The following is a 288358-nucleotide window of genomic DNA, read 5'->3' as shown; positions in this document are numbered from 1 at the left end:
GAATGTTGATTCTATTGGGTTGGCCAAAAGTGCCTTCGGTTTTTAACTAAAAATAAAAGACCCATTTTTCATTTTTACCAAGAACTTTATTGAACAACGTGTTCACACTTTAGTTTCACTACCTTCTGCAATTTTTCAGGCAACTTCATAATTCCATCTTCCCAAAACTTCTTATCTTTTTGAGCAAAGAACTGTTCCAAGTGCCTTTTGTGGAAATTTTTTCCATTAAGAGATTTTTGTAAAGACCGAAGTAAATGGAAATGCGAAGGTGCAATGTGTGGTCAGTACAGCAGATGAATCAGAACTTCCCAGCCAAACTGTAACAGTTTTTGCCTGGTCATCAAAGAAACACACAGTCTTGCATTATCCTGATGGAAGATTATGTGTTTTCTGTTGACTAATTCTGGACGCTTTTCAAGTGCCTATTTCAAGTGCTGCTTTCAGTTGGTCTAATTGGGAGCAGTACTTGTTGGAATTAATCGCTTGGTTTTCCGGAAGGAGCTCATAATAGAGGACTCCCTTCCAATCCCACCATAGACACAACATCACCTTTTTTGGATGAAGACCAGCCTTTGGTGTGGTTGGTGGTGGTTCATTTCGCCTGCCCCGATGATCTCTTCCATTCCACATTATTGTACAGTATCCACTTTTCATCGCCCATCACAATTTGTTTTAAAAACGGAATGTTTCATTACGTTTCAGTAGAGAATCGCACGAGGAAATAGGGTCAAGAAGGTTTTTTTCCCACTTAACTTACGTGGAACCCAAACATCAAAGCAATTCATATAACCAAGCTGGTGTAAATGATTTTCAATGCTTGATTTGGATATTATGAGTATGTTGGCTATCTCCTGCGTGGTATAACGTTGATCGTTCTCAGTGAAGTTCTCAATTTGATCGCTGTCAACTTCAGCTGGTCTACCTGACCGTGGAGCATCAACCAGCGAGAAATGTCCAGCACGAAACTTCACCAACCACTTTCGATACATTCGATCAATCACAGCACCTTCTCCATACACCGCACAAATCTTTTTTTGCATTTCGGTTGCGTTTTTAGCTTTCTTGAAATAATAAAGCATAATGTGCCCAAAATGTTGCCTTTTTTCTTCCATCTTCAATATTAAAATGGCTACACAAAAATTCACCAGTTTTGATAAGTCTTTTATTGAATGTACACTGATACGACAACTGTCACGATAACAAAATTGTTTTGAATGAAGTTAAAGACAACTAAGTGCTATTAGAGCCATCTTACGGACAAAACTGAACGAACCTTTTGGCCAACCTAACAGTTAGATTGCATTGATTTCCTGTCAGAACCATAGGCAACTTATGTATAACTAAAAAGACCCCAGAAATAACTCGGGCTCTTAGAAGGACTGACTATAGCTGTGATCTGACCAATGTAGGCTACAACAGAGCTGTCACCTCCTTTTTCCTAGTAAGTATATCACTACTAATATAACCCACAGCCGCAGACCTATTTTTGTAGTCTGAATATGCCTCGGCTAAATCCCTCAGACTTCTTGCAAACTGAATAACTTGAGAACTTAATTCTAACTTCTAGTACAGATGTATAGCTACCAAAGTCTATCTGACCAAAGAACAGCTTTCCAGATTATCCTCATAGAGCAGATCATTCATATATATATATATATATATATACATTTATTATTATTTAACAAAGCCATATTATGGCTCTGCCCTGGCACTCTTCTGTTTTTACAGATATTAAGTCATTTAATCCTCATTTAAAACCCTGTGAAGTGGTGTCACTGTCATTGCTTAGAAACAGGGAAACTGAGGTTAAGAAATGTTCCCAAAGACACACAAATAGCAAGCGGAGGAGCTCAGGTTCAAACATGGCAGCTCTGGCTCCAGAATCTGTGTGTGTAGCCATCACGCTGCTGCGCATCCCTCCACCTCCACCATTTCAGGGTGTGTGTGTGTCTTGGGGGTCAAGGGAGAGAAGGAAAGAGCACAGCCTGGTGATCACACAGATGGAATCAGTCCTCCTACCCTCCAAGGGGAATGAGAGTGACACCTGTCACAGGTGGGTCTCGCTCCCACCTTCCAAAACCGGCATTAAAAGTCCAGACTCCTGGGACTTCCCTGGTGGCACAGTGGATAAGACTCCATGCTCCCAATGCAGGGGGCTCGGGTTCGATCCCTGGTCAGGGAACTAGATCCTACATGCATGCTGCAACTAAGAGTTCACATGCCACAACTAAGGAGCCCGCTGCCACAACTAAGACCCAGTGCAACCAAATAAATAAATTTTTTTTTAAAAAAAAAGATGCTTAAAAAAAAGCCTTCCTCCTGCATCCAGTTCTTGGGCAGTGGACCAGTTGGACCCAAGCCAAGGACTTGAAAATGAACAAGAATAAATATTCTCTTGTTAGCTGCAGCCTGTGCTTCCAGCCGGCTAAGCCTCATGCTCCTGGGGAGCTGCAACGCAAGTCCGTCTCATCATCCTCTCTGCCTGCCTGCCCTGGTCTCCTGATGTTGACTCAAACCCTCCGGCAGGCCCCAGGGCCTTTGACAACTCCGGGGAGAGGGAGGAATGTTAGCCCAGTCCTTCACCCTGTAACTCATCCCAGCTGAGAAGTTCCACAGGGAGCGACAGCAAAGAGAAAACTGCTGCTCCCGGGCCCCGAGGTAGCAGATGGAGCCAGAAGCCAGACAGACAGCTACGAATATCGCTGGCTGGAGGGGGCTCCACACGCACCCAAGGGCCATCGCTCCACACAGACCCCTTAGAAAAGGGAACCCTGGTGGGAATGTAAAATGGTACCGCCACCATGGAAAACAGTATGGAGGTTCCTCAAAATACTAAAAGTAGAACTACACATGATCCAGCAATCCCAATCCTGGGTATTTATCTGAAAATACGAAAAAAGGAATTCAAAAAGACACGTGCACCCCAATGTTCATAGCAGCATTATTTACAATAGCCAGGATATAGAAGCAACCTAAGTGTCCATCCACAGATGAATGGATAAAGAAGATGTGGCTCGTATATACAATGGAATATTACTCAGCCATGGAAAAAGAATGAAATTTGCAACAGCATGGATGGACTTGGAGGGTATTCTGCTAAGTGAAATAAGTCAGACAGAGAAAGACTAATACTGTGTGATATCACTTATATGTGGAATCTAAAAAATGAAACATAAAAAATAAATAAATACAAAATGAAACAAACTAGTGAATAGAACAAAACAGAAACAGACTCACAGATATAGAGAACAAATCAGTGGTTACCAGTGGGGAGAGGGAACAGGGAGGGACAAAGTAAGGGTAGGGGATTAAGAGGTACAAACTACTATATATAAAATAAATAAGCTACAAGGATATATTGTATAGCACAGGGAATATAGCCAATATTTTATTATAACTATAAATGGAATATAACCTTTAAAAATTATGAACCCCTATGTTGTCCACCTGAAACATATAATATGGTAAATCAATTTTAAAAAAAGAAAACACAGGGAAAAAAGAAACATCCCTTAAGGAAAAGGAAGCCTGAACAGAGAAAGAGTGGACCAGGTTATGAGGAAAGATAAACCCTGTTTGTCGTAGGTTTCTGTCCTCAGAACTTTTGTGGCAGATAAAGGAAGGAGCAAAAGATCAAAAAGTTTAGGGAAGAGCCCTGTTCATTCCCTAAACCCCAGAACCTGTGAACATGTTACCTCACGTGACAAAGGGGATTTTGCAGATGTGATGAAAACTGCAACCTCTCAGTGAGATTTCACTGGATTATCCAATGGGCCCAGTCACATGAGTCCTTAAAAGCAGAGAACATATGCAAACTGGGGTGAGAGATTTGATGTGAGGACTGGTACCCACTGCTGCCTTTGAAGATAAGGATACGAGCCATGAGGTAAGGAATGTGGGCACTCTAGAAGCTGGAAAAGGCAAGCAAATGGATTCTCTCCTGGACCCTCCGGAGAGGAAGGCTGCCTCGCTGACCGAGGTTGATTTTAGCTCAGCCAAACGGATGTCAGACTTCTGATCTAACAAAACTGTAAGATAATACATTTCCATTGTTCAAGCCATTAAGTTCGTGGTGATTTGTTACAACAGCAATAGGAAACTGATCAAAGCCCCTTGACATGCCATGAACACTGGTTTAAAATGTCGGGACTAATCTTTACCTTCATTTTAAAAATTGAGAACTAGGGCTTCCCTGGTGGCTCAGTGGTTGAGAGTCCGCCTGCCGATGCAGGGGACACGGGTTCGTGTCCCGGTCCGGGAAGATCCCACATGCCGCTGAGCAGCTGGACCCGTGAGCCATGGCCGCTGAGCCTGCGCGTCTGGAGCCTGTGCTCCACAACGGGAGAGGCCACAGCAATGAGAGGCCTGCGTACAGCAAAAAAAAAAAAAAAAAGAACTCTCTTCCCCCTAGGTAACTTTCCCTATGGCAATCTGTATTCTTGAGAATTCTGAGGATAACTGGGGTAGGGAAAAATCAGAGGGGGTGAGGCGTGTCCCCTTTTGGTCCCTGGGGGTCACTCACAAACTTGGTCAGCGCTGAGCATGTCCACATTCTCGGTCTATAACCTTGACAGAGCCTGAGCTCCTAATCAAGGTGAGGCCAATGGCAGCCCAGAAGAGACAAGAGGGTTAGCAAAAGTATTAGCCTGGGGAGGGAGCCTGTGTGCTCTGAGAATTTCCATGTCCCCATCCAAGGGGTGGAGCACGAGGCCACCTACGGTGGTGTCCCGGCACCTCGGAACACGCCTTCTGAGCTCCACGGCGGGCACCTAGACCCCTCGTCCAGGGACGGACTTGCCTTAGGAGAAAGGAGAGATATGTCGCAAAATCAGAAAAGGGATGAAAGGAAATGAGGTGAGGCTGGAGACCCAGGGCAAGGGCTCATTCCATCTTCCTCCACCAATACATGCTGGGTATGAGCCCCCAGCTGCCATCTGTGCACCAGCCCAGGGCAGGGAACACAGGTGAGTGCGCAGAGCCTCAAAAATACCACAGCTGGAAGGAAGCCAGGAGAACGTCTCACTCGGTGAGCCTGATCTTGCCTCACAGAGCCCTAGTGCTTGAAATAGCTTTCCATGGGGCCACTGATGGGGTGAGGGGAGTGGAGAGCAGAGACAGAAACCCCACATGATTCAGACAGATCAGCTCTGCTTTTATATCTCTAATCCATGCAGTGTCTGTTTTTAAAAGTTATTTAATAAACAACATTCTGCCACACACACACAAAACTGAAAACCACCAAGCTTATCCAATCCTTCATTGTATTAAAAATTTTTTTTAAAGTAGGTTAGCTAATTGGAAAAAGAATTTGAAAACTAATAGATACCTGTCTATGGGTATCCGAATCACTTTGTTGTACACCTGAAACTAACACAACATTGTTAATCAACTATACTCCAACATAAAATGAAAAGTAAAATAATAATAAAGTAGGTTAGAAACATCATGTGCAGTAATCTTTTTTTTTTTTTTAATTTATTTATTTTGTCAGCACCATGCAGGATCTTAGTTCCTCAAACAGGGACTGAACCTGAGCCCTCCACAGTGGAAGCGTGGAGTCTTAACCACTGGACTGCCAGGGAAGTCCCCAATCCTTCATTGTATAAATGAGAAAACTGAGCCTTGGAAAAGTGTCACTGCAAGCCACAGAGAAGGTGCCAACACTGGGACTGGGGGTGGAGATGTTCCTAGGCCTCCATCCACCACATTCCACCTCCACTTTTTCCTGTTATCACAGACCTGCCCGAGCTTCAGCCCGACTGTCCAGCGGGAGCCTCCATTCTTCAGGCTTCTTTGCAAATAGGTGTGACCCTGTGACTAAGCTCTCACCAATGGAATGGGAACAAAAGTTAAAACTTGAATTCCTGCAAGGAAAATGCTGTCTTTCCACTCTTTCATCCCCTCCCTTGGGGTTAAAACATCGGCTGTGTAACTGGTAAGTCAGCTTCCCCATATGAACAAGGAACATATCTTAGGACGTGGCCAAACAGCGAGAGAAAGGAACCCGGGTCTCTGATGGCCTCGTGAAGCGGAACCTACCTCCTTTCTTTGGAATATTCATGAGACAGAAATAAACTAGATAGTTGGAGCCCCTGTCCTTCTTTAAATTGTTCCCACACTGCACAGCCTGTGAGATCTTAGTTCCCCTACCAGGGATCGAACCCACGCCCCCTGCATTGGAAGCGTAGAGTCTTAACCACTGGACCGCCAGGGAAGTCCCGTCTCTGTACTTCTCTGTCTCTTTGTGACAGTGACTATAGTGTTTATCTATGGCTCAATAGCAAATTACCCGCCGACTCAGTGGCTTAGAACAGCAAACACTGGTTGTCTCCTAGCTCCTGTGGGTCAAGAATTCAAGCGCAGCTGAACTGTGTGGTTTTGCCTCAGGGTCTCTCAGGAGACTGCCGCCAGGACATTGGTAGAACCTGCCGTCATTCCAGGCTTGACTAAAGCCAGAATATCCACTTCCACTCACACAGCTGCTAGCAGAGACCTCAGTTCCCTGCCATGTGACTTCACAGGTGAGTGTCCTTGTGACATGGCTCCTGGCTTCCCCAGAGCAAGTGACTGATGTGGGGGGGGGGGCAGGGAGGGAGAGAGAGAGAAGGAAACCACAATGCATTTTTATGACCCAGTCTCCAAAATCAACCACTGTCACCTCAACTTCACTCAGCTTCTTAGAAGGGTCCGCACGTCCAGCCCAACCTCTTCTCATGAAAGAGAATGGGAAGTAGGCTCCCCCTTTTGAAGGGAGGAGTATCTAAAAATGTGTGGACATATTTTCAAACCCACCACAATAGCTTAGTCTGCATCCTAATTAATACACTACAGGTGCTGGCTCCTTCTGAGCCATGATGCTTCATGATATAGTTTGATGATAATAATAATGAACATTTATTGGGGGCTTTTTACGGACCAGGTACATGCGAAGCATTTTTCAAACATGTTGCTTCTTGTATGACCCTCTCATCAAACTTTTTTTTTCTCATATGACCCTCTGTGGTGGAGTATGACAAGCCCTAATCTTCCAGGGGAGAAAATAAGTTAGTACCACGCCCGGTTCCAGAGCTTTCATTACAGTTAAGTGTTTAGGGAAAGAGCATGTTTCATGGAGAACAAGTTCAGGTGGAATTCTGTCAACAACACTTATGTGATTAGTGGGGAAACCTAACCTTCTTGGGCTTCTATTTTATCTCATAAGAAAGTAGAAAATAATCATACCCCGAGGGTTCTGGTGAGGAATCCATGAAAATATGTGAAGCACTGAACACAGAGCTTGGCATGCAGTAGGTGGTCAACCAAAGGCGTTTTTCTCTCCTCCTCTGCTTTATTCTCCAATCTCCGCTCTCACACATGGGATGATGGCTCAGCTCTGGCCTAGAGTGTTGTCTTCATTCCAGAAATCCAAAGACATAGCAGGACCGTGCAGGATTCCTGGGAAACCAGGTTAGCTTGAACCCCATAGCTTCTGTTTCCTTCTGGACTCCGCTGGTACTTAGGATCATCATCAGGGATGCTTAAGAGATACCTGGGGAAAAGCCTGGGCCATCACCCCAGAACTGAGGAGCCTCCGGGAGAGAGAAAGGAAGATTTGCCTCCAGGGTCACATGAAAGCCTTATTCTCCTATTGGATTTCCCAGGTGGGTCGGGAGATGGGGGCAGGGGTGGGGAAATTGCTGTTTCACTTCCCTAGAGAACCACAGACAGGACCTGGGCTTTGCTGGGAAAATTATGAACACCTTTGGCCAAATTCATCATACAAATGAATTTATTTGCAAATAGATAATGAACTTATGGTTACCGGGGGGGAAGGGTGCGGGAGAGGGATAGAGTGGGAGTTTGGGATTGACATGTACACACTGCTATATTTAAAATAGATAACCAATAAGGACCTACTGTATAGCACAGGGAACTCTGCTCAATATTCTCTGATAACCTATATGAGAAAAGAATCTGAAACAGAATGAACATATGTATAACTGAATCACTTTGCTGTACACCTGAAACTAATACAACATTGTTAATCAACTATACTCCAATATAAAATAAAAATTAAAAAAAAAAGAGTTGCATCAATCACCCCCTACAAGCATCCTGGTACTGAGACCTCCAGGGTATCTGGACAGAGGAAGGCCAGATCTTTTAAGAATAAAATGAGTGAAGGGTGGGACTTCCCTGGTGGCACAGTGGTTGAGAATCCGCCTGCTAATGCAGGGGACACAGGTTCGAACCCTGGTCCGGGAAGATCCCACATGCCTCAGAGCAACTAAGCCCGTGAGCCACAACTACTGAGCCCACAAGCCACAACTACTGAGCCCACGAGCTACAACTACTGAAGCCCGCGTGCCTAGAGCCTGTGCCCCACAACAAGAGAAGCCACCGCAATGAGAAGCCCGTGCACCACAACGAAGAGTAACTCCCACTCGTCACAACTAGAGAAAGCTCATGCACAGCAACAAAGACCCAATGCAGCCAAAAATAAATAAATAAAATTAAAAAAGAAAAGTGAGTGAAGGGCCTCATTTGCCCAAATATAAAATGAACAACTCTAAACCCCTTTAAAGAATTGCAGAATTGCATGTTCCTCTGACAATTGTTCTCTTCAGAAATGAAAAAGCTTGGGGAAATGTGACAATTTGTCTAATTTTGAAGTATGACATGATTATTTGGGGTTAATTATCACTTTTTACAACCAACCAGGGTTAGTATTCTCTTCCATATTTTAGGGCTGCTTTTGGAGGCCCATGGAAGAGAGAGTTTCTTAGTAAAGGTAAAATGATGGGATTAAGGTTTCTGGTCTCAACGCTCTTCCACAGAATTAACTCTCTCTCCGTAATACGATTCTCTAGTGCTAACAAGCCCTTAAAATAAGGGGGCTTTGGGGGTGTATAAGAGGATGTTGAGGTGCAGCCTTGAAAATGAAGAGAGTCCCTGACTCCTTAGAAGTTTTTCTGGGGGTTTAGTATCACTTTTCTCTCTTGCCATGGAAGATTTAGAAACATAATTCTACTTCAGACTTCTCAAGTGGCTTTGGCTTTGGATGTGGAATCCATCATCTTCTTTACTGTTTCCGTTTCTTCCTCACAAAACAACCAGACTTGTCTTCCTGATTTCCAAGAAGCTGGGCATATGAAGCATCATTGGTTGAGGTTGGGGGGAAGGTGAGTTATCTAAATTGTATTGACATGATGTGAGAAATCAACTTCTTTTTTTTTTTTTTTAAATATAATTTATTTTATTTATTTATTTTTGCTGTGTTGCGTCTTCGTTTCTGTGCGTGGGCTTTCTCTAGCTGTGGCGAGCGGGGGTCACTCTTCATCGCGGTGCGCGGGCCTCTCACTCTCGCGGCCTCTCCTGTTGCGGAGCACAGTCTCCAGACGCGCAGGCTCAGTAGTTGTGGCTCACAGGCCTAGCCTCTCCGCGGCATGTGGGATCCTCCCAGACCAGGGCTCGAACCCGTGTCCCCTGCATTAGCAGGCAGATTCTCAACCACTGCGCCACCAGGGAAGCCCTCAACTTCTTTTTGATACAGCCCTTTAGTCCAAGAAAATGCTGCACTGAACCAACCTTTTGTTTGTTTGGTTGGTTTTTGGCCATACCACACAGCATGTGGGAACTTAAGTTCCCCAACCAGGGATTGAACCCATGCCCCCGCACAGTGGATGCAGTGGAAGCCCGGAGCCCTAACCACTGGAGAAGCATGCTCAAGACCAAAGCCCTTCCTTCAACCTGTATCTCCCAATCTAAGCCATTATTTGGGGGCACTGCCCTAAGGCCACAATGGCCAGGAGGGATGAGGGTGGGAGATTGGGAAGGGATGCATTGGGTTTCCTAAATTAGAGTCCTTGAGTGCCTCAGAAGACCTTAGTGAATGCTTAAAACGTCAGGCTTAACACATGAATTGTTAAAGAAATTTCTGGTGACTGTACTCATGGCCCATGTCCACTGCCCTCATTGACCAGCTGTGTCTCCATGAGAATTTCCACTATTCTTCCCTTTAGAGTGTCTTCCCACCTGGGTTCCTTAGCCTAAGGCAGGGAAGAGGTATTCCTCACTTCCTGTCAATTTTCCCTTCAAAGGCTCGCCCTCTTTCACAGGTGTGCCCTAGAGGCACCTAGCAGGAATTCCTTAATACCATCTGACTCACCTATCAACACCTTTCCCCTGAGCCAATAAATAGAACTATTGAATAAGTAACAACTCTACTGTTGTTGTTGTTTTAATCCTCTATAGTGTGCTGAGAATATGGCTCAAATTGTATGGTAATTTATGTACTCACACGCACATACATTCCAAAAAAAATTTATTGAACCAGACACTGGAACCACCACAAAAATGATTCATGCCCTTGAAAAATCTCTTATGAGGAGGGCTCATGAAGGGATCAAATTCAGGAAATCATATAATTATTTTGATAATCCCACTACATACTACATTGTACATGAAACGTGTTCAAAGAGACGTAGAGAGGGGAAAGCTGACAATGGTCGGCCACAGAAGAGGTGAATTTTTAGCGAATCTTACAAAGTGTCAGGCACAGAAAGAAAAAGAGCATTCCAAACATAAGCACTACCATGGACAAAATCGCAGTCAAGAAAGAATGTATTCAAGGAACAACAGTAGAAGCTTCGTGGCTGATTAAGTGTATGGAGAGGGAGAGGGTGCATTTGGCATTAGGGTGACAAGCAAAGGCCAGACTGAAACGATTTGAGGGAATTCCCTGGTGGTCCAGTGGTTAGGACTCCACACTTTCATTGACAAGCAGGCTGGTTCAATCCCTGGTCAGGGAACTATAATAAGATCCCCGCAAGCCACGAGATGCAGGAAAAAAAAAAAAAAAAAGAAATGATTTGAATGGCACACTCTAGAGTTTAACTTTGTCCTGTAAACACCAGGAACCAATAGACGTCATTAAGCAAGAGAAAGAAATGATGAGACTTATGTTTTAGAAAGATAACTCTGGGGCCAGCAGAGAGGACGGATTTGAGAGTAAGATCAGAGCATTATTTCTTTCAGCATAACTGCATGAGAATTTGGTGGTGGAGCGGGGAAGGCATGGTAAATGAACACTTCTGGGGACCACCTTTAACTACTGAATCAGAATCTCCAGGCTTGAGACCCGAGAGTCTGCATATGTAACATCTCTCACATAACGGTGATTCTTGCAGGCTCTAAAGTCTAAGACATAGACTAGAGACAGAGAGACCAATTAGGAAGCTTTTGTAATTGTCCAATTAGAAGATGAAATTAGTTGGATCTGTCCATGATGCCCTTCCAGAGTAGCTCATAAAGAAAAACAATTGTTTTCAGACAATTATGTAAGTGCTAAACTATTTTTGCAGATTGCTAAGTGATCTTGGCCAAGTCATTTGATACCTTAACCATCATGCTTTTAAATGACAAAGTACTGATTCTCATAGTCTTATCTGAGTGTTACAAACTCTCAAGAGTCAGGGAAAATACTTAGCTTCAATTAAGACCTTAAGTCTAATAGGAAGATTAGATTGAGTCATTCTTATTTGTTTTCTTGCTTGCCTACTGTTTACCTCCTCATGCAATGTAAATCCCAGGAGAGCAGGCTTGAGGACATTGATGGGTCTCCAGTGAAACAGTTCTTGGCATAAAGTAGGCTCTCAGTGAATATGTTCTGAAAAAATGACAGACAGAAAGACAAAGTAAGGAAAAAGGAGGCAGAGGAAGAGACAAATGAAGGGACAGAAGGAGGGAGGGAGAAGGAAAGGAAGATAGAAAAAGGAGAGAGAAAGAAAGAAAGAAAAGAAAGGAGGGAAGGAAGGGAGGGAGAAAGAAAGAAAGAAAGAAAGAAAGGAAGGAAGGAAGGAAGGACGAGAAAGGAGGGAGGAAGGGAGATAAAGAAAGGCAGGAAGAAAGGGAAAGAAAGACAGAAACAATGCAATGTCAGGTAAAAGAAATCATCACATTGGACAGGAAGTTAAGAGATTCAGCCTTTCTTCCAACTACTATTTCTTCAACACCTGTGTGGTGCTAGATGCTGAAGATGTTGCCCTTATGGTATTGCCAATGTGGATGTCTGGGTTTGATTCTGCTGCTCAGGAGCTTAGAGCCTTGATATGTCTACCTTAAGCTTAAGCTTCAGGCCTTAGTTCCTTGTTTATAAAACTGGGGGTGGGTGGTGGGGTGACGGCTCTCCAAAAATAAGACAGCTAAAGCACTTTCCAGATCTCACCTTCCTAATTCATCTGCTTCAAATCCTGGCTTCAGTTCCCTCTTTTTTCTTTGTTTTGTTCTGAAAACCTTTATTTTTAATAGCCCCAAACTGGAAATAACTCAAATATCCAACAACTGGTGAACAAAGTTTTGTTATAGTCATACAATGGAATTCTATTCAGCTATTTATTTTATTATTAATTTATTTATTTATTTTATTGAAGTATAGTTGATTTACAATGTTGTTACTTTCAGGTGTACAGCAAAGTGATTCAGATATTCTTTTTCAGATTCTTTTCCATTGTAGGTTATGACAAGATGTTGAATATAGTTCCCTGTGCTGTACAGTAGGTCCTTGTTGTTCATCTATTTTATCTATAGTAGTGTGTATCTGTTAATTCCAAGCTTTTAATTTATCCCTCCCTCTCCCCTTTGGTAACCAACCATAACTTTGTTTTCTCTGTGAGTCTATTTCTGTTTTGTAAATAAGTTCATTTGTATCATTTTTTATAGATTCCACATATATGGTTTATCATACGATATTTGTCTTTCTCTATCTGACTTACTTTACTTAGCATGATAATCTCTTGGTCCAACCTTGTTGCTACAAAGTTCGCTTGGAAGCGAGCAAAGGAACGTGCGAGCCGCCACCTAGGACCAAGTTCTTGCCCTCTGGGCAGAAATGTAACCACTCCCCGGAGCTGGCTTCTCAAAGAGCTATAGAAATGCTAAACAGTAACAGATCTGGAGGCAGAAAACAATGTGGCACTAATTGTTCCGTTTCCTCCGCTTTCCTAGCGGGGGAGGTTGGCCCCGGCTGCTCCGGCCATCCCACCGCGCCGCGCGCTTCTCTCTCAAGTATCCCAAGGACTGGGAAGCTGAAGTGGGGAGGCGCCCGAGGAGCAAAGATGCTCCCCACCCTCCGATCCGGGCAGACCTGCAAATAATGCCCGGGGACCAGAGGAAGGCTCCCATTGGCCAGAGGGCGGGTGACGGCAAGGGGGCGGAGTTTCCCGGGGCAGGGGGCTGGGGAGTATAAGGGAGGGGGGCGTGCGCGCACCGTGTCAGTTTCGAAGTCCCTGGCTTCTACCTTCTGCGCCCAGGCAACTGGATCGCGCCTCGGGCTAAGGCTTTTCCCTCCTCTGCCCACCGGGCTCCTCCACCCGGCCCTGCGGCGCCCCGCAGCTCCCCGCCCCCCACCAGCCCCGGGGCCCTTCCTGCTTTTCCTCCGCAGTGCTTTGATCCGGGGGCCCTTCTGTTTGTTTTCTCTTCTTTCCTCTTTGTTGCTCTAAAACCCACCTCGCCGAAGCCCCCCGCTGCGGAGGGAGTTCGACTTGCAGAGGAAGGCGGCTACCGCGCACCTCATCCGCCCCTCCTGCGACCCCGCCAGCCGGCGCGCCCACCCCGCCTGCCAGACCCGCCGCCTGCGTTCGTTCGCCTGAGGAAGCCAGCCGAGAGTTCATTGATGCACCCATTCCAGTGGTGTAACGGTGAGTCCCGGGCCGGGAAGGCGAGGGGCGCGGAGCCGGCCGGAGACGCGGAGAGCGGGGCGCCAGGCTTCAGATCCGAGGGCTCGTTCTCCCTCTCGAGCCAAGTTTTTCCTGAAACGGGACCGGCGGGGAGGCGTCCTGGCGCCCGACTCTGCTCTGCACACCGCGGAATTTGGGGGGGGGAAATATTCAGGTTTAACTCCAGGGCTGGGAAGGATCTCTTGAGCGGGCGGCGGGCGGGCGGGCCGGGGGGGGGGTCGTGGGAGCCGAGGGGTTCCCGGCCTTTGTGTGGCGGCTTCGCACTCCTACCCCCTTCCCTTGGCTTTGTGCGCTCAAACTCTGTTCTTTGTTGTGGTTGTCGGAGAATTAAATCCGCGCTCGGGCTCGGATCTCCTAGAGGGAGCTCAAGTTCCTGGCCTGAAACTTTTCAGGCTATTTTAAATATGTATACAGTGCGGCGTGCGGGGTGGCGCGCCGGGGCGGCTTCCTCTCCGCCTTTGTTGGCTTCGCACAGGCGGCGGAGGGGGCTTTGTGACGGTGGAAGACGCCGGACTAATGAGCGTGGCTTTATTGGATTGATGAAGCCTTGCAGAGTTTTCGGCGCCCGGCTACCCTTGAGAGCAGGGCTTGCCTGGAGAGCTGTGCCCACGGGCCCCAAGGCCAGACTAGCTCCTGTGCCTCGGCGGTGGCCGCGCCTCCAGACCCGACCACCCCTCCCACCCCGGCCTGGGTGATGCTAAATTCATCCCACCTGAGGCTTTTAGCGGTTCAGGTGATGCGTAGAGGTTAGGCTTGGGTCTGGTTCCTCGCCCAGGCTACCTGAAAGAGAGGGCCCTTCTGGGCGGGTCAGTTCAAAACTTCGGCTCCTGATACCCTCCAGTGGCCCTAGGGTCTTGACTGCGTTGTTCTAAAGCTTGGAGAGTTTCTGGTGAAACGGGGGAGCGCGGCGGAGGCACTTCTGGTGAAAGGGGGAAGGGGACCGGGGGGACCCAAGCAGCTGGCTTTATCTCTCAGTAGGGTAGGCTGGCTAGTTAGGGGGGTGGGAATCCATTATTGAGAGCAGACTCTTGCCAGATCTTGCATTAATTATTTCAAGAGGCTTTTGTTTTAAGGCAGGGTTTGGGCAGCATGTGTATAAGGGGGCCCCCATCCCCCTCTTCCTCTTGCTGGTAGGATCTAATTTCCTGAAAATGAACCCAGCTGTGTGTGTGATAGGCAGCATTGCCTGAGTGGGGACGAGGGGGTGGGGTGAGGAAGGACGGTGCATCCCAGCATCTGGGAAAGATTCCTGTTGGCTGGGAAGGAGAAGCGTTTCCCAGATCCACTGGTCTTTTTTGGCCAGCCCTTCTCTTGACGTCACTCCAGCTCCCGGCCCGCTGCTCAGATACGAAACATTCTGATGTCAAGGCTTTTATAGGTCGGGGGAAACAATGGAACAGACTTCAGGAGAAGAACGAAGGTGGCCGTCACTAACACTAGCCTTTCTTCTGGGCAGCCCCCTTTCCTGTGAGGGTTTAGACCAGCAGAGGACTTGCTGCTTTATCTTTTCACTTCTTTTTTTTTTAATTTATTTGATTTTTATTGAAGTATAGTTGATTTACAGTGTTGTGTTTCTTTTCACTTCTTTTTTTTTCAATTTTTTTTGTTTACTGAAGTGTAGCTGATTTACAATGTTGTGTCCATCTCTGCTGTACAGCAAAGTGACTCAGTTATTACACATATAGACTTTTTTTTTAATATTCTTTGCCATTACGGTTTATCACAGGATACTGAATATAGTTCCCTGTTCTTGTCATTTCTTTGTTTTTTTTTTAATTTTTAAAAATTTTAAAAATTTATTTTTGGCTGCATTGGTTCTTCATTGCCGCGTGCAGGCTTTCTCTAGTTGTGGTTCCCGGGCTTCTCATTGCGATGGCTTCTCTTGTTGCAGAGCACGGGCTCTAAGCTCGCGGGCTCTACAGTGCAGGCTCAGTAGTTGTGGCTCACAGGCTCTAGAGCGCAGGCTCAGTAGTTGTGGCGCACGGGCTTAGTTGCTCTGCGACATGTGGGATCTTCCGGGAGCAGGGCTCAAACCCGTGTCCCCTGCACTGGCAGGTGGATTCTTAACCACTACGCCACCAGGGAAGTCCTTCTTGTCACTTCTTAAAGTGACAGAGAGATGACTTTTCTGACTCCAGTGAAGAAGCAATCCTTCTCCGCACACTTTTGTGAAAAATATCTAAAGCCCCTCTTTGCTGGGGTTGGTATTCTGTCCTTACAAGTTTAGAGGAAAAACTACTCCACTGTCAGGTTTTAGCCCAAGGTATACTTTTCTCACTTCTTTTTAATCAGAATGCAAGCAAATGGACCATCTCTTCTCAGCTATGAAGCTCTTCTCCCCCATACTTTTTTTTTTTTTTTTTTTTTTTTGCGGTACGTGGGCCTCTCACTGTCGTGGCCTCTCCCATTGTGGAGCACAGGCTCCAGACGCGCAGGCTCAGCGGCCATGGCTCACGGGCCCAGCCGCTCCGCGGCATGTAGGATCTTCCCAGACCAGGGCACGAACCCGTGTCCCCTGCATCGGCAGGCGGACTATCAACCACTGCGCCACCAGGGAAGCCCTCCCCCATACTTCTTTATCACAGAAAGTCCCAAACTCACTGACTCAATCCTGGAGCCCCAGGGGAAGCTTCTCTCAGCAAGATAACATGGTCAAGATAAACTGATAAAGTGCTGAGGCCAGAGTGAATACATGTAAACCCTCTGCATTCGCTATGGCCATTGCTGTGCAAGTTCCCAGAACAGGGAACCCAGTGAAGTTCTTTGGGACCCTAAAGATGCCGGGATCCAGCTCGTGGAGAGCAAAGGCAGGTTGAGGGTTAGACCCTCTTACGGCATCAACAATTGACGAGACAGGGTTAGGGAGATGTGCCTGGTGGGGAAGAAGGCCTCTTGGCGCTGAGGACAGAGTTCCATGGAAGAGAAGCCGAAAGGCCCCTTTCCAGAGTAGACAGAAAACTGTCCCTCCCTGGCCAGTCCCGCATGATGTCTTCATGGAAAATTGATCTCTTTTGGCCCACAGAGATCAAATATTTAAGTGGAGGGTGAAGGAGTGGTGAAAACTTTCTAACCCAAGCTGGAGGCTCAGAAGCAAAGGCTGAACAAAGTTTAGTAGCTCATTAATTTTTTTCCATCTTTAACCAAAAAGTCTTTTCAGGATAAGAACTACTTTTACTTTTTGTCTCCCCACAGTGCCTAGGTCGGTGTATAGATCAAGCCAGCAGCAGTACTTGTTGGTTGACTGGTCATCTGTTAGCTGAGGGCAGTTTCTGGGCAATTCTCCCAAACTTCAGTCTCCTTACTTTGAAGTGGGAGCTTTTGCCAAGATGACCAGATCGTCTTGAGAAAAATCAGGAGTTATTTACCTGTTAACCAGTTATTGAAAACACGCCAAGCACGAGGGTAGGCACTGGAGAATGTACAGAAGTGCACTTTGCTGTCCTCAGACCTAGCAGCACTCAGGCTTGTTAGAATCCCTCATCTCTGATCTCAGGATTGTGTATAATCACACCTCTACCACGGGCCTCACTTTGTATGATGAAAACCTTTGTGTCTGTCTTCTTCCCTAGATGATAAAATCATCTTGTCTTCTTTGCTTTTTTATCTTTGGTGTCTGTTGTGGTACTTGTCATGTAATCACTGCTTAATGCCTGTTCGAGTTAAATGAAGTTGATTCTAGGAACAGTGGGGCAACATAGGACGGTTACGGAGTGTGCCAGAGCTGGAACACGTGATACAGGCTGTGGGCACTACAGATTTCAGGGTGGGGAGTCCCTGGAATATCACAAAGACCGGGTTTGGGGGACTTTGGGGAAGGAGAGGGAGTTTCAGGCAGAGAAAGCTTCGTGAACGAAGGTGTGGAGGCAGGTGAAGATAGAGATGGGCAAGAATTAGAGAGGAGGCTGGCCCACCTGGGGTGATGCTGGAGGATACTGAGTCAGGGAGGTAAAGAGGGGACCCAACACACACGTGTTTAGGAGGACTTGAAGCCAGTCATGAGTTTGGGAAATACATGCTAGAAACCAAGTGGAAGGAAATGTCAGACATGTGGGCTAAATGAGAGGAGGGACTAGACATCGGTTAATAGGCACTTGGAGTAGAATTGGGCTCCAAAGTCTGTCTGGAATAGAGACTTGGCAGTACAGTTGGCACACAATCTGAAAGAGGTTTGGAGGGGGAGGTTCATTATATCGATCACTAGATTGATCTCGGGGATGAAGAGGGCTGAGATGTATGAGGTCAAAGATGACTCCAGTCTTTCAAGCCAGTCTTTTCTGCTGAGTTGGGGTTGCTTCGCTAATTACAGTGTAGGATTCCAAAGTGTATTAATGGTGATCTGTCTCCTAACCACGACGTCAGGAAAGTACTTAAAACCCACATTGAGGGCTTGAGTCTAGAGAGGTTCACCCACCCCCGCACACCTCGCAGGATCTCAATTCCTTGACCAGGTACTGAACCCGTGCCCTCGGCAGTGAAAGCATGGAGTCCTAACCACTGAACCACCAGGGGATTCCCCAGAGGGCTTTGAAGCCAGGCTTTCTTAGCTGTTTGACTGTACACACATTGTTTAATGATGATTGAGTCTTTTTTCCCCATGGCGGGGTGGGGAGTAACATTTCACAGTGGCCTTATTACGAAGGTTAAGTTATAGCTTGAGAATGTGCTTGGGTGATAGCAGGTGTATGGTAAAGTCTAGGCTTCTTGTCCCAGCACTTTCTGAAATCCAAGAGTTTGAGGCTTACCTTTCAGATCATTGATAGTTTTTGCCTGCAAACAGGAAAAAACACTCAACTGGCTTGTGGTTAAATCCTATCTTTTATTTTTCTTTATAAACATGATAGAAAATTTACTAATTCTCAGAACCAGTAGTCCCAAGATAGTGGCTCTAGGATTGCTTGATCCAGCAACTCAACCGACAACATCTTTCTTCTTTCCTTGTCCTCTCTGCCACCAGCTTGATATTGAACTTCTCTCTTACCAGCTATAACTTGGCTGCCACCCTTCCAGGTGTTTTGGGGAGATGTGACCTGCCCCGCCCCATCCCCGCCAAAAAAAAAAAAGAATATCTTGTCTTTTCCAACAGATCTGCTCTTTGTTTCTTCAGCCAGAACTCTGTCACATACCTACACCAAAACCAAACCCCTGGCAAGGGCAAGGTGATTACCACCTTTGGACCAATCAGGATTTAGGCCTGAGTCATGTGAGAAAGGGAAGCATCCAGTGGCCACCAGTGCTTCCCAAGCTGAAAGAACCTTGTTAAACTAATAGATTCTGATTCATTTCAGTGGGGGTGGGCCCGAGAGTCTGCATTTCTGATGAGCTCTGGGGATGCCACTGCCATTAGGGGACTGCATGGCAAAACTTTGAGTAGAAAGGGGGAAGGTGGCCAGTAGAAGTTAGCTGTAGCTCCCTGCCCTCACCCCCCGCGCCTTTCTGGAATGCTGGCCCAGCCTCAGAGTGAGCAATTTCTATTCTGGCCCTGGTGCAGTTTGGCTTCTGGAGCCCGTAGCTTAATAATGACAAATGACCTTTGCAACTGCACTTTGCAATTTACAAAGCGCATTTCTTACACCATCGTTTTCGGTACTCTCTGCACATTGCTTGTTTTCCTGTGACAAAGTGGAGCTTAGCGAGGTTAATTTAATTTCCTAAAGGTCACATAGCTAGGGAGAGGTGGGATTGGAGCCCAAGTGTACCTTTCCTCACCTAAGGCTCTTCATTTTCCTACTGCACTGTATAGGCTTCTCCCTGATGGAAATGAGTTTTCCATTTTCCGCCCATTGCCTGAATCCTTGATCCCCTAGATGGGGATGCTGGTTTAAGTACTGTGTGTATGATCCCATTTCGTAGATTGGTTAAATAATTTACCCAAGATCATGTAGCTAGTAAGTGTTGGAACTAGGGTACAGATATTAGCCCCTGGAATGTAAATTGGTGCAGCCACTACGGAAAACAGTATGGAGGTTCCTTAAAAAACTAAAAATAGCTATATGATCCAGCAATCCCACTCCTGGACATATATCTGGAGAAAACTCTAATTCGAAAAGATACATGCACCCTAATGTTCATAGCAGCAGTGCTTACAATAGTCAAGGCATGGAAGCAACCCAAGTGTCCATCCACAGATGAATGGATATCAAGATGTGGTATATATACATAATGGATATCACTCAGCCATAAAAAAGAATGAAATAACACTATTTGCGGCAACATGGATGGACCTAGAGATGATCATACTAAGTGAAGTAAGTCAGACAAAGACAAATATCCTATGATATCACCTGTATGTGGAATCTAAAATATGACACAAGTGAACTTATTTACAAAACAGAAACAGACTCACAGACATAGAAAACAAACTTATGGTTACCAAAGGGGAGAGGGAATCAGGGAAGGGTAAATTAGGAGTTTGGGATTAACAGATACAAACTACTGTATATAAAATAGATAAACAACAAGCACCTACTGTATAGCACAGGGAACTATATTCAATATTCTGTAATAAACCATCACAGAAAAGAATATGAAAAAGTATATATATATATATGTCTAACTGAATCACTTTGCTGTACACCAGCAACTAACACAACATTGTAAATCAGCTATACTCCAATGAAAAAAAAAAGTAAGCCCCCGAGTCAGAGGTTTGCCATTTCTCCCTGCATCCTTGCTCACACAGAGTGGCCCCAGTGGTAAATTTCCCACTGTCGTAATACTTTCCCTCCCTGTTCTTTGCAGGGTGTTTCTGCGGCCTGGGACTGGTGAGCACCAACAAGTCCTGCTCGATGCCACCCATCAGTTTCCAGGACCTTCCCCTCAACATCTACATGGTCATCTTCGGCACAGGCATCTTCGTCTTCATGCTCAGCCTCATCTTCTGCTGCTATTTCATCAGGTGGGCGGCTTGCTGGCTGACCTGGGCTTGGGGGAGTCTAGGAGGCGGCGGCCGTGGGTCGGGTGAGCTGAGTGAGGCTCCAGTCGCAGAGTCACCAGCCTCCAGCCGGGGCCGCTGCTTTGAGGACAGGCCTTGGTCCTGCCCTTGGCTGGGCCCCTGAGGCCTGGTGTTTCTATTTACGTCAGCCTGTCAAGTTGTCGGAGAGCCGATAAGGTCAGCATGGGTCGGGCTGCATTCCCACCCTTTGGCCAGTTATTCTCAGGTTGCCTAGAATGACCGTCCAGGTAATATCATCAGTGGTCCCTAGCTGTCTCTCTCCGCCCATTCACACTCTCTGAATGGCCAGGGACGGGAGGCATCATTACACCAATGTCATGATCCTCTGGCCTCCTGGGAAGTCCTGCTGTCATCCCTCCAGATGCTAATATTAGCAAGCTGGTGTCTGCAGAGCCGCTTATTTGTTCTGCCTCGTAAGCTCTTATGTTTGAGAGAGAAAAAACCGAAAACCATCCCTTCTTGAGCGTGGCCGTGCTAGCCAAGCTCCAGGAACTGTTTTCTTCACTTGCAGACAAGGGAACTCGTGGCTGTTTTCTATCAAAAAATGTGGGGCAGGGGAAAAAAAAGAAAAAAAAAATGTGGGGCATGCCTGGTATTCAGAGTGGAAAATACAGTAGTGTTTCTGACTAGGGTGCCCTGTTGGTATTAACAATTCCTCATTGTATGGGACTGTCTTGTGCTTTGGGGAACACTGGACACCCCTGACCATTAGAATGTGCTAATGGTCCTGAGAGCCATTGTGATAACCAAGCCACACAACCCCCCACACACAAACACGTGATCACCCAACGCCTGGGTAGACGGATGTCAGCTGGGGTCTAGGCTGGTGTCTGATCAAATCACCTAAGAAGATTAAATTAAGATGAAGGAAAAAGGAGTTCCTGTTCCCCGCTGAGATGTCCCAGTGGGTTTGAGTGCTTCACCTGGCAGGAGGTTGGGGGAAAGTAGATACTTGTCCGGATTCCTAGGGCTGGCAAGGGCAGCCTCCCCTCTTAAGAAGGGGAGGTACCCGTAGGCCCTGCTCTCTTGTGCTCCCCATCCGTACCTTGGGCTCCTTCTTTTTCAGGACTTTAAAAAGTCCCCGGGACTGGAATTTTCCACTTACAAGTCTTTGCAGAAGAGGTAGAGTCTAAAATTTGCATCTTATTAGTAAGTGAGGGTAGATTTCCCATATCTCACCACCCCTCCCCTTTCCCCAAGCCTGAGTTTTCTTCTGCAAACTCTTCCGTCTTCCTGACCACCAACCACTGCGCTCTCCCCATATGAAGCAATTTATACAACTCCCCAGAGACGGAAGATGGAGACATAGCAAAGATTTTTGTGTGACGCTGGCAGGAGGCTGTAAAACCAACTCTGTTTGGCCCCTGCACACACATACACACACAGAGGCACACCCATGCCAGGCTGCAAACGTGGTCAAGAGAAGAAAATCTACAAAATTACTCTGAGCCAGTATGTGGGTGACCGGGCTTCATTTCCCAATGCTGCCACTGATAGGTGTGCTCTTAGGGTTTTAGCTACTCTCTGCGAGGTGCCTTCCGTGTGCCAGGCATCATGGTCAGCATTCTGTAAAACATTTAGCTAATTAGTTCTCAGAACTTGCCTCCAGTTTCGGCATCAGCCTGCTTCTGCTTCATAAATGAGGAAATGCATATGCTCAGACAGTAACAGATCTGCCGACGGTCCTATATCCAGGAAGATGGAGAGGTGAGCTAGTCTGATGACAGTTAGGGAGAGTCTTTCAGATTCTAGATGTTGGTCTTCTCGGATTCCTCTTCCTTGAATGGGAACAGCTGTGGCATCCATGGCCACCGCCTTGCAGCTAGAGATTGTGGTCTGGGAGCTCTGGGTATGGCTGATTTATTTTTTGTTTGGCTGGAGTGAAAGAACAGAGCTGCAACCACATGATACCAGAAGCTTTCCCCACTGCGGGGCTGCTCGGCGCCACCTGTTCCTCCTGCAGTAATCTGCCCCTTTGCCACCCTGCCCTCTGTCCTGCAGTCTGCCCGAAGCCAGTTTGTCCCTGGCTTGCTGGCATGTGGCAGCCTGGGAGTGTCTATATATAGAAAGACACACAAGCACAGAAGCCACTTCCTCTCCCTGCTTCTCGGTTTCCTCCTCAGCCAAAATAGGCCCGTGACCCCCTTCCTGACCTGGTGAGCTGATCGGCCAAGGCCAGCCTCTGCTCCCCCCTCTCTGTCTCCCTGCCTCCCATCCCCCGACCGCAGGAGCTGATCTCTGCCCTGCACAGGATGGAGGGGCCCGTGAAGTACAACTGGGCAGGAAAGGAACCATTATTTTCGGGACCTGGCTGCATTGTTTGTTGCAAAAGGGGAAAAGCTGGGGAGAGCCCACTGGCAGCGGCTAGAATTGGTCTCATTGAATTCAGGGTATTTTTAGTTGCTTTGCTCACCCAACAGCTGAGAAGGCCACCTGTCCAGAGTTGTTGGCACTCGATCCCCTGCTGGGATGGCCCAGGATCTCTGCTTTTTGCTTTGTTTCCCTTGCAACCCTTTTGGCCCCATTTCATCACAATCTATACCTTCCTGACATGGAAATCTACATGCAGAGTGAATATAGAATGCGGCTCTGAAGCGCTTGACTGTTCCGAGAGATAGTCTTCGGCTCTAAGAGTCAGGCTTTTGGAGGATCCTCAGGTGAGACCATTAAAGGGAGCTAGGCAGATGGAAGGGCGGAGGGTGGAGAAGGAGGGCACCCCAGGCACCCTACGACGCAGAAAGGCCCTGCACGTACTCTGTAAGTGTAGCCATGTTGCAGGCGAGGCGGGTGAGGCTTAAGAGATGGACAACCCCTCGTTCTGAGTCAGGAAGCAACTCCTCACCACTTCCTTATTTACTCTGTGCATACCTGCTAACAGAGCAGCTGCGTCTCCCTCAGAAGGCGGCTGTGCGCACCCCAGCGATGAGATCACTTTCTTTCTTCCCCAGATTAACCCAATATCAGGCAGGTCGCACTTGATCATTTAAGCTTTGGGCACATCCTTCCCCGCCCCTCTCATTTGGAAGTGGGGACACAGTGTATATATGAAAGTAGTACAAAGGTAAGGGTGGGGGCTTCCCTGGTGGCGCAGTGGTTGAGAGTCCGCCTGCCGATGCAGGGGACGTGGGTTCGTGCCCCGGTCTGGGAGGATCCCACGTGCCGTGGAGCGGCTGGGCCTGCGCGTCCGGAGCCTGTGCTCCGCAACGGGAGAGGCCCGTGCAAAAAAAAAAAGGGAAGGGTGGAACGGTGCAAGCCTTGTTTAGGCCCTTAGCCCAACCCTCCAATGACCAGAAACTGTCCGATGCCACCCTCAGACCAAGGCAGGGGAACACCTGCCCCACCTGTCCCCTGACCTCCTGTTAGGAGCCATGGAGGTGGCGGCAGCCCGATCTTAACCTATCCCCTGGCTGTGCATCAGATACGGCTCTTCCAGACCTTCTGCACCCCCCTCCGCTCTGGTTCCAGCATCTCGGTGTTGCTCTTGGGGCATCTGACCTCGCTCCCTTCGACTGTGGCTCATGATTGGAGATTCCCTGCCTCTAACTCAGGCCAGCAATCTTCTTCTGCAAAAGGCCAGATATTATAGGTTTTGCGGGTCATATGATCTCTGTCTGAACCACCCAGCCCTGCTGTGTGGAAGCAGCCATAGATGGTACCTAAGCTATTGGGTTGGCCAAAAAAAGATCGTTCAGGTTTTTCCATAAGATGTTGTGGAAACCCCCGAATGAACTTTTGGGCCAACCCAATATAACGTGGCTCTGCCCCAGTAAAATTTTATAGGCATTGAACTTGAGTTTCATATAATTTTAACATGGCATGAAATATTCTTTTGATTCCCGCTTTCGGCCATTTAAGAATAAGTACCGTTCTTAGCTTCTAGGCCCTATGAAACAAGCAGTCAGCTGGATTTGGCTCTCAGGAGGCCGTGGTTTGCCACCTCTATCCTACCTAACCTGGTGGTTTTCTCAGGTTTCCTTCCAGTAACACAGCTCTTTGGTAGAAATGAGCCGTGGGAGAGAAAGCCCCAAGTACAGGAGGACATAGAGCTCCCTGCGTAATTCAGAAGGTTTCCCTCACTGAAAATAAAACAGAAAAAGAAAATAATAATTATCATCAATGTGTGATCATGGTCCTAGCCATCTGCATAGGAAGCCATTCAGAGTCGGAGGCTTGTTGATGAAAGGGCGTTTCCCAAAACCATCTCATATTCTCAGGACCATGGTATGTGCCACCTAATTGGTGAAGCAGGCCACAGTGTGTGTTGGAGAGCTCGGCATCTGTCATCAGATCGACTTTGATTCAAATCCAGACTCTGCTGCCAGCCAGCTCTGGCATTTGGGCAAGTTACTTAACTTCTTTGGACGCCGTGTTCCTCATCTGCAAAAAGGGACGTCTCTCCCTCTGGAAGTTGTTTGGAATTGGTGCAGACATCAGGCTTTGCAAATCCTCCATCACAATTATGCCCCTGCCATTAGTAACGGCGTGTTCTGGCCATTGTGTTTTGGCCATTGAGAGTCCAGTTGTATGCGGGCCACCAGCTTTAAACAAAAAGAGGAAAACAAAGAAGGAATTGCCTGTGTTGGCCTGGCGCTGTGAAGTGGGGCAGGCGTGTGCTCTGGTTCCAGAATACTTGTGTTCTCTGAGTGGAAAATTCCCCAGGCTCAACAGACTTTATCCTGCTCCCCTGGCTTGGTGCAAATGTCCCTCTTAAGAATATCTAACTTCTGGGAATTCCCTCGTGGTCCAGTGATTAGGACGCCATGCTTTCACTGCCGAGGGCGTGGGTTCAGCCCCTGGTCAGGGAACTGAGATCCTGCAAGCTGCGTGGCACGGCCAAAAAAAAAAAAAAAAATCTTCCATACAGTCAGCGAGCAGATGGTTGACCTGTATATTTGGGGAGCCTGAAGGAAGTGACCTACCAGAGACAGCAGGGAGGGTGGATGAACTATGGGTTGACCAAAAAGTTCGTTCGGGTCTGCCATCGCGTCATATGGAAAAACCCGAACGAACTTTTTGGCCAACTCAGGATTAGAGCGCTCTGCAGAGACGCCCCCAATCTGGGGGAGCCGGCAGTGCGTTTTGAGGCAGTTGAACCTGAGTAAGAGTCTCGAGTCCGTAACCCACTCTGGTGACCTGCAGAGGGTCCCGTGCATACTCCATGTGTCTATGGGAAGCACACCTCCCCCCCCTCAGAAGGATGCCCCAAGCAGCCAGCCGGCCTCTCCTGCTCTGAATGGCTGTTTGTGCAAAGACATAATGATCTCTTCTCTCCCCTCTTTCTTGCTTCCTCAGCAAACTCCGGAACCAGGCACAGAGCGAACGATACGGATATAAAGAGGTAAATAAAGTCTACGTGTTGCCCCGAGACCTCACCCACTATTAGCCCTGCTTGGGGAGGGGGTGTGGGGAGAGAGCAGGTTTAAGCTGGCCTGGCCTCCCCCTTGGCCTCACCTCTGGCCCCCTCTGAGGCTAACTCCTTTCCCCATCCTCAAGTCTGGCTGGGCCCAGGCAGGGCCCAAAGCCCTCCTCCTTCACGGGAGGGTCACGGGGGCCCTCCTGTGTGGGGCCAAAGACTCCCTCCCTTCCTTGGCGGCTGGTACCACCTGGCCCCTGTGCTTGGTTGCTTCTGATACCAGGCCTCCACTTTTTTCCCCAGGTGGTGCTTAAAGGTGATGCCAAGAAGTTACAGTTATATGGGGTGAGTGCATTGGCACAGGTCGCGGGAGTGCCCGGCGGGTAAGGCAAACCTTCTCCAGCAATCTCAGCCTGACCTTTTCAGGAACCCTTTTAGTCCCTGCCTTCCTATTTCCTTGGGCCAAATAAAACTCATCCCAGGAGGTGATCAATATGCAGAATCCGTTATGTCTGGAACTGAACCAGCGCAGGCAGAAAACAAGGATCACAAAAGGGTTTGGATACATGGTGTGACCGACGGCCCCAGGAAGCCCACTAGGCATAATCTTAATGGGGAAGACGGTAAGACCCCTCCATGCCAGATTTCAGTGACTTGCCCCTGCTCAGACCCCAGGTCTTGGTCTGAAAGAGGTTACCTTTGTGTATGCTCTGTCGTAGTGACTGTGGATCTGATGCATGTGTCCAGCCCTGAGGTTCTTCCCTGTTTCCCTCCATTCCCCTCCCCTCCCGCATCACACCCACTCCCTGGGGCCCCTCAACTCTGACTCATTTAGGACTACACCATTTCCTCTTCCTTTCCCACCTATGCCTTTGGGGTCACCTAACTCATTTCCCAAGACTTCCTTCCATAACCACGGACACTCCTACAGAGAGCGTGTGTGTGGTTGTATGAGTGGGGAGGATCACAGGTCTCACTACACACAAGACTCTGCCTGGACATGGCCTCATTTCATCCCTCTTTTTGGAGTCCACTGTCATGATGTCCACAAGTTCCAATGTTTCTTTAGCTCTCCTCCAGAAGAGTAATTCAGCTGGGATCGAAGGGGTTATAATATATTGGAATGTAAGGCTGGACTTAAAGAATGTAAACCGGGGCTTCCCTGGTGGTGCAGTGGTTGAGAGTCCGCCTGCCGATGCAGGGGACACGGGTTCGTGCCCTGGTCCGGGAAGATCCCACATGCCGCGGAGCGGCTGGGCCCCTGAGCCATGGCCGCTGAGCCTGCGCGTCCGGAGCCTGTGCTCTGCAGCGGGAGAGGCCGCAACAGTGAGAGGCCTGCGTATCACAAAAAAAAAGAATGTAAACCATACACCAGACCCCACTCCTTTAGTTATTGATAAGTGCCTCACCAAAGGTCCTAGGCTAGAAAGGCTTAAAAATCATAACTACTCAGCCATAAAAAAGAATGAAATAATGCTCTTTACAGCAACATGGGTGGACCTAGAGATTATCCTCCTAAATGAGGTAAGTCAGAAAGAGAAAGAGAAACACCATGTGATATCACTTATATGTGGAATCTAAAATATGACACAAAGAAACCTATCTACAAAACAGAAACAGATTCACAGACAAAGAACAGACCTGTGCTTGCCAAGGGGAGGGAGGGTAGGGGAGGGACGGGTTGGGAGCTTGGGATTAGCAGGTACAAACTATGATATATAGACTGGATAAACAATGAGGTCCTATTGTATAGCACAGGGAACTATTGTATTCAATATCCTATAATAAACCATAATGGAAAAGAATATGAAAAAACATAATATGTATAACTGAGTCACTTTGCTGTACAGCAGAAATTAACACAACATTGTAATTCAACTGTACTTCAGTTTAAAAAAAAAGGTTCCTCTATAACAGCACTGCCCAGTGGAAATCTGAGGATAGAAAATGCTCTCTATCTGACCATCCGGTGTGGGGACCACTTGCCACTTCTCAGCCGTTGAGCACTTGAAATGTGGCTAGTGTGACTGAGGAACTCAATGTTGAATTTCAGCTTATTTGGGTCGACTTAAATCTAGAGCAGTCCCCTGTGGTTCATGGCTGCCGCCCTGTCAGGGTGGGTTCTCTCTTGGGTGGATGTTCTCTCTTGGAGGATGAGGTGCTGGGTATTCAGGATGGAGGAGTGAGACTCTCCCCCATCTCTTATCACGCGGCCCCTTTCTCCCCACAGCAGACCTGTGCAGTCTGTCTGGAAGACTTCAAGGGGAAGGATGAGCTGGGCGTGCTCTCATGCCAACACGCCTTTCACCGCAAGTAAGTGTCCACAGTGGATATGTGTGTCCCAGGGTGGCTTTGAAAGAAATAAGCAGGGAGCATCTTCCAGAGCCTCCAATCCCGACCCCTCCCATCTCCCCTTTGCCGGTGATGCCCTTCATGCTGTCTGGACACCAAGCAAGCCAGAGGGGTTAGACCAGGTTGAGGATAGAGAGGTTCTTGCCCTGAGAAGCAGCTGGGCTCCATGAAAAGACAGCTGGAGCAGATTGGTGTCTTCTTAGGGAAAAACAGGTCGTCTCTTGCCCGCAGGTGTCTGGTGAAGTGGCTGGAAGTACGCTGTGTCTGCCCCATGTGTAACAAGCCCATTGCTGGTCCCTCAGAGGCCACCCAGAGCATCGGGATCCTATTGGATGAGCTGGTGTGAGTGCTGCCTTCATACCAAGGCCTGGAGAAGACCTCTAGCCTCACGGGTGCCTGGTCCTTCCGCGAAGCCGCAGTGCAACAAGACTGTTGGGTGGTGATGGGCATGCTCACCTGGAGGGGCGGGGGTGCCGGGCTGGTCTTCCGGCCTCAGGGTGAGACTAGACTTGCCCACCTCTCTGCTTCCTGAAGCCTGCTTCCCTGCTACTCAGTTCTGATGGTCTTGCCCATCAGGACCACTGTATCCTGGTACTGGACTATCTGCCCGCCTTGTCCCTGCTCTGGGAAAAGAAATCCATTCCTATTTGGCCAAGAACTTAGAGCACACCCCCTTGAGGGTTCTGCTGAGGAGGACAAGCTGCCCTGACCTAGAAGAAGGGATGAGATGGGCTCTGCCCCACCTGTGACCTCCCCACTCCTTCCAGAGGAAGGTTAGAAGGGAAGGAAGGAAAGATGGAGGAACCAAGTGCCTCCAGTGGAAGCGAGGGAGGCTCTGTAGGAAATGGGAAGAGCAGGGATGAACAGAAGAAAAGTCAATGTTTACATGGGACCTATGGAAACAAAGGCTGGCCGGCCGGCCTGCTGACTACAGAGGGGTAGAGGGCAGCCCCCTGCCCCTCCGAGATCTGAGGTGCTATCCGTTCCCTGTTCCTCGGTTGGTCTCAGAGCTTCCTATTCCGTGTTGGGGTTTGAGTATCCACCGCCCCAGAGGAAGGGCTTGGTCTACACCCAAAAGGATTCCCAGGGGTTTTTTCTAAAGGAGCAAAAAGGGGGCCTGGGGATGGGGGTGTCTGGATATTAAGGTCGCGGTGGACACCCTCTTCCCCTTTGTAAATAGTATTTTTATACTTCATCCTTACCATCTCAGGCTTTATACATGGAATCCCCCAAATGGAAGGGGTAGGGGTTTTCTGTTCCTCCCCCAAGTGGGTGAGGGTGGGAAAAAGGTATGTATTTAAAGCAAATTAAATTTAATAACAAGTTTCTCTAACCTTTTGCCTGTGGTTGTGGCTTGTGTCCATTGGCCCTTTTCTGCCAACAGAGGGAACAAGGTTCTCGAACTGCCTCTTCTCACTTTCCCATGCTCAGAGCAGACATACATGTGCACAAAGTTTCTTGATCCTTGACAAGAAGAATTCGTATTAATTATTACCTGTTCAGCATAGGTTAGGACTCACATCAATATGCTTGAAGACCTGACCGAGCCAGGCTCATTCACATGATTTCTAGAATATTTTGAAAGAAAGCTGATGTGTGGTACCACAGCATTCCAGCTACCAAGACTTGTCATTCATAGAATTCTCCTTGTAATTCAAGCCACTGAGCTCTTAACACAGGAAAGGTCCACATTGCTACCATGGAGGCTTGACTTCTTTCCCTGATTAGACTTTTTTTTCTTACCCACTAGCTGACAATCACTGACTCATCCTACCCTGTGTACTACATCTAGAAGTATTGTTAACTTTTTATGCTCCCAGCTGCACTCAGATCTGGTGCCCATGCCCTCCAACTGTGCTCTGTCAACGTCTTAAAGGGGTGCTGAGTTGATCGTGCGTTTGCAAAATGGACGGAGAGAGCCAGGAACAATTTTCGTAGCCATCGCAAGCAGGGAGCAGCTGGGCTGTGGTCGGCCCCCGCTCAGTGGAACAGGGCAGGGCCAATGGTCCAGCATCTCTTTTTTTTTCCCTCATACTTCCAAGATTTTATTTTCTTTTTAAAAAAGTCATTTGAGACAATATCTCAGAAGTAGAAGGCATTATTGTTTGCCTTTAACAGAAAAAAAAATCAATGTTGGAGTAAAACAGAACACAAACTCATGTGTTTCCCCAACTATGCTGCTTAGGAACGCACCTTCCACTTCCTGGTAGGTCTTGAGCGAAGTCTAATGTAGTGGTGGGTCCCAGACATACAAAAGGTGCCTATGCTTCTAGAGAAGCCAGACTTACAGGTTAGGTCTGATGCCCTCCCAGCCCTGCAGTTGAGCCATGGAGCCTGTCAGCACAGTTGGTGCTCATGGCAGGGCAGACCCGAGATGCCACTTGGGCATCTGACAGTCCTGGTGAAGTTGTCGCTACCTGTCTTGGTGGCGTCCTTTGCCCCACAGTGCTCCTGTTCTTGCCACCTCTTCACACGCTGAGAAGTAACAGCTGCTCCTCGGAGCCTCTACCCCCTGCTCGTTGCTGCCAACCCTGCAGGGTTGGATCTCTTCAGTGAGAGCACCAGTTCCTCCTCTCCAGGTGGGCCTGCTTGCTTCAGTGCAGGGAATGCAATGCATTTCCCAGGCAAAGCAAAGAGCCCTCCCTCTAGCTCCTGCCTCAGCCTCCTGGTGGATGCATCACGGGAATGCGGTGGGAAACAGGTGGTTTCCAGGTGGGCCTCAACCTTTCCAGCTCCTCCCTCACCGCTTCCCTTCATTTCAAGGAAAACTCATCAGTGTTGGCGTATTCTGAGTAAAATGTTAGCACCAGAATGTCTGTGTTGCAAATTTGAATAGCACTGTCTTGACGTCAAAACGATGGTAAGAATGCCTTGTGTTACCTTTGAGACTTCAACACAGCTCGGTAGAATGGTGTTACAGCACACAGAGACAGGGACACTGGGTATTTTTTGGCTGATCAGGTGGAATTTGATCAATAGCTGATCACAAGTTAAATAGTCACAAGTCCCAATTTTATAGTCATAAATGTGGTCTTGTTACTCAGTTCAGAGTTTCTAGAGCATCTGCTGCCTGGGCCAGGCACTGTGCCAGGTGCTGGAAGACAGGACAGCCCTTGCCTTGGGGAAGGGCATAGGCACACTAATTTGGGTGAGGAACTCATGGTAGAGAGACTCTTAGCTCAACTGGTGTGGAAGTGACAGCAGGGGTGCCTGCAAGGAAACATTACGAGAGCTGGAGCTTGAGAGAGTAACATGCAGAAAAAGACACAAGGATTAACCGCCGTGGGTGCCAGAGAGTGCAAAGAATTCATGTGAAGTGGGAGTGCGGAAGGGTTGGGGGTTAGAGTTCTGTGTAGTGCAAGGAACCTGGGACTTGACAGGGTGAGAATCCTAAAGTTTCTTTCAAACCTGCACATCAGTTGGGAGCAAAGCCAATGATCTTATCCATGCACACAATATTCATGATGGGCAACTACTGTGCTTAGTACTATTCCCATTACTGAAAAATTTGACTCTAGACATGTTTCAAAGGGTAAAAAATGGAAAGAAGCTGGGCGATAATCATACAGACCAGGATTCCGACTTCAATGAGCTTATCTATGGCAAGCAAACACCATGAATCAATCAAAAGATAAGCACTTGCCTACCAAGTTCTTTCACAAAATACATTTTGCTTTCCTTTCTATGTATATCCCTGTGAGTCTGGGATCAGGAAAAGAGCGTTGGAAAGCAAATAAATGGCTTACTCGTAATTACACAGACAGAAGCATCGGAACCAAGGCACAAACTCCGATCGTGCGGATCTAAGCATCATTGGCTTCCACGTCCCACATAGCTCTGGCAGCAGATTACTTGCTACGAAGATACTCAAAGTAGCAGGTGCTTTTAGTTCCCGGGCTGAGGCAGTCGTGGAGGACAGGGAACCTGGGTAACGCAAAGGATTTGTGCTTGCCATTGTCCAGGATTACAGACTTTTTTTAACTCTGCAGTGGATTGCTTCTTTTAAAGAAATCTTACGTGGCTCTACCCTTGACACAATGGTTAATTAAAGTGGGGTGAGAACTCAGAGTAGAATTTGAAAATCACTGACTTGGAGAGAATGGGGCAACTGATGGTGAAGAATTGTGCCCTCGCATGCCCCCTTTCTCCCATCAATTCTTCCATCCCCACTGGGGCTTTTCCCCCTTCTCACTAGGGCCTTTGATGCCTCCCCAGTTGTGCCATGTTTTCCCCATAAGTCTAACCCCTCCTCTGACTTCCATTCTACCACCCTCTTCTGTCTCCCTGGGCATCGGAATAACATCTGGAGTGCCCTTGACCTTATCACTGACAGGTGAATCTTCTGTTAAAGCCATACACACAGATCCAGAGGGCTAGATGTGACCAAACTGGAGGCAAGAAGGACAAACTGATGACCAGTCATGCAAGCTTGTACAACAAAGCCATTCATAGGAAAAGAGACTAGCTGTTTACCATGCCCCAGGCCAACAACGGCATTGGATTCCTACTGATCCGAGTTTAAAAAGCATCATGGGCATTTGGCTCCTTCCCTGATAAACTGGCAGACTCTGTGGACAGGGAGGACGTCACCGATGTCACCTTCGTGCTTTGTCACGGCCCTGGATCCTGTCTCCGTGTGACAGTCTCAGCTGTAAACTAGGGCCTGTGCTCTGCAGACAAGGGGGAAGCTAACAGCACCAGGAAGCCCAAGAAAATGTGTTTGACGGCTTCTGACTGTTCATCACAATCTATCACCTCTCCGTTGGTGCTGCAACTCAGCACATTTTTCTTTTTCTTTTCTTTTTTTTTTTGGCCACACCTCTCGGCTTGCAGGATCTTAGTTCCCCGACCAGGGATCAAACCCCGGGCTCTCAGCAGTGAAAGTGTGGAGTCCTAACCACTGGACCACCAGGGAAGTCCCAGCACATTTTTCTTATCCATCCTCTCTCTCATTCCTTTTTTCTCCCTCTTCCTCTCTTTACCCTCTTTTGCTTCATCCCAGCCTATTCCCTGCTATGACGGAGAGCCCCAAAGCCATTGCAGAGTCCTCCTGACAGGCCATCATTGTCATGAATGGTTCAAAAGAAACACCAGTTCCAAAGGGTTTATACCCAAATGATTGTGTAAGCAACCCCAGGGACCACCTCTGAGTTTCTATATATTTCATATTATATATGTTCATTAAGTCTCAAGCAGGCGGCTGATATCCTCAAAGGCAGAAATAGAATCCACGGTGATGCTGATACATTAAGGACACGATGCAATCAATGTGAGAGAGGCTAAAAAATCCAAAACCCAAAGAAGGAAAAACCAGGTTTGCATCAGTGGGAGAAATGGATCTGGAAGCACAGTGGCTGTCAAGTTGGGCATAAGTCAGAAAAAAACCCAAACAAATCCAAAATGCAATAGTACTACTATACCCAGCCGGGGAGTCATCCTCCTGGCCTTCAGTATTGAGCAGATCTCTATGGGATTATTTTGCTCAGATTTTATGTCTGCAAGAAAACAGAAGCTATAAAAAGTACCATGAGAAAGAAGCTGGAGTATTTTAAGTGTGGATGGATAACTACCAAGGGGCAAGACCTTAGTGGTGACCTTCAACATCACAAACTCAGACGTTCCAGAAATGTATTGTTTTCTTTAAGTTGTCTTTGACCCTGAGTCACAGGCTTTCTCCCCATCTGCAGTGCTTGCCTTCCTCCCCAAATTATTCATGAGTCAGAGTCTTACACAGGTCAACCCTCTCCCTCCATCCTTCTGAAAACACTATTTAACCATGGATAGGTCTGTTTGCTGGTCCCCAGAGACCCTGCCTCTATCACTGGTTTCGTGCCCGGTTTGCAGTATGGGAAGCTTGCTGCGATGTCAAGGGCCCAGTTTGTCCATGTCCCACACAGTTGCCTCCACCGGCACCATCTCCTGGGTGCTGCCTAGGAGCTAAGGTGCAGATTCCCACTAACCTTGGGACCAGCCACCTTTTTAATTTTTTTTTTCCAAGAATGTATTCAGATATATTATTCACAGTATTGAAAATATGTTTACAGATCGAAAGACAGAAAGTCTCAAATCACAGTGACAAAATTCCAAGTCAAAATGTTATTTGCTAGTAGATATGAATTTAATCATCTAGAGTGATTTCAGGGAATCCCATATAAATCCTAGACCGACAACATTTTATTTTCATTCTTAGCTTTCCATTTATTCATGCCTGTTCTCTCCAGTTACTGGCTAATTAAAAGTCTTACTATTAATCTATGTTAAGATTTTCTAGTTCAGGGCTTTTTCAACATCAGAACACGTGACATTTGGGACTGGTTCTTTCTTGTAGGGCTGCCTTGTAGGATGTTTAGCAGAATCCATGGGGACTGCCCACCTTTATCCTTGTCAGATTGAAGTGTTAGTTGTAGAGTGAACACCTGCATTCTACAATGAACGTTTTGCAATATTTGTTTTATCCCCTATCTACCCATCTAGCCTTAATCCAGGTACTTTTCAATGCATTTCAAAGCAAGCTTCAGATACCAGTACATTTCTTGTACAGGTAACTTAAATTGTACAGCTAACTATTTTTTTTAACAAGTGAACTTGTTACTGAGTATAGCTGGAAATCTACCTCGAATATGAAGAAGATAAGCATTTTCTGATAACTTGTGGATAAATTTTGATGAGTGGCTCTGACTCAGGCTGGTTTGAGAAATAACTCAGATATGAAATCATTTTATACTGAAAATGCAGTCGCGGTGGAAAAGCATCCTTCACTGCCTCAGGTAACGTCTCACCTTGCTAAATTATATGTTGGGTGTCAAGGCAAAAAGAGAGAGAGGGTGAGAGAGATAGAGAAGTGCATCAAAAGTGTAAGACATCCTCCTCTTACTGCACATATTAACATTTCTTGCACAATTATCCATGGAATATTCTCATTTTGGACTCTTTCCACACCCTAAATTTAGCAAGCTAGAATTATCTTTTAAACGCCACTTGAAGCAACCTTTTTGAAAGGAAGACGCTGAGGAGGGGGAAATCTGCATTTCCTTGTGGTTAGGGTGCAATGGCCTCAATTTAATTCTGCAAAGAAGCAGACTCCTCTATTGTATGCTGAGGATAGAGCAAAGACAGTGCCCCAGCAAATTCATTACAGGTGTGTAAGATTAAAAACTTATACATTCAGATTGAGAAACAGGCCATGCATTCCAGGCTTTGTGTGTTCTGGCCAAGGTGCACACTGAATTGAATAATTGCCTTAACTGTGCCAGGTGGATTTCATTATTTAAAAGGAATTCTGAGTTTTTAATGACTAAAAAGGTCTTAAAAATGAGATCTAAGGACTCTCACTTTTTCATTTATATACTTTGAAACATGAAAATCTTCATATAAAATCTGTTTTGTTTTTTTAAGTGAGCCGTGCCTATAGAATAAAATAAATTAGAAGGAATTTCTTTAAAGTCTGGTTTACAAAGAGCAATGCATGTAGCTAGCACGGATCAGGAAAGAGCCGTTTTGAATGAACAATTTTTGTCCATAGTTATTCATTCTAAAAGGGGTAAGGGCTCAGTAGTTGAGAAACAAAAGATTCACTGGTAAGAGTCAGTGATGAACTGGGGCTGTGTTTTAGGAAATCAGGGGTCCTCTCCCTTCTGTTCCTCATTATGAGGTTCATTTGTATAGTGGAATAAACAAAGCCAGCATTGGAATCCAAAGAATGGGTTTTAAACCCAGCTCTGCCTCTAATTAGCTGGGAGGCCCTGGCTTTGTTTCTTACTCTCTTGAAGCCTCGCTTTTCTCCTCTGTAAAATGGAGATCATAGTAACTGCCTCAGAGTGTGGTCAGGAAGAGTACATAAAATAATGCATAAATTGGGAGATTGGGGTTGACATATATACACTAATATGTATAAAATAGATAATTAATAAGAACCTGCTGTATAAAAAAATTAAATAAAATTCAAAAAAAAGAATGCATAATAAATGCTCAAAGTCATTCTCAAATATAAGCTCTTTTTGTTTCTAAAAAGTCTCCAAAAATAAGGGGACTAAATGATAGGTCTATCAGAAATAAGAAAGCCTGTGTATTTCCCCTAGTCATCCTAATGACTACAGCATCCTTTATGGAGTATATACTATGTTGCAGGTGCTGCATTCATTCTGCATAAAAAGGATTTGCTTTACTTCACTGGGCATAGCCGATACCTATTGAACATGCCATTTGTAGAGAAGTCTGATACGGATAATTGTACTTAGAGTCAAACGTTGAAAAGTATATATTTCAAAATTTTCCTATTTCTTCAGCTGCCAGCACATATTAATTGAGTGCCTACTATGTGCCAGCCACTGCTCCCTGTGCCAACACACAAAAACCAACATGGTCCTTATTTCTAAGACACTTACGGTGTAACAGGAGAGACAGAGACTAAACAAACGTTAACATATACACGTGCCAACCATGAAAAAGTATGCAGTGCCTTCCTGAATTAAACTGGGAGGGGGTGTGGAGGTGAGTCCAGGAAAGGCATTTCTGAGCAAGAAGCATTTAAGCTGAGACCAGAAGAATGGCAAGAGTTGGGGAAAGACCGGACAGAAGAGCATAGGTGAGAACTTTGAGGCAAAATAGAGCTTGGCTTATTGGAGAACAAATTCCATTTGGTTGGAGCTTAATGAGGGCAGGGAAGGCAGTACAAAACGAGGTTGAAGGGACACAGGGGTCAGATCATGTAAGGGCCACGGTGAGGAGTTTTAATTTATGATAATGGGATTTAAGAACAGAAGTGACATTGTTTGAGTTAGTTGTTTAATGGAGATGGGGTGGTGGATAAGAGTGAAAGCCACAGGCCAGCTGGAAGGGAGGGAATAACAAGGATGACAGTCAGGTTTTTGGCTAAATGACTTGGTGGATGGAAGAGTTATTCAGTAGGAATGAGATTATAGAAAGAAAAGCTTTGGAGGCGAAGGTTCAAACTTCAGTTTAGAAATGTTAAATTTAGGGAATTCCCTGGTGGTCCAGTGTTTAGGACTCTTGTACTTCCACTGCAGGGGGCATGAGTTCGATCCCTGGTTGGGGAACTAAGATCTTGCATGCAGCAGAGCACGGCCAAAAAAAAAAAAGAAGAAAAAAGAAAAAACAAGAGATGTTAAATTTACCCATGAGACCTGCAAAAGGAGATAGAGGTAGAAATTTGAATATGTGATTCTGAAGCTCACTGATGGGTATGGGGTAGACATACATCAATGGTGTTGAAGGCCATGGGAAGCATAAGATCACCTCAGGAGAGAGGGTTGGCAATGAAAAAAAGATCCCTGACAAGATCTGAGGAACTAGAAGCTTTCAAGACCTGGAGAAAGCAGAGGATCCAGGAAAGGAGGAGTGACAGAGAGATGGAAGGACAACCAGGAGGGGTGGGCTGCCCACAAGCAGAAGAGACAGTGTTAAGGACAGGCAGGTCAAGAGTCAAATGTTTCTTAGAGACCAGATGAGAGAGATATCGAAGTGCCCACTGAATTTGGCCACGAGGGGGCCACTGATGGCCTGAACGAGAGCAGTTTTGCTGGATTTCGGGGGGTGAAGGCGTGCTTGAGTGTGTTGAAAAGTGATTGAGCAGCAAGAAAGAAGCCACTCCTAAAAAACTGAAAAGAAATAAAAAGTGCATCTAAATGTATACCAAGTTGGTCACATAGCCATAAAGAAAAAGAAATTTATTTCACGTGACTGGTGGAGTCTTGCCTCCATGTTGATGGCGGCTGACTGATCAGGCTGGTGGGTGTGGAAGGTTGGACTGGCCGTGGCAATTTCTTCAACTAAGACAGCAGTGAAGTTGGCCGCATCCATTGCCTTCCTTTCATGAACCATTTCCCTCTAGCATGCACTGCTGTTTGAGAGCATTCAAGCCACAGCAGGACCTCTTTCAAAACGGGAGTCGGTCCTCTCAAACCCTGTCATGACGTTAGCAACTAAGTTTACTTAATATTCTAAATCCTTCGTTGTCTTTCAACCACCTTCACACCATCTTCACCAGGAGTAGATTCTATCTCAAGAGACCACTTTCTTTGCTCATCCATACAGAGCAACTCCTCAACTGTTAGCTTTTTTCATGAGATTGCAGCAATTCAGTCACATCTTCAGGCTCCACTTCTAATTCTTCGAGAATTACCAAAATGTGATGCCGAGACACACCGTGAGCAAATGCTGTTAGAAAAACGGTACCGATAGACTTGCTTGATGCAAGGTTGCCACAAACCTTCAATTTGTAAAAAAGTTCTATCTTTAAAGTGCAATAAAGCAAAAAGCAACAAAACGAGGTCTGCCTGTAATAAAATTAGAGAATTGCCATTTTGTAACCTCTAATAAAGCAAAGATCCTCTATGGCTGCTAATGCCACCAGGGTAGAGATTGATAAGGAACTTTATATCAGATATTTCTCTCTTATCAATAACAGTGGGAAATTACATGCCTCCTGTGATACAGTCAGTACACAGCCCTGCCCCCCAAGACTGACCGTGAATGTAATCCTGCCTCTAGATCCAACTAGCTCTTCATAGGAGGTGGGGGAGATAGAGGAACAATTTAAATGACACCAAGAAGAAGCAATCTGCCGAATTCAGAGTTTGGGTCCTTTTACAGAACAAATGGCCCTCCTTCAATGGCCTTTTTTTTTTTTTAAAGAGTGGGGAGTATTATAAAGTTTTAAAAACTTAAGAGATACAACCAGGTGCAAACTTTCCATAATTAAAAAAAAAATCTAAGTGAGTGGTAAGTGGAGAGTTGGAGACAACATGAATATGTTTGTTGTTTTCGTTTTTGTTTTAAGACATTTTGCTGAGCAGCGAAGCAGGGTGGTAGCTCCAGAGGAAAATGGCATCAGGGAGAATTTTTTTTTAATTTTTAAATTTTTTTGATGTGGACCATTTTTAAAGTCTTTATTGAATTTGTGACCCTATTGCTTCTGTGGGTGTTTTGGTTTTTTGGCCTCGAGGCATGTGGGATCTTAGCTCCCCAACCAGGGATTGAACCCACACCCCCTGCATTGGAAGAAGTCTTAACCACTAGACTGCCAGGGAAGTCCCAAGGAGAATGTTTTAATGGTGGAATAGAGTGAGCCTTTTGGAAACCAATGGGAATGATGGAGTAGAGAACATAGGAAGGTCATGCCATTGGAATGAGGTCCCTGAGGAAAAACAAGCGGGCAGGATCCACACCCCTTGAGGAAGGAACAGCCCGTGGGTAAGATGTTCTTAGATCATATACCACCTTAATAAAAGAAATGACCGTAGAAATATTAAATTGACAGCACAGACACAGAAAGGAAGCTAAGTGAACCGAGAATCTTAGGAGGGAGAAAGTTATATTGGAGATGTAATGGGATCTTGTCACAGCGAAAGCCCACTCATTTAGCCAAATTTTCAACATGGCTACGACTTTTGTTATTTTGATGGATATTCCATGTTTACAAGATTCTTTTGGTTTATAGCTCTCTATACTGTTTCAAAAGAATTTCGGTTCATTAAGAGCCGTTTGGTACTTGTTCTACAAACTTAATGAATATATAACCTTCAAAATAATTAGTATATTCTTTAGCCCAAGAGTTAGAGTCATAATCAATGTTAAAAATTTTATAGGCTTGTATGCAAAAGGATCTAGTGGTCACTTCACTCTCCACGGGCATTCAAGGGTTGTAAACATTGTATTATCACTTTTCTATTTGGCCTATAATCAGAAATGTCACTCTGCTGCAAGCAGTTATCTTACAGTGTGTTTGCAAATCCTATTATTAACCATGTTTAGACCATACGAACCTTGAAAGACGTGACTGGAATACAGTAAAGCTGTAATCACATCAGTTTTTACTCTTGGTTGAATGAAAGGGAGCAAACATTTCTTTTTTACTTCCTCTCATTTTTGTTTTTCCTTATGAAGAGGTTTTCGCCTTAAATCGTCAATCCTATGGTCTTTGAAAAACTGAGAGGTATTACTAAATGTTTAGCCACAAAACCTCTGGAATTTACTGCATTCTTCCATTTCTCCTTAAAAGAAAGATTTAAAACTCTAATCTCTTTATACGTAACCACATTCATACATAATTTTACATAAGTATAAAAATATAACCACATATATGCTTTGTAAAAAGATGCGGTCATTTTTTCTTTCTGTTTAGTTTGGTTTTGCTGAGCTCCTCCATCGTCCTCTGTCCCTTCTTTACCTCACATCAGCACCCAAGTGTGTCTGTGCGGAGAACCTGGAATGTAGCCTCGCAAATGTCCTCCTTATGCAAGTACTCTTAGACCTGAAGGCATTCACTTTTTTTTTGTTGCACCACACGGCATGCGGGATCTTAATTCCCTGACCAGGGATCGAACCCTGGCCCCCTGCAGTGGGAGCGCAGAGTCTTTTTTTTTTTTTTTAATTTTTAAAAAGATTTATTTATTTTTGGCTGTGTTGGGTCTTTGTTGCTGCGTGCGGACTTTCTCTAGTTGTGGCAAGTGGGGGCTACTCTTTGTTGCAGTGCGCGGGCTTCTCATTGCGGTGGCTTCTCTTGTTGCAGAGCACAGGCTCCAGGCGCACAGGCTTCAGTAGTTGTGGCTCGCGGGCTCAGCAGTTGTGGCACAAAGGCTTAGTTGCTCCACAGCATGTGGGATCTTCCCGGACCAGGGCTCGAACCCATGCGCCCTGAATTGGCAGGCAGATTCTTAACCACTGCGCCACCAGAGAAGTCCTGGAAGCACGGAGTCTTAATCACTGGACCTCCAGGGAAGTCCTGGCATTCACTTTTTAAGGCATTGTCTTATAACTGGGATATCATAGCATCTCTTGCATCTTACACTCATCACTGAGCAACGCCTTGTGGAAACCCCTCCTGGTCCTCTGGCTCCACTTTTTATTCTTTTAGTAAATAGCTGGATGATTCCCCAGTGGGGATGTGTCCTTGATGAACCTTCACTTTGTTTTCAGGTTTTTGCCCTATGAACAGTCACACAAAGAACCTATTGTTCATCCTTGTGGTCTTGAACCCATATCCTTACATAGAGTTATTTGTATCCGATAGAGTCTCAAGACTACAGTTGTCACTGCATTCATTTATTCTGTTAAGAGATGTTGCCAGATTGGTTTCCAAAAGCTGGAGGAGGAGAGTCAAGGAGAGGAAGCCAAATGTGGATAACACGCCTACTCCATGAATTTAAGTTGTGTGGATTGAATGAAGGGACAGGTGCAGAGTAAAGACCAGTACAGCTGACAATTATTATTAGTTCTTTTCCTAAAGACTGTGGGCTCCCCAGGTCACCACCTGGGTCTCTGCTGGTGGGGGGCATTCACGAGGTAACACAGTGGCAGTGACATTCGGGATTGTATACCTGGCAGGTCTACAAAAAAGGGGTAGAACCGGGAAGAGCAAAGCCTTGGAGGGCTTCCCTGGTGGCGCAGTGGTTGGGAGTCCGCCTGCCGATGCAGGGAACACGGGTTCGTGCCCCGGTCCGGGAGGATCCCACATGCCGCGGAGCGGCTGGGCCTGTGAGCCATGGCCGCTGAGCCTGCGCGTCCGGAGCCTGCGCTCCGCAACGGGAGAGGCCACAACAGTGAGAGGCCCGCGTACCACAAAAAAAAAAAAAAAAAGCCTTGGAAGTCCAACGGACTCAGCTTTAATTGCATCTTTACCACTTTCCACTGTAAGATCTTGGGCAAGTTTCTGAACTTCTCAGAGCTTCAGTTTCCTCATCTACAGGATGGAGATAATGATGCCAGCCTCCTAGGGTGGCTGTGAAGAGGAAGCAACGGACTTGAGGCCCTGAGCAGACTGCCTGGTGCTCCTTACAGGTGCCACTTTTTCTCAGATGCCTTCATTATTTCTCTTCCCCCAGCAGACGAAAACCTGTTGAAGGCAGGAACTGCATCGAATTCATCGCTGCATTTTTCCCCCACCCCCAGCTGCGTGGCATGATCTTAGTTCCCCAACCAGGGAAGGAACCCACGGCCCCTGCAGTGCAAGCTCAAGAATCTTTACCACTGGACCACCAGGGAAGTCCCCTCGCTGCATCTTTATATATCCAGATGGATATACATATCCTCACTTGGTTTTCCCTCCTACCAACTACCTTAAGGTCTTTTGCTCAGTTAAACCAGCACTGATTAAAAACGAGAGGAAGAACAACAATTCTTTTATTATGGAAAATATCAGACTTCCACTATGATAGAGAGACTAACATAAAGAACACCCATGATCCACTCCCACATTCAACACTGTCAACACGTGTTTAACCTTTTGGTTTTTTTTGGTTTTTTGTTTTTTGTTTTTGGCTCTGCCTTGTAGCTTGTGGGACCTTAGTTCCCCAACCAGGGATCAAACCCAGGCCCTCAGCAATGAAAGCATGGAATTCTAACCACTGGACCACCAGGGAACCCTGACCAGATTTTTTCATTCATCTCTTGATCACTCCTTCCCACCACCCCTCTTTATGCAGTATTTTAAAGTGAACCCCAGATATCACATGATATCAATTGTTAAGTACTTGTGTAAATTTTCAGTTGCAGTTCTCAAAGTGTGATCTGGAGAACCCTGAGGGTTTTCAACACCCTATCAGGCGGTCTGCCAGGTCAAAACTGTTTTTATAATAATGTTAATATATTGTTTGTCTTTTTCATTCTCATCCTCTCATGAATGTATGGTGGAGTTTTCCAACACAGACTGAATGCAGCAACAGATCTGAGAATCCAGCTTCCTCCTATTAAACCAGGTATGAGAGTTGCAAATTTTTACCGATCTGTTTACAAAAATGTGCTACTGTGTGTACAAAAATAATGCTACTCTTCTCTATGTTTGTTTTGTCTTGAAAAATATAATCACCTTTCATTAAAACAAGTTTTTAGTTAACAGGTAATGGGTTCATTATTGCTATATTTAAATGGATATATTAAAAATTTGTCAGTTTTATTTTCTAATGTAGAAAAAATACATCTATCAAAATATTTATCTAATGTAAAGAAAGCTCTTTGGGATCCTCAATACTTTTTTCAATTAGTTTTTCCTTTCTTTTTTTTTTTTTTTTTTTTTGCGGTACGCGGGCCTCTCACTGTTGTGGCCTCTTCCGTTGCAGAGCACAGGCTCCGGACGCACAGGCTCAGCGAGCCCGCTCCGCGGCATGTGGGATCTTCCCGGACCGGGGCACGAACCCGTGTCCCCTGCATCAGCAGGCAGACTCTCAACCACTGCGCCACCAAGGAAGCCCTTAAATTAGTTTTTAAACTGATATTTAATTCTTCACATAGCATAGGATTCACTACTTCACAGTATAATTCGGTAGGCTTTAGTATATTTACAAGTTGGGCAACCATTACCACTAGCTAATTCCTGATCACTCTTATCACCCGAAGAAGAAGCCCCATACCTGTTAATAGTCACTGTAAATTCTTCCCTCTCCTCAGCCCCTTTCTGAGTCCACTGATTTGTCTATCCTGGACATTTCATATAAATGAAGTATTTTGTGTCTGGCTTATTTTACTTAACATAGTGCCTTTAAAGTTCACCCGTATTGCAGCAGATATCAAAACCTCATTCTTTTTTATGGTTGAATAATATTCCATTGTACCTATATACCACATTTTGTTTATCCATTCATCAGTTGGTGGACTTTTAGGTTGTTTTCAGTTTTGGCTATTATGAATAATGCTGCTAGGCACATTAGTGTCTAAGGTTTTGTATGAATACATGTTTTTAGTTCTCTTGGCTACACACCTAGGAATAGAATTGCTGGGTCATATGATTAACTCTATGTTACTCTAGATTTAACTTTTTGAGAAACCATCAAACTGTTTTCCACAGCAGCTGCACCATTTTACATTTCAACCACCAGTATATGAGTGTCTCACTATCTCAACATCCTTACCAAAATTTATTTTCTGTGTTTTTGATCCTGGTCATCTTTGTAGGACTTAATAATTTCTAAAGCGTATAAGGGGTTCTGAGGCTAAAATGTTTGAGAATTGTTTTTCTAACAAATAACTTTAAAAAAACATGAAAGCATTTTTTGTAAATAACAAGTTCATAGAAACAGAGGACAGATTAGTGGTTGCCAGAGGTGGGAAAGGATGCAGGCAAAATGGGTGAAAGTGGTCAAATGGTATAAACTTCCAGTTATAAAATAGATATGCACTGGGGATGTAATGCACAGCATGGTGACTATAATTAATAAACACCGCATTGTATATTTGAAAGTTGCTAAGAGAGTAGATCTTAAAAGTTTTTATTACAAGAAAAATTTAATTGTGTGGTGATGGACGTTAACTAGACTTCTGGTGGTGATCATTTCACAATATATACATATATTGAATCATTACGTCGTACAGCTGAAACTAATGTTAAAAAATAAACATAATAACACTATCGAATTAACAATAATTTCACAAAGTTTTCTGAAACTGCGGTAATCAAGCTTGCCTAGGACAGACTCAATTTACACCTTTGTACCAGCATAACTATTAAAAGTGTCTCCTTTAACTCTCAATATGCCCTGTTTAGATGACAAATTATATGAACACCTTGTAACAGAACTATGTTCAGATTTCCCCAGTTGTCTTAAATATATCTTTACAATGTTTATTGAAAACAATATCCAACATTGCATTTGATTGAGGTGTCTTTAAAAACTATATCAATTCTCTCTTCCACTCCATTTCTTTCATGCTAGTTATTTATTGAAGAAACTGGGTAATTTGTGTAATTTCCTGTATCCTTAGCTTGGCTGATCCTATCGTCTTGGTGTCTTAATCTGTCTCTGTGTCCTTCCTATTTCTTGCCATTTTGTAGTTAGATCTAGAAGTTTGATTAGGTTTAGGGTCAATTTTTGTGCAACAGTATTTCGTAGATGGTGCGTATATACTGTTGCATTGCATCAAGAGGCACGTGGGATCGGGTTATCTCACTTTTAGTGATGTTAAGATAAATCGGTGGGTTCAGGTTTTGTTAGCTTGATCCAGCTATTATAAGATTCCCATCAATGTTCCACTTCATAATTCTAATAGCCATGAATGTTTGTTGCCTAGTCCCAGGGCTTCATTAGGACCTGTGAACAGTAACTTTCTAATTCTACTAGTTCTGTGTCATTTGTTGCCCTTACAAACTATTTGGATATCCTGAAATATATAGCAGAATAAATGCTTGATTTTTTCCTTTTACCAGTTTTCAAAATAAAGAGTAGGTGATCCAGGCATGAATGATGATTTTTTTCTTTGTTAGTATTACTATGAATGAATTAATGGATTTGTATATATTAGATTATGTTTCAATCCATTAGTCATTATTCTTTTTTAAGCCCAAACTGTTCCACTTTGGCCAAAGGGTGCCCCTTCAACCTTGCTCTTGGGTTCTTCTGACATAACCTCAGGAGTATTTGATAGCTACTTTGCTTTCTGTCATAATAAAATGTCACAAGCTCATCTTACACCATCCTTGCTTGCCCCCGTTCTAAAATCAGTCATTTCCTAAAGGACTCCTGGTTCTTCTTAGTGGGCAGTGGCATTTAGATTATGAATTTGGACACTAGGGCTGCTCATAGGCATTGGACTGTCATTGCTTCTTGGCCTTTAAGTGGACACAGCTAGGATATACGTATTTTGTAAATAGAGAAAAATTAATCATGAATTCATACTACCATTGCCAATTCAAACTTTTGCTTATAGAATTTACATCTAATTTCATTGATTTGATACCTGTTATCTCTTTATCTTTCACCGCAGACCTTGGTTTCTATCAACACTACGATACCTGCTATTGTATATACACACATATGTGTAAAATATACGTGCAACAGCATCTAATTAACAATACCGGTATTATTACTAACAGTTACTATTACTAAATGCAGTTTGATTTCTTTGCCATGCCTTTCTGTTTTTTTTTGGTACGCGGGCCTCTCACTGTTGTGGCCTCTCCCGTTGCGGAGCACAGGCTCCGGACGCGGCTCATGGGCCCAGCCGCTGTGCGGCATGTGGGATCCTCCCGGACCGGGGCACGAACCCGTGTCCCCTGCATCGGCAGGCGGACTCTCAACCACTGCGCCACCAGGGAAGCCCCCGGGAAGCCCCCTTTCTGTTCTTAGGATAAGTCCCACTAAGGATATACAGTCAAAATCATGAGTTTTAAAGTCAGTTTCTTATTTTTCCATGCGGTTATGCCAGTAACTTGAAATATACTTTGATTCATGACTTTCTTTTTCTTTTAGGAAATACTTTGCATTTTCTTTTAAAAACTAATTATGTAAAGTACTTACATGATGCCAAAGTCAAAACTATAAGACAGAGTATACGAAACGAAGTCTAGCTTCCACACCCATGTTTTTCATCTTGTTCTTTTCTTACATGTAACCCTTTTTTATTAGTTTGTAATTTAGTCTGCCATTGCTGCTGCTTTAAAATGTGAGCAAATGCACCACACCTTTCTTAGGAGAGAAGCAACATATACATGGCCTCGGCCTTGCTTTTTTCACTTAAACAATATATCCTAGCGTCCCATGGCCTCCACAGAGATGGTCTTCATTCCTTTGTACGGCTGCACAGAACTGCATTGTGTGGATATACCGTGCTTTATTCAACCAGTCCTCTGTGGATGGACATGTGGGTTCAACAAACATTTACTGCATAACTAAACTGTGTCAGGCACTGGAGAGCAAGGCATGGTGTCTGGCCTCAGGAAACTCAGAGTGTAGAGAGGGTGAACGCTTGCAATACAAGTACTTTCCTAAGGGAGTGAGATCTTGGATCCACTTAGCACAAAGGGCACATGGAACACGGAAGACAGTGTCCCACACAGGAGGGATACACTAACTGTGGATTGCCATCTTGCTCCCATAGGGGTCAATATCTGGGAGATCTTGATAGGGCAGAATCCCCTTGGGAGGAGTTTCTAATCAATGTTTGAAACTGCTTAGAAAATGATGAGTGCCACCAATTGGCCGGAGAAAGAAAGACCAAGGGAAAGACGTAGAAAGGAAGGGTCCTAACCATAAAATTCCCCTGAAAAGAAAAAACGTAAGTTAATACAGGAGCTGTGGTTTAACAGTAAGAACACCTGTATAAAATTTACCACGGACCAGAAATTGCTCTAAGCCGTTTAAGTATATTTAACTTTAACAATTCTACGAAGTAGGGACTATTACTACCCACGTTTTACCTTCGAAAAATATTAGGGCACGGAGAGGTCGCCGAACTTTCCATCAAGGTCACAGAACGGGCGAGGGGGGTTGGGAGCGAGAAAGCACTCGCAGTCAAGATCCGCAGATCGGCTATCTGTAAGCGGTGCTGTCTCCAAGGCGAGACGAAAGCCCTTAAGTCTCCCTTCACTCTCACAGGCCCCTGGGGACCAGAGCCTACTCTTAGCACTCTCCGGGCGTGGCCTCTCCACCCCAAGATCCGAAAACCCCGCAGGTCATGCTCTAGGCGCCTTGCGGCTCGGGGCCCAGAAAAATCCCAAAGCCCTGCGGGACGGTGGGCGCAAACTAGGCCGGCCGGCGGGGCAAGGTGCGTTTGAGCCTCGGTGCGGGGCCGCCCGCCGCGCACGCCTCCACGAAAAGCGGCGCCGCCTGCTCTCCGACTCCTTCCGGTGTCCGCCGCCCGTTTCTAGGCGCTCCCGCCCACGTCTTGGCGCAAATACGGTGTGCTTCCCCGGGCACCTACCACACAACGAAAGTTATGAGAAGTCACCGGCAAACACCCTGGCAAAGCCGGGGACCGTGACCGGCCCCCGGGGAACCCAAGGTCTAAGGTTCTCAGCTCCACCGTCCGACTAGCCGCAGCAAGAGACCCGCCAGGAAAAAGTCGCACGGGGCCGTGACTCCTTCCGCTGCCCCCACCCCTACCACTTAAAGGTGCCGACCCCGCCCCGGGAGCCGCCCGAACACACGCGGGGAAACACCTCACGTGCACACCCGCGGGCGGGCCCGAGCCACACCCGGATCAGCCGCGTTTCTAGCGAAATCCCCGTCGTCGCAGACCATTTTCAAATACCTCGCTTACCAGCGACTTTCGCCTTTTTTCCTTTTTAAAAGCCCACGGCAATCAACATTAAAAATCTAGCTGCAAAAAAAGAAAAATCAAAGCTAACGCAGAATTCGGATTCAAACACGCCTCACAATCACGTACTACACACAAGACGACAAGCACTATCAACAACCAAACCATCGCAAGATTAAGAGGATCCTTCATAGTTCATGTCAGACGGGTAATGTGCCACAGTCGTAACAAGGTTGGAAGGAGGCACATATCACACAAGCGCGTGAACACCCAATCATCACGTTTATGAACTACAAAAGGATCAACGTGACTCATCGGCTAAGGAGCCCCGGGTACGACCCACTAACTTCACAGTAAGGGTGACAGATGTAGTGCCTATTTACTTAGACTTGATATAAAAAGTCCTGTACATTTTATCACGATCACCGATATTGCCTGATACTTCTTTTGTTTCTACCTCAGTAAGTGAAAACAGAAACCAAATAGCGATGCGGCAATTATCCATGCAAATATACTCTCCATAGCTCCACCCTCTCTTGAACCCGGGTCGCTATTGCTTTACGGTAGTACGTCGTGAAATGACGGAGCGTAGCCGCGGTAATGGCGGAAGCTAGCCTTGTGCTTTGCGGCAACGACGTTTGCTAAGTCGGATCCTGATAGGCGCAGGCGTGCCGGAAGGGCTGAAGGTAATGGTGGCCCTGTTAGTGTCACGCTTTAGAGATTTATTTCTCAGGCTCTTTAGGATTTTTTAGTTTTCTCTTCTTCTTTTTTTTTTTTTTGAGTCTTCAGAGAGGCAAGAGTAATTTCTCCCTTCCACTGTTGGGAATCTGAGCTTCTGTTACTCTCAGAGAACCCCCTTTCCCGCATCTTTTCCTTTATACCTTTACTCTTCTGCGGGCTAGACTCTCCCTCGGTCCTCCAAGACGTCTCGCCGGTTTATTTGATTTTAGTTCTGTTCTTTGAGAGAATCCCAGCCCCGGAGTTATCTTTCCTTCCCTCTTTAGCGGACCCCCGCTCGCCTCCATCCTCGTCTTCGGTCTGAGGCATGGAGCCTGACGGCTCTCGGGAATCCCCACCCCGGGAGGGCTCTTCCTTTCCTGGACAGTGGCCTTCCTCCGCCCTCGGACAGGTCTTCTCCCAGATCTTGCACCAGTTTGCCGGTCAGGAATCCCGACGGGGCAAGGCCAGAAATGCAGCTCTTCGGGAACTCAGTGCTGTACTAGATGCCAAAGAATGTGATCAGTTGTTTGCGGGGAGTGACACCTCGCTCCGTGGAATGCCCGAGATGCTGGGGCAGGTGGCAAAAGCCCTGGGGAAGTATGCAGCTCCTCCCGAGGGGCCGGAAGGGGGAGGTGATCGTCACTCCGAAGTGGCCGAGAAAGCGGCAGCAGTTGGGTTACTCTTCCTTAAGCTGTTGAGGAAAGTTGAGACCGCTAAGAATTCCTTGGTTTGCCCTGCATGGAAGGCAGGCCTCCGTCACTTGGCAGGACCCATCTATATTTTTGCCATCACACACAACTTGGAGCAACCATGGACCAGCCCAAAATCTCAGGGCGTCGCTGGACAGGTGCTCGCCTTGCTGCTTCAGGTTACTGATTGTGGTTCTGTGGCTGGATTCCTCCACGGAGAAAATGAAGATGAGAAAGGGAGATTTACTGCGGTCATGGGGCTTCTCAAACCCGATTTGAATAAGTGAGTACTCCTGCCGTAAGGGCCACCGACTTAAGCTTCAGACTAATGTTTTAGAAGGTTAGAGCTCAAAGGAGTCTTGTTTCTGCATCAGCGACATAAAGGTGTTGTAAGCCCAGAACGGTTGTGATTGTGATGACGTTAACTCGGTAGTGGCAAGTTCGACATTAGAACCCAGGTCTTCAGACTTGATTTTCTAGTGCTTTTTCCAGTCCTGACAACTGCCCTGAAATTGGAAGTTCAGTCCCATTTTTTAGACTTAACTTTCTTCAGTTAGGTGGGGTTGGGGATTCGGAGAAGATTTAAACTTCGAGAAGATTTAAACTTATGGTTTGAATTTAAACTTACGGATCTTGAAGCTCATCGCTACTTATTAGATATGGAAGCGTGTTTGGGATGAAAAAATAAAAGTCCTTTAGATTGCTGTTAGCTAAAGTATTTTCTGTGAGTTTCCACTTGCTACTTTGTACATTTGTGTTTGTGACCCTGGAGCGATGAGAAAAAAGTGAGTACATAACTGTCTTTTTACCAGGAATGTGGAGGTAAAAGGCTTAGTTTTGAGGATGTTTCTTGCTTCTTTTTATTGCTTCTGAATAGGACCAGTTTCATTATTTGCAATACAAAGATAACATTACCTGTTACACCGTATTTGAAGATTGGTTATGTGTGTAAACTCACTTTATAAGCTATAAATTGCTGTTTGAATATTGATTCATTTGCTCCCATGTGGTAATAATAATAATAATAGTGATACTGAAGACAATTCCTTTCTTCCTCTCTCCCTTCTCAACACTTTCTCACTGGAACCACCACCATCACCACAGATTCTTTACATAGCTGTGGTTATAACTGGCTACTTTTCATCGGATATTCTTTAGACCCAGAGCCCTGGGTGATAAATGTATTTAGTGTAAGTTCTGTACGTTATTTTGATCTAAATCTTAAAAATGTATGTTGTTAACATTGAGTTATCTTATGTGGAATGTATTTTTCTTTCAAGTATAAGAAAATATAGTTCGCTTGAACTGGACACCATGTCACTTAATGTGGTTTCACATTTCCATTTAGGGACTCCTGGAAGAGTAACCCAGCCACCAAACATGTTTTCTCATGGACTCTGCAAAAGGTCACTCGACCCTGGCTGAGCCAACATCTGGAAAGGGTACTTCCCCCGTCATTGCTCATCTCAGATGACTATCAAACCGAGAACAAAATCCTGGGTGTCCACTGCCTCCATCACATTGTGCTAAATGTGGTAAGTGGCCTCCGTTCTCCGTCATCTGTACCGATGATGCAGGCTGAGTCATCATGGCCATTCCTCGTTCATGACATCACTGCTCTACTGCTGCCCATGTTTATATCTTTTATTAACTGGCTTTCTTTTAATGCTGTCATGTGACTCTCAATTCACTAATTTAGATTTTTCTCTCTGTATTTTCCTCTGCCAGCCTAGTAGGTTGTATCTTATAGGTGATGTATATAAGAAACGTAGTCAGACTGAAACCATCGTCAGACTGAAGAACCAGACTTTGAGTCATTAACAACTGACTTTCAAGGAACAAAAAATTCAGAAGCTGAAAGGGATTATACCCAAATGTGCAATCTATTACTCAAGGAAACTGCTTTTTTTTTAAAACTGTATATTATGGAGCTTTTAAAAAACTGTATATTTTAAACTGTATATTATGGAGCTTTTAAAATATACACAGAAGTAGAGAGAGTGGTATAATGAATCCCATGTACCACGTTCAATCTCAAAAATTATCAACATTTTGCCAACCTCAGGAAGCTTTTAATTGGGTAATTTGTTTGATTGCAGCCAGCTGCTGATCTGCTGCAGTACAACAGGGCCCAAGTCCTATACCATGCCCTTTTCAACCACCTGTACACACGGGAGCACCACCTCATTCAGGTAATGGTAAGATTTGTTCATATCTCTGAGTCTGAGCTCTCAAATTTGAGTAGAAGGTGGCACTATGTGAATAAGAATACTTGGTACACATTTTACTCTTCTAGGAAGGTAAAGATGATAACTGAGAACCACTGACAAATTGAAAATATGGGGGTAGCAAATGACTAGAAAATGTCTCAATACCAAGAGACATCCACATTCCTGAGTCTCCACAGAAAAGCCAGTGTTTTATCTTCATCTGGGTCAATTATATATCACTTGGGGGCAGCTTTATGTCTGAAAAAGTTCTATTTTTTATTTTTAATTTTTTTTTAGTCTCACCAATTTATGAGCAAAAGAGAGATGGGTTCTTTTTCTGCTTTCCTTTTTCTTTATTTTCTCTTTTTGGCCACACAGCTTTCAGGGTATAGTTCCCCAACCAGGGATTGAACCCAAGCCCCCTGCAGTGGAAGCACCGAGTCCTAACCACTTGGCTGACCGGGAACTCCCAAAAATGTTCCATTTTTATTACTTTAAGTGTCTTTACTTCTGGGCTGCTTTTATATCAACACACACTCTGGGAACTCCTTGTATGTTGGGTTTTTTGTGTCATTTATTCTTTCATCCAGTAGACATTGAGTACCTACTGTGTGCCAGTAACCATTGTAGGTTCCAAGAATGAATGAGTCGGACAGGGTTTCTGACTTTAAGAAATCCTTTGGAGAGACATTTATGTAAATATATATACTGTATATGTAAATACAGTACAGAGTAATAGATCTATTAAAAGTTTTCTGTAAAGTGCAGTGGGTGTTGAACAGTAGGCAGCTAACGAGGTTTGGTGGTATTGGGGTGGTTTTAAGAGGATCGGGTAAGGAGGTGATATTTGCTTATAAAGGATGAATAAGAGTTTCAGGCATGGTATTTGGAATCACACCAGGACAGATGTAAACAATAGGGTCCTGGGCAGGCTGCGGGGCACAGCATCTGCTGTGAAGAGACCTTCAAGCTGGCGGAAGGTGGAGATCACCTTCCTCCCCACAGATACATCAGAAATACATCTACATGTGGAACAACTCCTACAGAACACCTACTGAACAGTGGCAGAAGACCTCAGACCTCCCCAAAGGCAAGAAACTCCCCATGTACCTGGGTAGGGCAAAAGAAAAAAGAAAAACAAGAGACAAAAGAATAGGGACGGGACCTGTACCAGTGGGAGGGAGCTGTGAAGGAGGAAAGGTTTCCACACAGTAGGAAGCCCCTTTGTGGGCGGAGACTGTGGGTGGCGGAGGGGGGACGCTTCAGAGCCACGGAGGAGAGCACAGCAACAGGGGGTGCGGAGGGCAAAACAGAGAGGTTCCCGCACAGAGGATCGGTGCCGACCGGCACTCACCAGCCCGAGAGTCTTGTCTGCTCACCCGGCGGGGTGGGTGGGGGCTGGGAGCTGAGGCTCGGGCTTTGGTCGGATCCCAGGGAGAGGGGGTTGGCTGCGTGAACACAGCCTGAAGGGTCTAGTGCACCACAACTAGCCGGGAGGGAGTCCGGGAAAAAGTCTGGACCTGCCTAAGAGGCAAGAGACCATTGTTTTGGGGTGCGTGAGGAGAAGGGATTCAGAGCACCGCCTAAATGAGCTCCAGGGACGGGTGCAAGCCGCGGCTATCAGTGCGGACCCCAGACACAGCATGAGATGCTAAGGCTGCTGCTGCAGCCACCAAGAAGCCAGCGTGCAAGCACAGGTCACTATCCACACCTCCCCTCCCAGGAGCCTGTGCAGCCTGCCACTACCAGGGTCCCGTGATCCGGGGACAACCTTCCTGGGAGAACACACAGCGTGCCCCAGGCTGTTGCAACGTCATGCTGGCCTCTGCCGCCGCAGGTTCGCCCCGCATCCGTACCCCTCCCTCCCCCTGGCCTGAGTGAGACAGAGCCCCCAAATCAGCTGTTCCTTCAACCCCGTACCGTCTGAGCGAAGAACAGATGCCATCAGGTGACCTACATGCAGAGGCGGGGCCAAATCCAAACCTGAGCCCCGGGAGCTGTGCGAACAAAGAAGAGAAAGGGAAATCTCTCCCAGCAGCCTCAGGAGCAGTGGATTAAAGCTCCATAGTCAACTCGAAGTACCCTGCATCTGGGGAATACCTGAATAGACAGCAAATCATCCCAAAATTGAGGTGGTGGACTTTGGGAGCAACTGTAGACTTGGGGTTTGCTTTCTGCATCTAATTTGTCTCTGGTTTTATGTTTATCTTAGTTTAGTATTTAGAGTTTATTATCACTGGTAGATTTGTTTATTGATTTGGTTACTCTCTTCCTTTTTTTTTTAATATATACATATATGTATACTTTTTGTCTTTTTCTCTTTTTGTGACTGTGCATGTATATGCTTCTCTGTGTGATTTTGTCTGTATAGCTTTGCTTTTACTATTTATCCTAGGGTTCTGTCTGTTTTTTCTTTTTTTTTTGGCGGTACGTGGGCCTCTCACTGTTGTGGCCTCTCCTGTTGCGGAGCACAGACTCCGGACATGCAGGCTCAGTGGCCATGACTCACGGGCCCAGCCACTCTGTGGCATGTGGGATCTTCCCAGACCAGGGCATGAACCCGTGTCCCCTACATTGGCAGGCGGACTCTCAACCACTGCGCCACCAGGGAAGCCCTTTTGTATAGTTTTTAATGCTTGTTATCATTGGTGGATTTGTTTTTTGGTTTGGTTGCTCTCTTCTTTCTTTTTTTTATTTTTAACAATTACAAATTTTTTTTATTTTGATTATTTTATTTTTCCTTCTTTCTTTATTTTTTTCTCCCTTTTCTTCTGAGCCATGTGGCTGACAGGGTCTTGGTGCTCTGGCTGGGTGTCAGGCCTGTGCCTCTGAGATGGGAGAGCCAAGTTTAGGACATTGGACCACCAGAGACCTCCTGGCCCCATGTAATATAAATCAGGGAGGGCTCTCCCAGAGATCTCCATCTCAACGCTAAGACCAAGCTCCACTCAACAACTAGCAAGCTACAGTGCTGGACATCCCATGCCAAACAACTAGCAAGACAGGAACACAGCCGCACCCATTAGCAGAGAGGCTGCCTAAAATCATACTAAGTTCACAGACACCCCAAAACACACCACCGGATGCGGTCCTGTCCACCAGAAAGACAAGATCCAGCCTCATCCACCAGAACACAGGCACCAGTCCCCTCCACCAGAAAGCCTACACAACCCACTGAACCAACCTTAGCCACTGGGGGCAGACACAAAAAACAATGGGAACTATGAAGCTGCAGCCTGCGAAAAGGAGACCCCAAACATGGTAAGTTAAGGAAAATGAGAAGACAGAGAAATACACAGCAGATGAAGGAGCAAGGTAAAAACCCACCAGACCAAACAAATGAAGAGGAAATAGGCAGTCTACCTGAAAAGAATTCAGAGTAAAGATGATCCAAAATCTTGGAAACAGAATGGAGAAAATACAAGAAACATTTAATAAGGACCTAGAAGAACTAAAGAACAAACAAACAGAGATGAACAACACAATAAATGAAATAAAAAATTCTCTAGAAGGAATCAATAGCAGAATAACTGAGGCAGAAGAAAGGATAAGTGACCTGGAAAATAAAATAGTGTAAATAACTACCGCAGAGCAGAATAAAGAAAAAAGAATGAAAAGAACTGAGGACAGTCTCAGAGACCTCTGGGACAATATTAAATGCACCAATGTTCGAATTATAGGGGTCCTAGAAGAAGAGAAAAAAAAAGGACCGAGAAAATATTTGAAGAGATTATAGTTGAAAACTTCCCTAATATGGAGGGGAAATAGTCAAGTCCAGGAATTGCAGAGAGTCCCATACAGGATAAACCCAAGGAGAAACATGCCAAGACAGATATTAATCAAACTATCAAAAATTAAATACGAAGAAAAAATATTAAAAGCAGCAAGGGAAAACCAACAAATAATATAAAAGTGAATCCCCATAAGGTTAACAGCTGATCTTTCAGCAGAAACTGCAAGCCAGAAGGGAGTGGCAGGACATATTTAAACTGATGAAAGGGAAAAACCTACAACCAAGATTACCCAGCAAGGATCTCATTCAGATTCGATGGAGAAATTAAAACTTTTACAGACAAGCAAAAGCTAAGAGAATTCAGCACCACCAAACCAGCTTTACAACAAATGCTAAAGAAACTTCTCTAGGCAGGAAACACAAGAGAAGGAAAAGACCTACAATAACAAACCCAAAACAATTAAGAAAATGGTAATAGGAACATACATATTGATAACTAACTTAAATGTATATGGATTAAATGATCCAACCAAAAGACATAGACTGGCTGAATGGATACAAAAACAAGACCCACATATATGCTGTCTACAAGAGACCCACTTCAGACCTAGGGACACATACAGACTGAAAGTGAGGGGATGGAAAAAGATATTCCATGCAAATGGAAATCAAAAGAAAGCTGGAGTAGCAATTCTCATATCAGACAAAATAGACTTTAAAATAAAGACTATTACAAGAGACAAAGAAGGACACTACATAATGATCAAGGGATCAACCCCAGAAGAAGATATAACAATTGTAAGTATTTATGCACCCAACATAGGAGCACCTCGATACATAAGGCAAATGCTAACAGCCTTAACGGGGAAATTGACAGTAACACAATAATAGTAGGGGACTTTAACACCCCACTTTCACCAATGGACAGATCATCCAAAATGAAAATAAATAAGGAAACACAAGCTTTAAATGATACATTAAGTAAGATGGATTTAATTGATATTTGTAGGACATTCCATCCAAAAACAACAGAATAAATTTTCTTCTCAGGTGCTCATGGAACATTCTCCAGGATAGATCATATTTCGGGTCACAAATCAAGCCTTGGTAAATTTAAGAAAATTGAAATCATATCAAGTATCTTTTCCGACCACAACGCTATGAGACTAGATATCAATTACAGGAAAAAATCTATAAAAAATACAAACACATGGAAACTAAACAATACATTACTAAATAACCAAGAGATTACTGAAGAAATCAAAGAGGAAGCCAAAAAATACCTAGAAACAAATGACAATGAAAACATGACGACTCAGAACCTATGGGATGCAGCAAAAGCAGTTTGAGGAGGGAAGTTTATAGCAATACAGTCCTACCTCAAGAAACAAGAAAAATCTCAAACAACCTAAACTTACAGCTAAAGCAGTTAGAGAAAGAAGAAGGAAAAAACCCCAAAGTTAGTACAAGGAAAGAAATCGTAAAGATCAGATCAGAAATAAATGAAAAAGAAATGCAGGAAACAATAGCAAAGATCAATAAAACTAAAAGCTGGTTCTTTGAGAAGATAAACAAAATTGATAAACCATTAGCCAGACTCATCAAGAAAAAAAGGGAGAAGACGCAAATCGATAGAATTAGAAATGAAAAAGGAGAAGCAACAACTGACACTGCAGAAACACAAAGGATCATGAGATATACTACAAGCAACTGTATGCCAATAAAATGACAACCTGGAAGAAATAGACAAATTCTTAGAAAAGCACAACCTTCTGAGACTGAACCAGGAAGAAACAGAAAATATAAACAGACCAATCACAAGCACTGAAATTGATACTGTGATTAAAAATCTTCCAACAAACAAAAGCCCAGGGCCAGATGGCTTCACAGGCGAATTCTGTCAAACATTTAGAGAAGAGCTAGCACTTATCCTTCTCAAACTCTTCCAAAATTTAGCAGAGGGAGGAACACTCCCAAACTCATTCTACGAGGCCACCATCATCCTGATACCAAAACCAGACAAAGATGTCACACAAAAAATTACAGGCCAATATCACCGATGAACATAGATGCAGAAAACCTCAACAAAATAGTGGCAAACAGAATCCAACAACACATTAAAAAAAATTTTTAAAAAAGGATCATACACCATGATCAAGTGGGGTTTATCCCAGGAATGCAAGGATTCTTCAATACATGCAAATCAATCAATGTGATAAACCATATTGACAAATTGAAGGAGAAAAACCGTATCATCTCAATAGATGCAGAAAAAGCTTTTGACAAAATTCAACTCCCATTTATGATAACCCTCCAGAAAGTAGGTGTCAGGGGAACTAGCCTCAACATAATAAAGGCCATATATGACAAACCCACAGCCAACATTGTTCTCAATGGTGAAAAACTGAAACCATTTCCTCTAAGATCAGGAACAAGACAAGGTTATCCACTCACACCACTATTATTCAACATAGTTTTGGAAGTTTTAACCACAGCAATCAGAGAAGAAAAAGAAATAGAAGGAATCCAAATCGGAAAAGAAGTAAAACTGTTTGCAGATGACATGATACTATACACAGAGGATCCTAAAGATGCTACCAGAAAACTACTAGAGCTAATAATGAATGTGGTAAAGTAGCAAGATACAAAATCAATTCACAGAAATCTCTTGCATTCCTATACACTAATGATGAAAAATTTGAAAGAGAAATTAAGGAAACACTCCCATTTACCATTGCAACAGAAAGAATAAAATACCTAGGAATAAACCTACCTAAGGAGACAAAAGACCTGTATGCAGAAAACTATAAGACACTGATGAAAGAAATTAAAGATGATACAAACAGATGGAGAGATATACCATGTTCTTGAATTGGAACAATCAACATTGTGAAAATGACTATACTACCCAAAGCAATCTACAGATTCAATGCAATCCCTATTAAACTACCAATGGCATTTTTCACAGAACAAAAAATTTCACAATTTGTATGGAAACACAAAAGCCCCTGGATAGCCAAAGCAATCTTGAGAAAGAAAAACAGAGCTGGAGGAATCAGGTGCCCAGACTTCAGACTATACTACAAAGCTGCAGTAATCAAGACAGTATGGTACTGGCACAAAAACAGAAATATAGATCAATGGAACAGGATAGAAAGACCAGAGATAAACCCACACACATATGGTCACCTTATCTTTGATAAAGGAGGCAAGAATATACAGTGGAAAAAGACAGCCTCTTCAATAAGTGGTGCTGGGAAAACTGGATAGCTACTGTAAAAGAATGAAATTAGAACACTCCCAAACACCATATACAAAAATAAACTCAAAATGGATTAAAGACCTAAAGGTAAGGCCAGACACTATCAAACTCTTAGAGGAAACCATAGGCAGAACACTCTATATGACATAAATCACAGCAAGATCCTTTTTGACCCTAGTGAAATGGAAATAAAAACAAAAATAAACAAGTGGGACCTAATGAAACTTAAAAGCTTTTGCAGAGCAAAGGAAACCATGAAGAAGATGAAAAGACAACCCTCAGGATGGGAAAAAATATTTTCAAATGAAGCAACTGGGAAAAAGGATTTAATCCTTACCAAAGGGTTAAACTCCAAAATATACAAGCAGCTTATGCAGCTCAATATGCAAAGAACAAACAATCCAATCCAAAATGGGCAGAAGACCTAAATAGACATTTTTCCAAAGAAGATATACAGATTGCCAACAAACACAAGAAAGGGTACTCAACATCACTAATCATTAGAGAAATGCAAGTCAAAACTACAATGAGGTATCACCTCACACCAGTCAGAATGGCCATTATAAAAAAACCTACAAACAATAAATGCTGGAGAGGATGTGGAGAAAAGGGAACCTCTTGCACTGTTGGTGGGAATGTAAATTGATACAGCCACTATGGAGAACAGTGTGGAGGTTCCTTAAAAAACTAAAAATAGAACTACCATACGACCCAGCAATCCCACTACTGGGCATATACCCTGAGAAAACCATAATTCAAAAAGAGTCATGTACCACAATTTCATTGCAGCTCTATTTACAATAGCCAGGACATGGAAGCAACTTAAGTGTCCATCAACAGATGAATGGATAAAGAAGATGTGGCACATATATACAATGGAATATTACTCAGCCATAAAAAGAAACTAAATTGAATTTTTTGTAGTGAGGTCGATGGACCTAGAGTCTGTCATACAGAGTGAAGTAAGTCAGAAGGAGTGAAGTAAGTCAGAAAGAGTGAAACAAATACCATATGCTAACACATATATATGGAACCTAAAAAAAGAAAAAGGTTCTGAAGAACCTAGTGGCAGGACAGCAATAAAGACGCAGACGTATAGAATGGACTTGAGGACGCAGGGAGGGGGAAGGGTAAGCTGGGATGAAGTGAGAGACTGGCATGGACACATATACACTACCAAATGTAAAACAGATAGCTAGTGGGAAGCAGCCGCATAGCACAGGGAGATCAGCTCGGTGCTTTGTGACCACCTAGAGGGGAGGGATAGGGAGGGTGGGAGGGAGACGCAAGAGTGAGGGGATATGGGGATATATTTATACATATAGCTGATTCACTTTATTATATAGCAGCAACTAACACAACAATATAAAGCAATTATACTGCAATAAAGATGTTAAAAAAAAAGTTTCAACTATGGGGGGTGTGCAGAGAACATTCTGAAGACAGAAGAAACAAGTTATATAAAATCAGAGGTCGAAATTACCTTGTTTCTTATTTTATGCCTAGTCTCCCTCCTCCCACCTCAGTCTGTCACCTTTCTTTTTTAAATACTATTTTTGGTTTTGAGAACCCAGGCTGTGCTAACAGCCAGAAAGGTGTTAGGGCTCTTGAGATGGTGATTTAAGGAAAAAAAAAAAGGAAAAAGGAAAAAAGACATAAAAGAAAGAACAAAGATCCCGGGAGAGCTAAAAGGGAGTGCCTAGACATTGAAATTTCAGATAGGGCTGTCGAAGTGGATACAAATAGGATCATCTGAGAATCTGTTTGGGAGTGGTTTTATTGTAAATACTTGTAAATATCATTTAGACTCAGGAATTTACTGACAGTAGACTTAGACTCCTAAGTTTTGGATTAAAGTCTTAGCTCTGCTATTCTTCCAATTTTATAGATTAGCAAAGAATTATCCTGAGAAGGTATTAACTTGAGACGGTCCGATGGAGATAAAAGAATGTAAAAAATGTTTGAAAATGTAAAGTAATATACATTTAACTTATTACTAGACTGTTTTAGAATTCTATGACATGGACCCCAAGGATGGTAGATTAGTGGAAGTTGCTAGAAAAATCTGTGTGTTGTGAATACAAATTCATTTACTACAGTTCCTTTCTATTACTTCCTCCTAGGCTGTGCTCCTGTGTCTGCTGGATTTATTCCCCATCCTGGAGAAAGCCCTGCACTGGAAGGGAGATGCAGCCCGACCCACCACACACTGTGACGAGGTCCTGCAGCTGATCCTGATGCACATGGAGCCCGAGCACCGCCTTCTCTTACGCAGGACTTACGCAAGAAACCTACCGGCTTTCGTGAAGAGGTGAGTCCCAGGGCAGCTGGGCGTGGCCATACTCAACTTCAACTTCACTCTTTGGAGTCACATTTTCTCTGTCATTTTTAGGTTGGGGATCTTAACTGTCCGGCACTTGAAGAGGCTGGATCGAGTCATCATTGGTTATCTGGAGGTTTATGATGGACCCGAGGAGGAGGCTAGATTGAAGATATTGGAAGCCCTAAAACTTCTCATGCAGTATACTTGGCCCAGGTATGACAGCCAGCAGACAGGTGTGCTAAGAGGGGCAAAACTCAGCCGATACTCCCTTCAGAACTTGCCCAGGTGTACATTCAGTACAAAGTATTAAGGACGTGCCATATATTTGAATACCTCCTGCTTTTCCATACCAATTGGATTTTGAACTGTGAAAGTGGCATTGAAGATATAATATAGTCAGTTCCTTCAGGTGTACATTTCTCTGGATTTATAATGCATATTAGAATTTTAAAGGCCATTTAGCAGTGCTACAGTAGACGTACTTAACTTTGTTCACCATAATGTTTCTTAAATCTGATAGAGAATGGAGCACTCATAGCACATCACTGAACATCTGTGGTAATCAGAATACTGATCTGGGATATATTTGCTTAGCATTCCAACTCTGGCTCGAGGTAGGTGTCCCCAACAGCAAGCTGGAACCCAAACATGTTGGGTCTGCAGAAGGCTCTCTTGCATGAAATGTTTAATTCAGCGAGAGTCCAGTGCCTCAGCAACACGTGCATGTCTCTGTTCTGAGCCGTATTCTCTCATCTCCTCATAATGTACCCCACAGTCACATTTGTAATGAGGTTGCATTTATTTGCTTACTGTCTTTCTCCTCTACTGAACTAGAAGCTCCAGGAGGATGGAAGACTGAGCACTTTAGTACACTGAGAACTCCAGAACTTACTCAGAACCTGGTATTAAGTACACAGATATTTTTAAAGTGACTGGAATAGATGCATGAATGAAATTGAATCAGACTAATACTGTCCAAGTAGAAGAGGTCAGCAAGCAAAGGTAGAGGTCAGAAAATGAATGTCAATTATGGAGGGGCCGGGGCCTGGGGAGTGGGAAACAGCAAATTGTGTGTTGAGTGATGACAGGTGGAGGGCTGAGCAGCACACAAGTTACAGGAAAACACTTAATGTTTTTTAGATCAAGATGAGGGATGGAAACTTTTCTTCTCCCAGTCACATTTCTGCCCAGAAGTATAGTTTATTTATATTTTCACACTACAAGTTAAATTATTTTTCAGCTTCCTTAAGGCTTTTTAGTTTCTTTTTTATTGTGGTTAAAAAATACATAAAATTTACCATTTTAAAGTGTACAATTCAGTGGCATTAAGTGCATTTACAATTTTGTGTAATCATTATCATAAAAACTTTTAGAAACACTAAGTAGAAGTAAATAGACTGGGCCTAACTGGTGGTAATCTAGGATCTAGAAATATAGTGACAGAAAACTCAAATTGACACGTAAGTCTCAAAAGCCAAGCTTATTTCCCTCCTGTATTTTTAATCTCCAGGCCTAAGACCGCATCAAAGCTAAAGAACTATGGACCATTTCCTGTTCTCTGGTCAAAAGTATAGGCCCCTGGTAAGGGAGGTCCCAGTTCTCCCTTTTCAGGAGGGGCTGTTTGCTTACGGTAGGACCATGCTTATGGAGGGAAACTAGGTATTCCTGGGCAGGCCAGAATGTCAGTGTGTATGGGCAGCATGCTGTAGAAAAAACCAAGGGCCTTAAAGTTCAGAAATCTGGAGTCTGGTCTCTAGTTCTGCTTCCAGCTCTGTGGTCTTAAATTTTGACTTCAGTTCCTTCATTTATGAAATGAGGGTTTTCTACTAGATGGCCTTTGAAGTCTCTTTCAGTTTTAATATCCTGATTCGGAGTCTGAACATCATTTTTCTTCTTGATTCCAGAGTTCCCTGTAGACTTGTGGTCTTACTGAAGGCTCTCTTGAAACTGATATGTGATGTAGCAAGGGATTCAAGCCTCACACCCGAATCTGTTAAGAGTGCCTTGTTAGAAGAGGCCACAGACTGCCTGATTCTCCTGGACCGCTGCTCTGAAGGACAGGTGAAGGTAAGGGACAGTCTGCGACTTGGCGTCTAATAGGCTTCTTCATCCTCAGGTAATTCCTGTGATTCTAATTTACATTTAAGTGCCTGACCAAGTCTGTAAATGAACGTGGGGGCTTCGAGTCTCTACCTCTGAGCCTTCTAGCCTTCAATGGAGTTTGATTAATACCTTATTCTTCCTTTAAAGCTATTCAGAACTGTTTAGACCAAAAGGCAAGAGGATCAGTGGATGTTTCTGGAGCCAGGACAGAGAATGGGCAAAAGGATCATGATCGAGAAATTTAAGTTCTGTTCTAGTGGTCTGAATGAAAAAAAAAAAACAGGTTGAAATAATGGGCTATAAACTACCAAGGAGTAATAATTTAGGTAGAGTAAGCAATTCAGTTACCAGAAACGTTTCCAGTTTTTCAGAGGCAACTGTGTTTTCCACATGCTTACTTATCCACGTGGGAATTCTTCCTTTGGTCTCATACTCCACAGAAGTTAACTTCTCAAAGCCATAGCATACAATAGCTGTGTGTCCACGTATACATAATTTATAAATTACTGTCTCATTTCTTACCCCATTTAGAAATCAATTGAAAGTTATAAGGCAAAATGAAAAGAAATTCATATCCTAAAAATATTTAGGGGTAGCATGGTTTATTCAAATTATTTCATCTTGGCTTTTTAATCTTGGGCACTTTTCAAGCCCTAGATTTAATCTGATTCACCCTGACTGGTAGTAAGCTACTTCTCTGTGCTCCAGTAGGACATTTCCGTTTCTAAAGTTACACCTGTTCTGTGAACTGTGCCCTAGTGTCATCCGTCCTTCCTTCTTTGAGTATGGTACCAAGAAAGAACCACCAAGGTAAAAGGAAAACACGTATCAAACAAACAAACAAACAAAAAACACACTGTTTGGTTTTATGTTTCAGGGTCTCCTGGCTAAAATTCCCCAAAGCTGTGAAGACAGTAAGGTGGGGAACTGTATCCGAAGAGTGCAGCAGGTTTCTGAAGGAGCTCCCTACAATGCAACTTAAGACTTGTATTACTTTCCTGAAGAGGAAAAGATTTTCTTTCTGTTCCAATTGTTTTAAATGGAATCATTTCAGGAAAAAGGTATATTTATATTAAACATTATAACTTAGATCTTCTTTTTCCGTCTTTCCTTTTTACTCCCATAGAAGTAGGGAAAAGAAAACATGAAAAAATTGAAGTCTGGACATTTCTAAATAAAGGGGGGAGGGGGAGGAATGCAGGGGGAGGATACCAAGGAAACGGGTGGGTAGCATTTAAAATTTAGAAATATTTACACCCACAAACTCATCTGTTACGTTTCTTGGGCTCAAGCTGTTACTCCAGCACACGTAACAATGCTATAAAAATACTCTGTTCACAATTTAGGCTTTTCTCCACTCCCTCCCATATTTTTTGCCCCACAGAAGTAGCATAAATATTAAAAACACAAATATTGTGTTAAAAACAAGATAAAGAGCAAAACCCAGAAGTGTGTATGTGTTTAAGATAAAAAAAAAAGGGAAGAAGTTCAAAATGTCCAGTCCTGTTTATAAACGTCTGAAGGGAAATCACGTGGTTTTGGCCTTGGCCTCGGGCTCTGTCTCCAGCTCGTACTCTATCTCTACGTATGCTTTTTTCCTCCTCAAAGGTCCTTTCAAGGGTGCTTTGCCTTTGTGTTTAGTGTCAACGGCCTTTTCTTCTTCCTCACTGGAGGATTTATCATCCTCATCTTCATCACCGCTGGCGTCCAGTTTATCCATGTCCTAATGTGGGGAGGGAAAAAAATAGGAAAGACGCTAGATTCATTCCCCAAACTGCCTATTTAGAACTAAAACTAGAGAATTTATCTGCTCTGTGTGACCAGAACTCCCCTCCCCCTTTTTTGTCTGAAGCCAAAGGACAGATTTTTACCCATGAACCTCACCTCAAAATCACTTATGTCACTCTCATCAACTTCATCATCTTCCACAAACTCTCTTTTTCCCACATCCTAAAATAAAATGTAACTATTATGTTCAAGATACATAATGAAAATTCAGCTTAGACATCTGGTTTTATTCTTTGATAAGTGCATCAATAACATAAACAGAATGAGAGTCTACTTACTAGGCAAGCAAAATCAACTTATTTCCAAGTTTAATACTTCTGAATTTAAAACACTTCAGGGATATCAATTCTCATGCCTGATTTAAATCATTAGAGATAAAACATCCTCATTTTAAATGGTTAAAATCAATATACAGTACAAGAGCAAACAATTCTTTGCACATTCAACAAAAAGTATTAATTTCAAATATTAAAAAATAGTTTACTACTAGGAAAAGTTACACCTGTGTACCTGTGTTAGTCTATTGTGAATCTACTTGTTAAATTTGCCCTTTACCTAAAAATACTATCATTTAAGTACTTCCCCTATATTAACAGTAAAATTAAGCCCCTTGTAAATTTCAGTAGGTTGCTTAATGTTATATTCCCTCAGCTAATAAGGACCCTTCATTTGTCATCTTGCAGGAAAAATTTTAGAATGCTAATAAATAAGATCAAATTGTCAATGCATAAATAGTTTGTTGGCTGAACCTGGAGAACAAAGCAGCCACTTCTGAACCAAATTAATCAAAAATGATAGGAAAAAATAACCAAATATCTATTTTGGTTAGGGAAATGAAAATGATATTCTCTCTCAATTACATAAAAATAGATCTCATCGGACTGGTGGCGCAGTGGTTAAGAGTCCGCCTGCCAATGCAGGGGACACGGGTTCGAGCCCTGGTCTGGGAGGATCCTACATGCAGCAGAGCGGCTGGGCCCGTGCGCTGCAACTACTGAGCCTACGCGCTAGAGCCTGCAAGCCACGACTACTGAAGTCTGTGAGCCCAGGGCCCGTGCTCCGCAACGGGAGAAGCCACCGCAATGAGAAGCCTGCACACTGCGACAAAGAGTAGCCACCCACTTACCACAACTAGAGAAAGCCCGTGCACAGCAACGAAGACACAACACAGCCAAAAATAAATAAATAAGTAAATTAAAAAAAAAAAAAAAGATCTCATCCCATAGATTACTGCTTGACAAAGCAAAAACACAAAGCTTACTTTATCTTCTTCATCATCTTTTTCCTCAGCATCTGAAGAGCCACTGTCTGCCTCCTGCTGTTCCAGGGCCTTGTCGAAGGCATGGATGGGGAAGTTGTAGATGTCGCCATACTAAAGAACATACACGTGGGTCAGCTTTAACCACATTTGGATCTTATGCTTGAAGTCCACTGTCCAACAAGTATATTATTTTCCTCAGTGATCAAACAAGAATAATTAGTAATATTACTATATTATTGTCAGGCCTAGAGCCAGCAGTGTCTTTCAAAAACCCATATTTGACATTTAAATAATCAGCAATTAATACCAAACAGGCACCTTCTATGAAGGATGGATACCAGATCACTTAAAACTTAATAGTCTATAAAACCCATGGATTGGAACAAATGTAATTTTGCTGATAAAGGGGAAATAGTAGGAAAAAGTAAGTTTTATTCATGTTGTTTCTGTAAATGACATAAATTTTTCAAAAGACAATAAAAATTCATTTTAAAGAACCTTAAAACTCTAGGATGAATAGGCAGGAGGATCGAAACTGTACGGCTTTTATAGAGAGATCTGGAGTTGTTGTGTTTGGGAGGGGGAGTTGGGAATAATGGCAAAAAAGGAAAGGTCTCTCTACTGAAGTATCAAGAGTAACTAAAGTATTTTATGTGCTTGATCAGGAAACTAAAATGAGGAAGCCAGGCCCTATATGATATCTATTTTATTCCAGTAATAAAATCAAGGTGAAGATCTTTCTAGCATCCTTAAAAATAAAACACATTTCCCACTATTCCTACATTTCCTAGCATATTACCACCTAAAAAATAAAATCTGTACCCCAAAGTTCCTAGCTTTCTCACCGTATCTTGTTTCAGTCTCTCCAGCAATTCCTTTTCGATGGCGTTGTCCAGCTGAGCAGCTATTAATGCCTTTTCCTGTAAGAGAAAAAGAGCAAACCCATTTACTTCATTAGACTCATTTTTCAGCCTGTAGAAGTGGGAGAAATCAAGTTTTTATGTGAAAGATGTAATCCCCTTTTCCCTCTTACTGTAATAGGAACTTCTGCCTGTCCAACCAGATATATGTATCTTTAAAAAAATCCTATGGTTTTATGAATAGATTTTTTAAAATAGTTTGATCATTTATTTTTATTTTTTTAAATTTATTTATTTGGTTGCACCGGGTCTTAGTTGCGGCTCGTGGGCTCCATGGTTGTGGCATGCATGTGGGATCTAGTTCCTGGACCAGGGATCAAACCTGGGCTCCCTGCATTGGGAGCATGGAGTCTTAACCACCGCGCCACCAGGGAGGTCCCTTACGAATAGATTTCTAAATTAAATTCTACAAATTCTTTGACAGATACACAAAGCAAGTAGGTCTACATACATTTAAGTGTCTCAGAAAATTAGAAGTCCTGAAGCAGACTCCATAAAAGCTGCGAAAAGGAAACAGAGACCTTCACCCATTTATGCTTTCTAAAACGGTGTTAGATTCCATGTGATAGATAGAAAGTAGATCAAAAAATCTCTTCAGTGGTCTTTTGTAGGAAATGATACATGGTATCAACCTTTACACAAACAAAACATAAAAATGTAACCTCAATCTGCCTTTCTTGCCAAAGACTGTGCATTAATTTGAGAGTAAAAATCATAGAGAATGTTAGTGTTACACACTGAAGCTATGTTAGGATGAACAATGCACAGGATCAATTACAAGGCAGGGAGACTGGGAGCACACAGAGCAGTTAGAAGGTTACTGTGATCTACATTTTTCTCTAAAGCGGGTGCTCACACCTCAGGGGTGATCCACTGAGATGTAGCAAGCAAATACTCAAAACTTTTTTGTATATTTTTTTCTTTAAGATATTAACTATTACACATTTTTATGCACACTCACATAGCTGCCTTGACTCTGTCCATAAAGGAAATAGTTGTGTGTCACATTACAGTGAGCAAGATATGCCAAGGGAAAAAATACTGCACAAGAGTTTGAAAGTGGTGGCCTCACTCCTTTATTCAGATTATTGCAGCCTATAGCTATTTGCTTGGTTAAGTGGATTTACAGATGATACTGAATACTTTGCAATAAGATAGGGAGTAGTAGTTTTAAAGATGTATGCTGGTTATTTAATGATTTAGTACTTTAAAAAGAGTTGTAGAACTTAAAGAACCATGCATTTTTCACAAAGAGAAAAATGTTCCAGATTTGTCAACCTTTTCTAAGATGACAGATGGCTGTCAGCAGTATGTAACGTAGCAGAAGTTTTTTTGTTTGTTTTTATTTTTGGCTGTGTTGGGTCTTCGTTGCTACACGCGGGCCTTCTTTAGTTGTGGTGAGCGGGGGCTACTGTTCATTGCAGTGCGCGGGCTTCTCATTGCAGTGGCTTCTCTTGTTGCAGAGCACGGGCTCTAGGCGCACGGGCTTCAGTAATTGTGGCTCGCAGGCTCTAGAGCACAGGCTCAGTAGTTGTGGCGCACGGGCTTAGTTCCTCCGCTACATGTGGGATCTTCCCAGACCAGGGTTCGAACCCGTGTCCCCTGCATTGGCAGGCGGATTCTTAACCACTGCGCCACCAGGGAAGCCTCTGTAGCAGAAGTTTTAAAAAATAAATACACTCACTGTTCTTTCAAAGGAAAGGCAATATTTTAACAGTGAGTTTGAAAGAATTGTTTTTCCAAAAAAACCTTGTTCTGTGGCTAGAACATTTAAAAAAGTGATTACATCTATATGTGACATTGCTGAAAACGTGTCTTCTATAAAAGCTGCAATCACACACTTAAAAAATTTGGAAACGCCATTTCCTAACCCATTTAAAAATCTTCCAAATCTATTTCAGAGGGCTTCAAACTTATTTGGTAAAAATAGAAAATTTTAATTTCTTCTGAAAGGTTTGCAAGAATGCCTGTTTTGACTCAGGGAGGATGAAAACTCACTAGCCAGATTTAAACAAAAATGTCTGTATAATTGGTGGTGGAGAATGAAAAATGAACAGCAAGTACTAAATGCAGGCACTCAAAAATGCCCTCCTGGGCTTTCCTGGTGGTGCAGTGGTTGAGAGTCTGCCTGCCAATGCGGGGGACATGGGTTCGTGCCCCAGTCCGGGAGGATCCCACATGCCGCGGAGCGGCTGGGCCCGTGAGCCATGGCCGCTGAGCCTGCGTGTCCGGAGCCTGTGCTCCGCAACGGGAGAGGCCACAGCAGTGAGAGGCCTGCGTACCGCAAAAAAAAAAAAAAAAAAAAGGCCCTCCTTTCTCTCTGTCTCTGAGCTCTCTATCACTTATAACAGCGCTTAAAGGCAAATTTACACTGCTGAGAACCAAACCTTCACTTCACTACATCACAAACTTTTACTTGTAATACACCTATTGGTGCAAATATACATGTATAATAACATTTACAAGTAATATATTGGGGAGCATATGTTCAAAAATTTTACTGATGGGGTGAGTGATCAAAAAAGTTTGGAGATTCAATCCTGGGTTTCGGCACCAAAAAAATAAGTTTGGAGATGAATGATATAACAGGTTTGAGATACAGAACTCTATGTGATTAATGGAAACAAAAGCATCAAGATTATTAAAGCTATTCCTTGATAGGATATGACAAATTATGAGGTAAATGTCTGTTGGTGGAAGGATGGTAAGCAAAGCAAATAGCTAGAATTACTGAAAATGTGAACTTGTCAGGAAAAGCTAATTTCTGGGTCTTAAAAGCATAAGAGTACTCAGCCTGAGTGAGGTCTCATGAGGTGGACTGGCAGACTGCTCTCTATGACACAGGCTGGAATTTCCTGACTAGATTCTCCATGGATAGCAAAATATTATCATCACTGTTCACTACTTCAGTAACAAAGCTGACAAGTTTACTTCAAAGAAACAAATAATCCCAATTAATCCCTATTAATCCCTTACCAGCAATTTCAGAACCCCAAAAACCCAGTTTAGATGCCTAATATGACCTGAACTGACATGAGGCTCCTTAAAAAAACATTTTTTAAATTCCATCTAGTGTGGATTCATCTAGTGAAACATTGTTATATTTCACTGCACAGCTACTAGTGTGTTTAATGAGAATGCTCAAAGCTGGCTGAGGGTAATATGTAAAACATAAGATTGGCAACATACCAGAATTCTAAATGTGACCTCAAGAATTTCAGACAAGGAGTTGTGGATCTCTATTTAAGGTATTTTTTCTGTTCTCCATTACACATACCCCCAAAGTACCCACATTTTAACCTGCCCTGAAAGTCATAATCTTCAGATATGGAATATCAGATAGCATATGCAACTAATACTGTTGTCCATAATCTAGGGCCCGAACGGTTCACAGACAGCAGTGACTGAATCGTTCTCATGAGACCTGACTACCTGACTACAGCCCTACCCTCAATGAAAATACAGAACCTACGATTATCAGAATAAGTTACCTCTCTTCTTTTTTCCCTCCGTTCCACCTTCTTACTCAAAGGAACAAGTTTCCTCCTACGGGAAATAAAACACATGATCAGAAACCCCAATTACATGTTCTACACGTTCCTTTAAAAAAAAAGATAGAAGAAAAAAAAGGATTGGAATTGATTTTGTAGGGCTCAGCTAAATATAGCAAGATTACATAAAATTTTCTAGATAGTTAATGCTACAAAACGTCAGGCATTTTTACATATATTTGACATTGTTCATATACATGGCTGTTTCAGGATGCCTTACAATGCTAAAGATTAATGCTTCCGCAAGATAAGAAAAAATAATTTTCTACAGAAGATTGACATCTCTAGCTTTCTCTGCAGGTCACAATGAATTAGGGCCTATCACTCCTTAAAGACGGCATGCAATTAATTCTGTGGATTTCATATCATTTAAAAAAGTAAGTTTTCAGTGAACCCACAGTAAAGTTCTTACACTCCATTTCACATTTTTAAGATCATTTTCAACTCCCTAATTTTAGGATTCCCTCAGAGTTAAAAAGACAATTTTCTGAAGCTGATAATCAAGTTGTAGTCTACTGTTTTTAAAATCCTGCAAAATTAAAGGGCACAACTTTAATCTGTGGTAAAGCTACTGCTGCTTAGCATGTCATAAAAAATTACCCAAAGTTGAACTTAACAGAAAACATTACTAGAGGTTTCACAATATCTCAGCTTCATAATAAGATGCATGGAAAGGTAATCTAAAAACAAATAAATGAACGATCAGTACTCACTGCCGCTTTAGTGTAAGTTTTCTAATTCGAATTAGGTACTGGGTGATCTTGGTGAATCTCTGCTTACATTTGTGTCGAATGAAACGGGGCCAGTAAATTAGATTTTCATCTATTTGCTCCAGTGCTTTCTCATAGTTTTTATGAAGCCGGACCTGTTAAACAGAAAGGAAGCTTGAAGGGCAAGGGTCATATTAAGTCTTCGCTGTTAACGACACTTATGGGGCCTAATAAGGACGGCTCCAAGAATTTAAGGTAGACGTGGTCAAGGAAGTGAGAAAAGCATGTGGCCTTTTTGTTCTTGATCAATGGTCGTCATGATTTTATGTCCTAAGTCTTACCCGTTCCCAGAGACGCCTAGGGAAAGCTGCTCGTTCTATAACCTTCATATACAAGTAGCACTGTCCTGCAGGATAAATAGTTTTATTATTATTTACGGAGAGACTAAAAAATATCCTTTTAAAAGCTGTTGAGTACTTCTCTTGGAAGTTAAAACCAAGGATTTACCTTTCTCTTCTTTGATAGTGGCATACTGACTGTTTGCCAGGGGACAGGACGACCGATTACACAGTCCAGTCAGGCTGTATTCATTTCTGCAAAAACTCTGAGTCTTGGTTCTAGAATGAGAGGAAAAGAGCAAAGATTATAAGATGGGATGCCAAGAGGGCAACTGACGGAATCTGCATCCAAGTTGAAAATCTAGACTCACCTTATTTTGAAGGAACAAAATTGCTTGTTTCCTAGTGTATCCCAGATAACCTGCAAGACAAAGTAGAAACCCATTTCAATTGCTCTTACCTAGCAGATGCCATATTAATCCAAGAGAACAATGCGCTAGGGCAGCACCCTGCTTTACTGAGGAAATGAGTCTTTGAAGAATGAGAGGACAAAGAAATGCTTTGTAAAATAGTCTGATTTATTTGTTTTTTACACAAATAACAGATTCTTGTAGGAAAAGTAAATACAAATTAGCAATAACCATAACCTTACTGCCCAGAGATACAATTTCGTAGTATTTTTTTTTTTTAGATGTTTGGGGTAGGAGTTTATTAGTTTATTTATTTATTTTTGCTGTGTTGGGTCTTCATTTCTGTGTGAGGGCTTTCTCTAGTTGTGGCAAGCAGGGGCCACTCTTCATCGTGGTGCGCGGGCCTCTCACTATCGCGGCCTCTCTTGTTGTAGAGCACAGGCTCCAGATGCGCAGGCTCAGTAGTTGTGGCTCACGGGCCTAGTTGCTCCGCGGGATGTGGGATCTTCCCAGACCAAGGCTCAAATCCGTGTCCCCTGCATTAGCAGGCAGATTCTCAACCACTGCACCACCAGGGAAGCCCCAATTTCGTAGTATTTTAATTTGTATATTATACCAACTAGCATGCCTACATGTATATTTTAAACAATATGAGATTATATATATAGTAGTGACTTTTTTTTTTTTTTTACTTAATGTGTTCATTATGCATCGTTATCACACACTACTAGATTTTTGGATATATGTACCACACATACCATGATTTTACCTCATTGACAAGGAAGATCCTCTGTTGCTATCCTCCACTAACTCATATGCTCTATATTCATTCAGCATTTACTGTACACTTAATACTTATGTAAGACACTGACATTTCAAAGTCCTGACACACAGGAGGCACTCAGGCACGTGCTGAATGAAGGAAGGTACAATCCTTAAAAGGTTTTTTCTTTCTAGCTACAGAAAAAGAGATGTAAACAAAGCATCACAAAGCAGCAATCTAAATGCCACAGGAGAGGTGTGTAATAGCATGAGCCTGTGAGTGAGCTGCCTGGAGGAAGTGGGAAAGGCTCTGAAGTAGTTAAAGGGAAAAACACAAAGAAGCATTAAAGAATGGAACAACTTTTTTGGAATTTTACAGGATGTGTGTTTGGCAGGGGATGGTGGGAAACAGGTAAGAGGAAATGAAACTGGAGAAGTAGGAGCTAATTCTGGTTTGTGGCTTTAAATATCATCACCAGGTTGATGACTCCCAAACTGTCATCTCCTGGTCAAACTTCTCTTCAGAGCACCAGATTTGTATATACATGCAGCTGCTTACTTGACATCTCCACTTGAATATCTAAAAGGCATCAAACACATTCACAGGTCCAAATGGAGCTCTCAATTCCACACCTCTCAAAAGAATACTGGGTTCCTTCCCTAGTCTTCCCCGCCTCCATAAATAAAACCACCACTGAACGGTTTGTTCAAATCTAAAAATCCCTTGATTTTTCCCTTCTTCATTTCATCCATAACCAAGTCTTGCCGGTTACAATGATAAAACAGATCTCTAATTCATCCATTTCTTTTCATGACCACTCCCACCTTAGTTGAAGCTACTTTCATCATGCTCTAGTCTCCTTGCTTTCATTCTTTCTGTCCTTCGAAAGCCTTTCACACAACTAGAGACATTTTCACAAACGTAAATCAGATGTCACTTCTCATTAAAAAAAGCCTTAAAACACCTCCTCCAAGACTCTACATGATCTTGTCCTGCAAAGATACCCAACTTCACTCCCTACCTTTCTTCCCTTGATTTCTATAACACAGTCACACTAATGTCCTTTACCACATTCCTTCTCTCTTACCTCCAGATCTTTGTATTTTACTGTTCTTACTGCCCAGATTGACTGCTTTTCCCTCAGCCCCCAGTGGCGGTTCCTTCTCATCTTTTAGATCTCGCCTCAGATACCTTCTATTCAGAGAAACCTTCCCTAATCAGCCCTATCCGCATCAACCCGATGTTTCTTTCATAGTAGTATTACACGGTTCAACTGTATTTAATTTGTTCACATGTTTACTGTCTCCCCCGCCAGAGCTACAGTAAAATAGAGGTCTTTTGCCTGGCTTAATAACAACCAAATCTCCAGTAATTACTCTTGGCACACTGTAGGCGCTTGAATATATCTCATACAAATAACTAAACGAATAAGTCTAGGATGCTTCCAAAATTTTGACGCGGGCAGAGAGTGGAGCAAACGTAAAAAAAACCTAACACAGGAAAAGCAGGTTGAAAACTACCGTGCACGTGGTTGAAAAGGATGCTTAAATTTGGTGTCTAAATTTCACCGTACCGTCCCCCAGGCCGCCACCCACCCCCTACCCCGCCGCCTCCCGAGTCCCCAGGGGACCATACGCAAAGTCCTTCCTTGCTAGGCACCAAGGCCTGGATACACCGACCCTGGGGGTTGAGGTGGCGGTGTCTTGACCCCTTAACCCCGAAGTGCCCGGGTAGACACGTGAGGGCCCCACGCTCGGAAATCAGGGCTCTGGAAGCCTCGCTTCCGGAGCCACCCTACGCTAATGGGCCAGCTGAGTAGGTGGCTTCTGAGTCTCCTAAAGCGAGCGAGACACACTTCATAAAACCCGGGTGGCAGCGCAACAAGACTCACATCATCTGACTGCATCTTGTCAGCGGTTCAGCGGGCTGAGCCTGGCCAGGACAGGGAAGCAACCATACTGCTTCCGGAGAATCACTTCCGGGAATCCCAGTCTCGCCTATCGCGAGAGTTCTGAGTTCTGCAAGGGGTATTACGCGGCGCTCTTTCACTAAGAAGCGGGCTAACTTCTGCATCCGCCGCCAGGTTGCCGCCGCCACTGGACTGTCACCGCGCGCTCGTACCGCTTAGGTTTTGTCCCCGGCTCCCCTTGGGACTGTAAACCCGGATAAGGGCCCGTGGGAGCCCGCGCAGGAGCCGGCGGCATTTCGAAGGGCGGAGGCCGAGAGCGCCGGGAGCACCTCTGTCGAGCGAGCGGTTTGACGGTCCCTGAGTGTTAGCCGCCGGCCCCGCCCGCTGGGCCTTCCCTCCGCGGGGCGCGCACCGCCGCCGGCGGGGCCTCAGCTCCGGGCCGTCGGGGCTGCAGTGTTCTCGCTCCTTCGCCGAGTCTGTGGACCTCAAACGTGGGCTTTTTAGACTTAAGACCCTCGCTTCCGCACTTACCTCCCCCCCCCCCCCCCCGTTTGGTGTGGTATTGGGTCCTGACTTTTGAAATTCCTGGGTCAGATATTTTACCCCCCGCCCCGCGCTTTTTCTTGTGACAGGGGAAGAAGAAAATCTTTACTAGCTCATACCGTTTTTCAAAAGAAAAGCCACTTCAATACCAGTAGAGTAAGAAAGGCACAATCCCAGAATAAGGATGGCCCTTAGTTTGCCTATCACATTATAAAATAATTTAGTATATCATAAATAGTATAATTTTGTTGCATGCAGATGAAAACTAGGCATTAGAACCACCCTGTTAGAAAGCATTGATTTAGCACTGGTTTGGTGAGCCAAATTTAGGTTATAAAAACCAACTTCAGTTTACTAGATGTTTTGGGGCACGTCAGTCAACCTTCAGCAAAGCTGTTTCCCATTAGAAAAATGGGTGTATGCAAGGACTACAGGTATTATTGTAACAGAGAAGCACAAATGTGACTCCATATTGGATCTGCTGCTTTTACGTTCACCTTTGTATTCTCTTGCTTTTGCTACAGCTTAATAACTAAAAGAATGTTGCCTGTAGCCTGAAATATGCGGGAGAGCCCATCCTCAAGGCTCTGACCTTTAAAGGTGTAACCCTTTCCCATTCATATAGAGATAAAAAGTTGCAGAGCAGAGAACGTTTGCCTTGTTGGAGGCTAATAGGAGCATCCTGACCTGACCTAGTGGACGGCTGCAAGAACAAAGAATTATGGCCCCAAGAAGTTTGCAGCAGTCAGCCACACCCCTTCCCCTTTTAGTGTAAAGAAAGCCACTATCTTCTCCATCCGCTGGCTTTCCGAATAAAATTGCTCTTCCTTGCTTCAGTAACTCATCTTTTGATTCATTGGCCTGCCGTGCAGCGGGCAGTAGGAGCTTGGATTTGGTAACAGTATGTTAAAAGCATAGTTTACATTGCTTCGTAAAGAACCAGTGTGATGGTTGTCACTAGCCTACTGCCTTATGCAAGTCTGGTTTAGAGACCAGAGGAAAGTCATACTAGAAATACCCGTACCCTTTTATGTTAGTAAAATCAAGTTTAAAACTGGATTGGAAGTTTGGAAAATGTGGAAGAACTCAAAAGCTGGACGAGACTCACACCTGGACTACAGCACACTCCCCGAATTAAGTAGGGGAAATAGTGTGTGTTTTCAGTATGATTTACTATAACACTCCGTCCCTGCTCACCACCAACAGGTGAGTCCCGTAAATAATTTTTTTAAATTGAGGTGTAATTGACATATTACATGAAATGTTATGAGTAAGATATTGGAGATTGTAATGCAAAGCTGCCGTTCATGATTTTTGTGTATAGTGAGTTGGCTGTAGTATTTTACAATTGTCTGTTTAAAAAAAGAAAACTTATATCCCCTTTCAACTTTATTGTATTTAATTGGTACAAATTGTGTGTGTGTGTTTTAGAATACAGACTAATTCTGATTTTTTAAAAAAAACCTACTCTCAGCAACTTTCAAGTTTGCAACAGTATGATTAATTACAGTCACCAACTGAAAGTTTGTGCCTTTTGTCCCCCTTGGAGCATTTTGCCCCCATCCCACCCCTCCCCTCTGGCCACCACCAATCTGTTCTCTGTATGAGCTCTGTTGTTTGGTTTTGTTTTGAGGTTCCATATTTAAGTAAGATCGTAGGGTATTTGTCTTTCTCTGACTTATTTAACTTAGCATAATGCTCTCAAGGTCCATCCATGTTGTTGCAAATGGTAGGGTTTCATTTTTTATGGCTGAGTAATACTCCATTGTACATATATACTACATTATCTTTTTAAATTCATCCATCGATAGACACTTCGGTTGTTTCCGTATCTTGGCTATGGTAAATAATACTGCAATGAATATGGGAGTGCATACATCTTTTTGAGTTAGTGTATTCATTTTCTTTGGATAAATACCCAGAAGTGGAATTACTGGATCACATGGTTCTATTTTTAATTTTTGGAGGAACCTCCATATTGTTCCCCACAGTGGCTGCACCAATTTACATTCCCACCAACAGTGCAAGAGGGTTCCCTTTTCTCCACATTTTCACCAACACTTGTGTGGGTGAGAGGGTATTTCATTGTGTCTTTGATTTCCATTTCCCTGATGATTAGTGATGTTGAGCATCTTTTCATGTACCTGTTGCCCATCTTGTGTGTCTTCTTTGGAAAAATGTCTATTCAGATCTTCTGCTCATTTTTTAATCAGATTGTTTGTGGGTTTTATTTGCTATTGAGTTGTATGAGTTTTTAAAATATATTTTGGATTTTAACCCCCTATCAAACATGATTTGCAAGTATGTTTTCCCATTTAGTAGGCCGCCTCTTCATTTTGTTGATGGTTTCCTTTGCTGTGCAGAATCTTTTTAGTTTAGTGTAGTCTCACTTGTTTGTTTTTGCTCCTGTTACCTTTCCTTTTGGTGTCAGATCTGAAAAATCATCGCCAAGACTGATGACAAGGAGCTTACCACCTACGTTTTCTTCTTGGAGCTTTATGGTTTTAGGTCTTACATTCAAGTCTTTAATCCATTTGGGGTTGATTTTTGTGTATGGTGTAAGATAGTCATCCAGTTTTACTCTTTTGAATGTGGCTGTCCTGTTTTCCCAGCACTGTTTATTGAAGAGATAGTCCTTTTTTCATTGTATGTTGTTCGCTCTTTGTTGTATGTTAATTGACCATATAAGCATGGATTATTTCTGGGCTTTGTATTCTTTTCCAATGATCAGTGTGTTTGTTTTCATGCCAATAACATACTGTTTTTTTATTACTATAACTTCATAATATAGTTTGAAATCAGGAAGCATGATGCCTCCAGCATTGTTCTTCTTTCTCAAGATTGTTTTGGCTATTTGGGGTCTTTGTGGTTCCGTACAAATTGTAGGATTGTTCTATTTCTCTGAAAAATACCATTGGAATTTTGATAGGGATTGCACTGAATTTGTAGATTGCTTTGAGTAGTATGGACACTTAAACAATATTAATTCTAATACATAAGCACAGAATATCTTTGCATTTTCTTCAGTTTCATTCATTAATGTCTTACAGTTTTAGTGTACAGATCTTTCACTTCCTTGGTTAAATTTATTCCTAGGTATTTTATTCTTTTTGATGCAATTGTAGATGGGATTGTTTTCTTAATTTCTCTTTTTGATAGTTCATTATTAGTGTATAGAAATGCAATAGATTTTTGTATATTGATTTTGTATTCTGCAACTTACTGAGTTCGTTTTTTAGTTGTAACGGTTTTTTGGTAAATAAAATTGACTTGCAACCACCTTAGAAATGGCTCTTAACAAGTTTTCCTCCTAAAGAGTGAGGACTTCAAATGGAAATGCAGAATGTAGAAACATCCTCAAAGTGAGACATATTTTTAAAAAAATAATTACAAGTAATACAAGAATGCAGGCTAGTTTATTTTCTAAAGCCTATTAAGTGAGAAGTAAATGTTTTCTTTCACTCCTCTCCTTCCAAAAGCCTTTAGTTAATTCATCAAATAATTTGGAGTACCTGCTATGTGCCAGATACAGTTCTAGGTGCTGGAGATGCAGCAGTGAAAAAAAAAAGGATCTATGCTCTCATGGAGCTTACTTGGTAGCGAGGAGACAGATAGTAAGCAAATAAATTATATGACGTGATGTCAGGCAGTGGTGATGTTATAAAAAAAATAATAAAGCTAGGTCAGTGAACAGAGATGGAAAGGATGATGCTCTTTTAGAATGGGTAATCGGAGAAGGATTCAGAGGAAATGATATCTAGGGAGCCTCAGTGAAGTGAGGGAATAAGTCATATGAAAACGTATGAGTATCTGTTGAGGCAAATAAAGAGCAAATGCAGAGTCCCAGAGATAAGATGTTTGGAGTGATCAAGGAGTAGCACGGGGAACGTGTGGGCCAGAGGGTGGTGAGAAAAGGGGAGAGAGAAAGGACATGAGACTGGGGAGCAGATTGGGGCCAAATTAGGCACAAGTGTAGTCAGCCTCACCTTCACAGTAAAACAAACTGGAGGCTTTCAAAAATCCTGACACCAGATTTCTACTTCAAAAACTTTGTAGAGACAATTTTTTTAGTGGAGAGATATATTATGTTCAAGACTTGAATGTTTCACTGTCATTAAGAAATCTGTTCTCCACTGTTTGATCTATAGATCCGGTGCCTTCTAAATCATAATTCCGATAAGATGCTTATAGAATTTGACAAGCTTATCGTGAAGTGTATATGGAAATGCAAAGGATCTAAAAGAAATAGAAAAAAATATGTATGTGTAGGGGTGTGTGTGTGTGTGTGTATACAGACATACGCACAAACACACACATAGACCAACAGAGAAAGAATGGCCAAGCAAGTGGCACCAAATGTTAACTGGTTGAATTTAGGTAGTTAGAAGGTAGTAGGATATATTTTTAAGGTATGGTTCAGAAGATTTGCAGATGGATTGGATGTGGAATGTGAGAGAAAGCAAAGAGTCAATGATGACTCTGCCATTTAGGGTCTGAGCAGCTAGCTAGGTGACCAGAATGTGCTGGGAAGTGTGCAAATTTGGTGGGTGGTCAGTTTTGGACTTGTTAAGTTCAAAATGCCAAATTAGATATACAAGTGAAAATGCTGAAAAGGCAGTTAGTATACAACTCTGGATTCAGGGGAGAAATAACACTATAGATATACATTTGGAGCTCATTAAAACCATGAACCTGGTGAGATCACCTTAGAGCTGTAATGTTGACATTTTTTTCTGGGGTGCTCCCTAAAATAATTTTGGAAAACTGTGTGCTCCATCACACATTATTAAACTGATACCTAGGAATTTTCATTGTAAATTTAAATAGTTAAAATTATGTAATTTATGGTATATTATAAACATGGACATGTTAGAAGATTACATTTGGATTCTTGGAACCTAAATATCATAGAGATTTGAAAACAAAAATCTTTAATTTAAAAAAATGGAATAAACCCTAACAGAAATATTATATAGTTCCCCTTCTTCTTGAACAAAAATATATTCTATTTCCTCAACAGAATTTTATCCTAATGTAATATATTTTTAATCTTGAGAAGTGCTTTATTGATTATCCTATCATATTCCCTACCAGAAATATTGTTATAAATTGAAATAGTTTTTAAAAAATATCCGGTAATCTTAAAGGTCTATGTATTATGAAAAAAACGTTATGGAATGAGTTATCGTTGTGATTATTATCAGTAGAAAATTGACTAAGACACTTCTGTTAGAACTTTTCAACATGTCTCATATGTCTCTTAAATTTTACTATAGTCAGTTATATATTGCCCTCCTTTTTAATGGTTCCTAGACCATTTTTCCTCCCCACAGCCCTGTGAAACTGTTGAAAGCTCTGCTCAGCATCTCAACATCCTTTCAGCTACATATTTCTGCTCACCTTCTAGGCCTTTGGACTGCCACCTTCAAAATGTAGGTTCCTTGAGGGTATAAGTGGGCTTACCGCTCTGGCTTTCCCTTCCCTTCAGGATGTAAACCTGGCAAGTGTTCATATTTTGTCATCTTTTCATCATATTCTGTCAGCTTTAACAATTGTTCTTGGTAGTAGGGTGGGTCAGAAATAAGTTAGACTACTTTGGAGCCTTTCTTGATAATTTTTAACAATGGTAATATCAACCACCTTCAAGGGAGATAGCTGTCCTGCTACAAAACACCTAATTGTGAGGCACGGAACAGATGAACAAGGTGAATACCATTTCCTGACAAGATATTAAAATTTATTTTAGGGCTTCCCTGGTGGCGCAGTGGTTGAGAATCTGCCTGCTAATGCAGGGGACACGGGTTCAAGCGCTGGTCTAGAAGGATCCCACATGCCGCGGAGCAACTAGGCCCATGAGCCACAACTGCTGAGCCTCCGCGTCTGGAGCCTGTGCTCCGCAACAAGAGAGGCCCGCGCACCGCGATGAAGAGTGGCCCCCGCTTGCCACAACTAGAGAAAGCCCTCGCAGAGAAACAAAGACCCAACACAGCAAAAATAAATAAATTAATTAATAAGCTACCCCCAACATCTAAAAAAATTTTTTTATTTTAAACATATAGTATTTGCAGCAATGTGCAATGGCACCAAGTTTTAGAAAGAGAATAGTGGAACAGAACAGAGAACCAGAAACATTTCTACTCATAGAAGGAAAGCCAATATATGACAGAGGTAGCATTGCTGATTAGTGCAGACTGGATGAATTATGAATAAGTTGTGTTGGGACAATGGGTCATTCATGTGGAAAAAGATAAAATTGGATATTATATTATAAAAATTTATTTCATAGAAGAATAAAGACCTAAATGTGAAAACAAAATGTTAAAAAGAAAATAGAGGAGGATATCATTATGATCTCAATGTAGAAAAAGATTTCTTAATTAGGATACAAATAGCACAGACCATAAAGGAAAAGATTAGTAATTATAACCTTTCACAAAAATGAAAGGCTTGTGGGCATTAAAAGTCATAATAAAGGGACTTCCCTGGTGGTGCAGTGGCTAAGAATCTGCCTGCCAATGCAGGGGACATGGGTTCGATCCCTGGTCCGGGAAGATCCCACATGCCGTGGAGCAACTAAGCCTGTGCGCCACAACTACTGAGACTGAGCGACACAACTACTGAGCCCATGCGACACAACTACTGAAGCCTGCGCACCTATAGCCCATGCTCTGCAACAAGAGAAGCCACTGCAATGAGAAGCCTGTGCACCACAACGAAGAGTAGCGCCCGCTCACCGCAACTAGAGAAAGCCCACGTGCAGCAACAAAGACCCAACACAGCCAAAAATAAAAATTAATTAATTAATTAAATTTTTAAAAGTCAAAATAAAATGAAAAGAAAAAACAGGGACTATAAGCAATTTGAAATGTATATTATTGAAGAAGAATTAGAATCCTGAACACATGATGAATTTCTACTAATCAATAAAAAAGAGAGAAACATCAACAGAAAGTGGGCAAAATATGTGAATAGGTACATCACAGAAAAAGAAACAGATGGTCAATAAACACAGGAAACGATGTGCTCATTCTAACCTATAATTGTGAAATGTGAATTACAAATATAACTAGATACCATTTTACATCAGCAGAATGTCCAAAGTACACCCCATCAATCATAAAATCACAGATGGAGAGGATAAACCAAAATTCTTATTCTGATATGATATATACAATATACACAACTCCACTTATGAAGTATCCTCACCAAAAACCAATTTGATTTTGAATCTGATTAAGTTTCATGATTTAAATATCATTCTGCGTGAAATAGGAGGGATGTAGGAATATGTTGGATGACATCATAGCCATGTGTTGGGAAAGGTCATCAGAAAGACGTGACCCCAGGTTTGGCCTTCAAGCTGGACCCGGGCATTCAGCGGCTGCTCACTCCCTCCCTGTCCTTGAAATGTGCCCTCTGCTTGCCTTCCCCAATCTAGAAGCTGCCCAGGGACACAGCCTGGAGACAGTCATGCAATGTTGAGACCACATGGACTGTGTACATGACCAAGCCCAATTAAACTTCTGGGTAAACTTGTAAGATTTGGTGGGTGGGTATGGAAATCTACTTGTCTTACAGCCTCCGATGTAAGTTCCTTTGCTTATTGAACCTGCTGCCCACCAGTCTGGAGTGGTCTGCCTCTTTGGTTTCTCCCTTCCCTGCTTATGGTGGCGGTGGTGCTGGGGTAGGGTGGTGATTTCACGTTTCACCCAGGAAGCTCCCTGGGAGGCTGCAAACCAACAGCGGAAGAGTGAGCCAGGAGACCAAAGAAATGGGTTGTAGGAAAGAGGGATCCACAGGGGGAGATCTCAGGTGGGCCCTCCACCTCTCCGTGGGCAGGCGTGGCTGGTGTGTGGGATGCCTGTGGGCCAATGCATGCGTACAGGGGCGCCCTGAGAACGCCGGCTGCTGCCATGCGGTGTTTAAGGAACTGTGCAGAGTGCCCTGTGACAAAGAAGGTAAACTTGTGGCTGCCACGGGGGGCTGGCCTCTACTGGGGGCAGTTCGGGCTGGGCATCGATGCCCAACTAGAGGCTGAAATGAAAGTTAAAACGTTAAAGGAAGAGCTGAGGTACGGAAGGATGTGCAGTATTCACTGCTCTGCTAGCTCTGGGCTGACACACAGGGTGGGAGAGCAGGTTGATAAGTTTAGAGACCTGAGCTTGTGACAAAACCTGGTTAGGATACCAAGAGGTGGAGTTTCTAGGAAGAAGAAAAAGAGGAGGATGTTGAAGTGATTGATGAGAAAAGAACAAAAAGCCTCTTGCCATCTGACTCCTAATACAAAGGGAAACTTTAAATAACAATTACCCCAAAGCCTAGGAGAAAACTTACATTTGTTCTCTGTCCCTTGTGGTTGTAAATCTTACTGTGTTTTTAAAACGTAAACACTCCAGGAGTTAAACAAAACATTGCCCATAGATGCTAAAAAAAAAAGGGGGTGGGTGAGTGGATGGAGGGCTTTTTCATAAAAGTTCTCTTGCCAAAATCGATTTGTAAAAGAACTAAGGTTTTGTTTTGCTTTTTTTGTTTTACAAAGCTAGTAGAAATAATAAGGATGAAAAAAAATCAGTGTATATAAAAAGTAGAATGTGTGTTTCTGGTAAAAGAAGGGTGAGATGCACTTCTGGTAAAGAAAATAAAATGTATTTTGTTTTGTTTTTAGATAAAAAATGTTGCACAACGTAAAAGCTGAGAATTATGCTTTATTGGAGGACATTAGTGAGGAACTGTTGCAAAGAGGTAAGGGAGGAGCCTAAATATAGGAGTTTTTGCAACAAACAAACCAAAACAAACACACAAAAACTATGTAGTCAAACCTCAAAAGATTACTGCTAATCACAAAAACAGACATCTCAAGTTAATGATTTTAGTGCTTTTCTGTGTATGGGAAGATGCAAGCGTCTGGGTTCACTGAAATTTTTCCACTGATATGCACTTAACTATCTAGGGCCAGTATCCTGTTTTTTTCCATTCTGAATTCCCCTCAGGGTACACCATCAGGGGTGACTGTGGTAGCTGATGGACTGATGGTGGGGAACATTTGTTGTTTACTGGAATGTCCACAGATATAAAGGACATGTTTTAAATTAAAAAGATAATAATTTTGTCCTAAAATAAAATTATTATTTCAAAATTTAGAAAGATAAAACCTAATGAGATATAAAAAGTTACAAAATGTTTACGGAAATCACAAAAGATTTGTAAAATCACAAGTTTTGTAAAAATCAAAAGATTTGTGAAGGAAAAACCTTTAAAAAATTTATTTGTGGTCAAGCTAAGATTAAACTAAATTATTTAAATTTAAGAAAAAATTAATGTCAAAAGTACATGGTACAAAATTAAAATTTGGTTTTCTCTCTGTTAAAAGAATAAATTTTTCTTAGATTATTACTCTGCTTTTTAAAAATTGTGAACAAAGGTTTTTCTTTACCTTTAATATAGTCTGCCTAGAATACAAAGATTTTGTGTCTAAAAAATTTTTATCAGCTCTTTAACCATGGCTATTTTAAAGTCTTTTGTCATTTACAGACAGTTACTGTTTTACTGTGATGCTTTTACAAAGGTGTTTCTACAAAGGTGCTTCACCTTCATAGAGATTTACAAAAAAAAAAAAAAAAGCTCCAACAAGTACACATTTCTGATAACTAAGATCAACTTGCCTTCGCATGGGAAAGACAATAATAAACCTTTCAAGTGCTTCCCCCAGGTTACCTACACAGGTTACGCATATGTCATGGGATGGTAACCCAAGACCTGTCCCTGGTCTCCTTCCTCACATTAGTAAAACGGGCCAGTTACATTAATGATATAATATTAACATGTGAAGACTTGCCTCTGTTGCAGGACACTTTGTAGGTTTTGCTGAAACATATGGGAAAAAAAGAAAAAACAAAAGATGGACAGTGAACCCGGGGAAAATTAAAGCTCCAGACACCATATAAGGTTCTGAAAGTCATTTGGTCAGATAAGATGCAAGTTATCCCCAACACGGTTTTTGGTAAAATACAAGACTATACAACTCCTAAAAATGTAAAAGAATATAAGCCTTTGTAGGGGGTTGGGGTTTTAGAGAACTTTTATTCCCCGCCTGCCACAATGCCTCTAACCCTTATGCCACCTGGTAAAAAAAAAAGGACATGTGTGCAACTGGGGGTCAAAGCCACCTTTAAAAAATAAAAAATACTAGTAAAACAGATTAAAGCTCTGGACATCTCCCAAGCAGGACTACATTTGAGTTAGATGTGTCTGTGAATCCACAAGGTCTGGGTCAGATACTATGACAGAGATGACAAAAGAGGAAAATGCCCCTAAGATTTTGGTCCCAACTCTGAAATGGGACAGAACCCCAACCTAGAATCCTATAACCGGTAAAAATATGGAATGAAGGAGAAATCAAGACATGCTCAGATGAAAAACTAAGAGAATTTGTCGCTGGTAGATGTATCCTAAAAGAATGGGTAAAGGAAGTTCTCTAAACAGAAATGATCAACATTGGAGTATCAGGAGGGAATAAAGAACGTGGTAAGAAAAATTATGGATAAATACAGTAGGTTTTGCTTCTCTTCTTGAATGTTCTAAATTATGTTTGACAGTTAAAGCAAAAGTTATAACATTGTTTAATGTGGTTCTAAATGTATGTAGAGGAAGTACTTAAGACAATTATGTTATAAATGGTGAAGGGTAAAGAAATGTAAAGGGAAATAAAGCAAACCTAAATGTGTATGCACCAAACAAAAGAGCTGCTCAATATATAAGGCAAAAACTGATAGAACTGAAAGAAGAAATAGACAAATGCACAATTTTAGCTGCACTTCAACAATTGATAGAACAACTAGACAGAAAAGCAGCAAGCATATAGAAGACCTCAACAACACCATGAATCAATGGGATCTAATCAACATTTATAAATTACTCCACTCAACAATAGAATGCATTCTTTTCAAGTGCACATGGAACATATACCAAGATAGACCATATCCTGAGCCATAAAACAAACCTCAATAAATTTAAAAAGAATTGAAATCATACGGAGTATGTTATCTGCCTACAATGGAATCAGACTAGAAATTAATAACTGGAAGAATAATAGGAAATTTTCCAGACATGTGGAAAGTAAATAATATATTTATAAATAATCAATGTAGTCCCAAGGGAAATCAATGCATACATTGAACTGAATGAAAATTAAAAATACAACATCTCAAAATTTGTGGGACACAGCTAATGCAGTGCTGAGAGAAAAATTTATGGCATTAAATGCAAATACATTAGGAAGGAGGAAAAGTACCAATAATCTAAGCTTCTGACTCAAGAACCAAGAGAAAGAAGAGCAAAATCAACCGCAAGCAAGCAGAAGGGAGGAATAATAAAGATAGGGACAGAAATCATTGAAATTGAAAACAGGAAAACAATAGAGAAAATCAGTGAAACAAAGAGCTGGTGCTTTGAAAAGATTAATTGACAAACTTGTAGAGACTGACAAATTTAAAAAGAGAAAAGACATAAATTTCCAATATCAGGAATGGAACAGGGGATATCACTAAAAATATCAAATGGATAATAAGGGAATACTATGAACAAATTTACACACATACATCTGACAATTGTGATGAAATGAAACAATCTCTTGAAAAACACAAACTACCACGATTTCCTGAATATGAAACAGTAAAAAGTGAGCCATGCAAATGCCTGGGGAACGACCATTCTAAGCATATGAACAAGCAAATCCAAAGGGGCTGAGTTTGGGCAGGCTTGGTGTGTCTGAGAAACAGCAAGGGGGCAGTGTGGGTGGAAAGCAGTGAGTGAGCTGGAGAATACTGGGAAAGAAAATTGGAGAAGTAGCCAAAAGCCAGATCGTATAAGACCTTATAGTTCATGACTTTATTTTACATGGCTGTTTTTGAGTGGAATATGGACATGATCTGATTTGTGATTTGAAAGGATCACTCTGGCTGTCATGTGGAGGCAAGTGTGAAAGCAGGGAGCTGTTGGGAAGGTATTATAGTAGTCAAGATGACATGATGTTGACCATCTTTTCATATGCTGATCTGCCATCTATATATTTTCCTTGGTGATGTGTCCAGGTCTTTTGCCCATTTTTTAATTGGGTTGTTTGCTTTCTTATTGTTGAGTGTTAAGAGTTCTTTGTATATTTTGGATAACCGGACTCTATCATATATAACTTTGGCAAATATTTTCTCCTAGTCTGGACTTGTCTCATTCTCTTGACCTTTATTATCTTTAATGTCCAATGGCCCCTCTTTTATTTCTGATATTAGTAATTTGTGTCTTCTCGCTTTTTTACTGGTTAGCCTAGGTAAGGGTTTGTCAATTTTATTGATCTTTTCAAAGAACCAACTTTTGGTTTCATTGATTTTCTGTCAATTCCCTGCTTTCAGTTTCATTGATTTCTGCTCTAATTTTTATTATTTCTTCTCTTCTGCTTCCTTTGAATTTAATTTGCTCCCCTTTCTTTAGTTTCCTACAATGGAGCTTAGCATATTGATTTTAGATGTTTTCTTTTCTAACATTCAATGATATAATTCAGTGTTACAATTTTCCCTCTAAGCTCTGCTTCCACTGCATCCCACAAATTTTGATAGGTTATATTTTCATTTTTATTTGGTTCGAAATATTTTGATTTCTCTGGAGAATTTTTCTTTGACTCGTGTTATTTTGAAGTGTGTCATTTAATCTTCAAATATCTGGGGATGTTCCAAAATATTGCCAAGTATTTTAGAATATTTCTGTTACTGATTTAATTGGTTTAATTCTTCTGTGGTCTAAGACCATATTTTGTATGATGTCTATTCTTTGAAATATGTTAAGGTGTGTTTTGTGGCCCTGTTATATACCTGTCTTTTGATGTACATATGTATGCATGTTTTCTAGGCATGTACCTTGGAGTAAAATTATTTGACTCTAGTAAATACTGATAGACAAGTTTTCCAAAGTGGCTGTAACAATTATACCCCCACTAAGAGTGCACAAGAGTTCCATGTGTTTCACAGCTTTGCCTTTGCTCAGTATTATCAGTTTTAAAATCTGTAGCCATTTTGGTGGGTGTGTAAATAGTATATCATTGTTGTGTTAAGTTGCATTTCCCTGAATGGTTAACGAAGTTAAGCATCTTTTCACGTACTCATTGGCTATTTGGATTCCTCTTTGGTGCAGTGCTGTGTGTCTTTGGTCCCTTCCCTCCCCCTTTCTGTTGGACTGTGTTTTCCTTATTGCACTGTAGATGTTCTTGCTTTATTCTGAATATGAATTCTTTGTTTGATAAATCGATTGCAGATTTCTTCACCTACTCCCTGGATTGTTTCCAATTCTTTTAATAGTGTCTTTTGATGAACAGTATTTCTTACTTTTAATGACATCCAGTTTATCAGTCTTTCCCTTTGTGTTTGGTGTTTTCTAGAAGTTGATATCGTTACTATCAACCTGCTTTTACAGAGAAGTTAATTGAGGTGCTTGGCACTGGAGCTCTCAGGACCTGGAGGAGAGTGAGGCAGGCCTCTGGCAGCAATCACTGTCAGGTTCCTGCAAGCGTGCCCAACATGTGCATGACTCTGAGGGTCAGTCCCTCCTCAAATGTTGATCCCTAGACGCCTCACCTCAGTCCTGGCCCTCCCAAGGTCTTGAAAGACCTCCCTAGGTTTATCACTTCCTGTCTAGACTAGGCCAAAATAATTTTAATTGGGTTCTCTGAGTTTGGAGTTCAGTAGCTAAGTCAGTAAAGTAGAGCTAAATGATCCTGCTCAGGCTACCGAACACTGGCAGCTGATTAAAGGTACCCAGGCCTCTGATTTGCTTAAAAGGTTCTCAGTTTTCCTGAATAGGTGACTTTGAAGGAGCTCCACTGTTAGAGTTTGAGAAGCAGAAGAAAGAGGGTCTCAGGAGCCTCCCAGGAACTTGAGAGGGTTGCGCGCCCCGGACTGGCAAGTGAGGGGCGGGCGTGTGTTTCTCCAGAACCGAGGCGCCGCAGGCTTTTAAACGGGGCATCCATGAAAACCCGGATCCAGGATCGCTGGGCCTGGACGCGCCGAGGGTTATCCCCTTTCCCAAATCTCCTCTCCGAGTCTTCGCCTGAACTCCGGCCGGGCGCAAACTGAAAGTGAAAAACCGCGGGGCTGCAGCCGGCCGTGGGGAGCCTACTTCTCCATGACGAGGTGAGTGTGAACCTCTGGGTCTTTCCTGGCTTGAGCAGTGGCTTGGTGGGAGCAGAGTCTCGGTGCCGAGAAACGAAAAGAGACTTGGCTGACGCGCGCGGGAGCTGGGACGCTGCCCACCGGACTCACAGCCGTAGGAAACCTCTTTGTGCCCAGACGGGAGTGTGTGTCGAGGAAGGCGGGGTAGTATGCTGAAAAAGAATCCAAGTCTGCTTTGGGAAACCTTGGGCAGTGCTTTCCAGGGACACTGCCTGAGATGCAAACCCATCTGGCTGCTGAAAAGCACAGGTGGGAGGCAGTGATGAGCAGGGGCCTCGGCGGGAGCCCCGGGAGCGCGCGGGTTCCCGTCGCCTCCACCCCTACCCCCCTCCCAAGGAAGGTTTTCGCGTACCTCCCCCTCTGCCACGATCTTCCCAGCCCCACCAATTCCAGAACCTAACTCCGCCTCTGTGCTTTGTGAACGGCTTCCTTCTTCCCCGTGTCTTGACTGAGAATCACTTGTTGCTAATTTTGTGTGCTGAAGTAGGAGCGATTCTGGCTGTCGAGCTGTAGAGAGCATTGCGTATTTAACGGAGAAGATGCTCCGCGAGAGTCCCCGGCACTGCAGGCTTTGCTTATCATATGCAAGCCATTTCTTAGGTATTTTTGCACCTGATTAGTGCCCTCAGAACTCAGCTAGTGTAACGTATAAAAAGAACATTGGTGTGATTTTAAGACATTTTGGGGAGATCTTTTAACGCTTCTTTAATATACAGCAAATGCCACGCAAAATGACTGTTTTGCTCCAGCAGGCCCCAACTGTCACAGAGCCCTGCGATAGTCGGGTAGAGTAGTATGCATGTCGTGACCTGGATTGTTCATTTCATTTGAGGGCTGCTTGTAATTTTGAATCTGGCAAGTTGGTCTTCAGGACCTCAATCTCCTTATACATCCTTCCTTCTCTGAAGATGAGACACCCTAGAAACTCATGACCACTGGTGGGCTTGTTAGTGATGTCACTCTACAACTAGGGCATTGTTTCTCCTGCCTGGTCCACGTGATCTCCCAAGGGGGACTCTTAAGTGGGTCCTGGCTACTATCTGCATTGAATAAGCGGCCCAGGTATTTGCACAATAAAGGGGCAGAGCCACCAATCTAGGCTCAATGTTAGAACTTTCCCCCTCTCCTGCCTGTAAGCCAGAGGCAATGTCCTAGCATCCGAGGATCATGTAGGTCTGCCCCAGTTTTGAAATTGCTGTCCTGACTCTTCATTTGCTGCCTTCCTGCTAGATGGCAGTGTGTAACAGTGAATTTAAATATACAGTCTCAGCTGTTACTGTTCTATGGCTCATCTTAAATTCTTCAACGAAAAAAAAAAAAGTAGTTTTCAAGTTTTATCTTAAAACAACATTTCTGAAAAAAATTCACACTAGGGTTAAAGTTAGGAAATAAAGAAAATGAACGTATTGTTTGGACAAACAATGATGTGATCATATATGTGTAATTATTGCTCAGTTTGCAGACGTTTCCAACCCATATTTAAATGCTCTCTAAATTTGGAATGTAAAGAGTTGATGTCAGTAAGAAATCTAGTACCTAATTCAATTACCAGCATTCTACAATAAACATTTGTAATAGGGTTCTTGACCATGAGTTTTTAAACATTAAAAAAGATAAGTTTATCTTTATTTACAGTATTTTTCAGACATTTACTTGAGAATAAAATTTGAGTTTTCAGAAGTTTATGTTGAATTAGTCAAAAGGAGAATAAAGATCAAGTAATCCTAAAACTTGTCATACAGAAATATTTCTTGTTTTATATATTTCCAGAAATCTTTAGTTTGTGATAATGCAGATTGTCTTGATCACTGTCTCTTTACTTGATTAATTTTTCTTCTATGTGGTGCTCTTGGGCACTATTCATGGGATCAGAGAGCTCAATTTTGGGATGCAACCTCAGAAGATCATCTGGTCCAGCCCTTCGTCTTTAGGCATCTGAAGTATTAGCCAGATTTTGTCATTGTTAATCGGTTCCTCACTCATGATTACATGAATGATCAAAGCGGTGAGGGCCTTTAATTCACAACCTTTTGCCAGGAAGAAAAATTGTTACTGAGTAACCAGTTAGCCCTTGTTGGAGAAAGAACAGGTACAAAGAACACCTTCCAAGGAAAAAGACGAGAAAGAAAGAGTCGTATTCTCGAGGCGCTGGTTCAGCTCTTAGTGTGACACAGAGTTTTCCCAGTCTTGGACCCTCTCCTCCACTTAAAAAACCTATTTTTTTGGAATGCTTTTATTTGAGTCTTTTTATTTAGTTGTCTGTCTGGGTTTGTTTTTATCTAGTTTCTACATTAAGTAGACCCACTAAGTGAGATTGTATAAATACTGTATAATTTGAGTGCTTCAGTATGTGTCTGGAATTTAAGAATGGCATCACCTTCAGTTCTACAATAGAAAAGTAAAGGTGCTCGTGCTGCAACTTCCTTCCCCCAGTTAATCACCCCTGTTAATCACCAGTCTTGATTCACGAGGCTGTCAGTATCCCTTTCTCTCTCATTATTCTCTTTGTTTCTCCTGCAATGTGTGCTTGGCCAAGAGGATCACCTTCCCAGATAGAAATCTGCAAGCCAGAGCACTCTACCTAAAAATAAATACTCAGCAAAATCTGAAGTCTATTAAAAAAGGTTGAGGAACACATTAACACAAATAAATGTTAATAAAGAAAACTGGATGAAAGTGAAAACTGTGGAACCATCACACCATGCTCATCAGGCCAAGGGACAGTCTTCTGATAATTAACAACATTGGTCAACTTTTTTTTTTGTTTACATTAGTCAACTTTTTAATGTTCGACAGTTGTTTTATATGTACCCAATAAAGCAGCTTTAAAGAGTTTCCTAAACCCCCCCAGCATTCTCTCCACTGCTGTGATAGAAACAAGCACAAGGTATGGATCTAGATCTCCTGACTTGGTACTAGGGAGGAGTAACCCTTCCCAAAGCAGGTAGCCTTGAACGTCCAGGAGAATGGCTATGGTAGTGAAAGAGGTGTGGGTGTTGTAGGTAGGGACCAGAGCACAGAACAGGAAGCTGTATCCCAGGAACAGCCAGAACAAAGGGTATGTGTGGTAGAAGCTAGAGAAGTAGGGCAGGGTCCAGGGAGTCTTGTTTTCTAAACTGATGAATTTGGTCTTTATCTTGAACTCTTTGGGAAGCCATTGATGGATTTTAATCAGAGGAGAGATATCCAGTCTACATTCCAACAACATCTCTACAGCTGAATGGAGGATGCTAGTGGGTCAGACTGGTAGAAATCCCAGTTATCAAGCTTTTGAAGTCAAATGATGAGGAGTGTCCGTGAGGACAAGTAGAATTGAAGAGAGTTAGTTAAAAATTGCCTGGAGAGTTGTCCGGAGGCCCTTAAACCTTCCCATCTGCCTGCCTTGTCATCAGCCTTTCCCAGGACAGCACCCCACTTAAAGGGACGCTCTGAGGGTTTACCCGTCATAAAATGAAAACAGGTTGGGAGAGTCAACTTATTTGAAAATGACACTTTGGTGTGAATAATTTGTTTGGTAATTAGATACATTCCTTTGAAAGGCTCTCCCTGATATACCCTTAAACTCAGTTAAGACAGTCGCTCATTAACCCAAATGACTCACCAATCACTAGAGAAGAGATGATCCAAGGAGGCTTCCCAGAGCTCCCCGGTGTGTGTCACCTAGGGTTGGCTTCTCATTTTACACTCAGAGGCACAGGGCGGAAGTCTTCTTAGTCCCATTTCTGAGGCCCTTAACCTGCACCTTGGGCCGGCCCTGTGTGGCTGACATTTGAAGCTGGCATCCTCAGGCTGCTAATTCACTTTAAGACGTTCAGTCTCTCTTCTGTCCATTTTAATTCAAATTAAAGCAGACAACGCTGAAATTATTTTGGAGTGAAAGTGTTGCTGGTTTTGATGGAATAGCATTTGCAGGAGTGTGAGATGGTCACGCTCAGCTCCAGACCCCTCTCTGGGCAGCAGATGGCCGGCCCCAGGCCGTGCACACAGCCGTAAGATGCATTTCAGGGCTCAGTGCTTGGGTCAAGAGGGTCGGTTAGTAAGTCCATTTCAGATGTCATCTGCATGGTTGTCTGAACAAACACACACTACTCCAGCCTGGGAAGGACTGTTCTGGGGCACTCTCTTGGAGGACTCTGAGATTCACCCTGGGGGCAACGATGAAACAGAAGGGAGCTTTCTTCTTGGGGACCCATTGGAGTCCCATTGTATTGGAGCTTGTTGGCCTTCACGGTGCTCTGTGCAAGCCCATCTGTCCCACCAGCCGGGGAACTGCTTACTTGATGAAAAACTCCCAGGTAATTAATGCCATAGGTATATTCGGTTGATGTGCCCCAAGGCCTGGTTGATTGCTGCCTGCTCTAAATCATAATACCATCTACACTAGCTGATTCTCTTCTTTAGTGGTGGGTATTTACCCACAGCTCAGTCCTTGAGACCACACTATGTACTTCTGGTTTGGGGAATATAACCTAAATTGAGATTCTTTGGATGGAAGGGAATTTGTAACCTTAAATTCTTCTGTCATAATTTGTACAGCCATGTAAAGACTTAAAAAGGCCCGAGGACAGGTCTGAGCCATGTACTAGCTGTAAAAATATCCCAAACTGTGTCCTCACACACTCTCTCCATCTTTTGTTTTCCTTTATTCCTGACTCTTTTGTACTCTTAACAAGCTGTCACTATTTTCCCCTTCTCTTTCTTTTCCACTGATCTTGGAGTCAGGTGACCTGATTTCTAGACCCACGTCATCTTTAAAAACTATGATTGTGGGTAAATCACTTAAACTTACAAGGATCTGTTTCCTTATTTGTGGGAACCAAGAATAATAATAATGGCCATACCTACATTACAAAGTGGTTAATGGATAAGATTGAGCGGAGTGATATATTGAAAAATCTTTTGAAAATGATTTAGCTTTATATCCATTTAAAGTGGTAATATTATTTCATTACCTAATCTGGGTTACATTAATTGTAGTTATAATAAATTGCTTTTGCATATAAAACAAAAAATAGATAACCTTTCTGTTATAAAAGGGAAAGAAATAATGAGAGTTAACATTTATTCTTTACTGTGAAGAAACTGGGGCTTAGAAAGATTTAGCAACTTGTCCAAATGTATATTACATATAAATGACAGCTAGGATTGGTGCCCGAATGTGCTAGCTCCCCATTTTATGTGATTAATAGCTACTAGCATCTACTGAGTAGAAGGAAAGGTGCTTTTCAGGTTCTTTTGGACTTTTGATACTTTTTTCCCCTGGTACATCATCTGACAGAGAGCTATTGTACACAGGTTTTTTTCTGTGATTTAGGCAGATAAGCTGTGAGTGTTAGTATTATCTGGTGGGAATTTTATAGCCTTTGTGTTAACAAAATATAAAAAGAATGTGTCGGACTTCCCTGGTGGCGCAGTGGTTGAGAGTCTGCCTGCCGATGCAGGGGACACGGGTTCGTGCCCTGGTCTGGGAAGATCCCACATGCCGCGGAGCAGCTGGGCCTGTGAGCCATGGCTGCTGAGCCTGCGCTTCCGGAGCCTCTGCTCTGCAGCGGGAGAGGGCACACGGTGAGAGGCCTGTGTACCGCAAAAAAAAAATGTATGAACTTCGGAGTCTGACTAGTTTCTGGTTGTATTACTCATCAAAGTTATAGTCTTGGGCAAGTTACTTTACTTCCTTCAAATTCAGTTTTCTTACCCTTAAAAATGAGGCTAAAAATTGCTACTTCATGAGTTGTTGGGAGAACTGAATGAGCTCATGCATGCTGAGTACTTAAGAAAGGACGTAATAGGTCACTCAACAAATATTCGTGATCTCTTTTTCTTTGGCAAAGTATTTCCTCCTTGTGAAGTTCCAGTTGATCTGTCAGTATCATACTTTATATGAATTCAACTTCATTTTCCACTTAAAGCTATGATAAAAATTATAATAATATTTAAACATGAGGATGGCAAACATTTCTTGGATATTTATTATGTCAGGCACTGAAATAAGTGTTTTGCCAGTTTTATCTCATAGAATTGTCACAGTAAGTCTCTGATTAGGCACCTTATTTTCTACATTTTGGGACTTGAATCAAGGAGAGGCTGGGGAGTTGAGATTTGAATCCTGGCAGGCTGACTCTAGAGCCCGTTCTCTTAGGCGCTGTGGATTGTGAGACTTCTGTGGATGAAAGAAGAAAACTGCGCTTTTGGCTGTTTCTGAGACCAAGAGTTATTTTGTTTCTGAGGAGAAGAAATAGCCTAGACTTAAAAGTTAATTAAGGTAGATGCATGAGAGGGGAGCATACCTTTAAGACCAAGGCATTTAGCCAGAATTCTACATCATTTTTATATTTCTCATTGTATCTTCAATTCTGTATCTGAGAGGTGTACAGTCAGATCTTAGATCAACCCTTGGAGCACTCCCTTCCTCTGGAATGTTGATCCTTGCTTTCCTCTGAACTCCACAGGGTCATTTGCTCAAGACATTTGACTTCAGAGAACCCCGGGAATAAGAGGCATTCTATGGGACTATTTAGTGCATTTAAAAAACTTTTGGAAAAGACCATCCATTTCAGATGGATGGAAATCTTATTTCAAGATGTCCAGAGAACCGTACTGCCCATGTAACCCACTGCTTTAGTGCATTTGCCATAAAAGACTAAACAAATAAATCAGTAATCTGAATTCCTTATGTTGTAGCTGAAGTTGTTTTCCTTGGGGGGAACTGGGGTCGGTTGATCATTTTCCATTTCTAATCAATGCCTGAAACTTTGATTTGTTTGTTCCCTAATTTTTACAGGAGTGGGTGGACAGTCCTGGTTATTTCTGCTCCACTTCTCTGCTCTTTTGAAACTCAGATAGAAGGAAATGACTATATGTCAATGACTTTTGGAATTCAAGTCTGATGGCAGGGAAAATTAAGTGGAAGCATCATTTTAGTCTCGGGACCTGATTGTCGATCTCTCACTCTCCTGTAATGGACTTTCTGACCTTGGGCAAGTCACTTCATCTCTCTGGTCGTGGTTTCCTCATCTGTGAGTGAGGTATTAGGTCTAAATGATCTCAAAGGCTCCTTTTAGTTTTAAAGCTTTGGGTTTCTACATGGTAACCCTGCAAGAGTACATTTATGAAATCTTCTGCACTATGGCTAAAATATTGCTCATTTGTTACAGATTTTTTTTGATGCCTTCTGGTTTAAAGAAACTCCAGCTGCTCTTATGATCGCTTAAGAAGACTGCATGCTGTTCCCTTTCAATGCCAAGCCAGGCCCACTCAGAACCTCAGTTCTCAGTCCTCCATGGAGACCAGGTCCCAGCAGGAATGGCAGTGGAGGAAATTGGCACCCAGATGGTTCCTCCGCGTGAAGGTGTCTTGGGCTGCGGGCCGACTCGAGAACACCTGGTAACCAGGCTAGCCCTCTGTCAGTCACCCAGGGCAGGGCAGCATGGTGCGGATTCAGAGGAGGAAGCTTCTGGCATCTTGCCTGTGCGTCACAGCTACTGTCTTTCTGCTCGTCACACTCCAGGTACCAAGAATTTGGGTTGTGCAGTGTTGATTCCTGGGCCTTTGCCACCACCCCATTCTCTCCCAGTACTTTACTTTTTGCATCATCTCTCAGGATCAGGATTTTCTATGTAAAGCAAGGAAAATACTTTCTTTTTTAACAGACGAAACTGAGGTTCAGTGAGTGGATGTGTCAGGTAGAAAGAAAATCAGTGGGTTAGGGGATCAGTTTGTGACTCTTGCAGGGTACTGGTTTTACAGTAACAGAAGGTAGAGTTCTGTCTGTCTTACTGGGTCAGAATTGGATGGCTTCCTCCAAGTCATGATCCCTTCTGAAAGATACCATTCGTTTTTGTTTTGTTTTCTTATTTTGGCCCTGCTGTGTGGCTTGCAGGATCTTAGTTTTCTGACCAGGGATTGAACCCCTGCCCTCGGCAGCAAAAACACAGAGTCCTAAACACTGGACCGCCAGGAAACTCCCTTCTGTTTTTTTCAAAATAATTTTAATTAATTAATTAATTATTTTGGCTGTGTTGGGTCTTCGTTGCTATGTGCGGGTTTTTCTCTAGTTGCGGCGAGCGGGGGCTACTCTTCATTGCGGTGTACGGGCTTCTCATTGCGGTGGCTTCTCGCATTGCAGAGCACGGGCTCTAGGCGCACAGGCTTCAGTAGTTGCAGCACACGGGCTCAGCAGTTGTGGTGTGCGGGCTCAGTAGTTGTGGTGCGCGGGCTTAGCTGCCCTGCAGCATCTGGGATCTTCCCGGACCAGGGATCGAACCTGTGTCCCCTGCATTGGAAGGTGGATTCTTAACCACTGCGCCACCAGGGAAGTCCCCGAAAGATGCCATTCTTGAAGAAGTAGTGACTATTCTGAGGACAAGCTAGTCGTTCTGCAGAACACACACATCTGCATTAATAGATTTGTCTGTAGTGGGGTGAGTGACCTGAAATGTTTCCTGAGTCCCCCCATTTATTTCATTTAGTTGGTTATTCTCAACTTCATTTGCTGATTTCAAAGTAAAATAAAAGTTTCACAGTGATATTAAAAGTAGAAATACGAGTTGGGATATTTTAGCACCCACTCAAGGACCAGCTGTCCATTTCAAAATCCAAAAGGACTTTTAAAGATTATTTGTGGATGTGAGTATTTCAGACGTGGAGCTGATGGAGACAGAAGTGTTCTCTGGGCGTGTTATTCTGGAGGGCTTCCCTTCTCCTCGCTTAGGACTGAATGAGCTTATGCTTATAAAAGGACTTTGGCAGATAGTACTGCACTGTACTTCCACCACCTTCCACGGCCAGGTTGGGATTCTGGTCAGAGGAAACCCCTGGCTCCCTGCTTGTCTGTCTTGGAGGTGGGTATCCAGGACCTGCTTGAACTGGAGGGGCTGGAGTTTTCTGCTTTAGAAGTCTCTCTCCTTAAAGCAATCCCTATTATTCGATGTTTTTTTTTAATTAAAAAAAATTTTTTAGGCCACGCCCTGTGGCGTGTAGGATCTTAGTTCCCCAACCAGGGAACAAACCCGTGCCCCCTGCATTGGGAGCGTGGGGTCTTAGCCACTGGACCGCCAGGGAGGTCCCAGTCCCTATTATTTGGATATGACCTTATACCTCACATAGTAGACTTTGATCAGAAATGTGGAGCAAAATTTGTTTTTGAAGTTATAAACATGGCTTTCTAAACGTGTTTCTTTCAAGTTCCTGGTTGTATATTTGCAGGGAAAGCTTGGGTGAAAAAGAGTGTTTGTAGCTACAAGTCAACTCCATTCCATCAAGGTACTGGGGAATAGCCACATTATTATGTTATCATAAAGAGGCTTAGAAAGCTATTGGCAAGGGTTTTTAGTTTTCAGTGATGGTCTTACTGTTCTAATGATGACTTTGGTGTCACAAGTAATCTGTGCTTTTTTTTATTTGTTTGTTTGTTTTTTGTGGTACGCGGGCCTCTCACTGTTGTGGCCTCTCCCGTTGCGGAGCACAGGCTCCGGACACGCAGGCTCAGCAGCCACAGCCCACTGGCCCAGCCGTTCCACGGCATGTGGGATCTTCCTGGACCGGGGCACAAACCCATGTCCCCTGCATCGGCAGGCGGACTCTCAACCACTACGCCACCAGGGAAGCCCTGTGCTTTTTTTTAAAAAAAAAAAAATAGAATTCTTTCTTCCGTTTGGAATACTATGTGGCGTTTGCTGAGTGGCTCTTAATAGCTTTTTTGGCCTTGACTCCCTCAGAGAATCCAGTGAACGTTATAGACCCTCCCCAGGGAGTTACAGACTCTGTATCACCTCAGTGGGCGGGGCCCTCTTCTGACACTAAAGGTAGCAAATACATAAAGAAGGCACCACCACTGGCTGCTGAGAGTGGGGTCTGCGGGCCACACAGGTAGTGTCCTCTGTTGACAAGTGGGCCAGTTAATACATGAAAATATGCCTTCTTTTACCGGCTTTATTTATTGTATAGTGTGACTACTAATGTTTTGTTATATATGAAACAGACCAGCCCCTACTTTATACTGCTCTCTCTAACATATTTTTGTAATGCCATGTCAGTATCAAACCTTAAAGTTTGATGAAAAGGCAGCGCTTTTGGAGAACTACTGCCCCTCTGATTTCACTCAGTCCACCCTGCCCTTCAGATTACTGTGATTGATGACGTAGCTCTCCAGGACCCAGACTCTCTTGAAATAAATTAAAAAACAAGGTTTTAAGTGAGAAGGAGCCCAGTACCTATGCCATCTCTATGCCATAGTGGATATTATTAGAAATATAAAATCCATGTTATGATTCCTTTAATTGTACTGAAAAGAAACCAATTGGCAATTTATAACTTATTTTCCCCAGAGTGTAATCCCCAGCAATAGCCAGAGAATAACCCTGACTCTCACAGGTTTCATTAAGAGACACAACCACTTCTGGATTCTATACTTGCCTATGAAATGGAGGAGAGATGTATCTGTTATGTGTTCAGTGGAATGAAGCATCCTTGTTGGTAGATATTTTGGAGGCTATGTCCCTACCCTAATCCCTGGAAACTGTGATATGTTACTTTACTTGGCAAAAGGGACTTTGTAAATAGATGGGATTATAGTGACACACCTTGAGGTGAGGAGATAACCCTGAATTATCTGTGCAGGCCCAGTGTAACCACATGAGTCCATAAAAGAGAAGACTTCCCTGGCTGTGTTCAGAGAGAGATACGATAACAGAAGGGTCAGAGATGTGCAACGTTGCTGGTTTTGAAGATGGAGGAAGGGGGCCATGAGCCAAGAACTGTGGGTGCCTCTAAAAGAAAAGCAAGAAAACGAATTCCCCACCAGAGTTTCCTGAAAAATGGCACAGCCCTGCCAACACCTTGATTTTAGCCCAGTGAGACCATTTCAGACTTCTGACCTCCAGAATCGTACGATAATAAATTTGCATCATTTTAAGTTGCTCAGTTTGTGATAATTTGTTATGGTAGCAATAGAAAACTAATAAGAAGCTAAATCGTCAAGATGAATGGGAGATGCACAGAAGGAAACGAAACAGTCTGACACTGGTAATAATCGTCATCTCTTTTAGGTAGTGGTTGAGCTGGGAAAATTTGAAAGGAAGAAGTTTAAAAATTCTAATTTGAACGACGGACATGCACAAATGGAAGAAGAGCCTATACATCTCCATCCATTCCTTAAGAGAGAAGGACTGACCCTGAATAGGAAAAAAACACTGGCAGCTGATAGCTACCCCATCATGCTCTGGTGGTCCCCACTGACTGGTGAAACTGGAAGGCTAGGCCAGTGCGGGGCAGACACTTGTTTCTTCACCATCAACCGGACCTACCTCCATCATCACAGGACCAAAGCCTTCCTCTTCTATGGTAAGTAGGGCTTTTGCCTTTCTTCCGTAGCTTGCTGACATCCTACTTCAATGCTGAGTTACTGCCTTTCTCCCAAGGAAGAGATGGCGGGCTCCCCTTGAAAGCACTTGGCACGCCCGATTTCCTCTGCACTTGCTCTGTGGAAGGCCAGAGCATTGAGCAAATACAATAAATCAGTGAGCTGGACCAACAGAGGGGTGGTTGGCTGGGCCACTTGGTATTTATGGGGGAGAAGACCTAGTTCTTTTCACCTTTTCACACTTGGGTGTTGTGCTTACTGAACTTGTTATTCAGGAATTGGCTATTGATTATACTGCTGATACCAATTCAGAATGTCATCTGTGATAATGGCCAGGAGATTTTGATGACCATAACAGATGTTTAATTGGACACAAGCTCAGCACAGTATGATTTCATTACTCAGAAATAAAAATAAAAAGATTGTTCAACATCAGCTTTCAAGAGCAAGTTGGTATTCATCACTTCCCGAGGCTGATTATATGTCATGCTGGCATTGAAGGGCAGCCAGACCCAGCCAGTTGGAGGTAGCAAGATGCCAAGAGCTGTTAGAAATATGGAGCTCCTGGGTGCTGAGTGATAGGGGCACGGGGAATACAGATTAGCAAGCTCGACCAGAGATAGGCAAGGTTAATCACTAAAGTTAGGAAGTCAGTGAAAGGACATCTGCTTTAGAGTATGGTATGAATGTGTGTGCGTGTGTGTGTGTGTGTGTGTGTGTGTGTAGTGCTGGCTTTGGAGTGGCAGGACTGAGACTGGGCTGTAGGGCTGAGTCATCCTCAGTGATCTGCCCAACAACAACTTAAGTAAAGCAGAAAATGGGCTCGGCAGGAATCAGGTGGTGTATGTGCCCCACAGTTGGTCAGGGCTGCAGAGCAATGGGCACTCATGCCTGGTAGAGGTGAGGAGGCAGGGAATTCCAGGCACTTACGCATCCAGATGTGGTGGAGTCCAGAGCCTCCAAAGGCCTGCAGGTGTCCCCATGCACTTGCTTTCCTCCTCTGCTCTTCGAGGGGAATCAGTGTAGGTCTGAGGAGTGAGGGCTGTTTGTACAGGGCCAGGCTGATGGCTGATTTTTTCTGAGGGGCAAACAACCATCTGAATAGTGTCAGATGCTTATTTTGAGCATCACTTGATTTCAGGTCCCACTGAAGGTGTAATGTAACATATTGGATTGCATCCTGATACCTTTTTCTAAAATCCAAAGAATTCTGAATTCTGAAACACATAAATCTCTGAGAGTTTGGATAAGGGACTATAATCCTCTAGGGGTGTTTTGAGATGAAGCAACATTAAATGTATGAGTTTAATTTCCCAAATTTTACCAGGAGCCCCTAGACATACTTCAGTTAGACACAAAAATATATAGATAATGTAATGGGTACTTACATACTTACTACGTAGCTTAAGAAATAAAATATTACAAGTAAAATTGAAAGCCTCTATGAGCCCCTCACTGACCCCATCCTGTTTCCTTCCTCCTACCTGGAGGGAATCGTGATCCTGAAGTTGGTGTGTGTGTGTGTCTGTGTGTGTGTTTAAACAACATATAATATTTTTTGTATGTTTTAAAAATTATGTAAATAGTATGATATGTTAACTTTCTCTCTGTGTAACTTACTTTTTCTCTTACATGGTTTTTGAGGTTTGTTAATGTTGGATCCTTATAGCTCCAGTTCACCCATTTTACTGTTGTATAGAATTCCATTGCATTTATATATCACACTTCATTTAACCATTTTCCTATTGTTGGACATTTAGGTTGTTTTAAAAAAACTTTCTTATGACAAAAAATGCTACAATAAACAATCCATGTACATGTGTGAGCTTTCATGAGGATTCATACCTAGCAGTGGAATTATTTGTTATGAATTTACATTTATGAATTTCCAGACCAATATCCAGAGTGGTTGTATCACAGTCACAATCTTTTAAACATTTAAAACTTTTTTTTTTCCCACATTGTACAAACCCTAAGATTCTCTTTATTCACTGGTCCATTTCTACAACAAATACATCCAAAACACTATATAATAAAATTATTTACAACATTTCCAAATGAGAAGATTCCTTTTGCCCCACTACTGCTATTCAGACACAGTACTTCCACAGCACCATACATTATTAGAAGATCTAAAAATGCTCACCCTGTACTCTAGGCTGCTTAGGAAATGTGAAAACTAATAACATAATCGCATTAGCTCCTCTCAATACATGGCAACAGTATAGAAACCTTGAACTTCATCTTGCAACACCAAAAGGGTTCAACAACTCTGCTTTCCCCATTGCACTTTATGAAACAGGTTGCAGGGACCAGGAAAAGGACCACATTATTAAAATGGATTTTAAAAAGCCACAGCTCAAAATTGCTTTTTGTAAGCTTCACACACATTTACAAATATCAGGTCATCGTCCCGCTTGTTTACTTGGATTTTCTTCACTCGGATTGCACTGCACTGGTTATGTCTTCAGTCGGGCTGAAGGCTGGAGCAGGCCAAGAGGATGGCTTATGATGTCCATTTTCCACACTTTCAGAAGCCACAGCTGGCTCTTCAGTTCGCGAGTTTCTTCGGCTTGGAGTTTTGGACCTTTCAGTTATCTCTTTAGGCTCACTGCTTTGTCTAGAGACTATGGCAGCATTTGCCTCGAGTTCTGGTCTGGGAAGAGACCCCTGCAGTGCTGTGGCTGGAGTTTCCTTCGGGACTAAACTCTGTGAAGGGGCTGGTGGTCGCTTTGAAAATTCGGGCAGTTTAGGGCCTGAGTTGTCCAGGTTAATTCCTTGTTCTCTAGGCAATGGCGCTCATCAGCCTCCTCCAGACCAGGTGGGCGAGCACCTGGGGTGTTCAGATCCTGCTGACTATTTTTCTTCTTCCAAGGGGGTTTCTTCTTCTTCAGTTTATTTGCATTGGTATTATTTTGCTTATTCTTTACCCCAAAATGGCCTGCAGAGATATCGCTCTGCAATAAGTTGACCAACAATGGGCTTGTTAGCGTGACCTCCTTACTGACCGGGAAGGCTCATTCTGACCACAGGACATCTGATTTCCATTGGGTGCTCCACTGAAAGGTGCGTTGAAAGGCATGCCATGGCCTGAGAAGTGGTTTCCCGAGGCACTGTTTCCCAGCATGGCCTGCACGTCGGCAGAGGGGGGACACCATGTTGCTTTGTTGCACGCTGATGTCAGGCATCATCTGAGACAAGCTGACATCATTATTTGCTGTAGTAGCAGGATTGCCATGCTGCTGGGCCATATGTGGGCTCGGTCCTGGTGGCCTCAAGACCTGCCCCTGAGCCTGAGATGGACTGTAGTTCATGGGCCCTTGCTGGGGCAGCATCTGTCCTGACATCTGTCCCGTAAACTGCACCATGTTTCCTTGCATGTTTGGAGTTGGTCTCCTCGTTATCAGTGCTGGTCCCTACATGACATTAGATTGGTTCTGAGTGTTAAAACTCTTGCTTATTCCCCTGCATCTGATTGGTCATAATCTGCTCTATCATTGGGTCCTGTTGAAGAAAACTTGCCCCTGAGGCCCCATCATCTGGTTATGTGGTACCCTCATTTATGGGCCCTGCTGGGGAAGCATCTGCTTGGGTGGGGTCATCTTCTGGGACGAGAGCCCAGGATTTTGGCTCTGAGGATCCACTGTCACCTGACCCTGCTGCATAATAAGCTGGGCCCTTGAAAGGATCATAGGGTTCTGAGGGTTCAAGGTACCTTGTTGCTGGGCCTTCTGGCCCTGGGAGGGCAAGATCTGCTGGTGCATGCTCATCACCTGAGATGGTGGGCCCTGTTGGGGCTGGCCTTGCATGTTGCCCAGGTTCACCTGAGGAACCCCAGAACTACCAGTCTGTTGGCTGTTCGTGTTGCCATGAATTGCCCTGAGGCTGGGCTGCATCATATTTGGTGGCCCATGGGACACCTGCATCTGGTTTTGAGGAGGACTAGCTCCTTGACCACCTGCATGCTGGACATTTTGATTTGCTTGAAGCTGAGGGGCTCCTGAATTTCCAGGGGTAGTTGCTGTGGTCGAAGGCACCTGACCTTGCATAAAGTTCGGATTGGCCTGTTCTGTTGCGAAGCCAGGTGGGAGGTGTTTAGGCATTCCTGGACCACCTGCCATGGGAAAGCCCACCTCCATCCTAACTGAATTTCCAGCTCCCATGGGTCCATTCATTCTCACATTTCGGCTTTGGTTCTGAGCCAAAGCCAGGTTGATAGCACCTTCCCCTTCAGTCTGAACGGAGAGAATTCCCAGATCCCGAAGCTGCTGGTTGTTGCTCTGAGCCAGGATCCGTAGCCGCTCCGCTGCTTCCCGGGAGATGTTGAATGTCACATGCACACTGTTCCAGGCCTCTACCTCTGTACCTTTAGCTTGCTGGATTCCATGTGTAACAAATCGGGTACTTTCTTCAATATTGTGTCCAATTTCCATTTGAAGTCTTTATCATCTGTATTTCCTTTGAAGGCCACAAAGATTGTGGAATCCTCCAAGATACTATCACTTTTTGAGTCATCACCTTCTAGTCCAGAGTCAAAGTCCATCTCTGAGTCCTCCACTGTTGATGAACACAAGGGAGTATAGGTGTCTTCTAAGTTTGGAAGGTCATCCATAACCATGGTGAATATTATTCCAGAAGCATATGCCAAGTGGACAATAAAAAAACCAAAATGTCTTTCTTAATTTTTATCATTTATCCAGGTCATCTTCTAAGTCCAAACAAGCTGGCATTTTTAGGGCCTGTATTTTAAGGTAGCAGCCAAATAAAAATTCTGAGTGCTGCCCCAGCCCTCCTGGGCAGGCCTCTTAGCACTGACCCGGGCCGAGCGTCCCCGCGGCCCTCCGTGTATCCCTCCGTCCGTCCTCACGTGCGCCTGTCTGTCCGGCCAGTCTGGCCGTCGGCTCCCAGCCGCCAGCAGCCCAACCAGGCTGGGCCTCAAGGACCCAGCGGAGAGGGGGATGGGCTGGACAGGGCCGGGGCTAAACATTTAAAACTTTTTAACATGTTATACATGCACATAGAGCTCCTGTGTTTTCAAGTAACACTTTGATTGTGACTTCTTGGTTTTTCACTTTTAGGCATTATATATTGATTCTTACTACGGAAGATGAGTATTTAACTCTCCTCCCTCACCCTTCCTCCTCCCACTCATTTCTCAGCCCCATATTCTTCCCCAGAAGTTATATCATCATCATTTTAGATAGATTAGCATCCAGTTTTTACATCATCATGTAGTCACAGTGAGCCATGATTTAAGATACTAAGATTTCTTTTCCTGTACAAATTGTTTTCCCTGTAGTGGCACCAGATATTCTTTTTTTTAAAAAATTTATTTAATTAATTAATTATTTTTTGGCTGCATTGGGTCTTCATTGCTGTGTGTAGGCTTTCTCTAGTTGTGGCGAGTGGGGGCTACTCTCTTTGTCGTGGTGCGCAGGCTTCTCATTGCAGTGGCTTCTCTTGTTGCAGAGCACGGGCTCTAGGTGCACAGGCTTCAGTAGTTGTGGCTCGCGGGCTCAGTAGTCGTGGCTCGCAGGCTCTAGAGCACAGGCTCAGTAGTTGTGGTGCACGGGCTTTGTTGCTCCGTGGCATGTGGGATCTTTACGGACCAGGGCTCAAACCCATGTCCCCTGCATTGGCAGACAGATTATTAACCACTGCGCCACCAGGGAAGCCCCCAGATATTCTTAAAGAAATGTCTCCCAGAGATTCCTGACATGTCCAGTTAGAGCTGTCATCCTTTCTGCCTGGTGCCCAGGTGCTGTCCTGGCTGCCCATCAGTCTGGGGATTCCTTGTACTTCGCTTGTGTGTTGGATTTTCTGTTTCTCTTATGCCTTATCTTCCTCTTTCTTGGTTTGTGTCTTCTTCTTTTTCTTTTTTTGGCTATGCGGGATCTTAGTTCCCTGACCAGGGATAGAACCCACGCCCCCTGCAGTGGAAGTGCAGAGTCTTAATGACTGGACCGCCAAGGAAGTCCCGGTTTGTGTCTTTATTTCAGCGTGTCCTGAGAAAGGTTCACGGAAGGTAAGTTTTCAGAAACTTTGTATGTGCGAACATGTGCTTATTTTACCTTTACTTTCACTGATGGTTTGGCTCAGCATAGAATTCTAAGTTGGAAATTCTTTTCTTTCTGAATTTTTAGACATTTTCCCACTGTATTCTAGCTTCCAGTGTTATTGCTGAGGAATTCAGAGCTATTTTGATTTCCTGTCCTTTGTGTGTGGTGTGCTTTTTTGTTCCCTTCTCCCTTCTGCGGAGAACCTTCGCTTTTTCACCAGTTTGGAAATTCAGTAACGATTGCTTTCGTGTTTGTCTGTTTCCTTCTACTGAGATGCGCACTCAAATATCTGGTTGCTGGGAAGCCTACAAAGCAGTATTTACTTAGTGAGTTTTTTGGACTCACAGACTTGCAGAGCATGCACTTAATTTTATCTGCACACTTAAGACCCGATTCTTCTCTCAGGGGTGGACTTGCCTCCAACCAAACTCCCAGGAGACTGATGTGTCAACCAGGATGCTTCTGGTTTGCTTTTCATATCTCGGATTTTGTCACTGTCCAGCTCCCAAAACTGTCAGTGACTCCACTGAGAACTGAATATATGCCATTTTTATTGCCCTGCCACTTAAGGCTCTGTGTAAAGACTCAGGCCTGCCTTCTGAGCTTAACTCCTGTGATTATATCAGCTAAACTTATGTTCAAAAATCAAACTGGAATAGTCAGCATTTTAGGCATATGCCACAGATGTCCCTGACTTAGCACCATTGTTCATTCAATTTCTATGTCCTGGAGCGTTTTTTTAATTTGTCCTGTCAAAATAATCTACTGAACGCTACCGTTTGTTTGGCAATGTGGAGGAATAATACAGTTTTTGATGTCAAATAGTATAATCTTGAGACACAGATATTACCGAACTGTCATGCAGTGCTGAAGGGTGTATATACCATAAGAGAAATGTCGACAAGTTTTGTGGGATTTCAGAGAAGGGAGAGAGCACACATGATTGGAGGGGTCAGGAAAGGCTTCATAAGATCTCCTTCATAAAATAGGGGAAATCTGAAGTAGACCTTGAAGGATGATGGAATTGGATTATGTTGGGATTGGAGGACATTTCAGTATGAAGAACAGCATGAATGGGGGCATGGAGGTAGAAAATTACGGGTAATATCTGAGATTGCAGCAAGGAGATTGGTTGGCTACAGCATGATTTTATGTAAGAGAGAGACTAAGATCGAAGGATACATTGGAACCAGAGCATGGAGAATCTTGAACTTTGGCTTAAGATTTTGCATCAAATTAGAGGATGGTGTGAGGGAGCAAGTGAAAGTTGAATGGCCTTTTAAAAACCAACTCAAATATAACACCTATGAATGCTTTCTGATTCCCTTCCATTGGATGTAGCCTCTCTTCTCTAAATGTCCAGAGGCATTTTATATCTCTTTTATGTTATTTAATTGAGCATCTATTAATACAATATGTCAGGCACAATGCCAATGATGAGGAATGAAGAAGATAAATAAGGTAACTATGGTATTTGGTTTTGTCCTGTATCATCTTCTCTTCCATATTAGAGTGCAAAGTTCTTGATGACAGGGCAACACTTCACCTTTGTACTTCCCCTCTCCCCTATAACGAGCATAGATAGTGCCTTGTACATGCTAGGCACTCAGGAAATAGTTACAGATACGTAGAGCCCTAAAGGACCTGGGAATCTAACCTTCTCTTTGTCGAGGCGAGGAGTCTGAGGCTCAGGAAGGTTAAGGATGTGCCCCCGATTACACAGGGGTTAGCGGCAGAGCTGGACAGAGAACCAAGGTGCACCGACACCTGATCCTGTGCTCCTCCTCCGCAACTGTATTTGAATGTACACTCCTGACTATAATAAAACCTGGATATTTGGATTTTGGAATTGCTTACAGTGTATGGTTTGTAGCAAACCAAATTAGAAATTCAGTTCTTTAATAAGGTCTATTGAGCGAAATAGAGTGAATACAATACACTTTTCTGTCTGAGGGTTCCCTATTCTTATTAAGTAGGTCACTTACAACTGCAAATGGTACTCTGGTACAGCAGGATTGAAAAAGAAAAGACAGGAAAATGATTCAGGTGTCAAAGGCTGACCTAATTAACAGGAATGGAAACTCAAAGGGTTATGTGACCTTGAGGCTTCTGTGAACCAGAATTTATTTTTTTTAGATTTTATTGAAGTATAGTGGATTTACAACATTGTGTTATTTTCTTCTGTACAGCATAGTGACTCAGTTATATATATATTCTTTTCATATTCTTTTCCATTATGGTTTGTTACAGGCTATTGAACATAGTTCCCTGTTCTATAGAGTAGTACCTTGTTGTTTATCCAGAACCAGGAATATTTTTGACTTTGTTTGCTTCCTTTATAGCTTCCTTTCTCTTTTTTCTTTCTAGAGATGATTCATTTACTTAATATAAACACATTTCTGGAAGTAATAGTTAAAGACTTTCACGGTGAAATACAGTGAATTCTGTGTCTGGTTTGAGTCATTTGAGACATGAGGCTTCAGCTACATCAGCAATTCTCTGAAACAAAAATTAAGCAGTCACAAGTGAATAATTTTTTTAAAAACAAAAGTCCTTAGAGTTAGAGAATTTAGTCTTAGAAACCATCACTGTAGTGATTTCAAAACACAACTCTGCATTTTAAAACAGTTCTCTTGAAACCTGTCTGTCATGAGAGAGGGGTTGGAGTGCCTTTGATGAGAATGAGGGTAGTTAGGGTCGGGAACTGCTTTTGTTTTGGGTGAGTTCCTAAATAGAACTTTTAGTAAATACAGGTACATGGACAGAAAGAGAAAAGTAGGCTACTGAAATGTTTAACTTCTCCGGAAAGTGGATATTAGCATACCTTGTTGAAGTCTGGAGGTTACACACAGGAAGAATGTGGGACTGGTCTTCCTCAAAGGAAGACTACAATCCATCTCTCCAAGACTGGATCCTGAGTGGTCGGTGGGGCCCCCGGACCTTCATTCCAGGTGCAGGCTTCTTGCTCCCCCCATCCATGGATTTCAAAATATTTGTATCTATTCTTTTTCATATTCTTTTCCATTATGGTGTATTACAGGATATTGAATATAATAGTTCCCTGTGCTAGACAGTGGGACCTTGTTGTTTATGTATTTTGTATGTAGTAGTGTGTATCTGCTAATCTCAAACTTCTAATTTATCCCTCCCCCAACCCCTTCCCCTTTGGTAATCATAAGTTTGTTTCTGTGTCTGTGAGTCTGTTTCTGTTTTGTAAATAAGTTCATTTGTATCATATTTCAGATTCCACATATAAGTGATATCATATGATATTTTTCTTTTTCTGACCTTACTTCACTTATTGATAGTATGATAATCTCTAGGTCCATCGTGTTTTGCTGCAAATGGCATTTAATGGCTGAGTAGTATTCCACTGTATATATGTACCACCTCTTCCTTATCCATTCCTCTGTAGATGGACATTCAGGTTCTTTCCATGACGTGGCTATTGTAAATAGTGCTGCTGTGAACATTGGGGTGCAGGTATCTTTTTGAATTAGAGTTTTCTCTGGATATATGCCCAGGAGTGGGATTGCAGGATCATATGGTAGCTCTATTTTTAGTTTTTTAAGGAACCTCCATACTGTTTTCCACAGTGGCTGCACCAATTTACATTCCCACCCACAGTGTAGGAGGGTTCCCTTTTCTCCACACCCTCTCCAGCATTTATTATTTGTAGACTTTTTAATGATGGCCATTCTCACTGGCGTGAGGTGGTACCTCATTGTAGTTTTGATTTGCACTTCTCTAATAATTAGCTAAGTTGAGCATCTTTTCATGTGCCTGTTGGCCATCTTTATGTCTTCTTTGGAGAAATGTCTATTTAGGTCTTTTCCCCATTTTTTGATTGGGTTGTTTGTTTTTTTGTTACTGAGTTGTATGAGCTGTTTGTATGTTTTGGAAATTAAGCCCTTGTCAGTCATATCACTTGCAAATATTTTCTCCCATTCCATAGGTTGTCTTTTCGTTTTGCTTATGGTTTCCTTTGCTGTGCAAAAGCTTATAAGTTTGGTTAGGTCCCATTTGTTTATTTTTGCTTTTATTTCTATTGCCTTGGGAGATTGACCTAAGAAAACATTGCTACGATTTATGTCAGAGAATGTTTTGCCTATGTTCTCTTCTAGGAGTTTTATGGTGTCATGTCTTATATTTAAGTCTTTAAGCCACTTTGAGTTTATTTTTGTAAACATACATTCTTTATTTATGTTTCTTACTGTCCCTTTAAGACCTCACTCAGGGGGTTAATTTTCACCGTCCTCTAACTGGAAGCTTTGGCTGAGCCCCGGCTTTTGTGCTCATTCTCAGGGAATGGACAGTTTTATGGTCACTTTAAGTTGCAAACACACTTTCAAGCTTAGTAAATGGAGCGTTCAGCCACATGCCATGCCTAGGGTTACATATTTTTGCATCCCCAGCTTGGACCTCTCTCACGCCACTGCAGGCCTGCGGTCCTTCTTCTGCAGTACAGGTCTTTCCTCTCTCTACACTCTGCTTGCCTCCTTCTTCCTCCCTCATCTGCTGCTTTCTGGAGACTAGCAGAGTTGCTGTGAGGAAAGGGAGGAGAATTATGGAGGCTGGACATTTCTTAGTTGGCCCGTGTGGCTTTATGTCCTGTGAACTCAGCAGATGGTTCGATCTGATGGCCTTGAGTGGGTCTGGTGGATGATTAAAGTGTACTTTTTCTATTTTGGGGCATTTTCATGGCATTTGGAGTTTCCCTGATGGAACCCTGGCTTTTCCAGTGTCCCTTCTCAGTGAGCCGCCTCTCTGTTCCAGATAGTCACGTGGGACAGCTTTCCAGCTCCTGGTACCCGCAACACATCCAGCTTCTTTCTGCTGAGCTCTCTATGTCTGCCTGGGGCTCTTTGTATTAGGAGGACCCAAGACTCCCCACTCTGTCTCACCCCCTTCTGTATTCTTGACCTTGCTGAGGAATTCAAGAGTCGTAGGACAAACTCTCCTTCATTCCTTCTGTGAATTCTGCAAGTGGGGGCTTCTATCTCACAATTACTTTGAATCTTGATATCTGTCCTGTCAGTTGCATCCCAACATTCAGTGATACAACGTCTCTGCAGAGTCACAGTTTGCCAGGTCCCTTGCCAGGTGTTGGAGAAGCACAGAAAACAAACAAGTACAGTTTGGTAAGATTGTATCACAGTTGATACGGTAGCAACCTTGATAGACTTCCTTATACGGCTGCCCCTGGTCATCTTGACTGTACTGAGTGTCCCTGACACTTCATGAGTGACACATCTGTGAACTGTTCTCGGGGTAATTTCTGCCAGTCTCACCCATTATGAGTTGATTCTTACTAGTACTTTTTTTCTGGAGGTTGACTTTCCTGGGCCCTGTGCATTGAATGCAGATAGTAGGTAATTGCTTTTGCCAGGTTAAGACTTACTTGGGAGATGGCAAGAAAATGGACTTACTTGAACTGTGTGGACAGCAACAAAGTTGAACGTGAAAAAGAAGGCCATAACTAAGTGATAGATCATATATGATATACAATAAATGTATAGAGATGTAAATGTGTATTTATCTATCTATCTACATATATACATCTTTGCTGTAATCAAACCCCTTACTTTAAATAAGAGGTACAAACTGCTATGTATAAAATAAGCTACAAGGCTATATTGTACGGCACAGAGAATATAGCCAATATTTTATAATAACTACAAATGGAATATAATCTACAAATTTGTGAATCACTATGTTGTATACCTGAAAATAATTTAATATTGTAAACCAACTATATCTCAATTTAAAAATTGCAAAAAAATAGACTTTATTTCTGTTTAAGCAAATAATTATCGCATAATACTTTACAGAAGGTAAAGCCATTCTCAGAGCTCTGCTCAGACTCCTCAGTGACTGCCCATCGCGTTAAAATTCCAGGTCCTCAGCGTGGCTTCCGACTCTGCAGGCTCTGCCCCACTCCCGGTCTGTCTCTTACCCTTGGTCTGTCTCCCTGGCTCACTTCTCTCTCCTCTGGGCTGCTTGCTGTCCCTCAAACAGGGAAAGCCTGTTCTAGCCTCAGAACCTTTCGTTTGTTCTTCCTCCTCCTGGAATGAGTCTCTGCAGGAGTGACGTTTTCTCAGAGAGACCTGTTTCCTCACCTTCTTTCCAAAATAGGGCTCTCCTCCCACATGACTCTCTGATGGTGTGGACCCTTGCCTGGCTTTATTTCTTTTCATAGCACTTAATACCCGCCCCCCACCAGAAGTTCTCTTACTATTTTGGGACCGGTTACCTGTTGTGCCCCATGTTGGAATCTAAGTCAGGAGAACGGCGACTTCGTTGGGTTCACTGCTGTTACCACACTGCTTGGAACAGTGCCTGACACGTAGCCAGGCTTCAGGCAACATTGTCAAATGGATGACTTAGTAAGTGAAGCCGGCCTTGATCCTCACATGGAGTCGGGGAGGAAATGAGAACATTGGTATTATCATCTTCACTGGGTCTTAAGATGTTATATAATTTACCCAGGTTGTGCCTGGCATTCTTCTTGAATGAGTGCATTAGACCCTATGATTAAAACTCTGGTTTATTTAAATTACATTTTATCAAATTTATTTGTGTACCTAGTTGAATTAAACACTCTGGTACAAGGCCTATTTCAAAGAAACAGCAGAATCTGCCCTCCTTTTCCAGTCCCTAGAAGCAATCACTTTCTGCTCTTTCAGCTCTCTGTTTTCTTAATAACATGCTTATATTTTTACTTCCTAATTTTGCAATTTTGTAATTTGTAATTTGAGACATTATCCATTGACTTCCCTTAAGGGAACATGGGGATTTCAGTTAGATTGTTATTCAGTGTTTACGTTATTATAACTCACATAATTGCAATTCACAGCTCAGCTATGTAGTATGATTACCCTTCATGTCAATATTTTTAGGCGTTTTCTCTTGGGCTGGTCACATTTCCCAGAGAGGATCCTTTCAGTTCTCTCTACCTGGAGGGTATAACAGGGGTGGTCATCTTCAGGGAGCTTCTTACTGCTCAGCTCAGTCTGTAAACTATCACTTAATTCTTTTTTCAGTGTGATGCCCCTGACCTCAACTAGACCGTGTACCCCCTGCCCGAAGACCCTTTCTTTTGAACTCCTGAGAGTAGAAACCTCCAGGACTCTTTCAGGGTGGGGAAGGGACAGTTGCTCAGTTGCACAGAATAAAGGGATATGGGCTTTTAACTGTCCCTTAAGCTGACTTTTAAACAGTCCTCTATGCTTAGTCCCATATTCACCTCTACTTTTGGATTGTTGACTTAAAGAAAAACACACACATAAGAGCTGTGAGTTTAAGTTGTATTCAGGGTCTTACTGGGGACTATAACGCAGGAGACAGCCTCTCAGCTAGCTCTGAGGAAACTGCTCCAAAGAGGTCAGGGAGGAGCCAGTTATACGTGATTTTTGGCTGGGGGTATGCGTGGTCCAGCACACGTCTTGGTGGAAGATTACTGCTAGTCACAAGGAACGGATATCTCAGGTTAATGATTTTAGTGCTTGTCGATGTATGGAAAGACGGAGGAATCTGGTGCATTGAAATTCTTCCTAAGATACGCATCTAACTATCCAAGGACCTGCTTGTCCAAAGCACAGAGCGTCCTGTTATCATCTTAATTTCCTCTCAGAATGTTCTGTCTGTCAGCAACTGCAGTGGGTTATGACTTAATCCTTCTAGAACTGGGTGGTGAGCAACTCTCTTTGTTTACAAGCTGCACCTAATGCTGTCAAATTCTTGAACATTCTGTGGGCTTATGGGTAAATTAGGTGGCTCATTGGCCTTCCCCTGCGGGCTTTAGATTAATCCTTCTGGAGTCTAAGTCAGTGACTCTCTTCACACTGCTTTCCATCATGATTGCTATTTAATTATCTCTCTTTGCCTCTTTGAGATTATGCCCTAAAAAAAAACCTCTTGACTATTATTTTTATCTTTTTTAATTATTAAAACTTTTTTATTGTTGTCTCTAACTCCGAACCAAGGTTTATTCATGATTTGTCTGACAAAAAGAGAGCCAAGAAAGTACGAATGAACCCTCTATTACTTGGAAAAGGAGGAAGGGAGTTCACTGCGCCACCAGGGAAGCCCAACTTTGGCCCTTTTGATAGGAGTTGTGATAGTTTTGTTAATCATTCATGCAATAGAAGGTGTGGGTCATTCTTTCACATTCATTTCCACCTCTAGAAAGTTTCTGCAAGTGATGCGAGAATGGTGGAGAGCTGAACCAAAATTCTCTGCCACTTAAATTTCTAAAACTTGAGAGTTTTTGATCTTACTTGTTTTGCTGTGGGTGAGTGGTTCCCAGACCAAGCTTATTCCAAGATCATAGATGAACAAACAAACCAACCCCCAAGTCTCTGGGCCGCACTCCAAACTTACTCAGAATCTCTAGTGTTGAAGACTCATAATCTGTCAGATATGTGTCAGTTTGCCCACGTGGGACATTGGCTTGAGAAGCATTTCACAGGGCTTTTGAAAGGTGTGGGAAGTGTTGGCCAGAGATTTGAAACCAAATCAAATCAAAACAAAACAAAACAAATTTTCAAGAAAGAAAACAACGGTAATGCACTGGTTTGGTGCAGCTGTAAACAATATTTATACTTGTAATAATTAAAGTACTGGGTACACCCTGAATCAAAAATGGATGAGGAGGGAAGACAGGTATGTGGGGGGAAGGGAGAATTAAATCTACACCTTCCATAGCAACAAGACAATAGGTATTACCTAAAACCGAAAAATCAAGAAATACCACGTTAACCCTGTTATTTAGATATTTTTGAAGTGCAAATACAGAAGGAATGCCTGAAAAAATTGGAGTGATGACCTCTGGCATGTAGAAATAAGGAGTGGAGTAGGGCAGCACCCTGCTGTCTTGTGTTATCGTCTTGATAAAACTGTTTTGCATTTAAAGCTATATGCAGGTATTAATTTGATATAAATAAAAAGTGAATTAACAGAGACATTTTGTCCTAGGAGGTAGTTAAGCACAAAGACAGTAAGAACAGTTATTAATAAATTATCCAATTCCTAGGCTTTTTTGCTTATCGATACATTTTAGGAAGAGTGTTCGTTATGCAAATACATTAATATTTTACAGCTAAGGTACTCATTTCCTTCCATGAAAAAAATTGCCTATTAATATTATCTGATTTTCAATCTTTCCAGCTAAAAAAATAAATCAGCTGAGTTTTGCTAGATTTACTTTTTTTTTTTTGCGGTGTGAGGGCCTCTCACTGTTGTGGCCTCTCCCGTTGCGGAGCACAGGCTCCGGACGTGCAGGCTCAGTGGCCATGGCTCACCGGCCCAGCCGCTCCGCAGCATGTGGGATCTTCCCGGACCGGGGCACAAACCTGTGTCCCCTGCATCGGCAGACAGACTCTCAACCACTGCACTACCAGGGAAGCCCGCTAGATTTACTTTGATATAAGGACATAGGCTGTAGTGAGTCTCATAATGTTTAGTTTTAAGGGTTTTCTGGTCAGGACTGGGAGTTCTCTTCCCCTTGTTTCTGACTCAGCCTTTTTGACCCTCTCTGGTCTTCCAGCACCTGTGGTAGTGTAAAGATCAAAGGAAGAGCAGAAGTGACTGAAAATCGGAAAGCGCTTTTCAGGTTGGGCTTAAAAATCTGAAAGGAATGCGCTTCCCTGGTGGTGCAGTGGTTGAGAGTCCGCCTGCCGAGGCAGGGGACATGGGTTCGTGCCCCGGTCCGGGAGGATCCCACATGCCGCGGAGCGGCTGGGCCCGTGAGCCATGGCTGCTGAGCCTGCGCGTCCAGAGCCTGTGCTCCGCAGCGGGAGAGGCCACAACAGTGAGAGGCCCGCGTACCGCAAAAAAAAAAAAAAAAAAAAATCTGAAAGGAAGCACAGTAGTGACAAGGGCCAAGAGTCAGGTGCTTTCCTGCTGGAGCCAGCGGACAGATTTCATTACTGCAGTTTCAGCCATTTGGGCCAATGGATATGCTGGCGCCCATCCAGTTCTAGGCAGATTCTCAGAGATCCTCTGAGACCAGCTGGCAGCTTGTTCTTCAGAGCAGACAACATAGGCGCACATCTCTCATAGGTGCCCCTCTCTCCCAGGCGCTCAAAATAAAACCAGCCAGCTTGGGCTTCCCTGGTGGCACAGTGGTTAAGAATCCGCCTAGCAATGCAGGGGACATGGGTTTGAGCCCTAGTCCGGGAAGTTCCCACATGCCACGGAGCAATGAAGCCCGTGCGGCAAAACCACTGAGCGTGCGCTCTAGAGCCCACGAGCCACAAGTACTGAAGCCTGCATGCCTAGAGCCCATGCTCTGCAACAAGAGAAGCCACTGCAATGAGAAGCCTGCACACCGCAACGAAGAGTAGCCCCTGCTCGCCACAACTAGAGAAAGCCTGCGTGCAACAACGAAGACCCAACGCAGCCAAAAATAAATAAATAAATAATTAATTAATGAAAAAAAAAAAGAGGGGCAAGAGAGCTTGCTTCCTGTCTCTTAAAAAAAAAAAAAACCGGGCTTCCCTGGTGGCGCAGTGGTTGAGAGTCCGCCTGCCGAGGCAGGGTACACGGGTTCGTGCCCCGGTCCGGGAAGATCCCACATGCCGCGGAGTGGCTGGGCCCGTGAGCCATGGCCGCTGAGCCTGTGCATCCGGAGCCTGTGCTCTGCAACGGGAGAGGCCACAACAGTGAGAGGCCCGTGTACCGTAAAAAAAAAAAAAAAAACCAGCAAGCTTTAATGAATACGTTTTCTTGCTCTTAAAAATTAAAAAACAAAACAAACCTAAAACAACTTCAACTAAAGAGTAAGTACAGCAGAAAATTTCTTTTTTGCAGAGTTTACATTCACAGTTTGACCCACACCACCTCAATAAGTTCTAGGGCACAGATTCGAGTCTCCTGACCTTGGAGGGGGGATACTTGGAGACTCACGTGCCACTACTATATATAAAATAGATAATCGGCAAGGACCTACTGTACAGCGCAGGGAACTCTACTCAGTACTCTGTAGTAACCTATATGGGAAAAGTGTCTGAAAAAGAATGGACATATGTATATGTAAAACTGAATCACTTTGCTGTACACCTGAAACTAACACAACATTGTAAATCAACTATACTCCAATATAAAATAAAAATTTAAAAAAAAGAAAAGAGAAGAAGAAAAAAAAGAACAGCCAGCATCTGTCCATCTCTCAACTGGCTTTGTGTTATAATGTTGTGTATGCTGGAAATCTCCTGAAATATTAAATACTTTCTTTATTAGTGAAAAAATAACCTCTTTGAAGAAAGTAAACTACTAATGCTGATAATGGAAATGAGGACCAAGAGAAGTATTTTAAGAAACAGTGGTTATCAGGCAGAAGTTAGCTATTTAAATAGGTTAAAGAGTAGAATATTGGGCTAACTTAAGGTTTGGATCTGTATGAAATAGACCACATAACTCCGTTTTTTTGAGGAAATCACGTGCTACCAGTGTTCATGATTTGGGAGAGTTTGAGAATGTCTCAGGATGTATCCCTTCCTGATGTTGGAGATCTGTTCTTCATTCATTAGTACAACTGACATGGAAGAAACATTTATTGTATGTGTGGCCCTGTGTTAGGTGCTGGGGTTATAGTGGTTCTATTACCTGGTTCTATAAGCCTGTCTACAACGGGCTCTGCCCTCATTGAGCTTATGAAATAGGTAAATAGGATGCTACCAGGCAGGGATAAGCATTTTGGCTTGAGATGGAGTGATCAGGGAGGCCTCTCTGAGGATGTAACATTTGAGGCTGAATCTTGAAAGGTGGGAGAAGACAGTCCTGTGAAGATGGAGGGAATTAATTTCAGGTATAGGGAACTGCAGATGCAAATGAGAATGGAAAGGAGTTTGATGTGATGGAGGGTCAGAAAGAAGGTCACTGTGCTGGGTACAGACTGGGTGTGAAGGAGGATAGAATGAGATGAGATTCGAATGGGAGACGGGCCAGGTGATAAAGGGCTCCCCAAGACAGGGTGAGAGAGTTGGATGTGTTCTAAGGGCAATGGAGAAATAGCAGAAGGTTTTAAGCAGGGGTGCTATGCTCTGACTTCTGTTTTGCTCTGTTCTCATTTATGCTGTAAAAAGGTCCCTGTGGCTTCTCCTCGGAGAATGGATTGGAATGTGAAAGTGGAAGCAAGACACAGTTCCTATTAAATAAGTGGAAGTGATGTTGCTCTGGACTAGGGTGGGATGCAGTGGAGAAAGAAATGGGTAGATTTGAGATGTGATTTCAAGATAGAATTGATGTCCTGCTGTCTTAGTGGTATCTGTTTTCATTTATGCAGGTGTCCAAGGAGAAAAATTCACTATGCATATTCATTTAACTCCTTGGCCTCTCAGATACTTAGTTCAACCTTGTGTTACCAACTTACCACAACTGTGATGGATAAAAAATGCTATTCATTTCCTTCCTGACAGGTGAAAATAATAAGTCAGTAAATTATTGATCACTAAATATTTTGCTTTCATAGATATGGAAATATTTAGTCCTTAAGGTTATTGACACCTGCATATTTTACTTTCCTGAGTACAGACATCTAAATTTGACATCCAGATCATTGGTGACTATATATTTCAGCTGCATATGAGGAGCAGTGATTAAAATCTGTGTGTGCAAGGGTAGTCATATAATTCACCACCAAAAAATTTAAGGTCTAGAAATGTAAATACAAATTCATCAGGCTCATTCATTTACTGATGAAGCCATTAGCATTTAATTAGTAAGTTAGGAGAAAAACATGCAGTGTCATATATAGGGGTCATGCCCCCCCTTCCAAGAGTCTTGAATCGCCTGGAAAAATTAAGAGGAAAGCATTTTGTTTTCCGCTTCATATCAAATCAACATCTCTGGAGATGAGGTCTGGGAATCTGTGCTCTTTACCAAGCTCCCCAGGAAGTCATGTTGAGGCCAGTCTGGCGGGGGTATTGGGACCAGCTTTTAGATGATCTCTTAGGTGGCTTCCACCACTAATATTTTATGACTTAATATAAAATCTCTAAGTTCCATCATGGGAATTTGTAGATGAGTCTTTGCTTTCATATCCTGTTGTCACTTCTGTATGCCTGTGATTTATTTGATGCTTAGTGTTTGGTAACAGAATATCCAATTATAACTTCATGCCTTTGGGAAAATAAAATCCCCTTTAAAGACATCTTGTGGCAAAGTTTCCAAGAATGTTTTATGTTGAGACTGGAAAACTTTGTAATTGAAAATGTGGATTTTGATGATTCTTTCAAAGGAATTATGCAATTAGGGTATTCTTTTAGCCACCTGGGCACAATTTAGTCTTTCGGGAGCAGTTAGTTATTGGACCAGTGCAGCATCCGATGATGCCTGAAAACATCAGAACCAGGGGCCTCTGCTTAGAATCAATTCTTATTATTGAGCTGATGCTGAGCAAAAGCATGGATCCAGGAGGGATGAGATACAAGTTTTTCTTGATTGTCTCAACCCAGTGGTGCACAGACCCAGAATGCACATCCTTTGGGGAGGGCGGAGAGGATTCTGTGTGTTGCTGTAAAACTGTAAAATTATTGAGTGAGGCTGGCTGGGGAAGGGGGCCAGGGGTTCAAGGTCATTTGACTCAGGTGTCTGTTGCAGTGCACACGTTCATAGATTCCTGCAAAACAATCCCTTTAAATTCCCCATTGATCAATGACTGTAAAGCTCCTAATTTCAGAGGTTCGAGTCTTTGCTACATGATCGGCTAGCGTGGCCCTTTTTTTTTCTTTATTCTCCAGGCAACTAAACTCTAGTTTTTTTGTTTTTTTTTTTAAACTCTAGTTTTTATTTTTATATCTGACATCAAGCAGCTTGCAACCTTCCTAGTTAAGTTGTCTCGTAATTTGAAGGGAAGGTGAGTACTCACTCCAATTTCTCAAGTTGCCTACTTTCAGCCTCTAAATTCAGTTTTCCAAACACTCCCGGGTTGGGTTGCCAGTATCTGGAGAGGAGTTGAAAGCATAAAGAAGAAATGAGCATTTTTGCTTTTCATGGTAACCAAGTGACTGCTTGGTTTTTGCTTATCCTATAACTTTGATCCCCTTAGCCAATGCTCTGTCTCAATTGACATTTGGTACCAGGGCACCATTGTGCTCATACAAGTAGTTGATTTTCTCAGTCCCAGTTTCGGCATATGAGATGGTGGTTGGTAATGGTGTTGGTGGTGAGTTTCAGCACATGGGAAAGGTTTGCTAGGCTTAAATATGAACTAGATTCTTCCTTTTTTTTTTTTTGGCCTCGTGGCATGCAGGATTTCAGTTACCCAACTAGTGTTGGAACCCGTGCCCCCTGCAGTGGAAGTGCAGAGTCTTAACCGCTGGACTGCCAGGGAAGTCCCTAGATTATTTCTTTTTGTTTTAGTTAAGATCAAGTGTTTCTCTTCCTTTTCCCCTGCACTCATACCTCATCTGCCTTATTTACTGACCAGAATTTTTGCCCTTGTCTCCTATTCCTCCCCAGTTGCTTCATGCATTTCTGTCATTAACTATAGAAAGTTTCTCTTTGTAACACCCCGTCATGCTCCTTTTTTTTTTAACATGATATTTATTTATTATGTTTTTGGACATCTTTATTGGAGTATAATTGCTTTACAAGGTTGTGTTCGTTTCTGCTGTATAACAAAGTGAATCAGCTATACATATACGTATGTCCCCATATCCCTTCCCTCTTGCATCTCCCTCCCACCCTCCCTATCCCACCCTTCTAGGTGGTCACAAAGCACCGAGCTGATCTCCCCGTGCGATGCAGTTGCTTCCCACTAGCTATCTTTTTTTTTTTTTTTTTTTTTTGCGGTACGCGTGCCTCTCACTGTTGTGGCCTCTCCTGTTGCGGAGCGCAGGCCCCAGATGCGCAGGCTCAGTGGCCATGGCTCACGGGCCCAGCCGCTCCGCAGCATGTGGGATCTTCCCGGACCGGGGCACGAACCCGCGTCCCCTGCATCGGCAGGCGGACTCTCAACCACTGCGCCACCAGGGAAGCCCTCTAGCTATCTGTTTTACATTTGGTAGTGTATATATGTCAATGCTACTGTCTCATTTCATCCCAGCTTACCTTTCCCCCTCCCTGTGTCCTCAGGTCCATTCTCTACATCTGCGTCTTTATTCCTGTCCTTCTGCTAGGTTCATCAGAACCTTGTTTTTTTTTAGATTCCATATATATGTGTTAGCATACGGTATTTGTTTTTCTCTTTCTGACTTACTTCACTCTGTATGACAGACTCTGAGTCCATCCACCTCACTACAAATAACTCAGTTTCATTTCTTTTTATGGCTGAGTAATATTCCATTGCATATATTTGCCACATCTTCTTTATCCATTCATCTGTTGATGGACACTTAGGTTGCTTCCATGTCCTGGTTATTGTAAACAGTGCTGCAATGAACATTGTGGTACATGACTCTCTTTGAATTATGGTTTTCTCAGAATATATGCCCAGTAGTGGGATTGCTGGCTCGTATGGTAACTCTATTTTTAGTTTTTTAAGGAACCTCCATACTGTCTCCACAGTGGCTGTATCAATTTACATTCCCACCAACAGTGCAAGAGAGTTCACTTTTCTCTGTACCCTCTCCAGCATTTGTTGTTTGTGGATTTTCTGATGATGCTCATTCTAACTGGTGTGAGGTGATACCTCATTGTAGTTTTGATTTGCATTTCTCTAATGATTAGTGATGTTGACCATCCTTTCATGTGTCTGTTGGCGATCTGTTTATCTTCTTTGGAGAAATGTCTATTTAGGTCTTCTGCCCATTTTTGGGGTTTGGGTTGTTTGTTTTTTTTGATATTGAGCTGCCTGAGCTGCTTGTATGTTTTGGAGATTAATCCTTTGTCAGTTGCTTCGTTTGCAAATATTTTCTCCCATTCTGAGGGTTGTCTTTTCGTCTTGTTTACGGTTTCCTTTGCTGTCATGCTCCTTTTTATATCACATTATTCCTTGGGAGAAAGAAGCTGAAAGTTGTTTTACACTAGCCAGAGTACTATTAAATACTCAGGCTGACAAGAAGAACTTCTCTCTTCATGACCAAGGCAGGTCAATTTTATGTATTGATATTTCCATACTTTTCAGAGATAATGGTGGCTTTTTTTTTTTTGGCAGCGAGAGGGTAGGGTGAGCTATACCATAACCAAACTATATACCCCCAATTGCTGAGGAACTCTGTGGTGGAATGCAAAGACCTGGTGTCTTGAGAGTCAGTAAGAGCTGGTCTGGATTCATCTCTACTACTTGTTAGATCTGTGATGTTAGCACTGTTACTGAAACTCTTTAAGCTTCTTTTCTTGTTTGTAATATGAGGATAAATCCAGTTTCTTTAAGATTTTTGTGAAGTTTTAAGATAATTCATGTAAAATGCACATTGTGTTGCCTGGGGCATGGTAGACGCTCAATAAATAATGACATAGAATTATTAATATAACCTGAGAGTTACCATAACGTTTATGTTCATAGTATTCCTTTATTATCCTTTTGATGTCCATGGGATCTGCGGTGATGTCCCCCTTTTCATTTCTGATATTACTAATTTGTGTCCTCTCATTTTTTTTAGCCTGGCTAGAGTTTATTGGTGTTATTGATCTTTTCAAAGATCTAGCTTTTGATTTTATTGGTTTTTCTCATTTGATTTTCTGGTTTCAAGTTCATTGATTTCTGCTCTAATTTTTATTATTTCTTTGTTTCTGCTTTGGATCTAATCTGCTCTTCTTTTTTGTACTTTCCTAAGGTGGAGACAACGTTATTGATTTTAGATGTTTCTTCTTTTCTATTATATACATTTAATGTTGTAAATTTACCTCTAAGCACTGCCTTCTCTGTATCCCACAAATTTTGGTAAGTTGTCTTTTCATTTTCATGTAGTTTAATTTTTTCTTAATTTTAAGGTTTCTTCTTTGACTCACATGTTACTTAGATGTGTGATGTTTAATCTGCACATATTTGGGGATTTTCCAGTTATTTTTCTGTGTTTGATTTCCAGTTTAATTCCATCATTGTCTGAGAGCAGATATTGTATAATTTCTATTCTTTTAAATTTGTTAAGGTATGTTTTATGGCCAGAATTTAGTCTTTCTTGATGAATATTCCATGTGAGCTTGAGAAGAGTGTGTATTTTGTTGTTGTTGGATGAAGTTGTGTATAGACCTCCATTATATCCAGTTGACTGTTGAATTCAACTATGTCTTTACCGATTTTCTGCCTGCTGGATCTGTCCATTTCCGATAGAGGGGTGCCGAAGTCTCCACCTCTAATAGCGGATTTGTCTATTTCTCCTTGTGTTTCTATCAGTTTTTGCCTCATGTAGTTTGACAGTCTGTTGATAAGTGTATACACATTTAAGATTGTTATCATGTTTATATTTAGGTGACCTAATATAAAGAGTGCTGATAATAGGATTGTAATAGATTTAAAAACTAAACTAATAGAGATGATTTTTTGGGTAAAGAAGATTTCTTTCCTTCTGAGTAGGTTACTGTCTTTCTTGCTGATCCATATCCTCTCTCTGTTTGGGGGGAAGATAGGACTGTTACAGAAGGAAAGCTTGAAATTCATATTCAGCATTGAATTTCATGATAAGATATTTTCTGTAAGATAATAACAGCCTTCTAAAGTCAGACTGTTCTCCTGAAGGGATTTTCTAAATTACTTTAGCTCCCACTTTAGCATAACAGGAACTAAGACTAGAGTACTTGGCTCATAGGTTTCTCCTGTTGAGATCATTCTTCCAGCTGTGACAGCTTGGTCACATGCCTCGCTGCTCCTTGGTATAAGGAAGGGAGAAAGCTCATCCTCTCTGGTCCTAGGTGTTGGGGGGGAAAAGACCCAAGACAGAGAAGAGGAGGAAGGTGGAGGCAGGTTTACATTTGTCCATATCAACCCCAGATCTTGCCTCGGGCTCAGATTGTGAAGAGGAGCCTTTAGAAATATCTTGATCAGGTGAAGAAACCACAAAGACAGGCAGGTTTTTGTGGGGTCCAGTGATGGTTCATTGGTCAGAGGAGCCCGGCCAGGCAGGGGGCATCTGTGTTCTTGTGTTGTATGTCTCCCAATGGGGAAGTGCCCACCAGCAAAGGCTGTGGGTGGATACCTGGCTAATGCCCGGTAGAGTGTGTAGCAGAGACTCAGGTGCAGTGTGACTGGACGCCTCAGTTTGCCCGGGACAGTCCTGTTTTCAACTGCAGTGCCAGCATCCTCTCCAGTCAGTGCCTTCTGTTTAAAAGTGTCCTAATTGTACCATAAATGATGTGCTTATCCTCAGAGAGGTGTGTCCCCAGAGAGCAGTAAGGGGGGGCTGTGTCATCAGCAGGGCATCCCCAGCCCTGGCAGGGCTTCTCAGGAGACCAGATCACGAGTTACACCAGATGCCGACATCAGCTGTCAAAGCAGCAGGATGTCCACTTCAAGCTCAGAGAAATCAGAGGACACCACACAGGTTCCAGGACTCTTTTCCCCTGGCAGACATGGCCATGGAGAGGAGGTAGAGAGGGAGGTAGGATCTGAGAAGGCTGACAGACCTTTTTACCTGGAGAGAATGGATAGTACCTAGGAGGATTGTTTTAAGGTTCTCCATTAGATTGGACTGAATCCATTGCTTTTCCCTTATGCCCAGTGGATGGGGATTTAGGAGCAAAAATGGATGAGTTATACAGGAGAAACACTCCATTTCCTCTTCCGTGTCTGAATTGCAGTGTGTGAGCAAATTTTGCAGCCTGATCATGTACAATTAATTGCCTTTCCTACAGCTTCTTTGCATCCTTGCTGTGCTTTCTTTCCCAAGGTCTCTAAAGCTCTTTAGACAAGATCACTGTAAGCCTTGTAGCCAGTGGTTGAACTTTTCTAAAAATAATTTAGCACCAAAATGGAATAGACACAGTCCCTATTTTTCACTACTTCACATTCAATGCTCATTCAATTCAATACTGTCCACAGACGTTGGCAGTGCTTCCTGTGTGATTGGAATTCACCTTATATCTGCAATCCCTTTAAGAAGTGACCTTCAACATGCACCCCAGTGTTCATAGCAGCACTATTCACAGTAGCCAAGACATGGAAACAACCTGAATGTCCATCGACAGAGGAATGGATAAAGAGAATGTCATATATATACACAATGGAATACTACTCAGCCATAAGAAAGAATGAAATAATGCCATTTGCAGCAACATGGATGGACCTAGAGATTATCATACTAAGTGAAGTAAATCAGAACAAGAAAGACAAATACCATATGATATCACTTATATGTGGAATCTAAAATATGACACAAATGAACTTATTTATGAAAAAGAAACAGACTCACAGACATAGAGAACAGACTTGTGGTTGCCAAGGAGGGGGCAAGAGAGGGATGGATTGGGAGTTTGGGGTTAGCAGATGCAAAGTGTTATATAGAAAATGATATAGAATGGATAAGCACCAAGGTCCTACTGAATAGCACAGGGAACTATATTCAATATCCTGTGATAAACCATAATGGAAAAGAATATGAAAAAGAATATATATATATATATATGTATATATATATCTGAATCACTTTGCTGTGCAGCAGAAATTAACACAACCTTGTAAATCAACTACACTTCAATAAAATAAATTTTAAAAAAAGATGCGATCTCCAGGGACACATTGTATCTGAAGTTGGGAAATGCTTATAGATAGTGTTTAAAAAAAAACTTTTGGGCTTCCCTGGTGGCGTAGTGGTTAAGAATCCGCCTGCAAGTGCAGGGAACATGGGTTTGAGCCCTGGTCCGGGAAGATCCCACATGCCGCGGAGCAACTATGCCCATGAGCCACAACTACTGAGCCTGCGCTCTGGAGCCTGCGAGCCACAACTACTGAGCCCATGAGCCACAACTACTGAGCCCGTGCACCTAGACCCTGCGCTCTGCAGCAAGAGAAGCCACTGCAGTGAGAAGCCCGTTGCACTGCCCCCACTCGCCGCAGGAGGAGAAAGCCCGCATGCAGCAACAAAGACCCAATGCAGCCAAAAATAAATAAATTAAATAAATAAATTTAAAAAAACACAACTTTTAATAATTAATTTATTTTTGCTGTGTTGGGTCTTCGTTTCTGTGCGAGGGCTTTCTCTAGCTGTGGCAAGCGGGGCCCACTCTTCATCGCGGTGCACGGGCCTCTCACTATCGCGGCCTCTCTTGTTGCGGAGCACAGGCTCCAGACACGCAGGCTCAGTAGTTGTGGCTCACAGGCATAGTTGCTCCGCGGCATGTGGGATCCTCCCAGACCAGGGCTCAAACCCATGTCCCCTGCATTAGCAGGCAGATTCTCAACCACTGTGCCACCAGGGAAGCCCCAAACTTTTAAATTGAGACATAGCGTTCCTAAATTTCATGAAATCTTAAACCACATGCTTAAGATTATTGATTAGTTTAATGAGTCAGTGAATTTCGTTATTAATGACCTCCTTTCTTACCTGCTCTTTCCTTACCTGTTCTCCTGCTTATAGGAAGCTTGAATGTGAAGGATTAATTCAAAACTTACAGAGTTGAACTTAATTTCATAAACTCCAATAGGTGAATTTTATGGGCTCTTTAAAATGTTGCATATTGTGAGAGGGGGGCCAGTCTGAACTCAGGTCCCAGCTCCGGGTGCAGCCCGTGGGCCCACCTTCTTCCCCTTCCTCTCTTGCCCACTCCAGCCAACCTAAGCTCCCCTGAGTAGAGGGAGCCCACGTCATCATTTTCCACTAGGGAAACAAAGGTCATGTTAGCAAATACATGTAGGCAAATCATTCCCTTAAACAAAAACACAATCCTCTACTCACCTTTTATCACCTTTTATCATTCTCCCTGTACAACCTAAATTCTCCAAGAAGCATATCCTAATCATCTCCATCTTCTCACTCTACCTCTTACTTGCTTCTCAGTTCTCTGCTCCAGCCCCACCGTTCCACTGAAACAGCTCTTGCTAAATTATCAGTGACATCCCTGTTGTCAGATCCTCCAGATTCCTAACTGAATTGGAGGCATTTTCTAGTCCTCAACGTACTTGACTTCTCAGCAATATTTGACATCGGTATCTAGGTCTTCCTTCCTGAAATATCCTCTTTCCTATGCTTTTCCAACCCAGCATTTCTGGTTTTTCTTCTTCTTTGTCTGCCCTCTGCCCTCGCAAGACCCTTTTGTAGCTGGCTATTGAATGTTGGCCATCAAGACTCATCCACGTTCCTCTCTGTTTCTTACTCTAGACTTTCTCCCTTGGCTGGTGGTCTCCAATCCCATCAGCCTAAATGCCTGCTTCTTATAACAATATGTAATTTAAAAAATATCATGCTTTCTCTGTAATATAAAGAAAAGTAGTTTATATGTAATAGGCATTTCAGTATGTGTGTGCTTGGCCATATGAACTCATAATGATGTAGCTAAGTGCTAAGTGCTGTGCCTCTGTGTAGAGTCATTGGTTGAGAATGTGGGTGTTGTTTACGGAGACTCTACCTTGTAGACAGACAGAGAGGTGTTGAACTGGCACTCAGTTACCTCAGACAGTGATGCGATTTTCTGAAATGGTGAGTAGGTCTGGGTAAATACCAAACAGTAGTCCGCTTTTCCGTTAATTTACATGGTTCCTACATTCCTGGAAAATTCAGTGTAACTTGAAACGAGGCAAGAAATACAAGCTTTGGTGTTTATATGGTAGATAAAGTTAGATTCCAGGCTCAGATAATTAAAAACAGGTTTTTAACCTCCGTGGCGTGTGGGGCATGAGACATTTCTTCTCTGTGAACTGCACTGCATTTTGCAAAGTGTCTGGCACCCTGGGTCCCCTCCTGTGAATGGCAGTAGCAATCCCCAGTCACTGTGAGATAGCCGCCCCCATCTCCCTACCCCCAGAAAATTCGCATACCCCCTGGGGGTCCTGCGCAGTAGTTTAGAACTACTGCCCTGGGCCGTCTCCTCCTGGGCAGGGGCTGCGGCCCAAAAGCAGACAACACCCATGCTTAAGTCTTCACTCCAGACCCCTCTTCTGCCTCCGTATCTGAATAACTGTCTGCTTGTATGCATTTCATGGGTCACAAAGTCACCTCGAAACTCAGGTAATGGCTGCAGTGTGCATCCATTTATGCAGGTCAGGAAAGTAGGGGTCATCCTTGGCGCCCTCCTCCCCCTTACCCTCCATGGGTATCCAGTCCATCATAAAATTCTTTTGATTGTATTTCCTAAATACAGCATATAGTTTCTAAATGTTTTTTCTAATCTCTTCATTTTCTCAGGCTCTACCTTTACAGCTTTACTCTAATCCACCATAGCTGGGCCACCACTGTGGCCTCCAGCTCACCCAGTTGCACTCTCCCGCTTCCTCTGGATGCACTGATTTTCCTGTGGTCCCTTGTAGTTCCTATTGTTCCCTCCTCCCATAGACCTTAGAACACATGCTGCCTCCCCCCCTCCCCATGTACCTCCTCCCTCTTCATTTGTTTATTCCACTCGTCTTTCAGTCTCAGCCTGGGTCACTGCCTCCATGAAGCCCTCCTTGACCTCTCTGACCTCTCTATTATAGGTTCTCTTAGCATTTCATAACACGTTAGAGTTCTGGCCTTACGTTTACTTATGTGATCAGTTGATTAATGCCTGCCTTTTCCACTGTATACTGTAAGCTCCATGAGAACAGGGGCGTTTCTGGTTTTGCTCACTATTGTATTTCCAATACTTGCCATAGTGCCTGGCACACAGTAGGCCCTCAATAAATGCTGAGTGTTCCTGAAGCTTGAAATGAGATTTTTGCGGCCGGAGTGGCGACCAGTTCCGTTTTGTGACAAGAGGGGGCAGCAGAGAGCTGCCAGAGGAGAGGCCTCTGGTTTGTCTTTTAGGTTAGAAAATGCAGTTTGTCAGGCTGTTTAATCAGGAGTGAGGGGAAAAGGAGGGGAGAACACACAAGTGAAAACTGAGAAGCAAAAGAACAGATTATCCAGAAGAGAAAGGGAACCAGAGGGAGAAACTTGTAGCTGGAGTTTGGTAGAGGAGCCTGGGGTGGCAGAGGTGAAGGGGGCTGCTTAGATGTGAGGTGGTCAAGTTTGTGGCTTATTGCTTCTCAGGAGGCCTCTCTAGGGTTGGAAAGATTCCTGCCCCAATTAACCGAGAAGCCATATGATGCAGATGGAGATGTAAAGAAAGGGGAGGAGCCGCTCTCTTCTTGCCAGCCACAGCTTTGTTTGGGAGCTTATGACACATGGTGGGAGTTCTACCCCTTGCATGGGGGACGGGACTGATGAGGGGGTGGGAGGGTGGAGGGAGTTCGGGGTGCTGGGACAGGAGAAGAGGAAGGGGAGGAAACTAGTATTTCTCAGGTACCCTCTGCGTTACAGGCACAAAGTAGTCCTGGAAGGTCAGTATTATCCTCACTTGAATGATGAGGGTGCTGTGACTCGGAGTATAATAGTATGCTCCAAGACATATTCGTGTGGCTAAACTGAGCTTCTAGCCCTGACTCCCTTGGCTCAAAAACCCATGCTCTTTCTTAGATACTCTGGTAACTTCTGAAAGATTTTGGCAATGGCCTTTTTAAACTTATTATGCCTAAAGAGAAACAGGCCCTATTCAGTTTTGTCCCATGTTGGTAGATTCAACATTGACACGAGAAATTATTATCCCTGTTTACGGACTTGTTGGCTCTTGGGAAAGCAAGTGTACCATAAATATAAAATATTGCAATTTAATCTCTATGAGATGATGGAGGTTCACTAAACTAGTGGTAATTATTTCATGATGTATGTAAGTCAGATCATTATGCTGTAAACTTATACAGTGTGGTATGTCAATTGTGTCTCATTAAATCTGGAAGAAGAAAAAGAAAAAAGAACCCCCCAAAATTGCAATTTAACTGACAATTTGTTTTATTATTATTATAAATTTATTTATTTTTGGCTATGTTCGGTCTTTGTTGCTGTGCGTGGGCTTTCTCTAGTTGCGGTGAGCGGGGGCTACTGTTCTTTGTGGTGTGCGGGCTTCTCATTGCAGTGGCTTCTGTTGTTGCGGCGCGCGGGCTCTAGGCGCGCGGGCTCTAGGCGCGCGGGCTTCAGTAGTTGTGGCACATGGGCTCTAGAGCACAGGCTCAGTAGTCGTGGCGCACGGGCTTCAGTAGTTGTGGCTCGTGGGCTCTAGAGCGCAGGCTCAGTAGTTGTGGTGCACAGGCTTAGTTGCTCCGCGGCACATGGCATCTTCCCGGACCAGGGCTCAAACCCGTGTCCCCTGAATTGGCAGGCGGATTCTTAACCACTGTGCCACCAGGGAAGTCCCTGAGAGTTTTTTTAAAATTAATTAATTAATTAAATTTTAACATCTTTATTGGAGTATAATTGCCTTACAATGTTGTGTTAGTTTCTGCTGTATAACAAAGTGAATCAGCTATATGTATACACATATCCCCATATCCCCTCCTATTTCCTACATCCTCATGTCCATTCTCTACATCTGTGTAACTGACAATTTATAATCTCCAAACAGAGACTCAGGATCTGAAATGTCCAAGGTCTGTGTGCATGTTTATGAGGGTCAAACGTTGCAGGAATTATCATCCTGGTTTTATATGGATGGATACAAACTCACTGTACTGTTTTCTTGGCCAAAGTGTTAATCAAGGGAATACGGATGTAGGAAATAGGATCTCTGCTCATAGATCAAGAGCCAACATTAGAATGACCTTGAGCTAGTTAAAGAATTTCCGACCTTGACTAGAACTGTTGGAGGAGGAAGATTTGTGTGAAGCCCTGCAAGGGAATGCTTCTCCAGAGAACTCAGCCCACGCTGTTGTAGCTGTTGACACAGCATGATTTGAACACGCAGGTCCAAATGCATCTCTTTGTGATCAGCAAAGCAAGGGTGGGACAGGAGGAGGAGCAACCATTCTGGAAAAGGAAAATTGTTGAAGTTAGGGTGGTGGGCGGGGGACAGCACAGGGCTCCCCCCTTATCGAAGAGCAGTTGAACACATCTTGGAACTGAACGTGTGTCAGCTTTTTGGCAGAGAGAGATGTGTGATTTTATCTAATAGTTAATAAAGCTTAGGAAGAAAATGCATTCTTTTCATTGCAAAAGTGTGGTGAAAAGCGGGTGTTTTTTGATTTTGTTTTTTCTCTTGGGAGGGGATGGAGGGTGTCAAGGGGAACCTTCTGTCATTTAATCTCTCCATTTTCTCCCCAGGAATGATTTAGATTATATTGTCCGTGTTGCCTTGTCCATATTCCTTAAATATTTGGTTTAAGCAGTTATTAATGACAACAATGACCACTTTCCTATGTGACCCTTCATCCCTCCTGACTGCCCACAAATAGCAAAATGAGTTCTGAAATCAGTCACTTGCCAGGCTCACTCAATCTTTTTGGAGCATCTACATGTTGGACTTCTGTCCAGCACTGTATTTGATTCTGTAGGAATATACCTTCAAGGGATTGAAGAAATGGCAAGCAAATGCATTCTTTTCCCCAACTGAATAAACAGTTATTAAGAACTCAGAACACTTCCCATTAATCATGATCAGGTTCCAAGACCCTCCCATCAAAACCTTTTGAATCCATAATGAAGCCAGACCATAAAACGAATAGTCCAAACCTGATTTTTGGGTCCTAGAAGTAGGAGAATTACTACATGGAGAGGAGAGACGATCCAAGAGAAAGAGAGCATGTGACATTTGAAGGTTTAAGTAAATTTATAGTTTATAAAATTTGAGATGCTTTCCCTTGACATGACACTAGAGGGCAGTATATACAGTCAAACCTCGTAATGGAACCGGCTATTGAATTCTTATCATTTCCAGTTATGCTTTTTTATGTTCAATGTCACCCCTTAATTCTTTTCGTTTCATTAAATAAATAAAGGGAAAAAGACATTGAAATTATATACAGTCATAACAAGAAATATCTTATGAGGATAAAGAATTTTGTTAAATTTTACGAAAGTAATGCATAAGCAATTTAAAAAATGAAATGGTATTAAAAGGTTTTTTTAAAAAATTTTATTGGAGTATATTTGATTTACACTGTTGTGTTAGTTTCAGGTGGACAGCAAAGTGAATCAGTTATACATAGACATATATCCACTCTTTTTTAGATTCTTTTCCCATTTAGGCCATTGCAGAGTATTGAGTAGAGTTCCCTTTGCTACACAGTAAGTCCTTATTAGTTTTCTATTTTATATATAGTAGTGTGTATGTGTCAGTCCCAATCACCCAATTTATTACCCCCCCCCGACCCCCTGGTAACCATAAGTTTGTTTTCTACATCTGTAACTCTATTTCTGTTTTGTAGATAAGTTCGTTTTAGGTTCCTAAAAAGGTTTACCTTCTTTTTAGGTTCCACATTATAAGTGATATCATATTTGTCTTTCTCTGTCTGACTTACTTCACTCAGTATGACAATCTCTAGGTCCATCCATGTTGCTGCAAATGGCATTATTTCATTCTTTTTTTATGGCTGAGTAAATATTCCATTGTATATATGTACCACATCTTCTAAAAGGTTTTTTCTTAAATGAAAAAAAGTTCTCTTTCCCTCTCTCCTATCCTGTTTCCTGTAGCTTTCCTGGAATATGTGTTCATATATCTAAATAGTATGTGCATACTTGTATTTCTTGAGACAGTTATTTGGTTTATTTTTAATGACATCAGAAATCATTGTTTACTATATAATTGTTAGAATTTTAAGTTTTCATCTTGGTACTTTTTACCCAGTTTCAACAAGCATCAATCTTCTCTTATTTGTGTTTGATTATCCCTACATTCCTCCTTGTCCTCTTAATTATTTTAAACAATTTCTAAACAATATATCATCTTACATTTCCTTTTTTGATACTTTTTAACTTAGAGCTAATGATTGCCTTTAAAAAATTGCGTAGTTTTTATTAATTCATTATCATTAATTTTATTTTAACAGCTTTCCATCCGATATATGAAATGCCTATCTATGTAGGTAGAATTTTTGTGTATATAAAACAAATAAATTTTAGGTACATAAAGTTTAAAAAATAAGTGGTCTGACGTATTAGATAATCTATTCATTTTATTTCTCCTCCAGGGAACATTTGTTTGCACACCCCTCCCGCTCAGTTTAGACTTGTTACTTGCTAATTCTGCTGAATATTCTCATCCTGGAATTTCAAATATCCTGAGGGTTTTTTTTTCTTTTTCTTTGCTGCTTTGTGTTGGATGCCTTATTTCCTGGGTCTATTTCCCCCGCTTTCTTGACTTACTTCCTTGAGTGGCTGCAGCCCGTTCTAACTGTTTCCTAAGAAGAGTATAAGGCAAGTTTATCCTCCTTCAGAATTTTGAAAGATTTGCTCCATTGGGTTCCAGAAGTCCGATGTCATTCTGATTCTTCTTCCTTTGTAAGTGAACTTTGTGACCAGTCAGTCACACAGGCTAATTTAATGAAGGGGCCTTAGATTTCTGATTCTGGTACAGCTTTCGGTCTTTGAAGGAAAGGCACCATAAGTACTAACTAAGAATACCGGTAGCTGGAATTGGGTTCACCTTTATATATACCTCTTTGTATATATACCTCTTTGTATCTGGTAGTATTTTGCTTCCCATTCCTTTGTAAATAACCAGTTTTCTAAAAATTCATGGTGTTGTGGCTTGATGTGGGTCTTTTTTTCCCATTGCGATGGACACTTAGGCCTGTGAATGACATGGCCAGTATTTTCTGTCTTGCCTTGCATGGCTCTGAGGTTGAAGAGTGAATTGACTGGATCGAATTGCAGTTCCAATGGTATAGTCATTGCTGAGTGTTTTTGAGGCCTTTTTAGCTTCTCACTGGTTCACTATTTATTCCCAGGGCTTCGCTTTTGCTTTCCTTGGCTCTGTATTTATGTCTTTGAAGATATTTTGAGGACTTCTTCAAAAAAGTAGCTTGGTGATGTTGATTTCGAAGGTCGAGAGTTTCACTGCTATTGAGGGCTTTACTGTCCCAGGTCTTTAGACTTAAAGACAATGAAAATGTGTAGTTAGTAAGGATGGGTTTTAAATATGGTGCATTGTTATTTAATCACTGCTCATATGTTAACTCTGTCAAAGTGGTTTGAGTGGCCTGTATAATGTCCACGAGGAGGTGTGACTTGGTGTTCAACCAGAATTGGTTGGTAGTGGTCACATGCCTGTTCTGAGCTGTGAATGGTGAATGCTTGGCAAGTACAGTTAAGAGTTTTGAGTTTCAAAACTGTCTGATGGGCTTCCCTGGTGGCGCAGTGGTTGAGAGTCTGCCTGCCGATGCAGGGGACATGGGTTCGTGCCCCGGTCCGGGAAGATCCCACATGCTGCGGAGCGGCTGGGCCCGTGGGCCGTGGGCGCTGGGCCTGTGCGTCCGGAGCTTGTGCTCCGCAACGGGAGGGACCGCAGTGGTGAGAGGCCCGCGTACAGCAAAAAAAACAAAAACAAACTCTCTGATGCTGCTCGGTGAGATTCACATGTGCTTTATTTAGAGCTGGTCCTGAAATGGTCTTCCAGATTACCCCCTCTTAGTTTGGCATGTTGTTGTTCTAAACCCCAAATGAAGATTTTTCTAAAGATTCCTTTTCTAATTAACTAATGGTACTAGGTAGTTTTTCATTCGAGATGGAGCCATTCAGTAAAGTGGAAACCAGCACCTCCTCTTCAGCACATCTGCTAGGGAGCAGATTGATAGAAATACTGCTCCATGGTTCATTTTGGCCTCATTCCAGCCGAGCTCTAGATTAAAACTACTTCAGCGTTTCCCTGTCTGTCTCCTTCATCCTGATTTTGTGTTATTCTATCTTAATTTTCTTATGTACCTTGGATCAGTGAATGTGCTATTTTCCTCATAACGTCGTTCACCAATTCTAATCCTCTCACTCCTTTTCTGCAAGCTCAAAGATATCTCTGCGGTGCCACTATTTTTCCTGAGCACTAGCTCCGAGTTCCTGGGGGAGGATTCATTTTCAAGGCGTGGTATCTGAATGGCCTGGACCAGAACACCCGGCCGCTATCCACTGCTCATTATTAGATGGAGGGGACCTGACAGTGTGGTAGGAAACCTGAGTGAAGTGGCTGTTCAGGGTGGTCATCAGTAACAGGTGGCTGGTCTGAAGGGTCTGGCTGGGCAGATGGCACTGCTCTGGGGCCCCTGCATGCCAGCTCAGCTCGACAGTTGCAGAGGAGGGAATTGGCTCTGATGTTTCCCTGGGCCAGGATCTCAGCTATGGACTGGACTTCATTACATACCAGCAGATGGGAGAGTCAACCCAATAACTTTCCATTTCCTAGTTGGGAACTAATTCTGGGAAGATGTTTGGCTCTGTTGGCGCAGTGCAAAGAGCCGCTTTCCTGGCTAACAGGAACCCGCAGACATTTGGCACATGGAAATTTACACGCAGGCATATGCCCGAGGCCCATGAGTCTTAGCCCTCACCAGATATGTAACAAGTGGGAGAATTCTGGCTTTTCACTTGAGAAATTTCCAGTGCAAGTCCATGGAAGCTTCCCCATGGGCCTGTTAAAGGCTGGACTGCTTGCTTCTCCCACAGTCACCACCAGCATGCAGAACCTCCCCTCCTGTGGGTGCTGCAGGATCACAGCTATCGCCGGACTGCCTAGCAACAAAGCAGATTCCATCCGTTCCAGCCTCAGATGCCAATTATTTTCAGTGCCTACCAGTTCTCTGGGTAGTATTAGAATCAAGGAAGAGGCAGAGAACTGAAAAGTGATGGTTTCCTTGCATCAGGGTAAGGTTAACATCCTAAAAAATCAAATACTCAAGGTCTGTTTCCCTTGAAGGGTAGGGTCACTTAATGATTCACTGAAGGGCATTGGTTTGAATCCTCTGTTCCCCTCTCAGGTACCCCATCCTTTCATCCTGGAAGTCTTTTCCTCCATCCCCTAGTATCTAGCCAACTCTCAGATGTTTCCTCAAAGTAAGTAAATAGGGCCTCAAGGTCAGAATGGAGACCACCTCCTGAACAAAAGCCACTTCACACGTTTTTATTAGATTAGGTTCCCACAGCTGGGATTATCTCTGTACTAAAAGCTGTTTGTGTTGGGCTGCTCTAGTGCATTATTAGAGGCACTGAAATCTACCCCACCTCCCTTTCTATTGTACCTCTGGTCTTCTAGTCTTTCGATGAGCTTATAGTTATAACAACAACACAACGTAGAATGGGAGAACAGTAGCTATGCTTTTCTTTCGATATTTCCAGAGAAGGAATCTGTACAATTTCCTGTAATCAAGGACTGCACAAGCTCTGAGTGAATTTTGAATTTATTTTATATAGGGACCAGGGTAATGTGATGCTCCCGTAGAGCTGGGAGTGACCATAGATCTTTGACGTTCCCCAAGCCTCAGGGATCCCTCCAAGAGCATCCCTAAAAGATGTTGCCCCAGTCTGTCCTGAATCTTTTGGGTGATGGAAGATCTCACTCTTCTTTTAGAAGTCAACTCTTGAAAGGTGAAGTTTACATATAACAAATGCACACATTCTAAGTCAGCAGTTGGTGACAATTTATCAGTTAAGACATTTCCCCTGTGCCCCTCTGTAAGCCAGTCTGCCCCTACTCCCTGCTCTCTGCTCTCCCTTTGATCTGATTTCTATCACTGTAGGTTAGTTTTGCTCGTTTAGAGACTTTGTATAAATTGAATTGCACACTGTGGACTCTCTTTTGTCTGGCTTCTGTCTCGCAGCATATATTTGAGATTACTCTATTTTCCAGTCAAAAAGAGATGAAACTCTGATCTGTAGCCCACACTGACAGGCAATAAAACTCATGCCCCTTCTGCCTGGATGATTTTTTCTTTCGTGGGAATGTGGCCTGGGGGTGACTAACTGTCTGGAGTTGCCCAGGACTCACGTGGTTCCTCGGATACAGGATTCTCACTGATAAAACTGGAGAAGTTCCAGGCAAGTTGGGATGAGTTGGTTGCCCTAGCCCCCTCTACTAGATACCGTAGAGAACATTAGGGCACCAGGGGAATGAGCATCTAAACAATAGAGGAAAGCCAAGAAAAATGTACATTTTATGTTTCTTCGCCTTAAGGCTCAGCTACAAGGGACCCAACTCTGGAAGAATCCCTCTGGAAGCCATGCAGCTATAAGCCACCCAGCTGGAGGACTGGGTTTGTATCACTTACCTGATTTCAACTGATTTTTTTAAAAAATATTTTTTATAGTTTGGTTCCCTATTAAGGACATACTATGCTTCCTTACTTTTCTGCTTTCCAGGATACTATTTTAAGAGCTCTGACATTGCCAACAGTTAATATTTTGTGATCAAAAAAATTGGGAAAGCACCAAGATTAACAAATTAAAATAGTAATTATTATTTCAAGGTGCTTGGTTTGATGGGCTCCAGCTTGATTATTTTGATATGTTTAATCTTAAAACTCCAACCACTTTTTCAACTGAAGTACAAGGCGTTGCCCTAACGTGGCTTCTCTGAGGATGTGTGCTAATCTCTCGTTTATATCTGAAATAATTCATCCACTGGATGTTAGCTGAACACATTCACCTGCTGATGTTCAAGGAAGCTGTAATCTGCCTGCTCTCCTTCTGGGGGCAGATGAAATTCCTGGCAGTTAACTGTGCCACATAATTTTCCACATAAATTCTGAAATATGATACCCTTACAAGCATGCAGGACTCCAAGGGCAATCTTTCCTAAGTAGCACCGGGGTGATGTGGCAGTTTGGGGCTGTATCTGTGAGCCTTTACCTGTTATACAAAGTTTGTGAGACTTTTTTAATGCTTCTCTTCAGAGAGGTGTCTCATTTTTTCCTCTAATTTTTGGATGTTTAAAATTTACACAATTAAGGCATAAATATATCACTAACGCAATTTAAACAACAAAGAAATCTACCAAGCAAAGAAGGAAAGTTCAACCTTACTTCCTTAATCCCCATCCCAGTTAGATTGTTGGTGATCCTTCAGAATTTTTATGTATAATTGAATTCAGCCTGTGGTTTTTTGTTTTTGTTTTTGTTTTATACGGTACACAGGCCTCTCACTGTTGTGGCCTCTCCCATAGCGGAGCACAGGCTCCGGATGCGCAGGCTCAGCGGCCATGGCTCACGGGCCCAGCCACTCCGCAGCATGTGGGATCTTCCCGGACCAGGGCACGAACCCATGTCCCCTGCATTGGCAGGTGGACTCTCAACCACTGCGCCACCAGGGAAGCCCCCAGCCTGTAGTTTTGTCTGTTTTTTTCTTAAACTGAATCATACTGTAGATATATATTGGTTTTTCCATTTGAACAGATGTTTTAAAGATTTTTGTCATGTTAGACTATATCAATTTACTTCATTATTTTTAAAGTTATGTTGATTTATTGGTATAGAGGCACCTAAGTTTAGTTAACTATTCCCCTGTCAATGGTTATTTAGGTTGCTGTTTTTCTGTTACATTACCATGAACATACTTCTATGTCTTTGCCCATATATATTCTTATTTCTCTAGATATTTGAGAATAGAGTTCCTGTGTTAATGGATAAATTAAGTTAAACTTTGGTACATAGTGCCAGGTGGGTCTCGACAAGGCTGTACCAATTTCCCCTCAAAGTCTGAATTCTTTTAACATGTGAAAAATTTGAAACAAAATGAAAATGGTATGTATGTGTATAGCTGATTCACTTTGTTATACAGCAGAAACTAACACACCATTGTGAAGCAATTATACTCCAATAAAGTTGTTAAAAAAAAATGAAAATGGATAATTAAATTTTGCAAGCTCAAACAGCAAATTGGGAATTTGCTCTGCTTTTAATAAAATCTTATTTGTTGCTTACTTATACATTTGATTCCTATAAAGCTCAGAAAGGACAAGACACTTGGCTTATTGATTTAACTTGCCAGTTATAATTTCATGGACTTTGCATGAGCTCAGGATTAGAATGAATTTTAATGATTTTCCATGACTGACTGCTAAGATGTTTCCATAGAATAAACACTAATGAAACTGTGGTCAGCATAGAATAGTCCAGAAATGACCTCCGCCTAGAAGATCTTCCATACCAAAGATCAGTTAAGAGTCTAGTTCTTTAGCTTTTCCTTACTATCTCATTTTTTAATTTTTATAACTCACTAATTCTTTCTCAAATCATTGACTCTGTCAAATTTTTTTTTGCAAAGAATTAATAACTGGATGTCAAAGTGTTGCTAAGGCTTCATTATTTTTTTATGGGGTGGTAGTATCACTAGTCTACCATTAAGTACTACCATAAGTAATTAAAATAAAATTGCTATATTTGTCAGAGTAAATGAGGCAGGAGAAAGGTCCTAAGATGATGTAGTGATTTTCTCATCAATTCATTTCACCTCTTTCTCCCTAACTTAATATATCCTTTTATGTTTTTTTTTAAATAAATTTATTTATTTTACTTGTTTTTATTTTTGGCTGTGTTGGGTCTTCATTGCTGCGCACGGGATTTCTCTAGTTGCAGCGAGCGGGGGCTGCTGTTCGTTGCGGTGCGTGGGCTTCTCATTGCAGTGGCTTCTCTTGTTGCAGAGCACAGGCTGTAGGCATGTGGGCTTCAGTAGTTATGGCTCGTGGGCTCTAGAGCACAGGCTCAGTAGTTTTGGCGCACAAGATCCCACATGCCGCGGAGCACCTAAGCCTGTGCGCCACAACTACTGAGCCTGCGCTCTAGAGCCCGTGAGCCACAACTACTGAGCCCGCACGTAGAGCCTGTGCTCCGCAACAAGAGAAGCCACCGCAATGAGAAGCCCATGCACTGCAAGGAACACCCAACGCAGCCAAAAATAAATAAATAAATAAATTTATTTAAAAAAAAAGTGGCTTAGCAATCAAGGCATTTATTTCTTAAATCAGCCAGAAATCTGGGGTAGGATACCCTGTTTGTTCAGCAGTTCACCATGTCACAGAAGCATCCTTCTCCTCTGCCATTTCTGCACATGGTCATCTAACGGCTGTGGCTGCTGAAACCTCTGTGACCTCAGCTACCTGAGCACGTCCATCAACCCCCAGACTGTGTGTGATGACCTCCCTCTCCGAGCAGCCTCATTTTCTCACTCCATGTCTTGTACTTTTGTTCCCAAACACCTGCTCACTTGTTGGCACTGCAGCTTTGGAGGGCAGGTGGGGATATACTGAGCCACGAAGCAAGACATCTCACCTGTGAGGCTTCCCGCGTCAGGATGAGAGTGTATGAGGGGATTTTCATTTCTGATTTTGGGGCCCACGGTCTCTATAGGATAGGGTGTGTTTTGGGACAACTTTTATCCTTCTCTGAGTATGAACAATTACAGCATGAACTATTATCACTGTGAATTTTTTTCAAGCCGTATTAGCGGTGACTCTACTGAAGGGTTGTAGTAAATATGTTCTTATTTGAATCTTACCTACACAGGCTCACATACTGGCACACTGGCACACTCATGCACACTCAGACACTCCTACACCCCGATGTGAAACATTGCTTTCCTTTGGGAATATGGTTGATCTTTCTCCTCCTCCCAGTCCCCTCTACCCTCTGGTGGTTCTTTTATGTTTTTTTAGTGCGATAAAATTTCTTGTATCGAGCATTTATTATACGAGGAATTGGATGAAAAAATTTAAATAAAATAACAATTATAGGAAAGTATTTATGTTCTTTGCTTTATGCGTTTACTGTCTCTTTTGGACTGCCATAGGAGGGGTGCATTTTATTTGTTTATGGTATTAAACTTGGGCCTATAAAATATAATTTATTCATTATGTTACTAAGGATTCTTAATGTGGACCTAAAATCCTTGGTCAAGATTAGATTTTCTGTGTATATTAGAAAATCAAGCTGAGAGTATCCTAGACATGATTAACTTTGGAGGACAGTTCTTTCTTCCTTTCTTCCTTTCTTTCTTTTTCTTTCTTTCTTTCTTTCTTCCTTTCTTTTTCTTTCTTCCTTCCTTCCTTCCTTCCTTCCTTCCTTCCTTCCTTCCCTTCTTTCTCCCTTTCTCCCTTTCTTTCTTCCTCCCTCCCTCCCTCCCTCCCTCCTTCCTTCCTTCCTTCCTTCCTCATCGCATGGCTTGCAGGATCTTAGTTCCCCAACCAGAGATCGAACCCAGGCCCTGGCAGTAAAAGCACCAAGTCCTAACCACTGGACTGCCAGGGAATCCCCTGGAGGACAGTGCTTTATTCTGCACTGTTCTCTCTTGGGTAGAGAGAGACTCTAAGGAAAGTTTATTTTTCCAGGTCATAGCTTCCAACTAGGGTCAAAAAGTGGCTCAAAGGCTAAGTGGGATGGAATGATTTGGCAGTTCTGTATCTACCTGGTGGGTAGACTTGCTTTGGAAAAAGCAGTCAGTTGTTATTTATTTATTTATTTGGTTGCACCAGGTATTAGTTGCAGCAGGTGTGCTCCTTAGTTGTGGCTTGCCAGCTCCTTAGTTGCGGCACATGTGCTCCTTAGTTGTGGTTGGTAGGCTTTTTAGTTGCGGCATGTGTGGGATCTAGTTCCCTGACGAGGGATTGAACCCGGATCGTCTGCATTGGGAGCGTGGAGTCTTAACCACTGTGCCCCCTGGGAAGTGCCTCAGTTGTTGTCTTGATCCTTGGTTTCAGAGGATGTCATTAGCTTGGAGATAGTTTGCTGTATACGGGATTGACTTCTGTAAAATGTCCCTCCAGCCAAGCGTCTAAGGCAGATGCATGGATGGCCTGCTCTGAAGTTCTAGTTGCTAGTTCAGAGTTTAGATTTTTGTCCCACAAAGTGGAAAAATTGGGAGAATAAATATTGAAATGACTGTGTATTCTCAATGGAATAATACTACACAACTGTTAAAAAGACTAGGGCAGCCGTCTCTGCCCTGACATGGACATATCTCCATGGTAGTTTCATGGACAATGCCAGGTTCACAACCGTGTGGATAGCCTGTATTCATTTAGGTAAGCAAAATTTCCTTAATTCTAAAAAGCATTGTTCTTTTTCAAATTTAATATCTCTGAAGTCAGCATGTATTTTGCATTTCTAGCCTTCCCCTGAGCATTGGCAGTAATGTAGTTGCGATTGCCTGTGTGGGCACGAACTGGGCTGTCCTTCCGCCTGGCACGATGGGACCGCTGCAGCCCTTGGATGTTTCCATCCACAAACCAGTGAAGGGTCATTTGAGGAAAATATGAGTCAAGTTGGTGTCGGAAACCTTTCTTTGACATCTTCTGGTCACGCCAAGAAAGCATCGGCATCAAAACTTGGGAATGGGTGTCAGTGGTTTGGGAGAAAAATCTCAGAGACGATAGTGGAGCACTCTTTTAAGCAGTGCTGTATTGCTAGCAGTCTTTTTTCTTTTCTTTTTTTAAAAATAAATTAATTTTATTTATTTGTTTTTGGCCGCGTTGAATCTTCGTTGCTGTGTGCGGGCTTTCTCTAGTTGTGGCCAGCGGGGGGCTACTCGTTGTTGTGCTGTGTGAGCTTCTCATTGCAGTAGCTTCTCTTGCTGGGGAGCACAGGCTCTAGGCACGCGGACTTCAGTAGTTGTGGCACACGGGCTCAGTAGTTGTGGCTCTTGGGCTCTAGAGCGCAGGCTCAGAAGTTGTGCATGGGCTTAGTTGCTCCGCAGCAGGTGGGATCTTCCCGGACCAGGGCTCAAACCTGTGTCCCCTGCATTGGCAGGTGGATTCTTTTTTTTTTTTTTGCGGTACACGGGCCTCTCACTGTTGTGACCTCTCCCGTTGCGGAGCACAGGCTCCGGATGCGCAGGCTCAGCTGCCATGGCTCATGGGCCCAGCTGCTCTGCGGCATGTGGGATCTTCCCGGACCAGGGCACGAACCCGTGTCCCCTGCATCGGCAGGCGGACTGTCAACCACTGTGCCACCAGGGAAGCCCGGCAGGTGGATTCTTAACCACTGTGCCACCAGGGAAGTCCCCCAGAAATATTTTTCTTAATGACACTAAAAATAATGGTACATCTTATAATTTATTTTTCCTAGATTCAATTAAAGGTGACTCCCTTCCATAAAACCTCAGTGGGGATGGAAGAACAGTAGTTATGTAGGCCTGTTTTAGAATAAATCATTGAAAAGGGGTCATTTTGAGGGAATGTGCTAAAGGAAGTAATCACCCCCGGTCACCCCTCTTCCTGCCCAACTGTATTGGGTGTATTTATTCAGAGGTTTTAAATCTGAATTTGTGCGCTTGGTTTAAGGAATCAGAAAAGGTACATCAGGCCCCTGTTTAGTTCAGGGCATGAATTTCAACCTCGCAGTAACCATGCTTGGGGAGGATGATTGGCAACTTAAATTTGCATAATGGCACCTTTACACTGGTTCAAGAGGAGTCTGCTCTGGCCTTCCCTCAGCCGTGCCCCTGCATACAGGGCGAAGAGCCCACAGACCAAGTCACTTGCTCACCTGTGGCCATGGAGCCCATGCCTCTGCACTTAGGCATCACACTTCATGCACCAGGATCCCAGAATTCCCTGCCCCCAATGCCAAGGTGGAGCCCACTTCCAGATCCTACACTGGCCGCTTCTCTGGTTTATCCTCCCAAGAGCAAACTGGGCTGTCAGTATGCACCCCTGGGCTTGAAGGATGGCCAAGGGGGTGACTGCAAACGTGTGGTGTGTAAAAGAAAAATTTTGCGCCAGACACTTGTTAAAAACAGCAAGATAAATTTTATTCAAGTTTCTGTAATAGAGGAGAGAGACTTCGTATAGAACTGAGCTCAACTCCAAGTCCAGCAAAGACAGCTGGGGACCAGCAAGCAGTGAGGGGGTCAACAGAGGGAAAATTACTAAGAGGATATCAAGGGCAGGATGATTCTTGCTAAACTGGCTTAACAGGATTCTTTTTTTTTCTTTTTTTAAATTATATATATTTATTTATTTATTTTTGGCTGCGTTGGGTCTTCGTTGCTGCGTGCGGGCTTTCTCTAGTTGCGGTGAGTGGGGGTTACTCTTCGTTGCAGTGCACGGGCTTCTCATTGCGGTGACTTCTCTTGTGTGGAGCACGGGCTCTAGGTGCGTGGGCTTCAGTAGTTGTGGCACATGGGCTCAGTAGTTGTGGCTCGTGGGCTCTAGAGCGCAGGCTCAGTAGTTGTGGTGCACGAGCTCAGCTGCTCTGCAGCATGTGGGATCTTCCCGGACCTAGGCTTGAACCTGCGTCCCCTGCACTGGCAGGCGGATTCTTAACCACTGCGCCACCAGGGAAGGCCCCAGGATTCTTGCTAAAGGCAGCCGGGGGACTGAGCCGTCGAGTGTCGGGGGTGAGGAGCTTGGTCAGACGTCAAGGTGGGGCATTCTCCCTAGACCAACATAGCCGGATTCCCTGCTGAAACTGGGCTCTGCAGGCCAGGGGGGTGGCCAGCCGAGCTTGCGGCGTAGTGAGCAGAGGGCGCAGGACAGAACTTGGACTCGCAGAACGAGGTGTCTGCGTCCATGTGCGCAGGGTCCGCACGGTGTGGGACAGAGCCAGGGGTGGAAGGAATGGGGGACAGGCACACCTGCATTCTAGCGTGGAACTTGGAGGGGTCTGAGAGTTCTGAATGGAACCTGCCCTTCAGCTGCAGATTCCTTTGAGGGCCTTGAAAGGTGGGGCGGAGGTTATCTGGTGGGGACTGTTTCAGTGGTGGAGAAACCTTAGAGACAACACACCGAAGAGCTTCAGGAGGCAGCTGGACGGTGGGGACAGACAGGGTAAGACCCAGAGGAGGGAGAGCAAGTGGGTGTTTCCCCTGTGGTGTCTTGAGTGAATGGAGGGGGAAGGTTTGAGGGATTAGGTGTGGGTGAGCCAACAAGTGAGGAAGAATCCTCTCCCTCCTCTTCTCACCCCATGCCAGGCCCCAAAGAGAATCATGGTTTGTGGCAGAGAATGATGTTAATTTTGAATAGATGTTATCCACATTTGGTGTGAACCGTTGCTGTGCACATTTAAAAGCGTCGTGAATCTATATGTATGTAAAGGTAGAAGGGTAAAACATTTAGCGTCGTGTTAGATTGATTTATAGCCTTCAAATGTTCAGGCCTATGGTGGGCGGGACTCTCTTTGTACTCCTGCCTCTGGCCCTGCTCTGTTAGGAAGGGGACTACAAAGTTATTGACTGGCCCTCAGCATGGGTTCAATAAGGGGGCTTGAGAAATTTCCACACCCAGGGGTAGAATGGACAGATGCCTAGTTGAACACGTATACTTGAGAGAGGACTACATGACGCAGAATTGATTAAGCGGCAAGTAAAAGGACTCATGAACAGAGAAGATGGGAGAAGAGGGAAGAATATGGGTCTAGAAGTTAGGACTCCTGCCAAAGCCCCTCTGAATTGGCTAGAGCCAGGCTGTCTGCAGAGGTGCCTGTGTGGCATTTTTAGTTAACCCTCAGAACCTTAGAGAAAATAGATGACCTGATGGGGCTGTGTGGGTTGGTTAAGAAAAGTCACGTGAAATGGCTTTAAAAGTAGCAATGAATTATGCAAATGATAATATCATGAGGCAGCCCCTTGGCCTAGATTGTTTTTCCTCCAAAGTTTTAGATTCCTCTACCGGGGTATTTTTGTGGGATCACATTTTATGGGAAAACACCATTTTACAGTAGAGGTTCTTTTTAGAAACAGGTGACCTCTGGGGGACGTTGTGTGGGAGCATTTCTTTTTTCTGTGCCTCTTCCCAAGTGGTGTGGGTTTAAGCTGGGTAATATTTCCGTGAGTGTCTTGGGAGTGCCAAGAGTAAGTTATTCAACAGAATCAGCATTGTAGTGGGGCCAGTGATCTCTCTGGTCCTTTACCATTAGCCAGTCTGAAAACTCTGGCCCCCACCAGGGATCTTTAACTCCAGGTACATGACTCAAACTCAATTTTCTTCATAGAGTGGGGTTAATAGTATGTGTTGCCTTCTGCTTCTGCCAGTTTGTGTGGGAACCATAAAAGAAGAGTATATGCCCCTGCAGAAGAAAGGGAGCACATAAACATATCATAAAGGATGGTCACTCCTCTGCTTCTCTGCCATTTCAGATTCAGTCCCCATCGTCAGCAATCTGACATCGTTCGCCAGCATTAATTTTATTCCATTTGTGCTCCAAGTTGCAATTCCCTTTACAGTGCACATTAGTGCTTAAGATCTCTCTGTCAGCTGTTAAAGGAACGAATGAATTTGTCAGTATTCAGTAAACACAAAATAACCCAGAGAAACGAAAGTTTAAACCTGAAGTTGTTAAATGTAAGAGCCAGTGAAGATGGCTGTATAAAACTACTGAACCAATCATACGCAAGTTAGTCACATTTTTATGGATTTATCATAGTTTAACTGATTTTCATTTCGTTAAAGACCCCAGTTCCAACTCTTGTTATAGTGGGCATTGCCCTGGAGTCAGAGCTAGATAACTCAGCTGGTTCCTGAGCCACATCTGATACCTTTCAGAAACTGCTCAATATCACCAATCACATTCTAGGTCGTGATATCCTCAAAGAAGTATTTTAGGTCTGTTATGGTTCTAATTTTAGAATTCTGAAGTGTTTACCATCTGAAGCTCTAAGTTTAGGAGAGGAGCTTGCTGGGCAAAATGACATACGTTTTTTAATCTTCCTCAGGGAATTTTAGTTTGGAAGAAAAACCTGTTTTAATGTGATCGTGTGTGTGTGTGTGTGTGTGTGTGTGTGTGTGTGTGTGTGTGTGTGTGTCTTAGGGAAGTAACTAGGAAATACTTTTTAAAGTAGCAAATAATGGGAAGTGTTTCTGGAAAGTTAGGTCCCTTAAACTTTCCTCTCTATTAAAGAGGCATTCCCCCACTATTAAAGATAGTCCCACTCCTACAAACGAAAAAGAATTCAGATGTATGAGAACCTCAAGCTCTCATTTTTAAAAAAACTGTGTTTGTTTTTAGGGCACAAACATAAATAAATGTTTCTTGCTTAGATTCTGCAGGCTTTTTTTTCTACTACAGATTGCACATTTGAGGGACCTTATGCTCTTCTCTCCTTCTTCCCAACATCAAAGTTCCAGGAGTAACTTGGCTGAAAGAGCCTGGAAGCCTCGCCTCTAGTTACAATGAATGAAAAGCTCATTATAACTGGTACCAGTTTCAAGTCTCATTCCTATTACCAACACACAGACCTAGATATTGGCCCTGAAAAGGTCTCGACAGCCATTTTTAGTTCCTCTTATAATACTTCACTGATGTAGCCAAACACTGATGAAAGGCAGGCCCTCTCCATTCTCTGAAGCACTGGAGGTAGGCTTTGTGTCTTTCTGCTCTGCATTTTGGATCTTTGCCGTGGCAACCACAGGGTAAGGCAGCTTAAGAATCACCCATGTGCCAGATAACAGCGGCAGACAGCCACTTGTGTGGCCGTCTCAAGGCACCTGTGCTGGATCCCCCTGTTAATTCTAGACCCACATTAGTTTTAACCGTATTCCCTGCAGTCTCTAATCTTACACCTGGATCCCTGCCTCTGACTCCTATGGGTTGGACTCTGGTTCTTCCTGTCCCAGGCAGATGGCCTTGATTCTCTGCTCTGCCTTTGGTGGAAGCTTTATGTTCTAACTCAAATTTATGGGTTCAGTTCCCATTGTTGGCCACTTGACCAGCCTAGAACCTTTATGAGCAGCAGCTAGTTCAATGTGATAAATTGCTTTTCCTCTCAAGTTCTCTTTCATGTCTTCATGTTTGGCTATTAACCATTACTGACCATCCAGCTCTGCATGCCATTACATTTCAGGTGTGTGGATGAAATTCTTTTTTGATGCTAAAGGTCCAATGTAGCAAATGCCAAGCAAACAAATATGTGACCATTTTTAGATGTTAGTCTTTCATTCCTGATCACTGAGAAATGAAAGCCTGTTATCAAGACAGTAGTATGTACTTTCTTCAGCAGTTTCTATGGGCTCAGTATATGTCTTCCAGCATAATTTTATTTGGTTTCTTTTTAACATCTTTATTGGAGTATGATTGCTTTACAATGGTGTGTTAGTTTCTGCTTTATAACAAAGTGAATCAGTTATACATATACATATGTTCCCATATCTCCTCCCTCTTCCGTCTCCCTCCCTCCCACCCTCCCTATCCCACCCCTCTAGGTGGTCACAAAGCACCGAGCTGATCTCCCTGTGCTATGTGGCTGCTTCTCACTAGCTATCAGTTTTACGTTTGGTAGTGTATATTTGTCCTGCCACTCTCTCACTTCGTCCCAGCTTACTCTTCCCCCTCCCCGTATCCTCAAGTCCATTCTCTAGTAGGTCTGTGTCTTTATTCCCGTCTTACCCCTAGGTTCTTCATGACCTTTTTTTTTATTATTATTCTTAGATTCCATATATATGTGTTAGCATACGGTATTTATTTTTCTCTTTCTGACTTACTTCACTCTGTATGACAGACTCTAGGTCCATCCACCTCACTACAAATATCTCAATTTCATTTCTTTGCTGAGTAATACTCCATTGTATATATGTGCCACATCTTCTTTATCCATTCATCCGATGATGGGCACTCAGGTTGCTTCCATGTCCTGGCTATTGTAAATAGAGCTGCAGTGAACATTGTGGTACATGACTCTTTTTTTTTTTTTTTTTTTTTGGCAGTACGTGGGCCTCTCACTTTCGTGGCCTCTCCCGTTGCGGAGCACAGGCTCCGGACGCGCAGGCTCAGCGGCCATGGCTCACGGGCCCAGCCGCTTCACGGCATGTGGGATCTTCCCGGACCGGGGCACGAACCCATGTCCCCTGCATCGGCAGGCGAACTCTCAACCACTGCGCCACCAGGGAAGCCCACATGACTCTTTTTGAATTGTGGTTTTCTCAGGGTATATGCCCAGTAGTGGGATTGCTGGGTCATATGGTAGGTCTATTTTTCGTTTTTTAAGGAACCTCCATACTGTTCTCCAAATCTTTCTTGATTAACTGATTCCTCACTGATGTACTGTTGGCATTAAAGAGTATATATTTATTAGAGAGAGTGTGCACTGGCATTAAATAATTAATCTTTATGAATCCTACCAGAGAATATGTTTTATTATGCTGGAAGAATTTATTTGGTGTGTTTTTCCCCAGTGGATGCTAGAAGATGGATTTTTGTGTGTGTGCCATTTTCTTATATTTAAAAAATCAAATCAGAGGGCCAAAAAATCATCAGTGTCTGGAACACCTTAGAAATTCTGTATTACGTACTGTGATAATTGTCTTAATTCTTCTTTCTCAGTTATAGAAATAACTTTTTCCTGATTGGGTCTCCACGCACACAGTCAGGAAACAATGGCTTACCATATCCATCATTTCTGTCTGCACATTATCATGTTTCAGAGATTTCCCCAATTAATCTTGTGGAAGCTAGAATCACTCATAACTATAATCCTGTTATGCCTCCTTTATTTCTCGATGTGCTTGTTAATTCATGGCCATCCTGTAGCAGTCTGTAACACAGTGCTATTATCAGCTCTTAAGTCCTTAAAAGCCTCTTGTCTACCATTTTTACTAAGGTTGATTTGCTGCGCTTTGTTGAAATTGATCATTTTGGATTTGAAAAAATATTATTTTCCTGTATATTTGTTCTGGCTACTTTTGCATGATTTCACTTTTTTTCAGTTAATCAATCTGCCAAGCTGGTTGCTTTTCCCTTTTTGGCTTCCTTTCTCTCTTTTTTTTTTTTTTTTTTTGCGGTACGCCTGCCTCTCACTGTTGTGGCCTCTCCCGTTGCGGAGCACAGGCTCCGGACGTGCAGGCTCCGCGGCATGGCTCATGGGCCTAGCCGCTCCGCCGCATGTGGGATCTTCCCGGACCGGGGCACGAACCCATGTCCCCTGTATCGGCAGGCGGACTCTCAACCACTGCACCACCAGGGAAGCCCGCTTTTTCTTTTTTAAGAACTCTCTATCTCTTCATTTCTCCTTCCCTCTCTTAGGCAATGCCTCTGGAAGAAAAGCCAGGAGGCAGTGGAATAAATTCTTTAGAATCAGGATAGACACTTCTCCCATTTCCCTTTTCATAAAATGAGAGAGGGGGTCCCTTTCCTTGATGATTCTCTCCCTGAGCAGTTTCTAGGGTGAAAGCTTCATGACTGACTGCCAGGCATTTTGCAGACACCGTAATATGCTACTTATTTATAGCCTCAAACTCCTCTGTATACTAATCTTACCAGGTGGACTCAAACTTAAACCCCAGAGTTCTTTGGACACACTACATTGTCTTTTCTTCTCCTAGGTACTGACTTTAACATAGATAGCTTACCTCTGCCTCGGAAAGCCCATCACGACTGGGCCCTTTTTCACGAAGAGTCTCCGAAAAACAATTATAAGCTCTTTCACCAGCCAGTCATCACCTTGTTCAACTACACGGCCACCTTCAGCCGGCATTCCCACCTGCCACTAACTACCCAGTACCTGGAGGGCACAGAAGTCCTGAAGTCACTCCGATACCTGGTCCCCTTGCAGTCCAAAAACCACCTTCGGAAAAGCCTCGCTCCTCTGGTGTACGTACAGTCCGACTGTGACCCACCCTCAGACAGAGACAGCTACGTTCGAGAGCTGATGACGTACATCGAGGTCGATTCTTACGGCGAGTGTTTGCGAAACAAAGCTCTCCCTCAGCAATTGAACGGTCCAGCCTCTATGGACGCTGGTGACTTTTATAGGATCCTTGCCCAGTATAAGTTTATCCTTGCTTTCGAGAACGCGGTTTGCGATGACTACATCACTGAGAAGTTCTGGAGACCTCTGAAACTGGGGGTCGTCCCTGTGTATTACGGATCACCCAGCATCGCAGACTGGCTTCCAAGTAATAGAAGTGCTATCCTGGTATCAGAATTTTCTCACCCTAGAGAACTGGCAAGTTACATCAGACAGCTGGATCACGACGACAGACTGTACCAGGCCTACATAGAATGGAAGCTGAAGGGTGAGATCTCGAATCAGCGACTTCTCACTGCTCTCAGGGAACGGAAATGGGGGGTGCAGGACATCAAGCAGGACAACTACATCGACGCATTTGAGTGTATGGTGTGCACCAAGGTGTGGGATAACATTAGGCTCCAGGAAAAGGTAAGCAAATCCAGGTTTGGCAGAGAGGTGCTGGGATGGCCGTCTTGATGTTCTCTGCTGCTCTGCATTATTCTGTTGCAGCTGCCCCATCACTGGTCCTCACTTCTATCAGAGAGGCCAGGCTCTGAGGCAAGGATGACTATTTCATTTCTATTCTTTGAGGACTGTCATGAAGTTTACCAGTCCTGTCCCTCTTCCTGAAGGCCTTAAATTCTCCTTTATTGTTTCTTCTGGAGGATAATATACTGCAGGTGCTGGGCAGTAATACAAGGAAGCTGCAGGGGAAGGAGAAGGCCAAAAAATTTAAAATATGGAAAGTTCTGAATCTCATCCACATGGTCAGTCCCTTAACCTCTCCATCAAGGCTGTGGTTTATGCCGGACCCCTTATGCTCATGCCCCATGGACTGACATTTTGAAACTTATTTTCATTTCATATACACACTCAATTAACCTCTCTCTCTCTGTCTCTTTCTGTCTCTCTCGCTCTCACTTCCTGTCACTCCCTGATTGTTGCTCTTTCTGTGTGTGGTACACACACATGCTTATTAATATAAAGAGAATATTCAAATAATGTTGGAGATAACCCTTAAAAGACTTCTTTTTCTTAAATTATTAAAATTAAAGTTCTTAGTAACATCTTCAAATTCTAGATGCTCTTTTTTTAAAATTAATTAATTTATTTTTATTTTTTGGCTACATTGGGTCTTCGTTGCTGCACACGGGCTTCCTCTAGCTGCAGGGAGCAGGAGCTACTCTTCATGGCGGTGTGTGGGCTTCTCATTGTGGCGGCTTCTCTTGTTGCGGAGCACGGGCTCTAGACACGTGGGCTCAGTAGTTGTGGCACGTGGGCTCAGTAGTTGTGGCTCGCAAGCTCTAGAGTGCAGGCTTGGTAGTTGTGGCGCACGGGCTTAGTTGCTCCGCGGCATGTGGGATCTTCCCGGACCAGGGCTTGAATCCGTGTCCCCTGCATTGGCAGGCGGTTTCTTAACCACTGCACCGCCAGGGAAGCCCTCTAGATGCTCTTAATGTTTATTTGCTTACTTTATTATTTATGACAGGAATGGTTCCACTTTATAGAGAAGCGAATTCATTAAAATGAAACTTGTTGAAAGAAAAAGATTACTTTCAACTATCTTTGAAATCTAAAAAAAAATGAGATGGCCCTACTTGGCAGTCACCCATCATTTCCTTGACTCCCATATACACATAACATTTTATCTAAATTCTCTGAAGGCAGACAATTGTTAAATATTTAAATGTTTATTTTAGCTAGCATAGAAATTTCAGGCCAAACATAAACCTAAATAGTGTGTGGAATTATTTTAATGTATTGAATACATACTGTATGAGGCTTTCGTGCGCTAAATATGTATATGCTTAGACAAATTTAAAATATGTGAAACATTATTTTCCTAATTTTAATAATGATGAGAATTTAAATTATTTTATCTGGTTTCTTATAACAAAGTTTTATTCATAAAATCTTTATTTTAAGCTGAGCGTCTTGGTCAGCAACAGGAACACTAAATATTACATCATTCTTCTCAGGGAATGCATCCTGATTTCCAGTGACTTCCTTTATGACCTAATTTATAGGGCCACCTTACAGCAAAAACCAAAAGACACACACACACACACACACACATGCCACTGCAAAAAACACATGAGAAAGTAGAGACCACATTAATTGCCCACACTATACCAATGATTGACTCTGAAAATATATCAAGGCAGAAAACAACTTCTGAGGATGAAGGTTTGCCTGGGCTCATTTTCACGATCCTTTTCCATGTTGGAGATTATATTCACAGAAAACTGAAAGAAGCACACAAACCCTAACTGCTCCTGCATCTCACAGAAACCCTGTTGGGGTGATTACTGGGGACTGGAAAAGAGGGTATAGTGACATTGGGGAATAGCTTTTTCAAAGATATAGGAGGATACATACATTCGTGCATTTCCCACGGAACCAGCTCTCTGGTTGTGGTATTTCAGAGTGCCGGAAGGTGGTGTAGTTGAATGCCCTTCTCTCTGGAGTCTTTGAGGAGAAACAGAGTAAGCTGTCCTCCAGCATGCTCTCATTCCTCCCAGAGAGGTGGTCAGTGGAGGTGACTGGAAGGCTTTGCTTGCATTTCAGAGAACTTGGTACAATTCTCAAACACAAATGTGCTCATTATTGAAAAGCAGAACAAAACATACCATGAACGTAAATTAAAGGGTATTAGGCCAGCTGTTTTCATTTGTGTTTATAAGATTTGTTACAGCTTATATATATGGTATGCCTTAAAGTAAGCTATGTAAATGTTTCTCTTTCAGACAAATAAAAGCTGAAAGAAATAATTTGATCTCCTCAACTCGATTATTTTTTATCTTACAATTGATAGTAGTTTAAATCATGGTATTTAGATGTACAAAACACTATTAGAATATTCAATGCATTTCCCCTTCCTCTATTCTGCTTCCTCCTGTCATAAACGTACAAACCTAGTATATTAGTTATCTACTGCTGTTTAAACAGTAGTGCCACAAACTTAGCGGCTTAAAACAACAAACTTTTGTTATTTCACAGTCTCTGTGGGTTAGGATTCTGGTCATGGCTTACCTGGGTTCTCTGGAAGGCTGCAATCAAAGTGTCAGTCAGGGCTGGGTTCTCATCTAGAGGCTTAACTGGGGACAGGTCTGCTTTCAAACTCACATGCTTGTTGGCAGATTTAGTTTCTTGAGGTTGTAGGACTGAGGGCTTCAGTTTCCTGCTGGCTGTAGGCTGTAGGTTGCCCTCAGCTCCTAGAGGCCACCCACAGTTCCCTGTCCTGTGCTTCCCCCACATGGCTGCTTGCTTCCTTAAAGCCAGCAAGGGAGGGGGAGATGCCAAGACCAGTACTACAGTCTCATGAGTGTAACCACATACATGTAATCACATACATCCTCTCACCTTTGTCATATTCTATTGGCTAGAGGCAAGTGACAACACCCACAGTCGAGGGGAGGGGATAACATAAGGGCATGAATACCAGGAGGTGTGGATATCATGGGGCCATCTTGAATCTGTTCCTCACACCTAGCGAATCTGAGTGGGCTTATTCTCGGTGTCGTTTGCTTGATTTATGTAGGGGAAAGTCTTTCAGTATTGAAGAGACCAACCCAGGAGTTAATGTTAGTTAAAGAACATTTATTGATACATTATCCTGTCCTCAAAGAGGCTATAATAGGGGAGACAACATGGAGTAACCAGGAATATAACTTTACAGAATTGGGATAAACTTAAAACAATTAGCTTTACTGAGGTATAATTGATGTACAATAAACTGCGTATATTTAAAGTTTACAGTTGGATTAGTTATTACATGTGCAAACGCCTGTGAAACCATCACTTCAGTCAAGATGACAGACATTTCTATTCTCCCCTAAACGTTTCCTCATGTCTGTTTGTAATCTATCCCTTTTCCACCCGCTTCTTCAGGCAACCACTCATCTGCTTTTTGTCACTTTTGACAAAGAAGCCAAGGCAGTTTTCTAGAATTTTGTATAAATGGAATCATGTAGTGTGTATTCTTTTGGGTCTGGCTTCTTTCATCCTGCATGATAATGTTGACGTTTATCCACAATTCTGTGTGTATCAAGAGTCCATTTCTCTATATTGCTGAAGTTTGGATATACCAAAATTTGCTTATCCACACGCCTGTTTCCAGTTTTTGGCTGTTACAAATAAAGCTGCTGTGAACATTCACGTACAGATCTTTGTATGGATATATGCTTTCACTTCTCTTCCGTAAATACCTACGAGTGGATTGGCTAGGTCATATGGTAGATGTACGTTTAACATTTTGAGAAACGACTAATTTATCTTCTAGAGTTTCTCCATCTTACATTCCTGCCAGCATTGTATGAGAGTTCATTCATTAACAGTTGGTGTGTGGTCATTCTTCTAATTTTTGCCTTTCTATTGGGTGTATAGTGTATCTCACTGTGGTTTAATTTACATTTTCTTAATAACTAATGATGTTGAATATCTTTTAATGGCTTATTTGCTGTCAATATCTTCTTTTGTGATATATCTCTTTAAGTCTTTTACTCATTTTTTAAAAACTGGGTTGTTTGACTTGTTATTCTTGACTTGTAAGAATTCTTTATATACTGTGAACACAAGTCATTTGTCAATTATAAAATTAACAAATGTTTTCTTCCAGTCTGTGGGTTGTCTTTTCATTTTTTTAATAGTGTCTACAGAAATGTAGAGTTTTTAATTTTGATGAGTCCAGCTCATAAATTTTTTCTTTTATAGCTTGTGCTTTTTGTAGCTTGTTTAAAAAAATCTTTGTCTAACCCAGGGTCTCTAAGATTTGCTTCTGTTTCTTCTAGAAGTTTTGTTGTTTTAACTTTTACATTTAGGTCTGTGATCCACTTAGAGTTAATTTTTGTGTTGTGGTATAATGTAAGAGTTGAGGTCTGTTTATTTGGATATCCAGTTGTATCAGCCTCATTTTCTGGAAAGATTATTCTTTCCTGATTGAATTACCTTGGCTTCTTTTTAAAAAAATCAATTGGCCATATATGCATGGGTCAGTTTCTGTGCTGATCAGTATATCTATATTTGAGTACTGTTGCTTTATAATAAGTCTTGAAATGAGGTAGTGTTAATCTTCCAACTTTGTTCTTTTTCAAAATTATTTTCACTATTTTCGGTCTTTTGCTTTTCCACATAAATTTTAGATTCATTTTATCAGTTTCTACAGAAATGCTTGATGGGATTTTCATTGGGATTTTGTTGAATCCATATGTCAATTTGGGGAGAATTGACAACAATATAGAGACATTTAATCAATAAGCATGATATATCTGTTCATTTATTTAGGTCTTCTTTAATTTCTTTAAACAGTACGTTTTCAACTGTAATCTCTTCAAATATTTTCTCAGACACTTTCTTTTTCTCTTCTTCTTCAGGGACCCCTATAATTCGAATGTTGGTGCATTTTAGTGTTGTCCCAGAGCTCTCTGAGACTGTCTTCAATTCTTTTCATTCTTTTTTCTTTATTCTGCTCCTTGGCAGTTATTTCCACCTTTTTATCTTCCAGCTCACTTATCCGTTCTTCTGCCTCATTTATCCTGTTATTGATTCCTCTAGAGTGTTTTTAATTTCAGTTATTGGGTTGTTCATCACTGTTTGTTTGCTCTTTAGTTCTTCTAGATCCTTGTGAAATGTTTCTTGTATTTTCTCCATTCTGTTTCTGAGATTTTGGATCATCTTTACTATCATTACTCTGATTTCTTTTTCAGGTAGGTGGCCTATTTCGTCTTCATTTATTTGGTCTTTTAGGTTTTTACCTTGCTTCTTCGTCTGTAACATATTTTTTTGTTGTATCTTTTTTTTTTTTTTTTTTTTTATGGATGGGGCTGTATTCCTGTCTTGCTGGTTGTTTGGCCTGAGGCGTCCAGCACTGGAGTTTGCAGGCAGTTGGATAGAGCCAGGTCTTGGTGCTGATATGAGCACCTCCGGGAGGCCTCACTCTGATTAATATTCCCTGGGGTCTGAGGTTCTCTGTTAGTCCAGTGGTTTGGACTCAGAGCTCCTACCACAGGAGCTCGGGCCTGACCTCCAGCATGGGAACCAAGATCTTGCAAGCTGCATGGCACAGTCAAAAGCAGTATAATTTACAAAGAATAAAAAACAAAATAAAATTTAAAAGATAAAAAATATATTAGGAATAATAAGAATATAATTTAAACAACTGCAACAAGGTAAAACAAAACCACAACAGAAAAAAGAAAAAAGGGGGGGGGAACAAGCCTAAAGGAGCAGAACGATAACAAAGTATAAAGAATAAAATAAAATTAGAAAAATAAAAGATTTATTAGAAAACATAAAAATATAAATGAATCAACAGCAAGGTAAAACAGAACCCCAATCTAAAAGAGGAAAAAAGAAAAAAAAAGCCTTGGCTATGGGGGGTGGAGTTTAGGCAGGGGTGGAAGTTAGGTAGGGGCGGGACCTAGTCTGGGGTGGTGACATTTGAGCCTGGGCGGGGCAACGTTCAAGCATAGGGTGGGGCCCCTGCCTAGGACCTGTGCGGAAGGGGAGACGCAGCAGATCCAAAGCGGGACCTCGGAAGTGTGGAGTTCCGGAGTTCGGAGTTAAGGCCCTGGGTGGCGGGGGTGGGGGGTGGGGGGGGCTTGGGCTCTGCAGGCAGCAGGAAGGCTGTGCGGGCAGAGAATTAGGCCCGGTAGCCCAAGAGGCTCCCCGGTGCCTAAGTGGACAGGGAAAGCGCTGGCCACGTTCCCTTCTGTTCCTCCACGCCACACCTCAGGGGTCTCCGCCAGCATCTCCCCTGTCCCCACTGGACCCCTAACTGTGGGTGGATCCCGCTGGGTGTAGGAACTCCTCCCCTCCCCCAGCCACCCCCCAGGGGTGCCAGGTCCCTGAGGTCTGGCCTTTACTTTTGCTCCCCTTTCCCTCCCTCCCACTCCCTCAGGACCCATGCGGCTGGAGGAGGCCTCAGTGGGCAGAAGATCAGGCCCAGGATCTCAGCAGGCTCCCGGGGGCCCAAGTGGGCAGGGGAGACCTGTCCATGCTCCCTTCTGATCCTCCGCCCTCCCAATGGTCCCCCAATTTACCCCTTCAGTGTCGGATCCCTTCCCCTCCCCCAGCCACCCCTCAGGGGCTCCAGTCCCGTCCCGCCTCCACTTCTCCTCCCCCCTCATTCCCCCCAACATTCCATGTACTACCCGGTCGCTGGGGGTTCCTCCCGTCCCCTTAGGTGTCCGTGGTCGCCCACTGATGCCTGGTAGGTGCCCTGGTTGTGCGAGGATGTGAATTCCGCATCCTCCTAGTCTGCAATCTTGACTCCACCCCCGAAACCCTACTATCTTCACATTAAAAAAAAATTTTTTTTTGAAAAAGATGTACATGTGCATAGGTTAAAGTATCAAATAGTTCTGCAAAGTTAGTTTTAAAAAAAAGTCTTCTACTTCTTTTCCCTTTTCTCCTTCCCTAGAAGCAGCCACTAATCACCATAGTTAGCTAATTATTTTGGTTATTACTCAATGTTTCTAAATAACATGCTCTTATACACTAATTTTTTGATATTCAGTGTTTCTCTGATGATAGATACGAGCAATGTAGTATACTATGATTTGTTTCCCTTTGTACAGCTTTTGGTTTCCTTCTAGTTAATACTTGTCTTATTTCTTACTTGTTTATTTTAAAATTTTAATCACTAATTCAATCCTTGTTGATTGTTTAAATCTCCTTTGAAGACATTCAGCTATACCAGGCATCCAGTTTATTTCATCTTGCTGAGTAAATCTCTCCCGGAGCCTTCTGACATACATCAATACGTCTGGCTGCCCTCTACACTGTGTAGAACATCAGCCTGAGATCTCCCTTCCCCAGCATTTTGGGAATCTCCTTGTCTTTTTCTGTTGTGTTGACACTTCTGTTTCCTGTATGTTTTCTTCCTTTTTTCTTAGCTTTCCCTCTTTTGTGGGTTGATTGTATCCTCATATAGCTTCCTGGTGTATGGGGGTTGCCTGAAATGTCTTCATTTTATTTTAATATTTAAGCTATAGTTTAGCTGAATGTAAACTATTACAGTGGTCATCAGTTTTTCTCAGAATTTTGAAGGCATTTTGTTATTGGCTTAAAAAAAACTTTAAATTTTGAAATGATTTTAGATTGACAGAAGAGTTACAAAGATAGTACAAAGTTCCTGAATTCTCTTCACCTGGCTTCCTCTAATGTTAACATTTTACATAACCATGGCACATTTGTCAACACTGAGAAACTAATATTGACTGTTAGTACTACTAGGAACTGAACTACAGACTTCAGTCCTATTTCACCAGCTTCTCCACTCATATCCTTTGTCTGTTCCAGGATCAGATCCAGGATACCAGACTGTAATCACTCCTCATGTCGCCTTAGACTCTTTAAGTCTGTGACAGTTGTGCAGTCTTTCCTTATTTTTAATAACTTTGACATTTTTGAAGAGGACTGGTCAATACTTTGTAGAATGTCCCTCCGTAGGGTTTCTCTGATGTTTTCTCATGTTAAGACTTGGGTTTTGGATTTGGGAGAATAATACCACAGGGGTGAAAAAGGTCTTCTCATCGTATCATTTCAGAGGATAAATGATATCAACATGACATGTTACTGGTGATGCTAACTTTGATCACTTGGTTAAGGTGGTGTCTGCTAGATTTTTCCTCTGTGAAGTTGCTAATTTTCTCTTTCCACGAAGCGAGTCACTAAGTCCAGCCCACCCTCAAAGGGAGGAGAATTAAGCTTCACCTCCTTGAGGGAGGAATATAAAATAATTTGTGGACATATGTTAAAACCACCACAATAAAAAAAAAAAAAAAAAACCACCACAATAATTAATAAATATCTGGGGGGGGAGGTATTTTGAGGCTATGCAAATACCCTTCTTCTCCTTAAAGTTGAACTAACTAATGTTAATATTCATCAATGAATTTCACCACTGCTTTTTAACTTCCAGTGTTCCTGTCCAGAAATCCAAAACCATCCTAACTTCTGACCCTCAGAATTGGTCTTTTCCTCTTAGGAATGTTGTAGAATCTCTTCCTTTTTCCCTGTGTTCTAAAATTCCATAAATGGGACTTCCCTGGTGGCCCAGCGGCCAAGACTCCTCGTTCTCAATGCAGGGGGCCTGGGTTTGATCCCTAGTCAGGGAACTAGATCCCACATGCCGCAACTAAGAGCCCGTATGCCGCAACTAAGAACCGGCGCAGCCAAATAAATAAATAAATATTAAAAATAAATAAATAAAATTCCATAAGAATGTACTTTGGCACGAGACTGTTTATGTTGAATGGATTGAAGGACTGAATGAGACAAGCTATGTAACACGCCTAGCAAAGTATCTAGTGCACAGAATACTCTCAATGTTAGATTCTTTCTCCTTCAACTGTTCAGCGTGTAACTTTGTGGACTCTATGGAGTGAAGGTACTTGCTTCGGGGAACATGAGACTTGTGTTAACTTATCTTATTTTTTTAATAATATGTTTTTAATTCTCCCCCCCACCCGCCCCTTCTCTCAATGCAGGGCTTACCACTCAAACGATGGAAGGCAGACATTACCCACCTGAGCTGTCCAGAGCCTACAGCGTTTGCTTTCTCACCCCTCGCCCCACATCGGAGCTCTTTGCGAGAGATGTGGATACCAAGCTTCCAACAATCCAAGAAAGAAGCCCAAGCACTAAGGTGGCTGGTTGATAGGAATCAAAACTTTTCAACTCAAGAGTTTTGGGCCCTAGTATTCAAGGACTAATATCAAAAAGTGTCAGAGTTCTATTTTCTAGGTTGCCTTGATATCTGAATATAATAGCTGCTCTGTGGACAACCCACTAGGATGAGAATTAATGGGTGCAGTACTCATAGTGAGCTCTATTGAGTAATAGATATGAGTTACCCCTAGGGGTCACTTCTCTGTTTTTTATAGTAAAAAAGAAATATTTCGTATGAACACTGGTCACCTTCAGTGTACATGTCTGGACCCACATCCCTGCCGCCTTGTGTGGAAATTCACCTCCTGTAGAATGAGTGTTTTCCTTGCTGCAGGGAAAGAGTCCTTGCAAGGAGGGCAGAGGGTGTAGCTGTGGATTCTCACACTCACCTCACTGGCTGTGTTTATTGGTATTTGGCAAGCCCAGTGTTCCGACGCTGAGCAGGAACATGAAATGCGTTAGAACTTGGCAATGAGGGATGCCATCTGTTGGTTTCCAGGGATGTGAGTGAGTAGTGAAGGCTGCGTGGGGTTGATCCGCTGTCTCCCCAAATCTAAAGAACATAGCACATCTCTGCCTCTTCCATACTTTCAGCCACCTCTCCCGCCTTTCTTAGCACCACCTTGCCCTGCGTCCTCCCCCGTTCCTCCCTGGAGCGAATGTCTTGGGAAGACGTGCCTCTTCCTTGTGTGTTTTGAGTGGTGAGTAGTTCCCTTTGTTCCCTTATCCCACTGAGCAGAATAGTACAGAGAGTCCTGTGGTTCAGGCTGGACAGCCTGTGCGTTTTGATCGCTGTGAGCATGAAGGTGAGTGCCCTGGGGAACTCCAGTGGTGTGGAAGCGGATTTGTCTTGTCTTAGGGTGACGCGCAGCCTGCAGTGGAGGGCAGCCCTGCCAGTTTGGGAGCATTCCCTGTCATTTCTGATCCCGTCACAGAGCAGTTTCAGCTGTCTTACCTGGAGCTTCTACTGGAGCTTCTCGGAAGACAAGGAGAAAACACTGTCTCTCGTTCTCTTTCCTTGTGAGCGTGGGGTGGCTTCTAGATCACACTAAAGCCTGCTGCCACCCAATGTGTGACGGCTTTGATATTCTTTATTGTGGAAAGACGTAAGCTCTAGAGGACAGGACGAGTCCTGGGTGCTCATGTCCCTGATGTGGCATCAGGGGAAAATGAGGAAAGCATACTCTCGGCACCAGCGGCTTTTGTATCGCAGGCCAGTGCCTTTCTGTTCCTGCCAAGGGTGATCTCTTCCTTACGTAGCTGTCTTTCTGGCTGTGCGAGAGAAATAAGGACTGAAACCGGTACGTTCTTTTAGCAGCAAGAGGGGTCACATTGTTTCTCCCCTCTGACTGGGTTCTTCTCCATCCTAGCTCTGCCATTAACTAACTATGATTTTGAACAAATATCTTAACCTCCCTGGGCCTTAGTTTTTGTACCTAAAGAGAAGTGATTGGGCTGGTCTTGGAAGTTCTTTTCTGTGTAACATTCTTTAATTATCAAAATTTAAGAAGTTTCATTTTGTATGTGTTTTTACTAGGACAGTAACAAACTAGGTTAGAGCCACTGTGTGTTTTTCAAGGGAAGCACACTCTTCTTTAAAGGAGGAAGCATACTTATTGGGTAGTGTTGGGGATGGAAAGGAATTTATTTATCTCTCTGCTCTTTTATCTGATAATATCAAAATGGAAAGGATTGGAAAGGCCAGAATTAAGTTGTATTTTAAATGGGTTTATTTGTTTGTTTCTTTTTGTTTTGCGATACGCTGGCCTCTCACTGTTGTGGCCTCTCCCGTTGCAGAGCACAGGCTCTGGACACGCAGGCTCAGTGGCCATGGCTCACAGGCCTAGCCGCTCCGCGGCATGTGGGATCTTCCCAGACCGGGACACAAACCCGTGTCCCCTGCATCGGCAGGCGGACTCTCAACCACTGCGCCACCAGGGAAACCCATTTGTTTGTTTCTTTTCTTCTCTTTCTTTTTTCCCCCCACTCTTAAAAAAAGCCCAGGATATGATTTGTGCCTCTGATGAGACATTATCGAGTAGATTCAGTTCTCCTTCACAATGCCTTAAGCAGATACCCCCCAGTGCTTATGTGCTGCATGTAGGTCTTTTTTTTTTTAAACTTATTTAATTAATTAATTTATTTTTGGCTGCGTTGGGTCTTCATTGCTGCGTGTGGGCTTTCTCTAGTTGTGGCGAGCAGGGGCTACTCTTCATTGTGGTGTGTGGGCTTCTCATTGCGGTGGCTTCCCTTGTTGTGGAGCACGGGCTTCAGTAGTTGTGGCATGAAGGCTCGGTAGTTGTGGCGCATGGGCTCAGTTGCTCTGCAGCATGTGGGATCTTCCTGGACCAGGGCTCGAACCCATGTCCCCTGCATTGGAAGGCGGATTCTTAACCACTGCGCCACCAGGGAATTCCCTGCATGTAGGTCTTAAACCCCAACATTTCATGTGTTTTTTTGGTTCTGCTTGGTTCTTCTTCACGAGTCCATCGATCAAATTCCTCCTAAACCTGTATGCAGTATGTAGCCCTGAGCAAATTTAGTGAAATAAAATCATTGCTCATTTAATGTGGTATAAAAATTTTGTGGAGGAAGAGGATAAAGGAGAGGGAATTTCATGGGATTAAAAATGAGGGGTAAGGCCTTCCCTGGTGGCACAGTGATTAAGAATCCGCTTGCCAATGCAGGGGACACGGGTTCGAGCCCTGGTCCGGGAAGGTCCCACATGCTGCGGAGCAACTAAGCCCTTGGGCCACAACTACTGAGCCTGTGCTCTAGAGCCCACGAACCACAACTACTGTGCCTGCATGCCACAACTACTGAAGCCCATGTGCCTAGAGCCCGTGCTCCGCAACAAGAGAAGCCACCGCAATGAGAAGCCCGCTCACTGCAATGAAGAGTAGCCCCTGCTCGCCGCAACTAGAGGAAGCCCGTGCACAGCAACAAAGACCCAAGGCAGCCAAAAATAAATAAAATAAAATAAAGAAATTGTAAAAAATTAAAAAATAAAAATGAGGTGTATTTCAAGAAAATAAACCAAGGATTCTTTGGAACTCTTTGAGTACCCATAGATTTGAGACTTTATTATTATTTTTTGCTTAACATATGTGTCTTTTGCAGTAGGGTTTTCATTAATAAGATAATGCCCTCTCGTCTGTGATAATTGCTGTCATGGAGTGATTCTTATCTGCAAAACGGGAGCTCTGCTTTTGGAGTTCCATGGAAGGCCCTCCGTGTATTTTAGCTGTGTTGACCCCATCATAAGACACCTTTCTCTTTACCTCAGTGACTCCATTTCTGAAATATGACTCAGCAAGTGTCCTACCTCACAGGCTGTTGTGTGGAACGGCTCATGGCTGTGAAGGACTTCCTGCAGTGCAGCTTTCTGTTTAGTGCTTCAGTACGCTTTACTTGGATTTTCTCAAAGACTGATGTTCAAAGCAGTATGACGAGGTGGGCAGAAACCTTTTCGGAAATATTGAAGAAAATGATTACTAATGTTAGTTAATAGTCTTTACTTCTTCACCTGAAAATGGAGGCAACTTTGACCTTTGGTCACGTAGCAAATATAATGTTTCAGAATCTGAATGCTGACTGGCTTCTTTGTTGCTCTTAAGGACTGGATTCTAGCAACTAAAATATCGGTTGAGGTCATTATCATTATTAGTAACAGATTGAATGCATACAGTGTTCTATGTACTTCTCAGAAATAAAGACAAAGGCAAAAATGAGCATGGTTCTTTCAGGGTCAAACATTGTGTATTACACGTAGGAGAATGGCTCAGTATCAATAGAACACCTTAAGGATCTAAGCACAGTCCAGACCTGAACTTGAAATTTGAAATACCCATTGTAATATTGTGCATTAAAAATTATCAGTAGCACATAATTCCTGCTAAAGACAACAGTTCCTTAGGGGAATCCAGTGTAAAGTTAATTTTCAATGAATAATGTTGATTATCTAAAGTCAGGAGGGTATAACTCTGCATAAATGACATATGTCTTTCTTAGAATCTTCAAAGTAAACAGTATAGAAGCCCACAGGCCACAAATAAAGGTAGTCAGTTTATGTTTCAAGTACCTTTGCAATCTTGAATATTTTACAAAGAATTTCTTCGCCCTTCTTTCGGAAATTTCTTTCCTTTGTTTCCATTTTTGTTGTTGTTGTCGTTAGGTAATATCTTAGATAATAATATCTTTACCGCGTAATTCTAATGTCAACATATATCTTTATTTCCTTTTGATTACAGAAATGAAAATGCTTTAGGAACTCAGAGGGAATATAGAATTATGAGCTGTGACTGGAATGAGAAAGACCTGATTTTAGTCCCTACTCTTTGATGTACCATCTTTATTACCTTGGTCAAGTTATTCGACCTTTTAAAGCTGTATCTTGCTCATGTGTCATGTTTGCTCCCTGTGAGGTGGTTGTGATGATTAAGTAAGCTTGTGTTCATACTTCTCTCAGTAAATGCGAGCTGTAGTTGTTCCAGCTATCTGTGGCCATCACCCTTCTGTTTGTGAAGACCCGGGTTGAGATTGGTTCAGGAAAAGGGAATGACTGATGATTGGACCAGGGATGGTACCCTTTTGTTCTTCGTTTAGTTGTTTCAAACATATTTATTGTTATGCGATGGGCATTGTGGTAGGCACTGTAGCAGATACAAGCAGGACAAGGTGAGAGGGGCATTGTGATACGCGGATGGTATTAAAACCAGGGACAGAGGAAAGCTTGAATTGTGCTATAACTGTCTCTCCCTTCCATGGGATTTCTGATGGAGTTTTACACAAAGTTTCCAAGAGCATAATGAAACTCAGCGACCTCTTTATAGTAGCTGTGCAAACCCAAATAAACCCAGTGCAATGAACTCCAGTAAAAGCTGGATTTGAACATATAATCTAGATTTGAACATATAATCTAGATTTGAAGCCTAAGGAGCATCTTCTGTGGCCTTTCTGTTTCTCAGTTCTCAGTCTTAGGACCAGCCTGTTCAATGTGCCAAGAGAAAGGAGAGAAAGTCTGTAGGTCCTCACCCTGCTTACTCATTAACCAAGGATCAAAACAGGAATAAAATAGGGGAAAACCTCCTAGGAGACAAGCCCTCTTTGCTCTCCACTCGCTATGGATGCAAGAATATGGGGTGCGTTGCATGAGAGCTCCCTTTTAAGTCATAGTAACCTCTCTGACTAGTAAATGTGACCTCATCAATATCCTGGGCCCAACCCATTAAATTAGTGACCCCGTTGGTGCTGGTGGAAGGGGGATTATTAAGGACTTGGGCAGGATGCAAGGTGTGAGCAGGGGCAGGAGTGACCCTCCATGATTTTTGTCCTCTCAACTCATTGGGCTTAACAGCCAAGCCTGGGGTCAGTCAGAGGCGGACTGTATCCCCAGGAGGGTATGACCTATCATGATCAACAGAGAGCTCCTTTCACCTTCCTGGGCTTCTTCCCTGATAACTACCCTTGCTCTGTGGTATCCCCCTGGAGCCAGTGACATGAGCCGTTCAGCTCTTTGTCTCTTGAAGCTTCTGAAGTGAATCAGGACTGAACGTTGATCAGTGTCTCCAGGAGAATTGTGGACATTAAGTCAAAAATTTGTTCCCTATTTTATTTCCCATTGCAAACCATGACTTACTTCATCATCCAGCTTTGCTCACCAGAGGAGGTTATACAACCAGCCCCAATAGGCCATTAGGAATACTTGGAATTTTACTATCACAAACTCCTTAATTAAAAAAAAAACTGATTGAGTAGGTAATTAAAGATTTTAGAGACTATCAGTGTAGGTAGCTGGTGCCGTTAATGGTTTTAAGGCAAGGGCAGTATCCCAGGAGCCTTTGGAATGAGCCTCACATAGATTGCTTCTTATGTATACAGAGTAAACGTGACTGCAGACTCATCTGATGAGTCACACTCACAGAAAAATACAGCCGGTTTACTTAATGATGTCCTTGATGAAGTAATAAAAATGACTAATTTTATAAAACGTTGACCTTTGAGTACATGTCTTTTTAATATTCTATGTGACAAAATGGGGCGTATATATAAAGCATGTCTGCTGCACACCAAAGCACAATGGGAATCTCAAAGAAAAGCACTGTGTGATTGTTTGAGTTGTGAGCTAAACTTTTCCCTGGAAAACCATTTTTGCTCAAAAGAGTGTCTGGCAAACTGTGGGTTGTTCAGTGATGGGTTTTTGTCAGTCAACTTCATGGAAATGTAGTGAGCCTGTCACTTTAAGAGAACCAATACTTTGTTGCCAATGATAAAATTTCAGCTTTCAAATGAAAATTAAAATTTTGGAAAACTAATTTCCACCACTTCGAACTTGACAACTTCCTGATTCTTGAGACTTTCCTGATGAGACTAACAAATGTTACTTTTGACATTGAATGGAAACAGAGGTGATGACGTGTAAAGGAATTTTTATTTTTATTTTTTTTAGGTAAGAAGTGGATTTATTTAGAGAGAAACACACTCCACAGATAGAGTGTGGGCCATCTCAGAAGGTGAGAAAGGCCAGGAGTTTTTAGTTTATTAGTTTGTTTTTATAATTTGAAGGAAGGAAGAAATAGTGTTATATACTAGAGAGAGAGAGCATTTGTTTTAAATTAGTTTTTTTGGTTGAAGTGTTCCATAAGGGAAAATGGAGTTTCTAGTGGATATTTTTAAAATTATTGATCACTTGAAAATTGGGGTAAGGTAAAAGGTAATCAGAACTTTCCATGAAGGAAAAGAAGCCTTTGGTTTTTTTCACTAGGGAAACAAGGAAAAAATGTATTCAAGAACAAGAAAATTATTTTTAAAATATTATCAAGGAAATTATCATTATTTGGGTCACTCAGAATGTCAGGCTGCCTGGAATTTATTAATTTACTCAATAATTTTTTATTGAGCACTTAATATGTGCCAGGAATTATTCTGGGCCAAGAGGCTATACTGACAAAACCCCTGCCACCATAGAGCTTCCGTGTTAATTCTGGTAGGGGAATGAATATGGAAACGCCTTAGCAAAATACAAACCACTTCCAGGAAGGTTTTGTTTCTTTATTCTGTAAGAGCCCCTTGAGATGGAATTTACTTCCTGAATTTCTACTACTCTATTTGAAGCATGAGATATGATATAAGTGGATTATATTGATAGAGTGTATTAAATGTGCTATATTGACAAGATGGTTAAAAGTACTGAAAGTTCAGATTCAGAGTGAGTTGGCAAGTCTGAAAGCAAATCCTTTCTCTGTTCTTTTCATTTTTTACTCCATTGTTTTATTCCTGTTCCCCAGAAGAGGAGACATTTCTCCTGTCAACGTCATGTGATTTCTGGCAAGAATAAGAACTGACTTGGGAATGGCAATAACAACGGTGCACTCACCGGGCAAGCCGTCCTGCTGTGTGGCTAAACTCCATCTGTTCGCCTTCAGTACAGGGGCTGGGGCAAGTCAATATTCACTTAGTTGCAGCACCTGAAAAAGTTTTATCTTAGAAGCCGCATTCAGTCATCGTGTATATAGCTCACACACCATCAATAAGAAGACTCATTTCACCAGTGAAATAATATTATCTGCTAGTCTGAGAGAATGCAGGTCACTTAGATGAACATCTTTAGGTAGTAAAGTATAATCCCAGATGTCTTCTACTTCCTGTTTTCATGGTCTAAAATCCCAACTTCAGTGTATGTCTTTAGCCTGGAGGTGATGAAGCAGAAATAAGAAAATGAAACACATCTGCTCTGACGCCCCCTCCATAATTTGTTTATTTTTGCAGTAACTCTAGGGATGCCGTTGAAAATGAATTTTTATAATCTTTTTTTTTAAATTGAAGTACAGTTGGTTTGCAATGTTGTGTTAATTTCTGCTGTACAGCAAAGTGATTCAGTTATACATATATATATTCTTTTTCATATTCTTTTCCATTATGGTTTATCACAGGATATTGAATATAGTTCCCTGTGCTATACAGTAGGACCTTTTTGTTTATCCATTCTATATATAATAGTTTGCATCTGCTTATCCCAAACTCCCAATCCATCTCTCCCCCACTCCCTCCTCCTTGGCAACCACAAGTCTGTTCTGTACGTCTGTGAGTCTGTTTCTGTTTTGTAGATAGGTTCATTTGTGTCATATTTGAGATTCCACATATAAGTGGTACCATATGGTATTTGTCTTTCTCTGTCTGATTTACTTCACTTAGTATGATAATCTCTAGGTCCATCCCTGTTGCTGCAAATGGCATTATTTCATTCTTTTTTATGACTGAGTAGTATTCCGTTGTATATATGTACCACATCTTCTTTATCCATTCACCGTCGATTGACGTTTAGGTTGCTTCCATGTCTTGCTATCGTGAGTAGTGCTGCTGTGAACATTGGGGTGCACATATCTTTTCGAATTTTGGTTTTCTCTAGATATATGCCCAGGAGTGGGAGTGCTGGATCATATGGTAGCTCTGTTTTTAGTTTTTTGAGGAACCTTCATATTGTTTTCCATAGTGGCTGCACCAACAGTGTAGGAGGCTTCCCTTGAGAAAAAATCCTTTTTGAGATAGGGAATGTGGAAGCTCATATTAAAAGAACTGTATTTTACTTCACCTAAGATGGGGAAGCAGGACACAGTAATTATATACATAGCTTATGCAATACCATATCACTCATAAATGACAGGTCCAAATTTCAAACCCAAGATTGTTTTGTTTGTTCACGTTCTTTCCGCCACACTCTGTTTTCTCCCGTGGGGAGAGAAAGAGGTGGCTGCAGTTCTTTACAGCACCTCTGAAAAAAACATGTCCCTATCCCCACTGATACGGAAAAATCTAGTCCTACCCTTACAGCCTTTAAAATAGGTATGAAATTCTTTACTAGTGGAGGGGAGTTTGTGTCGTGCTTATAAGTCAGTCTGTTTCTTCTTCAGAAGCTTTCTCGTGATATTGGAATTATAAGTAATTTGGTTTGTCTATATGGGGAAGTGAAACACTTGGGAAAGCCCATACATTGGCCTTAGACACTCCCATCTTTGGGAAGGTCTCAGTTTGCTAGTATTGCGCCTGTTTGTTTGCAGAAGCTCATGCAATTCTGTAGGCACAAGTCCTTCTTCCCCATTGTGAGAGCTGGCAGAGCAAAGCTCACAAAGGACTTGTGAAGTAATGATGATGTATTTGTGTGAACAACAAGAACTCAGAAAAAAATAATGTTTGGATCTTGGAAGTGACACTCTAGTAAACCATGATCACGGTTATGGAGCACCAGCTTTAAGGGTGAAAGAAAAGAGTGTGTGATGTCATTTCCTATGGCCTACTTATTATGCCCATTTCCACCCTCCCCACACAGGTCCCAGATCTAAGAAACAAAGATACCATTCATCAAGGCTGTGTTCTTTCGAATTTGATGCTTATCCAAAATTTCCTTCAGTTTTGCAATTATAGGGGATAATGTGGTTCCCCCAAACTCCTATTCTGCCCCCCTCTTTTGGAAAAGCAATACCTCCAAATAAACTTCATAATAAGAGGCTTTTGCGTTTTCAAAAACTGAGGGGCAGTGCCAGTGACCAGGAGCAGAGGGTATGGGCAATGAAGGAGAGGTGTGGGACATGCACTTCCAGAGGAGACGGAAAAAGAGCCTCAAGCTGGTGAGGCCAAATTGTACACTGAAGCTGAGACACACGGTCCTAGTTCCAGAGAAGAGTCTTCCTACAGGTTTCTTTACAGAGGCCAACATCTCCGTTTTGATTTCAGGAAATCCCCAAAGAGGAAATGAGATGTTGCAGGCTTTGGGCTTTGGGGACAGACTCACGAGAGAGATACATTTCAACAGCCTAAAAATTGCTCTTCTTGGCTTCTGAGGACATGCAGCCGAGCCACGGTGAGCCCCCCTTCCTCCTTCTGTCTGCAGCTGGCTCGGGTGCCCGGCGTGTCACCACCCAGCACCCCAGAACCAGTGTTTCCTAAACACAGCCACATTCCTCCCCTCGACACGGGATCTCTCTGCTCATGTTGCACTGGTCTGTAACAAGCTAGAGGGTCATTCACGAAGGGCATGGAGAACAAGGAGAAAACAACCCCTAATCTTGTGTGGACTGGGAAGAATCCGTTTTGGCAGGCACCGGACGGGGACTGCTGTAGAACTCGGGGTTGAAACAGTCTGATCTCAGCGCTGGCAGCCTCTGCGATGACCTTGGAAAAGACCTTGTATCAACCTGATCAGAACCTCCAGACAAAACACGTGAGTTCAGCCAAACGTTTGAATGTTTCCGACGTTCGCCTGTTCTCCATCACGTAGAGACAGTCTTCATTGCGCTGGACTTCAATCTGACCCTCAAAAAAGCTGTTGAGAAGGGGTCCCTCTCTACTCCCATTCTCTCCTTTTCCAACACCCCCATAAACAAATTATGGGGACATGATTGGGCAATACAGGTATATCAAGCTCTCGTCCAATCTACATATTACCTGGAATACAGTGGAGGTGGATTTGGGTTAATTTGGAGAGGACTGGAAAGTGACACCAAGACAGGGACCTTGAAGTGTCACCAGGATTTACAGATCTTTCACAGTGCTGTTCTTCGCATATGTACTTGCTGCCTCGCAATGAAACAGAGAACTTGGTCTCGGGCAGTGCCCAGCTTCCCTCACATCTTGTGTTTACATGTGTCACATATTTCTGCAGGGCACTGCCCACTGGGGTAACAGATTAATCTGAGGTAGTCATTAATTGTTTGATGTCTGTTATATGGGAGGATAGGATGGTGCCAGGGTAAATAATTTGAGAATAGCCAGGGGTGAGCGACAGCGTTGCTGTTTTCTCATCTCCCATGGACTTCAGACCTTCCAAGTGAGCTTGGCAATTACCTAAAAAGAAAGGAGTGACGTGGTTTTACCCAGTGGGGGCTTCCCTTGTCCATTTGGGTCCCTTCGTTTACTGCATCTCAAAGAAACCATGACAACCGTATTTGTCTCCATTTCCTCTCCCCTCGATGCTTCTGGCTCCATCTGTTCAATACTCACCAATGGAGTCAACATTTGGTCTCTTTTCTTATTATAAACAAAAGTGCACTTATGTGAGTTCATTTTTTGAAGAAACATAAAATAAAATAAAAACGGAAAGGTTGTGTTTGGCTTGATAAATTGTTCAATACCTTCTCTACACCTCCTCTTTCTTAATTTTCACTGACTCGTGACATGTTCATTTATTTGATTTGTCAGAAGGTGCCTGTGCAATGTGCAGAGATGTGTCATCCCAGGAAAACAAAACCAAAACCCAAACTCCTGCTTTGTAGGTAGATATCTGTGTGATGAAAAAAATGCCTTCTCTGTTTTCAGTCATGGTGTGCACGTCTAGATCTAACCATATTCCTTTCACTTCCAAAACCTCAGATAGTGGAAGGTGGGTTTGTCTTCTGAAGCTTTCTGCAAGCTCTTAGGGTCACGTGGCTCTTTGATGAGCCCTGCACAAGAAAGCAGTAACTAAGAGGAGGAAATAAATATATGGCTCAACTCCAGTGGGACTCCAGTGGGACCTCTTTTTTGTGGTGTAGGGTGTCCTTTTACATTTGAGTCCCACTGATGAAGTAGTCCAGGACAGAGCCATCCCAGGCTCAGGGGTCCTGGCTTGGAACTAGTGTTGCCTTTGCTATTAACTACCTTTGTGACCTTGAGCAAAGCATTTTACCTCAGTACGAATCCCCGTTCCTTCATATGTAAAATGAAGTAGAACTAGATGACATATAAGCCCCCAAAGAGCTTTTTTATTTTTTAAATATTTATTTGGCTGCACCAGGTCATAGTTGTGGCACGTGGGACCTTCGTTGCTGCGTGTACGATCTTCAGTTGCGGCATGTGGGATCTAGTTCCCTGACCAGGGATCGAACTTGGGCTCCCTGCATTAGGAGCGTGGAGTCTTAGCCACCAGGCCACCAGGGAAGTCCCCTGCAAAGAGCTGTAAGATGGTACTATTCTGTTTCATGGCTAAACACTAAACACTAGCTGGTGATTTTGCGAGTTTTCCTCTCCTACCCCTGTGATGCAGTTCTTGCCTCCGTCCTCTTCTTATCTCACTCCATAACTTTTCTCATCTCTCTTGTCCACTTCGCATTTTCAACTATCATTCGTATACTTAAGACAAAACGTCTTAAAAAATGAACTTTTACTGCATTATAATCACATAAACTACAGTGTACCCATCTCAAGTTCAATAAGTTTTTTTCAGATGTATACAGCTGTGTATCCTCCACCACAGTCAAGATGTAGAACATGTATATCACCCCAGTAAGACCCCTTGTTCCCCTTTCTAGTCAATACTCCCCCATTCCTGGCCCTAGACAATCAGGGAGCTGTTTTCTGACATCAAACATTTTTTTCTCCTCAAAGCCACGCTTCTAATCATGATCAAAGTGTATGTTCAACTACCCACTGGGAAACTTGAGTTAGATTCAACCCAGGCCCCTTGACCTTAACGAGATGGAAATTGAGATCTTTCTCCGTAGATCGGTCTGTCAAATCTCTAAAACTACACATCCGACCATCCTCTCTCTCCATGTTAACCCATCCTATTTAGCAATCTACTCTTTTAACGTATTCACATCAGTTCCTTCCTTCTGCCACTGTTTTGTGTAGGACCCCTCACCAACCACAGTCTAGTCCCACCAAGTTCAGGAGCTCCATGTGTCTCTTCCAAGGTAATGCCCCACATCCTTCGACCTTGCAGCTCAAAGACCTTTGCATAGCCTTTCCCCAATTTATTTACATGGTGTCAACTTTGTAGTCTGCTCACTTTGGGACCTTTCTTTCAACAAAAACCTTCCTCTTGTAAATCAGACACTCCCTAGCTTAATATCCTTTAATAGGCACACATTCCCTCTGGGATAAAGACTCTTCTGAAACATCCCTTCCCTGACTTTCTAAGCTCACCTCTTACATCTTCCCCGTTTATTAGCATGCCCCTGTGCTCTGCTGTACCAAACTGACTGTACATTGCCTGAACACTCCATGCTTTCTTCAGACCTCTGCATCTTTGTATACACTTTTATTTCCTCTGCTCGGAATATCAGTTTGATGAATCCCTATTTATGCTTCAAGACTCAGCTCAAATGATTTCCTCAGTGAAGCCTTCCCTAGTACCCTCAAAGACTATTATTATTTTCTCTTCTTTTCCTTCATTACACATTGTATATTTCTCCTTTGTAATCACCAAGATTATACTCCAGTGTAGAGAAGGAGGGAACAGGACAACCCATTCCCCCAAATGGTCTTGACAGTTGACAGGATAAGCTCACGTGTACATACTTACATGTGTGCACAGCCCCATACCCACAGGGAACGAGGAAGAACATTGAAGAGTTTTTGATTTGGGGGTCTACCTTCTAGCTCATTTAAGAGTTTCAATGAGGAGGTAGGCTTTGGGAGTCGCTCCTGCCACAGTTCATTAACTTCTCCTTGTCTGGTCTGTCTCAACTGGTCTGAGACTTAGCACGTTTACTTTTTGTTGCCCACTCAGGGTCTGCTTCTCTCTGCAGGTGAGTCTCCTCACACTGCTAAGCCCTCTGCTGGATGCCGCCCCAGGTGGAGGGAAGGAGGCTTCCCTGATATTCTGGACGATGTAGCATCTGCAATCCCATAGGCATGTCCTGTAGATTGTCCTGCTAAAATACCATGTGTCTCCTGTTCCCTCCTCTCATCCTTGTCTGGTGTGCACCTGAGATCAGGAGGAGAAAAGTGAGATGGGAAAAACTGATCCTGCAATGTCTCTAAGAGGACTTACTGTATAGCCACTTTAATGATCTGTTTACATGTTTGTCTCCTGCAGACTAAGTATCTTGAAGGTCAGATGGTGGGTTTTTTGTTGTTTTTGCGGTATGCGGGTCTCTCACTGTTGTGGCCTCTCCCTCTGCGGAGCACAGGCAGAGGGAGTGAAAGTAGTATTACTCTGATTTTTGCAGATGGGAAAACAGATTCAGTGTGTCAAATAACTTATCCAAATTTACAGCAAGTAAATAGCTGAGTCCAGATATAGATCCAAGTTCATGACCATTCTGCAATATACTTTTTTTTTTTTTTTTTGCGGTACGCGGGCCTCTCACCGCTGTGGCCTCTCCAGTTGCAGAGCACAGGCTCCGGACGCGCAGGCCCAGCGGCCATGACTCACGGGCCCAGCCGCTCCGCGGCACGTGGGATCCTCCCGGACCGGGGCACGAACCCGTGTCCCCTGCATCGGCAGGCGGACTCTCAACCACTGCGCCACCAGGGAAGCCCTGCAATATACTTTTTAAAGAAACAGAATTGTTCCAAAGCATGTACTTAGAGATCCCTTAGCTGACAAAATAAAGTGGACAAGCAGCACTTTTTTGGTCATGGAATTGGTATATTCTTCATGTCATCTGAATGTTATGTCTGTTCCATGTTGGTCATTTGTGCAGTGTATAATGCAAGGCTCCGCTTTTATTGGTGATTAAGAGAGACGGGTTTGTTGGTTTGACACTGTGAACCAAACTCTCAGATGACAGAACATGATGAGCCTCTGTTGATCTAGAAGTTTATCCAGAACAATAAGGTGAGTACTCCAGAGAGGAAATTTAGCTCACGATTAGGCATTTTGAGTGCCTCTCACAGAGTTTTCTCTTTTTCTTTCCCTCGCACTGAGTGGTATAGGCTATTATTTAAAAATGTATTAAATACCAAGTTCTGTAATTGCCTGATTACTATCATCTTTCCTCTTTTCACTCCCCACTGTTCCCCCTGCCATCAGGATGACACTTCCTTCAGGCACTCAAATATTTCATCCCTCAAAAATGGAGTATAAAAACACATTAAAATATACCACACATGGTGATTGTCAGAAGAAAATCACCCAGAACCTTGATCTCGGACTTATCTTTCAAACGATATAAATCCAATTTATCTCACTCTCAAGTCTCTTTGAATTTTAGTGTCTCAATCACCCTATGGTAACATTGCTCTCCAGAGTAATTTAATAAAAAGATGAAATTACCCCACATACATTTTTAACTGCACCTCTTTCGATCAAATAGGTTGATGTCAGAAGAGTATTCTTTCCTGAATCAATGGCAAATATGTTTTTAATACAAACTATGTTAGTCCAGAAGAAATCTGTTGGTGCAACAGAATACTCAAGAAAAATATACTCTTTTGGCTAAATTATGAGTCCCTATTGCATTAGACAATTTCACATTTCACATTAAATCTTTATTTCGATGCTTCTTATTTTCCAGCTCTGTTTATTCCTGGGGCCCATATAGGGTGTCAAAGATATAAAAATATCATAAAACCAGGCCATAAATGAAATTAATTTTAGGTGCAAAGTAACTTACCTATGTATGGCAGTAAATTCTACTGATCACTTTTACTGAGTAAGGGATTTGCATATTGTCTCCGGGATAATTTGGTAACTGCTATCTTGGGTTGTTTTCTGTCCTTTTGATGTGTGTCTGTAGTCTCTAAAACATCTTAGATTTTAGCTGGAACATCCACTCTGGGGGCTCTGAAGCGGAGCTCATCTGCTTTTCTGCAATACAACCTTCATCTGTGTTTTTGTTTTGCCTCTGCCATTGAAGGAAAAAGGTCAGGGCATTAACCTCTCCCTCCATTAGAAGGATGCATTTCTGCTTTCATCTGATTAGCTGCTGTAATTTGAAGCTTTCGGTGCCTGCAGATAAGGTGGGAGGCTGGCAGCAGGAAGGGCCATGGGAGGCTTTCAGAAAGCACACTGAGAGCTGTTATCCTGAGTTTCACTCAAAAGATCAAATGTCAGGCCTGCTCACCCCAGCCTGATCCTCAAATTCTTGCATATTCATTAACCGTCACTACGTAGTTACTTGGGGAAGTTGTAGCGAGGCTTCAGACAGTTTCTGTAGGTCTCAGGGCACATGGAACCAAAGCAGCCAGTAATGAGTTCAGATCTCTTAGCACAGCTTGTTCTCAGGGGCAAAGGGTTTATGTAGCCGTCTTCTTTCCCTCTTTTAAAACATAAAAGTCAAAATCTGAACATCTTAACTTGATTGCATTTATTCATGGAGTTGAGTTTAGTGATCTCTTTGGTATTAGCAGGGCAAAGGAACTAACAGGGAAGATGGGACCTGCTATTTCTAGAAGCCTGAAAAGACCTCTGTAAATTCCCAGCATGATGCGGTGATGGTTTTCACAGGCAAAGGGCTTGAAGGTACCAGCATCACATTTTTACATCTCTCTACTCTACCACTTCCCCAAATATGAGAGAAGAACACTTGTACTTCTTAAAATAAGGCCAGATAGTCTCTGAACACTTTTGCCTGACTAGCAAGATGATGAATATGAAAGAGATTCTGTTTCAAATTTTTGGAGTTGGATATTTTCTTTTCTAGAATGCTCTCCCCTTTTTCCTAGGACAATTCCAGCATAAGAAGCTGTTTGTGAGAAATAACCACAGAAGTAAAATCCCTTCCACACAAAGAGAAAACTCATGGACTTGAAATATCTACTCAGTTAGTTCTGGAAGCAAGGCTGGACTTGGTAAAATGGGGGAGGTCAGATAATAAACTTGGGGTCTGGCTCTCTCTTATTTTACTTCTTTGGTTTCCACATCAGTAAAATAAAAGAGTTATCTACTTGGTTATTGCTAATACCTATTCTGGTTTTAGTATTCTATGATTGGTGAGGCAACATATTTCAACTACAGCTGGCAAACATTAAGCTTGTATATTGCCATTCTTACTGGTTATATTCATGGCAGACAACACTAATTAATTGTGAAAACTTTTCCTGCCAACCTTGGAATTCTAAGGCCTTAGAATCCTTTTCATCACAGAATTGCAAGCATCTATTATCCATCAGATGAAGACAAAACTTACATGCCGTTCCAGATATAATGAACAGAGAGGTGGTGACAAGGCAGGGGACTAGACAGAGATTTTGTCCTGTGTCTGCTTTTATACATACTCTCAAGAAGGCAATTAAATATTTTAAAATTAAATTTGATATAGGTTTTTGTGAGAAAATACGTTTTTATTTCCCTGGGATAAATGCCCCGAAGTGCAATTTTTGGGTCATATGGTAATTGCATATTTAGTTTTTAAAGAAATTGGCAAACTTTTTCAGAGGGGCTGTAACATTCCCATCAAATATATACGAGTGATCCAGTTTTTCTGCATCTTCACCAGCATTTAGTGTTCCCACTATTTTTAATTTTTACCATCTTGATAGGGGTGTAGTGATATCTCATGGTGGTCTTAATTTGCATTCCCCTAATAGCTAATAATGTTGAACATCTTTTCATGGGCTTTCTTTGCCACCTCTGTATCTTTTTCTATGAAATATCTCTTCGTGTCTTTAGCCCATATTCTAATTGAATTGCTTCCTTTTTTGTTGCTGAGTTTTGAGAGTTTTAAAATATATTCTAGATACTAGTCCTTTGTTGGGTAAGTAGTTTGCAAACATTTTCTCCCACTCTGTAGCTTGTCTTTTCACCCTTTTAACAGGATCTTTTGCAAAGCAAAAAGTTTTTGATTTTGAATTTATCATTTTATGACTTTAATTTTAATTATAATTAATTCCTTTTAGGATCTGTGTTTTGGTGTTAAGTCTGAGAACTCTTTGCCTAGACCCTAGATCTCAAAGATTTTCTCTTGTTTTTTCCTAACAATTTTTTAGTTTTACATTTGATATTTAAGTTTGTGATCTATTTTAAGTTAATTTTTATATAAGGTATAAGACTTAGCTCGAGGTTCTTTTTTTTTTTTTTTTTTTTTTCCTGTGGATATCCTGTTGCTCCAGTGCCATTTGTTACAAAGGCTATCTTTCCTCCTTTGCACCTTTGTCAAAAACCAGTTGGGCATATTTGTGTGAGTTTATTTCTGGATTCTCTGTTCTGTTGATCTATGTGTTTATTCCTCCACTAGTACTATACAGTCTTTAGTACTGTAGCTATATAGTAAGTCCTGAAATGAGTAGAATGATTCTTCCCATTTTATTCCTCTTTTTCAAAATTGTTTTAGTTCTAGTTCCTTTGCATTTTCATATAAATTTTAGAATAATCTTGTCTATATTTTTTTAAAAACTTGCTGACATTTTGCTAGGAATTGCATTAAAACTCTATATCAATTTGGAGAAAATGGACATTTTTATTGTGTTCAGTCTTCTAATCCATCAATATGGAATTTCTCTCCATTTATTAAGATGTTCGATTTCTTTCTTCAGTTTTGTGTAGTTTCTAGCATATGAGTCTGGAACAGGTTCTGTTGCATTTGCCCCTATGTATTGTCTATGAGTGGTGTGGTATTTTTAGTTTTCGGTGTCCGTATGCTCACTGCTACTATAGAGAAACAAGTGACTTTGGTATATTTATCTTGCTGAACTCACTTATTAGTTCCCAGAATTTATCTTGGGTTCCTTGGGATTTTCTGTGTAGACAATCATTATGTCATCTGTAAACAGAGACCATTTTATCTCTTCCTTTCTGATCTCTATGTCTTTTTTTTCCTTTTCATGCCTGATTTCATTGATTAGAACTTCCAGCACTATGTTGAATAAGAGCTATGAGAGTGGATATTCTTGTTTGTTCCTGATCTCAGGGAGAAAACATTCAGTATTTAACCATTAAGTATAATATTAGCTGTAGGTTTTTTGTAGGTGCGTTTTATCAAGTTGAGGAAGTTCACCTTATTTCCTATTTTTCTGAATTTAAAAAAAATTTAAAAGTCACGAATGGGTATTGAAATTTATCAAATGCTTTTTCTGCATTGATTGATATGATCATGTCATATTTTTTAGCCTGCTAGTATGGTGGATTACATTGATTTTTTAAAAAATATTGAACTATTCTTGCATCCCTGGATTATACTCCACTTGGTCATAACATTTAATTTAAAAAATATATTTATGAATTCTCTATACTAATATTTCATTAAGGGATTTTGTGTTTACATTCATGAGGGATATTGGCTGTAGTTGTAATTTTTTCTTTTGTACGTTGTCTGGTTTGGTATCAGAGTAATACCTGTTTCATAAAATGAATCAGGGAGTATTTCCTCCTCTTCTATTTGTTGGAAGAGATTATGCCCCGGGAGTCTTCCCTGTCCCCCTTCTTTCCCTTTTGGCAACCTTGTCATTGCCTCAGCCCCCTGCCTTGTCCCTTCCATGTCCCTGCTAAAGTCCACTGTTGAGTAGAGCAACTTGTCTTAGTTCTTGCCCCACATCAGGAGTAGTTCTATATTCCACTGTGATTTCCATGACTTCATTTGCCATTTTGTTTTGACCTGGTTAAGAGCTGGCATAGACCTTTCTTAGGTCTCAAGTCCCAGAGTAGCCTCCAAGCTCCCTGAATCCTTTTCTATGTTATCCTCAAACCTCCCCATCCCAAAGACCCAGTGGTGTTGCTAGAGCTGCCTCTTACTGGCTCATGAAAACCAGCTGTCGAATTTTTAGGAATGTTGTGAGCTGGTTGTTAAAAACAGTCACTATTAAAAATTAAATTATACAATATTACAATTAGATAAGCTGTTTAAAAACAAAGGTTAAAAACACTCAAAAACTTCATTGCTTCTTGATTATTTTGCTACAGGTTTCTATTACCTGTACCCTTGAGGTTATGTACTTCTATTTTACCTGCGTGGTAGAAGTACTATAGAGTTGTGCGCTGCTGCACATCTTCCCAACTTCACAGGCAGTGATGCCTCCTCAGGAGCTTGAAACTGGTCTTGGTGGGAGTATTTACAACATGGAAGCTGGAAAATGCCACAGATCAGGTCGAGAGTTATTGTTTTGTTGATCAACTAGACTTAAGAAAATGATGGAGAAGTGCTATTAATGCAGATTAAACTTTTGTGTCATGTCGTTACCTGTTACATTATAAATAGTCCCCAAATTGAAGAAGTAGTCTTCCAGTATTCAAAGCTGTCGTCCAGTTCCACAAAGAAGTCGTTCTCATGTCCTTGAGTAATGAGTGGTGTCCTAACGTATGTTTGTGCTGTTTCATTGTTTTATTCATTAACGTAAACAAAAATACCAACCAACGTTCATGTCAGAACTACATTCATGCCATCAGTGACATGAATGGAGTTTTGCTAAATTGCATACTCAACAAGCATTTTTTCAGAGACTATTTTTGTCAAAACATTGTCGCATTGCAATTACGGATTAGCAACCGATACGAGTTTGGCAAAATAAGAGAAAGTATTCTGTGAGAATAAATTTCTATTCAGAATTGACAACAAAACCTGTTATTGTTATTGATAAATCATGTGCTACATATCCTTTATATGAGTAAAATTTATATGTGTTTACTCACGTATTTTTTTCCTGGAGAGCCAGTTGTTGAACTTTTATCAGCATACTACGGTGCAGACCTTAATCCTTATCAAGGTATTTCTGACATTTTATTTTAAAGGGTCCTTTCACAACCAGAAGTTGCACTTCCGTTAAAGCTGTGTGTGAAAAAGTTTTGCTCACTTGACTCAATTATTCTCAAAGCCTTAACATGTAATCCACCAATCCACCAGCAGGTGTCACTGTGGTGTAGGGTCACAGTCAGAAGGACTCCAGTTTTGAGCTTCCTAGAGAAGTATTGTTGGAGTTGAGCTGCTTCCAATTAAGTTACACACTGAACATCTCCTCAAGTCTCTTTATAGAAAGACATGTCACACCCAGGTTCTCCGAAAGCAGGCAGCACAGTAACTGAGGCATAATCTGCTGGTTCTGTTTGCTTACTTGTTTTGCATTTTTGACACTGCTATTACATACATGTTCAGAAAGCCCCAGATACCTTCTGTTTAGCTCTAGAGCTGTATATGGCTTGCTGTTCAAAGTGTGGTTCACGGACCAGCATCCCAAGCATTACCTGGGAGCATGTTAGAAATGCCGCGTCTCAGGCCCTACCCCAGACCTACTGAACAAGAATCTGCATTTTATTAATGTCACCAGGGCTCCTAATGCACATTCAAGTGAGTGTGAAAAGCACTAGTGTAAATGACCCTTAAGTTGACAGTTACTGTGAAGCTAAGATAAGAACAAGGTGGAAACATAACTTTCAGCTTCATTGGTCAAGAAAATAAAGTTAGTGGGCAAGAGAGCAATATTTCCCAAGAGAGACGTCTGATACTTTCCTTCGTGCGTGTTAGATTGCCTATCCTTTTTCTTTCTTTTTAAAAAATTTTTGGACAGAAGGACCTTTCTGGATTTTTTTCTGCACAACCTGGCCTCGGCTAACTTCCCCAGTGTTATCTCTCGCCACCTCCCTTCCACACTCTGTATTTCAGCCACACTAAATTACCTGCCAGTGCGACCTTCTTAAAACTCCCATCTGATAAATTTCTCCATGCTTAAGGTGGCTTCCTGTAGCTCTTAGGATAGAGACCAAAATCTCTGCCATGTTTTACAAGGGCTCCTAAGATCCAGCCCTGTCACGCTCTGTGGTCTCCCTCCTCAGCGCCTCTCTCCTCCTTAGACTCACTGTTTAGCCTCAAGTGCTCTCTCTACCTCTCTCTCTATCCTGAGACTTGGTCCATTCTGTTTCCTCTCCCTGGAATGCTCTACCTGCTACCCCAACTCATCTATTGCTTGACTGACACTTTCCTTAAAGAACTTGGGGAGCCTTTTGCAAATCCCTTAGGTGCATGAGTGTCCTTCATCCGATGACCCTCTACTACTTGCATTTTCATTTCATAGTGTTTCTTAGATTTCGACTGTTTCTTAGATGTATCTTTTCCCTGGTAGACCACTTGTGTATAAAGGATGGGAGTATGTCTGTCTTGTGCATCCAAAGAGTCTACCATGGCCATCAACACCTTACCTGTCTGGTCCTTGATCTTTCTACTTTCACCACCTCCTGCCACTCTTGCCTCCCTGCTTCCCTTGTTTTCCCTGCTCTTCCCCAAACATACCAAGTACCTCTTGCCACAGGTCTTGGTCCTCGCCTATCTTCTGTGTGGCCCCTTCCTCATTTTCTTTAGCCTTTTATGTCTTTCCACCCAACCCTAGCAGAGCATCTAGAGGCAGCCTTCATGGGAGGTGTGGGATATGCCTTGGTTTAGGTCTTGTAGCACATTTGCCTTTTGTTGGATTGCTTGCTGTCCACGGATAAACAGGAAGTAGCGGGTCTGTATACATTGTATAAAGGTGTGGCTCTGAGCAAAATTCCCTTTCCCCACGAACATCAGGTTGCTGAGGTCTGCTTCTCCACAGGCTCAGATGAAGATGATGTAGAAGAGAATGGAGAAGAGGTTGCCATTGCCTCTGGGGAGTAAAGAGCTGGGGCAAAGGAGACTTGGAAGATGAGGGGACTGAATAATAGTGAGGATTGTTTATTGTTATTTGGTTTATCTATTAAAGTCTGAGAAATGTCTAAGACCTTTTCCTTCCTCATTACTCACAAGTTTACAAAAATAATATTATTGATGCAGGGAAGAGACTAAAATGAAGCCCAACAATCCAAGTTGGGCTTTTTCTTGGCGTGAAAAGAAAAGCTGTTGTTTTGAGAACAAACGTGTGTCTCCATTCTTTCCTTCATTCAGCTCCCTGCTTAGAGAGCACCCACCCCATGCAACGTCTTGCGTTTTCTTACGCTGACTGCAACACTTACACACACCAAACCTCCAGCCCCTGATGAATTTATCCTTCAAAGCCTTGCAAGTTAAACTTGCAAGTTAAACTGTTCCTATGGGAAACCTTTCTCTGATTTATTCCCTATGAAGAATTCCTCACTTTTTCCCTACCTTGATGTGTATAGTTTTATTCACATGATTTAGTTTAACACATAGTTAATTCAACAAATATTTGTTAAGTGTCTACCCTGTTCCAGGAAATGTGCCAGGTGCTGGAATGATGAATGTGAAAAAGCATAGTGCCTCCCTCCAAGCGTTCGCAGCCAGTTTGGGAAGCCCACTCTCGATGGACGAGACAGAACGAAAATCTCAAACTCAGAAACGTGAAGTAGCATGGTGTGTCCGGAAAGCAGCCCCTGGCTTGGTATGACCGGAGTGTAGGTTATAAGGAAGGGATGATGGGCGAGCATAGTGAGAGATGAAGGATGAGGCAGGCAGTAACAATAATAATATTAATATTAACTACTACTACATTTATTTGCCAGGCACTGAGCAAAGTAGTTCACAATAGCACAGAGATGTTGAGTAACCTGTGTAATACCACACAGCTTGTTGGTGGTGGAGCCAGAGTTTGTCCCAGGTATGGTGCAGTATGAGAATTTGAATTTTATTATAGGTAAATCATCAGGCCAACAAGCATTGAATGGACCCCATCTATGCATGAAACACTTTTCTAGCTAATATGCATGTCTGTCTTCCCTATGAGTTTGATTTCTCTGAGGGATGGAAATCTTTTCCTATTTATCTTTGTCAACCTCATAACTAAGGGAGTGCTTGGAGTGAAGCAACCATTATAAGGAATTATCGTTCCTTCTCCCTTCTTCCATCCTTGCCTTGCTTAGAGCAATGCCCTTCTACCTAAGGATTAGAGCTTCCTCTAATCAATAACCCCAGCATCTTCTCATCTCTTCCCTTTAGAGCTAGTGAGAAGATTTAGAAGGTAAAAGGGATTGTCATTCTTTTATTTTTCCTTAGGTCATGCTTTTTCTTAAGTGAATCTTTGGACAGAGAGCAGCTAAGATGTTCTTTGAAGAGAAAAGACCCATTTTTAAGAAATACCAAAGTCTAGTGTTATGCTGATGGCAGACGAGAAGCGTATGAAACCTTACAAGAACACCCCATGACGAACACTCACAATTCTTGGCTGCCCGCATTTACTTTAGAGTGAAATGAAAATGATGGGACCTGGTCACCTCATGTGATGAATGGGGCAATCAGCCTAGTGTTACCTTTGCAGTACCAAGAAGTTGTGTCATGGAAGTAATGGTCACGGGTCCAGCAGCAGAATGAGAAAAAGGAGAAGTATTAAGGAAAAGGGAACTCCCAACTTTCCAGATCCTACGTAGAGATATCAGCCTCTCTTTTAATAGACCTTGTGAGAATTAGTTAGTTTGGGTTTTTTTTTTCCATCGTTATGAAGCTTTTATTAAGGGCCTCCTGGGAAGTAGTGCTCATGGGAAGTTGTTTGATTATTTATTTTTTTAATAAATAAAAAATGTAAAAAAAAAAAATGTAGAGTTAACAGTGTTGTGTTAGTTTCAGGTGTACAGCCAAGTGATTCAGTTAGGCATATAAATGTATCCATTCTTTTTCAAATTCTTTTCCCATTTAGGTTATTACAGAGTGTTGAGCAGAGTTCCCTGTGCTGTACAGTAGGTCCTTGTTGGTTGTATATTTTAAATATAGCAGTGTGTACATGTCAATCCCATATTCCCAATCTATCCCTCCCCCCACCCCTCCCCGCTGGTACCCATAAGTCCGTTCTCTAAGTTGTGAGTCTGTGAGAATTAGGTTTTGTCTAAGAAGATTCTACTGTTGCTTTGCTTTCTGAAAACATACTTGAACATAATCAGTTACTATTCTTAGACCCTCTAGATGTTCTATATTTCAGCTTTTCCCGTAGATAAATATGACGTATCGATAGCAATATGCCTTCCCCATCTTTTCCATTCTGAAATACTTGCGTATTTCTAAAACTGCGCCATGTGATTCTTAGAGGTGGGAAAGGAAAGAAATTGATTGGGAATGATAGGACACTTGACACAGAAATTTGACATACGGTACATTGCTGGAAAAGCACAGAATGTAGGCAGGCTATACAGTTCCTGGGTGTTGTGTACACAGCCTAACAGTCTCTGGAAGAGTACAATACATTTTAATATTATGTCCAATAGATTCACTAGGCCTTACATAAATACCTAAATGTTAAGGGAAACATCACAGTTACCTTAGGTACTGCGTTCATGAGTGAGTTTAAGAATATAAATTGAGGGCTTCCCTGGTGGCGCAGTGGTTGAGAGTCCGCCTGCCGATGCAGGGGACGCGGGTTCGTGCCCTGGTCCGGGAAGATCCCACATGCCGCGGAGCGGCTGGGCCTGTGAGCCATGGCCGCTGGGCCTGTGCGTCCGGAGCCTGTGCTGCGCAACAGGAGAGACCACAGCAGTGAGAGGCCCGCGTACCGCAAAAGAAAAAAAAAAAAAAAAGAATATAAATTGAAAAGTGTATAGGGGTTTGTGCTGATGTATAGACGTCTGCCCAGCACTCTTCTCAGCGGAATACCCTCTGCCTTGCCCCCCATGTCTCGTGGGTGCCCCTCTGCTATCCACTGGGTGCTCTTTTCCTTCACAGAGTTGGGTGTGGGCACACGGCACACAGTGCCCAGCTGGGGCTCCACGTTGCCCTGGCTGAGCTGATTAGTTCCTGGTGAGGCAAGGGACGCACCAGTGAACAAAGTGTTTGGCTTCTGTTTCTCTGCCAAGGATGGCTTTGGACTTGGGTAGATTTAGATGAGGCCTTTCCCAGTGCATGAAGATGAACAAGACAGACAGGTGCCTCTGCTGGGGGCTGCTGACTCATGCATTGCTGCCTCCGAAGGGTCTGTGCCCAGAGACCGCCCTCCCTCGCAGACTGTCCCGAGTGCCCCTGTGGATCCACCCACACGTGGAGGACTCTGGCCATGGCTGGCTCTGGCCATCGCTTTTCACCTTTCTTCCTCTCCACCCCTATTCTGAGATTTCTCAATAAGTCAGCTGCTTTCTTGTGTTTGTAGACAAAGCAGAGGAAAAACCTCCCTGGATAATATCTCAGGTTCCAACCACTCCACGCTTTCCTGGATGGAGTTAAGTGTGGACACAACTGGGGCTTAGAGGGAATTCTTATAGCCACTCCAAATCCCGGGGAGTTCATCAGATGGCACTGGAGGACTTGCGCCTTCTTGGGAAGCCTGCCCGAGAGCAAAACCACTACTCTTCCCGGAAAAGAAGAAAAGGGTCCATGAGAAGAATTATTTTATACTTCTGGCTGCCACCTTCAGCGGGCAGTTAAGATTGCCCTCTTGAGTGGCCTCTGCTGATTAATAGAAGGAGTGAAGAAAGAAAAATGGAGTTAATGTTGCAATGAAGACATGACAGAGCCTCTGGTTTCCAGGATTGGCCTGAAATGAATTAAAGCCAGCTTCTACCAGCAAATCTGTCATGCTGCCCTGCAAACAAGGCTCCTAGGCTTGGCCAGCAGGAATTAGTCACAGCGCACACTGGCAAACCTTACAGACCAGGGAATGAAAAATGTGCCTCATCTGCAAAAATTACCTTTTGGAATTTGTACAGTGTTTTCCATTACCCACTTTCTTTTCTCCAAAGGCCAGTCATCAAATCTGCTTGGCTGGCTTCTGCTTCTGCTATACCATTAAGTGTACAAATTTGTATGTGAAATGCAGTCCCAACTAGCTGTGTGCCTTTGGATAAACGACCTCATCTTTTGGGACCTGAGTTTCGCCTTCTGAAAAATAAGGAGGTTGGCATCTCATGATCCTGGTACTTTAACTTTTTTGGAGATTAGAAAATAATGTATCAGACATTTATTGACCACCTGTGAAATGCTCATTTGGTGAAACAAAATGTTGACGATAAAGTCTTTTCAAGAGTTTCCAGCGTCTGCGGGGAGACGTGCATTTAGAAAATGTGTTATAAAAAACAGTGATAAGGCCAACAGGACTGTATGTACTTAGAAGACATTTAACAGTGTGTCAAAATGGGTTTTTTAAATAAAGCTTTTTTTTAAATTTTAATTTTATTTATTTGTTTTTTGGCTGCATTGGGTCTTCGTTGCTGGGCGCGGGCTTTTTATTGTTGTGGCGAGCGGGGACTATCCTTCGTTGCGGTGCTCGGGCTTCTCACTGAGGTGGCTTCTCTTGTTGCGGAGCATGGGCTCTAGGCACATGGGCTCAGTAGTTGTGGCTCGCGGGCTCAGTAGTTGTGGCTTGCAGGCTCAGTAGTTGTGGCTCACGGGCTCAGTAGCTGTGGCTTGCGGGCTCTAGAGCACAGGCTCAGTAGTTGTGAGGCATGGGCTTAGCTGCTCCGCAGCATGTGGGATCTTCCCGGACCAGGGCTTGAACCCGTGTCCCCTGCATTGGCAGGCGGATTCTGAACCACTGCGCCACCAGGGAAGCCCTCAAAATGGGTTTTTCTCTGCCCCAGAATTGTAGCTGGAGGAAGGTCCCACGTATGCCACATTCCAAAGACACCCCTGAGCACACAAGCCAGTGCTGCCTCCTTAGGGCTCACTGGGAGGGACCAGAGTCGTGCTGGCCCCAGCCCCACCATCCACTGTCAGGCGAGAGTGTTGGGAGAGCAGGGGCGTCTTACAGCACGGTGCCCCAGGTGAGAGACCATTGCCTCCCATTCCTAAAGCCAAACAAGAGGGCTTCTAATAGAATTTTTCTTAAAGACTGGAGGGAACTTCAGTATGTGGAGATTGGCAGCTTGCTTCTTGACTAGCCGTGTGCTGAGCTGTCGGCCTCCCAGGGGCACTGTGATGTTCCTGTGCGCTGTGAATGCTTTCAGGGTTATTGGTGGAGCATGCTGGAATTCTAGGGCAGAGCTTACATTGTCCTTTTGGGTCTCAGAATCTCACAAGTTCCCTGAAGTCTGGGGACATCCTTGGACCAGCAGAGTTCAGATCTAGAGATTTCTGAGGATGAAGGACCCATTGCAGGAGGCCAGGCTAGCAGGCTTGATGGGTTGTAATATAAGGTGTTTGGGGAGAAGATGGGACAGTTTGCACCTCATTCAAGTTCTTCATTGGCCTTAGAGGGTGTAGGAGAGGACTCCAGCAGTCCTGGCCGCTCTCTGTGAAGAATACCAGGTTTAACCGAGAAGTAGCAGTGAGCCTGCCTAGTGAGCACAAGAGATGGTGGCATCCTTCTGGGAGAGGCCCTCAGTTGTGGAGGGTGCTTGGTTAAAGCTAATCTTTTTCTAAGAACATCATCACCCCACCTACTTGGCAGCCACCAGCCGCGGGTGGAACTAGACTGTATCAAAGTGAGTTTGGGGAGAGCCCCTTACCACGCAAGGAGATTCTGGTCCACCATGCCTCCTCTCTCTTTTCAACACTTGAGGGATGTAAGGCTAGGAAAGGAGAAGGAGGAGGGGTCTCAACCAGATCACGAGACCTTCTGGTATCTAACAGGTACTGGAAATTAACGGAGTCTGCTCCACGTTGTTAAGGGAGCTACTGCCCAGTGAGGAAGAGGGAATCCACGTAGCCCAGTTGCAGGTAGTTCCTGTTCCATATTTATACACCAGTAAGCCGAGAAAATTGGAACATTAAGTTAAAGTATCATGGTGGCGAGACTAACTCTGCTTGGGGACACTCAAGGACTCAGTTGAGTAGAGGAGACAGGCTCCATTAACATTAGGGCAAATCATAATTGATAAGTGATAGAGGTATGAATAAAATGCTGGGGGGGGAGATGGAGGCAGACTAAATGGATTCTGATTGGAGGTGGACGGTTGCTCTGAAGACGTGACATCTGAGCTGGAAATGAGAAATTTGAAAGAAGGAAAAAAGGGTGGGCTCTCACGGTACAAGGATCAGAGTCAAAAAGGCACAGAGAGCAAAGAGTGTAAGTAATCCACTATGGTTGGGACAGGAAGGGAGGACATGCTCCCCACAGACACTTTCAGGATGCAACGATTACTATCTATGGAATAATCTCAAGTGTCCAGCCAAAACACACCTCCTAAATTCAAGACTGAAATTTCCAAAACCCTACTGTACATCTATCTGACGATCAAATGAGCACCTCAAATTCGACACACATGAAACCAAATTTGGAAAAAAGCCCACCCTTTTTTTCCTTCTTTCAAATTTCTCATTTCCAGCTCAGATGTCATGTCTTCAGAGCAGCCATCCACCTCCAATCAGAATCCATCTAGTCTGCCTCTACCCCCCGCCAACATTTTATTCATACCTCTATCACTTACCAATTGTGATTTGTCCTGAAGTTAATGGAGGGAGGGAAAAACCAGGATAGAATTCAAGGCTGTTCCAACTTGGCTTAACTCGCTTTTCCAGCCCTAAGGATTGTGGACTTTATATGTATTGACAATAAAAAGCCATTGGAGTATTTGAGAACACAGTTTAGAACATTTTAAAGATATTACTCTGGCAAACAAGAGCTAGAGGGAGAAGACAGCAGAGAACAGATGGGCACTGAGCAGGATTTTGCAACAGTTCGGTTGAGAAGTAACGAGTGTCTGAGTCAGAGCATGACAATGAGAATGAAGATGAGGCAGCAGCTCTGAGAGTTAGTGAGAGTCACTGGATGGTGCTAAGAGCTGCAAAGGAGTCCAGTAGGGCTTCTAACTTGGTCTAATAAGTAGGTGATGAAGGCTGTGAAACACGGGAAGGGGAACAGATTTGCCAGAGAAGAAGGAAAGAGGGGAAAAAAATAATAATGACCAGCATTTATTGAGCCCCTGCTGTGTACCATCACTTTTCTGTGTGGTTTACACATATTAATTCATTTTATCCTCATCACAACTTTATGAATAGATACTGTTATCATCTCCATCTTACAGATGAGGTTAGATAACAAATTTGGTATAACGTGTGTTGAATTTGAGGTGCTCGTTTGATCATCAGTTAGATGTACAGTAGGGTTTTGGAAATTTCAGTCTTGAATTTAGGAGGTGTGTTTTGGCTGGACACTTGAGAATATTCTATAGATAGTAATCGTTGCATCCTGAAAGTGTCTGGGGGGAGCATGGCCTATTATAAGACTGAGAGAGACCCTGGGAAACTGGGAACTCCACCATTGAAAGAACAGGGAAGAGAGGAGTGTGGCAGGGACGGCCAGCTCTCACCATAATCCACATCCTCTCCTTCCTGGGCACATTACCCAGCCTCCCTTGCAGCTTGGTGTGGTGGATTTCTAGCCAGAAGAATGTGTGAGCAGAAGTGATGTGGCCATACTCCATGCAACCTTTCACGTGGGCTTTTCCATGTTCCTTTCCCTTCCAGCTGACTGGGATGGAGACCTCCAGGGAGACCATCATATGTAGTTGATGAATCCTCCATCAGCCTGGGTCTCTGAGTGATGCGTAAAGCAAAGCATTCCACACCCTCACCACCAACCACGATGACTTGAAACTGCGCTGGGCTGTTAGGTGAGCAAAAAATACATTGTCTATTGTTCTTGAATCATTATGTATTTCTGAGTCTACTTTACGGTAGTTACCTACCCTGACCAAAGGAGAGAGACCTGCAAAAGGCATTAAGAAAATTAAAGAGGGAAGAGAATTTATCTCTGTAGTTGCATCTTATGCAGAATTCATATTTCCTTCACAAGGGAGAATTTGCTTAGGTTTGATGTGTGAAATCAGTCAGTCAAGTGACTTCCCTTATTATAAAATTTCTCACAAAACAGGTGAAGACCTAAATCCAGGGGTGACTTTTTAAAAAACTGTTTTCTCAAAATCCCTCCCCAAACTTCTGATTGAGTCTGCTGTCACTGTTGAAGTAGGAGCAAGTCTAGGGTGAAACTCACTTCACACGCAGCAGGAACAAGCTTATTGCTTCCTTTCAACCACTTGACGTGTACATGCTCTGCTCTGTACAATCTGTCAGAGTCCCCTTTCTTTGCAAGCACAGCACAAAGTTAAGGTCAATCAGCACACAACTGTAAGAACATTGCTGTGTTGAAGGAAGACTTCCTTACCCTTTGTAAGTGCTACCTGATACTGACTGAGGCATCGTAAGGAGAAAAAAGCTTAATGCATCCTGCGTATTTTGCAGTGCAATGTATTGTGATTACCATGGAGGATGTATCAGAACTTTGGTTGAAAATGAAGCGCCTTTCCAACAGCATTTTGCACAGGAATGTTGTAATGAGTTTTGCAGACGCAAAACATACTGTCCAAATCATCAGGACACATTTCAGACATTTTCTAGGACCAGCTGCTAAGTCATGATTCAGACACAGGCTTTCCTGTAAATTCCAGTTCAAGCCACCTGCAACTTTGAACCGTGTGTGTGTGTGTGCACGCGCGTGCGCGTGTGCACGCGAGGACATGTGTATGTGGCGTGTGTGTGCAAGAGACCTACAGAGGCTGGACAGAGTCCTCACCCACTTGTAAAATTGGCATCCTCCGTATTAAGATAAACTTGGGTGGCAAAACACTTAACTGTTATTTAAAGAGAACAAAGTCCCACATAGCAGGAAAGCCTACCTTGGAAATAAGATCTAATTCGCACTGAGTGCCAAAGGAAGAAAGAAGGAATTGAGTGTGCCTTCCCTCCTCAGTCATATCCGAGAGACAGCCAGTCTCGTAAATTTCACATCAACTTAGTTTGGCCTCTAAACCAATCTGCCGTAATGCTATTTGTAGATATAGATTGCTGTCTTTTTCATTACTGTTATCAAATGATGCATTTGCGGCTCAGCTCCGAGCTCCTTGACCCATTAAGTGGATTAGACTGCCTGTTGCCTTTGTCCTTTTGGCTTTTGTTTTATCCTCAAATATTCTACCCTTCTGTTTTACGTATATAAGATACATGCATGATTATGTATGGCGTGCACATACACACGCCTGCAACTCCAATTAGCCCAGCAACCCCAGCCCTTCTGTTTTGTAAGAGGACTGTGTTCAAATCTCTTAGCAGAGTCATCAATCCTTCTCTGTAGCACAGCCGCAGCTGAAACCCTCTGAGGAATGGCATATCACGAGCCCACCTCAGGGCTCCTTGTCGAGCTACGCTCAGCAAATTGGAGATCACGCTCCCTATTAAGCTCCTGGCTGGCGATCATGGCAGACTCATTTTCTGGAGCAGCTTACGCCCCGACCCTGCATCTTTCTTGTGCGTGATAATCACCACTCCAGCCCACAGGAGCTGCAGCAGAAAAAAAATACGAGTTCAGGACAGGTTTTGATGGTGCTGTTAATGTGAAAACAGATGCTCTTGTATGGCTGAAGAAAAGTTAAGGGGAAACAAGCAAAGAGAGACACAAAGACCAAGGATTCAATCCTGACTCTTGAAGCCGAAGGATAACTCCAGTAGGCTTCCATGATTGGCTAAACATTTGCTGAGGGTCCACCATGCACAATGTACCATGTTAGGTAGTGGGGAGGCAATGGTGAACATGACCAGTGTTCTCAGCAGCAGCTAGGCAAGGGGGTGTAGAGTTGAACAAGTAATCTTTGTAAAGAGTGCTAGCAATTGCTATGATATATGCACTTAGTATGTGAACAAGTAATCTTTGTAAAGAGTACTAGCAATTGCTATGATATGTGCACTTAGCATGTGAACATTCAGAAGGGGCCTCTAACATATTCTTGGGGAATCCAGGAAGACTGCCTGGAGGAAGTGCCATTTGGGCTGAGGTGTGGCAGAGTGGTAGAAGAGCTATTTCCCTAGGAGAGCTCTGAGTTTTTGGTAGATAATAAGGAATACTCAGTAGCTTGTCTCCAATGTGGCCACCATTAACTTTTTCCCTTGCGCACAGGTATGCCATTCCCCCATTGAGCAGTGGAGTCTATTTCCTTCTCCCTGACTTTGGGCTGGTATTAGTGACTTGGTTTGACAATATAATGCAGCAGAAGTGATGTTCTGCGTCAGTATCTTTGGGGAAATCCAGTGACCAAGTAAGAAGTCCAGCTATCCTGAGACCACCCTGCTATGAGAAGCCAAAGTCATGTGAAGATGTCTTAGAGGTTGAGTGAGATGCCAATGTAGCCAATATAGAAGAGTGATATGCCATAACATGACAGCTATGAGACCGTTTCTCCAAGAACTGTGACCCCCAATCCTGTTTAAGTATGCTTTTATTTAAAGCTTCCCAACAGAAGTTTGTTAAATCATGGCTGAGACTCCAGTGTTTCGCCATCAGACCTTCCTGTCTTACATGCCCATATTTCATAGTTTCACCTGCTCTCAGAGTGACATCTGAGAAGGGTGTGAGAACACAGTCCCCCCTCACCTTCAGACCTCCTCTCTCTGACCACCATTGTTCTCTCGACTTCTCATTCCGAGTTCCCTGGGAGTAGTCGCCCAAAGAACTACTGTGCAAGTGCTGCAGATTTGCTCTGATGTTTAATCACCCGTGGAAACCATTTGTTTAAGCAATTAAGAATTTGGGTATAGGGCACTTCTAGGGATTAATGACCAGGTGGTAAAACCTGACTGCTTACAGCCTTGACAAAGACTGTTTTTATCAGCAGGAAATGACCTGCTTCAAGGTGACTGATGATATTTACTTGGAAAATTAGATGAACAAGGGCACAGATTCATTTTGAGGGATTCAAGGATGACAGTATAGTGAAAGCATTTCTTGGGCAAGACTAGCTTCCGGGTTAGCTCGTTGAAGCATTTTGCCCTTGGTTTTACATACAGAGGAGCGCTCTGTAAACATTCTTTTAAGTGTATCCTAAAGGGCTAAAGTCAAGAAATGAGCAAAATATCTGTGTCACTGTTGCTGAGATATTTAAAGTTCAGCAGGAATATGAAATTGTGTGATGCAGTGGAAAGTATAGTAGATCAAAAGTTGAGACCAGGGCACTAGACCAGATGTGTCATTTCTTACCTTTGTGACCATGGACAAGCCACTTCACTTCTAAGTTTATTCGTGTGTAAAATGAGACATGTGGAAGAAGCGATCCCAAAGGCAATCCCAGCTCTGTCATTTTGCAAGTATAGCCTCAGACTATTATCATCAAGTCATCTAGAGAAAATCTGATGCAGTCAGAAATATGATGTGGTACCGGTGTAATCCTCTTCTTTTTCTGAGGCAGTCGAAGAATTCTGCACACACCAGTCACATGGGCTACTTGGCAACCTGTTTTCATGACTGAGTGAGTTGCCTGGGAGATACCATGCGTCCCACTCTTGCCAACCCTGTCTCAGTGCCTGATGTGCCCACCCGCCTGCTGCTCTTCCTGGTCTTGTCCATAGAAAGCCCTTCCTACGAACAAATCAGAAAGGATAACCAATAAGCTCACAGTTGTTGGGAAGGGTTTATTTCATGGATGCCAGATTTGGAAGAAGTTTCTGAATAATGGATGGGCTATTGGCAAAGAAGCCTTCGGGACGTTCACAGGGGCTGGAAGGGAAAGAGGGCACTGAGACCTTTGTGCCTAGTTACAGTGATACCTGGATGGCCAGGACAAAAGAAAGGGCCCTTGTTAGAAAAGGCAAGTCAGGAGTTAGGGTCTCTTTGTGGGATTAATTTCTCTTCCTCAAAGAACAAGCTTCTGCAACCAAGGGTGCGCGTTTTGTGCATTTGTGCATTTGAAGCTGTAAATTCCACAGGCATTGTATGGGGCACTGTGACCACTTGAATCACCAGGATCCACCCCCTCACCTCTGTGCAGGAGGTGTTATTATCGCCATTTGGCAGATGAGAAAGTTGAGGCTTACCTAGGTTAAATAATGTTCCCAAGGTCATGCAATTGAGGTCAGATACTATTTTTTTTGTCTGTCTGATTCCAGGACCTATTATATCATGCTGTTTCTCCCCTCCCAGGTAAAACACAGAGCAGATAATCTGCTTCCAAATAATTGGGAGTGAACTATGAATTTATGTATTTAATTTTAACTCCAAATGGACGCTAACCCTTACACCATGTGCCCCAGCGCTTTCCACATGTGACCTCATTTAATGCTTACAATGTGCTTTGGACACAGCTACTATTATTAAGTCCATTTTTCAGATGGGAAAGAGTCACAGAACAGTTGAGTGGCTTTTCCAAGATTCTACAGCCAGTAATTGGATTTCAACTCTCATGACATCGATAATCAACTGTATCTTAGTGCCTCTTTTGATGATTTTTCTCTGTTGATTTTGGAACGTAAAGAGTGAAAAAGAACACCAGTAAAACCAATAAAGGATTGGATGTGAAAAAGGTTTCGCCTCCACACCACATGGCTTAATCTTCCCAAGGGGGAGCATGGCAGTGAGAAGGGAACATGGATTTTCTCTGTGGTCCCGCCCTCAGCTGGAGAGGCTGCAGGGCAGGCACACAGCCCATTCTCACGCGGAAACAGTGGGATTCAGCTCTGACAAGGGAGGCAAAGGACAGAAACATAAGCTGCCATCAGCTGATTTCTTTTTAAACATTAGAGGGGGAAAAATAGGCAGATGATAACTCAGCACTGTAAAGCTGTGCAGATTGTGATGGTGTTAATCACATCTCCAGGATAAGACAGGCAGAGTTAGATGCGCAGAAGAGGATACCTAGAGGTCATCACATGCTGTGTGTTCTGACTGCCACAGCTACTGCCCTAACTAGCTTAATTTTCCCCAAAGCCAATAAATCGAGAGGGAGGAGACTCCACAGAGTGGAGTGGGGCTGAAGAGTTAGAAGACATAACAACTTCTAAGCACAGTCTTACTGATTCTAGGTTCTGTTTGAATCAACTGTGCAATATGGTTATTTATGTATTTATTTTTAACATCTTTATTGGAGTATAATTGCTTTACAATGATGTGTTAGTTTCTGCTTTATAACAAAGTGAATCAGTTATACATATACATATGTTCCCATATCTCTTCCCTCTTGCATCTCCCTCCCAAAGAAGTGGGCACAGTTGTGTTTGCACCATCAGATATAAAGTACACAGAATAAAGAATGTCAGAGGTGATGGTCCCGTTTTATTCTGGGTTGGTCAGAGCCCACCCAGAATAGGGTATCAGTTCTAGGCACCATATTCAGAGAGAGTACAGCTCGGGCAGAGCCACCAGAATACTTGCAACTATTAGCCCCCAAAAGAGGGGAGGAGTATGACTGGGGAGGGGCTAAGGTTGGAAAAGAAGCTTTCCCAAAGAGGTGACAGAAAAGGTATGGATCTTGGGCACCGGGGGGATGACACTTTCCTAGAAAATCAGAAGGAAAAACCTACTGCCATTCAGAGCAACACACAAAGTTTGTACGATCAAGTACTCTTGGTAGTTACATTTTGCTCTTATAACCAGAAGTTGGTTTTCCCTGACTACGCTTTTAAAATTGCACTCCCACCTGACCCCTTTCTCCATCCCATCTCCCTACTTAAATCTCCTCAGTAGTCTTTATCAACGCTGGGCATGCTTTATTCCTTTATTTATTTATGATCTTCACCTGTTAGAAATTACACTCACAAGGGCGTTCATTGTGCCTTTTCCTCCCACTGTATTCCCAGAGCCTAGAATTTTACCTGAAACAGAGTAGGTTCTCAGTAGATATTAATTAACAGCAGATGTTAATGGATGAATGAATGAATGAAGAGACACCAGCAGCAGAAATAGTGAGATATGGAGGAGGGTGGTACACGTGTTTCACTGCCTGGATGCTAGAAGCACAGATGACTCTGACCATGGAAGAGTGTGAATGTCTCATCAGGTGGAGGTTGTATCAGATGATCGTCTCTAGACCAGTAATTTTATGAAACTTCAGGGAGATGAAGAGAAAGGATAGAATCGCTTTCTGAGGATTTGATATAAGGTATGGCTCTGAGCTGTTGCCGCAAACTGAACAAAATGAAGTCTAAGATGAAACATAAAGGTTTTCCGTTGCGGAGGAGCTAACAATCAGGGTGGAAAAGGAGCTGTCACGAGCTTTCTTAGTTTGGGTGGTCTTTGGCGCCAGGAGAGATTTTTTTTTTTCTGTATGCGGGCCTCTCACCGTTGTGGCCTCTCCTGTTGCGGAGCACAGGCTCCGGACGCGCAGGCTCAGCAGCCATGGCTCACGGGCCCAGCTGCTCCGCGGCATGTGGGATCCTCCCGGACCGGGGCACGAACCCGTGTCCCCTGCATCGGCAGGCGGACTCTTAACCACTGCGCCACCAGGGAAGCCCGACCCCCTTCTCTTATAGTAAACCTTTTCAGTTACCTTCAAACTCAGTAAAGTCTCAACAGCCTTGATTATTGTAACAAAGAAAGAAATGACGGGGGTTGGGGGGAGGCTGCTTTTATTTATGTATTTGTTTATTCTTTTTCAAATCTTTATTCTTTGTGTTTCCTCCAGTGTTTTCTTGCTTTTTATTCTTGCTTCAGATTTTGTTGTTGTTCTTCCAGATTTCATCCTATGTCTTCTTTTACCAAAATGCTTTCTTAACACATTTGGCTATTCCATTAGCTTGCTAGGACTGCAGTAACAAAGTACCATAAACTGGGTGGCTTAAATAACAAAAATTTATTGTTCCACAGTTCTGGAGGCTAGAAGCTTAAGATCAAGATGTTGCAGGGTTGATTTCCTCATGGAACAGGAGAATCTGTCCCATGACTCTCTCCCTGCTCCTGCAAGCTTTGCTGGAAATCTTTGCTGTTCTTTGGCCTGTAATACGTCACCCTCATCTCTGCCCTCATCTTCACGTGGTGCTCTCCCTGGGCGCACGTCTGTCCAAATTTCCTCTTTTTATAAGGACATCAATTACATTGGATTTGGGTTCAGCCTAATGACCTCATCTTTACTTGGTCATCTGCAGAGACCCTATTTCCAAATTCAGTCACATTCACAGGTTCTGGGGGTTAGATATCAACCTCTTTTCGCGGCGGTGGGGGGGGGACACAATTCAACCCATAACAGGTATCTTGTGATTGGCCACATGACCAGTTTTCTACGGGGACCCAAACAATGCTGCATATTGTGATTTTTTTTCTCTGCATGTTAGCAATACATCAGGGATCTATTAGGGGCCATCAAACTCTAGAATTCTAAGGCTCTATTTGTCAGAAATAGAACTCAGTTCAAGTCATGAACCCAGTCAACAGATCCACATGAAAGCAGTGTTTCTCAAGTGGTCACAGAATTATAGTTTTGGAATAAAACCCTCCCATCCCTTCCTATTTTTAATCCACTCAGGCATAGAAAAGGCATTAAAGATAAAAGGATAAATCATATGCAGAGTGGGGATTGGTAATTAAGCAGGAGAATTGGGTCTTGAAGACTTCCCTCAGTAGTAGAATTGCTTGAAACCATGGTGACTTAAAGAAGGAAGCATTGCCTTGGATGACCATGTACTTCAGTTTTCCTCTGCCAAGTAGCTAGTTGGCTTTATTTGTAACCAGGACTTGGCTGAAAATTTTTTTTGTATCCATAATCATCTAAAGGATAATACAGTAAATCCCCTCCATACGAATGAGTTCTGTTCTGAGAGCATGTTCGTTAAGTCCAACAATGTTAGCCTAGGTACCCAACTAACACAGTCGGCTATATGTACTGTAATAGGTTTATAATACTTTTCACACAAATAATACATAAAAAAAAACAAACAGAAAAAATAAAACACATTTAATCTTACAGTACCTTGAAAACTACAGTAGTACAGTACAACAACTGGTATACAGGGGCTGGCATCAAGTGAACAGGCAGGAAGAGTTCCTGACTGGAGGAGGGAGAGCAGGTGGGAGACGGTAGAGCTGAAGGATCGTCAGCAATAGGTGATGGAGGGCAGGCTGCAATTTCACTCATGCCTGACGCTGATGGCACAGGTTCTGGCTCCTTGCTGGATTCAAGCCTATCTGCCCTCTTGAAAAAACAATCCAGTGATGTCAGAGTAGTAGCTCTTTTTTTCTCATCATAGATGATGCGGTAACACTGGGTTGCATTCTGAACGGCTGCTGCAACCTTTGTGTACCGTTCTACATTCATTTGGTTCCTGTGCCTCAAAATCTAACAGTGCCTCCTCAAATAAAGAAAATCCCCTGCCATTTCCTGCATCGTGAATCTCTTCAGTTCTTCAGTTACTTCTTCTTCCTCTTGTCTCTCTTTGTCCTTTCTCTGAGCCTCCAATTCCTGGTGCTTCTTAGCAGTACCAGCTACATCACTGCTGCTTTTACGCTTGCTTCCGGACATCCTGGGCTTGAAATAAAGATACTGTACTACTGTACTCTATACAGTACTGTACAGTAAAGTACACAAAAGCATAACCACCTGTAGAGGATGCACGCGTGTGACAGTGTACGCCAGACACGTGAACTAACTTGCGTGATTGGACATGTGAACGCACATTCGCATCTTTGAAAGTTCACAATTTGAAGGTTTATGTGTAGGGGACTTACTGTCTAATTTCAAACTGTGATCAGAGATCATGAGACATATTTTTATTTATTTCTCCTGGGTACTGACTAAGAGCCTGGGCACAATAGAGGATGATACTTAGAATCAGAAATTGAAATGTTGGAGGAGACAGGACCTGAGAATTCATCAGTCAGCTCACTTCACTGAGGAGGATTCTGAAATCTAGGTCTGCAGGTGTTGAATGGGCAGCAGAAGAGTAGAACTGATTTCAGGTGTCCTGACTCCCAGTCCAGTCATCCTTCCAGAAGGAAGTTCTGCTAGAGTTTCTCTTGCCTCTTCAACCAGCCCTCATGTCTAAGATCTCAGGTGACATTCTGACAAAGAGCATATGCTCTAGAATGTTAGGGCTCGATGGAGCCTTGTAGATCACCTAGTGACTAGACTAGACTCTAGTCCAAACACCTAACTCTACAGAGAGGAAAACTGGGATCCAGAGAGAAACTAAGTTCCTACCATCAGCCAGAGACAGAGCTGGGGCTGGAACCCAGGTCTCCTGGTGGAACTTAGCCCTCTCTTTCCTGACTTCTTTTGCATTGAGTAATCCTTACGATTCCATTTGTCTCCTTTGTTGGCTTATTAGCTATAACTTTGTTTTGTTTTGTTATTTATTTAGTCATTTATTTAAGGTTTATAGTTTGCGTCTTTATCTTTTCACAGTCTATGTTCAAGCGATATACCATGACTTCACTTATGGCATAAGAACCTTTCTTTTCTCTCTTCCTAGCTTTTATGCTATTGTTACCATGCATTTTACTTACACAGATGCTATGAACCCCAAAATACATTGCTATTATTTTCGTTTGAATAGTCAGGTATATTTTAAAGAGATTAATTAAGAAGAGAAAAGACTTACATATTTACTCAAGTGCTTACCATTTCCTGTGCTCTTCCTCACTTGCTGTAGATCCTTGTTTCCATCTGGTATCATTTCCCTTTGGTGATACACTTTTTCAGCTTTTATAAGTCAGAAAAAGTCTTTCTTTCATCTTCATTTTGTGAAAGATATTTCTGCTAGATTTAAATTGTAGATTAACAAACTCTAGCTGTCTTGGTCACTCCAGTCACTCAGATTTGTCTCTTCAACTCAGGGAATCGACTGGGCTTCTCCTGGGTCCCCCCTCCTCAAGCTGCAGCCTGGAAGCGCTCTCAAGGCAGTCAGCTGGGACAACCTTAGGGCTCATCTCTTAATGTTTCTCACTTCTTTTATTTATTTATTTGGCCACGCCACACAACATGCAGGATCTTGGTTCCCCGACCAGGGATTGAACCCATTGCTGCGATTATCACTGCCTTAGAGCCATTGTTCTGTCATTTTCTCTGTTGGGAATGAATTTTAATATCTATCTTCTCCTTGAAGTTGCATCTTAAATATTACTGATTAAAGCAGGCCTTCTCTGATCCTTACTCATTGTTCTTTATGATCGCTGGCTGCTTGTTTCCTTTTGTTGGATGTTCTCATTTTATAATTATGGATTTATGCATTTGTTTACCTACTTATGAGCTCACCTGCCCCTGTTCCCCACACCCACACCAGAGTGAGCTCCACAAAGTGTAGGCACCATGTCTATTTCATTCACATCTATTTCATCTCTGTACACCCAACACCCAATACAGTGTCTGGTACATATTAAATTCTCAACCCAGAAGAGCTGGGTGTATGAGACCGTTCCCTGGCTTATATATTCCTTCTCTGAACTAGCTTACTTTATCATGTCCTTTAACTTTCAGCGTGAACCCTTCTGAAAATGTGGAGCACATGCTACAGAGGTGGCATCTGGATATCCTACTTGCCCAGGAGGAGTCCCACTGTTGGAATACCTCCTGCCAGATGGTTCAGCAGGCCACAGTCTGACTCTGGTGTGATGTTTCACTGGATGCGGGGACAATTTCCAGTAGCAGGACTCAATCCCCAAAACAGGGCACCTCGAAGACCAAACAGACATTGTTCAGAGAGAATTGTGTCTTTAAGGCTAACAAGGAATCTGCTTAAAGGAGAAGCCACTGAATCATAGAATAAGGCATCGCATGGCTATTCTAACAGGGAGGTAATGAAGAGAGATTACCACCCTCGTATTCAGTCACTAACTACTTGCCTCTTAGGGCCATCACAAAAACAACGATTATAATAACTCATTTTTTCAAGAGCATTACATTTGCAAATGATGGGACCAACAAGGGATTCATTTCCAAAGTACACAAATTTTGATATTGAGCTTATATAGCTCAATATCAAAAAAAAAACAAAGGCTAAGGGCAACCTAGAAGCCACTTGGAAATTCGCCTCACAATGGGGGCACAAAAATCATAATTTCACCTATTTTGAGGCCAGAATTCATCCTAGAGACCAACGTCTGGCTTTCTTGGGGTCCTGTGGCCATAGCCATGTAGGAAAGAAGGATTACAGAGGCTGGAAGCCAGAGACCATATGCTAAATACATCAGAATCCAGTGATGAAATTATGCATCTTACATATTTTAAAAGGTTTTATTGGTTAAAAATGATGTATAGAAACAATATGGAGGATACATCAATAACGTATCAAGGTTAACTTGGGTGGATGTGGCAGGGAAGACTGGAGTCTAAGAAGGGAAAACATCTTTATTCAGGATGCTAAAAAGAACAGCTTTGTACACCATGTTGAACATTACTGTCGAACACAGCCAAGTTATTATATATCCTCAATCTAGCTTACACCTGCCATACAAATATAGTGGTACTAAAAAGAATTTTTAAGTTAAGCCTCTGCTCAGTGCACTCTCTCTAAAAAATACGTTGCTACTTTTAAAATAGCTATAAATGGAGTAAGTTCAAAAGGTAAATGTCCCAACAAAATAAAGAGCATTTCTTATCACTTTGGCATAATTTTTTTATTATGGTATTTTCTCTTTTCCTACCTCCTCTCTTCAGGCAAATAATCAGCTTGCTCTATGTGGCCTACGGGGGAGGGTGTGACAGGCAGAAAGCATGAAAGGCTTGAGAGGTTGTGTTCTGTGTTCCCAAAGCCCCAGCCCTTGGGGGAATTTAAGGATTCACTTATAAACCAGTCTCCAAAATCCACTCCCATCCAAGATAAGAAGACAATTCCTCCAAGGCTAAGGAGGGTGTAAGAGCGATGGGGAGGATAAGAGCGAAGAAATCAGTATGATCCTAGGAAAGAAACCTGCACATCCTCTCCAGCAAAGGCCTGGAGAGATGAACAGATCACAGAAAGATAGAGCATGGCTACATGGTACTGCGTCTAGGGGGTAATGGGGCTAAAGAGACTCACAAAGGCTCTTAGACGTCCAACACAGCCCAGAAGCAGTAACGAGCTGCTAGAGCTGAAGGGTCACAGAGACAAAGGCTGTCTCAGCAGCACCTGCATGGACCAGTGGTTGAGGACCCGATAGGTTCACATCAGCCCATGTCTCCGCACTATAGGAGGTGTGCTGATCCTGGATAAAATCCTAGAGCAGGGGGAAGCCTCCAAATTCACTAAGATTACACTTGTACCATCCCAGACTTCTGCCTTGAGCCAAGATGGAGTAACAGGAACAAAATGTATCCTCCTACCAGAAACAACAACAACAACCACCCAGACAATATATATAAAACAATGGTTTTTAAGGCATTGGACATCAGGTAGTGAAGGACAGTGACCCCTAAGAAATGAGAAATGGGGAATTCCATTGCCTCCAGCGGTTAGGACTTCCATTGCTGAGCTAAACAAAAGAGATAGAAATTTAACCGTGGTGTTTCCAGCTCTCTGGTCAGGAGGCTATTGCTCTGGTCCAGTGTGTATGTGGGGTGACCCGATGAAACAGTGTCAGTGAAGATGGAGAGAAATGGGAGGCTTTTACATCCCTCCTCTCACGGTCTGGCACCCCATACATCCACTCGCAATACTTCCAATACTGATGTTTCATCTAGCTCCTGACTTTGGTATCATGGAAATCATTCCTTTAGCTCTCTTTCCGACCTCTCCCTTACCCAGCTGTCGTCTGATTCCATGTCTCATTTCCAGAAAATGATGATGATGAGAAAAGCAAGAGAAAGAGACAGAAAGTACAAATCAATACTTGAATTAGAACATGAATCAAATGAAAGGAAAGAAATGTTTTGGAAAAATGGCAGATGGCAGAATGCCAGCATCAATGCGCCCATTGAAAGAGGAAATGGATGATGTCTTAGGAAAAGGATGGATTAACCTGGTCCACTTGGGGAGATTAGGTGTAGGATCTTATAAACTAAAGTCCCCATTAATTTTCTGGTTCTGACACTGATGGGGGACTGAATCTTGGGACTTCTACCTTAGCTTTAAGGCAAATGACATGTATTGTAAGAAGGCATTATAACCTAGAATTTAGGTTCTAGCAAGCCAAAGAGGGGGCACTTCCCCATGGGTTTCTTCTGTTGTATCAACTGGTTACATGTTGTTCCTAAGCACTTAATAATATGCACAGTCTGGATTTGAGATATACTGTCAGTGTAAAATACTCACTGGATTTGATGACTTGATGCAAAAACAAGAACTTAAAATATCTTGTTAATGATGTTTATATAGATTATATGTTGAAATGATATTTTGGGTATTGGGATAAAAGAAATTATTAAAAGTAACTTCACCAATTCCCATTTACCATTTTTAAGCATGACAACTAAAAATTTTACATGATATATGTAGCTCTCATTATGTTTCTTTTGGATAGCACTGCTCTAGATTATAATAGTAACTGGCACTTACTGAGGATGCAGTGTGTTCCAGACACTGTTCTAAGCAGGTTACATGCAACTTCTAATTTTAATCTTCACAACAAATTTAGGGGTACATACTAATATAGTTCCCTTTTTACAAATAAAGAAACTAAAGAACGGAGGAATTAAGTAACTTTTCTAAATTCACACGATTGGACTGTGGCAGAGTGGGGATTCGAACTCAGCCAGGCCAGCTCCAGAGCTTACATTCTTTCACCCCATTGCCCTACCTCTTGGTGTTGAGTTGAGAACTGCTCCAGCATCTCATACAGAGTTGACTGGAGTGGGTTTAAGAGATAATAAGAAGAGAGGAATGAGAGACAGAAAGTATAGATAACTCTTTCAAAGAGATTTGCTACCAAGGGGAGCAAAGGAATTAGGTATAAGTTGGTGGAGTAAGTGGAGTCAACCTTCCTTTTCCTTTTCTTTTCCAAGATGAGAGAAGGACTTGCACGTTAGTATGCTGATGGGAATAATACAGTAGAGACTAAAACTAGATGACATAGAAGAGAAAGGAGAATTCAGGAGTGAAGTTCTGGAGCAGGTGGAGGACATGGGACCTGGTACCCATGTGGAGGGCGTGTCTTTAAATAGGAACATGACAAGTTGATCCACTAACAGGTGGGAATGCAGGAGATATGCTGTGAGAATCTGTGGAAGGTCACTTCTGAGTGAAGTAGGAAGTAATGTCATCAGCTGGGAGTAAGGATGGTGGCAGAGTTGTGGATTTCAGTAGATAAGAGAAGATTTGGAATAATCTAGGAGCATGGAAAGCAAATGGATTCTAGACACTGATGGGATTTCATAGGCAGCAAAGCCAGAAGCTTTAAGGACAATAAGTGACTGTTTCCTTTTTTAATTTTTTTAATGGAATGAAATTTGCCATCTATTTGTTTGAAATGAGTCAAGTGCTGGTCAGGTGGGGCTGTTGGCAAAGGAGAAGGAAGGAGATGGTTTTTCAAAAGCTGAGCCAGAGCTCGTCATCAGTAACTAAAATGGGCTGGTATTGGCTTCCCTGGTGGCACAGTGGTTGAGAGTCCACCTGCCGATGCAGGGGACACGGGTTCGTGCCCCGGTCCGGGAAGATCCCACATGCCGCGGAGTGACTGGGCCCATGAGCCGTGGCCGCTGAGCCTGCGCGTCCGGAGCCTGTGCTCCGCAACGGGAGAGGCCACAACAGTGAGAGACCCGCGTACTGCAAAAAAAAAAAAAAAAAAAAAAAAGTCTTCCAACAAACAAAAGCCCAGGACCAGACGGCTTCACAGGCGAATTCTCTCAGACATTTAGAGAAGAGCTAACATCTATCCTTCTCAAACTCTTCCAAAATATAACAAGGGAGGAACACTCCCAAACTCATTCTACGAGGCCCCCATCACTCTTATACCAAAACCAGACAAAGATGTCACAAAAAAAGAAAACTACAGGCCAATATCACTGATGAACATAGACGCAAAAATCCTGAACAAAATACTAGCAAACAGCATCCAACAGCACATGAAAAGGATCATACACCATGATCAAGTGAGGTTTATCCCAGGAATGCAAGGATTCTTCAATGTACACAAATCAATCAATACGATACACCATATTAACAAACTGAAGGATAAAAACCATATGATAATCTCAGTAGATGCAGAAAAAGCTTTTGACAAAATTCAACACCAATTTATGATAAAAACTCTTCAGAAAGTAGGCATAGAGAGAACTTACCTCAACATAAAAAAGCCATATATGACAAACCCACAGCCAACATCATTCTCAATGGTGAAAAACTGAAACCATTTTCTCTAAAATCAGGAACAAGACAAAGATGACCACGCTCACCACTCTTATTCAACATAGGTTTGGAAGTCCTAGCCACAGCAGTCAGAGAAGAAAAAGAAATAAAAGGAATCCAAATTGGAAAAGAAGAAGTAAAGCTGTCACTTTCTATAGATGACATGATACTATACATAGAGAGTCCTAAAGATGCTACCAGAAAACTACTAGAACTAATCAACGAATTTGGTAAAGTAGCAGGGTACAAAATTAATGCACAGAAATCTCTTGCATTCCTATATGCTAATGATGAAAAATCTGAAAGAGAAATTACGGAAACACTCCCATTTACCACTGCAACAAAAAGAATAAAATACCTAGGGATAAACCTACCTAAGGAGACAAAAGACCTGTATGCAGAAAACTGTAAGACACTGATGAAAGAAATTAAAGATGATACAAACAGATGGAGAGATATACCATGTTCTTGGACTAGAAGAATCAACATTGTGAAAATGACTGCACTACCCAAAGCAATCTGCAGATTCAATGCAATCCCTATTAAACTACCAATAGCATTTTTCACAGAACTAGAACAAAAAATTTCACAATTTGTATGGAAACACAAAAGACCCCGAATAGCCAAAGCAATCTTGAGAAAGAAAAATGGAGCTGGAGGAATCAGGCTCCCTGACTTCAGACTATACTACAAAGCTACAGTAATCAAGACAGTATTGTACTGGCACAAAAACAGAAATCTAGATCAATGGAACAGGATAGAAAGCCCAGAGATAAACCCACACACATATGGTCACCTTATTTTTTATAAAGGAGGCAAGAATATACAATGGAGAAAAGACAGCCTCTTCAATAAGTGGTGCTGGGAAAACTGGACAGCTACATGGAAAAGAATGAAATTAGAACACTCCCTAACACCATACACAAAAATAAACTCAAAATGGATTAAAGACCTAAATGTAAGGCCAGACACTATAAAACTCTTAGAGGAAAACATAGGAAGAACACTCTTTGACATAAATCACAACAAGATAGTTTTTGACCCACCTCCTAGAGAAATGGAAATAAAAATAATAAACAAATGGGACCTAATGAAACTTAAAAGCTTTTGTACAGCAAAGGAAACCATAAATGAGATGAAAAGACAACCCTCAGAATGCGAGAAAACATTTGCAAACGAAGCAACTGACAAAGGATTAAACTCCAAAATATACAAGCAGCTCATGCAGCTCAATATCAAAAAAACAAACAACCCAATCCAAAAATGGCAGAAGATCTAAATAGACATTTCTCTAAAGAAGATAAACAGATTGCCAACAAACAGATGAAAGAATGCTCAACATCATTAATCATTAGAGAAATGCAAATCAGAACTACAATGAGGTATCACCTCACACCAGTCAGAATGGCCATCATCAAAAAATCTACAAACAATAAATGCTGGAGAGGGTGTGGAGAAAAGGGAACCCTCTTGCACTGTTGGTGGGAATGTAAATTGATACAGCCACTATGGAGAACAGTATGGAGGTTGCTTAAAAAACTAAAAATAGAACTACCATATGACCCAGCAATCCCACTACTGGGCATATACCCTGAGAGAACCGTAATTCAAAAAGAGTCATGTACAACAATGTTCATTGCAGCACTATTTACAATAGCCAGGACATGGAAGCAACCTAAGTGTCCATCGACAGATGAATGGATAAAGAAGATGTGACACATATATACAATGGAATATTACTCAGCCATAAAGAGAAATGAAATTGAGTTATTTGTAGTGAGGTGGATGGACCTAGAGTCTGTCATACAGAGTGAAGTAAGTCAGAAAGAGAAAAGCAAATACCGTATGCTAACACATATATATGGAATCTAAAAAAAAAAAAAAAGGTTCTGATGAACCTAGGGCCAGGACAGGAATAAAGACGGAAATGTAGAGAATGAACTTGGGGACTCGGGGAAGGGGAAGGGTAAGCTGGGACGAAGTGAGAGAGTAGCACGGACATATATACACTACCAAATGTAAAATAGATAGCTAGTGGGAAGCAGCCGCATAACACAGGGAGATCAGCTCGGTGCCCTGTGTCCACCTAGAGGGGTGGGATAGGGAGGGTGGGAGGGAGATGCAAGAGGGGGGAGATATGGGGATATATGTATAAGTATAGCTGATTCACTTTGTTGTACAGCAGAAACTAACCATTGTAAAGCAATTATACTCCAATAAAGATGTTAAAAAATATAATAAAAAATAAGAATGCACATAAAAATAAAAGAAATACATATAAACCACATAAATTCCTCCTCAACCATTAGAGTCAGAATTTTAAAACTTGTCGTTGGATAATCCATGGTTGAAAAATCTATGGCAAAACGATTAGGGGACTGAAAATTCAGCTGGAGGCAAGTGCATTTTCCAAAGTCCTTATTACTGTATATTCTTTTTATTTTTTTGGCCACACCGTGGGGCTTGCAGGACCTTAGTTTCCCAACCAGGGATTGAACCCGTCCCCTTGGCAGTGAAAGCTTGGAGTCCTAACCACTGGACCGCCAGGGAATTCCCATTATTTCTATATATTCAAATATACAGGTAAATAAAGAACTCTAGATAGGGTAATGTCAAAGAGCTTAAAACAATAATAAAATAGCTCTTAAAATAATAGTAATACTGTACAATACATTATAATTTAGCTTTCACACAGAGATGACTTCTGAGAAGGTGCGTAGCTGAGAGAAGAGAAGGGAGGTGGATTTTAGTTGGAAGAGGAATCACTGGCGCCCTCCTCCTCCATCTCTTGCCTGTCCACTCTCTGTGGTCCTTTCTGGAAGGTGAATCCCGTGCTTGTGGCTTCAGCAGAGGGCGCTGTGTGGAGAGCTTGCGGGTCCTGAGTGAGCCTTCTCCTCCTTTGAAGAAATTATGTTGGGCAGGCCGAGTCGTCTCTTTAAAAAAGCTCTTTGCGCCTCTTTATTGGTTGTAGTCAGTCCTTTAAACTCGATCCTTTTGGCTTTTGCTTTTACCTGTGTTCAAAGTGGAGCCTTTGAGTGGTAAATTTTAACCAATCGATTTCTTTACGAAGTTGTTTTTCTTTCCGGTATTCTCTGAGAAGTGCTGCCCGCCCGCTTTGCTAGTCACTGGGAAGGGCTGGCTGAGCGGCAGACGCCTCTCCAACACAAGGGTCTCCACCTGCCCAGGCTCCATATTGTTACTGTAAATTATCGGGTGAGGGGACCAGGGAAGCAATTTAAATTCCCTTTTTCAAACAGAGTCACTTCCAGCACTTATACGATAATAATAGTCTTCTTTTCAGCGCTTACTATGTAGCAAGCCCTCTTCCAGATGCTTTTCTGTATTATCTCTTTTAATGCTCATATCTGCTGAGTGAGGCAGCTATTGCTATTTTTTCAGTTTTACACGTGAAGACGAGACTAGCAGAGGGGAAAAGTAACTTGCCCAGGATCATACGCTAAACGGCAAAGCAGGGCTTGTAGACAGCTTTCTGATTCCACGCCCTTCACTCTTAACCCCTCCAGCAGGCTGCCCCCTTATGTATCATTATTACCACCTCTCCTTGTCGTGATCACAAACCCCACACCCAGCTTATGTCCCAGACTTGCCCAGTAGCAACAGCTCTCAAAGCTACCAGATCACCGAGGAGTATTACAGAGTCATCTGTGTTCATGAGAGGGCACGAAAATACTCTATGGGCTGGGAGAAACACACAGAAGAATGGAGGCAGAGGTGAGAGCCCGTTAGACCAATCCGGTTTCACAAGGTTCTTTCATAAGACAACTTTACATGGACGTAGAGTGACTTTTGTGCAATGACCGTAATTCAGGTGGTGGTAGGAAAAGCATACAGAAGTAAATCTGCAAAAATCTAAATTCCTTTAAGAGAACTTGCAGCCTATTTTATCTGTTACTGTTAGGGTCTCCCTCATTGGTAACTGTCGATTCTTTTAAGAGAAAGAACACTAGTTAAATGACCTAATCTAGGATCTACCACTTTTTACCGTTGACGTAGGACGCCTTTGACCCCCTCCTAGGTCATAGAGCAATAATCATAATAGCTTTATTATTCCTAGCTTCACGTAGCATCTGCCCTGGCTTTATTTCTTCTTTTATCTCCCTTTATCCTCATTAGGCTTGTCATACGTTACACACCGTACTAAGCCTCTGGAATCCATTCTTCAGCAAGATGAGTGAATAAATCAGCTGTTTCATAGCTCTTTTGGAGCATAAAAGAGATAATAAGAAAATGATTTTGAAACAGTAATGTTTCAGTTTATTGCTATTCCTCCCTCCTAGAATGTGTCTTCCTCCAATTGGTGTTATAATAATTTTTTCTGGGGGTTCTTTCTTCTTTAACCCATCATCCTTTCCTCACTTTCTGGAAAATTCTAAGTGATCCTCTGATCTTTCTTACTTTGCTTTCATAAAAGGAGAAAGATCAGGGCTGTTTGATGACATTTTAACCATTTTATCTCCATTCACTTACAGAAAAGGAACCATTACTTCTTTTCCGCGATCAGAATATAATCAGGTTTTCACCCTTTGGCGATTCAATATTGTTGGGAAATCGTTCTGTTTATGAGTCCTTCACAGAAGAATGCATCCCATTCAGTGCAATTTTTTGAGCAAAGAACCTCACAGGACAATATAGGTTGAGAAAGTACACTCATGACACTCTTCGCCATGTATCATTCATGATTTTCCAGGGTGAAGTAACACGTTGTGTCATTTAAGTCTCAAAGGAAATGAACAGAAGGGCCATTCCTCACACAGTCTAGGAAATCAAGATTCTTCTATTATATCCTTGGTGGTCAAATGTTTAAAAATGCTGAAGATTTTTATAATTTTATTTTGTATCCTCTTAATTAACATGAGGCCACTTCTTAGACAGTATTCTAAAAACTCGACTGTGGATAAATATAGATACAATTAAACAATAATAAAACAAGTACTAATGAACTCAAATATACTTGAATTTTGTAAAAATTCCACAAAAGCCACACTAAGGAGTTTCTAAATGAAAATTTAAAAGATCTACCTACTAAGTTATGGATTTATTCCCCTGCAGTGACTCAAAGGTAATAAGACAGAAAAGCAGGAAAAAACGATGCTGGGAAAATATTTAAAATTGTAACCAACAGATGGAAATGAAACTTTTGGTGGGGAGCATGCTGTAGTGTACACAGAAGTAGAAATATAATGTTGTGCACATGAAGCTTATATGATGTTCTAAACTGATGTTATTTCAGTAAAAAATAAATTTTAAAAATGTGACCTTGAATGCTCACCAAAGGGAAGTGAGCTGCCTTATTAGTTGAGGATTCGGAGACTGTGTCTGTGTGTTTCTCACAAGGCCAGTGTCAATGTTGGCATAAATCTCTTTTTAATGGAGTGATAGGAATCTGGTTCTCAAAGGTTTAAGAGGATTCACTTTTATCATGTGTTCCTATTCTTGGAGGTTAATTAATGTTTAGGCAAAGCTAATCTCATTAATAGAATTGTTCCGCTCTTTGTAAAATGAGGACACTGAAAGCGTGTCAGGTAGAGCGCTTTGGAGTTTGAACAGCCACTGGATTGACTGCAATACCTCAGTTTTGTGGGGGGTTATTACAGAGAGGTGCTTTGCTCCATCTTACCCTCTCGCTCATGTCCTTTTCTCTCCCTAACATGGTACAAATGGCTGATGAAGGTCACAGACAGAGAGTGAGGACACATCTGTCTATAAAGAAAAAATGTTGCCTGTCATTCCAGTTCTTCAAGGACCAAGCCATTAGCCACTGCAGTTGCTCACTGACAGTGCACCCTGAGGGGAATTCGGGATGGACAAAACCAGGAAACATTCTGTGTTTGGACATACTGGCCCTTAGATAGTTAAGATGCATATCTAAGGAAAATTTTCCTATGGCCCCAGATTCTTGCATCTTTCCATATATAGAATGGGAAATAGTAATAGCAGTAATCTACTGATGCTTGACTAACGTTTTTCCCAGCAAAACAGTTCATATATCTCCTGGCTCCTTTACGTCTTTGAAGCTGCTCCTCAGAGCTATCAGAGAGACTGTCTTCTGGGCTGTAGTCCTCAGTCAGGCCCCTGAATGAAGTTTAACTCACAATTTTTACATTGTGCCTTTTTCTTTCCGTTGACATGTCACAAGTGGATGGGATGCTAGAGGCACAACAGACGGCCTGCTACATCTGCCCACCCTTTCAAGATGTCAGGGACATGACGTCCGTGAAGGGGATGCTAGGTGCCGGGCTTATTCAGGGCGCCCCCGACTGGTGGGTCAAACTTGCTATAAATGGAGGAAGAAGACAGGCATCTTACTCACAGCAAGGGAGAAGTTGGAAGCCTCCCTCCTACTAGCTCTGTGACCCTGCAAGTAATTTGATCTTTAAATTTTCATTTCCTCTTTTATAAAATGCAGATACTAGTAGAATTAACTCCTAGGATTCTAGTGAGGAGTAAAGGAAAGAATTGAGTAAGACCCTGAGCAGAGTGTCTGGTGTTCAGTAAAAATTCACAAATGGAAGTAATTACTGTTATTATTATTATGTAAGTTGACCATTCTGTCTTTTTTTGCTTCTTTTGGTGTGAGGCCCTAGGCTTTCACTCATGTAATCCTGTGATGTTGACTTGAAAGTGGGTAGGGGTGGCTCTTTCCTTGGGGACAATATAGTTCATAACAACAGAATTTTACAGACCTCTTAAAATAGCACTCACACCTCCCCACACACAAATATATGTGTATATATGTACATCATATATATACTTAATATATGACACATATATATTATATACATATTTGTATCATATATACATATATAATATATGATATATAAATATATATGATACATATATATCGTATAATTTAATTTTCTTCCTTCCTTCCTTCCTTCCATCCTTCCTTTCTTTCATCTATATTTTCCTTACTAGTAAAATGTCTGAGCTTGGTCTCTTTAACTATAAACTTGGAAAGATGCTGATTTGAAACTGTAGCCACCCCAAAATGCCCCTTTGTTATGCAGATTATTTCGAGGGGGGTGGGAACAATTAAGGGCCAAAAGACTCCCGAAGAAACTTTGACCTTCTCCCCAACTGCCTAAAAGAATTTGCGGGGCTTCCCTGGTGGCGCAGTGGTTGAGAGTCCGCCTGCCGATACAGGGGACACGGGTTCGTGACCCAGAGCGGCTGGGCCCGTGGGCCATGGCCGCTGAGCCTGCGCATCCGGAGCTCCTCAACGGGAGGGGCCACAGTGGTGAGAGGGGCCACCTCCTCAACGGGAGGGGCCACAGTGGTGAGAGGCCTGCGTACCGCAAAAAAAAAAAAAAAAAAAAAGAAGAATTTGTGTAGCGGGCCTGTTGCCGGAATAGAGCTGTCACCAGAGACATCAGCAGAGAGTATGGGCTCCGTGTGGTGGGGGAAATGCCTAAGGATCAGAGTTCATGCCGGGTCCCACTGCAAACATTTACCAAACATTTGCTTTTCCATCTCCATGTGAATTGCCTTCCTCCCCTTCCAAGTCCCAAACCACTACCAGCAACATCCTCTTTTGCCTTTAGCTGAAGATGGTATTTCAGGTGAGGGCTTCAGCCATTTTGGTGAGTTACTCTGTTTTCCTGGGTCTCTCCCGTGGATCCATGTCATTCAACTTTTAATCTGTCTCACGTCAATTTAATCCTTAGACCGACCAGAAGCACCAAGAAGGGTGGAGGAAACCTTCTTCCTCCCCAACTGAACAAGGATGAACCACTGGGCTGGGACTTGAGTTCAGGCACTGGGAGGTCCCTGACAGTCTAACTTGTCACCTCATCTTTATCCTGACAGCTGTCACCTCTCCTGCCCCTGATGAGAGAAGCTGAGACAAAGGGAGCTGTGCAGGTGTTCATTCAGGGTGAAGCAGGTGAGTCATATGACAAAACATGTGAGGATCTGAGAGGATGCTACTTGGGCTGGAATGGCATTGGGGTAGGTGGCTCCAAACTGTGCCCGTGTACCCGGGGGGCAGCCAGCCGCCAGGTTCCCTCACTGAGATGCGTTATATGGTAAGGAAGGCGGATTCACCTGAGCAGACCAGGTCCCACCTGGTGATGAAACAGCGTCCCAAGGGTGCCGACTGTGCCCGGTGGGGTGTGTAGGTCTAAGAGGCAGAAGAGGCGGCTGGGGAGGCCTAGGTTGGAAATGAATGAAGTTGGCCTGAAGAACACACTCCCAGGGCTGGGAGACTCAGTCATTCAGAATGGCCTGTGCCCTTGTCTGGGCCTCGGGAACAGCCCCCAGGGGATAGGTCTCTTCTTGCTCAGCGATGCGAGCCCCTAGGGGGGGGGTTTCAGCAAGGACATGATTACCATTACCCGCCTCCCTCGTGCCTTACCCAAAGGTCTTTGCCATATTATGTGCTATACACATTATAATCATATTAAGTATTTTACTAGTGAGACTATGCTATCGTGCCTATTATAATAACAATAAATCTGGCTTAACGTTTATTATGCCCACAGGGTACCTAATTCCTTGGTAAACCTTTCCTCTTCTGTTATACTTTCTGTTTTGTCCTTCCCTAATTTTTGCAGCAAGGTGGCTGTATCACGGATTCCAGTATTAGTTAGAAATTTAATTTTCTTTAAGCATTTGGAAGACTACAGCTGATGACAGTTAGTGAATGATTTCTTTTCCTGAAAATTAATATCTGCCACGGAATTGAATAATAGATAAGCACTAGATATTCATGATAAGAGCAGTGGAAATCTCCTGGTCAGAGGGAGAGCCTAGCTGAATTACTGATTGCTCCTTTCCTGCCCACTGCCTCCCCAAATAAAGAACTTGGCTCCTTATTCTGTAAAACATCAATTTGACCTCCTAAGCAGTAGATTGGAACAGGAGTGGACCCCTGACCTAGGACCCAGAGAGAGGTTTAGTCTCTCTGGGGACTTACCCATAAGCGGGCTTACTCATGTAAGAGCAGAGGTGTGCTGGAAAAGCTGGTGAGAAGAGAGAGAATGACATGGACCTAAAAAAATCAGAGCATCAGGAGGGAAAATGAGGGAGAAAAGAGTCCAACCGCCTTCTTAGTGCCTGTTTCTCATCCCTTTCTAAGTCCGGCAGCGTTCAAATCTGCCCTGAGGTTTTGTGACACACCGCTGAGTTCAAATACCCAAGTTCGTGCTTAAGCTAGCTTGAATTATTCATTTCATTTCAGTTATTTGCTGCCAAAGCAGCTTTAATGAATTGAGTAAATATTCCAGAGAAAACTGCCATGACCACGAGTGTTTGCTTCGGGGGGAGTGAGGGTGGGGTGTGGTGGGACTAGGTCTCTGCCTCCCCGTTTCAGGCTGTCCCACTTATCACATCTTGTGCTTCAAAGTGTGTTTCCCCTTGAAGAGGCTCTTGAGAAGCACAGCCACTGCCCTTGCGCTCCCCTAAGGAATTGGGGCCCAGGTATGTGAAACCTAAGAAAAACAGCAGCTTTCTTTTCAGAATGTCACTGTTGCCGTGTGTTGTTAGAGCTGGAGCCTTGACTGCACTTTGAGGGCTGACGCTTCTTTTGTTCTGGAAAAACACCCTGTAGGTTCTGCAGAGTTAAGGCCCAGATCCTGTGTTGGACTGGAAGCGAGGAGGCGCTGAACTGGTCTCCACAGTTTGGTCAAAAGTTGCCTCTCTTATGGGTGAAATAGCGTCTCTGAGATTCCGGGTGAGGAGAGGCTGGCCGGTAATGAGAGCGGAAGGAAAATACTTGCTTTACTTTTTGTTTGTGTTTTTCCCTACCTGGTGGTGGGCCAGAGCCTCTGACACCTACCTGCGTGGGTTTGAATCTCAGCTCTGCCGTTCTTCAGTCAGGGCCCAGCCAGGAGGCAGAACCAGAACAGTTCCTTGACTGACAGAATTTCACAGAAAGAATGATCAGTTAGGCCGAAAGTTGTTAACTAGTGACCTAAAGGGTTTCACGGGGGTAGCAACCAAAAGAAGCAGCTATCACCTCTAGGGCTGAGGCCACAAGGAGAAGAGGTTGGAATAGTTAAAATTTAAATCGTTAAAGGAGGAGCCCCATGGAGATGGAAGTCAGACCTCCGAGGAGGGGCCACTGCTCAGCTGGTCCTGGGGTCTCTGAGTTGGAAGGAGAGGCCCGTGGTTCCCAGATTTCCCAAGAAGAGGCGCTGGTTGCCTAGTGCTGGCATCTTGGGAGGTGGGGGCGAAAAGGGAAGGTGGTTCTGTAAGGGGTGTGTGTGTGTGTGTGTGTGTGTGTGTTTGTACATGTGTGTGTGTTATAACCCCCTTATGTCTTCACCCAGCTTTCAGCCAAAGGTTATTGTATGGTATGCGACAGCCTGGACTCAGCTCTGTTTTGGAATTCATGGCTGAATCCATGTCCATGCTTGGGGCAACACACGATGGAGATCACTTGACAAGGCTTATTCTAAGATAGCTAGAGGTGGACTGCCGAAGAGTACAGCTGAGAGGCAGGTCCACACCCAGGAGTTTGGGATTAGCAGACACAGACTACTATATATAAAAGAGATAAACAAAAAGGTCCTACTGGATAGCGCAGGGAACTATATTTCAATATTTTGTAATAACCTATACTGGAAAAAAATATGAGAAAGAACACATATACTGCTGTTGCTGTACACCAGAAACTAGCACAACATTGGAAATCAACTGTACTTTAATTAAAAAAACCCAGAAAATAACAAATTTAGCAAGGACATGGGGAAAAAATGCTATATCCAAAAGAATTATTCAACCAAATTTACTGATACTGTCCTGGAAACAAAACTATAATAAGCATAGAATAAATTTTTAAAAATGAAAAAACAAAAACCAAAAACCCCATGAAGCAATTTTGCTATCGAAATGGGAAAATGCTAACATGATATTGTGCAAAAAAAGAGGCACACAAAATTGCATGTGTAGAGTGATCTCAAAATTACCCACAAGAAAACTTGATGGGCGCGTATTAAAATGTTAATATGATTAACTTTGGATTGCAGAATTATATATATATAATAAGACTATATTATTTTTGTTAGAGTTTAAGTCAAAAGAGAAAGAAAAAAGAGGCTTTGGGCATTCTGGTAGCAGGAAAAATGTGAAACATACTAACATATAACTGCTGTGGTAAGTTTCAGGAAGAAGAGGCAGTTTTCCTCCAATGAAATTCTATGAGAATTTTTTTCATGTGGAAATTTCATAAAGAGAAAATAAATATCATCTCCAGTGCTTGTGTATAGATTTATACTTGTATTAGAAGTAAAATAATTCATATTATTAGAACACCCAGAATAATTTACATTATTTATTTTTTTTGTAATGGCCTTTCATAAAAACCAAGCATATCATTGAGAGTGCACGTCAGTGAAGGTTAATTCTGGGAGGAACCACACTGCAATAAATAGGTAGATTTTTGCGTGGCTAACCTGGACCAAGAATAGATCCTGGAGAAGAATTGACTTAACCGAGGTCACAGAAGATGTTAATGGCAGAGCCAGAATTAGACCTTGTGACTTGATTTTTCAGCCTGACCATGCTACCTATCCCCCTGCCTGGCCCCAAAGAAGAAATGTGTAGCTGACTTCAGTTTCTATGATTAGCGTCCATTATTGACTTGAATCCCTTATCCCAAATGTCCTATCGATGTATACTCACCCACTTTCCCCCTCCTTACATCAAACTACTTTTTAATTTCAAGCCCTATCTTTCTTTGCTTGAGTGTGTGTTTGTGTGTATATGTGTTTGTGTGTATATATGTGTGTGTGTGTACTTGTATGTCTGTGTATTTGTGTCTCTTAGACTGACAAGACTTGAAGAGATTCAGATAATATTCTATATCCACATTGTAGCCCCAATAGGCCAAACTACCAACACTTGTCCTTCAATGATTAATGGAGAGAAATTATGTTATAACTGATGGGAAATTTACAAGATGCTTTTAATATAATTAAAAGTAATGTCTCTATTGGCTCTTAACTCTTCCCCAAGCCTAGAATTGGCTTCTTTCCAGAACTAACACATTTCATCCAGCAACTGGAGAATACATTTTAAGAAAAAGAAATCTTTCCATCTTTGAATTCATACTTGATTGACCAGAGTATAGTTTGTGAAATTTAATATTAGGTTATTCTATCATGAAATAATCACTGGGTTGCTCTGAGTAATATTTTCATGAAGTCCGGGAATGTTTTAAAGCAGGAAGAAGCACACAGGTTCATCTAAACCTGTCTCATTTTACAGATGAGGAAACTGAATCTAGGGAGGTTACACTATGTCTAACCCACTAATCCTGTGATTTTCCTTTTATACCCCTTCATTCTTTCATCTGAAAAATAATTTTTGAGCATCTGTTATGTGTCAGATGATGCAGTGCCTCCTAAAAATTTAAAAACCAAAAACCTTGGTTCATAAGAAACCAGGGGAGGTTTAAGAAACCATGGGAGGTGTAGCATGTGTTAATGAACATTAGTCTATTATAGCTTATGTTGCATTGTTAATGTTACGTTCCTAGAGTTGTAAAACATGAGGGAGTAGTGAAATTTGCCTGGGAATTCAGGAAACTTTTCTAGAATGGATGACGTTTCATCTGGGCCTTGAAAGATAAGCAGAAATACACCTGCTTCAGAAACAAGGGAAGAGTATTCAAGGCAGAAGGAAATGAGAGGCATAGGATAGGTTTGTGCTTATTTGGGGGATACCAAGGACTGGCTTAATCTGTAGGGAGTGATTGAGGGTCAGATTGAATAGGTCAGCTCTGACGTCGTTGGGGAAGGCTTTGTAGAGTCAGCTGAGTTCTCTAAGCTTTATTCTGGAGGTAGTGGGAATCTGTTGCATAATGTTAGGCAAGGAAATGACACTTTACACTTTCACATGGGTCTACATTTAAGAGGAATAACTGGTAGCACTGTAGAGGATGGACTGGAGGAGAAAGGACAGCTAAAGTCAAGTTCAGATGAAAATGATGAGATAATGAACTTGGCCAATAGGGGGTTTGCTCTACAAAGAAGGAAGAGATATTTGTGAGCTTAGAATTGGCAGGACCTTATAATGATTGTGAAGGATAATAAACAGGGAGCAACCAAGGAGGAAGATGAAGCTTCTGGTTTTGAAGGTTAGAGTCATGGTGATACTGTATAACTAGGCTATGACATACATGAAAAGGGTAGTAGGGGAAAAGCTTGCATGCGGTGCTAGAGATATTCAGCTTACCCGTGATGGAACATTTAAAGAGAAGATACACAGGAAGTAATTGAAAATCTGTGTCTTGAGCTCAGAAGAAAAGTCTGGGCTGGTGTTATTGATTTTGGAGTCATTAAAGAAGGTGAGAGTTGAGTAAAGAGAATAAAGAAAGAAAAGTATAAGAACAGAACTCTGGGGGATGGCTGGAAGAGAGGAGCTAGTATAAGACATATGTAAGGGATGGCTAGAAGAGAGGAACTAGTATAAGACGTGGTTAGAAGGGATTATTTGTGTGGTAGGAAGACAGTGAAGGGAACAGTGTTGTGGAAATCGTGTTAGTCATGATGCTTTCAGCTGCTATTGACAAACAAACTCAAAATGACTATTATGGTCAAGTAGACTTACCTGCTCAGTTAACGACAATAACATCCCAAAACTCCAGAGGTAAGTAGAACAGAGAGCAGATGTTTTAGTCACAAATCCAGCTCCATTTCTTTCTGACTGTCTCAGAAATGTCCTCCTCTGGGTGGTGGGTTCATCACTAGACTGCTAGGAAGATGGCTGTGGCAGTTTCAGATTTCCCATCCACGTACAGCCAAGGACTTTCTTCCAGTTCTATCTCAAAAGGGAGGAAACTTCTTTTCCCAATTCCCATCAACCTTGCAGTTACCTCTCATTGGATTGACATACCTATTCTTGAGCCAATCTCTCTGGCCAGTGGAATTCCATATCCTGGTTGCATTATGCTTGGGTTTCTGAACTGATCACTAGCATAGAATATAGAGATTGGGCTGACCCTCCGTAAGTGGAGGACTCATTGATTCCTCTTTTGTCCCACAAAATGCAAGCCTGCTGAAACCAAAGAAGGTGAGGTAGAATGGGTATTAGGCAAGTGGATGCCTGTTAAGAAAACCAAGGGAAGAGAGAGTTTCAGAATGAAGGAGTGGTCATTCATATCAAAAATTGCAGATCAAGTAGGATAGGTATGATAAAGAGATCATTAAATCTGTCAATTATGTGGTCGTTGATGACCTTTGGGTCACCTTTCCAAGAAGAACTTGGGAAGCTCTTGCAGAATACTTTTTGAAGGAGTGTGGCAGCAAAGAGGAGAGAGATAGGAAGAGTTAAATCAATTGCAATTCAATGATGCATATAAATTCATTTGCAAATATTATTTTATTGATAAGCTTGCATCAATTCACTCCTTCCTAGGTTGAAAGAAGGAGGAAAATTAATCCTATAATGTGAAAACAGTGTGACAAGTTTGTGAACAAAACCAAGAGCATATAAACAAAGAGAGAGTGATAAATGTTTGTGGCATGGTGAAAGGTGACCACTAAAAATGTGAGAGATGGGATTTCCATCAACATTTCATTGGGCTCAGAATCATGCCATGTTTTTGGTATGTTTTGTTTGGTTAGTTTTTTTTTCTGCAATGAGAAACGGATAGGTTTAATTTACAAGGTCAGCCTTAGCAATATTACATGCACTTTGTAATTGCAGCATAATTACATTAAAAGGCAAAGGCAATTTTCTTCAGGTATGGCCAGCCACTCAGAGGATTGGTATAGGAAAGCAATAGGGCACATTTAGTCAGTGTCAGGCCATAGCGTTTGTAGATTTCCAATACTCAGTCAAAGCATAAAATAAGTTTTCAAACCCTAAGAGCAGCAAGAATTTAATGTTATTAATTCTGTGATGATAATAGTAATATTAAATACATCCTTATGTGGCTGATAGGTGCCTTTTAGCTTTTAGGGAAAGTAATTCTGATAATGGTTCCCATTTCATTTTCACTTGTACATAGAGCACTTTTCACAATTCATTCACTTTTTCTCCCCAAGTCATAATAATCCTGTGAATTGAGAATAGGTGATATTATCTTTATTTTTAAATGGGAAACAGACTCCTAGAAGAGTTGCTGAGTGACTAGCTGAAAGTTACCAGTTATCTTGCCGCAGCAGTTCCAGAGTGAATGGAGAAATATCAAGACATGCAGATTGGGACTCAAGGCAACGTGATGTTGGGACCATGTTGAAGCTGGGAGAGGTAAATTCTTGGGTAGACTTTCACTCAGAGAGGACTACATGGACTGGGGTGAGGGTTAGTCTTCCAAAGTATTGATAGATAGCTGGACAAATGATTGACCCAGGTTCAGGCTAAGGATGAAAATGTGCAGAAAGTTCATTTCACAGGTGCCAAATTTGGGAATGATTTTTTTTTTTATGACGTAATGCCTTTATTATGTAATTATAAAACTAACAAATGATCATGGTAGAAAATTTGAAAAACTCCTAGACAAAAGAGAGATCAAAAACATTTGGAGTAACTTTCAGAGTGTAGAGCTGTCCATGAATATTAGTGCTTTCATATTTTCCAGGACTTTAAGTAGACTCTGCTTCTTAAGAGTCTATTCATGATATTTTACTTTAATGATGTTTTCATCATGGGGACACACACACACAGAAATCTGGGGCGAGGGAGGGAGGCGAGGTCTAGGGCGTCCGCTCGCGCCCGCCGCAGAACCCCTCTGCTGCACTCAGCCCAGGCTTCCAACGGAGGCGCGACCCTGGCTCAGCCGCCGCTTCCCCCTCGGGGTCTTGGCCACCGCCTCCGCCGCCTCCGGGGCTGTTTACACCGTTGGGCCCCGCACGCCGCCGCCGCCTTCTCTCCACCCTAGCGCCGTTGCCGATTCGGCCGCCGCCACCTCCTCCGCCGCAGCCTCGTCTCTCTGGAGTATCTTCCAGCCACCGAACCCTGAGAAACAGAGACTCCAGCCGCGCCGGCAGGAAACTCCCCCGCAACAGTTTAGGACGTGGGCAAAGTAGTTACCTTCTCTGGACACCCGAGGAAGGTGGGACAGCACAGTTGACACTGGGCTTAACTGTTCTGGAAAACGTGGTCCCAGTAGGCATACACGCTGGTACATTTTCCCCACCTGTACACTCCTCCAGCACTCCCAACCCAAGCCTCTTCAGTGAGCGTCACATCCTTTTCCTTATCCCGTAGCGCCCATCAACCCGCCGCTCCCCGGGAGACGGGAGACCAGCCCGGGGTCCAAGTCCTGGGAGTAGCCGACTCGCCCCTCTCCGGGCCCGGCTCCAGCTCACCTCGGCGCGGCCCGCCTGGGCGCCGCCATCTTGACCACTTGGGAATGATTTAAAAGAGAGTTCTAACATACCCTCTCCTTTCAGCACAAGGATGCCGAGGCCCAGAGAATTATGAGCTGGGTGAGAGGCAAGGTCTTCCCCGCTAGCCCACTAACCTAGCTTTCTGCTGTCTTCACTACCCTGAATCCCACCTTGGAGTCCTCAAGAGAAAGAGCATAAACTTGATGGAAAGACAGGTGATGTGGCTCAGAAGCTCCTCTCCCAGCAAAATTCAGAGGATGGGGAAGAGTTGTTTCCCTAATGCCAAGGGAACAATTGTTCTGGTCAAGTAACAGCGTAAAGGGTACTAAAGTAAAGAGAAGGAGAGTCAAAGCCGGAAGGAGGATATCTCAATGTGTTACTTGCTACGGACGCTCTTGATGAATCACGGAGCTACGTGTTGGGACGCATCCTATGTTCTCTGCAAAGATACTGAAATATTTGGAAATCTTCTGCAGTGTTGCTGTAATTTGTTTTGATTTGGGGAGAGGCAGTCAAATTTTTAAAATTTCGGATACTTTCCAGTAATAGATAACTCTCTTTGGGGGTTGGGGGTGGAGCCGGGAATGCCACTTCTGGCTGATTTATTTCCATTAGAGCAAGACACAAATAGCCTTGTTTATTATTAGTCATAGTTATTACACTATTCATAATCTGTTTTCCCACAAGAACAGTATTGCAATGATGAATGACAACATATATATAGAACAAAACGAATTTATTGCAGAATGCATTTCCAGTGACGTGAACAAGAAATGAGGTCTGCGATATGTTTGAGCTGTGCTGGGCAACTCCAGTTGTGCCCCAAAACTCGCCTTTGAAGGAAAAGAATGAGCAGACACATTTCTAACTGATATTAGATTGCAAGCTCCCCTCTCCAGAGACAGGTCCGTGTCTTGTTCATTTATTTAATCACTTAGAACCGTATTCATATCACACAACAAAATAAATGTAGACTATGAGGAAATGAAAGTGAATTTTTTATTATGATTTCCCCCCATCACAATGACTAACATATCGATACATTGAGTGCTTACTGTGTGTCAGAATCTCTTCTAAGTGATTCACATGTTTTAACTCAGTAGTCCTCATCATTAATAGGTGAATATTATCACCCCCACTGAATATACAAAGAAAACTCAGCACAAAGAGATTGTGTAATCTGCAAGATTAAATAACACAACTAAATAAATTGATCTAGGATTTAATCCCAGGCATGCTGACTATAGATGCTGCTACCTTAATCACTACACATTCCGGCTTCCTGTGCATGTGCGTGTGTGCATGTGTGTGTGTATGTGTGTGAGGGTATATTTTCCTCCAAATTTATAATAACATACTACTACAATTTAATTTATGAGCTTCCTTTTTCCTCATTGAATAATGTTGCAAATATTAAACTCTTACTTTTGTATTTTACTCCATTGAGGCCTATCTCTTCTTCTGTAAGTACCATGCCATAGCTCCATAAAATATTTTAATATTTGCTTGTACCATCCCTTCTCATTTCTCTTATTTTTCAAAAAAGTTTTGCTATTTCTCTACATTATTCTATCTTTCCTTTTTTGTTTTCAGTGTATTTTCTTGACTCGGGAAAAACTCTTCTTCCTCCAGAGTATGGAGACCTTGGGCCAGGAGCATTTCTTTAAAATGATTCAGGAAGTATGAAGGCCAAGATGGACTCAGAGGCCGATAACCTTTGGATGGGAATAGAGGTGTGGGGTGTTAGGTGTATGTGATGAGCTGGGGTCTTATCACTCCAACCTTGCCCGATTCAGTTATATGTGTGTGTGTGTGTGTGTGTGTACACACACACACACACACGTATTTTCTGGGCTTCATTAGACATCTTCTCTGGATCCAGGAAGGAAGAATTTTTGAAAGCAATTATTTTAGTTCACAAAATAGTTACTCTGGGTTGAGGGAACCTGATTGTTCTCTAGGCTAATATGTCCTTGAAAAGATGGTAGCAAATATGAAGAGGCCAATGAAATGGTAGAAAAATGATTCCGAGTGTTTCAATTATCTTTCTTTTTTAAAAAAATAATTTATTTATTCATTTTTAGCTGCGTTGGGTCTTCGTTGCTGCGCACAGGCTTTCTCTAGTTGCGGCGAGTGGGGGGCTACTCTTTGTTGTGGTGCGTGGGCTTCTCATCACAGTGTCTTCTCTCGTTGTGGAGCACAGGTTCTAGATGTGTGGGCTCAGTGGTTGTGGCTCGTGGGCTCAGTAGTTGTGGCATGTGGGCTTAGTTGCTCCACGGCATGTGGGATCTTCCTGGACCAGGGATCGAACCCGTGTCCCCTGCATTGGCGGGCGGCTTAACCACTGCGTCACCAGGGAAGTCCCTCAATTATCTTTCTTATGGGATAAGGCTTGGTGATACTCAGCAGAGTCTTCTTGCAGTTTGGGGACTGTGGGTGGGAAAGATTGGTTTGGGGGAAGGGAGGTGGGTGTTTCTTCTGTTTTGATGGTAATAACTACAATTTATTGCATGCTTACTATATGCTAGCTATATGACAGTCTAAGAGCTCTACATCCCTTATGTCTTTGTGTCCACCCAATTCTGTAAAGTAGGTAGTGCCATCTTCTTTTCACAGATGAAGAAGCAGAGAACCAGATTAGCTGGGTGACATAACTCATCAGAGTATTACAACCGGTAATTCAGACCTGGGTTAAAATCTAAAGTCTTTGTGGTTTACGAGGCCCCCACAATCTGGCCTTTGCTTAAATATCAGCCTCATCTTTTGCCACCTAAATTCAACCACACAGGATTTTTTTCCAGTTCCTTTTTAAAAATAATTAATTAATTAATTTGGTTGCGCCGGGTCTTAGTTGTGGCAGGTGGGCTCCTTAGTTGTGGCATGTGAACTCTTAGCTACGGCATGCATGTGGGATCTAGTTCCCTGACCAGGGATCGCACCCGGGCCACCTGCATTGGGAGTGTGGAGTCTTAACCACGCTGCCACCAGGGAAGTCTCTCCAGTTCCTTAAATATGTCTTGTTTGCTGTGGCAGAGGCATTGCTTGCTATGTATTCCCCAAAGCATTTCCTTTTCTTCCCAAGCACACAGAAAACTTCCTTTCTCAGCCTCCCCTGGGATTTCAGTGGGACCATATGACCAACAGGATGGGAGTGGAAGTGATGTGCAACATTCCCAGACCTGGCCCCTAAAGCATTTCACATCTTTGACTCTGTTTTCTGCTCCCCATCTGCACAGCTGGATTGTAGAATCTCAAGTTGAGCTCCTGCTTCACTACTTGGACAAGAGCCACCCAGGTCAGCTGCTCAGAGAGCTGTGATATGAGAGAGGAACTTTTATCGGATAACTAGCTGAGATTTTGGAGTGGTTTGTTACAGCATCTAGTATTACTAATGTAACTAAATCACTTGCTCTAGACTAGAGGTTGGCAAACTTGCTTTTGGTACAAGGCCGGGTAGTAAATATTTTAGGTTTCCCAGGCCACACTGTCTCTTTTGTAACAACTCGACTCCGGCGTTGCAGTGTGACAATTGCCTTAGATCATACATAAGTGAATAGGCACTGCTGGGTTCCAATAAAACTTTATTTACAAAAACAGGCTGTGGCCCCATTTGGCCTGTGGACAACAGTATACCAACCCCTCTAAAGGACTAGAACAGCATGCTGTTCTCTGTTTCAACTTCTCTTTCTCTATCACTCCCAGACTCTACCTACCCTTTGCCTGGCTACACTGTTACAACTTCAGTTCCTTAGGAGGATGTTTCTACTCCCCCCGCCATATGTCTGTTCCCCCCTCCAATTAGGTCAGGACCCATTATCCTATGTTCCCATAGTGGCCACCTCAACTTTCTTTTTCATAATAAGCCTTCCATTTACAATGATTTTCAGTGTCTTTTCTGCCTTACTATGCCAAGAGCTTCAGGAGAAAAAGAAGCTATTTCTACTTCATTCCCTGTTTTATCTCTAGAACCCAACCCAGACCCTGAGCCAAAGTCCATGCTATAAATACTTATTGAGTCAATGGGCAATTCACTGCCTTCAATGATGAACCACTTCCTTCAATATATAGAACTTGTGGAGACTCATCCTTCCTCTCTCTTCCCTCTCCTCTCCCTCCTTGTGCCTCAGTCCTTGGGCTTAATACAGCTAAAAGGAAACTAAACCCACAATTACTGTTTTATAGTCACACTCTTGAATGGAGAAAATACCACAGAGATATTTACCCTCAGGCATATTTCTTTGGTGTAAATACTGACCTTGTCTTCACCTTAGGCAACATTTCTTCTTCAAGACCATAAAGCATGGGATGTCTTCTCATAAAAGTCGATCTCTGTCACAACTCTGAAAGCTTATTCCATCTCGAGCCCCGTAAGTGGAAAGAGGCTATTTCTGAAATTCTGTAATCATATCACTCCAACACCTATAAATCTGAAAAGCTTTCCAACTTTCCTCAATACTGTAGATATTAGGTGAGTGGACTACTGCACATGATCAAATACAGTTTCACCATACATGAAAAGAGAGGATAAGAGAACAGGTATTCATTCTATTTTCAGGATAAAGAATAAATACAAGAAATAATGTCAGCTTAGAACAGCATAAGATCAAAAAAATATGTAACAGAAAGTCAAGTAAGATGAGTTTGTAGTACTGTTAAGTGTTTGGTTTGAGCTGATAAACTGTCAAACAAACAAACAAACAAAAAACTCTGGGAGTTGGAGAACTCAAACACTGTCATGGGCACATTCACAGTGCAGCTAAATTTACCAGGGCTACAAGCTGAGTGGTGAGCAGGGCTTCTGGGTTCCCCATGGTTTCCCAATGGTATCTGTGAACCTAAGAAGGGGAAGACAAGTTTGCCAGTCTAGAAAGAGTCCTAAGACATTTTACTCAAAAGGTGGCCTCAGCTTCCTCTTTCCTTATCACGTGGTCAGGTGGAGCATCAACAGGAGCTTGTGCAGGTGAGTCAGGGAAGAGTTGAGATGGGCAGCGTCAGCGCCTAAGGAAGTCTTGCAGGGCTCGTAGCCATTTTCATCTTTCAATCTAAGAAGTAGTTTTAGAAATAGCTTAAGTATAGTATCTTTTGGGGAATAAAACAAAATTACTAATTTTCATACAGGAAAGCTGCACAGGTCCTAGGTTGGGAGTTTATGAAAGACTATCTGGCCCCAATTCATTTACAGAAATGAATCCCTCCCTCGGCCCCCTCATCTCCCTGCACATCTGGTTTCTTTATAGCAGCTGGAATCTTTACCTCTGAGAAGGAAGATAATCAAAGCCTTCTAACTACATGATCATCAGTCTGTCCCCAGAACCCAGCTCATCGTAATGCGCCATAAATATTTGAAGAATTTATGAATTAATGCTGTTGCCTGACTGATGGAACGAATGGATGAAAGTGGGCTGTCAAAGAAAGCTTAGATGACGCTGGCCCCAAGTCCCTCCTCTTGTCTCTTTCTGATACCATTTCCCACTTCCACAATGATCATCTGTCAAGTGTCTTTATAATAAACACAACCACTAGCACTTATGCAGCACTTTCCGTGCCTTATTTTATTTTATTTTTATTATTTTTTAAATTTATTTATTTTTTGGCTGCGTTGGGTCTTCGTTGCTGCACCTGGGCTTTCTCTAGTTGCGGTGAGCCGGTGCTACTCTTCGTTGTGGCGTGCGGGCTTCTTATTGTGGTGGCTTCTCTTGTTGTGGAGCACAGGCTCTAGGCGCGCGGGCTACAGTAGTTGTGGCACGAGGGCTCAGTAGTTGTGGCGCACGGGCTTAGTTGCTCCGCGGCATGTGGGATCTTCCCGGACCAGGGCTCGAACCCGTGTCCCCTGCATTGGCAGGTGGATTCTCAACCACTGCGCCACCAGGGAAGCCCCATGCCTTATTTTAAGTGAGCCTCTGGCCTCAGTTTTCTTGGGTGATCTGCATGTGCTCATGTTGACCCAGGTGTCAGTCAACAAGTAATCACTACCTTCACCCTCCTGTGAGTGGGACACCTGTGTGATGGCGATTCTGCTCAGCACTCAAAAGACAGAGGAAAAGTTGTCATGTTTTGAGCATTGATAACTGAATACAGAGACCTCGACCAGTTGCGTTTAAAAAGCAAGGCTTTGAATTATGCCTTCTGATGGAATTCAGTGTAATCATTAGGATAAGCAAACACATCAGGCCTTCAATATATATGCTGAGCCAAATGTAATAAAGGAAGAAAGAGACTTTTTTCCCCTCCACTCTGTTGTTTAGAGTTGTTTTGCAACTCTAAGCGTTACTGCATGCTCCAGTTCTCCAGAATAATACTTAATTCTTTAGCTAAAACGCTGTATCAGACATATTTCAAGCTAATTATTTGGCATTATAAGATTATATTCTGTTCTCTAATAGCTTTGCAACATAGAGAGCCTCAGTGATTTCCAAAGATTAAAAAATATGATAAAAGACAACGATTAGGGACTTCCCTGGTGGCTCAGTTGTTAGGAATCCACCTGCCAATGCAGGGGACACGGGTTCGATCCCTGGTCTGGGAAGATCCCACATGCTGCAGAGCAACTAAGTCCACGCTCCACAACTACTGAGACGGTGCTCTAGGGCCCGTGAGCCACAACTACTGAGCCCCCATGCCACAACTACTGAAGCTCGCACACCTAGAGCCTGTGCTCCGCAACAAGAGAAGCCACCACAATGAGAAGCCTGCACACTGCAACGAAGAGTGGCGCCCGCTCGCCACAACTAGAGAAAGCCCATGTGCAGCAACGAAGACCCAATGCAGCCAAAAATAAATAAATTTTTTTAAATAGTAAAGAAAAAATAAGACAACAATTATCAGGCTGGGTTACCCGGGGTTATTGCTGTGCGGGACTGAAGCTCTGCTTTGGGGAAATCTTCTTGTGCCCTGCTGCATGGATGCTGGTTCTCCTAATTAAGTTGTCATGTTATTTTCTTTCTTACTTTTTAAAAACCAAGTTTATTATTTTTCGATTATGGCAAATTTAGAGAACATCACACAGTAAATATAAAAACAAAAACGCCACACTCCTTCCTTCCCACCACCATTCAAACTGCAAATATTTACTGACTATCTACTATGTGTCAGGCACTGTTCTAGGCACTGATATTTTTGTGAATTTCTAAATACCCATTTCAGCTGAAACTAAGAGGATCTCTGTGTAAAATGTCCTTTAATGAAAATGTAACTAGGTGACGCTTGTCTTTAGTCCTCTGTCCCTTTATTCTTGGCCTCAGTCCTTCCAAAACTCACTTCCTTCTCTACTTTTCAGAAATTCCCTTCCCAGCACATTAGGACTCTGGAGTCCTGTCCTCTTGATGCTGAGATAAAACTTGCTTTCATGAATAATTCTGATAAGAGTTCATGACAAGCTAAAACTGAATCTGGTAGTTCCTGGATTTTGGGGGCACAATAAAGGCAGTTTTTCCATTGAAAAATAAAACAGCATGTGTTTACCTCTGCTAATACTGCATGAGCTAAACAAAACAGGGACTTGCTGGGAATTTCTGTCAGTCTTTGATGTATAAAAGGAAGAACTATTATTACTCAACTACAGTTTGATAAACAAAATCTTTGCAAACAGTATAACCAAGTGGTAAAGGTAAAAGCTCATCCCCTTAATGAAATTTCTGGCACAGAACTGAGGGTGGATGTGAGGATTCCCTGGTCCCTGGCAAGCAGGTTCCTACTGCCGTTTATAGGTAGTGCTGGTCCTGCCTAAACATTTCGTATTTTCCATTGCAGTAGAAAGAGCAGGGAGCAAGCCGAGTGTGGCAAGGGGGATTGTTAATGACTTGCTTTCCCCGGATGCCGTGCCTGTCCCTGACAACGTGGAAACCGTCCCAATGTGCTTAAAGGATGTCAGTCATCCTGCTGAGAGCTGACCCCAAAGCTTGTCCATTCTATAGCTCCAGAGCCGCCTTTGGGTGTTTGAGGATTGAGCTGCTCAGAGATCAAACAGAAGAGCCCTTCCTCCAGAATTTGAATATCAAGATTTTTCTCTAAAGAGATTTTTCTTCTGGGCTTCTCTGGGCTGCTATTAATTTGCAACCCAACTGAGTGGGTTAAAAATGTCTTTTGATCACATAGCAACATGTGGTCATCAGAACACTGGTGGCATTCAACCACAAAGGGAGACTGGGGAGGGAGGGAGGAATCTCAAAGTGACCTCGGTGACAAAAGGAACTTCCTCAGTGAAGCATGTATCTCAGGCGAGGGTATCGCACAATGAGGGAACTGTGACCAGCTGACATTTCATCTGTGAGTCGCTGCTCAAGTATTTGGAGAGGATGCATTGATCCCACTCTCCTGGAAACCCCCAAAAGCTCTCATAAAATGCCTGCTTTCATTTAGCTTTTGTTAAAACAACTAAAATACCCTTCTCATAATTGTTGGGACATCTCAACAACATAGTCCTTTCTTTCCCAGCTTGCGACTCAAACAAATATTGTTTCATTTATTTCTTGCGGGTTCTCCAGCCTCATACCAATGTCAATGACTTTTCACGTTGAAAGGCATTTCCCAGGACTCCCTGAGGGTGGCAGTATTGTTCACGAGTCAGTGACTAGTCCTCGAAATTAGGCACTTGCTAGGGAAATGATTTAACGAGCAAGGCTTTATGCTACCAAAATGAGCAAGTAGATGATGAGGGATGAGCATTTGTTTGAGCCCACGATATAACTAATGCCCCCAGAGCCATCCACTCCAATGTGTATATGAGGTGCAAAAATAAAGGATGAAACCGAAAATGCTCCTCATCAGAAATATATGGATGAAAGTGGCAATGCAAATACTATTTCAAATAGGCTCAGTTCCAGATAATTACTTAATACGAGCTTACTACCCACAATGCTTTAGGGTCTATGAGTTATCCACAGACAGCTGGCTGGGCAAATTCAGATGATGTCACTTCACCAGGAATTTTCCAGGAGGAGACAAGCTGCTACTGCTCTCATCCAATTTAACTCTCCAAGAATTTGCAATCCATGTGGCTTATTAGTAAACATCCTATTGTCCTTTGAGCTAAGTCATTTGAAGGTCATATAGCAAGAATGCTCTACCAAGATATTTCACACTTATGCTTATGTGAATAAAGCTTCTCAGAACGATCCAGAGTGGAATTGAGCAATTAGAATTCAGTGAAACTCACTGGTAATTTTAAATGAGAAAAAAGTCATTACCCTTAGTATTGACTGGAAAGGGGGCATCCATTTCTGGGCACAGTCAAAAATCAGTCACTGCCTGTAACCACGATGCCCGTGATCGTGTTTAGATATACCTGGTGATGACATCATAGTGTCACTTGGGAACTTGGTAAATGATTAATGTCAGACCCTGAGTGGAAATTTCAAGAGGATACATTGCTAGTAGATGAAAGGGCAAAGCTGCAGTTGAGTTTCTACAAATAGGTCAGGGGTGTGAGGAAAACCCCTCAGTATGGAAAGCTGGGAATATCCAGGTCTTCCCAGAAGACTTCAGTTTGAGAATTCCCAGACTTTAGTTGAGTCACTTCTACCTTTTATTGTGTGTGGTCATTGGGGTTTTCCAGTTTTCTAGAACTCTGAGAGAGGAGGCACAGATGACTCTATTTGTATTTAAGTGACTAAATGTGGCAGCCTAAATTTTTCCCCTTTGCATTGCTTGATACGTCAGTGAGTTGCCTGAAATTGTGTTCCACATCAATGCCAGCCATTTACTGAGTCACCCAAGAACTCTACTTCCTGGATACCATTGGTAATAATTTTTTTTTAATTTTTTTAAAAAATTATTTTATTTTATTTTATTTTTTAAATAAATAAATCAATTTATTTATTTATTTTTGGCTGTGTTGGGTCTTCATTTCTGTGCGAGGGCTTTCTCTAGTTGCGGCGAGCGGGGGCCACTCTTCATCGCGGTGCGCGGGCCTCTCACTGTCGCAGCCTCTCTTGTTGCGGAGCACAAGCTCCAGATGCGCAGGCTCAGTAGTTGTGGCTCACGGGCCTAGTTGCTCCGCGGCATGTGGGATCTTCCCAGACCAGGGCTCGAACCCGTGTCCCCTGCATTGGCAGGCGGATTCTCAACCACTGCGCCACCAGGGAAGCCCCCATTGGTAATAATTTAGGAAAAGTTTTCTAGAAAGATTTACCGAGTGGCTACTAAATGCCAGATACTGTTCTAGGTGTTTTATATGTGTTAACTCATTTAATCCTCATACCATGATGTGAGGTAGGTACGAACATTATTTTTTGTTAGGCAAGGAGATTAAGGCTCAAAGGAGCTCAGCTTGCCCAAAGCCAAGACTAATAAGGGGCAGAGCTGGGATCCTTCTTGGAGGAGGGAGCAGTTGAATTTATGAAACCATTGAATGGGCTTGTGAATTTATTAAATGTTCTTTAACTTGTGATTTTAGGTTGGGAGAGGACGGTTGGTTAACTTGGTGATGTCATGGTGTTGACTGTGGCACAATGTCAGATAAAATCCCTTGCTTGAAGCCTACTGTTCTGAAAGTGTGCATTGGCCGAAAGGGGGTCAAATGGTAAGAACGTTGACGGGCTGAGATTAAACCAGATTACGCAGGGAAAAGTAATAGCATCATTTTTCCTTCAGAGGACAGTGTAGGAAGGCCTATACCTAGAGATGACCAATTGATTTAATGGCTGTCACCCCTGTGGCCCAACTCTCCACCAGTGAGCTCATTACCCAAAGCTGTGCCTGCCTAGTGCCAGGGCTGCTGCTTCTGCCATTACTGGTGTCCCTGCGTCCCCAGCAGAGTTCCCAAAACGTACCGGATTTCTGCTTTCTTCCCACAAATGAGCCGTGGAAGATGTGCATGTGCCCAACCATGGACTGCACAGCTGGATGGGTAATTCCTTGACGGGGAGGAATGGGGAAATATGTGCCAGCCACCTGATATATAAACAAGAAAAGACCCCACGACTTTTAAAGAGATACCTTCTAGGTCAGTTGAAGGTCAGTCTACAGCTTAGTAGACTGTCCTTTCCTGAGCGCCACCGTCACCTCTGTGGTATCCAGCGATCGCTGGCTTGCCAGCCAACCTTCAAGGACCAATCCTGAAATCAATGTTGGAACTATGCCAGCAGAGATTCCTACTGGTTTCTTTAGTTAGATTTAGTTATTTTACAGTAACTGTGGAACTGGGGGACTCTCACTCAAACTCATTGGTCAGTCTACGTGTGGCCTATGCAATTGCAAGCAAGCAGGGGCAGGCAGGAGGTCAGAGCTCCCTGGGGCTTCAGACAGTAAGGATGGTCTGGGACAGGCCTCTGCTATTACAGCCATTTTTGGCATCGCAAGTATGTGCAAGTTATACCAGAAAGTTAATACTGTAAATGTAGTGAAGGAACACAGGGCCTAAATTGGCATTCTCAGCATAGCACTTGTATAGGAAACACCTGGCAGATTTGTTACAAGTTCAGATCTCTGAGTGACACTCGTTGAATCAGGGATGCAATCCCTTAGCATACAGGCAGAAATCAGGAGAGCTGGTTCACGATTTAAAGGGAGCTGTGGTTCTCAGAATGTAGTCCTCAGACCAACAGTATGAGCGTCACCAGGGAGCTTGTTAGAGATACAAATTCCTGAGTCCTACTTTAGACCTACTGATCAGAAACTGGGGACTGGGCCTAGCAAGCCCTCCAAGTGATCCTGATGTATTTGCTAACGTTCGGGAGCCACTGGAGTAGAGAGTTCTCTATAGGCCTATAAGGACATAAATCAGCTGTTGAATCAGAAATATGTGGGGATGGGGCTCTGGGATCTGTGTGTTTATTACGCTTCCCTTGTGATTCTGTTGTATACTTGTTTGAGAACAGCTGATCTAGAAGAACAAAAGCTTTCTCCTTCGTGTGTCTTTTGCCAAGGCACTTCCCCATTGTCTCCAAGGCTAAGAACCAGATCCTTCCTCTGGTTACTAAAATCCTGCCTACCTGGGAAAAGGGCAGGATAGAGACACCGTTCTGTATATCCTTTACAAGCTTGGTGTGGATACATATATATGCGTGTGTGCATGTGTGTAAGTATACACGTGTGTGCAAACATTCAAAATAATGATCAACCTCTGCCCAAAAGACTACTATGCCTAAAAATTAACCAATCCCTCCTTCACTTTATTACGCTGCCCCAAATTTTACCAATTAGAGGTATATTTGGGTTAACAAGCATCTTCTCAAATTCAGATATGAAAGTATGAAAGGAAAGTTTCTACCCTGAGAACTTTGGCCCCTTTAAATGCACATGGCACGTCCCTCCAAGTGATGGGGAAACTATGTCAGAACTCACGGTGGCTATTGGTACAGTGATTCCTTTCTTCTGGGCTTGTCTTCCTTCTCCCTGTCTGCTCACTGGCATCCTCTTTGCTCATTGCCTCCCCCAGCTCCTCCCCCCATTTTGACTTTGAACCTTAGTTTTTACTTTTCTTTTGGCTACTAGATTTTAGTTCTGTTTGTTGATGTTGTTTTGTTGTGGTGGTGGTTTTGCCATAATATTCTGAATTAGAAATTGATTCCCTTTGGGACAAGACTTCAAAAATTGCTCATCTGTTTCACACGCTGAGACTATGGATATGAAACTCCTTTGTCACTCAGTGTAGGCAGGTGGGGGTGATGGGTGTTTTTATTTTTAGCCTCTTAAAATGCGCAAGGGGTGTCCATGAGTACGGCCAGGGGAATCATAAGGAAAGTCCCTGCCACCTTGTGGCTCTAAAATTCCTCTGACTTGCCGCACTGCCCTCATCACGCCCACTTTCTGTCTCCTGTGTCATTGGCTTCCTAGTTCTCTCTGATTATTTTGATTTTGTGCCTTGGCTCCACCATCTACTTCCTTTAAAAAAATTGCAACCTTGGACTTTGCATAAAGTCCAAAAAAAAAAAAAAAAAAAACCTGTGCCAGCTCTGAGAGTGATCATCGTTGAGGTTCTTCTCCCTTGGCTCTGGGCCTCACTCAGCACTAGTCTTTCCCAGCCCCCCGGCCCCATGTACATCAGTCCACTTTGACAATAAATTAGTGCCGACCCCTTTTCTCTAAGTTCAGCTTTCAAGTCACTGAAGGCAACAATCTCCCTGCAACTGCTCTTCTCCTGCTAACCAATCCCAGTTCCTTCATCCATTACTCATATGACCTCATCATTGAGTCTCTTCACCACCTGATCCTTCTCGACTGGATACACTCTAGTTTGTCCATACCTTTCATGGTGTGTGGGTCCCAGAAAAGAACAAATCAGCGTAGTATCAAGGGTACCATCATGTCCTTTGTTCCATACTAATATATTTATTTAACAGAGCCTAAGTTCATATTCAGAATTCTAGCGTCACTCTCACAGCACTAACACTAGTGTTTAACACTTAGGGAAAATCCATAAGCCTTTCTCTACTGTTGTGCAGACAAAACCCATCCTTTCTATAATTGGACACTTCTGGTACTTTGAAGTCCTTTAAAATCTTCCTCCTAAAAAAACAAACAAACAAAAAAAAAACTTGATACCAAGTATTGTTAAAAGATAAACGGAGGCATATTAAAACATAAACTGTCATATTAAAAATTTTTAGGAGTTTACTTGAGCAAAAATCAACTCAAACCCGGCAGCATCCAATCTAGCAGATAGAAAAAAAGCTCTGAGGAGCTGTGCGAAATGAAAGACTTTTATAGACAGAAGGGAGCAGGAACAAGGAAGTTATACTATGTGAAAAAGTAGGTTGGTTATTACAAGGTTATTTTCCTTTAGGGGATGGAAGGGAGTCTAACAGCCAGATTACTTAACTAGTGCTGATAAAATGGTTCCTGATTGACTAGTTTAAAATTCCATTTCTGGAAGAGTTGAAACTTTAATTAAACGTTGTTTTGGTGATATAGGGCTTAGCACAAGTGACTCCGCTTTGGGCCTGTTGTTTTGTTTTTAACAGTACAATACAGTGCTTTTCAGACTATGTTGCAATTGAACCTGGAGTTCTCCTGACTACACTTCTAAAATTAATCCCTTTGATTTCTTTTTAATTCACTGAATAAATTAAGTTGATAGGATTTTCTCAGGATTTTTTTCCTAACACATTTACATCTGAGGCCACCTATTTAATACTGCTCAACTGACCAAGTAAAATAGTTAAATTAGCTTTTTTTTTTTTTCTTCCCAAAAAGCAACATGACTTCCAGGTACTTTCCCCCTAAAACAACATTAAGAACCTGCTATTCAATGTATTAGGTATTCCCCCCCCCAGCTCCAACATATAGTTCATGCATCTGATCAAAGTGGTACCATCTGTTATTGATTAAATTGCTGAAAAGACCTCCTCAATGCAGACGAAATGCATTAATTTATTCTCTTTGGTGAGGTCGTTCAGTGAGTGGGAGTTTACCCTTTGTCTCTCTGTCTCTAGACATTTCTATTTCTTCTCTAAGGATATAGTGAGAGCCCTTGTCAAAGGCTTTCCTGCAATTCGGATTCATCTGAAACATTTATTTCATCATCTGATAGGGTGGGGGGAGAGAGAGAGAGAGAGTGTGTGTGAAATCACTTGGGTATGGTTTGCTCTTGATGGGGCCCATGGTTTCTCCTAGTGTTCTCCACGTCCCCTTGTATGTGCAAATGACAAGCTCCATCTGCATCTTTTTTAGATAAGTGGGAACACATTTATCTAGTCTCCATAATTCCACAAAATACTGTACATTCTTGAGGAATACTACGCCACAATATGTGGGTTTTTTTTAATATCTTTATTGGAGTATAATTGCTTTACAATGGTGTGTTAGTTTCTGCTGTACAACAAAGTGAATCAGCTATACGTATACATATATCCCCATATCCCCTCCCTCTTGGTGAGGCATATTAAATATAATATATCCCTCCCACCCTCCCCATCCCATCCCTCTAGGTGGTCACAAAGCACCGAGCTGATCTCCCTGTGCTATGCGGCTGCTTCCCACTAGCTATCTATTTTACATTTGGTAGTATATATAAGTCCATGCCACTCTCTCACTTCGTTACAGTCAGGGAACCAAACCACTTCAGTGATGCCAGGGGCTGCTTTATTAGACCTTACCCATTTATCAATATTTATTCTACCCTTTTCAGAAAAAACATCATGCTTGCTGACAAAGCATTCTAATGCAAACCCCAAACTGAGTTCTTTTCTCCTCGCTGTCATCTGTCAATACTACATCAGTAGCCCAGGTGGCTGATAAATATATTTCTTGTTATTTGATTTACTTTCAATATAACACCAACAAAAAAAAGGTGTGTTTGCGCTCTTAGCATGGTTGACATTTCTCAGCTATTTGAGAGTTTCAGGTACTTTAATTTCATTCTTAGAGATTCAAGCCAGTTCGTTCTCTTTTCTTTGCATGTGGTCTCCCCGCCGCCCCCACCCTGCCCCCCCCCCCCCCCCCCCCCCCCACCCCCCCCCCCCCCCCCCCCCGCACTCCGTTTTGCATATACCTCCTGGAATTTGAGTTTCTAGAGACTTCATTGTTCAAGGACATTATTCTCTTTAGCTATGCCTTTTCAAGGACATTATTCTCTTTAGCTATGCCTTCTCTTTGTTTCTTATTGAGATCATTTGCAACTTTATTGTCAAGATGCAATTTTTAAAAATTTGTCCACTCTCATGAATCATCTTCACGTTCGTCACGTCAGGCATGACGTAAGGCGGAGGGAGGAACTTGGAGTTTTCTTCTGCATCCAGCTTGTTTTCTCAAGTGCATTTGAAATGAGGTTAAGAAGCACATATCCTTCCACACAAAAAATGAAAAATTACTAGAAATGGGGCTTTAAAATCCTCCCAGAAATTCATTAGTTGATTAAAAATAACTAATGGCATTTCAATACAGTTTTAAGGAAAAGCGTTTGAAAACCTCAGATTTCAGAAACCACCCGGTTCCATCCATGACGTTAGGCCCTGCCTAACCCCAACCCTGCTTTGCTGCCAGCAGTACTAACCTGCTCCCTCCTGACAACTCTGTCCCTAGGATTTTTATTCCTGTTTCCGATTTTAGTGCTTTATTGGAACTAAAGCCGGTCCCTGATCCCAGGCAGTCCCTGGAACCATGATGCTTGGTAATTTCTGAAATACCCTTTCTGAGCTGCCCCTACCTTTCAACATCTTTCATATTGACCCAAAGGATTTGCTCTGTTTACAACTCAGGCATGCATCTGATGGAACCACCGGTGGCCCACAGTCCTGCCCCTGCCCCGCCCCATCTCCGTCTTTGTGTCTCGACATCAGTCTAGATTTGTCTGTAGTTCACTATTATCAAAGAAAGTGAATATTCCGATGTTAGGCTGCTTCAGACTCATTGAAGAGTTCTCAATGCATGGAGTTTCAGAAGGAGGGAACATTTACTCTCCTTTGGAATCAACATAAAATCATTTTTTTCTAAAAACGTTTAAAAGAAATCAATGACTATATTCAGGTTCTAGGCATTTGACAGGATTTACAGTTTTTCACAACATTGAATTGATAAATATTTTAAAATGTGAAGTGTATACTTGTCCACGGGAAAAAGAATATAGTAAAATAATAGAAGTTCCTTCTTTGATGGGTGCAATATCAAATATAGAGTTTGGGTGAGATTTTGGTTTTCTTGCCAAATACTTTCATCAGTAAAACTGATTACCAAATACAATTTGAATATCCCAGGAACTAGACTTACATTAAAAAATTTCATAGCAGTCCCTTCTTTCCATTTTAGAGGGGAGGAAACTGAAGTTTGGGGAGGTAATTGGAATGAGGTCCTCCAGCTAGTAACTTCTAGACCTAGAAAGTAGGGTGATTAGCCATTTCAGTTAGACGGAGATTTTCCGGGATTTAGCATTCAAAATCCCACATCCTGAGAAACCCTCAGTTCCATGCAAACCAGGATAAGTGGTCAAGCTACAAGTGAGCCCACAATAAACTTCTGAAGCCCATGTTTTCTTTTCCTTTAACTGCCAACCTATTTTGCTTCTCCTGAGCTCTGCAATATTCCTATGAAACCCTTCAATATTCCTATAAAACACTGATTATCTTTTTAGTTCCTTTGTGGTCTACCAGTGAATTTTAAGACCATTCACCTTTGACGTACCAGGACTTTTTCCTTACTACTTTCTTCTTTGTCTAACTTCCTGGGGAGTCGAAACACTTAATATCCCTAAAATATCCCCTTTAATATGAGTGGCCTTATACTGATGAAGACTCGCTTTCTTGGTAAGAGCTTGTTTGAATTTAACTCATAAACACAGCATCCTGGAAAGAGGCAAAAATCGTGGTGTTAATTCTCATTACAAAATTTTCAAGTGTTTCTAACGTTTCTTTTAGTAGTTTGATTAGAGAATTTTTTTAGGTTATTTAAGTAAGTCATGGCAGTATAACCGAGAGCATGGTTGTTAAAGTTAATAATACTGTAGAGCATATTTGAAAGTTGCTAAGAGAGGCGATCTTAAAAGTTCTCATCACAAGGAAAAACAATTTTGTAGCTGTGTGTGGTAACCAGTGTCCGCTACAGGATTTTTTTGATTCCTCAGTGTGGATTTTGATCTTTCCACATTTCATTAGCTCAGCCTTTCCTTGTTAGATCCTTACATCATAAACTAGAATTACCACTACAAAATTTTCATGAACTCAGAAGAAAATGATGCCTTTCCATGAATAAAGTAAGAATTTTCCATTTCAATGTGAAAAGTCTTACGATCAACTATATGTCAATAACATTTTTTTAAAAACTCTTGGGGGTGTGATGGTCGTGTGGAGGACATGGCTAAATGTTCATGTTAGGTCTTCTCAACCGATTCTAGCCGACAGAAATCGTCTCCATCCTTGTCTGGCCTGGAGATGCTCAGGTTTAGTAACGCCAGTTGCTTTCTGATTTAGTGTCAGTGTGATGTGGAGCCTCCTAGTTGTGTTTCTACCTGCAGAGCACTGCGATGTCCCGTGTATGCTGTACGGATTCCGTGGCAGAGGCCAAAGAGAATCAGAATGATAGCAGAGGGGGAGTAAAAGGATTATTTCTCGTGGTCCACGACTTCACAGCTCCTCCTCTGTCTCACCCAGTGCTGCCGGAGAAACATCCGTGAAGAGCGTGCAGAAGTCTTAGGCATCCCTGGAGAGATTATCTTAAAGACACGTTCCATTTTCAATACACTGTTACTGGGTGCTTGTTTTTGCTGGGGACTGGGTTAGAGTGGTGACCAGTACAGCTCCTCTCGTCCCTCATGGGCCTTCCGAGCTAGAGAGCGAGCCCTCTGCTTGTCTCTGTGCTAGAAAGTCAACACTCATACAACAAAGGATCAGTGAACTCCTGCGAGGTACCAAGCACCACACTAGGCATTGCAGATATGGAGGTACGTGTGAAAGGGTCATTGTCCTCAAGGAATACTTCAAGTATACTGGTGAGAAACAGCATAATAGATAATTACTAGAAAGTGTGATACGTGTTCATATAGGGGAAGAGGAGGGTGGTGCAGAAGATGGAGAAGGGAGCAATGATTTGGACAATTCTTTTTTTTTTTTTTTTTGCGGTACGCGGGCCTCTCACTGCTGTGGCCTCTCCCGTTGTGGAGCACAGGCTCCGGACGTGCAGGCTCAGCGGCCATGGCTCACGGGTCCAGCCGCTCCGCGGCATGTGGGATCCGCCCGGACCGGGCCACGAACCCGCCTCCCCTGCATCGGCAGGCAGACTCTCAACCACTGCGCCACCAGGGAAGCCCTTGGACAATTCTTTTTGACACGGAGCAAGATCAGAAAAGAGGGCTGGCAGTCGGAAAGGAGGTTGGAAAAGGGGTGAAGTGGCTTTCTGGGGCCCAGACCAGCTCTGGCCAGCTGTGAACAGAGCGGAGAGCTGGGCCACAGGGAAGACTCCGCCTTGGGCAGGCCTTGCTCCTGCCGCCGCCTTCTCCCGGGACCTTGCCCGCATCTGTCAGCTGCCTGTGATGTGCTCCCACCCCCACTGAGCTGAGAAATGAGTTTGGGGGCCAAATTCCCCAGTCAGAAGTTCATTAATCTCATCCAGTGGCTGCTTATATGTTTTTCAGTCTTCCTCCCCCTGAGCAAGAATGCCTACAGTTTGTTCAGCTGTCACTCTGGATTCTTCTGTCTAACATGCTCCTCGCGAGGGGCTCTCTCTCTTTTATCTCAGGGCCTTGTCTGGAGTTGTGTTTAGCTCCATGAGCATCTGCAAAGCCTGGAGCCAGGGGTTCCAGTCTGAGGAAAGTTCCCCTCACAGATCTCATGTTTGGGAAGCCAAGCCCAGGGCTTGGAACGCGAATGACAACAGCACACTGCCACTTCCCTTTATCCTAGAGGACGGAGCTGCTGGAATAGGGAGGGGGAGGGTGGTGATAAACTGAGCTTTTTGATATTTGAAGTGTTTTGAGGCAGGAAATATATGCAATGTGGATTAACTTGCATTCTACTGGTACTAGATACTTTTCATGTATGCATTCTCCAGGTACATGACGAGAAGGTGACAGAAACAGCTACAAGTGGACTTCATTTCCAACACCGTCTTGGACAGTGACAGGGATGCAAAGCCCACCTTCACAAGCTTTGTCAACAGTTATATTCATCTTTTCAAATGATCTAGATTTTCCATTAGCCCTTTTAAATAATGTTACATTAACTGGGAGCATCAGAAGAAAGGGAGTCTAGGAGTGTTTGTATTTGGGTGTCTGAGTTACTAAGGCAGACAATACCACCTTCAGAATGCAAAATGCTTAGAATCTTAAAAGACTTAAAAATAAAGCAAGGACATATGGAAGCAACAGCAGGTCTTATGCTCAGACTGGGAATCAGTGCAGACCATGGGGTGTCTGGAGCGTCTCCCAGCTCTGTCAGGCTCCCTCTGCTGTCCACAGGGGTGATTCCTCTAAAGACAAGGAGGGGTGGGAGTCCTCTCCCTTGTAGTTTTGTTGAGTAGGGATGGCAAAGCTGTTTCTTTTATCATTTAAACATAGAATAGCTTTAATGAAACGATACAACATTGGTTGAATCCCACCACTCTAACCCAACAATTGCTTTTCTGTCTCCAAATTTAATCTATAGCTTTATTCCCACACGTACATTTTTTTATGTTGGTGCCCTATTGCATAAGGAATTTTTATGATTTGCTTTTAGGAAAGGAAAAATTCAGCAACATTATTTCGGGGACATTTTCCATGTTGTTAACAAAGGCTTCAGGTTGATCATGTTTAGTGATTGAATAATACTCCATTGACCAGATGCTTCATAATATATAAACCAATTCCCTTGCTGTTGGACATTTAGGAAAACTATTATTTTTGGCAGGCTTCTGCTTCTGCAGAACTCCCAGCTGTGTGGGCTGAGATGGAAAAGATGAGTCCAGGGCAAGCCAAGATTTGATGCTGGGGAGCATGTGGACAGAATGCCAAAATTTAGTCCACGGAGCAGAAGTGGGGTTGGGAGCGAATCAGCATTAGATTTCAGGCTAATAGAGAAGGAACTTATTTTCCCACTCCTTCTTGTTTTATTTCTTTATTCCCTTTTATCTCTACTCTGCAATCCTGTTTCTCTCACTCTTCCATAAATAACCATTCCAACGTGTCTTCCAGAAGCGGCTCTCCAGAGGTCATTTGTAATTCCAGGGAGGGTCATTGGGGCAGGCTTTCTGCTGGGCTCCTGCCAGCATGGGGGTGAGGGGTGGGGAGAGCGCAGGGAAACCCCGGGCAGAAGTACCAAGTGGATAAGATTGCTTCTGCTGGAGTTTACCTTCTCACAGATAAGAGACGTGGTCTTTACAATCAGCTTTTTCATCAGTGAAGTTAGGCTGAGCTGCGGTAATAGGAGCCGTCAGACGTCTAGTGACCAAGGACAAGTAGTCTACTTCTCTGTCTCCTAACGATACAAGGCTGGTGTTCAGGTCAGTGGATGGCTCTCCTTCATGTGGTCACTCTGCTCTGCTCTCTTCAACACGTGACCTCTAGGATCTCTGAATATCTCCATCCTGCCCACAAGAAGGGCAAAAGAGAATGAAGGAATATGAATGGGAGGTTGTATAGACCTGGTCTGCAAGTGGAGATATGACACCTGCTCTCATCCCACTGTAGAGAACAGAGCCTCCCAACTTCGAGGGGTCCCGAAAAATGTGCTTCCCAAAGACAGAACAAATTTACGGGCCATTAGTGATATCTGTACAGTTAGTAATACCTGAGACATTTTGGCCTCCCATCTGCCTTTCTTCTTTGTCTTATTTCTCAACTGGTTCAGAATTTTTGCCAAGAAGTGTACTATTTGAGAATCTCTACAAAGACTCCAACAGAAATTATTTTGGCAATGAACCAATATTAATGATCTGAGTATATTTTCTCAGCGATATTTGTTGGAGTGGAGGAGGAGGGTTGGGGAAAGTTTAAGAAAAAGAGAGGTAGAAAGTATTTCTGTGCAGTGGAGTCTATATAAAAGTCACGAGGTCACACTCACCGTGAGACCACATTCACTGTCCCCATGGGGGCACTTCTTTATCATTCTCAACAATCCACAGATAGACATTTCGGTTGCACAGGTCAGCATGTATTCTTTAGCTAGTAATTTTAAATTCCAAATTTCCTGTGCCTTTATATACTTCACATTCATTCATTGAATCAGCATTGATTGGGTTCATGAAACAGCTTTTCTTCTAATGCAACTAGTAGTTATAAATAGTCAAAGGATATCAAAGTTTCAAAATAAAATGAATCTGAAATTGTTAGAATTAAAATGAACTATGGCTGATAGAATACTTTTGGAATAGGAGAGGTGATGGAAAAGATTGATAAAATTTTATCATGAAACAGTGTCTATTCTAGTGCAACTAGTAGATACAAAACAGTCAAAGGATATCAAAACTTCTAAATAAATTAGAAATTATGAGATTTAAAGATAAATTATGGGTTATATAATGCTTTTAGATTAGAAGAGGTGATTTAAAAAATTGATGCAATAAAATTTGACCAAAAAATCTAAAAGAGTGCTTGAGTTCTAAAAACAGGTTGGGCAACCAAGTGACTTAAAAATAAATACTTCCTTCATAAAGATTGTTTCACTAATGGTGGGTCATAGAGAACAATCAAGTGGAGAATCCTCTAAGAGCCCAAGAGGCGGGGGCTTCCCTTGTGGCGCGGTGGTTGAGACTCTGCCTGCTAATGCAGGGGACACGGGTTCGAGCCCTGGTCTGGGAGGATCCCACATGCCGCGGAGCAACTAGGCCCGTGAGCCACAACTACTGAGCCTGCGCGTCTGGAGCCTGTGCTCCGCAACGAGAGGCCACGATAGTGAGAGGCCCACGCACCGGAATGAAGAGTGGCCCCCACTTGCCGCAACTAGAGAAAGCCCTCGCACAGAAATGACGACCCAACACAGCAAAAATAAATAAATTAATAAACTCCTACCCCCAACATCTTATTAAAAAAAAAAAAAAAAAAAAAAGCCCAAGAGGGTGTTTGCCAACAGCAGTCTTTAGGAGCCAGGAAGAGAAGAAACTTCTTTTTGTATTTCCCCAATCTGTCCTACCTGTTTTCCTTGCTGTGGCCCTGTTCTGCTTTCTAAGCCCCTTACACTTGCTAAGCAGCAATAAGTAGACCCCTTAAGCTCAAACTTGGCAGCTCCATCTGGACTGTGTGACCTCTCATCCCACAGGCTTCTAGGAATTCTGGGTGTATGAACAGGAGTCATCCCAATGGTCACCTCTCGTGTGGGTACCAGGTGTGGGCCAGGCACTGGGTGAACCGCTTTACGTGCAGTATTACATTCAGTTTTCTTGGCCTCCCGGAGAGGGAGGCACTAATACTTTTCCCATGTTGCATATTGGTAAAACTGAGGCTCAGTTTACTGAGCTTCCCTGAGGTTACATGGTAAATAGGGGTATATCAGGTTTAAGAAGCCAGGGCCCTTAATACCTGACCTTGAGCGTAAACAGTTATGTACACTGCTTTTTCTTAGGGCCACAAAGCCCTCAAGTTACAGTATGAACACCCTTATTCTTTTTTATAAAAGTATTGTCCTTGTTTTAAAATCCTCCTTTCCACGTCCCTAAAACCAAATCAAAATCATCTACACGACTGTCTTCTGAGGTCGTTCCTGCCCAAAGTGTCTACCACAAAGACCCAGGATTTGAGTAAGGCACTTAAGCTTTTCACATCTACAAAATGGAGTCTTTTCCATTTTAAATGAAATGTTGTATAATGAAATCACTTCTTAAACTAAACACATCAATGCAAATGATTATTGTTTTTGTTATGTGGACAAACCTGGAAACATATAAACTTCTGATGAAAAATTTGATGATGAAAAACAAGCATTCGGTTGAAGAAATACTTCCAAAAACCTTACAGGTCCTCTCATGGGTTTTTTTGGTCCAGTTTCTTTATCTACTTATTTATGCATTGCTAGCTTTTTTTGTTGCTGTTGTTGTTGAGAGTTCCCCGTCCACCATCTCTCCTCTGAGCCTCTGGGATTGTGTATAATCCAACTGGAGAGTGCATTTCAGTAGACAATCAGCAATAAGAGTTTGTGGTTTTGGTTCAAAGACTCTTCTATGGGGTGAAATTCTCCTGCAAATGAAAAGCTGCTAATTGGCTAGCAGGGAATTGGACTGGTCTTAGTGTTTATCAAGGCTTAACTCCCCTAGCTGCCGGTATTATACCCTTAGTCTGAAATTGATCACTGTGGTAAATTAAACACACTCCTCTTTTTATCTGAAGTGTTTTAGCCCAGTAATTTTAGGTGAAATCCTTGTCATTCTAAAAGTTCAAGAACTCTTCAGGTCCTGGGAAGGATTTGTGGATCCTATTCTGAAAAGGTGAAACAGAAGCCATTTATTACATGTCATTATTAACAAAACAATTTTCACGAGTATTTAGATTGATTGAGAGAAAGGTTTGCTGGATTTCCTCAGAAAGAAATAACTGAACAGGGTTAGAAACAATTGCGAGGTTGACAGATCACAGCTCCCTGTACCTCCAAATCTTTCCTGATCCTTGTGCCTAAACACAAATAAGAAGTGGCAGATTTCTCATAAATAGAACAAACTGCAATCCTTAGCCTGGCCCCAAAGTCATACCTCATGACGAAAGGAAGAGCCAAATCTGTGAATAGTGATGTCTTTCTGGGGCTCTTAGTTCCCTGTCTTCCCTTGGGACTTGGTTTCCAAAAGAGGTGCCTGCCTTGCATCTCACTTTCTTTAGCTGGATGTTTGTGTGTGAGAGACGTCGTTTGTAGTATCAGTCATACCTCAACCTCCAGCCAAATTCAGCAGTGTTCCCATGGAGACCGCTGACCGAGCAGAGTGTGAGTTGAAGCATCTAGTTATCCCCAGAGCTTGCTGTGCCCCTGTGGTCGTGAGCCTGGTGGTCTGTACCAAGCCCAACTTATCCATGATTGGTGCCATCATTAGTTTTCTTCTCTCCCGCCCACCGGTCCCCTGTCCTCGCTGCCCCCCGAGGGCGTTATAATCAGTTTTTCACTGACTGCCTGTAACACTGCAATAGCCCCCTTACTGCGTTCCCTGATTCCATTCCTGTCCCCCTACAATCTGTTTTCCACTCGGCATCCAGAGTGATCATTTGAAAATACAAATCCAATCATGTAAAATGGTGTAGCCACTATGGAAAATGGTATGGCGGTTCCTCAAAAAATTAAACCTAGAATTACCATGTGAAAATGACGTACAGTCATATTCCTCTAAGGAGAGCTTTCTGACCACTCTATGTAAACCACCATCTTTAGCCCTTCTATTCTTTTATCCTAGGTTTTTTCCTTCATAGCACTTTTCACTTCCTGACATTATTTTGTATATGTATTTGTCTATTTATTGTCTATCCCCCCAACTGGAATGTAGGCTCAGTGAGAACAAAGATGTCTGTCCTATTCATCACTGTGTCCACGGTGCCTGGTCCCAATGAATATTTATTGAATGAACAATGAATGGATGAATAGATGAATGAGTGAACCACTGCTCCAAGGAAGATGCAGTAATAGTATTGGAGGCTAAAGCAGAGGGCTTTGACCCTTCACCTCTCCCTCCCAGGCCCAAGTGACTCTTCATGAACAGCTGGACTATTTTTTAATACCTCTTTAATACGCAAGAGCTATTCCTATAGTAACAGTCCCTATCACCTGGAGGAATCTGCCTGCATCCACACCAGAACAGCTGTGATGACCTGTCAACTTTCCCAGGGGTCACTTTAACTTTGTTTTGGTTGTGACATGGGCTCAGAGTCTGGGAGTCCTCACTGGGGTCCAGGCTGCTATCCAGCCCAGATACATTTGTACTTGGAAAGCCAGTCACACACGTATGGCTGAGTGGGATTTGGTTGTTCTGTTTTGTTTTGTGTTTTTCATTTTTTTCCCTCAGATGCTTTTGTTCCATCCCTTAAAGCCACAGACTAGGCTGGGATGCATTTCTCAGGCTCTTCCTAAAATATAGTAAGGTGAGTTATCAGATGTGTAAATTGAAAATCCATAAAATTCTGTTTTTAAACTTGAAGGTTACTAGGGTCCCTTTTCAACCAAACTGGGACTGTTTCCTAGGGGAAAAGATGTTTAAGATGAGACCAGAGGAGGAATAGGTTTCATCTGAGTGAAGGATAGTGGGGGAGGGAACACAGTACAGAGGAGAGAAGACAGCACACTGGAGAAATGGCAAGGAGCTCTGCAGAGCTGGCGTCTGACGGTGGGGCAGGATTTGTGAGGAAGACTCTAGAGGAGACGGCAGGGACCAGCCCTTGAGGGCTGGATTATCCACTTGAAGGATTCAGAATTGTATTCTGAAGGCAATGGCAAACAATGGAAGTATTTACAGTTAGAGAGAGCACGACTATTTTTATATTTTAAAAATACCACTCTTGCTGCAGAGTGGACTATGGACCAGAGAGGGGACATTTGAAGGTGGGTGGGAGGTTATAATAGCACAGGGACAAACAATGGATGTAGCTTGAACAAAAGTATAAAAATTGCAGGGCAGAAAAGTGGAAAGATATTTTATTAGACTTTATTTTTTATCTTATTTATTTATCATTTTTAATAGACTTTGTTTCTTAGAGCAGTTTTAAGTTTACAGAAAAATTATGCAGAGGTCCACATACTAACCCCTCCCCCTGTGCCTGCACACAGTTTCTCCTACTACTAACATCTTGCCATGAGTGTGGTACGTTTGTTAAAACTGATACACCATTACTGACAAATGATTATTCCCTAAGGTCCATAGTTCCCATTAGGGCTTACTCTTTGTCTGGTACAGGTCTATAGGTTTTGACAAATGCATAATGTCATCTATTTACCATTACATTATCCTACAGAATAGTTTCACTGCCCTAAAAATTTGCTGTGCTTCACCTAGTTATCCCTTGCTCCCTGCCTGAAATCCCTGGCAACCAATGATCTTTGCACTGTCCTACAGTTTCGACGTTCCAGAATGTGATATAGTTGGCATCATACATTACATACTACATTATGTTACATACATTTTTTTCGAGCTGCTTCTTTCACTTAGCAAGGTTCCCTCATGTCTTTTTGTGGCTTGATCACTCTTTTTTTTTTTTTTTTTTTTTTTACATCACTGAGTAATATTCCATTGTATGGATGTACCACTGTTTGTTTATACATTCACCTATTGAAGGACACCTTGGTTGCTTTTAATTTTGGGCAATTATGATCAAAGCTACTATAAACATTCATGTGCTAGTTTTGTGTGACTATATTTTCAACTCACTTGGATAAACACCTAGGAGCAGAATTGCCAGGTCATATGGTAAGCCTGTGTTTAGACTTCTAAGAATCTAGGAAACGGTTTTCCAAAGTGGCTGTACCATTTTGCTTTTCCACCAGTAATGAATGAGAGTTTCAGTTGCTCCAAATCCTTGCCAGCATTTGGTATTATCAATGTTTTGGATTTTAGCCATTTTACTAGGTGTGTAGTGGCATCTCATCTTATCAATTTGCAATTCTCTAATGACGTATGGTGTTGAACATCTTTTCATATGCTTATTTGCCATCTGTATATCTTCTCTGGTGAGGTATCTTTTCAGATATTTTGCTCAGTTTTAAATTGGGTGTTTTTTTACTGTTGAGTTTTTAAAATTCTTTTTATTTTAGATTCTAGTACTCCATTAGATATATGTTTTACAAAAATTTTCTCCCAGACTGTGGATTATACTTTCATTCTCTTAGCAGTGCCTTTTGCAGAGCACATTTTAATTTTAAAGAAGTCCAGCTTATCAAGTTTTTCCTTAATAGATCATGTTTTTGCTGTATCTAAAAACTCATCCCCAAACCCAAAGTCATCTGGATTTTCTTCTTTGTTGTCTTGCAGAAGTTGCATAGTTTTGTGTTTTACATTCAGGTCTAGGATCCACTTTTAGTTAATATTGATATTTTTGTGAAAGTTGTAAGATCTTGTTTAGATTCATTTTCTTGCATGTGGATGTCCAGTTGTTCCAGCACTGGACAGCACTATTTGTTGTACCAGCACTATTTGTTCAAAGAACAATCCTTTCTTCATTGAATTGCATTTGCTTTTTTGGTCAAAGATCAGTTGACTATATTTGTGTGGGCCTATATCTGTGCTCTCTATTCTGTTTCACAGATCTTTTTACCTGTTCTTTCACCAATATCATACTGTCTTGATTATTGTAGCTTTATAGTAAGTTAGGTAATGTCACCCTCTGACTTTGTTCTTCTCCTTCAATATTGTGTTGGCTACTCTGGGTCTGTTACCTTCCCATGCAAACTTTAGAGTCAATTTGTTAATCTCCACAAAATAATTCATTGGAATTTTGATTGAAATTTCATTAAATCTATAGATCAGGCTGAGAGGAACTGACATCTTAATAATATTGAGTTTTCCTGTCCATGAACATGGAATATCTCTTCATTCACTTAGATCTTCTGTGAATCCTTGATCAGAATTTTATAGTTATCTTCATATAGAAGTATATATATTTTGTTAGATTTATGCCTAAATGTTTTACTTTTTGAGGGTGCTAATGTAAATGGTGTTGTGTTTTTAATTTCTAATTCCAGTTGTTCGTTACTGTTATATAGGAAAGCAATTCACTTTTGTATGTTAACCATTAAGTAGATGTTAGCTATAGTGTTTTTATAAATTTTTCCTATCAAGTTGAGAAAATTCTCCTCTATTCATAGTTTGCTGAAAGTTTTTTTTATCATGAATGAGTTAGATTTTATCAAATGAGATAGAGAATTTTTTCTGTATCTATTGATACCATCATATGATTTTTCTTCTTTAGCCTGATTGATGGATTACATTAGTTGATTTTTGAATGTGTACCTGGGATAAATCTTACTTGGTCATGGTGTATGATCTTTTAACACAGTTTTGTATTCAACTGCTAATACTTACTTGAGGATTTTTGCATCCATGTTAATGAGAGATATTGGTCTGTAATTTTCTTTTTCTGTAACTTGTTTGTCTGGTTTTGCTATTAGAACAATGTTGGCCTCATAAAATTGATTAGGAAGTATTCTCTCTGCTTCCATTTTCTGGAACATGTTGCCAAGATTTGGTATTAATTTCTCCTTTAAATGTTTGGTAAAATTCAACAGTGAGACCATCTGGGCCTGGTGTGTTCTGCTTTGGGAGATTATTAATTATTGATTCAATTTCTCTAATAGATATAGGCCTATTGATTGAGTGTACCTATTTCTCCTTATGTGAGTTCTGGTACACTGTACCTTTCAAGAGCTTGGCCTATTTCATCTAGGTTATCAAATTTGTGGGAATAGAGTTGTGTATAATACTTTATTATTCTTTTTTCCCTTTTATTATCCTTTTAATGTCCATGGAATCAGTATTCTTTCATTTGTGATAATAGTAATTTGTGTCTTCTATTTTTTATTCTTAGCTAGCCTAGCTAGAGGTTCAGCAATTTTATTGATCTTTTCAAGAAAAGCTTTTGGTTTTACTGATGTCCTCTATTAATTTCCTATTTTCAATTTTATTGATTTTTGCTCCATTTTTATTCTTCCTTTAATTCTGTTTAATTTGAATTTAATTTGCTTTCTTTTTCTAGTTTCCCAAGTAGAAGCTTAGATTACTAAGTTTAGATCTGTCTTCTTTTCTGATATATGCTTTAATTTCCTTCTACGTATGGCTTTTGCTACATTCCACAAGCTTTGATGTTTTACTTTGATTTTCAATTAATTCAAAATATTTTAAAGTTTCTCTTGAAACTTTTTCTTTGACCCATGTGTTATTTAAAATTGTGTTGTTTAATTTCCAAATATTTGGGGATTTTCCAGCCACTTTCCTGTTACTGATTTCTAAATTAATCCCAATATGGTCTGAGAACATAATTTGTATGATTTCCACTCTTTCAAAATTGTTAAGGCATATTTTGTGGCCAGGAACGTGGTCTACTTTGGTGGACGTTCCATGTGACCCTGAGAAGAATGTGTATTCTACTGTTGTTAGATGAAGTATTCTAAAAATGTCAATTAGATTCAGTTGATTGATGTGCTGTTCAGTTCAACTGTATACTTACTGATTTTCTGTCTGTGGGATCTTGTAATTACTGACAGAAAAAAGATAGGTTTTAAAAAATACATGTCATTTGGATTTTAGCCATTCTAATAAGTGTGTAGCGATATCTCATTGTTGTTTTTATTTATTGTTTCATCTCAAAACAATCTCAGAGTTTCAGAAAATTTCCAAATACAGTACAAAGATTTTTTTCCTCTCCTGAACTACTTGAGAATAAGTTACTTATCTAATGTTCCACCATCTTTGTATACTTTAGGGTGTATTTCCTACAAACAAGGACATTTTCCAACATTAACCCAATACAACCATATACATCAGCCTCTCAGGCCGTCTCAGTCAACAGTGCTAAGGGATATACATATACATATACCTGTAGGTGTATACATTACATCTATATTTATTTATTTATATACCTCTATATATCTCTATCTCTATTTATGTCTATCTATATATCTATATTAAAAATCTTAAATTCATACCTGAACCTCCAATTCCTAGTCCAACACAACAGGGTTCAATCTAGTTTTCTCCCTTTCCATTCTAGCACTCCCTGCTGTTCTCATCCCACCCTGGCTCTGATACCCTGGGCCACTGCAGCTCCCTGTCACCCCCACATTGATGTTGATGCCTGCCTTCCTTGGTCCCACCTAATGGTTTTGGTACTGAATATTCAGGAAAAGAAGGGGAGGGAAGAACAGGGGGAGATGTAGAGAAAGGAATGAACAAATTTGGCAGAGACTTAGGAGATAGAATAAATAGGACTTGATGACTAATGAGATGTGGAGGTGGAGGAGAAGCAGGAGTCACAGGTGATGCTCAGGGATGATTCAGGTAGAGAACAGAGAACAGAAACAGGCTTGGGGAATGTGTGGGAGTGGGATGGACATGGTGGAAATGCAGCTTGAGAGAGAAATCTGGCTTCCAGTATCGATTTGGTGTTCATCAGATTATATATAATATTTAACGACATGGAGGGAATTCCCTACAGTTCCCTGTAGTCCAGTGGTTAGCATTCAGCCCTTTCACTGCCATGGTTCGGGTTCAATCCCTGGTTGGGGAACTAAGATCCTGCAGCACGGCCAAAACTCAAACAAACAAACCAAAAAAAAAAAAAAAAAAAAAAAGGGCATGGAAGCAGATGGTACTTCCCCAGGAACATATATGTCAATTAAAAGAGAAGAAATCCTAGAGAAGAAGTCTGTAGAGCACTCTAAGAAGTGGGCAGAGAATAAGAGTGAGCTATGACAGAGAAGAAGCAGCTTGCAGAGTGTCAGAGAAGGCTAGGGAAGGAGGTCGGCTGAGGCAGATGTTGTCAACAATTCAAGTAAGATGAGGACAGAAACATGCCTCCTGGGTTCAGCCATGGAGTGAGTTAGTGACTACCACTGTCAGTCAAGTAGGTGGGAGTGGTAATGGTAGGGACAGTTGACTGAAAAGGGAATGCCAGTTTAGAAAGTGTAGAAAGTAAGTAGCAACTGTCTCAGGAAATTTGTGAATCAGCAAAGAAAAATAAAACGTCTAAGTGGGTGGGGGGACAGACAGTCAATACTGATGAGAGGATTATGCAAGTTAAAATACTGTTGAAAGGTATTGAAGACCCAGGGATGAGGGGAAGTAAATGCTGTAGGTCTCTGATGAGGCTAAAGGTCAGTCACTGTCGTACTTGAGGGAGAGCAAACATCACCTAGAAAACTTAAAAATTGCACAGTTCTTTGATTCTGAATCTAGAGGTTCGGATTCTGAAGGTTTGGACTGAGGCTTCTGTACCTTGTCAAGCCTTCCATGCCTAGGTGATAACGATGCTGGTATTTCGCAGATGATACTTTGAGAAACAAGAGAAGAAAAAAGGATGGAAAGCACCATGGTAGGATTCTCTGGGGACAGAAAAAGAGGTGTTTCATCCATTATAACAGGAGCAGGTGTCGGTACGTGTGTTGTCTGGAGATAGAAAGTTTAGTGGTTCTTGTCTGGTGTGTTCTGTTTTCTCTATGAATGAAATAGGGGGTGCATTTTCCCTTGGGAATGAGGGGTCAAGAAGTTCGAAGAGAGTGGCAAACATTGGAAATACATAGCATGGAGAATGGGAAATTGTGTATGAGTAAAATAAAGAGGGATTTCTGAGAAGTTTGAGAACCGAGATGAGGTTTATAAATTATGGATTTATAGTGGCAATTGTCTGCAGTTGTTTTTCACTTATCTCTGAGTCCAGTATCCCAGTGTGAGCACTGAGAAAATGGTCAGCTGGATTGATCTAGGGTTTGTGTTTTGTCAGGTATGAAAGATAGAAAGATAATGCAGAAAGGAATTGTGTTTAGTCCCAACAAAATTGTTGAGATGATGAAATCCAAAATGAACAAGAGAAGTTAAAGACAGGACTCTAATGAGGCAAAGGGAGATGGGGCAAGGAGCAGAGGTCTCAGAGGAGCCCCGCATGGACGGCCAGAGCTTTGTGGTCACTGGGGGGAATTCCTGATGGAAAGATTTCCATTTCTGTCGTTCTGGGCGAAGCTAAACTGTGTAGGTTGTGGTCATGGGAGTGGAATAATAATGTAGAGTGGAGACAAAGGTCACTAGAGATGAAAGAGGTCAAGGAAGGTAGACGCCAAGGCCTTTCTTTGGTGGGTTGTCTCCGACAGCTTTACCTTTCTAGCACACTAGAAATAGGACGGGCCAAATTATGCATGTATTATTTTTGTCTGAATGTGCATTTAAATCAATGCATTACTTCGGTAAAGAAAGAACCTATCCAGAGTGAGCTCTAATGACAGAGTGTCTTCGTTACTTCAAGGAGCTCAGAGGCTCAGAAATCAGATCACTTACCTTACTCTGCTTAAGGGAAAAGCAGCTTAGATAAAGGTACTAATTAAATCAGTATCCCTCTTTTCCTTATTGTGAGTAACTTAAAATGTAACTTAAAAATGGCCGTATAACTGTGCTTTTATAAGTATGGTCGTCAGAGCCCCTGCACTATTACATGGGGGTGATAGTTTAAAATGCATACTCCTGGGGTCAACACTAGACCTATTAATACAGTTGACTAGAGTGGGGAGCTGAGTTGGGTGGAGCTGGAATCTGTATTTTAACTAGATCTTCAAAAGACTCTCATGCACACACTATACGTAGACATACACATGCGTGTACGTGAGTACACGTGCTTCCTGTGTGCGAGGAGCATGTAAGTCTGTTGTTGATGCCCGGGATTCATGTCCAGACCCACATTCTCTGAAGTGTGCCCTCTCTGTGCTTCACTGGAACACATTTTCATTCTAGCAACTCTAGCTCCCTTTCTTACATAAATGCTAATACAGAGAATAGAGACAGCAATAAAGTGCCTCCCTGCTTGTTACTCTAAGGGATACAGAATATTCTCCAGGGGGTTTTAAGCAAATATTTTTTTACAGATTTTACCTTTGGGTGAATTACCGAGCTTGACTCCGTGTTACCTACCCCCAGTGAGGGCACAATCTTTGAACTCTTAAAAACTAAATATCACATTCACTGATTTTTTTAATGAAGCCGTATGTTAGTCCAGGGTGAACTGGTGAAGAATTATTTCAGGTTTCCAAATGTCAAAGAAAGGACAACACCACAGCCTGCTTTAAGAAGAAACCAAATGTTCTAATTAACATTTTTATCTTTGACATTTCCTGACTGCCTTTATATGTCCCTGGGGCTATTTTTGTAGTTTAACTTTTAAAAATAAAAATCCCATATTCACTCTTACCCCATTTTTATAGGCAGTTAATCTCACATAGTTCATCTGCTCTGTTGATTTACATTGCTAATGCCACTTAAGGTAATCAGGAAGCTTACAACATTTTGGTCTGTTTAGTTTAATGCAGCAATCGTCTGAGATAAAAGTACCAGTTATTCTGTTCCAATAACAAACTCAATAAATTTTTTTCTCGGGGTTAATGTGTTCTCTTCTTTCAGTTTTCCTTCACGCTTTGTCTTCATTTCCAAAAAGCATCACATTTATTCCTATGCTTCGTTTCCTATTCAGCATTTGGATACAGCCATTGACATCTATCAGGTTCTCAATAACTCATTTGAAAGTTCTCCAGCTCCCCTTGCCCCTGGTATTTTTAAAAGGATTCATAAAAAACCTGAAAAGATGGAATTATAGCAAGTTTACATTCTGCAGCTGGTTTGCACATCATAGAGCAAGTTGTGTTGTGACATTAAAAGAAAAAGAAGGTGGAAGGAATAAAATGGTCATTTATTAAGCAATACTTTATGCCAGAATATGTGCTAAATGTGCTGTATCTTCTTTCATTTAATCCTCACCAAAATTTTGGCAGTTGGGATTATGATAACTACTTTTACAGATTAAGAAATAGGTAAGGCTCCAAGAGGTAAAGTAATTCACTCAAGTTCTCCTTTTTCATCAAGTATCCCCCAAACCATTTACATTTTCAATATCTTTATCTTTCCCAGATCCTTTCCCTTATTATATAACATGTTAACAATCTCAGAACCTAAAAAACCAAATCTTCCTTTGACTGTAACTCTGTAGCATTTGTTTTCTTCACAGCCAACATCTGGAGGGAACTGTCTATGTTCTTTGTTTTTGCTCCTTCACATCTTAACCGGAAACAATCTGGCTTCAACTTCAACCTTCTAATAATTAAGCACGGGCATTAGCACAAAAGAATCATCCACTCTGGTCCTCACCTGGCTTGCAACATTCAGTGCTACGTTTGACTCACTAGCAGGGTTGTTAACCAGATGAAAAGAGTTAATTCAAGAAATTCAGAAGTATTCATGGCACATAGGAAATGGCATTGTTTGTATTATATATGTATTATATATTATATATGTGTATTTTATATATATATATATATATATATATTTTTTTTTTTTTTTTTTTTTTTTCTGGCTGGGGAGAGACTGCTCCTCGCGGGGCTAACCAATTCCTAGAGGCAAGCTAGGGCTGGGAGCATGGCCTTGATATGCAAACTAAGCAATCAGGAGCCTGGCTTCCTCTATCTGGCCCCTGCACCCCAGGAGATGATATTCCTTTGCCTTAATTATCCTAAGGCCAGGTACCAGGCAACTAGAGACCATCCCTATAGCCCAAAGCTCGCTGAAATTATTCAAACCAGCCAGCCCTAAACTGTTTACTTGCCCTGCTTTGTCTCTCCTGCAGAAACCCCAATAAAGGCCACGATCTAAGTGCTCCCCTGCTTCCTGTCTTCTGCCTCCTGACTCCCCTGGTGTTTTTCCACGTGGCACTGGGTGCTGTGCTATGTCTTCTGTTTCTAGGACCTGTGAGTATAATACATTTGTTTTCCTGAATCACTCCTTTGTCTCTGCTTGTGGCCCCCAATGACTGACCATCTCATAAAAAAAGCCAACAGAAACCCTCATTGTTAGCTGTTGTTGATGTGTGGCAGCGGTTGGTACTCCTAGGCTTCTATTAACACAGTGATCGGGGTCTCTATCCACCTTACAAATTGTACATTTTTAGTTTCTTTTACTAGTTTCTGTTTTCCTTACTGCCCTTAGACTCAGTCAAGAGGGGTCCTTGCTCCAGGTTTCACCTTCACATTAAAAAAAATCAGTAATATTGAGATGTAATACAGGTACAATAACTGTCATTGATTATTGTTTTTTAGCTATAATAAGATTAGGTAGTCATTCATTTTTTGTTAAAAAAAAATCCGTTGGCATAAGGAGGAACAATATGTGTAACGCTCTAGATCTCAAGTGGCAGTATCACCAGTGTTCATTTTATTTATATCTCAATATGTATTAACTATATTATCTTTATATGTTCTTTTGTATGCTTCAGATATCACACGCTACGAATGTAGTTAACTATTTAAGTGTTGACAGATATGTAGAGTCCTATAACTTCCACCATAATCATAAACATTTCCCTTCCCCCAAAATGCCTCCTGCCTCTTCGAATCAATCTTCTCCCCCTATTCTTGGTCTTTGGCAACAGTTAATCTTTCTGTCATTATAGTTTTGTCTTCTCTAAAATTGTGTATAAATGGAAACTACAGTATTTAGTCTTTGGTGTCGGGATTCTTCCACATAGCATCGCAGTTCTGAGATTCATGCATGTTGTTCCATAGCAGTAATTTGTTCTTTTTTATAGCTGAGAAGTATATGATTATTATGCAAACACCAGGCAATGGACATTTGTGTTGTTTCTAGTTTTGAGCTGTTAAGAATAAAACTGCTATAAACATTTGAATACAAGTCCTTGTGTGGACATACGTCTTAGTTTCTATGGGGTTTACCTGGGGATAAGGGAGGGGAGGGATGAATTGGGAGACAGGGATTGACATATACACACTACTATATATAACATAGATAACTAATAAGAACTTACTGTATAGCACAGGGCACTCTACTCAGTACTCTGTAACAACCTATATGGGAAAAGAATCTAAAAAAATAGAGTATAACTGATTCACTTTGCTGTACACCTGACACTACACAACATTGTACAATAAATCAACTATATTCCAATAAAAATTAAAAATAATTTTCTATGGAGTAAATATCTCAAAGTGGGATATTTGGATCTTATGGTAAGTAGATGTTTAACTTTATAAGAAAATGCCAAACCGTTTTCCAAAGTGGTTACACCCTTTTCCATTCCTGAGCAATCTATGACAGTTTCCATACCTCCACATTCTTTTTTTTTTAAATAATTTTTATTGGAGTATAATTGCTTCACAATACTATGTTAGTTTCTGTTGTACAACAAAGTGAATCAGACATATGCATACATATGTCCCCATATCCCCTCCTTGAGCCTCCCTCCCATCCTCCCTACCCAGCCTGTCTAGGTCATTGCAAAGCACCGAGCCGATCTCGCTGTGCTATGCAGCTGCTTCCCACCATCCAACTATTTTACATTCGGTAGTGTATACATGTCGATGCTACTCTCACTTTGCCCCAGCTTCCCCCTCGCACCCTGTATCTTCAAGTCCATTCTCTGTGTCTACATCTTTATTCCTGCCCTGCTACTAGGTTCATCAGTACCGTTTTTTTTTTTTAGATTCCTTATGTATGCGTTAACATGTAGTATTTGTTTTTCTCTTTCTGACTTACTTCACTCTGATCAATGGTATAGAATGCCCAGAGATAAACCCATGCACATATGGGTACCTAATTTATGACAAAGGAGATAAGAACATACAATGGAGAAAAGACAGCCTCTTCAATAAGTGGTTCTGGGAAAACTGGACAGCTACATGTAAAAGAATGAAATTAGAACACTCCCTAACACCATACACAAAATAAACTCCAAATGGATTAAAGACTTAAATGTAAGACCAGACACTATAAAACTCTTAGAGGAAAACATAGGAAAAACACTCTTTGACATAAATCACAAGATCTTTTTTGACCCACTTCCTAGAGTAACTGAAATTAAAACAAAAGTTAAAAAATGGGACTTAATTAAACTTAAAAGCTTTTGCACAGCAAAGGAAACCATAAACAAGTCATAGCTCCACATTCTTTAACTCCCTTTCTTTTTCTTGTTTTTTTTTTTTTTTTGGCATGCGGGATCTTGGTTCCTTGAGCAGGGATCGAACCCATGCCCCCTGCATTGGGAGCACAGAGTCTTAACCACTGGACCACCAGGGAAGTCCCCATAGCTCCACATTGTTGCCAGCACTTAGTCTTTTAAAAATTTAAGCTGTGCTAGTGGATGTATAGTGGTAACTCTTTCTGGTTTTTAATTTGCCTTTCCCTGATGGCTAATGAAGCCAAGCACCCTTTCATGTGCATATTTGTCTTTCTTCTGTGATATGTCCTGTTTAAATCTTTTGCTCATTTCTTAAGTTGGGCTGTTCTCTTTGTTTTGTTGATTTGTAAGAGTTTTTAAGTATTCTAGATACAAGGTATTTTCCTACATTTTCTTCTAGAAGTTTTAGAGTTTTAGGTCCAATATTTAGGTCTATGATTCATTTTAAATTAAGTTGTATATAGAGTGAGAGTTAGGAATCAAGCTTCATTTTTTTTTTTTTAACGTATGGATATCCAATAGTTCCAGCTCCATCAGATGAAAAGCCTGTTCTTTCTGAATTGAATTACTGGGTATCTTTGTGAAAAAACAATTGACCAAAAATATGTGGATCTATTTCTGGCCTCTCTTCTGTTGCATTGATCTACCTTGTCTAGTTTTTCAAAGTGGAATCTTAAATCGTTGATTTGACACATTCTTTTCTAATATAACCATTTAATGCTAAAAATCCTCTAAATGTTGCTTTAGCTGCATCTCATACATTTTTGCATTTTCATTCAGTTTAAATTTAAATTTCTCTTGTGATATTTTTTTCTTGATGTGTTACTTAGAGGTGTGTTATTCGATTTCTGCATTATTTAGGGGATTTTCCAGATATCTTTTTGTTAGACATTTTTAGTTTAACTTGGTTATGGTCAGAGAAGATACTTTTGTGTGATTTTAATCCCTTTAAATTTTTTGAGGCTTGTTTTGTGATCTAGAATATGGTTTATTTTGGTGAACGTTCCATGTTCACTGGAAAAGAATGTGTATTCTGATGCTATGTGGAGTGTTTCATAAATGTCAATTAGGTAAAGTTGGTTGAAGTGATAATTCAGGTGTTTTATATTCTGGCTGATTTTTCATCTACTTGTCCATCAATTGCTAATAGAGAAATGTTGTGATCTGCTAATATAATTATGATTTTATTTCTCTTTACAGTTCTATTACTGTGGATTTGTTTGTTTCCCCTTTTAGTGCTACCAATTTTGTTTTATGTATTTTGAAGCTCTGTTATTAATAACGGTACATAAAAGTTTAGGATTGTTATGTCCTCTGGAGGTATTAGTGCCTTTATTATTATGAAATGTTTCTCTTTATTCCTGACAATATATTTTTGTTTTGAAATCTTTTTCTGATATTAATATAGCCACTCCAGCTTTTTGTAGATTAGTGTTTTCATGGTATATCTTTAGCTAGTCAATTACATTTCAGAGGATTAAAAATGAGAAAAATATACTTTATATTTCCCCACATATTTATCATTTCTGGCATTCTTCATTCCTTGTGTAGTTTAAATCATCAGCTGGTATTTTTCTTATGCCTGAAGGACTTCCTTTAACATTATTTGTAATCCAAGTGTCCCGCTGGAGGCCGGAGAATAAATTCAACCCCAGTCACTCCTTCATGGTCAGAGGCAAAATCAAGGATTTCAGTCCTACTCTGCAGAGAGTGGTCCTGCTCTGGCCCTTCTATGGCAGTGCCCTTCCCTACAGGGTGAGGATTCTGTGGGGCAAAGAGGATATTCCCACCCAAAACCTGTGTTCTCCTTCCATCTAGACCATATTCTTGATCATCAGAACCCAGGAGTTTCCTATTTGGACAGCACAAGCTGGCTTCTAGCCTGGCCTTTCCCTGAGTCATTCTCTTGATGGAGGACCTAGGAGGGGCTATTTGCTGGGATGATGCGGTCAAAGCCCAAATATCCACCTATATGCCTCAGAGGCCCCTTGTGGTATAAGATGGATCCAGGGTGGGAAAAGAAGGGAGGTGAACATCAGGGGCCAGCTTCTCCCCAAGCACCACATTCTGGCATGGAATTTCCAGTCCAAGAATTCTAAATTCAATCTAGCATTCTGGAATGTTATGATAATATATTTTTCAAGGTAGGAGAATCAATGTATTTTATCTAACACTGTGTTCATTCTATGTATAACTTTTAAGTCTTAAACCTATAGAAAGTGGGCCTTTGGACTTTTGCCCCAGACCTGGCAAATGTCAGGTATGGGCTGGCTTTTTCTTCTTACTACCCTCTAAATGTATGTGCAAATTCTTGAATTTGCCCTTTGTCCTCTTCTCTTATCACTCTATAGACTGGATGATGATCTCTGTTCCCCAAATTTCCACTAACACAGTTATAGGATGGTACAAGTATACATTATGAGTAGGTTCTACAGAATCAGTGGGGACAAGTGTACAAACAAGACTGGGAATGGCATCCTGGGTGGAGGAGGGGAAGAGAGAATATGCCCTTAGGCAGTAGTGTATTAAACTGAGAAGTTCGTGAATAAATCAGAAAGGGCCAAGCAGTGTAATGGGTGAGTCTGTGCTCTAGAACCAGGCTGCCTGGGATCAAATTCTGTTCCTCCCACTTACAACCTGTGAGACTTTGGGTAAGTTTCCCAATCCATTTGTGCCTCAGTTTCCTCATCTATACAATGGGCATTATAATAGCATCCACCTCATAGGCTTATCTTAAAGACTAATGATTTAATAATTATAAAACAGTTGGAAGAATGCCTGAGAAATTGTAAATTCTCAATGCATTTTAGCTAATATATGAATGAGGTACAGGGAATTAATTCCCTGGCAGTCCAGTGGTTAGGACTCAGTGCTTTCAGTGCCATGGCCCAGGTTCAGTCCTTGGTTGGGGAACCAAGATCCTATAAACTGTGTGGTGTGGCCAAAAATTTTTTGAAAAATGATAAAATAAAATAAAATAGGTACATTTTCAGGATTCAGGTTGGGTTTTTCTATATGTCTCTGTTGCATATTTTAGAATTGGATAATTTTTACTTTCCAATATTAGGATAATCTCTGGTTCTAGCTGCATTTACTCCAAAGCTGGCTAGACGCTCACCAGTTCTATCTCCTCTTCCTGGGAACATGGGTAGACTTTATTTCCAAGCTTTCTTTGCTGTTAGGCTGGGGCTGGAAAAAGAAATGTGTACAGAATTGATGTGTATAACTTTTAGGCATGGTCATAAATCCTCTGAGTTACACTCCTCTCTCTTACCTCATCTGAGGACTGGATTATTCCAGGATTACCTTGAATTTGTAAAATGGCAGAGCCATAAGATAGAAGCACTTTTGTTACTAAGGCACAACTTGCAAGAGAACAACTCAAGAGAACCACCAAACCAGGAATATTTGCACTGAACTTGAATTAAAAAAAATTTTTTAATTGCATTAAGCCAGTAAGATTTTAGATTGTCTGCTACAGCAGTTAACCTATTCAAGTACAAATATTTATATGTTGAAGTGGAGTCCTTTCATAACAAAAATATGAAATCTATGTTATTAGCTTAGTGATTGGCTGTGGTCAGTAAAGAAACTGAAACTGACAGCTGGAAAAGTGGTAACCTTGTTATGCGGTGGCAAGACATTTGGTAAAACATTTTCCTGTGAACACTTGGAAGGTAACACGTGCCTATTGAAATTGAACTCCAGGTGAAGAATTGAGAAATATAACTCTAGTGGAGTGTGGTTTTTATTGGCTGCGTTTGGCCAAGAAAATGCTTGAAAAATAGATGGCTAGTTTGCAAGCATAAATGAAAGGGAATAGAGAGAGTCTCGAAATTCAGTTTTGCAGAGTTGAAAAGTCAGCTGTTTGTAGACTCTAAACCGTGAAAAATGAAATTAAAAAAAAAAAAACTTTAAGCACTAGCAGTCCAGTAAATCTTTTCAGGTGAATAAAATGATTCACAAAAAAAGATCAGTGTAAGGACAGGGTATTCTCCTTAAAAGTTATAGCCTCAAGTAGCTATTATTAAATTGAGAGATTCTTACGGTGGCAAAGAAGCAGAGAGATAAAACGTATTTGGGAATTATGTCTAGGGAAGATCTTTGAATGTGGTTTCTGGCACTTACAACTGCTGGGAAGCAAATTGGTCAGAAGCCTATTAAGTTTTTTGTTTTTGAAAAATTTCAAGGACTTTAATATCTCTTGAGGAATAAGAGATTGGGTTTCCATACAAGACAAAAACTGTGATCAGAAAAGGTGCTGTTTAGGGCAAAGAAAATATGTGTAATGGAAAAAGAAGAAGCCTATTAAGTTTTTGAGGAATTTTTATTTCCAAATAAGCCACATGCTAAACAAATTTAAAAAAAAAAAAAACCTGATTTGACCGCTTTAGACTTCAAACAACCACTGGGACTCCACACTTCTGTAAGCATGAGGGAGGCTAACTTCCAGCATTCCCAAAGACATGCCCCCTCTCTCCCACTTCACATGTGGCCAAAGAGGATAGCGGACAAGGTGAAGGTCACAGAGGAAAGAAGCAGGGCCACAAAGAAGGATGGACAGTGGTATTCCTCTTGGAGAACACAAGAAAAACCTTATCAAACAACTTTTCCTATCACCATTTTGGAATCCTTCACATTTTCTGCCCAGAATGACTTCAGTATTGCTGTAGACCATTGACTTCTAGGCTTTTCCATGTGTTCCCTTTGTAAATGGGGCTGTTTATTACTGTTATCTTGGCTCTGTTACACCGTTGTGTACTGGCTGTGTGTGTGTGTGGTGGTGGGCAGATAACTTATCTTTTAATTCATAGACCATCAGAACACAAGGAGCCATAAATAGCCCTATTGGAAGAACTGTGCATCACCTGGAGATCCAAACTCACCTAGATGTGGTGATTGGGTGTGACTTTGGGGTCTTCGCTGGTGAGAGGGTGAGTGTGCTTTGTATGTAGGGGCAAGAGTGAGCTGAGAATTTGGTGGCCAGAGGAAGTCTGGCAGAGACTGACTAGATGCTCAGCAATCATCTCTCTCTTCCTGAGCACAGAAAAGATTGCATTTCTCAATTTCTCTTGAAGTTAGATTAAAATAGTGCGGGCCACTGTTGGTCAATTATATGTTGTAGAAGTGATGCATGCCACTTCCAGGACTGGCCACAGAACCTTTGTGCAACTCCTCATCCCCTTCTTTTATCTGTCAGGGCTACATTGAAGCCACAGGATGGAAGTAGCCTGGTTCCTGAGGTGCAGCTTGGAGAATCACCTGGCCAGGAATGTTTACCTTGGAATTTATATCAGCAAGAAAATACCTTGATCATGTTCAGTCACTGCAATTTTGTGGGTGTTTTTTTTCCAGCGGGCAGCATGTCCTGAATAATACACCACACCACACATTGTGAGGATGGAGAGTAATCACTTAAAGTGACATCTTTGTTGTTAGAGACGGAATGAACGCAATTTCTTACTCCGATCTCCAGCATGACCTCTAACCCGGAAGGGACTCAAAATACTGAGTCAGATGTTTACAAGGAGGATAATGCTGGTGGTGGTCTGGGAGGTTCTTTTAGTGGTGGAGTCCTCTGGGATTTCAAGAGAGATATCTGAAGAAGGGTGGGCATGAAAATAAATCAATGAGTTTGCCACCCCTAATTCAGTATTTTTGAGAAAATAAATATTGTCTAGAGGAGGAAGGGCAGAGTATGATCCATCTGCCAGAGTGTTAGGTTCAAGGATACCCCTCTCCTTCCAAGGTTCACAAGAGCTCCTTTTGTGTGGGCCTGAGCTCTGAAGTTTGTTTAGGGTGAATATTATAGTTTCAGAAGTGACCACTAGAAGGTGTGTGTGTGTGTGTGTGTGTGTGTGTGTTTCCTCAGGGTGTGCTAGTGTCATTGCAGGGATATCTTTGAATTTTGGCTGGAATAGTCCATGGAAATATTGCAAGTCCAGAATTGGGAAAGCAGAAGTAACTGTTAAGGAGCCTCCCAGGACAAGTGTTTATTGTAGTACGTGTTCTAGAAGTTCCTTTCTTTTCATCACTGCACAATATTGCCTAAGGGCCCAGATAATAGTTTTGGGGGGTGTGGACACGATATGAAATCTTTACATCAGACATTTGATTATTAACTATTTTAGGGCAAAAATGATCTTCAGCCATGAACAGATCCTGAAGATAGCATTAAAGGAGGTATGCTTAAAGAATCAGTGATGAGTTATGTAATATTGATATTTGTCTTTCTCTGTCTGACTTACTTCACTTAGTAAGATAACCTCTAGGCTCATCTATGTTGCTGCAAATGGCATTATTTCGTTCTTTTTTATGGCTGAGTAACAGATACACACTATTGTATATAAAATAGATAAACAACAAGGACCTACTGTATAGCACAGGGAACTCTACTCAACATTCTGTAATATCGTATATGGGAAAAGAATCTGAAAAAGAATGGAGATATATATATATATATATATATATATATATATATATATATAAATAAAACTGGTTCACTTCGCTGTACACCTGAAACTAACACAACATTGTACATCAACTATACTCCAGTAAAAATTTCAAAAAAAGAATCATTGATGAGATTACATGAATCATGTCAATCTGTTCTAGGAAATCAGATGAATTTTAGATGAGATATTTTTCTGTGAACTCCAATAAGATAAACAGCAAGAACTAATTCCCTGATGTAACTTACCTGGGAAAAAATTCTCCTCCCATTGTATCTTGAACTCATTGCAATCAGACTTTTACACCTCTCCTCTAAAATGACTCTCATAAATATCACTAAGGACTCTATGTTGCTTACCCAGTGGTTGTTTTTCAGTCTTATTTTGTCCTCCAGTAGTACTTGACGCATGATTTACTATGGTTTCCTTGGAATAGCTGCTCCATTTGGATTCCAGGACATCTCACTCACCTGGGTTTTCTTTAGTCTCTCGTTTTAAGTTCTTACTTTCTTTGCCGGTCTCTCCTCATCTCCCTGACATTTACATAAATGTTAGTGTTCCCCAGACTTACTCTTTACATCTTTTTTTCTTTTCTATCTATACTCATACGTTTGGTGACCTCACCTACTCTCTTGGTTTTAAATGCCAAACATATGCTCACGATTTCTAGATTTATATCCCCACACTGTACCTCTTCTCTGAACTCCAGACTCATATACCAAAATGCCTTCTGGAATCTTCTCTTTATTTTTTTAGCAGCCATCACAAAATGTACTCCTGATACTCCCCTGACAAGCCTTCTTCTCATGTGCTTTTCCCATATCCATAAATTACAACTCAGCCCTTCCAGTAGCTGAGGCCAACGGCCTTCATATAGCCCTTAATTCACCTCTCATACTTCAGTTTATGTGAAAGAGCAAGTCCTTTGTTTTGACCTTCAATGTATATCTAGACTACAACTCCCTTTCACTGTCTTGGGCTTCTGCTTCTGGATATGATGAAATAGTTTATATCCAAACAACCTTCTTCAGAGAATGACTAGAAAACCTGGATAAAACACAGAAGAAAATCAACTCGAAGGCATCTGAGAGCTGTCAGTGCATCCACGACTTGCTTTACTGAGATCTCAGAGAGAAGATAATTTACTGAGACAAGGGCAGAATTTTATGTCATTATTCCTCTTATGTGTTGATTCATAAACTGCATGATGTAAAAAGCTCAGCAGCTCATCAAGGAGTTAGGCGGCAAAAGGCAAAGAAGCTAATTAGAACTTTCCTTGGCCTCATGGAGCAGAGGGGACATCGGAGCTGAGAGATTACAAGGATTTGGTGACCCAAGATCCCCGAGTGAAGAAAAACGCAAAAGAGTGAGTCTGATATTCTGCACTACTTCTTCCCACCAAAGCATATGTCTCTTCATAAGAGGTTAAGGGCTGAGAGGCCAGGAAGCTAAGCAGATGTATTTTTCAGCCTCATAGTGCTAGGGAGACAATATTTAGAGTTCAGGGTCCCTGTAAACTTACCAAGCTTTCAGTTAAAACTCCTGAAGGTCTACATCCTAGGAGTAATGGAGAACCCAAAATAGGCTTTTCAGAGACTGAAATCCAGTCTTGAATAAGTTATTTCTGATCAGACAGAGTAAGATCAGCTGCTCCTACTCAAATTTTTGCCCAAAGTTAACATAAATCCTCTCAGGTAGACGATAATACCATCCATAATCTCTACATTTTTTCATGACACAATGTCATTTAATAAAATGTAGCCAGTAGTGTGCATCAGTAAAAATTATAAGTTATCAAAATCAAAGATGACAAAAATCGATACACATAACGCATACAGACCCACAGTTGATCCAGTTATCAGGCTTATCAGATATAGATGCTAAAATAACTACGACGAATATGTTCAAGAAGATAGATGACAAGCTGGAGAGTATCAGCAGAGAATAGGGATCAATTTTTAAAATTAAATCAACTGATATTATAAAATTGAAAACCACAGTCACGGAAGCTAAGTTCTTAATAGGTAAGTTTAATATAAGATTAGATACGATAGAAGAATGAGTTAATAAATTGGAAGAAGGCCAGAAGGAAAATCTCAAGAACAAAGAATAGAGAAAGGAAGACATTGAGATTTCCAAAAAATGCATAAGCGATCCATGGGAGAGTAAGAGTCTGACATAAGGATAGAGTCACATATGGGGCAGAGGAAGCTAACGGGACAGAAGCAGTGGTCAAAGGGCTGGCTAATGCTGACTATTTCCCACAACTGATGGAAGAAATTAAGCAATAGATTCAAGAAGTACTTAGAACCACAAGCGGGATAAATACTAAGAAAAACACACAGAGGTGCCTCAAAATAAGGCGGCTGAAACCATGACAGAGAAAATCTCAAAAATAGCTAGACAAAAAAAATGACACTTTTAAAAGGATCAATAGTCTGTTAGCTGGTGTCTTAAAAGAAATGATGCAAGTTAGATTAAAAAAATAAAAGAAATGCCATCTTTACAATGCTGAAAGAAAATTAGTCTATCACACAACAAGCACTCAAGTAAAGATAAAACAACTGGGGAGGTCACACCGTAATCTGTCACCTGTGTCCTAAAGACAAACAGTGTGGAGATAGTGTGCTCTGAGATTCTGGTACACCTCAGACTTATTCTGACTGTTCTGCCACATAACGCCAGAGAGAGTTGCAGTCTCCTTATAAGCATGAACTAGTTACAAGCGGAGATGGTTATTGAATTCTTGTTGGATCCCAATCTCCTCCCCCACCCTTCAGGAAGCGATTACAAAAGCTTCTTTGCCAGACTGCATAGTAGGAGGGAAGTGAACGATGTGGAATGTTTTCAGCAGAACAAAGATGCAAATGCGAGTGAAGCAGATGAGAGGAACCTAGGAATTGTAAGCCTAGCTAGTAGCTAGCCACCGGAATCCAACAATCCTAGCACTTGGCCCCTAAATCAGCAGATCTACAGTGGCCGCTTAATTCCTTCGATGGTGGTTGGAGAGGCCAAAGAGTTAAAGAGGAACCAGCTCTGATGGGATTACGATACACCTGGACAGAGTGCGGCAACCTAGGGAGGGCTGTGAAGAACAGATGGGATGTTTGGGGAAGAAATGTCTTTATCTGAATGTACTGAGTTGACTTTTTAAAAATAGTATTGTGTTCAGTGCTAGGATGGGAAATTTTTTTACTGGAGTAAGGACTTATTAGGGAAAGTGACCCACAGGAAATTATAAGCGAATTTCTGGGGGGCAGAGGGGGACTATGCAATCATGGTGTGCTGGGGCCAGCTTCCACTGGTGGTGAGAACCAACTGTGCACTTTTCTCCCTAACCTCATGTTCAGTGATGTGTTTGGTAGCTTGAAATCTGCCATAGTGAATTCGACAAATCAGGGCTCCCCCACTCTCACACCCTGAGAGCCAGTTGGTAAACATTTGCCAGTACGCCACTGGAGCTATGTCATATGACAGATTTCATAGCGTGAATTACTGGGACAATCTGAACAGATTGACGTCTTTTAAATGTTATCGCATTGTATAACTCAAGCTTAGACTTTTCTCTTAAGATCCAGTTCCATTTTTCTCTTACCTTCTGCACCTTACCCGTGGTTTGACAATAAGCACTTTAAATTTGTCTAAAATCCATTATCTCCTCTTCCAGGCTAGTTTTTCTTCAGGCGTTCTTTATTGTATTTCTTAACAATGTAACCTAGGGACTCAAATCAGAATCGTAGATGCCCCTCTGGTTATTCTCCGATGATCACTGGGTCTTGACAGATCAACCTAATTAGCATAGACTATACATATTTATTTTCTCATTTCCTCTATTGATCTACTATTGTCTTTGGTTCAGGCCCTCAGACTCTTTTGCCTCATCCAGTGTCTTCGAACACCCAGGTCATTAGAATACTTACATCCCATGAAAATCTGGTAAAATACAGACACCCATGCTTCTTTTCTAGAGATTTGGGTTCAGTTCTGAGGAGAATTCTGGAGTCTGTATTTTTAACAGGTGATCCAGAATTCAGACAAATGTAATCCTCAGCTGAGGTTGGAAAGTATTCAGATGCAGAATAGAAATCAAAACGTCTCATCTTGAAATTGAAACCCAGCCATAATCTGTCCTCTGCCTGTTTTTCTAGCTTTATCTCTCACTCTTTTCAGCACATCTTTTACTTCTCATATTATTTCACCAAATATTTATTGTGCTCCAACTGTGTATCAGAACCAGTCTTAGGTGCCGGCCATTACAGTGGTGAAAACAGACAAGTTGTTTGTATATAAATAAGGCAGGCGTCACGGTTTTGGGGGTCACCAAACACACCGTTCCTAGGCATGCCTTTACACTTTTGTTCTTTATGTTCCTTTGGTCTGGGGTGCCGTTTTGCTTAGCAGCCTTCTCTGATTACCTTCTTGTTTGTGTCACCGTTGCTCCCAGTTCATTCCTCTATTCTACGTACAAGGTTGATTTCCTTGTCCTTCTCTCTTACTAGACTTCTAACTCCTTACAGGCAGTTTTCAACCCCTCATGTCTAGACCAGTCATTGACATAAAATAGTTCTCAACCATGTATTGAATGAATATTACTCAACTACTAAGTAACACAGAAGGGATTTAAATTTAGGAATATCTGACCCCAAAGTCATGTCCTTTTAACTCGACTGCACTCTCTCAATACAGTATGGTTTACCTTGTCAGAAGAGCCATTCTTCAGTCATTCAAGGAGGATCAAATGATGCTTGCAAACAGAACTACTACCCATCCAAAGGGAGACATGCCAATTCACCACTTTAGTTGATCAATGTCTAATCCAGATTGGAAAGTTCATGCCAAAGATTTGAGGTTTATTAAACTAACAAAAGAAGAAGACAAATATGTCCCTTTATCTTGGTCTAAATAGACATAACTTTACCATGCAGATACGTTTCCCCTAACTCAGAAAGGTGACAGGCTAAGACTAGATAATGCTATTTCCTAACATTAATCTAACCAATTAAACTTATTTCTAGGTGTAAGTCAAACACAGTACCTGGCACACAAAATTCCTCAGGAGCATTTCAGAATTCTTGGATTAGAAGAGGAGGGTGATATAGTTTGGCAGAAAATGAACATCACTCTCAAGTCGATGTAAGCATCCACTTCATTGAGGAAATTAATGCAACTCCTATGGTTTTTATTCTTAAGCTAAAAAAACTTGTGCAGCAAAAGCTAATGGCTAAAATTTAGAGTGTCTTGTCATCTGATTTGGGAAATAAGTGCTGACCCGGCTAGTTCTATTAAAAATGCTGTCCATAAAATACACTTAGACTAGCTGGCACAAGTTATTTTAGGACGGTGGGAAGGACCATGATTAATAAAAACTTCTCTTCCCCTTCTCATTAATTCACAGCATTGCCACCAGAGTGTTCTTCCTGTATCATAAATATGATTATGTCACCCCCCGCTGAAAAACTTTTGATGACTCCACATTTCCTATAAGAAAATGTGTAAATTCCTCAGCTTCGTGTGTATTTTCTACAACCTGATCGTCACATTCACAATTCTTCTCAGTTCCAAATGCAAATACACATTGCATTCTTTAATTGTTCACCCATAAATGTCTGTTGATTACCCACGGCTGTGTCCTTGACAATCTGTTTTATCTGCCTTCATGCCTTTACTTCTGGTCTCGTGGCAAACTCCTAATATCACTCTTGTTTTTCCCATTCCTAACCATCCGTCAAGGATGATTCATTGTTTTCTGATCTATGTTCACGCATAATTTATACATAAGTGTATGAATCAAACCTTAGGGCACATGGTCTGACAAGCACAAGTATAATTAAGGGAACAAATAATCAAAACGGTTCCAGAAAATTTGGGGTATGTGGTTGCTATAATTATGACATTTATCACTAGTCCTTGGGTCTGCATGAATCTGTCAATAATTTCTTGCCCATTTCTCATTTATTTATTCAATAAATGTAGTTAAGGGCCTGTGTTATACGCTGTCATAGGCGAGGGAGCTATAAGAGGAAAGGAGAAATTTGTGCTTTCATAGAATTACATTCTGTTCAAAGAGACAGTGAAGAAACAACTAACAAAATAATTTTTTTCTTTTTGGATGCACCACACAGCTTGTGGGTTCTTAGTTCCCCAACCAGGGATTGAACCTGCGCTCTTAGCAGTGAAAGCACAGAGTCCTAACCACTGGGCCACCAGGGAATTCCCAAACAAAATAATTTCAAATCGTGGTAATTACTATGGAGAAAATAAGATTTTATGATATGATAGAGGGTGACCTAAGAGGTGGGAGTGGGCAACCTCATATATGGGGCAATTTCTGTAATAGAGAGATTTCCTATACTGTAACAAGAAAAAGACCCACAATATAATAGAAAAATGTAGAGAAGGTTCAAATAAAAAAATTTTTAAATTCACAGAAAAACAAACCCAGTGATCAACAAACATTTGAAATATCACTTTATATCCATTGAATTGGCGACATTAAAAAGAGCTGTAACAAACTTGTGGTTACCACAGGGGACAGGGTAAGGGGGAGTGGCAAATTAGGGGTATGGGATTAACAGATACAAACTACTATATATAAAAAATAGATAAGCAACGCGGATATACTGTATAACAGAGGGAATTATACCCATTATCTTGTAATAACCTATAATGGAATACAGTGTGCAAAAATAATGAATTACTGTGATGTATACCTTAAACATAATATTGTAAATAAATTATAATTCAGTTTAAAAATAGAGCTATAAAACCCATTGCTAGTGAAGATACAGAGACTAGGGTTCTCTTGTACGTTGTCCTTGGAGTTGCAAAGCTCTGCAGCTTTTCTAGAAGGCAACATAGAAACATCTATTAAAACCTAAAATACACTTCCCCTTCAACTGAGAAATTCCACTCCTGGGAATCTACCTCACAGAAACACAAGTGCACATTTGTATGGTCATGTGTCAGAGGATGTATACTGTACCATTGTTTGTAGCGGCCAAAGGAACTTCAGCCAAGTGGCCAAAGAGAAAGCTTACGGATATAGGAAGGGCTGACTACATTACAGTATATCCACATCATGGAATACTATGTGACCAACAAAAAGAATGAAGTACTGTCCTTCCAGATGATTTGGAGGGATTCCCAAATTTTGATTTCCTTCATGATGGGTTTCATACCTTTATTAACACATTGATTGAGATAATATGTAATGACTGAAAGATATTTTAGATTCCATTAGGTTTTAAACAAATTCATATTTTATTAATCCCAACATTTTCTCTCTCTATTTGAAATATGATAGCACATATATTTGTGAGACATACTATTTATTCAGCCTACATGCAATGCCCAGTGTATATGAGGAGCTATAGAACATGGGCTCTGTGGCTTCTTTAGAGTCAAGTCCTCATGTTTGGAATGAATGAGCTGGACCACGGGAAGGATGCATATTATTACACAGAGTTGAGTGGCAGTTAATATCTTAACAGTGTTTGCATTTTAAGACGTGGCAATTTATTTGTCTGATTACATCTTTGTTTTCTTTTGAGGCAATGCAGCTAACACTGCGGGGTGGGGTGAGATGAGTGAAAGAGGCTTCTCCATGATATTGTCAATCACGATACATGTAAAAGTCTATCCTGGCTTCCAGAGTGCAAAATTGTACTGATTATATTTACTGTTCCATGTCTCAAGCTTCATGTAAAAGCAAATTCAGGAGACTTCCCTAGTGACGCAGTGGTTAGGAATCCGCCTGCCAATGCAGGGGACACGGGTTCGAGCCCTGGTCCAGGAAGATCCCACATGCCACGGAGCAACTAAGCCCATGTGCCACATCTATTGTGCCCAGAGCCCATGCTCCACAACAAGGGAAGCCACCGCAATGAGAAGCCCATACACTGCAATAAAGAGTAGCCCCTGCTCGCCGCAACTAGAGAAAGCCCGCACCCAGCAATGAAGACCCAATGCAACCAAAAATAAAAATAAATAAGTAAATTAATTTTTAAAAATCACTGAAAAAAAAGCAAATTCAGGAAAACTTTATGTATGTTTTATAATAAAATATTTAAACATAAAAGAAAAATGGAGACATGTAACAAATACCTGTATACCTGGTACTGAGAACAGCAATGCTAAAATTTCTTCCTATCAGACTTGAAAAGACATAAAGTGTTACAGAAACTATTGAAGTTCTTCTCATATCTCTTCCCAGTCTCAGCTCTATTTCCATTGCTTGGATGGCATTTTAATGAATTCTAGCTGTACTTTATCTTCACATAGTGTGTAGAATCCAACACACTCTCAAAAGGACCTTAATAACAACAGCAAAGTCACCATACTTCAAAGCCAGAGTGGATTGTTATGTTGCATTTTTCTTAGTCTCTCTTACAGAGAAGAAAGGAACCTTCCCTGTCCCAAATCAAAGGACGATGGTATGCATTCTCTCCACTCACCTTGTAGTAAAGCACTAAGCAAGTCACTTCTGTGGTATAAGACATTGCAGTACTTCCATTAGCATTCTACATCTGCACCTTTTTGTTTTTATGCTGTTGGTAAATAAAGGAAAGCATAAATCGAACACCTTAGTCTGAGCAGGTCCACATTCCATCAACACAGCCAGCTGAAATGCTGAATGTTTATTCAATCATCTGGTTAGCAAATTATTCAGCTGGCTTTCAAAAGCACTTTATCATGGAAAATCTCAAAAGTATGCAAATGTGAGGACTAGTATAATAAACCCTCTTGTACCGTCATCCAGCTTCAACAATGATCAAATCAGGGCGATAATGGAAAAACTCAGATTTTTTCTTCCTGAGTAGGAAAGAACTCTAGATCTTCCCTACTGTGTGTTTCTTCTGTGTTTCTCCTTGACGACTCACCCAGAGCACTTCACTTCTGACACTTCTGGTTGCCAAATGTGTGGAGGATTTTCCCCATACCAAGCATTTCTCTGTGACAGCTGGCTGTCGTACAGTTTAACTCAATTCAAATCCTACCTGCCTGGAGATAGTGTTAGGTCCCACAGGTTGAGGGCTCAGTCCCACAAGACTGCCCCATTCACTTCATATGCCTGTGGCAAGCCCAGCTTATCACCTGTGCTTCTGCTAACCAGCTGTAGATCAGAGCTTCCAAGCCTCCTTCCTGGGGCTTGATTAATTTGCTAGAGCAGCTCTCAGAACTCAAGGAAACAGTTACATTTACCAGTTTATTGAAGGGTATGATAAAGGATACAGATAAACAGCCAGATGAAGTGATATATAAGGCGAGGTCTGGGAGGGTGCTAAGCATAGGAGCTTCTGTCCCTGTGGAGTTGGGGTATGTTACCCTCCAGGTGTGCATGTGTTTGTCAACCTGGAAGCTCCCAGACCCTGTACTGTTGGGATTTTATGGAGGCTTCCTCACGTAAGTATGATCAATTATTAACTCCATTTCCAGCCCCTCTCCCCTCTCTGGAGGATTAGGGGTAGGGCTGAAAACTCCAAGCTTCTGATCATGGCTTGGTCTTTCTGGTGACCAGACCTCATCCAGGAACCATTCAAGAGCTCACCCAGGGTCACCTCAGTGAAAAAAAAAAGAGACACTCCTAGTGCTCTTATCGCTTAGAAGTTTACAAGGGGTCAAGGAGCCCTGTGTCGGGATGGGGATCAAAGACAAATATTAGAACAAGAGATGCTCCTAGTATTATCACAAGGGTTTTAGGAGCTCTGTGCCAGGAGCCAGGAGCAGAGACCAATACATATATATTCTGTTGTCTTACAATGGCCAATCCTGTTTTCTCTCTAACCCTACCACTGTGTTATTATGAAGCAGATATCAAACATTGTGTAATTCTACCCATAAACATATCAGTATGAATCTTTAAAGGATAAGGATGCTTTTTAAAGAAACATAATCACCAGAAAGCATTATCACCCTTCAAATAATAGTATTTTGTTAATATTATCAAATATGAAGCAGTGTTCAAATTTCTCTGATTCATATTTTTTTTCCAGGGTGTGTTTGAATTGGGATATAAATAAAGTCCATATCTTGCAATTGGTTGACATATCACTTAAAATCTCTTTCATGCTGTTCACCTCAATGAGGTTTCATGCGGTTCACCTCAATCTCTTTCTTTTTATTCTTGCTATTTGTTTTTGTTGTTGTTTTTCCAGAAAACAAGTCTTTTGTCCTGTGAAGTCTCCCATATGTGGATTTTGTTGATCACATTTCTGTAGTTTCCTTTAACATGTTCTCCAGTCCCCTGTATTTACTTAATTTGGAAGGTGGATATAGAGGCATAATCAGATTCAGATTTAATTCATTATTTCATTTCTGGGCAAGATTTGGTTGTTTTTAAAAGCAATATTGATGAAATCGGTGTATGCAAAAGTGAAGAGAGTTGAGCAGTGAGGGAAAGGGGAGTTTTATTTGAAAACTTCCCCGGTGGTGCAGTGGTTAAGAATCTGCCTGCCAATGCAGGAGACACGGGTTCAATCCCTGGTCTGGGAAGATCCCACATGTTGCGGAGCAACTAAGCCCTTGCACCACAACTACTGAGCCTGTGCTCTAGAGCCCATGAGCCACAGCTACTGAGCCCACGTGCCACAGCTACTGAAGCCCGTGCACCTAGAGCCCATGCTCCGCAACAAGAGAAGCTACTGCAATGAGAAGCCTGTGCACTGCAACGAAGAGTAGCCCCTGCTCATCGCAACTAGAGAAAGCCCGCACGCAGCAAAGAAGACCCGACACAGCCAAAAATAAATAAATAAATTTATTTAAAAAATCTGTTTTATTCAAAATTATGGCCTTAGAATTGTTCCTATTTAACATCTTTCAAATTGATCAGATATTTTTATATTCAAGACATGACAGGGAGACATCATCAAGGGCACAGTTGCCTCTGTGATGGATGTGAGAACGTGATGACCTTGGACCAGTCACAACTTCTTGTCTTTAAAGTCAAGTTCACACTGACAATTCAGTAGCACAATTTGCGGGCTCATTTGAGAAAGAAAAAGATGACTACGGAACAAGAGTTTCAATCTGAATGGCACAGCGCTCGTGGTGTCATATCCTTATCTAATGTAGAGGTAAATGTGGGATGGTCCTTTCCACCTGCAATAGGATATTGGAATGAGATGCCAGTATGATAAAATCAGGTATAAAAGAAAATGGAAGACAAACACACATATGTGGTATTTAGCAAAGCAAATTTTGAGTAGCAGTTCTTTGACAATTGTACCTTATTCACTTAGTTTGGGAATAGACAATGGTGAGGGAAGATTTTTGAAGGAGAGGACATCTGCAAAGAGTGGTATGCTGTAAAGCGCATCCCTTACCTGGTGAAGAAGACTCGTGGACAGCCATCCAAGGGCTGCAGGTGTGACACCCCACCCCATCCACCCAGATAGTTGAGAGGCAGTGGGGTAGATCTAACTTCCAACTCAGGAAATACAGAGGCCAGAGATGAATGGCAGATTTCCCTCGTGGTAGAACCAGGAGGAAGCTGTGACTTTGGGAGGGACTACTTGCTTCCCAGAATTTGTCCAGACACCTAGAGGCACACCTACAGAGATAAAAGCCCTCTGTGGCAAGAAGTTTGGAAGTAAATGTGGGATTCTCAGGTGCAGCAGAAAATGCTTTAAGTCACAATCTAGAACGAAAATGACTTTGTACAGGTCAAGAAAGGAACTCTGAAGAGAGATTGCCGGAAAAGCAAACTTTTGTGGAATTCAGGAAAGGGTTTACAAGAGAAACAATTAGCTTTAGGCATCTCATGCCCAGAGGGCATCTGAAAATCACCTGGAGAGCCGGTATGAGGGGGTTGCTTATCTCTGAAGTTGAAAATGTCAACATAAGGAAGTTTTAATGTCTTCAGTGTTCTCCTCATAGCATTCCCATTATTATTATCCTTTATACTTTTTGATGTATACACACACACACACACACACACACACACTCACATTCATTTCTTATAATTATCCCAGCTAGTAGTCTGGGAAGAGTGGGCATTATTTTCTCCACTTTATAAATGGGAAAAATGAGACTCAGAGGGATTAATCGCTACCCAGTGCCTCAGGGTTTTAAAGTGGTAAAAGCAGAATAGAACAGAGGTCTTCTCACTGCTGTTCTAATATTCCTTCTTCTAGATTTTGCCATCTAAAATTCCTTCTTCTAGGTTTGATTACTTAATTACAAAATCCTCACTCCATTTAGCGTTCTGATCTCCCTTGAGCACTCCTTTCATAGAGGGCTACACTGAAGAAATATTAGAAGTTTAAAAATCCGATTCAGACTGTGGCTCTGGATTTGCTGCCAAGTTTTTGCAAAGTGCTTTTCAGTAATTCCTAATTCCTTAAACATGGAAACCCCCTGCCTAAGTGTAGCCCGAGAAAATGTGCTCCGGTGCTTAGGAAAGCCAAAAGTGTGTGTTTAAATACATGAAACCTCCCCGTCTCCTCATACAAGCACAGCCAAGGTCACCCATTTGTCTGTACAGAATGCTTTAAAATAACCCTCATTGAAATACGCAGGCACTTGTTACGTCATTCTGTGGGTTGCCGTATTTGTGTTGTTTTGGGAGTTTTTGCAAGTTCAGCGCTAGGAGCTTCTTTCCCTTTAGTTTGACAAGACTGTATCGAGTGCCCTGATGTCAGAACCCCTGTACAGGATGCTGGAGGGCCAAAGAAGAAGGTTAATGGTGGGCTCCAAAGAAAGACGATGGGAAAGAGTCCACGGAACTGCAAGACCGGCGCTTCCCAGCCAACAGGGAACTTGAATTCCTCAGCTGAGCTCCAAATCTGCAGAGGAGATGTGACAGTCTTGGCCAGCTTGGGCTCTGAAGGACTCTGTGTGGATGAGGACAGGGCTTTGGATGCGGGTATCAAAGTCGTAATAGATTTGGTCTCTTTAAGGTCCAGGAAGGTTTTATTCCGAGACGGTGTCTTTGGACGAAGACTTGTCATTATTTCAAGTTTCTGATCCAGCGAAAGCTCACTGACTCTCTAACTGGAGCTGCTTTTCCCCTCTGCCTCAGAGCTTCTCTGGCCTGATTTCTGTCTGATAACCCAGCCCTGAATTGGCCTGGACCCCTGATCATAATCCCTGTTCATGATAAATCTGAAGACCTCTTTCTCTGTTCATCCTGCAGGGACATAGTAACCGGCTTCCTTTCTACCCCCTAGAAGTAATCATTCTTGCCCTATCCGCAGCATCTCTCCCACAAGCTTCCTTTTATTCTGCATTCTGTTTAAGTGGTTCCTCTATACAGCAAATTCTCCTGAACCAGTTGGCCTCTTTGTGTTTCATGGACTTGTTTTTTTCCCTTCAGTTGCTTTTGTTACAGCTTGCATTTGTTGGTTTCTTTGTTGTTTCACTTAATTTCTTTCTCCCTCCTCCCCCACCTCCAAGTGTAAACTCCATGCAAGCAGGGGTCAGACCTACCTTCTCCACTGCTTGTATTCTTTTTTTTTTAATTATATTTTAGCTCCATAGAGGTTTTTTTTTTTTTTTAATTTATTTATGGCTGTGTTGGGTCTTCATTTCTATGCGAGGGCTTTCTCTAGTTGCAGCGAGCGGGGGCCACTCTTCATCGCGGTGCGCAGGCCTCTCACTATCGTGGCCTCTCTAGTTGCCGAGCACAGGCTCCAGACGCACAGGCTCAGTAGTTGTGGCTCACAGGGCTAGTTGCTCTGCGGCATGTGGGATCTTCCCAGACCAGGGCTCGAACCTGTGTCCCCTGCATTAGCAGGCAGATTCTCAACCACTGCGCCACCATGGAAGCCCCATAGAGGTTTTTTAAAAAAATTTATTTATTCATTCATTTTTGGCTGTGTTGGGTCCTCGCTGCGGTGTGCGGGCTCCCCCTAGTTGCGGCGAGCAGGAGCCACTCGCTGTTGCGGTGCGCGGGCTTCTCACTGCGATAGCTTCTCTTGTCGTGGAGCACGAGCTCTAGGCACGCGGGCTTCAGTAGTTGTGGCGCACGGGCTTAGTTGCTCCGCGGCATGTGGGATCTTCCCAGACCAGGGATCGAACCTGTGTCCCCTGCATTGGCGGGCGGATTCTTAACCACTGCGCCACCAGGGAAGTACCACGATCTCTTTTATTAAAGCACTTGAATTTAATAGCAGTAACCAGGTAAGCAGGTCATTCTTTTTATGAACATACGTTAGTTTTATTTGACAGAACAGCAATACAACTGAGAAGAATGGCTGAGGCAGCCTTGGGAAATATTTGAACCTAGAATAATTTCTCTGTTCACTTTCATTTACATCATGTAGCCACCTTCTTGAAGCAGATAATTTTTTAGAGACATTTTTAATAATGCAACTTTTTCCTTATAAATTAATTATAAATCATAGACGGGAATTAAAATCTCTTCCTGCCTGCTCTTTAACTTTTGGGTCTGCATAGCATCAAAGGATGTCTAGTCTGAACTTAATGTCTCCCTGTTCTGATACAAGGCATGTGTTTACTTTTATGAGCTGAGCTATTTAAAGGGAAGGCTTTTACCTGATTTTCTAGACCTCTCAGTAAGAAATGCATGTGTCATTTCTTCTGTGCCTTTGATCTAAATGTTTCAAATTCCTTGTTTTATAAATGGCACGAGAGAAGGAGAGTACCTAACACTGCATGCAAAAGCTCTGAGAGTAATACGCACACAAATAAATTTCATTTATTCAACAAAGATTTATTAAGCTGGGAAACATTGTAGGTAGGCAAAGATATTGAAAAAATAGACAATAGCCTCTGATTTAAGAAAGAAACTTTTAGTCTAGTAGGAAAGACAGACATGTAAATAATTAGAATCCAGTATGATGGGTCTTAGGATAGACGAGCAAGCATGAAATGTATTGGGAAGACAGAACAAGGAGGGACTAACTGCCTGGCGGTGTCCTCTGCTGCTACATGCTCTCGTGACAGCTGTGTACAAAGACAGCACATGGAAATACACTCTGTCTTGGGAAAACGTCAGGCTGCGTTGCTTTTGTCCTCTCTGCAACACCTCCTACTGGGCTTACTCTTTTCCAGACACTCTTGGAACAGGCACCTTGGATTGACCACCAAACATAGACTTTGCTTTCTAGCTTTGATCTTCACGTCCCCTCCAGGTCACAGCGCCCTGCCCCACAGCTCCATACACTAAATGAAAAGCCAGTGGTCTTCGACCTTACTTGCACAGCGGAATTACCTAGGGAATTGTAAAATACACTGATGCTTGCGTCCCTACAGAGATTCTATTTTTATTGTGCTTGGCTTCTGTAGATGGTCTCTTATATTCCCACCCACTCCTGGCTTTTGATGTAGGTATACAAGCAATCCATTAGAAGCCTCATTCTAGTCTGACAGCACAAGGCACAGGGCGTAGACGTGAGTGCCAGATCAAAACCTCTCCAACTCATAGCTCTGACAGCTCCCCCAAGAGATCTCCTACCTTCATGGATTACTCAGCACCCTGGTTTCCATTAGTGGCACCTAGTTTGATTTTAGAGGGAATCCCTTAGAGGTTTTGCATGTCTGCACCCAATCAGTCGGCTTTATCAAAATAGTGCAGATCAGCGGCCTGGCAGTAGATTTACTTGAGGGAATTGCAGACAAGTTGGGAAAGTGAGTGGAGCTGTCAGTGTGAGACATGAATTGAGCTGGAGGGCTGTGTCTCTCAGATGCACGACTACTAGTTGAGTTCTGGTGTGAACTGAACATGCCCTTCAGTGACCAGTGATGGTTGTTTTTCCAAGTCATGAACATTTTGATCCTTCCTGAGTTGACTGAATGGGGCAGAATTCCCCTTTAGTTAATCCTGTGAGAGCAATGCCAGGTGATTCAACTGTTTAGATAGAGACAGGTTCCCCCAAACCCCTCTACACTTTAGAAATTTCATCGACACCATAGAAATCTAATCTTTCCAATTGAATAGCGTAAATGCATTTTTTTGTGAAGCACCTCGGTTTGTCACCCAAACTCCACTGGTCACCTACTTCAATACCACAATTTTTGCCTATTCCCATTCACTGCATGAACACCCCCAATCCCTTCTGTTCACGGCAGAAAGAACTTCCTTCCAGCTATTTCCCTATAACTTCTTGCCTCTCTCATGCCACAGAAGTTAGCCAAAACTGAGAAGAAAGTTATAGTGCAGGAATCTCTGGGGAAACTCTAAATTCGCAAGATTGTTATAGGATTATGTTATCCTAACGTAGATCCCGGAGGAAGGACAGAAAAAGGGCACATACCGTTTAGTTCTCCAACTCAAGCACACTGTTCAGACTGAAAACTGGAGAACCATTTCTAGGGATCTTCAAGCTCTTCCCTCAGGGTACTCACCATTTTCTCACTCTGCTGTTTTTCCTTTTGGGTTTACAAGGTTTCTAAACCACCCACTTCAGCTCTTTCCTTGGTTCCTCCTTTCTGTCTGCCCCTGTGTAATGATTGCCCCGTTTTCTGCATATTTTGGTTTTGACCTCTGGACTTTCCTCTGGGGCATCACCTCCTGTCGGGTGACAATGGTAAGAGGAAATCTGTCTCAGGGCTCCTGGCCCCTATGTAACCTACCAGACAGCTCTGTCTCCTGTCAGACCCCATGCCAGCAGTGTAAGGGAATTAGGGAATTGTGTAGGGTCTTAGGAAGGGTTTGCTGGAGGAAATGATGCTGAGCAGATGAAAAGGAGGAAAGGCATTCCAGAAAGAAAGAACTGCAGGGATAAACGCAAGAAAATGGGAGGTAAATAGGATGCTTGGGAATCTCAAGTCATTTATTTATTTTGGATTGAAGGTAAAGAGAATATGGTAGGGTTTTAAGATATGAAGTCAGAAAGGTGGCCAAGACCAAAACACCTATATACACATAACTACAATATCAGGCTTTCTGTAATAAAGCGTCATGTGTGTAGTGGGAATGCTCAGTGCTCCAGGAGTTTCTGGAAGCTGTTTATGACTGAGACGATTAGGAAAAACACATAAGAGTAACCGATATTTGAACTGAGCCTTAATTTAAGGATATGTAAGATTTTTATATCCGAAATGAAAGGAAAAGGATGGAAGGAAAGGAATTTGCCTTCTTGGGTGAAAAGTGACCAGTATTGGGTGTAGCTGGGCACTTTGATAATAGGAAATGCTATTTAATATGCTAACATATTTTTTTGGCCTAAAACCAAAACAATCTATGCCTTATACTTTCTTAATCCTTGTAGGGCATCACCTTTATCTCTTTGACAGCACCTACCATTTTCATTCTTTTTTATGTAAATCAGGGATCTCCCTGGGGCTCTAAATCCTTTAAGGGTCTTGTCTCACCTTTGTGTCCCCAACAAAGGCAGGCCTGGCCACGGCATGCACACAGTAGGGGCCCAATAACTGTCTGTTGAATGTATAAATAAAGACTGAGGGCCTTGTTTTCCTGTTATTGTTTAGACAGCCCCTTTTCAACTCCATGCAAATAGAGAGTTTGGGTTGGAGGGAAAGTGTTGGACCAGGAGCCAGGAGAGCCAAGTCCCAATCCAGGCTGGCCACTAACTGAGCGGGTGATACCGAGTCTAAATCTCCCCGTCTATAAAATTAGGTCAATGGGGCTTCCCTGGTGGCGCAGTGGTTGAGAGTCCGCCTGCCGATGCAGGGGACACGGGTTCGTGCCCCGGTCCGGGAAGATCCCACATGCCGCGGAGCAGCTGGGCCCGTGAGTCATGGCCGCTGGGCCTGCGCGTCCGGAGCCTGTGCTCCGCAACGGGAGAGGCCGCAACAGTGAGAGGCCCGCGTACCGCAAAAAAAAAAAAAAAAAATTAGGTCAATGTTCTAGATTGTTCTAGATTGTTTTTCAGCCTTTTAGCCAACATGGACTCATTTTGCATCCTTTGTTCACCCATTTTAAAATTTTTGTTTATAAAATAGTGACTCTTCATTTTTACACTAGCTATGCCTGCCAAACAGAGTCTCTGATGCAATGGAGTGACTGACACTAAGTGGATTTAAAGGTCCTGCTAAGAGCATTGGGGGTGATCTAATGGCGTATAACATCTTCATTATGCTTTTTGGAAATGTTTAAAATAGCAGATAGGACTCTAGGAGTCTGAGGACTGTAATTTGGGAACCCTCAGCTGGATGGTCCCTGCTGGCGCTGGTCTGAAATTTTTCTGGAGTGATTCCCCCATCTTGAATAAGGAGAAATGCATACCACTGAATGATTTCAGAATAATCTGATTTCCTCTATGTAAGACATATATTTATGTATTTTAAAGTGAATGTGACATAATCACAATCTGCTTGTAAGCATTTTCAGAAACTATACACTACTGTTTGAGAAAATCAGAGATGTTGTTAGTATAAGTTTGTGTGCCCAACACACAGTGAGACCAAACACACCAAAACGTTGGAGTTCGGAGCAGAGAAAGATTTATTGCAGGGCCCTGCAAGGAGAGGGGTGGCTCATGCCCTAAAAAGGCCCCGAGCTCCCTGAAGGGTTTCAGCAAAGCATCTTTAAAAGCCAGGTGAGGGAGGCGGGGTCACAGGGTATGTGATCAACTCATGCACAGTTCTCTGATTGGCTGCTGGTGAGGTAGCAGGGTGGGGTCACAGGGTTAACGTGATCAGTCCTTAGGCCCCAGGCCTCCTGGAGCGATGTGCTTGGGTCATCCAGTAGTTAACATCTTCCATTTAGTGGGGTTTTTTCACATCTGTAGAACGACTCAGAAATGTGCATCAAACACTGTTATCTAGGTACTTCAGAGAGGAGCTAAAGCAGAGGATTTGGAGGAAGGCCTGTCCTAGGAAGGCCCCATAGGGTCCTGATCAGTTACAGTGTCCCTGAATGGTTAGGAAGCCAAGGGTAAGAATCTTTGTTAAGGGCATGTTTTTATTAAAGTTTCTTTTTTTGCTCTCTAAAATTTTATTTATTTATTTTTCCACACTGCATGGCAGGTTGGGGGATCTTCCCCAACCAGGGATCAAACCCGTGCCCACTGCAGTGGAAGCGTGGAGTCTTAATCACTGGACCACCAGGGAAGTCCTGCTCTCTAAAATTTTAAACAGGAACGCCAGGCTCACAATTGTTCTAGCTCGTTTAGGATTCTTTCCCAGTACTTCCCTCAGCCCTAGGCTTCTTTTCCCTGTCAGTCAATGCCCCCCATGTTCGAATAACCCTTGAGAGGAAGTTGAATGCGCTTCTCTATGCAGCACAAATTTCCACTTCTGTAGGAAGACAAATGGAGCAAATTGGGTTACGACTGAGAAGGACATTACGGTGTCAGTGGAATAAGTCCTTATTTCGTTTTATTGGCTTCCTTGGAAAGTGCAAACTTCAATAGCCATATATGTTCTCCTGGGCAACACCAAGTCTCTCTTGTGTTTTATTTTTAGTCTTGACAAGAAAGCTGTCTTTGCAATTTGCCTCAAAACAGGTGATGGATGGATGTAATATTTATCCTCAAACAAAGGCGCAGCAAGAATAACAATAACCTACATTTATACAATGCTTATACATATTGTATATCATTTGATACTTGTAGCAACCAGTGCAAGACAAATTGGCATTATTTCTGCTAAATGAGAACTTGAGGGTCACGGGAGGTGTTTTTTGTTTTTTGGTTTTTTTTTTTGTTTGCACCACGCGGCATGCAGGATCTTAGTTCCCCGACCAGGTATCAAACCTGTGCCCCCTACAGTGGAAGCACAAAGTCTTAACCACTGGACCGCCAGGGAAGTCCCAAGTTGCCTTGTTTAAGGTCACTCAGTGAATCAGTAAAGAAGCCAGGATTTGAATCCTTATCTCTCTGTCACCAGTACCCACGATTTTCCTATCCAGAATGGTGCCCTAAGCTTTGTTATTATTTACCCAGGGATAAGAAGGATTCCCCTGCGCAGTACACAGATCAGATGCCCAACATACACAATGCCCAGCATGAGCACTGGACTGAAATGAACAGAAAAAGTGGTGCTACCTGAAAAGTGTCATTATTTTTAGGAGAGGCTGACAGAGGGACAAATAAAACTATTAACTCAGCTTTTAAAGAGGCAATAAGCAGTATTAGCAAAGGTAGAATTGAGGAAAATCATTGAAGGAGTAATGTTTATTTAGCAAATTCAGATGACCCATGTGAAAATTATTCAAGCTTAATAGCTTAGAAATGCAAATATAGAAAAATGAGAGACAAATTAATCCCATCAAAATGGCAAAGATTCTTAAAAAGTCATAAGATGAAGTTTTGCGAAGAATGAAGGGAAATGAACTTTTCGTAATTGCTTGTGGGTTTTAAAATTGGTACAACTGCCACAAGGGCAATTTGGCATCTTTATAAAAAATCCTAGATGTATGCATTATCATATATCTGTCTTCCTGTGCTAGGTATTATGCTAGGTAGTAGGAGAGTGATGGATGGTAAGCGAGCTATTATTCCTGCCTTCCTGGCAGGAGAGACAACTAAATAGGCAATCACAATAATGTGATCATTTGATGAAGACTATAAAATAGATTTTCCTATTTTTCAATAATGATATCTGTGTATGTGTGCATGTAGAATATTAAATACACTAAAAGAATATATACCAGAGTTTAATGGTGTTTGTTTCATCTTTGTATTGTAGAATTGCGGGATATTTATATTCTTTTTAAAGTTTTTCTATATTTTCCAAATCCTCCTATAATTAATAGGAATTACTAGAATAATAAAACTATATCATGAATTCCTGCCTTTTTTACTAGCAATGAAAATCAGTCAGTTCCTGAGTCAGTAAGAACCAGGCCTGGTGGCATATAAAAATCTAGAATTTTACACGCAGTACACTGGGGCAAGCCTCTGTGTATGCATCTGAAATCCAGATAGTCTCTTCCTCACTCACTTCTGCTTTCTTTTACTGCGTTTGTGTGTCTGAGCCGCTGGTGTTTGGACCCAATTATCATTATTGGTTTTCAATACAGTTTATCAGTGAGACCGGAGTTCAACCTTGAACTTAAGCTCTGTTGGCTAATGAGCTTGCCCTCCCTCTTACCTCTGCCCAAGAAGGAAACTAGGTCCCCAGGACCCCAAACTTCCGGTTGAATATTCCTGGATACATCTCTAGGAATACCTGAGAAATTCTTTTTTTTTTTTTTTTTTTTTTTTTGCGGTACGCGGGCCTCTCACTGCTGTGGCCTCTCCCGTTGCGGAGCACAGGCTCCGGACGCGCATGCTCAGCGGCCATGGCTCACGGGCCCAGCTGCTCCGCGGCATGTGGGATCCTCCCGGACCGGGGCACGAACCTGTGTCCCCTGCATCGGCAGGTGGACTCTCAACCACTGCGCCACCAGGGAAGCCCGAGAAATTCTTTAGGGCTTAGGATCTAGAGAGTTTTTAGAGCATCCTGTTGTCATGTTCTTTCACCTCCCGCATTAGAATCAAGTGAGTTCTTGCTTCTAGACTTGGAGATTTGGACTTTTAGGTTCCCACCTGCCCTCCAGGGAAAGCAGCTAACTCACTGAATTAGTTCTTTAATTCCATCACCTGACACTGGATCATCGCTTCTCTTCTGCTGGCTAGTTGGAAGACCCCAGAATGCCTTGCAGATATGGTTTATTATAAACTCCCATTCCAACTTCTTTCGTTGGCCATCCACCTGTCCTGTATTTAGCCATGAGCTTTCCCTCAGCAACACCTCAAGCTTCTCAGTTAAACCTCCTGATTTTATATTCAGGCTGCACAGAAACTTGATATTTATGACAATTGGCAAACATTTTTTTCCCCCAAAAGTTAAATAATTACGAGGTTGTGTGACTCTAATATTCTTTTTAGGAAGTGATGAATTATCCTCATTTAGGCCATTAAATAAAAAGTAATCAAAATATCTTGCAAGTCCTATGATTTATGTGCTGCCTGACAGTTCTAACATTTAAATAATGATTTATTTCTCCTTGGGATCCACTGACAATAACAGAGCTTTAAAAGAAT

General features: G+C 42.4%; 5 protein-coding genes, 1 non-coding gene and 1 pseudogene across 14 annotated transcripts; 3 read left to right on the top strand and 4 right to left on the bottom strand.

Annotated features, from left to right (window-relative positions):
• The first annotated feature begins 13251 nt into the window (after nt 1-13251).
• On the top strand, nt 13252-29705 carry RNF122 (ring finger protein 122). 2 transcript variants are annotated; one of them, XM_027122815.1, is made up of 6 exons: nt 13252-13676; nt 20454-20610; nt 25960-26005; nt 26324-26365; nt 28254-28333; nt 28604-29705. In XM_027122815.1, exons 1-6 carry the CDS (start codon nt 13652-13654, stop codon nt 28716-28718), a joined length of 465 nt encoding a protein of 154 aa, XP_026978616.1. In that variant the 5' UTR covers nt 13252-13651; the 3' UTR covers nt 28719-29705. The 2 variants fall into 2 exon arrangements, with proteins under 2 accessions (XP_026978616.1, XP_026978615.1); XM_027122814.1 differs by having other exon boundaries at nt 13254-13676; nt 28251-28333.
• Nucleotides 29706-48553: 18848 nt separating this feature from the next.
• On the bottom strand, nt 48554-48657 carry LOC113629009 (small nucleolar RNA U13). The gene has a single exon (XR_003436330.1). It is a non-coding gene; the product is annotated as a small nucleolar RNA U13 (small nucleolar RNA).
• A 368-nt stretch (nt 48658-49025) lies between these two features.
• Nucleotides 49026-66586, top strand: TTI2 (TELO2 interacting protein 2). Of its 2 annotated transcripts, XR_003436273.1 has the most exons (8): nt 49026-50047; nt 51113-51299; nt 51864-51956; nt 61093-61280; nt 61362-61505; nt 63197-63359; nt 64273-64456; nt 66474-66586. XR_003436273.1 is itself a non-coding variant. In XM_027122804.1 (7 exons), exons 1-7 carry the CDS (start codon nt 49401-49403, stop codon nt 64375-64377), a joined length of 1527 nt encoding a protein of 508 aa, XP_026978605.1. In that variant the 5' UTR covers nt 49026-49400; the 3' UTR covers nt 64378-64514. The 2 variants fall into 2 exon arrangements, 1 of the variants encoding a protein (XP_026978605.1); XM_027122804.1 differs by lacking the exon at nt 66474-66586 and having other exon boundaries at nt 64273-64514.
• MAK16 (MAK16 homolog) lies at nt 64838-75127 on the bottom strand. The gene is made up of 10 exons (XM_027122813.1): nt 75028-75127; nt 72335-72384; nt 72133-72242; nt 71967-72031; nt 71629-71780; nt 70856-70910; nt 67290-67364; nt 66445-66555; nt 65280-65345; nt 64838-65118 (listed from the first exon to the last, which is right to left on the bottom strand). The coding sequence occupies exons 1-10, from the start codon at nt 75040-75042 to the stop codon at nt 64924-64926; spliced, it is 894 nt and encodes a 297-aa protein (XP_026978614.1). The 5' UTR covers nt 75043-75127; the 3' UTR covers nt 64838-64923.
• Nucleotides 75128-75232: 105 nt separating this feature from the next.
• Nucleotides 75233-172441, top strand: POFUT3 (protein O-fucosyltransferase 3). 7 transcript variants are annotated; one of them, XM_027122811.1, is made up of 8 exons: nt 88083-89762; nt 95941-96063; nt 96583-96817; nt 96956-97308; nt 100847-101141; nt 151269-152104; nt 161167-161324; nt 170673-172441. In XM_027122811.1, the coding sequence occupies exons 4-8, from the start codon at nt 97228-97230 to the stop codon at nt 170683-170685; spliced, it is 1383 nt and encodes a 460-aa protein (XP_026978612.1). In that variant the 5' UTR covers nt 88083-89762; nt 95941-96063; nt 96583-96817; nt 96956-97227; the 3' UTR covers nt 170686-172441. The 7 variants fall into 7 exon arrangements, with proteins under 7 accessions (XP_026978610.1, XP_026978609.1, XP_026978612.1 ...); XM_027122810.1 differs by having other exon boundaries at nt 88101-89762; nt 171077-172441; XM_027122805.1 differs by lacking the exon at nt 170673-172441 and having other exon boundaries at nt 88084-89762; nt 161167-163162.
• On the bottom strand, nt 102721-106514 carry LOC113628847 (nuclear receptor coactivator 6 pseudogene; annotated as a pseudogene).
• Nucleotides 172442-222406: 49965 nt separating the features above from the next.
• LOC113628846 (histone-lysine N-methyltransferase 2A-like) lies at nt 222407-223072 on the bottom strand. Its single transcript, XM_027122802.1, has 2 exons — nt 222735-223072; nt 222407-222687 (listed from the first exon to the last, which is right to left on the bottom strand). The coding sequence occupies exons 1-2, from the start codon at nt 222857-222859 to the stop codon at nt 222426-222428; spliced, it is 387 nt and encodes a 128-aa protein (XP_026978603.1). The 5' UTR covers nt 222860-223072; the 3' UTR covers nt 222407-222425.
• Nucleotides 223073-288358: the final 65286 nt, after the last annotated feature.

Source organism: Aethalodelphis obliquidens, unplaced genomic scaffold (assembly GCF_003676395.1).
Source record: "Aethalodelphis obliquidens isolate GAN/ISIS:26980383/991018 unplaced genomic scaffold, ASM367639v1 scaffold25, whole genome shotgun sequence".
Lineage (NCBI taxonomy): Eukaryota > Metazoa > Chordata > Mammalia > Artiodactyla > Delphinidae > Aethalodelphis > Aethalodelphis obliquidens.
This window is presented reverse-complemented; position numbering and strand designations above follow the sequence as displayed.

Coding starts and splice junctions, on each gene's coding strand:
- RNF122 (XM_027122814.1), top strand. CDS start 13,652: ATGCACCCATTCCAGTGGTGTAACG. Junction 26,006..26,323: donor AACGATACGGATATAAAGAG/GTAAATAAAGTC, acceptor TTTTTTCCCCAG/GTGGTGCTTAAAGGTGATGC. Junction 26,366..28,250: donor AGAAGTTACAGTTATATGGG/GTGAGTGCATTG, acceptor TTCTCCCCACAG/CAGACCTGTGCAGTCTGTCT.
- TTI2 (XM_027122804.1), top strand. CDS start 49,401: ATGGAGCCTGACGGCTCTCGGGAATCCCCACCCCGGGAGGGCTCTTCC. Junction 61,506..63,196: donor ATGCAGTATACTTGGCCCAG/GTATGACAGCCA, acceptor TCTTGATTCCAG/AGTTCCCTGTAGACTTGTGG. Junction 63,360..64,272: donor GCTCTGAAGGACAGGTGAAG/GTAAGGGACAGT, acceptor TTTATGTTTCAG/GGTCTCCTGGCTAAAATTCC.
- MAK16 (XM_027122813.1), bottom strand. Junction 70,911..71,628: donor AAACTTACACTAAAGCGGCA/GTGAGTACTGAT, acceptor TATTTCCCGTAG/GAGGAAACTTGTTCCTTTGA. Junction 67,365..70,855: donor GGAGGGAAAAAAGAAGAGAG/GTAACTTATTCT, acceptor TTTCTCTTACAG/GAAAAGGCATTAATAGCTGC.
- POFUT3 (XM_027122808.1), top strand. CDS start 97,228: ATGGTGCGGATTCAGAGGAGGAAGCTTCTGGCATCTTGCCTGTGCGTC. Junction 101,142..151,268: donor CAAAGCCTTCCTCTTCTATG/GTAAGTAGGGCT, acceptor TTCTTCTCCTAG/GTACTGACTTTAACATAGAT. Junction 152,105..161,166: donor ACATTAGGCTCCAGGAAAAG/GTAAGCAAATCC, acceptor CTCTCAATGCAG/GGCTTACCACTCAAACGATG.
- LOC113628846 (XM_027122802.1), bottom strand. CDS start 222,859: ATGTACCAGCGTGTATGCCTACTGGGACCACGTTTTCCAGAACAGTTA. Junction 222,688..222,734: donor TTTGCCCACGTCCTAAACTG/TTGCGGGGGAGT, acceptor TCTGTTTCTCAG/GGTTCGGTGGCTGGAAGATA.